Source organism: Ranitomeya variabilis, chromosome 1 (assembly GCF_051348905.1).
Source record: "Ranitomeya variabilis isolate aRanVar5 chromosome 1, aRanVar5.hap1, whole genome shotgun sequence".
NCBI classification, from domain to species: domain Eukaryota; kingdom Metazoa; phylum Chordata; class Amphibia; order Anura; family Dendrobatidae; genus Ranitomeya; species Ranitomeya variabilis.
Window position 1 is genome coordinate 426366136 of NC_135232.1, and position 288358 is coordinate 426654493.

Genomic DNA, 288358 nt, shown 5'->3' on the forward strand with positions numbered 1-288358 from the left:
ATGGTAGCAGAGGAAACTCTCACATGCAAGCCCATAACCAAAGAATAAAGAGAGCAAAAGAATCCAAAATAAAAATTACACATAAGTTTACGCAATGTACAGAAAAATAAACAAACAGTAGCAATGAATTTAAAGGCAAAGTAGAAAGGTGTATCACACAAGGTCCACCAAAATTTCAAAGGATGGGAGAGCAAACTGTGGTAATGGATTTAAGAAAAAAAAAAGAAGGAAGGAGGGCGAGGGAAAATGAAAGTGCCAGTGCAAATCAACACTCCCCTATGCCCAAAACAAGTACAGGTGCCAGCCTGCACAAAGTAATTTATAAGTCCATCATCAATATGACAAGTGCCAATAGTAAATAATGGTGGTAAAATAAGGAGAAACCAGGTAGAAAAAATGTTCAGTATGTATAGAATAAAGACATAAAATGTATGTCACCTTAAGAAAGATCAACAAGTATTGCCATAATACCAGAGTTTGCACTTACCCATAGTATCCTGTTAGGGACCAAGTGTGTGCAGCTCCAACACGCGTCTCGTGTGAGCTTCTTCCGGGAGCTGTGCTCTCTTTATTCTTTGGTTGTGGTCTAATATCAACCCACAGCTGTCTGCTTAGTTTTTGCTGGTTTGAATTTATAGGGGGACCCTACGTCATTTTTTTCTGGGGTCCCTGTAAATTCACCAGGAAAGGCTAAGCAAACAGCTGTGAACTGTTATTAATAGCCTTGGAATCTTATGGGTTATTGTCCACTGTTCCAGGTTATTAACATCAGCGCCCAGCCATAGGCTTTCCCTTTGCTGGAAAGGAAAATTGCATGGGAGCCCTTTTTAATTTAGTGATTTATTTTACACAGAAGTTACACAGCTGCTGCTGAATACAACTCCGATCATTGTCTCCTGGTCATACTGATCTCAGTGCGAGCAAGAGACAATGATGAGAGATGTCTTCAGCAGCCAGTCGGCACCAGGGAGCAGCATGAACTGTACCGCTTGTTTCCAGATGCCAGTACATGTCACGCTGATGACACACGAATGTCATCCATGCATCATCGGTGTGCACATGTTGTTGCACTCATTTTGTCCACAAGTCTGTGGATTTTCCACATGGACACACGGTCCGTGTGAAAAACCTGACATATGTGCACCACCATTGAATACAATGGGTGTGCGCATGTCCGTATTTGCGGTCCTTAAAAAACAGATTGCATACGGACATGAAAAACAGACTTGTGAAGAAAGCCTAATGTTAAGATGTGAGCTCTGACTTCCTCTTATTTTCCTAAAATCATCTTGAAATTGTACTCTAAAAGGTATCTGATTTTTTTGCACTTCCATAGACTTGAACAAGTGAGTCTCATCCAGTACACAAAAGAAACTAGTGCATTGTTCATCTGCACTGCCCAACGGAATATCATTGATGTGTGCTGTTCCTTTTTTCACAGGGCTGAAAATACGGTTGTGTGAACATAACCTTAAAATGTAATTCTATCCAAGACCTTTGTGATTGATTAAGATATTAATAAGCACAAAATTTTAGGTGTAAAAATGACATTGTGATAGTTGTCTGATATGTTATGTAATGCAATAGGCGGAATTAAAAGCACATATTAAAAAATGAAAATAACCAGTGTGAAATATATGGTTAAGATTCTTTTACTCTCTGGCCTTTATCTACTCTCCATAAAATGGGCATTTAAGTAAATGTCTAAAAGCTATTATGACAAGTGATGGGTAAGAGTAAGGAGCATAAAATGTATATGTACTCACATAGTGAGTGCCACATAGATAGATAGCTTCCAGTAAAGTGCTGCTATTACTATTAAGTCATGATGTTTACCCTCTAAAAGAAAATATGACATTTCATTATGTAAAATAATGAAATTACAGCTTGAAGTGCCTTATAATTCTTTTGACCTTTCACAAAGAACATATTCCAGAGCACAAACATTTTTACATGTTCTATGTATTAAACTAGACATTTATTTAAAGAAATATTTCCTGAATTTTTATAGAAAAATGAATTTTGAATTGTAAAAATAAGAAAACCGTTTTTAACAGCCTTATTTATCCTGTTATCAGTACTTAAAATATGAGGTCTAGTGCCTGCATTGGTAGTTCAGTCTCAATATGGCATCATTATGACAAGACAAACCACAACTAACAATAATGTAGATATATATAACTATTATTTATATTATTATAGCGCCATTTATTCCATGGTGCTTTACATGTGAGGAGAGGTATACATAGTAAAAACAAGTACAATAATCTTAAACAATACATGTCACAAGTGGTACAGGAGGAGAGAGGACCCTGCCTGCGAGGGCTCACAAAAACTGCCACTATTCAAAAATGGAGATTAAGGCTAAGTTCACATTAGTGTATCTGTGCGCAGCGTATCATCTCCATGCACAAATGCATGCCAAAACGCATTCAAATGCATGGTTATGCTCCCATTTTTATCCACATCAGCTTACGCATGACGCCAAAAAAACGCTGCATGTGCATGCATTTGTATGTGTTTTTGCAGTGGATATCGCAACATGTGATACTCGGCACATACTTAGTTTGGGTCACAGTATACCTGATTGCAGGTCACTGACCACTTATGCTTTGGGCTACATCTTTTAGCTGATTTTTGGCTACTGTTTGTGTTCTACTCACATTAGCATCTTAAAATTTTACCCTAGTACACTGATGAAGGTCTATCACCACTGAAACGTTTGTAACTAGTGGCTACTGTATGTATTACATTTAGATTTTTGCACCAAAAATCCCTGTGTGTGCCCAGTATTTGATACTTAGCTATAAGGTTTGTGGACCTACTGTGTGGAACCTCCAAGTTTGGCTGTGCCAACATTTATTCCTAATACTTACATTACAGGCAGTAGTCCAACAGCACAGCACCGGAACAGCAGCACAACATGGGGACAGCAGCACTGCACCGGAAAAGCACCACAAAACGGGGACAGCAGCACTGCACAGTCTACAAGGAAAAAAAAGGAAAACATAAGACACAAAGTGACGAAGGGTTTAAAACTGGGCATAGTGTGAGACTGGGCAGAGCAACATAGTACACACACTCATACTTACACAGGGCCAGGAGCAATCCACAACAGGTAATTCCGGACAGGAATGAGCCATCTAGGGAAGGAGTCTAGGACAGGAACACATCACAGTCTAGAAGGAACAGAAAGCAAAACATAAGTACAGAGTACAGAATGCAGTGAGAGACAGACAGACATTTTCAAAGCTTCTTTCCTTACATCCAGATTCTTGTGCTCGCATCCAGAGTCTTGAGAGTAATGAACTTCCTGTCTCCAGACCCCATTTTATACAGCAGAGATTTTTCAGCTAGTGAAATCATTTCCTGGACATGATTAGAGTGAACTACGCATGCCTATCGAACGTATGCGTACGGATGTCCTTGCGTACGAATGCGTTCCCATAGACAGTAATGCATTGTTTTGACACACTGATCCGTATGTCTATGTCTGCGCTAAATTGACACCTCCAAAAATGCAACATGTTGCGTTCGCCGCACACTGCGAAATGACGCATGCGTATACATCCCCATGCTAACGCATGTCCCTGTGCACACCATGTAAAGATAGGTACGCAAGATGCATGTGGATCGGTATGCAGGTATACGCTGTGAACACATATGCAAATGTGAACCCGGCCATACAGAGCAGGGCAAACAGACAGGCAATAAGTGGAAGTAGGCCAACTGCAGACCTTAAGCTTCCTTGCTACAATATCCACGTTTGTTTGCTACATTGTAATGGGGATGGTAAAATGGTTACAATGCTGTATTAACATGTGCCTTTTACAAAACCTTAAGTAGATGTCCCACAATTAACAACCTATCACCTATCCACAGGGTAGTTGATACATTGCTGATAGATTGGATTCTGACTGCTGGGACCTCAGACAATATATCCAAGAATGAAGCTCGGGATTGATGGTCCAGCATATGTACTAGCACGCCATTGATTATGTCATGGTGTGACTGTGGGATGGTAAGTGTGCTTCTAGTCTGACACTCAAGCTAGGGATCCCTAGCTATCCTTGCATCCGGGATTATTCTTGATGGTGGAGATTCCCGAGCCTTGTTCCTTGCTATGCTCCTAAGTAGCATTAAGCAGTGCTCCTAAACAGTTTGAAATGTGTATGGTGAAATTAATACAAAACAAGACAGACACGGTAGAATTGAAACACAGTTACACAACACACTCTCGGGGAAATACATAAAGGCATATAAAGTGTAAAGCCTGAGAAGCAAGTAATATAAAGATAACTAGGGAAAAAAGAAAGGATTAACCCAACACCACTCGCAACAACTTTGGGAATAACCAGTACACCAGAGCATGTTCACCTCTCCTGGAACAGTATAGGGAAAACTATTGCTTGCATCCCCTGATCCTTAGAGCCAGCTTAAATAAGGAAAGAACAGGCATGACTGGTTGTCCTGCAGCATGTGACCACAGGCAATCAGCAAGCTAAGATCAGAAAAGATTTAACTCTTTCTAAACTGCCTAGGAGCTGAAGACCTAGAAGTTGTCGCCATAGTCAGTCTGTGCTGACCACAGCTATCTATGGAGTCACAAGGATGATTGCCTAAATCTGTGGAATCCACAGACCCTGACACCATCATGACAATTGGAGGTGTTTGAGAAGACCTCCTTGTGATAGATTATGAATGTGACTGATAGACTACAGTTTTCGGCTATCTCCTTCAATCCAGTGAATGGAGCAGTGGTGCCCATAATTGCCTATCACTTTATTCAATTGTCCGACTTAAAGCACCACTCATGCATTTTTTTTTAATTTAGCGCTGGAGTGGTGCCACTAATCTAAGTTCAATACCCTAATATTATACTCACCAGCTGCCATCTTCAGCTCTTCCCTGCACCACTTCATTCCCGTGACACTATCTTATGACCACTGCTTCTGTCTGAAAGGAAGTCAGAGGTAACAGTCGCAAGCAGTGATGAGCGAGTGTACTCGTTGCTCGAGATTTCCCAAGCACGCTTGGGTGTCCTCCGAGTATTTTTTAGTGCTCGGAGATTTAGTTTTCTTCGCCACAGCAGAATGATTTACATCTGCTAGCCAGCATAAGTACATGTGGGTGCAAAAATTGAAAGGAACGGATGCACTCACTGGTTAAAAAAACTTCTTTATTCCAATACTTTAAAACATCGGCATCGGGAGGATGGGAGCAGGAGTTTTTTTTAACCGGTGAGTGCCATCCGTTCTTTTCAATTTTTGCATCTATTGTGGTTACTTCTTTGGAGTGGCACCCCGGCTCACGGAGCACTTACTGCAGGATATACGCTTGCAGCATCTGTTCATGCAGTTACCTGTGCACTGTGGGCTTCCCCGCTGTGTAGATTAGCACCTTGTTGGAGCTATAAGTACATGTGGGGATCCCCTAACGAGCAGGCAAACCCTACATGTACTTATGCTGGCTAGTAGCTGTAAATCATTTAGCTGCGGCGAAGAAAATTAAATTTCTGAGCACTAAAAAATACTCGGAGGTCACCCGAGCGTGCTGGGGAAATCTTGAGCAACGAGGACACTCACTCATCACTAGTCGCAAGCTGTCAATGTAAGTCAGTAAGAGCTTAGTTATAGCGGCTTTTTGGCTCTCATAGACTTACACTGAGTAGAGACTTCCAGATTGCCCAGAAAACACTGGAGTGATCCAGCAGGTAAAAACCTGTAAAAGACGACAGGAGCTGATTGATAAAAGGTGAAGACGACAGCAGATAAGTATAATACTAGGGGCAGTGAACTTAGATTCAGGACACCCATCCAGGTGTAAAATAAAAAAAATGATGGAGTGGTGTTTTAAGAGTACCATTCTCAGGATCAATGACAGTCCTAGCAGTTATCTATACTGGGGTCATGGTAAACTAACTTCAGTTAAAATAATTTACTGAAGAGCATCTGTGCCACAAATTGCAGCAACTCTTAGGTTTCCTTCTCCAATTGCAGCTCTTCTTTTTAGAAATCTGCATCAGCAACTATGACTATGGCCATCACCAGAAGCCACTCGGAAAGAACCGACCATCAGTGAGGCACTAGTCATTTTAAAAACTATATTGAAAATATCTTTATATTCCCAAAGCCAGCACATTTAAAGACATATTCCAAAATTCATACAAATTTAGTTATGTAAAAAGATTAATAAAAAATGGACTACTGTAAAAAAAAATAGTTTTATACTGTACATTTTCTAGGTGAGGAAATAAAGACAGGTCAGACAGGATGGTCAGACAGGATTACACAACAGTCACGGTTAATATTGGAACATTTGGTCTTAGAATTTTTCCAGCTACTATATCTTCCAAACTACATTTTCACGGTTTCTTCGACTTATCATCCTCTCTACTTTCTCTGTGCTCTCAGTAGGTGTAAGCATCACATCTTTTGGTTTAACGCACAATCTTCTCACCGAGGACAGAGAGAGTGTCCCTGCCCTGATCTCATTCTCACTGTTCAGCGCACAATGACAGAGCGCCTGAGAGATGCATCAAACTAGATCACTGCTCTCCATCTTAAATATATCAATCAAGCATAGGGCGTCTCGCCACACTTCTCCCAAGGACATATTTTCCATTTCTGTCTCTCAGTTAATGAATAGACTAGAAGCCAGAGACAAAAAGCAAATTGTTTAAGGTGAACTTCTAACCTTGAAATCACTGTAAAAAGCTATTTGTGGGGATTGCGTGGCTATCAATTCCATATAATATCCCATGATCAAAAACATTCCCAATGCACTCCAATGCGTTGGAAATTCATTACAAATTCCTTTCCGAACCATCAATAAACAGGGTGTTTTATGCCAGTATCAGCAGTCTAAAGACTTTGTGCAATACAAAGAGTACCAATTCAATAAAAGTTGTTTATGGCACTTATATTTTCTGAATAGTGATAGCTTTTCAGGACATCTCTACAGCCCTCTCTTCAATGCTTTTTGCTAGAATACAGACATTTTCAGTATATCAAACCTTACATGAGGACAGAAAGCTCTAACACTCAGTATGGCAGAGCCACCAGTGTTTCTCAACTGTAAAATTGCACTTATAGAGTTTTGTCGTGTCAAATGTAAAAAAAGTCAGTACTGAAATGTGGTGGGATGAAATTTTAATTGTCGACCGTAAAAAATGACTTGCAATGTGAAAAATATTTGTTGTTTTCACCAGTTCAAGTCATTTCCCCTGGTCACGACCATGCACATTTTACTTTTCATTCGTACATGTAGTTTTAGGAGCTTAAAAATGTGTAAATTATTTTTATTCTGCCAATATTGAGAAAAATATAAGCAAAAAACAGAATTACATGTACATAGCAAATATTTTAATGTATTGGAAATGAATTTTTTTTTTCAACAGGGCAGGGCTAGAAACAGCGATTAGGATTGGTGGTATTTCTCTTATTATTTTTTCTTTTTTCTTTCTTTTTTAATTTACTTTACAAATTGGGCCTCCTATAAGGTCATAAAAGGCATTTAAATGCATTTTAATTATTATTGATTTCCCCTGTAACTGGCACTTGCATATTTGCCACATTTACAATGACAATTCAGTCCCCTGCTTGCACTCCAGTGCTGATCTGGGTTTGCTTAGACCTAGAATTTCCTGCTAACTCCAAGCACACCGAGATCACATGACTGCTAGGGCAGGAAGGGAGGGAGGCATTAGTGCCACATCACTTGTTATAAACCCACTCTGCCTTTTCTATGGGAAGTCTGGCCTTCTGTGACAGAGGTGACCTCTTCGTTATCTAGAGCTCCAAAATCTCAAGCAGCTGCTGACTCTGAAATGACATTCTAAAATGTTTTTAATAGGTTATATGGAAACCAACCTGAGATTTAAGCAATTGAGGATACAAAAAAGCTTTCTCCTATAGATGGAAAATTCCCCCTAGTGTAACTATTGGCAGCTACTATACTGTTCTGCCTTTAATGTGTGCATTTTTGTTATTTCAGCTTTCTTGTAACTTTTTAAGCAGTATACGTTATTCATATACAGTATATTAAATCTAAAATGTAATAAGATTGTTCCTTGGTGCTTTATCCACAACCCTGAATATTGAAAGCATAGTCTGATTGTGTTACCATGAGCATGCCAATGTACAATAAATTTACTTGCCAGGTATATGAGAAAGCTAAGTGGAGTGTATCCTAGTGCATTACTTGGTGCAGGTATCCTATTGATCTATCAAAACAGCAAGTGGTGGCAGTGAAAAGTTTGGTGTGGATACGTGAACTGACTGTGAGGTGCGCTTAGCTCATTGCTAGCCTACTGCAATAGGTGAGTGATTGAGTGTGAGTCCCCCTTTACAGTCATATCCGAGTCATATCTGCAGTGAGTGGATGGTGTTCATGACAATAATGGTGGTGGCTAGAGATGAGCAAACTTTTCAAGGTACGGTTCGGCGAATGTCCCGATGTTAGTCAAACATGTTCACCAAACATTTCGTGAAACACACCCGAACCCCATTGAATTTAATAATTGTGCAGCATTGATGCATGGGACAGGGCTTGGACCAGCATTTCTGTTGTGAATTAGACTTTTTGGCTCCCTCTTGTGGTTACTAGTGATATGACTCTGGGATTGTCTTTCCTCAGTTTGGCACCCACCTGGGTCGTTAGTCCAGGGGTGTTGCTATATAAACTTCCTGGATCCTTAGTCCAGTGCCTGGCATCGTTGTAATCAGATCCTTTCTGTTTGCTCCTGTCTGCTGGTCCTGGTTCGTGCAAAATTAAGCTAAGTCCTGCTTCTTTGTTTTTTGGTTATTTGCTTTGCTCTTATTTTTGTCCAGCTTGTACTAAATGTGATTCCTGACTTTGCTGGAAGCTCTAGGGGGCTGGTGTTCTCCCCCCGGGCCGTTAGACGGTTCGGGGGTTCTTGAATAATCAGCGTGGATATTTTGATAGGGTTTTTGCTGACCAAATAAGTCATCTTACTATATTCTGCTATTAGCTAGTGGGCCTCTCTTTGCTAAATACCTAGCTCATTTTTACGTTTGTCTTTTCCTCTTACCTCACTGTTATTATTTGTTGGGGGCTTGTATCCAACTTTTGGGGTCTTTTCTCTGGAGGCAAGAAAGGTCTTTCTTTTCCCTTCTAGGGTTAGTTAGTTCTCCGGCTGGCGCGAGACGTCTAGAACCAACGTAGGCACGTTCCCCGGCTGCTGCTATTTGTGGTGCTAGGATTAGATATATGGTCAGCTCAGTTACCACTGCCCTATGAGCTGGTTTTTTGTGTTTGCAGACTTAGTAATTATTTCTGAGACCCTCTGCCATTGGGGTCATAACAGTATGCCAGGCCAACATTGAATGTTTAATGCATTGCAGAAGTGGGATAATAAGAAAGGAAATTCTGAGTTTTTTTTTTTTTTTTCCTCTCTTCCTCCCCTTTACCTCTGAGTGGCTTGTGCTTGCTGCAGACATGAATGTCCAGACCTTGATTACAAGTGTAGACCAGCTTGCTGCTCGTGTGCAGGGCATACAAGATTTTGTTACCAGTAGTCCAATGTCTGAACCTAAAATACCTATTCCTGAACTGTTTTCTGGAGACCGATTTAAGTTTAGGAATTTCAGGAATAATTGTAAATTGTTTCTATCTCTGAGACCCCGTTCATCTGGAGATTCAGCTCAGCAAGTTAAAATTGTTATCTCTTTTTTACGGGGCGACCCTCAGGATTGGGCTTTCTCGCTAGCGCCAGGAGATCCGGCATTGGCAAATATTGATGCGTTTTTTCTGGCGCTCGGATTGCTTTACGAGGAACCCAATCTTGAAGTTCAGGCAGAAAAAGCCTTGCTGGCTATTTCTCAGGGCCAGGATGAAGCTGAAGTGTATTGCCAAAAATTTCGGAAATGGTCCGTGCTTACTCAGTGGAATGAGTGTGCTCTGGCTGCAAATTTCAGAAATGGCCTTTCTGAAGCCATTAAGAATGTGATGGTGGGTTTCCCCATTCCTACAAGTCTGAATGATTCCATGGCGCTGGCTATTCAAATTGACCGGCGTTTGCGGGAGCGCAAAACCGCTAATCCTCTGGTGGTGTTGTCTGAACAAACACCTGATTTAATGCAATGTGATAGAATTCAGACTAGAAATGAGCGGAAAAATCATAGACGTCAGAATGGGTTGTGTTTTTACTGTGGAGATGGACCCAGTCAAGGTCCGAGCTATTCATGATTGGACTCAACCCACGTCAGTTAAGAGTCTTCAGAAGTTCTTGGGTTTTGCTAACTTCTACCATCGTTTTATCGCTAATTTTTCTAGCGTTGTTAAACCTTTGACGGATATGACCAAGAAAGGTTCTGATGTTGCTAACTGGGCTCCTGCAGCCATGGAGGCGTTCCAAGAGTTGAAGCGCCGGTTTACTTCGGCGCCTGTTTTGTGCCAGCCTGATGTCTCACTTCCCTTTCAGGTCGAAGTGGATGCTTCTGAGATTGGGGCAGGGGCCGTTTTGTCGCAGAGAGGCCCTGGTTGCTCGGTAATGAGACCATGTGCTTTCTTCTCTAGGAAGTTTTTGCCTGCTGAGCGGAATTATGATGTTGACAATTGGGAGTTGCTGGCCATGAAGTGGGCATTTGAGGAGTGGCGTCATTGGCTCGAGGGTGCTAAGCATCGTGTGGTGGTCTTGACTGATCACAAAAATTTGATGTATCTCGAGTCTGCTAAACGCCTGAATCCTAGACAGGCCCGCTGGTCATTGTTTTTCTCCCGTTTTGACTTTGTGGTCTCGTATTTACCAGGTTCAAAGAATGTGAAGGCTGATGCTCTTTCAAGGAGCTTTGTGCCTGACTCTCCTGGAGTGGCAGAACCAGTTGGTATTCTTAAAGAGGGAGTTATCTTGTCGGCCATTTCTCCTGATTTGCGACGTGTGTTGCAGAGATTTCAGGCTGGTAGACCTGACTCTTGTCCACCTGACAGACTGTTTGTTCCTGATAAGTGGACCAGCAGAGTCATTTCCGAGGTTCATTCCTCGGTGTTGGCAGGGCATCCGGGAATTTTTGGCACCAGAGATCTGGTAGCTAGGTCCTTTTGGTGGCCTTCCTTGTCACGGGATGTGCGGTCATTTGTGCAGTCCTGTGGGACTTGTGCTCGAGCTAAGCCTTGCTGTTCTCGTGCCAGTGGGTTGCTCTTGCCCTTGCCTGTCCCGAAGAGGCCTTGGACACACATTTCCATGGATTTCATTTCAGATCTCCCGGTGTCTCAGGGCATGTCTGTCATCTGGGTGGTATGTGATCGCTTTTCTAAAATGGTCCATTTGGTGCCTTTGCCTAAGCTGCCTTCCTCTTCCGATCTGGTTCCTGTGTTCTTTCAGAATGTGGTTCGTTTACACGGCATTCCTGAGAATATTGTGTCTGACAGAGGATCCCAGTTTGTTTCCAGGTTCTGGCGATCCTTTTGTGCTAGGATGGGCATTGATTTGTCGTTTTTGTCTGCCTTTCATCCTCAGACTAATGGACAAACGGAGCGAACTAATCAGACTCTGGAGGCTTATTTGAGGTGTTTTGTTTCGGCAGATCAGGATGATTGGGTGACCTTCTTGCCGTTGGCTGAGTTTGCCCTTAATAATCGGGCTAGTTCCGCTACTTTGGTTTCGCCATTTTTCTGCAACTCTGGTTTCCATCCTCGTTTTTCCTCGGGACATGTGGAGCCTTCTGACTGTCCTGGGGTAGATTCTGTGGTGGATAGGTTGCAGCAGATCTGGAATCATGTGGTGGACAACTTAAAGTTGTCACAGGAGAAGGCTCAGCGTTTTGCCAACCGCCGCCGCGGTGTGGGTCCCCGACTTCGTGTTGGGGATTTGGTATGGCTGTCTTCTCGATTTGTTCCTATGAAGGTCTCCTCTCCTAAATTTAAGCCTCGCTTCATCGGTCCTTACAAGATATTGGAAATCCTTAATCCTGTGTCCTTTCGCTTGGATCTTCCGGTGTCGTTTGCCATTCACAACGTGTTCCATAAATCTTTGTTGCGGCGGTACGTTGTACCTGTGGTTCCTTCTGTTGAGCCTCCTGCTCCGGTGTTGGTTGAGGGCGCGTTGGAGTACGTGGTGGAGAAGATCTTGGATTCTCGTCTCTCCAGACGGAGGCTTCAGTATCTGGTCAAGTGGAAGGGCTATGGTCAGGAGGATAATTCCTGGGTGGTTGCTTCTGATGTGCATGCGGCCGATTTAGTTCGTGCCTTTCACGCTGCTCATCCTGATCGCCCTGGTGGTCTTGGTGAGGGTTCGGTGACCCCTCCTTAAGGGGAAGGTACTGTTGTGAATTAGACTTTTTGGCTCCCTCTTGTGGTTACTAGTGATATGACTCTGGGATTGTCTTTCCTCAGTTTGGCACCCACCTGGGTCGTTAGTCCAGGGGTGTTGCTATATAAACTTCCTGGATCCTTAGTCCAGTGCCTGGCATCGTTGTAATCAGATCCTTTCTGTTTGCTCCTGTCTGCTGGTCCTGGTTCGTGCAAAATTAAGCTAAGTCCTGCTTCTTTGTTTTTTGGTTATTTGCTTTGCTCTTATTTTTGTCCAGCTTGTACTAAATGTGATTCCTGATTTTGCTGGAAGCTCTAGGGGGCTGGTGTTCTCCCCCCCGGGCCGTTAGACGGTTCGGGGGTTCTTGAATATCCAGCATGGATATTTTGATAGGGTTTTTGCTGACCATATAAGTCATCTTACTATATTCTGCTATTAGCTAGTGGGCCTCTCTTTGCTAAATACCTAGCTCATTCTTACGTTTGTCTTTTCCTCTTACCTCACCGTTATTATTTGTTGGGGGCTTGTATCCAACTTTTGGGGTCTTTTCTCTGGAGGCAAGAAAGGTCTTTCTTTTCCCTTCTAGGGTTAGTTAGTTCTCCGGCTGGCGCGAGACGTCTAGAACCAACGTAGGCACGTTCCCCGGCTGCTGCTATTTGTGGTGCTAGGATTAGATATATGGTCAGCTCAGTTACCACTGCCCTATGAGCTGGTTTTTTGTGTTTGCAGACTTAGTAATTATTTCTGAGACCCTCTGCCATTGGGGTCATAACACATTTCTAGCTTAAACATTGATCAGTAACAGGTGGATGAGTGACAGATGTAGGCCTGGTGCTCTGAGAGCCCTGCCAAATTCAGGCAACACACATGAAAGAGACCCAACTTCCAGGATTCCAAACATTTACAACAATTAGGGGCAGACACAAGGAAAAGTGGCATCAATTTACCCACAGTAGAAATTTGAAAATGGCATAGAAGCATTCAACAATGGGCAATGCATGAGGTATAAGGGTTTGGGCCAGCATTTAGAGCTTTCAATTTAAGTTTAAATTAAGATGAGGTGAGTAAGAGACCGGTGTAAACCTGCTTTGCTGGGAGCTCTGATACCTCATACAACAGCTCAAACTGTTGTTTTGCTGAGCCACACTCAGGTGGCACAAATATCAGCTTGGTAGACCACTAATGTTAGAAAAATGTAAGGATAGTAAGGCCGGGTTCACATTTGCGTATTTGTGCGCAGCTTATACCTGCGTACCGATCTGCATGCGTCTTGCGTACCTATCTTTAACATGGTGGACACAGGGACAAGCGTTAGCATGCATTCACATGCGGATGCTTACGCATGCATCATTTCGCGGTGTGCAGCAAATGCAACATGTTGCATTTTTTGAGGCGTCAATTTAGCGCAGACATACGCATGCGGATAAGTGTGTCAAAACAACACATTACTGTCTATGGGAACGCATTGGTATGCAAGGACATGCGTATGCATGCGTTCGATACGCATGCGTACTTCACACGAATCATGTCCAGGAAATGATTTCACCACCTGCAAATTCCCTGCTGTATAAAATGGGGTTTGGAGACAGGAAGTTCATTACTCTCAAGACTCTGGATGCGAGCACAAGACTCTGGATGTCTGTCTGTCTCTCACTGCATTCTGTACACTGTACTAATGTTTTGCTCTGCTCCTTATAGACTTTGACGTGTTCCTGTACTGGACTCCTTGCCTGGATTTCTCATTCCTGTCCGGGATTACCTGTCGTGGATTGCTCCTGTGGCCCTGTGTAAGTATGAGTGTGTGTACCTTTCAATTACCATGTTGCTCTGCCCAGTGTCACACTCTGCTTAGTTTCAAACCCTTCATCACTTTGTGTCTTATGTTTTCCTTTTTATTCCTTGTAGACTGTACGGTGCTGCTGTCCCCGTTTTCTGCTGCTTTTCTGGTACAATGCTGCTGTCCCTGTGTTGTGTTGCTTTTCCGGTGCGGTGCTGCTGTCCCGGTGCTGTGCAGTTGGACTACTGCCTGCAATGTAAGTATTGGCCTTCAATTTTTTATTTTTTTTGGCTTTGGCTACATTGTGTTTGGCTCATTATACAAGTTCAATATTTCTTATCTGTTCTTTTCTGTAGTGCTTCACTTGACTGCTTTGTGCTCTTCAAAAATGTCCTCCAGTGAAGACCTGACTGCTTCCCAGGGTGGACATGGCATGGATTACATAACTGTTATGCCCACAGGGGATGTATAGTCGACTCACTAGACCACTGATGGAGCAGTGGTAGCTGTATAACAGATACACAAGAGACAGGAGAATGAGCTTCTAAAAACCAAATGCATTTATTTAAAGGAAGCTTAACAAAAAGGGAGAGGTGCCTGAGGGAAGAAACCTCTGGACCACAACACTGAACCACGTAGTGGAGCACCGGACAAGGTGTACCCCTATGTATAGACTCCCCGGTCACACAGCGGAGACCGGACCTGCGGCCGAGGGCAACCTCCAGTGCGGAAGGGCAGGACCAGTCAAGTGGAATTGAATCTTCCCAGTGTTGTCGGGTTCAAATTCCTGAGGAGGAAAGACGGGGTGTAAGTATTATTTTCATTATCAGAGTTGTAATTGGATTTTTTTCAGTTTTGTATATTTAATACTGTATGACTTTTTTTTTTTTTCTTATTTTATTTGATCTATAGGTTTGACAACGTGAGGAAGGTGAACATGTCATTGACAATGACCTACTCATTCCACTGGTTCAAGTGCGTGTAGCGCTGTGGGACCCCAGTGATCGTAATCATTCTGACTCAGCATTGATTCGACGACTCAGGGAAGAAGTGGCCAGATCGCTGTTGGATGATTGGGACCATGCAGAAAGGATTTTCGTAAGTATTGCAATCAGGTCTCTGTTTTGGTGTAAATGTTGTTGTCTTTTTTTTACAATTCATTTTTTTTTCTTCACCCTTCACAGTGATGAGAGTAAAAGTTTGATGGTGTTCAATGAAGGATGGCTTCAATAAGTATATCAGACAGGAGATTTGGGTTAAAAATGGTGCTGCTACAAAGCTATTGAAATATAGATACAACCATGTGCTTTCTTTTCTGAGGCCTGTGGTTGGTCAGCGAATGTGAGTATCTTTTCTGTTGTCTTATATAAACTATATTTTTTTTTAGTAATGTTTTTCTTCTATTTTCCTCACAGAACCTGGAGCAGCACTATAAAACCTGAATCTTCCTCTGTTGGAGCGGCCCCTAATTGACCAGCTAACGAACTGTCCCAATCATCCACCAGCGATGTAGCAACCAGGTAGTCTTCACAGGCTGGGGAATAGGCAGCTGGTCCATCAGGTTTTCCCCTCTCCCAGCCCTCTGCCACTGCTTTTGTTGAGACTTTGTTTCAGCGGCACCTCGGTCTTCCAGGATGCGATGAAGGTGATTGGAGATAGACTGGACAGTGGGATCACTCAGGTGAACAGACGTTTCCAGGATGTCCACAGAAGCCTTGACCACCTGGAAGTCGACCTTAAGAGACCACCGAGACATTTTTTTCTGCAATAGAGTGGGGCATGTCAGAAACCCTTACGCCTGAACTCCAGCTGACCGTCATGCAGGCCTGCCAGGCTGCTTACAGCCAGGCACTACAGCAGCAGTCCAGAAGCTATCAGCCGAAGAACGGATTTTAACAGCATTATCAAGCACAGCATCACTGTCCTGTTCCCCCAGTTCACAGCTACACCACGCTCCAGAGTGCAGCACCCCTGCAGCAAGCAGCATCCACCACGCTCCAGAGTGCAGCACCCCTGCAGCAAGCAGCATCCACTATGCTCCAGAGTGCAACACCACGCCAGCACACTGATACAGAGGCCAAAATTCCCACTCCTCCAATGAAGAAACACAGAAAGATTCCCACTAGTGACTCGGCGACGCACCGAAAAATGAAGTCCCAGAGCAAGAAATGTCGCCAAAAAATGGTCCTACCACCTCTACCCTCACCTCCCAATGTCTCTCTGTTGTGTAATATGTTACTACCTTCCCTTGGTTCTGTCCCTTCCAATTTGTCTATCCCTTCCCACAGTTCAACTCCTAATGTGTCATCTACTCAAAATGTGTCCAGTCCCATCCAGGAGCCAATCTTTCAATTTACTGCCCCTTTCCCTGTAACCCCTTCATCATTGAATATTACCCAATCATCAGAGCTCCACACTCCCAAGGTCCACAAAATCGCACCTGCATGTAGGATAGCTGCGGAGACACCATCACGTGTTTCTCGACGCAAGCAGTGAATAGCCAGACCTTTCCCCCAGAAGGAACAACCATGGGAAGGGCAGCATCCAATAAAGGAAAACATCCAATACAGGAAAACCACCTATGCCAAGCATGGTATCCATCCACAGACAGCTGTTTCGGGGTGTTTGCCCCTCATCAGTGTGGAGTAGGAATCTGGCTATTAGGAGCAGTGCCTAGTAAAAGGCTGTGAAGGAACAGATGATTGGCCTCGGAGAGACCAAAACATCCAACACCGCGGAGACACCATCACGTGTTTCTCAACGCAGTGATCCAGAACACTGCCCCCATCCCTTATGGGAAATATGCAAATGCATGTAGGATAGCTGTGGAGACACCATCACGTGTTTCTCGACGCAAGCAGTGAATAGCCAGACCTTTCCCCCAGAAGGAACAACCATGGGAAGGGCAGCATCCAATAAAGGAAAACATCCAATACAGGAAAACCACCTATGCCAAGCATGGTATCCATCCACAGACAGCTGTTTCGGGGTGTTTGCCCCTCATCAGTGTGGAGTAGGAATCTGGCTATTAGGAGCAGTGCCTAGTAAAAGGCTGTGAAGGAACAGATGATTGGCCTCGGAGAGACCAAAACATCCAACACCGCGGAGACACCATCACGTGTTTCTCAACGCAGTGATCCAGAACACTGCCCCCATCCCTTATGGGAAATATGCAAATGCATGTAGGATAGCTGTGGAGACACCATCACGTGTTTCTCGACGCAAGCAGTGAATAGCCAGACCTTTCCCAGGGAAGGAACAACCACGGGAAGGGCAGCATCCAATAAAGGGCAGCATCCAATAAAGGAAAACATCCAATACAGGAAAACCACCTATGCCAAGCATGGTATCCATCCACAGACAGCTGTTTCGGGGTGTTTGCCCCTCATCAGTGTGGAGTAGGAATCTGGCTATTAGGAGCAGTTCCTAGTAAAAGGCTGTGAAGGAACAGATGATTGGCCTCGGAGAGACCAAAACATCCAACACCGCGGAGACACCATCACGTGTTTCTCAACGCAGTGATCCAGAACACTGCGCCCATCCCTTATGGGAAATATGAGGGGCAAACACCAATCCGGGAGAGGAAGGAAAAGTGACAGTTAGCAACCTGCACGTGTCACAGAATTAAAAAGGGTGATTCTCCCGGACGTCTCTATCTGTATCTGTTTCTGTTTGTGTCATGTACTATTGCCGCTTTAAGAAGCATACAATTGAAAAGAAAGTTTTGTTTTTTGTTTTTTTTTCCTCTCTCTTGAACTTCCTCTTTTTCAGCTGCGAGGAGAGATATGCATTGTAAATCACACTGTCACATCTGGTTTTTTTTTCCCTGACTGTTTTCAGCTGCAATGCTGGCTATGTGTAGTTTTTGTGAAGAAGTTAAATAAATTGTATCTATCATTTTTGGTGTGACATACGTGTTCTCAGATACGTGATTTTAGTGACATTTGATATTATTGCAATAGCATACGGAATAAAAAGAGGAAGTGTGTCTCTGACTGTATTTGAGCGCAGAGATTCTAAAAGAAAAAAGGAGAAGAGAAAAGCCGTTTTCATTTTTAATTTTTTTTACTCTCTTAAAGGGTCTTTTTCTTTTTGCGGCATTTTAAAGTTTTTTAATTAAGTTTTCCTCAATCTTCAATTTCTTTACCTTTTTATTTTTTATTTATTTATTTATTTATTTTTGAAAAAAAAGGGTTTTTTTCCTCTTATATCAAAATTTTGAGTTTTTGGTTGTGAACTAAGTTTTTGACGGTTTTTCTTATTGTTTTGGGTTTTTTTTTGTTTTTTTTTAGTTTTTAAATACTCATTTTTAGAAGTTTTTTTTAGTACTGTTTTTTTTCCATTTTTGTGTGTTTTTCATTTTTTTTGCTTTTGCCATGGGGAATAAAGTGGCCAAGCAACAGTAGAGTCTTTTTATTTCCTGACGAGCAAACAGCCCCTAGATAGTGGCAGAACACAAAGGTGTTAAGTATGTGAAGATTTTTGGAAGGTATAAAACGTGAAATTCATTAGAATGGCAGACTTCAAGCTGCGGAATGGCATGATGTAGAAAGGAAAATAAGGGAAGTTAGCTGATGTTAGATTGCTGAATGCCAATACATGGTATGAAGTGGCAGCAGAGCTTACATCGTTTAGGTGGTACAGAAAGTTATGTGAGCAAACCAGGAAGTGATTTTTGTGGGTATGAGACGGGAGAATCTGCGCAGTCTGCTTTTAGCAGAATCCATGGTATAGGTAGTTATTTTTGCACAGTATGTGGCGCGCCCCGTCTCTCCCTACAGGGAGAAGGCATAATTGCTCCTCTCTATTATTCTTGTTGTTCTTCTCTATCCTTCTTTTTCTGTTGTCAGTCTTTTCTCTCTGCATTCTTCTCTCTCACTCTCCTTTCCTCTCCTCTTCATCCACTCTTTTCTCTTCTCTCTCTTCCCCTCTCTATCTCTCTCCTCCATACCCTCCATCTTCTCAACCCTCCTTCTCCATTCCCCACCACACCTTTCTCCTCCTTCTTTTCCTTCTCCACACCCATCTCTCCTCACCCTCTCTCTCCCCTCCTTCTCCACTCCTCTCTTCTCCTCCCTCTCTCTCCCTTACACACCTCCCATCTTCTCCTCCCTCTTGTCCACATTCTCTCTCCCCTCCTACTATTCCTTTGTCTCACTCATCAACCCCTCCTCCTTCTTCCTCTTTTTCCTCCTTCGTTGCCGGCTGGGCCAACGCCCAATTCAAACAATATGGTGCTTACAGCACAAGGTTCCCCTTTCTATGCCCCTGGCACAGTCCAGCCATTGCCAGTTGTGATATCGGGGAAAGAAGGTGAAAATCCCCCTACACACAATGCAGTGGGCAGCCCCCAGACATATCAGGTAGCAGACAGCTCAGCCCTGGGTGCAGAGGGGGGAGGACTGATATCACCATGTATTGATAATGTACAACTTCAGCACCAGTCAGAGCTGCCTACATTCACACCAACATAGAACTATAAGCCTAATCCATCATAGCTTCAGCAAGGGGGGAGACATCCTCACATAAAAAAGCAACTTCTAAGTCCAAAATCAGTCAGTGTATGACCCCAGTACAAGCTATCACAACTATTCCTCTGATGAAGATGAAGAGGGAACATCATACATGCTGTCCAGTACTTGGAAAAAGAAACCCACAGGCACCAAGAATGCAGGGGCAGATAGAGGCACCACCATTACACTATGTGCACTGCACTTCAAGTCAGGTGACAATCTTCCAGACCCAGGGATGCATCCCATGCCATTTTACCGAAGAAAGTAGCAGAAGCAGCAAACATATGCAGCCACCTGGAATGATCTCTGGGCCATGAATGGAAATAGAAGCAGGTGATGCACTCTGGCCAATCATGAAGGAACAATTCAAACTTCCAGCAGAATTAGATGTACACGCTTGGGAGTCAGGGCCACAGCTAATATAACAGCTCAGAGAGTGGGCCAAAGGCAGATTGGCAGGACAAGCCAAAACCAAGAGCCAAGATAAGACAGAGACTGTAAAGAAGTTTCATGGCAGAGTAATGCAAGTATTCAAAGACTTGGGCCTCACCATTCATGACCAGATACACAGGTAAATGTTGGCACAGGCCTTTGTGCATGGACTGAGACAGCCAATCAGGAAACCACTGATAGTGGCTAGGCCTGAGAACAGGTCAATAGCAGTGGACTGACCCAGCAAAAATGTTTTATGTGCGCCTAGGAGACTGTTTATTGCCGATTGTCACCAAAACTGCCGCTATTATAGCACCACAAAGAGCGCGAAGAAGGAAACGGGTGCCGTGCTGCTGAGAACGCCAGAAGGGGAGCCAGAGGTGAAGACGTTGCAAAGTGCCGACCAACACACCAGAAGAACCACTGCAGACTCCAGAGAGGAGACACCGACCTCAATAAGGTTAGCAAAGGGGAGAAGCTATGTCAGACCAGGGGTAAGAAGTGACGGCAGATGCAGCCGCAGCCCCTGTAATGCCCCAAGACCTTGGGTTGGATGCAGCCACTGGTCTCATGGCACCCCCGGGCCTCGCCACGAATGCACCTGCAGGCCCCGTCTTACCACCGCAGCTTCAATCAGCAGGCCGGACCCCGCTGCCGCTGCAGTACCCATCATGCTGTTGTCCACAGTAGCCAAAGGGATTGAGTCCCAACCAGGGGTGCAGAAGACCGCCCCTCTCATGGTGACTACTAACCTGGAAGCGCAACCACCCTACAAAGACAGAAGAAGTGTCAAGTGTTACATCTGTGGCAAGTTTGTCCAATACCAGAACCAGTGCAAAGCACCCATGCCCCCGAAGAGACTGGACCCATGCAACCCAAGAGTTGGTCCAGAGAAACAGGTCAAGGAAGAAGTGCAGAAAGCAGTGAAGTACCCCATCCAAAGGACAGGGGCAAGCAAGCCAGGTTCGCAAGACACTACGCTCCTGACATGTAAAACTTCATCTGCAGGACCAATACCTCAAATTACCCTTAAAGTGGATGGCGTTGTCAGATCCAAAGTGGTGCAGCCAGAAGTGTGATGACACCTGTGGAACTCGCTGATCCCACCTGCCTATCAGAATCCTCTGTGTCACGCATGGGCATTGATGGTCAAGTCAGACATTCTCAGCTTACAAAGCCACTGAGCATGTGCACTCAGCCAGGACACTCTATCCTGTCCCAGTTTGTGGTGTAAAGGACCTGCCACTCAACCTGCTGGGAGCGAACCTACTGCAGAAGCTGAAGGCAACCACAGTGTTCCAGGAAGATGGGACAGTGACACTTTCTTCATCCCTGACCCGAGAAGAGTCATGCTGGCGGCCCTACAAGAACATTAAACAATCGATGAGGCCTACCCAAGGAGGTACTGGATGTAGTACCAGAAAGTCTATGGTCTAAGGGACCCCAGCACGTGAGAAAACCTCAAGTTGCCCCAGTACGGGTGTCACTCAAGCCATGTACCCCGTACCCTCGTAAGGCCCAGGCCAGGCCTAGAGTCAAGCTGCCTCTGACCAACTGAAGGTCTACCTGGAAATAGGAATCATTGTTCCTCGCACATCGCCTTGCAATACCCCGCTTTTCCCCGTCAAGAAAAAGACTGTAGAAGGAGAGCCAGCCAAGTTCAGAATGGTATATGATCGGAGAGCTGTGAATGACGCCACGGTGTTTGAAACTGCAATTATGCCGAATCCGCACACTCTGCTCTCAAATGTGCCTGCCACAGCAAAAGTGTTCACAGTGACCGACCTGGCTAATGTTTTCTCCAGTGTTCCCCTTCATCTGGAAGACCAGTCCCTGTTTGCCTTAATGCACCAGGGGGGACACCACACATGGACAGTGATGCCACAGTGGGCCCAGAACAGCCCTTCACAGTTCACCAAAGCAATGTCCACAGTTCTCACCAACTGAGTCACAGAACAAGCAGAAGTAACCCTGCTACAATACATGGACAATCTACTCCTTTGTGCAGTTGACTTTGACACGTGTAAAGCCCTTTCCTTGTATCTCCTACTCTACCTGGTGGAGCAGCACTGCAAGATCTCAAAGAACAAAGTCCAGTGGTGTCTGAAGCAAGTTACGTTCCAGAGACACTGTATTGCTCACCAGGCGAAACACCTGACAGATGACCGGAAGACCACAGTGGAGAAGATGGTCCCTCCAACAACTCCAAAGGTGCTACAGGCCTTCCTTGGTCTAGTTTCGTATTGCAGAGTCTGGATACCTGATGCCTCAGTCCTAATGCAGCCTCTGTGTGAATACATCAGCGTGACCCCGTTCCTCCTGACTGATGCAGCCTTCAGCTCGTTCAAGAAGTTAAAAGGCGCAGTAGTCTCAGCGCCAGCACTAGGCCCATCTGACTACGAGAAGCCATTCCGTCTCTACTTGATGAGAAAAGAAGGCCTTGCTACTGGAGTCCTGACGCAGCTTCAGGGGGGAAAGCAGAGACTTTCGGACTACTTTTCAGCTTGCCTAGATCCAGTTGCAAGGGGAGCCTCTTCCTCCCGCATGAGAACAGCAGTTGCAGCACACGCCCTCCTGGACAGGACTACTGACATCAGTGGAAAAACCATTGGAAATCCTGGTTCTGCATGACATCTCAGCAATCCTCAACCAAACCCAGCTAAAACATCTCTTCACTGCCACGCATCTTCGCCTCCGGTGCTCTCTACTCCTGCCCGACAATGTCACCATCTCCAGATGCACAGTCCTCAGCCTGTCCACTCTACTCCCACTCCCAAGGGGGGATACAGATATGGACCCTCAGATAAAAAGTCTGATCAAAATCTGCATGATACCTTCTGCAGGGATCTGAATTTGCTCCGGACGGATGACCATGATTGCTTCAGCATCATGCAACAGGAAACAGCAGGACTACCCAAGGTGGCAGAAGAGCCACTGACCAACCCAGAGTTGATCCTCTATGTGGATGGCTCCAGATTCGCAGATGATGAAGGAAGATTCCACACGGGATGTGCAGTGACCAGCAATCAAGAGATCCTGTGGTCCAGAAGTCTGCCGCCCAGTCTGTCAGCCCAGGAAGCAGAACTGATAGCACTGATGAAGGCCTACCAGATGGCAGAAGGCAAGACTGAGAAAATGTATACCGATTCAAGGTACTTGCATGGCATAGCACACGACTTCGGACCCATCTGGGCTGCAAGGGACTTCATCACAGCAAGCGGAACAACCGTGAAGCATCATGGAGCCATTAAGGACCTGCTGAACACACTTCAACTTCCAAAAGTGGTGACAATACTAAAAGTCAAAGCGCATGGAAAACTGAACACAGTAGGGGCACGAGGCAACAACATGGCGGATATGGCAGCCAAAGAAACAGTCAAGGGAAGACAATATGGAGAAGTGGAAGAGGTCGTAGAGCCGGATGGCTACTACAGGACGGCTGAAGACAGGAAACCTGACAAGATGACATCCTGGGATCTGCTCAAAAAAGCTGCAAGAGCAAGCCCCAAAGGACAAGAAGGAATGCTGGATGCAGAAGTGAGCAACACATGAAGAAGGAAGGGTATACTCAATGGACTACAAACCCTGTTTTCCCCCGAAGCATGTACCCTAGGGTGGTCCAGTGGGCACATGGGCCCACACACAGATTAAAGACACAGATGAATGATCCGATTGGTGCTTACTGGTTCGCTCCAGAAATCTCCACCCTAACAGCCAAGTGCACTAGCAGCTGTCTGACCTGTGACAAATTCAACGCTGGAAGAATGAAGAAAGTTCCCACACATCAACTTGCCAGACCACTGTACCCCCTTCCAGAGGATCCAGATAGACCACATCCAGATGCCGCCAAGTGGAGGATTCAAATATGCCCTTGTGGTCATGGACGTGTTCTCAGGATGGCCAGAAGCTTTCCCAGTGAGGAACCAGTCAGCAAAGACTACTGCAAAGAAGCTACTCTCAGAGACGAGATATACAGCTATGGGGTCCCAGAAGTGATAGAGAGTGACCAGGGACCCGCATTCATAGCAAACCTCACACGAGAGATCTAGTCAGCAGTAGGGTCAGACTTAGGCCTACACACTCCCAATTACACTACTCAGTGTTAGGCACACTCCCAGAGGCCCAGAAAAGCTGTTACCATATGAAATTTTGTTTGTGTCTAGTCCCAGGTTAGGGGTATCCTTTCCCTTAGCAGCTGATTATGCAATATGATACTTTGTCTGCTTATGTAATTGAAATCACCAAGAAACTTGCTAACATCCATTTTCGAGTTTTTTTCTTCATTGCTAGATCCAGATTCAGTGTCCGGTATGCACTCCTAGAAGCCAGGAGACTGGGTGTTGGTGAAAAAGTTTGTAAGGAGAACACCACTCGATCCCAGATTTGATGGTCCTGCTCAAGTGCTGCTGATGACACCAAACTCTGTGAAACTTGAGGGAAGACCCACTTGGATCCACTCATCGCATGGCAAGAAAGCTCCCCTACCAGAAGATGACACCCAAGCCAGAATGATGTTGCGGCCTGACCGAAAAGATGACCTACCTGATAAAGACTACACATCGCTCACTACACATGCTATTGACTAAGAGACTGATTGCAACGAACCCCCGTTAGGGACAGATCTCCTGACCGCCCATTTGCGAAAAGTCTGTACGGAGTGGGGCACAGGCGTTAGGCTTGTGTCAGTTCGCCGACAGCACAAAAGAGTTGCAGCGCTTTGGGACAGGAGGCTAGGATTAGGGCAAGTGATATCTAAGGGGGGCTTGTGATAGAAATATATATATCACGTAGATCTCACTTGCATGTATACTCCTCTATAATCAAATATATACTTATATACTCACAGCTAATATATACATTATAATAAATGGCTTAAAATGGCTGACAATGAACTGATATAAGCCTGATATAAGCCAGACAGATTGTATGGGGGTTTTCCATCTCAAAAGCGGAAGTTGAGTCAGATGTCTGAAATAATGCCTAGAATATAGCTGAATCTTGCTGAAACGGCAGACCAACAGTGTCAGATGTCTCAACTCTGTCCTACATGCAGAGAGCTCAATTCTAGTTGCTTAATCAGCTTAATCAGCAGTCATATGAGCATTAATCACAATATTCCATATATGTTTAGATAACCAATGACAGAGGAGCTAGACAATATGGTAATTAACTAACCACCCCTAACAACCCCTAACCACTCCTTTCTATCTGCTATCATAAAACTATGTATGTACAATAAAGTATCAGTATTGATGGAATGTTGTTCTGACACAATGGTGTTGCAGTCTCATTCCTTGAGCGCTCAAAATACTCAGTCTAATTGGGAGCGGCCGCAGCACACACAGAGGGATAAATTTATCCAACCCAAATATTTCCATAACACATATAACATTCAGAATAAAAAAGGAGATAAAAAAAAGGTGGCGGCACCACTTTGCAGCAAAGTCTGATAATCACATATGTGGCACACATGCGTCAACTATACCATAGGATATCGGGTTCTTATCCAAGAAAAAACATCATAAAGAATGTCCCGTAGAAGTGTTGTTGAGTGCGAAACGGCCGTCATCAGCACTGGCTCACACACTCCTTCATCTGTTCTCCTGGCCATGATGTTTTAAATGTTGAAATAAAGCAACATTTTTAAGGATAGGTGAGTGCTATCCGTTTTTTCTATTTTTTGCATAAACATATAACATTTACTTAAAGTGTATTAAACCGTATCATCTTGCCAAGCAAGAAGTCCAATATCCGAAACAAACTAATCAGCAAACTTATCCCTCATCTGGGCATCTACCACTGTAGTCCTCAGAGAGTGATCACGGTAATCCTGCAAAGTGGTATCAACAGGTTCATCAAGTTCAAATTATAAATGTAAAACAACACTGGCACTACACACAATAAAGAAAAAAAAGTTACTGGTATTAGACAGATACTGTGCCAATTCCGTCAATAATTTCAAAAATAATAAACAGAAATACTGCACTATAAAGTGCCCAGATGGGACTGGCTAACCAATTAGGTAAATGTAGGAGATAAATCGACACTCAGCATCTGCAATCGCCATGAGAACAATAGAAAAGTATTTTTTGTAATTAAAATACTCGGATCCACTTCCAGCAGGTATAAGAATCCGAATGTGTTTGCCTTCCACAGCCCCACACAGTTTGGAAAATTACAAATTTCATTGAATTTGGCTGCATTATTCTGTGACAGTTCAGTTGTGGGTTCGGGGAGGAATTCTGCATGCAGAACGTCACATAAAGCATGGCAGGTGTCTCCAACAATCCCAGAAAGGGTGGACACTCCAATCCGAAATTAAAAATGTAGAGATCTTAAGGTCTCCCCTGTAGCCAGGAATCTGCCAATCAGAAAATGGAAAAAAAATCAGTACATGAGTGTTATAACAGTAATACAAACGACATGTGTTTATTTTTCAAAATTACGCACCTCGGGGTCACCAACAGATGTTCCTCAGCAGAAATTGCTTGATGTAGTTGCGTGTTCTGCCTGGTGATGGATCCTCGGACACGTTGCAGCAAGTCATCGAAGCTCTGTTCCAACATCCTCGTGTATTTGAAATACTTCTCCAGGTTTTCACGTAGCTCGGTGTACAACGAGTGGTAGGCTCCACGGTTATCTCGGACTTCAATGATGGGGTGTTGCCAGTAGCGACGACGATGTCTTCTCTGTCTTGCTCTTCTTTCTTCTTAACAAGCCAGCGCAAAGGCAAAAGCCAATTTCAATTCCAAATCCAGATTCTGATAGAAGCTCTCCATGTCAAAATCCATCTTTCAGCTGGATACAACAGCAAAACATGAGGATTTCATCTGTGTAGTGTTTGTATATACAGAATCCAGATCAGACACGCCCATTGGGTATGGCTTTTGTCAAGGAAATTCTCCTGGAACAGCATTTGCCACATAAAAAATTCATTGAAAATTCGAACGCATGCGCAGAAAAAACGCAAACGCATGCAAAAATGCATACAAACGCATGCACACGCAGTTTTTTTTGTGTCATGAGTAAGCTGATGAGGATAAAAAATGCAGCATAAGCATACATTTGAATGCGTTTTGGCATGCGTTTGCGCATGCAGATGATACGCTGCGCACAGATATGCTACTCTAATATGAACTTAGCCTAACACATGTAGTTGACTGATCAATTCAGCCACAATACAAATTTGTTAATGGCACAGCAGCAGTCGGCCATGGGCCATGCATGAGGTATCAGGGTCTGGACCAGCATTTAGAGTAAATATCAGCTTCCTGGACTTCTATTGTTATAAACATTTAAGTATAGTAAAACAGGTAGTTGACTGAAATTAAGTGCAGGCCTGCTGGTCTGGTAGCCCTATTGCTACAGACAATAAACATGAAGAAGACATTACTTGGAGTCTCCACTTTTCCAAAAATTATTGTCACACACCACTAAAGTTGCATCAATTTCCCCAGAGTAGAAATAGTATAATGTGGCTCTGACACCCCATCTGCTACAGGAAAATCACCAGATGGAGACCCACCTTGGAGTCTCCACATTTCCAAAATTTATTTTCACACACCACTAAAGTGGCATCAATTTCCCCAGAGTAGAAATAGTATAATGGGGCTCTGACAATCTCTCCACTACAGACAACCCACCAGATGGAGACCCAACTTGGAGTGTCCACATTCCCAAAAATTGTTTGTAACTTCAGCAGCAGTAGTAACAACAGGCACAGAAACCACCACAATGGTGTCACAGACTACAATAACGCTAGATCAATGCAGCACACTAAAAACTACACTATTGTCTGGTCTGCCCAGTCTGCAGGACTGCCATTGCCACTGCAACATGTGCAAAGTGGAATTCCACTGTGATGGCACATCACATATCAAACAGTTAACTAGTAGGCCGAAAGACCTCTGTAGCAATGCAAGTCAATGACCTATGGGGTGTGAACAGCAGAAATGAGCACACAGCGACCGTGCTTTCTACAGCAGCGCATCCAGGCTGGGAAAGTGGCAGATAAATTGTTGTACCCCCTGACATGAGTTATGCAAGGCACATGTGAGGTTGCCCTGGCATAGGGCCACTACCAGGTTTGCATCGTTTTCACAAACGGCCTTCCCTGCCTCCAGGTTCAGTGGAGACAACCATTGCTCAAACTCAGCCTGGATAACTGTCCAAAACTTTTGAGCTGTGTGACTGCGATCTCCAAGGCATATTAATTTCAACATGGCCTGATTGTGGTGAACCCTGGGTGCAGTAAGGAGGTGGGGGGATTCTCTCTGCACTTTTGGAACATCTGAGGGTTGAGGGTGCAGGTGGAGGCCCTAGAGGAGGTAAAGGAGGCAGAAGCAGTGGAGGAAGTGTTAGAGAGGTTTACCCCACAAGCCTTAGGAATTCCAATGCTTGTGGAACAGCCCCTTGCCCTCCTGCTCCCACAGTCACCCAGTGCACAACCAATGATATGTAATGCCCCTGGCCATGTTTACTCGTCCAGGTCTCAAAGGTGACATGCAGAACTTGCATAGCCCTCCAAATATTACAATGGCCTACACATTGCCCTCCATATTGTATAATGGGCCTCAGAATTCTCAATATAGTATACTGTAAACTATTATTCTCCAAACAGTAAACTGCATCCATAGTCCTCCATACAGTATAATTCACTTTCTATAGTGCACCATAGAGTATAATGCACTCTCCATAGTACTACATATTATTATTATTATTTATATGTATATATATTTATATAGCACCAATGATTCCATGGTGCTGTACATGAGAAGGGGTTACACCAACTAGCAATTACAGACTGATACAGAGGGGTGAGGACCCTGCCCTTGCGGGCTTACATTCTACAGGATGATGGGGAATGAGACAATAGGTTGAGGGTTGCAGGAGCTCCGGTGTTGGTGAGGCGGTAGCTTCGGTAGTGGTGAGGAGGCAGCGGGGTCAGTTCAGGCTGAAGCCTTTCCTGAAGAGGTGGGTTTTCAGGTTCCGTCTGAAGGATCTAAATGTGGTTGATAGTCCGACGTGTTGCGGCAAAGAATTCCAGAGGATGAGGGATATTCAGTAGAAGTCTTGGAGGCGGTTGGGTGAGGAGCGAATAAGTGTGGAGGAGAGAAGGAGGTCTTGGGAGGACCGGAGATTACGTGAGGGAAAATGGCCGGAGATTAGTTCAGAGACATAATGTACTCCCCATAGTCCTCCATATTGTATAAAGCACCTCATTGTACTCCATACAGCATAATGCACTCCCCGATGTCCTCCAAATCTAACCCAGGGGTTATTCTTAGCTATATTCACAGTCTAATAACTTACTGTCATACCTTGGGGACCCCAGAAATCAGTAAAAGAATGGGGTTATGATATGTTCTAGAGTGCTACAACTCGTTTACATTTATTTAAATTTCATACACCGCTGTTGTATAGCACAAGGTTAGCTTCAAACACAGAGTGAAATAAGCCTTTTTTCATTGTTCATTTGCTTCTTAAATATAAAGAAACAACTTTCTAAATAGTCTTTGTTAAAACATTTCTGCCACTTGCAGAGACAGAATGTTTGTATGCCTTTCCCTTGAGTACATTGAAAAAATGTTATAAATCTGACAGAACTCATGTTAGCCCCCTATCTGTAAGATATAGGGGAATCATGGAATATCAGGATTTTAGGCTGTTAAGTCAGTTTATGGTTATTAATGCCTAGCTCTTGTTTTTTTCATTTGAGATGCACAATGAAAGCGGAGGGAGTTAACTGTACAGGTTACTGGGCAGAATTTACAGACCTGGAGACAGCTTTTCCCACAAAAAATATGGACCAATGGACAGATGGACTTCGCAGTATATAAGGCTGTCAGAATGCCTGTGCTGGCATTCTGACAGGATTTAGAAGATTTTTCCCCTACCAACCACACCTTTTCTTGTTAATTGTCCAGTAATATTGCTTTATTGAAGGGGAGGTAACACTAAACCATCAGGCTGTGTGATCTTTATTTATTATTTAAAATCGACTGGTTGACCGACTCAAGTCGGTAAGGTTTTATGACTATAAAGTTATGCGATTTTGATTGTTGAAATTAGGTCCTTAATAAAGCACTGTGGCCTTATTTATTCAACCTGTTGTTGAGTGTTTATTCATATATGGTAATAATTATATTGTATTTAACATTTTAGTAAGGTTTATTAAATGAAGCAGTCCTTGTATTGCCATGCTCAATTTTGATGGCTCAATTTGCTTCCACCCTCCTTTCTATTAGTGTAAGTGACAGAAGAAAGGAGGTGGAGGGGGTTGAATACAGATGTCCATAGTCTAGAGTGGAGCGAAAGCATCTACAGTTTCAGCGAAGTCAGAGAAAACAAGACATGGAAAAGGTAAAAAAAATAACACATTTTTTTACATGTCAAAGATGTCCGTAAACTTTAACACACCTGTTTAATAATAGTTAAAAGAATAGTGGACTTGACAGAAAGGAGTAAGCCATCACTGGCTGCCACCAGATTATTAAGGAGGCAGGTGGTCAACAGTCCTCGAATGGCTGCAAAAGACCTGAAGCAAGATTTGGTAGCACCAGGAACTAAGGTTTTAGATTCCACAGTAAGGTGCATACTGGATGATAGTAGATGGTTTCTATTCCAAGTTGTATAACTGTGCTCAAATCTAAATAAATAAGCCACTGAAGTTTTGGGACTCTCTTCTGTGGATCGATGAAACATCATTGTCTGAAATCAATTCCTACAGTGAAGAATGTGGGTGGCTCTGGGACTGCTTTGTTTCCTCTGGCACTGGAAACATTCAGTCTGTGGGAGGCAAGATGGATTCAGCCAAGTAACATGACAAGCTAAGAAAAACATGCTCTCTGAAAGTCAGCTGAAGCATCATTTTACCTTCCAAAAGGACAATAATACCTAGCATACCTCAAAAGACAACAAAAGCTTGGTTCCAAAAGTAATCCTGGAAAAAATCTAAAGTGGTCATCACAGTCGCCTGACTCTAAACCCATACAAAATCTATTGTGGGTTTTGAAGAAGGTAGTTGCAGCATTCAAAACCAAGAATATTATTGAAATGGAGGCCATGGCCCATGAGTAATTCCTTAGGAGCATTATCAGAAGATGAAGTCTGGCTATGCATCAAGTTTGTAGCTCGTCATAATAGCTAAAGGCTGCTCTTCTGAGAACTAAAGAGGCAATAGGCATTAAAACTGGCATTTTGGAGCAACTGCTTGTTATATTAGTTGTGTTGAGTTATTTAACCCCTTCGCGACATGCGCCGTACATGTACTGCGCATGTCGCATCCCCTGCTTTGATGTGCGCTCCGGCGGTGAGCGCACATCAAAGTCGCGACATGTCAGCTGTTTTGAACAGCTGACATGTGCGCGCAATAGCGGCGGGTGAAATCGCTATTCACCCGCCGCTATTAACCTGTTAAATGCCGCTGTCAAACGCAGACAGCGGCATTTAACTACCGCATCCGGCCGGGCGGCCGGATATGACGTCATCGCCGACCCCCGTCACATGATCGGGGGTCGGCGATGAGTCAGGAAGGTAACCATAGAGGTCCTTGAGACCTCTATGGTTACTGATGCCGGCCTGCTGTGAGCGCCCCCCTGTGGTCGGCGCTCACAGCACACCTGCATTTGAGCTACATAACAGCGATCTGATGATCGCTGTTATGTAGCAGAGCCGATCGGGCTGTGCCTGCTTCTAGCCTCCTATGGAGGCTATAGAAGCATGGCAAAAGTGGGAAAAAAAAGTTTTTAAAAATGTGAAAAAAATATTAAAAATATAAAAGTTTAAATCACCCCCCTTTCGCCCCATCCTAAATAAAACAATAAAAAAAAATCAAAACCTACACATATTTGGTATAGCCGCGTTCAGAATCGCCCGATCTATCAATTAAAAAAAAGCATTAACCTGATCGCTAAACAGCGTAGCGAGAAAAAAATCCGAAACGCCAGAATTACGTTTTTTTGGTCGCCACGACATTGCGTTAAAATGCAATAACGGGCGATCAAAAGAACATATCTGCGCCAAAATGGTATCATTAAAAACGCCAGCTCAGCACGCAAAAAATAAGCCCTCACCCGACCCAAGATCACAAAAATTGGAGACGCTACGGGTATTGGAAAATGGCACTTTTTTTTTTTTTTTTTTTTAAGCAAAGTTTGGAATTTTTTTTCACCACTTGGATAAAAAATAACCTGGTCATGTTAGGTGTCTATGAACTCGTAATGACCTAGAGAATCATAATGGCAGGTTAGTTTTAGCATTTAGTGAACCTAGCAAAATAGCCAAGCAAAAAACAAGTGTGGGATTGCACTTTTTTTGCAATTTCACCGCACTTGGAATTTTTTTCCCGTTTTCCAGTACACGACATGCTAAAACCAATGATGTCGTTCAAAAGTACAACTCGTCCCGCAAAAAATAAGCCCTCACATGGCCATATTGACAGAAAAATAAAAAAGTTATGGCTCTGGGAAGGAGGGGAGCGAAAAACGAAAACACAAAAACGAAAAAGGGCCGCGGCATGAAGGGGTTAAATTGTTTTTGCCTGATTAGTTTATTGGAAATAATTGTTGCTCAGTCTGTAGAATTTTGAGCATCAAAAAAATGTATGTGAATCACTAAACAATGGAAATGCACAATGGGCTAAAGATTTAAAGAACTAAGTATGGCATGTGCCGTTATGTAGGATTTCCATAAGGTAGTAGATAACGCAGAAATATTGCTCAGTCTAATAGGTTCTGGTGTAAGCACACATCTGAATCATAGTACTAGCAAACAGCTTCCTTGCTTCTGCAAGATTACTGTTATCTGTAACAACAGCAAGGCCCACTCAATAAGGTTTTTTCACTTTTAGATTTATGCAACTGGGATAAAATGTAGCCCATGGCTGTGTTACTGACTTACACAGAAGCAAAAAAAAGCTGCACGTCAACATAGCTTAATAGTACTCCCATTTTAATACAGATGAGAAAACCGTCTCATTTAAGCAGAAGAAATGTCACAGGAAATGAACCATCCCTTAGATTGCTTTGTTAAATCCTAATAGACGCTTTTCAGTGAGCTCATTATTGGCATCCTGATAATGCTTGGGCATAGGAAGCACTTTCTTACTTGCGATTGTTTTTTCTTTCTTTTTTTTTTCGTGCAACTCACTGTTTAAAGGTTTCTAAACCTATATTTCCGGTTTTAAGTAGATGTAATTAAGAAGGCAATTAGGTGGAATGAAGCAGCCTTATACAGATTGGTATTTAAAAGGAAGAGAGAATGCAAGCAACCCAGAAAGCAATAGACAGCAAAAGTATTATCATTGTTTAAACATAATTATAGCCTTTCTGCATGTATAATCATCATTTGTATAATTCGAAATATTTTGAAATAATGATAACACATTTCCCTTATATATACACAAACATTAGTACTTTTCTGGACATACAGGCGCTTCTCACAAAATTTGAATATCATCAAAAAGTTAATTTATTTCAGTTCTTCAACACAAAAAATGAAACTCATATATTAGATAGAGTCATTACAAAGAGAGTGATCTATTTCAAGTGTTTATTTCTGTTGATGTTGATGATTATGGCTTACAGCCAATGAAAACCCAAAAGTCATTATCTCAGTAAATTAGAATACTTTATAACACCAGCTTGAAAAATGATTTTAAAATAAAAAATGTTGGCCTACTAAAATGTATGTTCAGTAAATGCACTCAATACATGGTCGGGCCTCCTTTTGAATCAATTACCGCATCAATGTGACGTGGCATGGTGGCAGGCTCGGACTGGCCCACTGGGAAACCGGTGGATCCCCGGGTGGGCCCCTGACTCCGACAGTCTCTCTCTTCTCAGTATCCCTGCCCTGCATGCACGATTTAAGCCCCGCCCTGTCATGTTCCCAATGGCAGGGAATTAAACACGTAACACGGGCAAAAACAGGACGAGCTCTAGGGTGATGGAACCTGAGCTGACCGCGATCCTGAACCTCAACACTCAACTAACAGCAGCTGGGGAACGTTCCTGGGGGACTCTAGACGTCTCGCGCCAGCCGGAGATCTAGCTACCCCTATCAGAAGAATCACAGACCTATCTTGCCTCCAGAGAAATATTCCCACAGAAATAGCAGCCCCCCACATATAATGACGGTGAAATGAGAGGAAGGCACAAACGTAGTTATGAAAACAGATTCAGCAAAATGAGGCCCGCTTAAGCTAGATAGCAGAGGATACAAAAGGTGAACTGCGCGGTCAGCTTAAAACCATTCAAAATACCATCCTGAAATTACTTGAACTCATGTGCCAACTCATGGTACATGAGTGGTAATTTCAGCCCACTAGAGCAACCAGCAGCAGAGAATTACATATCTGCAAGCTGGACTAAAAACATGAAAGCAAACATGAAACAGGGAAATCCAGACTTAGCTTGTCTTGAAGGCCTAGGAGCAGGTAGCAAAGGTAACAGAGACACACTGATACATTGATAGCCGGCAAGGGAATGACAGGAAAGCCAGGTTAAATAGGAAACACCCAGCCTCTGATGGACAGGTGGAAACCAGAGACTGCAACCCACCAAAGTCACCCAGTACCAGTTGTAACCACCAGAGGGAGCCCAAAAACAGAATCCACAACAGTACCCCCCCCTTGAGGAGGGGTCACCGAACCCTCACGAGAACCCCCAGGGCGATCAGGATGAGCTCTATGGAAGGCGCGGACCAAATCAGTCGCATGAACATCAGAGGCGACCACCCAGGAATTATCCTCCTGACCATAACCCTTCCACTTAACCAAATACTGGAGTTTACGTCTGGAAACATGAGAATCCAAGATCTTCTCAACAACATACTCCAATTCTCCCTCCACCAGCACCGGAGCAGGAGGCTCAACCGAAGGAACAACGGGCACCTCATACCTCCGCAATAACGACCGATGGAACACATTATGAATAGCAAACGATGCTGGGAGATCCAAACGAAAAGATACAGGGTTAAGAATCTCCAAGATCTTATAAGGACCGATGAACCGAGGCTTGAACTTAGGAGAAGAGACCTTCATAGGGACAAAACGAGAAGACAACCACACCAAGTCCCCAAGAAGAAGTCGGGGACCCACGCGGCGACGGCGATTAGCAAACTGCTGAGTCTTCTCCTGAGACAACTTCAAATTGTCCACCACCTGATTCCAAATCTGATGTAGCCTGTCCACCACCACGTCCACTCCAGGACAATCCGAAGGCTCCACCTGACCAGAGGAAAAACGAGGATGAAACCCCGAATTACAAAAGAAAGGAGAAACCAAAGTAGCAGAACTAGCCCGATTATTAAGGGCAAATTCGGCCAGTGGCAAAAAGGCAACCCAGTCATTCTGATCAGCAGAAACAAAACACCTTAAATAAGTTTCCAAGGTCTGATTAGTTCGCTCCGTCTGGCCATTCGTCTGAGGATGGAATGCAGACGACAAAGACAAATCAATGCCCATCTTAGCACAAAACATCCGCCAAAATCTAGACACAAACTGGGATCCCCTGTCAGAAACGATATTCTCCGGAATCCCATGCAAACGAACCACGTTCTGAAAAAATAAAGGGACCAACTCAGAGGAGGAAGGCAACTTAGGCAAGGGTACCAAATGAACCATCTTAGAAAAGCGGTCACACACAACCCAGATAACGGACATTTTCTGTGAGACAGGGAGATCTGAAATAAAATCCATGGAAATGTGCGTCCAAGGCCTCTTCGGGATGGGCAAGGATAACAACAACCCACTGGCCCGAGAACAGCAAGGCTTAGCCCGAGCACACACTTCACAAGACTGCACAAAGGTGCGCACATCCCTTGACAAGGAAGGCCACCAAAAAGACCTGGCCACCAAGTCTCTAGTACCAAATATTCCAGGATGACCAGCCAACACAGAAGAATGGACCTCGGAGATGACTCTACTGGTCCAATCATCCAGAACAAACAGTCTTTCTGGTGGACAACGATCAGGTTTATCCGCCTGAAACTCCTGCAATGCACGTCGCAAGTCTGGGGAGACGGCGGACAATATTACCCCATCCCTAAGGATACCAGTAGGCCCAGAGTCTCCAGGAGAGTCAGGCACAAAACTCCTGGAAAGAGCATCTGCCTTCACATTCTTTGAACCTGGCAGGTATGAAACCACAAAATTGAAACGAGAAAAAAACAACGACCAACGAGCCTGTCTAGGATTCAGACGCCTGGCAGACTCAAGGTAAATCAGATTTTTGTGATCAGTCAAGACCACCACACGATGTCTAGCACCCTCAAGCCAATGACGCCACTCCTCAAATGCCCACTTCATGGCCAAAAGCTCCCGATTACCCACATCATAATTGCGCTCGGCGGGCAAGAATTTTCTAGAAAAGAACGCACATGGCTTCATCACCGAGCCATCGGAACTTCTCTGTGACAAAACCGCCCCCGCTCCAATCTCGGAAGCATCAACCTCAACCTGAAAAGGAAGTGAAACATCTGGTTGACATAACACAGGAGCAGAAGAAAACCGGCGCTTAAGTTCCTGAAAGGCCTCCACAGCCGTAAGAGACCAATTAGCAACATCAGCACCCTTTTTAGTCAAATCAGTCAAAGGTTTAACAACACTGGAAAAATTAGTAATGAACCGACGATAAAAATTAGCAAAACCCAAGAACTTCTGAAGACTCTTAACAGATGTAGGTTGTGTCCAGTCACAAATCGCCTGAACCTTGACGGGATCCATCTCAATAGTAGAAGGAGAAAAAATGTACCCCAAAAAAGAAATCTTCTGGACTCCGAAGAGACATTTTGAGCCCTTCACAAACAGAGAATTGGCCCGCAGGACTTGAAACACCTTCCTGACCTGTAGAACATGAGACTCCCAGTCATCAGAAAACACCAAAATATCATCCAAATACACAATCATAAACTTATCCAGATATTCACGGAAAATATTGTGCATAAAGGACTGAAAGACTGAAGGAGCATTAGAAAGTCCAAAAGGCATTACCAAATACTCAAAATGGCCCTCAGGCGTATTAAATGCGGTTTTCCACTCATCACCCTGCTTTATCCGCACAAGATTATACGCACCGCGAAGATCTATCTTAGTGAACCACCTAGCCCCCTTAATGCGAGCAAACAAATCAGTCAATAATGGCAATGGATACTGATATTTGACTGTAATCTTATTCAGAAGGCGATAATCTATACAAGGCCTCAGGGAACCATCTTTTTTTGCCACGAAAAAAAAACCTGCTCCCAGAGGGGACGAAGATGGACGAATATGTCCCTTTTCCAAGGACTCCTTAATATAATTCCGCATAGCAGTATGCTCTGGCACTGACAGATTAAATAAACGACCCTTAGGGAACTTACTGCCAGGAATTAATTCTATAGCACAGTCACAATCCCTATGAGGAGGGAGCGAATTGAGCTTAGGCTCCTCAAAAACATCCCGATAGTCAGACAAAAACGCAGGGACCTCAGAAGGAGTAGATGAAGCGATTGAAATCAGAGGTGCATCATCATGAACCCCCTGACATCCCCAGCTTAACACAGACATTGTTTTCCAATCCAGGACTGGATTATGAGTTTGTAACCATGGCAGACCAAGCACTAGTACATCATGTAAATTATACAGTACAAGGAAGCGAATCACCTCCTGATGAACGGTAGTCATGCGCATGGTCACTTGTGTCCAGTACTGCGGTTTATTCATAGCCAATGGTGTAGAGTCAATTCCCTTCAAAGGAATAGGAACTTCCAGAGGCTCCAGACTAAAACCGCAGCGTTTGGCAAATGACCAATCCATAAGACTCAGGGCAGCGCCCGAATCCACATAGGCATCGATGGAAATGGATGACAGTGAACAAATCAGAGTTACAGACAAAATGAACTTAGACTGCAGAGTACTAATGGCAAAAGATTTATCAACCTTTTTTGTGCGTTTAGAGCATGCTGATATAACATGAGCTGAATCACCACAATAAAAACACAATCAATTTTTCCGCCTATAATTTTGCCGTTCACTTCTGGACTGAATTCTATCACATTGCATAGTCTCAGGTGCCTGTTCAGAAGACACCGCCAACTGGTGCACAGGTTTGCGCTCCCGTAAACGCCAATCAATCTGAATGGCCATAGCCATAGACTCATTCAGACCTGTAGGCGCAGGGAACCCCACCATAATATCCTTAATGGCCTCAGAAAGATTATCTCTGAAGTTTGCAGCCAGGGCGCACTCATTCCACTGAGTAAGCACCGACCATTTCTGAAATTTTTGACAATATACTTCCGCTTCATCATGCCCCTGAGAGAGGGCTAATAAAGCCTTTTCAGCCTGAATCTCCAGGTTAGGTTCCTCATAGAGCAATCCCAGTGCCAGAAAAAACGCATCCACACTGAGCAATGCAGGATCCCCTGGTGCCAATGCAAATGCCCAATTCTGAGGGTCGCCCCGCAGGAAAGATATTACAATCTTGACCTGCTGAACAGGGTCTCCAGAGGAGCGAGATTTCAAAGAAAGAAACAATTTGAAATTGTTCCTGAAATTCAGGAAGGTAGATCTATCTCCAGAAAAAAAACTCTGGAATAGGAATTCTAGGTTCAGACATAGGAGTGTGAACAACAAAATCCTGTATGTTTTTAACTTTTGCAGCAAGATTATTCAGGCTGGAAGTCAAACTCTGGACATCCATGTTAAACAGCTATGGTCAGAGCCATTCAAGGGTTAAGAGGAGGTAAGAAGCAGCTAGACAGCAATTAAGGGCTAGACAGCAAAACTCTGAGGGAAAAAAAAAAAAAATTTCCCTTCAACACTTCTTTTTCTCCTGCTTCAGCCCAAACAATTAACACCTTGTGGGCCGGCTATACTGTCATGTTCCCAATGGCAGGGAATTAAACACGTAACACGGACAAAAACAGGACGAGCTCTAGGGTGATGGAACCTGAGCTGACCGCGATCCTGAACCTCAACACTCAACTAACAGCAGCCGGGGAACGTTCCTGGGGGGACTCTAGACGTCTCGCGCCAGCCGGAGATCTAGCTACCCCTATCAGAAGAATCACAGACCTATCTTGCCTCCAGAGAAATATTCCCACAGAAATAGCAGCCCCCCACATATAATGACGGTGAAATGAGAGGAAGGCACAAACGTAGTTATGAAAACAGATTCAGCAAAATGAGGCCCGCTTAAGCTAGATAGCAGAGGATACAAAAGGTGAACTGCGCGGTCAGCTTAAAACCCTTCAAAATACCATCCTGAAATTACTTGAACTCATGTGCCAACTCATGGTACATGAGTGGTAATTTCAGCCCACTAGAGCAACCAGCAGCAGAGAATTACATATCTGCAAGCTGGACTAAAAACATGAAAGCAAACATGAAACAGGGAAATCCAGACTTAGCTTGTCTTGAAGGCCTAGGAGCAGGTAGCAAAGGTAACAGAGACACACTGATACATTGATAGCCGGCAAGGGAATGACAGGAAAGCCAGGTTAAATAGGAAACACCCAGCCTCTGATGGACAGGTGGAAACCAGAGACCGCAACCCACCAAAGTCACCCAGTACCAGTTGTAACCACCAGAGGGAGCCCAAAAACAGAATCCACAACACCGCCCCTCCCCGCTCAACTGAAGAGGGGAGAAAAGCTGAGCTTCTGGCAGGAGCCTCCTGCATTGCCTAGTATAACATAGGGTGGGGAGAACAGTGTGCGGGCAGGATCTCAACCATTTCCCTGAGCTACACTAGCTAAGATGCTGCTGGAGCCGCTCACAGCTGTAAGCCCCGCCCACCAGTATACAATACATTTGCCATTTTTAGTGATGGATTCAGACATAAAAAAGCATATATGCTTTAGTTAAACGCGCCACAAAAAAATGCTCATGTACCTTTAAAAAAACCTTGCACTTTTAAATGCAGAATGAATAATATATCTATAACGTTATTTATAGCAAGAATATAAGGGTATGTGCACACGTCAGGATTTTGTCAGGATTTTGTCAGGATTTTGTCAGGATTTTGTCAGGCTTTTTCATCAGGTTTTGTTGCCAAAACCAGGAGTGGGTGATAAATGCAGAAGTGGTGCATATGTTTCTACTATACTTTTCCTCTAATTGTTCCACTCCTGGTTTTGGCTCGAAATCCTGATGAAAAATCCTGACAAAATCCTGACAAAATCCTGACGTGTGCACATAGCCGTAGGCTATGTCTCCACTTTCAGGATGGCCGGCGATATCGCCGCTCGGCGCTAAGCCCTGCCCCCTTTCTGGGACGCGATCATGCCGGATGTGTTAACTCTTCACATCCGGGATGATCGCTCGCTCCCATAGGGACCTGTGATATGCCTTGCGGGGACGCTGCGTCCCCGCAAGGTGTACGGACATGCTGCGATCTGAAAAGACGCGCAGCATGTCCGGAGTCGCAGGGCCGCCGCGTGCGGGTTTCCACACATAGTGGAGACGGGATTTCATAAAATCCCCTCCACTATGCTGGAACATCTGGACGCTGCTTGTTTGACGCTGCAGCGTCAAACAAGCAGCGTTTACTTACCGTGGAAACATACCCTTATAGTAAAAAAAAATTACCGAGGGTTGTCCCATTTTAAAAATTACTTCATAATCTTTGGGGTATAAAAAAAAGGTCAAAAACAACTGAGTTTTAGGCTGTGTGCCCACGTTGCGTTATTTATACATTTCTGCCGCGTTTTTGCTGCAGCGGAAACACTTCCCATGCAATCCTATGGGATTCTGCAGTTGTTGTGCCCATGCTGTGGATTTTCCCGCTGCGGAATCACATAGCGCTACAATCCGCAGCATGTTCATTATTTCTGTGGAATCGCGGCGATTCCGCCATCATAGGATTGCAGTGAAATGCTCACTTTACGCATGTGGCTATGCCCACCATGCGTAAAGTGAGCGCTTCATGTGCAGATGGTACCGAGGGTCTGGAGGAGAGGAGACTCTCCTCCAGGCCCTGGGTACCATATTTATGTAAAAAAAAAAAAAAGAATTAAAATAAAAAATAGGCATATACTTATCTTCTGATGGCCCCCGGTGTCCTCCCGGCTGTCAGCGGTGCACGCGGCGGCTTCCGTTCCCAGGGTTGCTGTGTGTGAATCACCTGGGATGACGTTGTGGTCATGTGACCGTAACATCACAAAGGTCCTTTGCGCAAAGCATGCCTAGGAAAGGAACGTACTGGGAGCGCTGCTGAGGAGATCGGGGGCCGTTAGAAGGTGAGGATAACCATATTTTTTTATTGTTTTTATTATTTTTAACATTCTATCTTTTACTATTGATGCTGCATAGGCAGCATCAATAATAAAAAGTTGGTCACACTTGTCAAGCACTATGTTTGACAAGTCTGACCAACCTGTCAAATCACTTTTCCAAGCGATGCTTCAAATCGCTTGGAAAAGCGCAAGCATTCTGCAAGCTAAAAACTCTTGTAAAACGCTTGTGTTTTGTGGGAAAACGGCAGGGAGTTGCGGAAATGCTGTGGACATTTCCGCAGCATTTCTGCATCGAGGGCACATAGCCTAACTTTTTAGCTTTGTTGATTGGGTGCAGCTGTTTAGTTGTCTGCAGCGCTGAGGTCAATCACTGAACTCAGTGTCTGATGAAGATGTCACAATCCACTGAGTTCAGTGATAGATTACAGCACAGTAGACATGAGTCTCATCAGAGGCGAGAACAGTGGAAAGAGGCCTCGCTGGACCCTGATAGTGACCTTATGTACACACGGTGTCTTTTTCAGGATTATCGGTTGTTTGTTTGGAAAACACCTGAAAAAATGATAAAAAATAAAATAAAATGATCCACAGTGTAAAAATGACTTGTACATAAGTTCACTCTTTTTCAGCTACTTCTAACAGCTTTAGGTTTTCAAAGATGAAAAGTGGCTGAAAGAAGGCAGCAAGAAGCTCACTATTAAAACTCATAATAATAATAAGAAGAATAATAATGCCTGTTAAAAAAAGAAAATCTTAAAGGGAACCTGTCACCACCACCCCAAAAATCGAAGGTGAGCTAAGCCCACCAGCATCAGGGGCTTATCTACAGCATTCTGGAATACTGTAGATAATCCCCCGATGTATCCTGAAAGTTGAGAAAAAGAGGTTAGATTATACTCACCCAAGGGCGTTCCTGGTCCTGGTCCGGCCTCCCATCTTCTTACGATGATGTCCTCTTCTTGTCTTCATGCTGCGGCTCCGGCGCAGGTGAACTCTCTGCCCTGTTGAGGGCAGAGCAAAGTAGTGCAGTGCGCAGGCGCCGAGCCTCTCTGACCTTTCCTGGCACCTGCGCACTGCAGTACTTTGCATTCCAGAATGCTGTAGATAAGCTCCTGATGCTGGTGGGCTTAGCTCACCTTCGATTTTGGGGGTGTCAGGTTAACTTTAAGGCTGTGTGCACATGTTGCGTTTATTTCGCTTTTTTTGCTATAAAAACTAGATAAAAACGCATAAAAAATGCATACATATGCATGCCATCAATTATAATGCATTCTGCAATTTTTGCGCACATGATGCTTTTTTTTTCCGCGAAAAAAATGCATCGCGGTAAAAAACGCAGCATGTTCATTAATTTTGCGGATTTTTTGCGTTTTTCCCGCTATTAAATGCATTGGGAAAAATGCAAAAAAAGCACAAAAACGCAAAAAAAAAACGCATGCGAATTTCTTACAGAAAATGTCTGGTTTTCTTCAGGAATGTTTTGCAAGAAATCCTGACATGTGCACATACCCTAAGGCCTGTCCCACACGTCCAGATAATTCCGGTACCGGAAAAATCGGTACCAGAGTTATCCGTGTCCGTGTGTCCGTGAGCTCACGTGGCACATCAGTGTGGCACACGTGCGGCAGCCGTGTGCCACCCGTGTGCCGACTGGGTACCACATGGACCATGCTGGAGACAGCGCTACAGTAAGCGCTGTCTGCAGCGTGGTGCTGAAGCCACCATTCATCCCTTCTCTCCAGAAGCGTACGCTGGGGAGAAGGAATGAATAATCATTGGTTTTTTTTGTTTTTTTGTTGTTAAAATAAACTTTCCGGCAACCTCCCCCCTCCCACCCCATGTGCCCCTGGCTGCTGTTAGTAAAATACTCACTCGGCTCCCTCGACGCTTCCTCTCCGTGCCGCAGCTTCTTCCTGTATGAGCGGTCACATGGTACCGCTTATTACAGTGATGAATATGCGGCTCCACCTCCCATAGGGGTGGAGCCGCATATTCATCACTGTAATGAGCGGTACCACGTGACCGCTCATACAGGACAAGCTGCAGCGCGGATAGGAAGCATAGAGGGAGGCGGGTGGAGCCGGGTGAGTATTTTACTAACAGCGGCCGGGGGCACAGGGGGTGGGAGGGGGGAGGTTGCCGGAAAGTTTATTTTAACAAAAAAAAAAAAAAAAAAAAGATTTTTAATATCTTCTCTCCAGCGAACGCTGCTGGAGAGAAGAAATGAATGGCGGCTTCAGCACCACGCTGGGGGGACAGCGCTTACTGTAGCGCTGTCTCCTGCACGGCATACGGCTGCACACGGACAGCATCCGTATGCGGTACGTGTTTTACACAGACCCATTGACTTTAATGGGTCCGTGTGATCCTTGCGCTCCCACAAACACTGACATGTCTCCGTGTTTTTCACACGGACACACGGTCCGCGAAAACACGCTGACATGTGCAGAGATACAATGATTTTAATGCGTCTACGTGTGTCAGTGTCTACGGTACGTGAGAAAACTGACACCTCACGTACCGGAATCACTGATGTGTGAAACCGTCCTAAAACATATGCTGTGTTACATAACATAAGCTATGTTGTGTTCCTGAAAACACTTCCTATAACAAAATCAATGTGTGCAGGCTGGCGTCTAAAAGACATGTGCACAACCTAGGAGCTACATTTTTTTGTTTTATTTGTTTTGTGTCCCTAGCCTACAGAGTAATAATCTTTTATATGGGACCACCCGTTTACTGTAAATGATATGCATCCTCTGTTGACAGCATTGTCAAAATCAAGCCCTTATACAAACTTAAAAATAAAAAAGATCTCTGGGAAACTAAAAAAAATACTAAATCTTGACGGCTTAAAAGTGAACGGGTGTAGCTAAGGATCACATTGGTATTCAGGTTTTTTCTCTTTGTATTGTTATAGTAACAGAAAAATTAAACTAAGGCCATGATCACACGCTCAGTATTTGGTCAGTATTTTACCTCAGTAAAGGTCCTTGAGACCTCTATGGTTACCATTCTGATGCATCGCTGACCCTCGATCATGTGACGGGGGTCAGCAAAGCGCTCATTTTCGGCCGGATAGCCGGAAGCGTCGGTTAAATGCCGCTGTCAGCGTTTGACAGCGGCATTTAACTAGTTAATAGCGGCGGGTGAATCGCGATTTCACCTGTCGCTATTGCGGGCACATGTCAGCTGTTCAAAACAGCTGACATGTCCTGGCTTTAATGCGGGCTCACCGCCGGAGCCCTGCTTCAAAGCGGGGGATCTGACCTCGGACGTACTATCCCGTCTGAGGTCAGAAAGGGGTTAAGTAAAAGAGCCACCTTCAGAAACACCAAGGCTGCATTCTGTGAAGGTGGCTCTTATGCTTAGTATCCCTAGGAATGCTGAAATAATCACTTTTATAAATTTTGCGCAATACCTGTAATGAGTCCCGGAGGTATGTCTTCTACCCCGGTGTCAACCGCCTCCGAGACGTCAATCATCTCCCTCTTGCAGGGTCGGCATCAGCACCCGGCACACCCGGGCAAGTGCCGGGGCCCTGGCGAGACGGGGGGCCCACTCACGCTGTCATAGATACATCTGGCCCCTTGCCCGCTGTTTTTCCTGCTGCTGGCCCTTTAAATCTGCGGGCATGGCGGTTCTACAGGTGGGGCAGCGGGAGCTGGCACAAGCATCTTCTCAGTCTGTGCAGGCAGGCAGGCACATAGGGGTTAAGAACGCAGCCAGCGTGACATTGTTTGTGGGCGGAGAGAGCACGTTCCCCTGCTCTGCTCTCCCGCCCCTGGCTGCAGTGCTGAACTTATCAGGCAGATTCCGGAGGAGCTCCTACCCGCACCTGAGTGAGTGCAATGATATCGCTGTATTCTGACAGGGTGAGCTGGGGCGACCATGGGCTGGGCGGCTTCAGGTTGCAGCTGTGCTGCTGAAGTATATTATATACTTCAGCAGGCCCCCAGCACCTGTCCTGTATATGTATATACTGTATCTATACATCCTGTATAGATACAGTATATAATATATATATACAGGACAGGTGCTGGGGGCCTGGGTGGCTGCTGAAGTATATACACTGTACAGTACCACTCCCCCTGTATATATACAATGCACAGTACCACTCCCCCTGTATATATACACTGTACAGTACCACTCCTCCTGTATATATACACTGCACAATACAACTCCCCCTGTACATAAACACTGTACAGTACCGCTCCCCCTCTATATATACACTGCACAGTACCACTCCCCCATACAGTATATATACACTGCACAGTACCACTTCTCCTGTATATATGCGCTGCACAGTACCACTCCCCCTGTACAGTATATACACACTGTACAGTACCACTCTCCCTGTATATATACACTGCACAATACCACTCCCCTTTATATATACACTGTACAGTACCACTCCCCCTCTATATATACACTGCACAGTACCAATCCCCCTGTACAGTATATATACACTGTACAGTACCACTCCACCTGTATATATACACTGCACAGTACCACTCCTCCTGTATATATACACTGCACAGTACCACTCCTCCTGTATATATACACTGCACAGTACCACTCCCCCTGTATATATACACTGCACAGTACCACTCCTCATGTCCTGTATATATACATTGCACAGTACCACTCCTCCTGTATATATACACTGCACAGTACCACTCCTCCTGTATATATACACTGCACAGTACCACTCCCCCTGTATATATGCACTGCACAGTACCACTCCCCCTGTACAATATATATACACTGCACAGTACCACTCCTCCTGTATATATACACTGCACAGTACTACTCCTCCTGTATATATACACTGCACAGTACCACTCCTCCTGTATATATACTGTACAGTACCACTCCTCCTGTATATATACACTGTACAGCACCACTCCCCCTGTATATATACACTGTACAGCACCACTCCTCCTGTATATATACACTGTACAGTACCACTCCTCCTGTCCTGTATATATACACTGCACAGTACCACTCCTCCTGTCCTGTATATATACAGTGCACAGTACCACTCCTCCTGTCCTGTATATATACACTGCACAGTACCACTCCTCCTCTGTATATATACACACTGTACAGCACCACTCCTCCTGTATATATACACTGCACGGTACCACTCCTCTTGTATATATACACTGCACAGTACCACTCCTCCTGTATATATACACTGCACAGTACCACTCCCCCTGTACAGTATATATACACTGCACAGTACCACTCCTCCTGTATATATACACTGTACAGTACCACTCCTCCTGTATATATACACTGCAGAGTACCACTTCTCCTGTATATATACACTGCACAGTATCCTCCTCCTGTCCTGTATATATACACTGCACAGTACCACTCCCCCTGTATATATACACTGCACAGTACCACTCCTCCTGTATATATACACTGTACAGCACCACTCCCCCTGTATGTATACACTGTACAGTACCTCTCCCCTGTATATATACACTGCACAGTACCATTCCTCCTGTATATATTCACTGCACAGTACCGCTCCTCCTGTATATATACACTGCACAGTATCACTCCCCCTGTATATATACACTGCACAGTACCACTCCCCCTGTACAGTATATATATACACTGCACAGTACCACTCCCCCTGTACAGTATATATACACTGCACAGTACCACTCCTCCTGTATATATACACTGTACAGTACCACTCCTCCTGTATATATACACTGCACAGTACCACTCCTCCTGTCCTGTATATATACACCGCACAGTACCCTCCTCCTGTCCTGTATATATACACTGCACAGTACCACTCCTCCTGTATATATACACTGTACAGCACCACTCCCCCTGTATGTATACACTGTACAGTACCTCTCCCCTGTATATATACACTGCACAGTACCATTCCTCCTGTATATATTCACTGCACAGTACCGCTCCTCCTGTATATATACACTGCACAGTATCACTCCCCCTGTATATATACACTGCACAGTACCACTCCCCCTGTACAGTATATATACACTGCACAGTACCACTCCCCCTGTACAGTATATATACACTGCACAGTACCACTCCTCCTGTATATATACACTGTACAGTACCACTCCTCCTGTATATATACACTGCACAGTACCACTCCTCCTGTCCTGTATATATACACCGCACAGTACCCTCCTCCTGTCCTGTATATATACACTGCACAGTACCACTCCCCCTGTATATATACACTGTAGAGTACCACTCCCCCTGTATATATACACTGCACAGTACCACTCCTCCTGTATATATACACTGCACAGTACCACTTCTCCTATATATATACACTGTACAGCACCACTCCCCCTGTATATATACACTGCACAGTACCACTCCTCCTGTCCTGTATATATACACTGCACAGTACCACTCCTCCTGTCCTGTATATATACACTGCACAGTACCACTCCTCCTGTCCTGTATGTATACACTGCACAGTACCACTCCTCCTGTCCTGCATATATACACTGTACAGTACCACTCCTCCTGTATATATACACTGCACAGTACTACTCCTCCTGTCCTGTATATATACACTGCACAGTACCACTCCTCCTATATATATACACTGTATTGTGCTGAGTGCTGGCTACTTCCCTCGTACCTGGAACCAAGGCCTCATCACACCCATCCACAAGAGTGGGGACAGCCAACTACAGAGGCATATGTGTCAGCAGCAACCTGGGAAAACTGTTCAACAGTATCCTGAACAAGAGGATCCTCACCTTCCTCACCGAGCACAACGTCCTCAGCAAGAGCCAAGCAGGGTTCATGCCGAATCACCGAACCACTGACCACATCTACACTCTGCACAGCCTCATTCAGAGACACGTCTACAATACAAAGAATGGGAAGATATACGCCTAGGAAAGACCTATGATGTCATCAAAAGCTCCTACACCGAGAACCGCTGCAGCGTGAGTGTGAACGGCAGAAGAACGGCTTATTTCCAGCAGAGCCGCGGGGTCAGACAAGGCTGCAGCCTAAGTCCAACACTCTTCAATATTTACATCAACGAGCTGGCTACCGCCCTGGAATCCTCCTCAGCACCAGGTCTCACCCTCCACGACATGCAGGTGAAATTCCTGCTGTATGCAGATGACCTGCTGCTGCTGTTACCAACCGAGAAAGGCCTCCAGGACAACCTGAAAATCCTAGAGAAATTCAGCTCCACCTGGGCTCTTCCGGTCAACCTAAAGAAAACCAACACCATGGTGTTCCAGAGGAGAAAGAGAAGATCAGACCAGCACCCATCATTTGTCCTCAACAACTGCGACCTCACAGGAATGGACAAATATACCTACCTGGGCCTAGAGATTCACCGGTCAGGGAGCTTCAAACAAGCCATAGAAACCCTGAAAGACAAGGCTTGCAAAACCTTCTATTCCATCCAAAGGAAACTCTACCATCTGAAGCCAACAGTGAGGGTCTGGCTAAAAATTTTTGACTCCATCATCGCCCCAATCCTCCTGTATGGCAGCGAAGTCTGGGGTCCTCACACCTACCCAGACTGGTCAAGGTGGGATTCCAGTCCAACAGAAATATTCCACCTGGAATTCTGCAAGCACCTTCTCCAGGTGCATCGGAGCATCTCCAACAGTGCTTGTCGGGCCGAGCTGGGCAGATTCCCTCTACACCTAACAGTACTAAAGAGGGCGCTGTCATTCCGGGCTCACCTGCATAGGAGCAATCCAAGCTCCCATCACCATAAAGCCCTGATACATGTAGGTGAAACAGAAAAACCAGAACCCTCGGAACAACCCAGCCAAACCCAACCGGACCAGAACACCAATCACAACAACCTGACAAAAGCCGGAATCAGGAAGATGGCAGACGAAGGCCAGGAGAGGTATGTCAGTGACTGGAAGAATGATATTAACAACTCACAGAAACTGACCATGTACCGGAGCCTACAGAGAGACTACAGACTGGCCTCATATCTGGAGAAACTCCCGGACCCCAGAGATCGCAAGATCCTGAGCCGATATAGACTCAGTGCCCACAGTCTGGCCATTGAATGTGGCCAACACAGGCAGAACTACAAGCCAAGGGAGGAAAGACTGTGCCAACACTGTGATCAGGAGGCCATAGAGGACGAAACCCACTTCCTGCTACACTGCTCCAAATACTCAGCAGTGAGGGACACTCACTTCAGGAGACTCTCACATCTCTTCCCGGACTTTATCACCATGAAGGAGGAAGAGAAGACATATATCCTGCTGGGAGAAGAAGAGAGGGCAGTGGAGATAGCAGCGCGGTATGTGAGCGAATGTCATAGACTGCGAGAAAGACAGCCATGATGCCATGGACTATAGCCCCCACAATTGATCTGCCCCATCCACCTTCCCTATGCCATGGACTATAGCCCCCACCCTGGATCTGCCCCCATCCACCTCCCCTATGCCATGGACTATAGTCCCTACCCTGGATCTGCCCCCTTCCACCTCCCCTATGCCATGGACTATAGCCGCTACCCTGGATCTACCCCCATCCACCTCCTCTATGCCATGGACTATAGCCCCTACCCTGGATCTGCCCCCATACACTTCCCCTATGCCATGGACTATAGCCCCCACCCTGGATCTGCCCCCATCCACCTCCCCTACAGCTCCTACCCAACATCCCCACAGTCCCTATCCCTATTGCCTTTATACACTTGCTTTGGCAAAACTGATGTGTATTTGGTCCTGCCAATAAAGCTTCTTTGAATCTTGAATCTGTACAGCACCACTCCCCCTGTATATATACACTGTACAGTACCTCTCCCCTGTACATATACACTGCACAGTACCACTCCTCCTGTCCTGTATATATACACTGCACAGTACCACTCCTCCTGTCCTGTATATATACACCGCACAGTACCCTCCTCCTGTCCTGTATATATACACTGCAGAGTACCACTCCTCCTGTATATATACACTGCACAGTACCACTCCTCCTGTGTATATATACACTGTACAGTACCACTCCTCCTGTCCTGTATATATACACTGCAGAATTTACAATAGCTATCACTCATGTAAGAAGTGAAATCTGGCATTGTACTATACCTATATTTCTCTGCTGTATCTGTGCATCATAAATCGTGGTATGTGTTAAAGAGGGGGGGGGGCACTGAGACTCTTTTGCCCGGGGCCCTCAAAAACCTGGAGCTGGCCCTGCCCTCTTGCGTCTGTGCGCCGTCTACTGTGTTCAAAATACATGCCTGGCGCCTGCACTCTGCCAACGTTACTCGCCTGATGTAGGTTCACAGGCAGTGCGCATGGTGCATGCCCGAGAAATGATGGCAGAGTGCAGGCGCTGGGCATGTATTTTGAACACAGGAGGCGGTGCACAGACGCAAGAGGGAGATGATTGGCGTCTCGGAGGTGGTTGACACCGGGGTAGAAGACATACCACCGGGACTCAATACAGGTATGGCGCAAAATTTATAAAAGTGATTATTTCAGCATTCCTAGGGATACTAAGCATAAGAGCCACCTTCACAGAATGCAGCCTTAGTGCTGCTGAAGGTGGCTCTTTTACTTAAAAATGCCCTGGGGGGTGACAGGTTCCCTTTAAATACAGTGATCAGGTCTTTGTTGTTTCAATCAGAGTGTCTATCTTTTTAGCAAAAAAAAAATGTGCAGCATGTTGTACTTGTTCTTCTAATGAATATAATGAAGCTTACTACAGAGCCTCCTAACAAATACTACAAAACAAAGGTGTACCTAGCCTGAGCATTGAAATTTAGAGTGGGCCCCTGGAGTCAGTTCCATTGATGGGCCCTAGACACTGGGGCTACCCCAACCCCTGCTACATAATTAAGACGTGTACTACCTTAGATTATACGCTGATATTAGTGTGTTTTACCGCACAATTGGTGGTCTTGTATTTATTGCTATGTAGCTACATAGTGGGCCCCAAGAATGATTTTCTCTGGTGGGCCCAAGGTGCTCCAGTCCGACGCTGCACACAGGAGCGGCAATATGATGAGCATCTTCCTCCACATCCTAGATAATCTATCATACAAAATGCCAGTCTTAATGAATTGAGTCTGTAGAGTCAAAATGTACAATACACTTTACTCTCAACACGATTTACGGATGTACACCATTAGCCATAATATTAAAAGGAGTTTGTCAGTACCAAATGACTGATCAAATGAAGCATAGCACCTTGTAGGGGACTTGGTCTTTCAAAAATCATACCTTTAACACTTTTTTGCGCTTTTTGTAGTGTGTGGCGTCCCACGCAGAGCATTCGAGCTCTTCCTGTGTCTGCAGCGCTCTGATCAGTATCGCTGCTGATCAGAGACTGCCCCACTGGAATTTTTTTTTTTAGCTAGTTAGTGTAGCGGACGTCACAGTCTAAGCAACATCCAGGTTTTTTTCTCGGAAAAAAATAATAATAGTAGTTAGTACAGTGTAGTTTTAGACGTAGCAAGGTAGCATAGCCGGAGTCAGTGTTTGGTGATGTCCCCTTTCCCAGTCCCCCCATCGTTGTTCTAGTACTTCCCTCCCCCCTCCAATTTAATTTTTAGCACAATTTTTTGCCCTTTTTTTTAGTGTGTGGCTTCCCACGCAGAGCATTCGTGCTCTTCCTGTGTCGGCATGCTCTGAGCAGTATAGCTGCTGATCAGAGACTGCACCACGGGAATTATTTTTTTTTAGCCTGCAGACCATTCCATCAAAGTCTGCAATCGAAAACGTCACTCAATCCATTCCGAGCTCTGCCGTGCACCTAAGCAGTGGTTTTCCCCCACATATTGGGTATCGATGTACTCAGGAGAATTTGCACAACAACTTTAGCAGACCATTTTCTCCTGTTATCCTTGTGAAAATAAAAAAAATCATTGCTAAAAGATAATTTTTGCTGAAAAAATGTGATTTGTTATTTTCACGGCTCTACGTTCTAAACTTCTGTGAAGCACCTGGGGGTTCAAAGTGCTCAACACACAGCTAAATAAATTCCTTGAAGGGTCTAGTTTCCAAAATGGGGTCATTTTTGGGAGTTTCCAATGTTTAGGCACATCAAGGTCTCTTCAAACGTGACAAGGCGTCTGCTCTTAATTCCAGCCAATTTTGCGTTCAAAAAGTCAAAAGGTGCTCCTTGCTTTCTGAGCCCTGCCGTGCACACAAACAATAGTTTTCCCCCACATATGAGGTATCGACGTACTCAGGAGAAATTGCACAACAAATTTAGTGGTCCATTTTCTCCTTTTGCACTTATTAAAATAAAAAATCATTGCTGAAAAATTATTTTTGTGGAAAAAAATTGTTTTTTTTATTTTCACGGCTCTACGTTCTAAACTTCTATGAAGCACCTGGGGGTTCAAAGTGCTCACCACACTGCTAGATAAGTTCTGTAAAGGGTCTAGTTTCCAAAATGGGCTCACTTGTGGGGGTTTTCTAATGTTTAGGCACATCAGAGGCACTTCAAACATGACATAGCGTCCGCTCTCAATTCCAGCCAATTTTGTGTTCAAAAAGTCAAAGGTGCTCTTTCCCTTCTGAGCCCTGCCATGCGGTATCAGAGTACTCATGAGAAATTTCACAACAACCTGAGCTGTCCAATTTCTCCTTTTACACTTGTGAAAATAAAAAAATGTTGCTGAAAGGTCATTTTTGTGACTGAAAAGTTAAATGTTAATTTTTTCCTTCCACGTTTCTTTAGCTACTGCGAAGCATCTGAAGGGTTAATAAAATTCTTGAATGTGGTTTTGAGCACATTGAGGAGTGCAGTTTTTAGAATATTGTCACTTTTGGGTATTTTGTTTCAGATAGACCCCTCAAAGTGACTTCAAATTTGATGTGGTCCTTAAAAAAACGGTTTTGTAAAATTTGTTGACAAAATGAGAAATCGCTGGTCAATTTTTAATCCTTATAACTTCCTAACCAAAAAAAAATTTTGTTCCAAAATTGTGCTGATGTAAAGTAGACATGTGCAAAATAATATGTATTAACTATTTTGCGTGATATGACTCTCTGATTTAAGGGCATAAAAATTAAAATGAGAAAATTGCGAAATTTTAATTTTTTTTGCCAACTTTCCATTTTTTTCACAAATAAATGCAAGTCATATCAAAGAAATTTTACTGTCGTCATAAAGTACAATATGTCAGGAGAAAACATTCTCAGAATCACCAGGATCCATTGAAGCGTTTCAGAGTTAAGACCTCATAAAGTGACAGTGGTCAGAATTGTAAAAATTGGTTGGGTCATTAAGGTGAAAACAGGCTAGGTCTCAAAGGGGTTAAAGGCATAGTAATCTTAGTGTATGTAAACTGTTGACTTTGCAGTAAGTAATAAAAATGCCTTAAAGCATTCTCTCTATCTCATTATTTTGGCATTTGGCAAATATGAATAATTATGGTAATCTTAATTAACCTGAAACGGGAAAGCTTTAATCTGATTTTATGTCAGATATTGAGAAAACATGCAGTGTATGTAAACTTCTGGTTTTAACTGTATCTAAATATTGCTGCAGGCCAATTGCTCCTCTTCATCACAATGGCTTTACCAAATAACATGGGCTTATTTCAGCCTGTAAGTGGTTGAAATGAGATCTACCAACTGCTTACAGAAAAGCAGGCAGTTCAGGGATTAAAGGTGTTGTCCAGGTTCGGCATGAAAGTTTTCAGTCACTCTATGGGACTACATACTTGGCAATCCACACAGAGTGCCTAGAATTCTCTGGTGCAGGTGGCGACACTAGGTGGCCTGGCTCACTTGCATTGAGGGAGGCTGGGCATGTCTAGTTGGAGTGTGGCTGGGAGTATGTACTTTGCACACTTATGGTCACATGATTGTCTACTACCAACGCTGGCAATGAAGAATCTTGACAGCGCGTGCCATGAGGATTCACAAGTCTGTAGTGATATAGAGTGATTGCAGGCATTTGTACCAAACCTTGTTCAGACTATTACCATCATCTTTAAAGTAATAAAAAAGTATATAAGTACTTAACCATTGTTTAATTATGACAATAAATTTTATTATTTATAAATCACACTAGCAGACAGCCAAAATGATAAATCTGTCTCTAAAACACTTTTAACTCTATAGGGCAGTGTGCTTCATGAATCAAAATTAATAACAATCATATGTATGTGTAAGTGGGTTGAGAGCTGGCTCAGGGATAGGAAACAAAGGGTGGTTATTAATGGAGCACACTCGGACTGGGTCGCGGTTAGCAGTGGGGTACCACAGGGGTCAGTATTGGGCCCTCTTCTTTTTAACATATTTATTAATGACCTTGTAGGGGGCATTCAGAGTAGAATTTCAATATTTGCAGATGACACTAAACTCTGCAGGGTAATCAATACAGGGGAGGACAATTTTATATTACAGGATGATTTATGTAAACTAGAAGCTTGGGCTGATAAATGGCAAATGAGCTTTAATGGGGATAAATGTAAGGTCATGCACTTGGGTAGAAGTAATAAGATGTATAACTATGTGCTTAATTCTAAAACTCTGGGCAAAACCGTCAATGAAAAAGACCTGGGTGTATGGGTGGATGACAAACTCATATTCAGTGGCCAGTGTCAGGCAGCTGCTACAAAGGCAAATAAAATAATGGGATGTATTAAAAGAGGCATAGATGCTCATGAGGAGAACATAATTTTACCTCTATACAAGTCACTAGTTCGACCACACTTAGAATACTGTGCACAGTTCTGGTCTCCGGTGTATAAGAAAGACATAGCTGAACTAGAGCGGGTGCAGAGAAGAGCGACCAAGGTTATTAGAGGACTGGGGGGTCTGCAATACCAAGACAGGATATTACACTTGGGGCTATTTAGTTTGGAAAAACGAAGACTAAGGGGTGATCTTATGTTAATGTATAAATATATGAGGGGACAGTACAAAGACCTTTCTGATGATCTTTTTAATCATAGACCTGAGACAGGGACAAGGGGGCATCCTCTACGTCTGGAGGAAAGAAGGTTTAAGCATAATGACAGACGCGGATTCTTTACTGTAAGAGCAGTGAGACTATGGAACTCTCTGCCGTATGATGTTGTAATGAGTGATTCATTACTTAAATTTAAGAGGGGACTGGATACCTTTCTGGAAAAGTATAATGTTACAGGGTATATACACCAGATTCCTTGATAAGGCGTTGATCCAGGGAACTAGTCTGATTGCCGTATGTGGAGTCGGGAAGGAATTTTTTTCCCCATGGTGGAGTTACTCTTACCACATGGGTTTTTTTTGCCTTCCTCTGGATCAACATGTTAGGGCATGTTAGGTTAGGCTATGGGTTGAACTAGATGGACTTACAGTCTTCCTTCAACCTTAATAACTATGTAACTATATAACATTGCACATCCCTTATTTTACAGTATCAATCATAAATACATTGTTTTATAGCAAAGAACATCACATAGCTATGTAATGTAGTCAAAGTAAAATCATTGGGTCACTAACATATATTTAAAGAGAGTCAAGATTGTGTCATAATAACAGAAACATTTGTTGACATGTCTCAGGGATCATAGTCCCCCTATTCACAATGAGCAGCCATGTGTAAATCAATGTGAATACATTTAGAGCCAATAACAATACAGACCATGTGCCATTTTGACTTGAACCACACTGCCCAGTACCCCAACGCGCGTTTCATCAGGGGGCACTGGGGCAGTGTGCTTGTGGGTGTATATAGGCAATATGTAAGACAATTCACCTGGAGAACACCTTTAACCTTACTTCAGTTTTGAAACTCTTCCAGTGACTGTTTTACACTTTAGATTTTGGACTACACAAGTCTAACCCCATTGTTCTCCATTGATAATATTTTCTGGCCTGGGAGGGTGGGGTTGCATGACCCTATTGGCAGCATAGCATGAACCAATTCTCTCAAGTGCAAGAGTCAGAGGACACTGTGAGGAGTAGATGGAGAACAAAATCTGCGTAACTAGGCCTGCACCCTGATGTCATCTGAGTGCAGTCCAATGTTTTTCCATGCACCCATAGACTTGAATAGGTGAGTGTCTTTCGATTTCAGAGTGAAATAGCAGCATGTTGCAATTTTCTTCACAGATGCAACCAAAAAAGAGAAGAAAAAGGGGGTTCACCCACCAAACACCCAACACATTGTTTCAGGGGTGATGAAGCAAGACTGAAACGCTCTTCGGGTGTTTGGTGGGTGAGCCCCTCTGTTATTTCACAGTTGTCTATGTTACCTGTAATTTTCATTGCAGGTTGACTATTTATTGGCATTGTTGATCAAACATTTTTTGTATATGTTCATGACTATTAACTACTGCTACTGTACTGTTAACTATTCATTTATGAATACATTCCTGTATTACATATAAGACAGTATTCTGTGTACTGTACCAGTTACCTTGTGGTTCCCACTGTGGCCCACCCATTAATTTTAACCTTTGCTTGTATTACTGGATTTAGTGTAATTTTCTTGTTTTGAATATTTGTATTTCAACAAAGTTTATTCATTGTTTGACAATTTGGTTTATTACATTTTGTCCTGGCAACTCTTTTCTTCCATTTTTTTCATTACATTTTTCCTATTGGTGCTCTATAGGGACATTTACACTAACTGTTCCCTACGATAATAAATTTCTGTTTCTTCTATTTTTTTCACAGATTCTGTCTGTGAGAAAGATCGGTCATCATTATCATCATTGCCCCATTGAATAACATTGGTCAGAGCATTATCCAATAAAAAAATCTGATAGTACTAGTCCAATTTATACGCTCATGTGACCTGGCCTTAGTGTGAAGAACTCTGTGTGGATGCTAGAGAGGAGTAAGTCATGAGAAAGTGTGTAGAACTTCCAGACAGATCGTACAGCTACATCACTTTGCCTGAGGCGCGTGCTTGAATGAATTCCTCTGTAGAGTAAGTATGCAAATTGCCTCTTCTGAGAAAAAGAGGACTTAAACTCTATAGTGCCACCTGTTGGAAGCAGCGATCCTACAAGTCACAATCAACCCTTTAACGAGTCGTGCAATATGACTTAGGATAAAAGCCAAATCAGTATCTCAATTCGCAGACACGGTGTTTCGGGCTGTTGGCCCTCGTCAGTGCGAAGCATGAGAACTGATTTGGCTAGGTGAGAGGCTCTGGACTGGGGTCTAAGGGGTAACGTTTCTCCTTATGGAGAGTGACATACCAGCTGGCTTGTCAAGGTAAGGAGGCTTATTCACCGTGCAATGCTCCTCTGGGAAATTAAATATGCAAATTGCCTCTTCTGAGAAAAAGAGGACTTAAACTCTATAGCGCCACCTGTTGGAAGCAGCGATCCTACAAGTCACAATCAACCCTTTAACGAGTCGTGCAATATGACTTAGGATAAAAGCCAAATCAGTATCTCAATTCGCAAGCAGAGAGCACATTTTTATAATTTCTATCAAATGGGTGTTGCTTACAGGGTATTAATGCATGGCAGCCACCAAGAGAATGCACCAAATGAGGCCCCCTTTGTAAAGACCATAAAAAAAAAATCAGCACTAAATAAATAGGACAATATAATTTGACCCAGGGACAGGCCCTCTTTAAAGAGAATTGTATACACCAAGCATTTGAGTCTGGGAAAATTAACTTTCCGCTTCCATCTATTTAGAGCTCATGTGCACAACCGTTTAAATCGGATGAGTGCTATCTATGGTTATAATGGATAGCACTGGTACCCATATTATTCTATGGGGATATGCACATGTCCAAATTTTTTCTCGGATCGAGTGGTCCAAGTGGTCGCAGCATGCATAATTTGCCTCTGAGAATTGAATGGCTCTCACCCATTCAAATCTGTGGGTCTGTGAAAACATTTCGACCTCACTCAGATGATATACAAGAGTCGTCTGATTTTCACAGACTGAATACATGGAGAAGGTGGAGAAACTTTTTTTTATCTTCACCTTCTAAAAAATTGAATTCCTCTCTAATCAAACTCTGATCAGAATTGTTATACACCTGTCACAGATCCATGCTTTGCTTCCCTGTGTGTCTGTGACTTTCACCCCACTACCTGTTACTTGTTCTCGAGGACTTCACCTGTTTGTCTGCAGGCTCCCAGTAAACCTTAATCCTGTCAGTGGTCTCCAGGACTTCACCGGTTTGTCTGCAACTTCCATTAACCCTTCTACCTGTCAGGGGTCCCCAGGACTTCCCTTGTTTGTTTATGGCTTCCAGTAACCCTGCTTCATGTCCAACTGTGGCTTACAGGATGTCTCCTGTCTGCTTGTAGCTTGCATAACATTATTAGGTATTTTAGTTTGACTTTGCTACTTATCCATCTGTGGCTTCCAGGATGCACCCGCCTACTTCACTGATGCGGGTGGACCATATGCCTACCCAGACTTTGGGCTTAGGGGATCCATCTCACTCTGTGCTGTGAGCCTACGTTATGTAACAAGAGTTTTATTATCATAAATGGGCCGTTTTTCTCAGAAGAAGAGTAAATGGTTGTATCATCCTAGCCTTTAAGTCATTCCACCATATAGGGCAACTGCATATACATGTATATTAAAGACTAGATCGTAGCCCAATTCTAATGCATCGGGTATTCTAGAATATGTATGTAGTTTATTTATGAAGATTTTAGAATAATACATTGAATGCACAGGATTCGGCCGGCCGCGACCAATTAGCGAAGCGTGGTTCAAATCCCGTGCCAATTCGCGGCCGGACTGAGCCTGTCGCTGATTGTTCGTGGCCGGCCACGTAGTATATAGCACAGCCACGTAGTATATAACAGCCCACGTAGTAAATAGCAGAGGAACGTAGTATATTGCACAGCCACATAGTCTATAGCACAGCCCATGGCGTATATAGCACAGCCCACAGAGTATATAGCACAGCCACATAGTATATAGCACAGCCCATGGAGTGTATAACAGCCCACATAGCATATAACACAGCCACATAGTTTATAACAGCCCACATAGCATATAACACAGCTCACATAGTGTATAACACAGCCCATGTAGTGTGTAACACAGGCCACGTAGTATATAGCACAGCCCACGTACATAGCACAGCCATATAGTATATAACAGCCCACGTAGTGTATAACACAGCCCACGTAGTATATAGCACAGCCCACATAGTATATAGCACAGCCACGTAGTATATTGCACAGCCCACATAGTATATTGCACAGCCCACGTAGTATATTGCACAGCCCACGTAGTATTTTGCACAGCCCACGTAGTATACTGCATGGCCCACGTAGTATATTGCACAGCCCACATAGTATATTGCACAGCCCACGTAGTATATTGCACAGCCTACGTAGTATATTGCACAGCCCACGTAGTATACTGCATGGCCCACGTAGTATATTGCATGGCCCACGTAGTATATAGCAATGTGAGCGTCATATCCCTGTTAAAAAAAAGAATTAAAAGACAAGATAGTTATATACTCACCTTCCATTGGCCCCCGGATCCAGGCGAAGCGTTTACCGATGCTCCTCGTGCGCTCCGGTCCCAACAGTGCATTGTGGTCTCACAAAATGATGACGTAGCCGTCTCTCGAGACCGCTACGTCATCATCTCGCGAGATTGCAATGCATGGAGCGGTCATCGGAGCGTCGCGAGGAGCGGGAAAGGCCTGTTATGGATCCGAGGGGCCGACGGACGATGAGTATATAACTATTTTTTATTTTTTAAATTATTTTTAACATTAGATCTTTTTACTATTGATGCTGCATAGGCAGCATCAATAGTAAAAAGTTAGTCACACAGGGTTAATAGCAGCATTAACGGAGAGCGTTACACCGCGGCATAACGCGGTCCGTTACCGCTGCCATTAAACCTGTGTGAGCGCTGACTGCAGGGGAGTATGGAGCGGGCACTGACTGCAGGGGAGTATGGAGCGGCCATTTTGCCGCCGGACTGTGCTCGTTGCTGATTGGTCGTGGCTGTTTTGCCGCGACCAATCAGCGACTTGGGATTTCCGTGACAGACAGAAGGACAGACAGAAAGACGGAGGTGACCCTTAGACAATTATATAGTAGATAAAATATTCAGGTATATCAAGGAGAAAATTGTCAGGCCACTGGATGAATAATAACACAGAGGCAGAAAGCACATAATAATGTCTGCTTGTGTGATTTTGAATAAAATATAGTAGACATGCTATAATGTTAGGAAAGCGACTCAATGAATGGTTGTGTTATTATATTCAGTTTGAGGTGGCATAAACATGCATTTGTCCCATCCATACCTGTCTCGCGTTGTGTACACACTATTCCATTTTGCATAAATTGAATAAATTCCACAAGAGCAATGCCCTCATTGTCCCATATATCAATTTGAGTCATCAACAAAGATTGACTGACAGCCTTATCCCATGAATGAAATGATTATTCTTTACCTAGCAATGCTGATCCAATAACCATAAGGTAATTCATCTACTGTGTGATGAGCTATTTACACTGGCTTCCTTTTTGTCTTAAGAAGTAGGCATTCATATGTGAATCTCCTCTGACCATCGCTTCCCCTTTGAATCAATGTAATTCGGTTCCAGCCTTAAGTTTTAGCCTAGTGCTAACATAAAGGAATTATTGACTCAACACAATAATAAAATTCTTGGCAGGCTTATCCATTGAATTTGAACATCAATATCTCTGTGCTTATGTGTTCGCAGCTTAGCTGATAACGTGCATGTAATATTTGATCTTCCTGAGCTTCTTGATTTGAAGCTATGTTTTGAAGCAATGCTGTGATTTTCTGCCTCAATTCCAGAATAAGCGTTTTCTTGCATGTCACTACTGTCTATAATCCTTCTGCTAATAAATATGTCTTCTTTCTTCTCAAATTCGCACTCTCGTTCTCACTCCTCCTGTCTTGCTGGCTACCATTTTCTGATGCATGAATCAAATTTTCAGTTATCACTACATTAAAGTGGAATTCATAAAGGACCCAATGCGTTTCTCATATAGCTTTATCCTGTGAATAAAAAATGAAGCTTCATCATCTCCTAGATTTCCCTGGTACTCAGAGGATGTTATAGATATGCATATCAAAAATCTAACTATTATGAAGCAGATCTGCAACCAAACCCTTGGACTCTGTGGAACACGTCTATGTAATGGAAAAAACACACACTTATTATGCAGATGATAGCTTCAATTAAACAAATAAAAAAGTATAAATGCTGAATAGTTTCATAAAAACTATATACCATTCCCTCTAAAGATATAGATATATATAGATAAAGATAGATATAGATCCCTCTAAAAAGAAATAATTACTATCATCTATCTATCCATCTATGTATTCAGGTTCGGACTGGCCCATAGGGGAACAGGGAAATCCCCCGGTTGGCCCCTGTGCAGATATGGGCCACCAGCCTTACTGTATGGACAGGAATTGTCATAATTCACTTGATTCACTCTGTACAAAAAAAGCAGCATATCATTCTTTAACCAAACTACCCAGTTTATTATTATATGGAGATATAGGTAAATTTGTGAACCAGAGTCGTGCAATATTTGTATGCAGGTGAAAAGTGGGCCCCCAAAGTCAATGTTCTGTGAGCCCTTGGCACCCCAGATCTATCTACTCTATCTATCTATCTATCTATCTATCTATCTATCTATCTATCTATCTACCCATCATCTATCTATCTATCTATCTATCTATCTATCTATCTATCTATCTAGCTATCTCTCTATGTAAGCTTGTTTTCTGCATTTTTTTTCCCAGCTTGCTTTAAAGGGAACCTGTCACCCCCAAAATCGAAGTTGAGCTAAGCCCACCAGCATCAGGGGCTTATCTACAGCATTCTGCAATGCTGTAGATAAGCCCCCGATGTATCCTGAAAGATGAGAAAAAGAGGTTAGATTATACTCACCCAGGGGCGGTCCCACTGCGGTCCGATCTGATGGGAGTCGTGGTCTGGACCGGGGCCTACCATTATTCTTAGGATGATGTCCTCCTCTTGTCTTCACGTTGCGGCTCCGGCGTACTTTGTCTGCCCTGTTGAGGGCAGAGCAAAGTGCTGTAGTGCGCAGGCGCTGGGCCTCTCTGACCTTTCCCAGCGCCTGCACACTGCAGTACTTTGCTCTGCCCTCAACAGGGCAGACAAAGGATGCCTGCGCCGGAGCCGCAGCGTGAAGACCAGAAGAACACGTCATCGTAAAAAGATGGGAGCTCCCAGACCGGACGTGATGCCCATCGGACCGGACCGCAGCGGGACCGCCCCTGGGTGAGTATAATCTAACCTCTTTTTCTCATCTTTCAGGATACATCAGGGGGCTTATCTACAGCATTACAGAATGCTGTAGATAAGCCCCTGATGCCGGTGGGCTTAGCTCGCCTTCGATTTTGGGGGTGACAGGTTCCCTTTAATAAGCTAAACATAGCAGTCATTGGTTTACAAAAACGTTTTTACAAAAACTAGCAAGTAAAATCTACACAAAAAACACAACAAAAACACATCAAAACACTATGTTTTTCAAGCCAACAGACACAGAGATTTCTGCACCAAATACTTTACATGTGCACGTACCCTAAGTACCCCATGCACTTTTGCTGTATTTTTTACATTTTATTTGGTGCAGAGTTCCCCTACTAATTAGTATCTGTGAAATCTGCAGCAAAACACACTTGGGCAGACTTGAAGTATTTGGTGCAGACATCTTTGCACCATTCTGCATCTCTTGGCAGGAAAAACACTGGCACTTTACCATGTTCATCCCAATTGCCCTGGTGCATTGGCAATCAGGCTAATACATGGGGCTAATAACTTTTTGTGATTTGTCAATAATCACTGCTGCTATCAAGCTCTGGGGTTAGGAATGGAGAGGTGTCAACCCTGTAAGTAAAAATCAATACAAATACATACAAAGAAAAGTCCTTTATTAAAAAAAAACCCAGACAGCCTCTTTCGACAGTTTATTACCCCCAAAAATCCCACACTGGTCTGCAGCAGTACAATGGATCCGCTATAATCCACATCGATGTTTCATGACGAGCTCAGTCCAAAATTCCAGCATATGGAGCCCGTTCAGAGAACAAAGCTTCATAGGCTGTCACATCAGTGAAGCAGTGCCAGAACAACACTGTTGGGCACAGCTCTAATACAGTACAGTTGACGAGGAGGCAGAAACAAACCACTGGCTTTATTGAAGAACAGAGGGTTTTATGCTGAAAAATGCAATAAGCAGTTCTTATGATGATAACAGCAATAACAGAGACAAGGAATAATAGCTGGATCGTGTCAAACAAGTTGCGCTCCAGTTGTGGCAACTGGCAATACAAAGCTGTGGCAATACCAACAGCATAAATAATTTCTAGAGACTAATCTCTTCTAAATTCCTACCTGGACTCCACTAATCAGGCCATGCTGCTACAATGCTGAGGGGTCACTGGTCCCACAGCAATGCTTCCTCTGTCTACAGTGGGTACAGAAAGTATTCAGACCCCTTTAAATTGTTCACTTTTTGTTTCATTGCAGCCGTTTGGTAAATTAAAAAAAGTTCATTTTTTCACATTAATGTACACTCTGCACCCCATCTTGACTGAAAAAAACAGAAATGTAGAAATTTTGGCAAATTTAACCCCTTCCCGACATGTGACGGTATAGTACGTCACATGTCGGGACCCCCGCTTTGATGTGCGCTCCGGCGGTGAGCGCACATCAAAGTCGCGACATGTCAGCTGTTTTTTACAGCTGACATGTGCGCGCAATAGCGGCGGGTGAAATCGCGATCACCCGCCGCTATTAACTAGTTAAATGCCGCTGTCAAACTCAGACAGCGGCATTTAACTACCGCATCCGGCCGTGCGGCCGGATATGAGCGCATCGCCGACCCCCGTCACATGATCGGGGGTCGGCGATGTGTCAGGAAGGTAACCATAGAGGTCCTTGAGACCTCTATGGTTACTGATTGCCGGTGGCTGTGAGCGCCCCCCTGTGGTCGGCGCTCACAGCACACCTGCATTTTAGCTACATAACAGCGATCTGATGATCGCTGTTATGTAGCAGAGCCGATCGGGCTGTGCCTGCTTCTAGCCTCCCATGGAGGCTATAGAAGCATGGCAAAAGTAAAAAAAAAAAGTTTTTAAAAATGTGAAAAAAATAAAAAAAATATAAAAGTTTAAATCACCCCCCTTTCGCCCCAATCAAAATAAATCAATAAAAAAAAACCCCAACCTACACATATTTGGTATCGCCGCGTTCAGAATCGCCCGATCTATCAATAAAAAAAAAGCATTAACCTGATCGCTAAATGGCGTAATGAGAAAAAAAATCGAAACGCCAGATTTACGTTTTTTTGGTCGCCACGACATTGCATTAAAATGCAATAACGGGCGATCAAAAGAACGTATCTACACCAAAATGCTATCATTAAAAACGCCAGCTCGGCACGCAAAAAATAAGCCCTCACCTGACCCCAGATCACGAAAAATGGAGACGCTACGAGTATCGGAAAATGGCGCAATTTTGTTTTGTTTTGTTTTTTGCAAAGTTTGGAATTTTTTTTCACCACTTAGGTGAAAAATAACCTAGTCATGTTAGGTGTCTATAAACTCGTAGTGACCTGGAGAATCATAATGGTAGGTCAGTTTTAGCATTTAGTGAACCTAGCAAAATAGGCAAGCAAAAAACAAGTGTGGGATTGCACTTTTTTTGCAATTTCACTGCACTTGGAATTTTTTTCCCGTTTTCTAGTACACGACATGCTAAAACCAATGATGTCGTTCAAAAGTACAACTCGTCCCGCAAAAAATAAGCCCTCACATGGCCAAATTGACGGAAAAATAAAAAAGTTATGGCTCTGGGAAGGAGGGTAGCGAAAAACGAAAATGGAAAAACGGAAAAAGCTCCGGGGGTGAAAGGGTTAATAAAAAAAAACTGAACTATCACATGGTCATAAGTATTCAGACCCTTTGCTCAGACACTCATATTTAAGTCATATGCTGTCCATTTCTTTGTGATCCTACTTGAGATGGTTCTACTCCTTCGTTGGAGTCCAGATGTGTTTAATTAAACTGATGGGACTTGATTTGGAAAGGCACACACCTATCTATATAAGACCAAAAAGTGCATGTCAGACTAAATGAGAATCATGAGGTCAAAGGAACTGGCCAAGGAGTCCGCTTAGAGTTTGCTAAAAAAACACATGAAAGACTCTCAGACTATGAGAAATAAGATTCTCTGGTTTGATGAGATGAAGATAGACCTTTTTGGTGATAATTCTAAGCGGTATGTATGGAGAAAACAGGCACTTCTCATCACCTGCTCAATACAATCCCAACAGTGAAACATGGTGGTGGCAGCATCATACTATGGGGGTGTTTTTTAGCTACAGGGACAGGATGACTGGTTGTCATTGAAGGAAACATGAATGCGGCCAAGTACAGAGATATCCTGGATGAAAACCTCTCACAGAGGGTTCTGGACCGCAGACTTGGCAAAAAGTTCACCTTCCAACAAGACAATGAGCCTAAGCACACAGCTAAAATAACAAAGGAGTGGTTTCAGAACAACCCTATGAACATTCTTGACTGGCCCAGCCAGAGCCTTTACCTAAACCCAATTGAGCATCTCTGGAGAGACCTGAAATTGGCTGTCCACCACAGTTCACCATGCAACCTGACAGAACTGGAGGGGGTCTGCAAGGAAGAATGGCAGAGGATCCCCAAATCCAGGTGTGAAAAACTTGTTGCATCATTCCTAAGAAGACTCATGGTTTTTCTTTTTTAATAAATTTGCAAACCTTACTACATTTCTGTTTTGTTCAGTCAAGATGGCATGCAGAGTATACATTTTAATGAGAAAAAAAATGAACTTTTTTTAATTTGCCAAATGGCTGCAATGAAACAAAAAGTTAAAAATTTAAAGTGATATGAATACTTTCTGTACCCACTGTAGGTTAAGGGTGCTTAGTGAAAACCGCCACGGCCGTGCTATGCAACCCTTTCTTTCTGACATGGTCCTGCTAGCCAATCCTGCAGTAACTGGGCACTATTTTCTCCCCCATAGCCACTGATCCATTTTTAACTGACTCTCAGTGTTCAGACTCACTTTCTTTAAGGTCCTTCCCCCTGTTACCGGGCCCGAGAGCTCAATAGCCTGGACGCTACCCTAACTGCCTCCTGCTCAAACCAACACTCATCAAGCTGCAGTGGGGATGTACTAGTCCAAGTGCATACAAATCAGAGAGGAGCATTGTCTTTTAAAGTCACAATGTAATTCAGTTCTTAGTGGGGGCTGACCCCTACATACCTCCGCACTTAAAGTCGGACATCTTCGGCTTTGCTGTATATCCAGTGGAGAAGGATAACAGACTCCATGCAACCATATCAACATAACATATTCCTGTGTAGAGGTATTGGGCAAACTCCTCATTTTTTACCTGTACTTGATAAACCGGACATTTGAGGTACACTTTTTGATCACTTTGAATGGTTGCACCTCCCAACATTCAATCAGCTTGCCTTTGGGATGTTTTTCTAGAACCAGTACTTGTTTCCCAGACTGGAGCAGAATTTCCTGGATTGGAGGTCAGCTGTTATATGTATTCTCTCGGATTGTCTGGAGTCGCTGATGGTGTCCCTTCACCCATGAGGTTCAATGAGATCCTCCAGCTGTTCCAGATTAAATTCGATGATTTCTCGCCCAGCTCTACCAAACAGTAGCATGCACGGGGTATAACTTTTGATGGTGTGGACCCGATTGTTATAGATCCAGACGGTATTGGTAAGTAGTCAGGCTAATGTGTTTTCTTGTCTTCTTCTAGTGTTTTCAACATTTGAAGCAGCATCCAGTTAATGGTCTTTCAGGCCCCTCTCCCTTGGAGATGGTCTGGGGTTGTCTTCGACTTTTCAATTCCCTAATCTCAGTGCAGTTCCTCCATCACTTTACCCTGAAAACAATCTCCCAAGCTGAGTGAATCTGCTTTGGACACCTGTAAACCCAGCTGAAATCTTGACAGACAGTTTGCACAGGGGACTCAGCAGTCTGTTCCAATGTTGGGGTGTCCACCTCAAACTTGAAGAAGCGGTTAATTGTGTCCAGGCGGTACTGTGGACCTGTAGTTGACTGTTCTACAAGGAGGCAGTCTATTATTAACACTTCAAGTGGTTCCTTGGTCTACATAGTAGGTATGGGTGCCCTATGTTTCATGCTTTTAGTGAGGTCACACACTCGGCACTGTCGGCAAACTTTTTAAACCATGGCCTCCAGTAGAGGGGAATATTCGTCATGCTGCAGCCACTGGTAGGTCTTGCCCCACCTGAAGTCGGCTTTGAATTCATGAGCAACTTTGGCAATTTCTTGTGCTTACTTCTTTCTTACTTCTTGTCACCTTGCCTCTAAGTCAGCAGACTGTTGCCACCTGCAGTATAGAACAGCTCCATGAAATTCCAACCTGTCCCACTGACACAGCATGGACTTCATCTCGGCATCTAGATCAGCCCTTCCCTCCTTGTTGGATATCTTTTGCTAGGTTACACTTCTTTTCATTTGCCGCAACCTCATCTTGAACTTGCCCCCATTCTTTGTTAGTCCTCCCTAATGTCTTCGCTAGAGGGTGGGCCTCCCCACTTTACTGTGCTGCTACTGATGGGGGTGGGAATTTGTAGAAGTCCAGAGTTTTCTCTTCATCCATGTGTTCATCAAGGTCCCTTTCCGGATTTTCAAAAGTCACCCTTGACAGGTAATCAGCATTAGCATTCTCGCTGGAGGAACAGTAGTGGAATGCAAAGTCATATTTTGCAAGCTACTCAACACTGCTCCAATGCTTTCAGCTTGGCATTGTCCAGATGGGCAATTCAGATTGTTGTCAGTTCACACGAGGATCTTGGCCCCTGTCAGGTAACTTCCAAACTTCTCCATCATGGCCCACAGCAGGGTAAGGAGTTCCAGCCAGAAGGAGCTGTAGTTGTGGGGGTTTTGCTGTGCATCCTGCAGGGACCTACTGCACAGGCAATAACTAGTGATGGGCGAATCCAAACAGTAAATTTCGAGGTCCGTACTGGACTTCTCCAGGAAGTCCGTGTTACTGTTTGAGTTCGGCAGCCCGAAAATTGGGTATTTTTCACACTGCTATCTATGTGACAGCATGTGAAACACTAGCTCTGATCGGCGGATAAGTTTGATACCACCAGTCACATCACTGCGGTTTCTACGCTGTCAGGAGACAGCATGTGAGACAGCTTTTGTTACCGGCTGTAAAAAGGTTACCATCGGTCACAGGCGATGACTGATGAGAGTACTACACTCATGATCTTACACCTTCTCTCGCTGAGAGCAGGGGAAGTTGATTAGAGAATTCTTCAGCCGATGTCTGTGCAAAATATAAATAAATAAAAAAAATTGCATGTTTTCCCTTCTAATTTTTATAACCAGTGGGGAGTTTGGGGAGTCTATATCTTTGTTTCAATTAAAGGACTTTATTCTGATGTGTATTTTTTACAATGTGACTATGGGGTTAGTAATGGAGGCATCTAATAGATGCCTGCCTTTTACTAACCTGTGGGGTTGATGTCAGCTGACATAAGAGAGCTGACATCAACCCTACAACTATTACCCCGCTTGCCACCACACATGAACAAATGGGAAGAGCTGGGCAAAGTGGCAAAAAAAGAGCATCTAATAGATGTGTCTTTTCTGGGGCAGCTGTGGGCTGCAATTTTTAGGCTTTAGAGGGCCAATACCCATGGCCCCTTCTTTGTCTGTGAATACCAACCTCCAGCTGTCTGCTTTAGCTTGGCTGGTTGTCAAAAATGGGGGAGATCCATGGGATTTTTTTATAATTAAATAATATGGCGTGGGACCCCTTTATTTTTGATAACCAGCCAATAAAAATCTGCAACCTGCAGCTGTCAGCTTTACCTGCACTGGTTATCAAAAATAAAGGAGAACCACACCATTTTAAAAAAAATATACTTATTGCACAGGTGTCGGCTGATGAATACTCTCATCACCCTTGCCTTCTCTCACTGCTATAAGCGAGACCTGGGAAAAGATGATGCCTGTGACCAACGGTAACCTTTTTACTGCCAGTTACAGAGCTGACTCGCATGCTATCATCTGATCTGATGGTAATGATCTTACTGCCGTTCAGAGTCTGTGTTTCCTACTCTGTCATACAGATGGCAGCATGGGAAACAATGGATTTTCAGGCCTCTCATTAATCAGAATGGGGTCTGGGTTTGAGTGCAAACACCGTTCTGGTACTGAAACTTTTTGTAACTGTTCTGCCAAACCTGCTGGACCTAAACATCAAGGGGTTCACCCATCACTAGTGATAACCCTTTCATGCCCATCTTGCATCTGCGATAGAACTGCCCTGAGTCCATAGAGCCTGCTTTCACTGAATAAGAACAAAACCACTGGGAAAATAGTGCCATAGTCCAATATTCATGAAGTTTATAGAGAAAGTTTATTAGAAAATATAAAACAAAGAACATGGACAGCAGAAAAGGGATGTGTGACAACATACAACATGGAGACTAGGAGGGAGGTAATGATCCCCAGATAGAAATCAATAAGCGGTGCCATATAAGGCACATCATACACAGTGCATGGGAAGTTCACATAAACAAAAACATGCTGTATCATATCAAAAAATATATATGTGTAAGATTGGCAGTATTTATACAAAAGTTCACATAATATAGTAGCATCATACAAAAAGATCAAAGACATGCATATATGCAGATGGACAGATGTAAGAACATACCACAGATGCACAGGGGATCACATCAGCTCCAGCCCACCCCGACGCGCGTTTAGGTACAGTCCTTCCTCAGGGGAGGTGCCATGTACACACACTAATGAATTATAAAGCTGTCGAACAGCTGGGACTGGCCAATGCGTGCCCACACCACCTCTCCCGGATATCGCATGCCAACGCCAGCTATACACGGGCCCATGTATGCCAGCGCCAGACCGCGGACCGGAAGTGGTAAGGAACAGACAGCGCATGACCGGAAATGTGCTCACCGCCATTTTGGTTCGGGGCAAAAGCCAAATCACAGTAATGTAGGGTGCTGTGTAACAGAACAAGGGAGCGCAATAATCTATGCACCTAAATAATGAAGTAACAAACAGCGCCGCATACGGAGTATAAGAAAAGGACAGAGCGGCACTCAGAGCATACAAATACAGGCAAAATACTACAGTAGCCATAACTTATGCACATATGAAACAATCCATAGTGATTATGCATACCTATATATATATATATATATACTAGATTGTGGCCCGATTCTAACGCATCGGGTATTCTAGAATATGCATGTCCCCGTAGTATATGGACAATGATGATTCCAGAATTCGCAGCAGACTGTGCCCGACGCTGATTGGTCGAGGCAACCTTTATGACATCATCGTCGCCATGGCAACCATTATGACATCTACGTCGATACTGTGCCCATCGCTGATTGGTCGAGGCCTGGCGGCCTCGACCAATCAGAGACGCGGGATTTCCATTATGACATCATCGTCGCCATGCTGTGCCCGTCGCTGATTGGTCGAGGCCTGGCGGCCTCGACCAATCAGAGAGGCGGGATTTCCAGGACAGACAGACAGACAGACAGAAAGACAGACAGACAGACAGACAGACGGAAAAACCCTTAGACAATTATATATATAGATATATATATATATATATATATATATATATATATATATATATATATATATATATATATATATATACTCACATATACCCATAAATAAGAAACATTACACATATCAAAAATACTGTATATAACCCACAAAGATTTATCAAAAAAGTATAATCCAGCATATAAATAGAACCACATCCTATAATAACATAGACACATAGCATATAATAATTCCTACATAAAGAAGAGACATATTTTATTATAATATTATATCACTATAGGAAGATGCAAATAAATTCCAACAGGTTGAGGGTCCCCAATAGATCCTAGGATAGAATGGTTCCATTGCAGCCAAAGGGTAGGTATCATGGCAAAAAACAAAGATCACTAAAACAATAAAAAACAACAGTTAAAATCAAAGATAAGAAGAAACCATGCGGAAAGTGGCACACAGAATCTATATACTCAGCAGCCGGAAGACCGGAGGAATGGAACGAATGAAATGCATATGTTAAGTCCAAAAGGATGGACCGTATTCAATTGCCAGATCCATCTTGTCTCCAGCCTCCCCAAACGTCTGGACAGATCACCACCCCTAATGTTAATTTTAATTGCATCAATGCCACGCACCCGCAACAGGGTTCTGTCACAATTGTGCAGTTCTTTAAAGTGTCGGGGTATAGTTTTAAGGGTGGATGTCTCCGTGTGACTGGCTGCCGCCTGAATGCCCAAGACGTGCTCTTTGATGCGAACCTTGAGTTGCCGCGTAGTGAGCCCAACATAAATCAACCCACATGGGCAGGTGGCATAATAAACCACGTATCTGGTGGTACAAGTGATATATTGTCAGATCTTATAGCTCTTGGTTCCATCAGAGTTGACAAAACTGTCACAACAATCAATATTAGGGCATGCGACACAGCCGCCACACGGAGAACAACCCACCCTCCTTGTGAATCTGTCCAAAAACATGGGTTTATGATAGTTAGAGTAATGGCTAAAGACAAGATGGTCCCTCAGATTTTTGGCCCATCTAAAGGCATCGAGGGATTCATAGAAATAAACTTGGAAATAATCGGGTCCATCCTTAAAATGGGCCAGGCACTTTGAAGGATGGAGCGAACCCTATCAGACTGAGAGTTAAAGGTTAATAATAAAATGGCGGCTGACAGCACTACCGTGGCATGTGGCTGAATATCAATATGAATATCAATATGTCACAACAATCAATATTAGGGCATGCGACACAGCCGCCACACGGAGAACAACCCACCCTCCTTGTGAATCTGTCCAAAAACATGGGTTTATGATAGTTAGAGTAATGGCTAAAGACAAGATGGTCCCTCAGATTTTTGGCCCATCTAAAGGCATCGAGGGATTCATAGAAATAAACTTGGAAATAATCGGGTCCATCCTTAAAATGGGCCAGGCACTTTGAAGGATGGAGCGAACCCTATCAGACTGAGAGTTAAAGGTTAATAATAAAATGGCGGCTGACAGCACTACCGTGGCATGTGGCTGCACGTCCTAGCTCCACAGGATCCAAATGGAGAGTTACATACCAAAAGTTCAAAGTGAAGGACAGCATCCAATCCAGGTGAAGATCATAAATATTTTATTGTGCCATAATGCAACGTTTCAACCCCTGAGGGTCTTTGTCAAGCATACATAACAGTGACAATGGCGGCCTTATATAGGAAGTAGACACCTATCCCCAATCAGGTCCGCCCATAAAAATTTACATATAACATAACCAGTGATCAAAATACAAAATTGTGCAAATATTATCATATACATGATTAAAAACACATCATGATGTCCGTAAGAAATACATTAGTTGGTAATTCCATCCATGATCAATTTAGTGAGCACATGTATCAGGTTCAACATAAATAAACAATGTTGGCTGTCAGTTCCAAACCTATCAGCATAATCGCCCATAAGGTTAAACTGCCAATAGCCACATCTGTTTATCACCCCCAGATAGCCCGCCAGTGTAAAAGGCCAATCCTATGGCTTGTTACTTTAACATTACAGCCAATCCTGGCTCAATACCTGCATTTTAACCAGCGACCCGCAGGACCTGATGACGGAGTCAGCGATAATTCACATGACTGAAAATGGGCCGGAAACAGGAACTATCGCTAACGCGCATGCCCACCGTCACCATAGCAGCGTTGTGTATACACAAAAGACAGCGCCGCAGCGTCGGCAGCGATGGCTGTTCTAATCCAAGAACAGGACTCCTCTCTATCGTGCATGTCCACCGCCTCCATGACAACGCTGTACATACACAAAGGGGAGCGCCGCAGCGTCGGTAGCAAGGTCCACCCACCAAAAGGAGGGATGGCTGTATTATATCCCGGAGTCAATCCAAACTCCGTCTAGACGGAGTTTGGATTGACTCCGGGATATAATACAGCCATCCCTCCTTTTGGTGGGTGGACCTTGCTACCGACGCTGCGGCGCTCCCCTTTGTGTATGTACAGCGTTGTCATGGAGGCGGTGGACATGCACGATAGAGAGGAGTCCTGTTCTTGGATTAGAACAGCCATCGCTGCCGACGCTGCGGCGCTGTCTTTTGTGTATACACAGCGCTGCTATGGTGACGGTGGGCATGCGCGTTAGCGATAGTTCCTGTTTCCGGCCCATGGTCAGTCATGTGAATGATCGCTGACTCCGTCATCAGGTCCTGCGGGTCGCTGGTTAAAATGCAGGTATTGAGCCAGGATTGGCTGTAATGTTAAAGTAACAAGCCATAGGATTGGCCTTTTACACTGGCGGGCTATCTGGGGGTGATAAACAGATGTGGCTATTGGCAGTTTAACCTTATGGGCGATTATGCTGATAGGTTTGGAACTGACAGCCAACATTGTTTATTTATGTTGAACCTGATACATGTGCTCACTAAATTGATCATGGATGGAATTACCAACTAATGTATTTCTTACGGACATCATGATGTGTTTTTAATCATGTATATGATATTATTTGCACAATTTTGTATTTTGATCACTGGTTATGTTATATGTAAATTTTTATGGGCGGACCTGATTGGGGATAGGTGTCTACTTCCTATATAAGGCCGCCATTGTCACTGTTATGTATGCTTGACAAAGACCCTCAGGGGTTGAAACGTTGCATTATGGCACAATAAAATATTTATGATCTTCACCTGGATTGGATGCTGTCCTTCACTTTGAACTTTTGAGAGTTAAAGGTTGTGACGAATCTTGATATCTGTTTGTCCCCTGATCTACCCATCAGACGATTGCCATAGAGTAAGTCATGGCAGGAGGCATATTTTGCCCTGTGGTATTCCCGTTTTATCGACCGTTGGCATGCGATATCCGGGAGAGGTGGTGTGGGCGTTCATTGGCCAGTCCCAGCTGTTCGGCAGCTATATAATTCATTAGTGTGTGTACATGGCACGCCCCCTGAGGAAGGACTGTACTTAAACGTGAGTCGGTGTGGGCCGGAGCTGGTGTGATCCCCTGTGCATCTGTGGTATGTTCTTACATCTGTCCATCTGTGTACATGGCACGCCCCCGGAGGAAGGACTGTACCGAAATGCGCGTCGGGGTGGGCTGGAGCTGGTGTGATCCCCTGTGCATCTGTGGTATGTTCTTACATCTGTCCATCTGCACATATGCATGTCTTTGATCTTTTTGTATGACGCTGCTATATTATGTGAACTTTTGTATAAATACTGCCAATCTTACACATATATATTTTTTGATATGATACAGCATGTTTTTGTTATTACCATAAGACATCTTTTCTACTATTTATGTGAACTTCCCATGCACTGTGTATGCTGTGCCTTATATGGCACCGCTTATTGATTTCTATCTGGGATCATTACCTCCCTCCTAGTCTCAATGTGGTATGTTGTCACACATCCCTTTTCTGCTGTCCATGTTCTTTGTTTTATATTTTCTAATAAACTTTCTCTATAAACTTCATGATTATTGGACTATGGCACTATTTTCCCAGTGGTTTTGTTGTTTGTAACAATAGTGTGTCCCACACTTCTCCATGTTCTGGCTGATTCCATTGGATGTACCTTTTTGGTATTATGACTATATATTCCCATAGCAGCCAGCAGTGTTTGCCTTGCTTTTCACTGAATAAGAAGAATGGCTTACTGAAGTCTTCATAAGCCAGGATGGGGACCAATGTCAGGGCTTTATTCAGGTTCTGGAAGTCCTCCTCCTTTTTTCTCAGGGTATGATTCAATTATTGGGTTTGTTCAGGTGTTCTTGAAAGGTAGCAGAGTACACTAGGATATCATCCAGGTATATCAAAGTGGCTTCAAAGTTCAGGTCACTTAGGCCCTTCTACATCAGCCACTGGAAGGTACCCAGTGAATTAGATAGTCCGAATTGCATTCTGTTAAATTCAAACAGCCCCATGGGAAGTATTCAACTGGTCTTGTACCACAATGGACTGTCATCTTCCTAAGCTTGTCGTTAACTCCTCTCAGTATGCATATCACAGGTGGGCCCTGGAACCTCTGAAGAAACAGCTGCTCGTATCCAGTTAAGTCAGTGGAAGGGTGAGACTCTGTAATTTGCACCATCCTGGGTATATTGCTAAGGCTGTTCTATGTGTTATTTTCTTATTTTGTGGTTCAGTAAAGTATTGCCACACTGTTTTAACCTCAATCTGTGTTGTCTGAGAAGAATTACCCCCATGTTAAAAGGAAATCGGGCATTTGGTGGGATGATCCTTGGTCCATGCAGTTTTGGCTAGCGGACTAGCACACCCGCTGACCCCCATTTCTCCACAGTCCATATTTGGGCCAAGATAGATGAACCATTCTATTCTGTGGCTGTGGCCTCTTCCGTTTTGGCAGTGACTGCCAGGGTCCAGACGGCATCACCTACTAGGGCTATGATGCCTTGTTACTGACTAATCACTTCTCCGCGATGTAGGTACACACGAGCCAGCTTCACTCCTGGCATTAAGGAGGCTTCTCTATGTCTCGCCTTCACAGTCCTGATGGGTAATCAGATAACTCCCACCGACTGGTGTACCGGGACACTTTTCTGTGTTCCACAAATGCAGATCAGCCGCTGGAAAGCTTTCTGGGTGGCTTTGCACAGAGTGACTTGTTTCCAGTAGCCAGGCCCCTGTTTAGTGAGCATTATCTTGTCCAACTCTCGCAGGACATTCATGCCCATTATCACTGGTAAATCTTCTTTGAATGACACAGGAACCAGCAGGATGCCTTTTTTCCCACATCTTGTCCACATAGCCACACATTCATTCACGCGACTCCCATGATCAGGATTGGTTGCTGATTAGCCACTGTTGCCCAGATCAGTGTCTCCCGCTTGAAAGTATCAACTGGGATGCCTTTAAACCCAGTTCATGAGATGGGACACCCTGCGACCAGATATTCGAAGCTATGCTGGGTAACTTGTCTGTGTACCTTCCCACAGTGCACCCCACTACTGCAAGACTGAAAGTTTAGCGGCAGCTCTGGGTGTCTTGGCAAATAACTCTGAAATCCTCAAATGAAGTTACCTCAACCTCCATGCACCAAACATTATGTATCCTGATGATCCTCGCATCGCCTATGTGTGAGAGGCGCCCTTTGAACTTAATTAGCTGGCATTCGTGGAGCAGGCTGGGGTCCCAGATGGATAGGTTCAGGCCATGGGCCTGCCGGTGGATGATATTGAGGAGCTTGGTGTACTGGTCTACACACAAGCATAGTAGGGAGAGGACCGTAGGGGTACAGCAGACTTGAGTAAGGAAGCTCAGGTACGGAAGCCTAGGGGATGCCCCATAGGGATGTTGTAGGTTTGGGTAGGTGGATTCAGGGGCAGAGCAGGTCCCAAGCCGCTTTTCATTTGAGTCCACTTATCTTGCATAATATTCAGGGAACTCTGCAGATGTTGTACTACTCTGATTAGAGCCTCTTCATGCTTTGCACCCCTGAAGGTTGTGACAAACTGGGACCATACTACTCTGGAAGCATAGCTTTCTTCTTTGCTTCTGACCACCTCCTCTACCAATATTTGCCAAAATATAAGGCAGAGTCCACTCTGACTCACTCATGCAAGACCTGTCTGAGGGCAGTATTGTAGAGTCCCAGGATAAATTGTTCTTGTTGTATCCAGTACACAGATCCCATGCTGCCTACTATATCTGCCTCTTTCTTTTGCACCTCTGTTAATACATTTTGGTAACGCCATAGCATATTGGGAGACCAATTCCCCTTCCCACTGCAGCCAATAGAAGAACTTTGCCCAAACATGCGATCTCCATTTGTAGTTCTGAACTGACAATGTAAATCTTAGCAGCGCTCTGCAATCTGGTCACCCAGTCAGACAGTGGAATATTCGGACCATCAAATTTGGTCAGCATGCTAAACAGTGAGCCCATAGGGAGGACCCTTGTAGTGGTTTTACCATTGCCTGCGGCACTCACAATAGCATTACTACCATTGCCGTCAGCCGCCTTCTTCTCTGTGACCTTAATTTTCTTGTAGCGCCAATGGAAGCGGTGCCAGAACAATAACGCATGGCAGTGCTCAAATACGGTACAGTAGATGAGGAGACAGAAACAAAACACCGGCTTTATTGAAGAACAGTTCTTGTGATGATAACAGCAATAACAGTTATAAGGAAGAATAGCTGGAGAGTGTCTCACAAGCTGAGCTTCAGCTATGACAACACAAAGTGCAATACCAACAGTATAAAAAATTTCTACAGACTACTCTCTTTTTCAAATTTCTACCTGGCCTTGAAGCACTACAATGCACTAATTAAAGAAACTTGCTCTATCCTTAACACAGTTGAACTCCGGTGTCACACTAACAGTTCTGCAGCCCTGAGGAGAAAGAAAGCTAGCTTCTGTTTGGTCCTGATGTAGTGGAGAAGAGTCTGCTGGGTTGCACTCTTCCTTAAAGGGAAACTGTCAGTTCCCCCATGCCCTCCAACTCAGCAGCATTCACTTATATATGAGTAAATTCCCTGCCAAACCACTCCTGTATAATTCTTTTTGGTGGTGGGATAGTGGGACTGTAAAAACAGCTGTGCTAACAGATAGGTGCATCACTTCTTGGACTATGGTTGTTTTTCAGCTCCTCTAGCAAGTGAGCCGGCTTCTGAAGTTCTGGTCATGTGCACTGAGCCTCTGAAGATAGAGAGTGTACACCTAGCTACAAAGGAGCACTGACGCTGTTGAAATGTGCAAAAGATGAGCGATTTTGTTTGGAAATGTTGGCCAATCTCAAAATGCACATTCGGATTAGTGTTCAGATTCCAGAGCATTTTCCCTTAATCTCTTTCCAACATCGAATCTACATTGGTTTAGAACAGCTTACATGTACCCGCAATAGCCGCAGGTGGAATGGCGATAGCAAGTGAGTAATTCTGCTATATAAAGGCGATATGATCATTACCTCTATGTAGCAGAGCCAATCGGGTTGTAGCAGCTTCTAGTCTCCCATGGAGACTATTGAAGCATGCCAAAAGTAAAAAAAATGTTTTTTAAATATTAAGAAATAAAAAAAAATAAAAGTTCAAATCACCCCCCCTTTCGCCCCTTTCAAAATAAAACAATAAAACAATCAAACATACACATATATGGCATCACCGAATTCAGAATCTCCGGATCTATCAATTAAAAAAAGGATTAAACTGATCGCTTACGGCGTAGAGAGAAAAAAAGTAAAAATGACAGAATTACGCTTTTATTGGTAGCTGCGACATTGCATTAAAATGCAGTAGCGGGTGATCAAAAGATCGTATCTGCATCAAAATGGCATAATTAAAAACATCAGCACAAATGGTGTGCAAAAAATAAGCCCTCATCCAACGCGAAATCACGAAAAATGATGATACTACGGGTATCGGAAAATGGCACATCTTTTTTTTTTTTAACAAACTTTGGAATTTTTTTCACTACTTAGATAAAAAAGAACCTAGACATAGTTGGTGTCCATGAGCTTGTAATGACCTGGGAGAATCATAATGACATGTCAGTTTTAACATTTAGTGAACCTAATAAAAAAGCCAAACAAAAAGTGTGGAATTGCAATTTTTTTGCAATTTTACCTCACTTGGACTTTTTTCTTGTTTTCTAGAACACGACATGGTAAAACCAATGGTGTCGTCCAAAGGTACAACTCGTCCCACAAAAAAACAAACCCTCACTTGGCCATATTGATGGAAAAATAAAAAAGTTATGGCTCTGAGAAGAAGGGCAGCAAAAAACAAAAATGCAAAACTGAAAAAAGCTCCAGGGGTTAAGGGATTAAAGTCGAAAATTCAGACACAGTTCAGTAAATGACCACATTTCCTAATCTAAATCATTAGGGCTGATACTGTGGTATGGGCACATGGCCCCACTTCCAAATTTAAATTATTTGTGTTAATATTGTGGGGCAGGCAGGAGGTCACATTTCCTAATCTAAATCGTTTATGCTAATATTGTGGTGAAAGCAGGAGGGCACATTTCCTAATCTAACTCATTTGTGCTAATAGTGTGGTGCAGGCAGGAGGCCACATTTGCTAATCTAAATAGTTTGTGCTAATACTGTGGTGCAGGCATCAGGCCACATTTCCTAATCTAACTCATTTAAATTAAAATTGTGGTGCAGGCAGAAGGGCACATTTCCTAATCTAACTCATTTTTGCTAATATTGTGGTGCAGACAGGAGGCCACATTTCCTAATATAAATCGTTTGTGCTAATACTGTGGTGCAGGCAGGAGATCACATTTCCTGATCTAACTCCCTTTTGCTATTATTTTGATTCAAGCAGGTGGCCACATTTCTAATCAAAATCGTTTGTGTTAGAATTGTGGAACAGGCAGGAGGTCACATTTTCTGGGACTCAACATAGGTATGGGGCGCAATTTAGAAAAGTCAATATTTCAGTGTTACTAGGGATCAGAAACATAAGAACCACCTTCGGAAGATGCCGGCTGCTGCGAGGGAGCATGGTGAGGGGTGTATGAGTGTGTGTAGGTGTAGAATAAAGAGAATAAAGAAAGGTGTGTGTGTAGTGATGGAGAAGGCAATGATGGGGGTTGGGGAGAAGGCAATGATAGGGGTGTGATGGCAATGATGGGGTGGAGTAACTATGTGTGGCAATTATACTGTATGCAGTATCATGTTGGGCCATTATACTGTACGCAGTATCATGTGGGGCCATTATACTATACCCAGCATTATGTGGGGCCATTATACTGTATGCAGCATCATGTGGAGCCATTAAACTGTACCCAGCATCATGTGAGGCCATTATACTGTACTCAGCATCATGTGGGGCCATTATACTGTACCCAGCATCATGTGGAGCCATTATACTGTACCCAGCATCATGTAGAGCCATTATACTGTATGGACCATCATGTGAAGCCATTATACTGTATGCAGCATCATGTGGGCCATTATACAGTATAGAGCATCATGTCTGGCCATTATACAGAATGGAGCATCATGTGTGGCCATTATACAGTTTGGAGCACTGTGGGGACATTACACGGTATGGAGGATCATGTGGGGCCATTATACTGTACAAAGCATCATGTAAGGCCATTATATAGTATGCAGCATCATGTGGGCCCATTATACTGTATGGAGCATCACGTGAGGCCATTATACAGTATGGAGCATCATGTGGGGCCATTATACAGTATGGAGCACTGTGGGGCCATTATACAGTATGGAGCATCATGTGGGGCCATTATACAGTATGGAGCATTGTGGGGATATTTGTTGTGAATTCTGCTCTTGGGCTCCCTCCGGTGGTTATAAGTGGTAGCACTGCTGTCTCTGGATCGCAGCATTCATCAGGTGTGTTCACTTTTTGCAATTCTGACTGGGCTATTTAGTCTTGCTTGACCCTTTAGTCAGTGCCAGTTGTCCATTGTTCCTGGAGGATTCACATCCCTGCCTGGTCTCTCCTGCTTTGCTGTTCATTTCAACAAAGATAAGTTCTGGCCTTGATTTTTGCTGTCCACATGCTGTGGCCTTATTGTTCAGTTCTTTTCCATGTTTTTGTCTTGTCCAGCTTGGTCTGTATAAGAATTTGTTTAGCCAAGTTGTTATCTCTGGAGATGCAGATATACCCTCCATATCTTTAGTTAGACTTGGAGATTTTGTATTTTCTGTGGTGGATATTTTCTAGTGTTTTAATACTGACCGCATAGTACTCTGTCCTATCCTTTCTATTTAGCTAGAAGTGGCCTCCTTTGCTAAATTCTGATTTCAGTCTGTGTATGTTTTTTTCCCTCTGCTCTCACAGTCAATATTTGTGGGGGGCTGTCTATCCTTTGGGGATTTTCTCTGAGGCAAGATAGTTTTCCCTTTTCTATCTCTAGGGGTAATTAGTCCTCCGGCTGTGTCGAGATGTCTAGGGAGTGATAGGTACATTCCACGGCTACTTCTAGTTGCGGTGTTAAGTTCAGGGTCTGCGGTCAGTACAGGTACCACCTTCTCTGGAGTACGTCTCATGCTGCTCTTAGGCCACCAGATCATAACAGATATTATACAGTATGGAGAATCACGTGTGGCCATTATACAGTATGGAGAACTGTGTGGTCATATTTTTTTGTTTATAATAATTGTTTATGAAACAGTGTGATCAGCAGTGCTAAATGGGTGTGGTTGGGGTGTGGATATGGGTGTGACTAGTTGTGAAATGGGTGTAGTCAGAGGCATGGCCTACCTCTTCCATACTCTCCCAATCTATTTAGCTCCTAAAGAAGAGAAACAGATCAATTATTTGTACCACTCATTTGTCAGTGAGGGGAAAAAAAAGCCCCATATAGCCTTTAAAATACCCCAACAGCTGAAAGGAAATGGGGGATAAAATTCCCTGATAATAGACACTATAATCTAGAATCCCTATTCTGGGTGGTGGTCGACTGGTAGGAAGTGATGTCCTGTTATGCCCAATACACCCTGGAGTGCTGTCTCACCCCAGGACTGGCTTTCACTGCCTCTTACACCTCCCTTATACTGAACTGCCAGCTGAAGTAAGAGTTAACCCACTCCTCTCTCCCTGGTTGTCTCACTCGTTGGTAACCCTCACTTTCAAAGTGGACGTTCTCACCCTTTCTTATATCAATGGCAATCTCAGGATATAACATCTATTAAACACATAGTCCGCCTCGAGGAATGCCGAATATGCTCAATAGGAGTTGCAATATACAGTACATACATCACCACCATCTTCCCTTCTTTCCAATACTTACAAAGTATAAGTTATGTAACAAAAATACTAGCACATCTTCCTGATTATGAACAATCCCAATTTCCACTAGCAAAATGGTAGATCGAAAACCTCAGCTTGTCCTGCAACACCTTTCTGAAAGCTCTAGATCATGCCTACAAATTCCTCCCTTCAACTCGTTTCCTAGAAATGAGACTGAAAATCTGTCATAGATCCTACCTAACTGCACAAAATCGTCATAGAATGGGGCTGTACACAACCTCCAAATGTTTCAAAAGCCACTCCCCAGAGGCCAACTTGTTCCAATGCCTATGGGCATGCCCGTTCATCAGACCATTTTGGGTCAGGGTACAACAATCCACCATCACACATCTGACAACCTTTTCTCCTGACGAACCTCTGTGGGCCATTTTTGGATATGTAAAACCAGATAAATACACCTGCTCTCCAGGGGCCAGTAAACTTCTACATTTGGTGGCGGCAGCAGGTACTAAGACAGTTCTACAGACATGGATCCATGACCATGCCCCTCCTTTCAAGATCTTTCTATAAAAACTGTAATTTCTGCTTCAGATGGATTAGGTTGATGCCTCCTTGCATAAAGAGGGAGGGGTGCCATCCTTTTTTGAAACTTGGGAAAGTTTCATCTTCCTGCTTCCACAGGGCATCCAGGATGACATTAAAACTCATTTTTGACCAACAGTCTGGCATCAATAGCAGCTACTATTAGGAAAAAAACGCCTAGATAGTGATGTCTCTGGTAGAACCGCTACATGGAGATACTTTTGAGTGTTTGGGATTTATTTCATTGTCATTGGGTCCTGAGTTTAAAGTCAAGCACCCATGCTGGGTGTCCCATATGTTAAAAATGTACTTGTTTCTGGCTTACTTTCTTCTCACATTCTTTCCTCCCATTTTCCAGTTTTTCTTTGTTTTTGGTTTACCCTACTTTAAACCAGTGCAATTTCTGGAATAGATGTTCTGACATATATGCCTCAAGTAATGTTTGAAGTGATGTATGTAAGCGGAAAAAAATTCTATTCAATAAAAACAAGCTTTTTTAAAAAAAAAAAACTTTTGAGCACAACTGTATGATTATATGAATAGTAATACGGCTTCTGGGTACTAGGAAAAAATGAGATGCCTAGCACATTATTTGGCCAATTCACGCATGCCCATCAACCAACGACAAGTTGGTCTTAAAACTGATGGGTCCTAACGTGTCTAATGTGAATACCTGTCTAAGTCTGAATTCCTGGGTAGATGTGAAAACCTCTCTTCCAAGTCTGATTTTATGGGTAAGTAGGACCTTGCTGCAATTAAAATCCACCACATGCTGAAGGGCGGAGTGCTCAGAAAGCTAACATACATTGACAAAAAGACTGACTGGCACTTCCAAGCTAATGTGAACAGGTGCCAACTAAGAGCAGCTACCTCCATATACAATAAACAAAAAAAGTAGCACTCTATAGTGATAAAGCATGTCAATGTGAACTATATTAAATATGAATAGCAATACGGCTTCTGGATACTAGGAAAAAAATGAGATGCTAAGCACATAATTTAGCCAATTCATGTATGCCCGTCAACCAGTCACACATCAACTGATGGGTTCTAACCAGGGCCGGACTGGGACTAAAATTCAGCCCTGGCATTTGAAGTTACACAGGCCCACTTGTCACATGGTGACTGTATAATATCTTTGTACACTTGTAGGCAGGGCCGGTTTTAGGCAAAGTGGGGCCCTAGGCAAAGTTTAAAATGGGTCCCCAAATGCTAACATATTGCACATCACACAGAAGCCTTTCTGTTGTATTTACGTGCGCTGAGTTCAGGCCGCTAAACGAGTTTGATCGACAATACTGAAGTTGTTCAACGCTTTTTTCCCGGCCTCTTTCCACCAGCTGAGGAATAATGATGAGACAGAACGATCACTAATAGATCACTAACAGATCACCATACAGTATCATGTTTTCAGCAGCACATCTACAGTTTACACTGGCAATGTGCTGCTGACAACAAGGCTTTTTGTTCCAGCAAAAACAATCCGAATATGCAGCATTTTACTTGTTTAGTAAAATACACCCCATAGTCCTCCATATATTATAATGTGCTCCATAGTCCTCCATATAGTATAATACACTCCCTATAGTCCTCCATATATTAAAATACACTGCTCAGTCCTCCACATAGTATAATACACTCCTCATAGTCCTCCATATAGCATAATACAATCCTCATAGTCCTCCATATAGCATAATACAATCCTCATAGTGCTCCATATAGTATAATGCACCGCCACAGTCATCCATGTAGTACAATTCACTTCCCATAGTATAATGCACCCCATAGTTCTTCATATAGTATAACGTATTCCCCATAGTCCTCGATACAGTATAATGCAGCCCACATATAGTATAATGCAGCCACCCCAGAGTATAATGCAGCCACCCCAGAGTATAATGCAGCCACCCCAGAGTATAATGCAGCCACCCCACAGAGTATAATGCAGCCACCCCAGAGTATGTAACCCCCATAGAATATAATACAGCCCACCTCCCCATAATATATAATGTAGCCCCCCATAGAATATAATGCAGCCCCCCATAGTATATAACGCAGCCTCCCCCATAGAATATAATATACCCCCACAATAGTATATAACACAGCCACATAGTACATAACATGGCCTCCCCCATAGAATATAATATACTCCCCATAGTATATAGCAAAGCCCGCATATTATATAGCACAAACCGCATAGTGTACAGCACAGCCTGCATACTATAGCACAGCTCGCGTAGTAGATAACACAGCCCACACAGCAGTATTCAGCACAGACCACACAGTAGTATACAGCACAGACCACACAGTAGTATACAGCACAGCCCACGTAGAAGTATACAGCACAGTCCACACAGTAGTATACAGCACAGCCCACAGAGTAATATATACAGCACAGCCCACAAAGTAATATATACAGCACAGCCCACAAAGTAATATATACAGCACAGCCCACAGAGAACTATATACAGCACAGCCCAGAGAACTATATACAGCACAGCCCACAGAGAACTATATAAAGCACAGCCCAGAGTACTATATACAGCACAGCCCAGAGTACTATATAAAGCACAGCCCAGAGAGTACTATATACAGCACAGCCCAGAGAGTACTATATACAGCACAGCCCAGAGAGTACTATATACAGCACAGCCCACAGAGTACTATATACAGCACAGCCCACAGAGTACTATACACAGCACAGCCCACAGAGTACTATATACAGCACAGCCCACAGAGTACTATATACAGCACAGCCCACAGAGTACTATATACAGCACAGCCCACAGAGTACTATATACAGCCCACAGTAGTATACAGCACAGAGCACAGCCCACAGAGTACTATATACAGCCCACAGTAGTATACAGCACAGAGCACAGCCCACAGAGTACTATATACAGCCCACAGTAGTATACAGCACAGAGCACAGCCCACAGAGTACTATATACAGCCCACAGTAGTATACAGCACAGAGCACAGCCCACAGAGTACTATATACAGCCCACAGTAGTATACAGCACAGAGCACAGCCCAGAGAACTATATATAGCACACAGTAGTATACAGCACAGAGCACAGCCCACAGAGTACTATATATAGCACAGAGCACACAGTAGTATACAGCACAGAGCACAGCCCAGAGAACTATATATAGCACACAGTAGTATACAGCACAGAGCACAGCCCACAGAGTACTATATATAGCACAGAGCACACAGCAGTATACAGCACAGAGCACAGCCCACAGAGAGCTATATACAGCTCACAGTAGTATACAGCACAGAGCACAGCCCACAGAGTACTATATATAGCACAGAGCACACAGCAGTATACAGCACAGAGCACAGCCCACAGAGAGCTATATACAGCCCACAGTAGTATACAGCACAGAGCACAGCCCACAGAGAGCTATATACAGCCCACAGTAGTATACAGCACAGAGCACAGCCCACAGAGAGCTATATACATCCCACAGCAGTATACAGCACAGAGCACAGCCCACAGAGTACTATATACAGCCCACAGTAGTATACAGCACAGAGCACAGCCCACAGAGAACTATATACAGCCCACAGCAGTATACAGCACAGAGCACAGCCCACAGAGTACTATATACAGCCCACAGTAGTATACAGCACAGAGCACAGCCCACAGAGAACTATATACAGCCCACAGCAGTATACAGCACAGAGCACAGCCCACAGAGAACTATATACAGCCCACAGCAGTATACAGCACAGAGCACAGCCCACAGAGAGCTATATACAGCCCACAGTAGTATACAGCACAGAGCACAGCCCACAGCAGTATACAGCACAGAGCACAGCCCACAGAGAACTATATACAGCCCACAGCAGTATACAGCACAGAGCACAGCCCACAGAGAGCTATATACAGCCCACAGTAGTATACAGCACAGAGCACAGCCCACAGCAGTATACAGCACAGAGCACAGCCCACAGAGAACTATATACAGCCCACAGCAGTATACAGCACAGAGCACAGCCCACAGAGAACTATATACAGCCCACAGCAGTATACAGCACAGAGCACAGCCCACAGAGAGCTATATACAGCCCACAGTAGTATACAGCACAGAGCACAGCCCACAGCAGTATACAGCACAGAGCACAGCCCACAGAGAACTATATACAGCCCACAGCAGTATACAGCACAGAGCACAGCCCACAGAGAACTATATACAGCCCACAGCAGTATACAGCACAGAGCACAGCCCACAGAGAACTATATACAGCCCACATCTCTTCTCTTCCTCCCCTCACCTCCTCCGAGAATGGCCCCACAGTCCAGAAAAAAAAAAACTCTCCTCACCTCTCCTCGTGCCCAGCGTTGCTTCCTGGTTCCTGCTCCTGTCTCAGCAGCTGCAGTCTGCCCGGGACACAGCAGGTGCGCGATGATATGACATCATCGCGCACCCGCAGTGTCAGAGGCAGAGCGGGGAATGATTGGAGAGGAGTGTCTGTAGACGCTCTCTCCTCCATCATTGCATTCAACTGTACCGGCGTCTATACGCCGGTATAGTTGAATGCGACGGCGGGGGCGGCGGATTGAGCGGCCCACCACTGGCACCGGCCCTTCTGGCATTTGCCAGAAGTGCCCTATGGCCAGTCCGGCCCTGGTTCTAACGTGTATAATGTGAATACCTCTCTAAGACTGAAGTCTGAATTGCTGGGTAGATGTGAAAACCTCTACCCAATATTATCTATATTGCATAGATATATATATGCATATCTCTATATATAAATCTACGCAACCTTGACGCAATATTAAATATTGACTATTCTTTTATTCTGCTTTGTTTTTATATATTTTTTCGTTTACTGACATTACTTATATCATATTTTAATGACATGTGTATTACAGGGTGTATTTTGAAATTAATCCAAAACATATACCTAAATTTGGTAACGCACACAAATTTTAGTCAGTATAGGGGATACTTTTTCTATATAATTAAGCATGCAAACATAACATTAAGAACAAAATATGTAACAAATATGTAAGATATATTCTAAATCATTAATAAAGCTATTTTGTTACAAAGTATACATAGGTGCCTATAAAACATCTGCTTTCATTATCTAACTTGTACTGTATCGATCAGGGCTAATTGTTGATTGATCTGTGAGCTTACTACACAATTCTATTTTTACACTTTGCTACATGAGAAACCCTTAAATGTTTGTGTATACACATAAGATCATTTTCTACCTTTGAATGTGATTTGTATACATGAACAAGTAAATGTTAAAATATTAAAAAAAACATGGCCACACAAGCACATGTTCAAGCATATACATTTTATGGCAATGGAAGTATTTGAAATATTCTAATGAACTGCAGATAAAGTGTATTATTTAGGATGGGATTTACTTCCGTACTACATGTCTTAATTATTGATGCAATCTCCAGCATTATGCATGATTCATGAGCCATTCCCAGCAGACACCTTAATGTGCTTCCAGAATACAGCTTCATCCATTTTCCAGAACATTTCAATGGACAGCTGTGTTGACATGTGCCATTTACAGTTGACAAAGCTATCATTGTGCTTGTGCAGTTTAACATTTTCTTCCTCGGTAGGATCTGTAAAACATTGCAGGGTCAGCCTCCTTAGTTTGTTAGAGAATGTGCTGTATGTTCCCTGTCATTTACTGCACTGTATTTCTACAAGAGGACAATAGTGTAAGAGTCGGGCTAAAGTATACTATACGTTTAGACTGAAAGCTTACAGTTTTGATTGCACCTGAGTTAAAGAATTGTGATTACAGTCCAAGATTTCTTGTCTGTCATAATTACTAGTGATGAGCAGGTATACTAGTTGCTCGGTTTTTTCGAGCACGCTCGGGTGCTCTCCGAGTATATGTAACTGCTTGGAGTTTTAGTTTTTTTGACTCAGCTGCATGATTACAGCTGATAGACAACTTGATTACATGTGGGGATTCCCTAGCAACCAGGCAACCCCCACATGTACTCAGGCTGGCTAGTAGCTGTAAATCATTCAGCTGTGGCAAGGAAAACTAAATCTCCAAGCAGTTATAAATTCTCGGAGACCACTCGAGCGTGCTCGGAAAAACCCGAGCAACGAGTTTACTCGCTCATCACTAATTACTACGTTTACACACAAGAATCAAGTTTTAAAGATAACATATTGTGGGGTACATTTATCAAGCTAAATGTACCTGAATTCACACCCAATTTGTGGGAAAAAAAACTGTCTTTCTAGACCTCTGTCACCTTTAATAGTTAAAAGAAAAAAAGGGGAAACACTGGCGCTACAGGCAGTTGCTGGTGAAAAGACAATTGCTTACTGTAGAATGCTGCTGGTGAATACAACAGGTTCTGTGTGGACCTGTTAGTTAAGTAGTATAGATACTTGTTAAAAAAAAATATATAGCATTCAGCTGCGCTGTCTACATTACATAAGCAAAAAATAAATGTGTGTAGAAAAGTGGATATAAGTTCAAAAAGCACTTACTCTTTAGATCATCATTGATGATGAGTAGTGTTGAGCGATACCGTCCGATACTTGAAAGTATCGGTATCGGAAAGTATCGGCCGATACCGGCAAAATATCGGATCCAATCCGATACCGATACCCGATACCAATACAAGTCAATGGGACTCAGGTATCGGACGGTATTCCTGATGGTTCCCAGGGTCTGAAGGAGAGGAAACTCTCCTTCAGGCCCTGGGAACCATATAAATGTGTAAAATAAAGAATTAAAATAAAAAATATCGCTATACTCACCTGTCCGACGCAGCCGGGACCTCGGCGATTGTAAGCGGCAGCGTTGTTTCTTTAAAATTCGCGCTTTTACTTGCTTACGTGAATTCCCGGCTTCTGATTGGTCAGGGCGGCCATGTTGCCGGGACTCGGACCAATCACAGCAAGCCGTGACGAAATTACGTCACGGCTTGCTGTGATTGGTCCGCGTCCCGGCAATATGGCGCCGTGACCAATCACAAGCCGTGACGTCACGGGAGGCTGGACACGCGCGCTTTTCAAAATAAGCGCGTGTCCAGCCTCCCGTGACGTCACGGCTTGTGATTGGTTAATGGCGGCCATGTTCCTGGGACGCGGACCAATCACAGCAAGCCGTGACGTAATTTCGTCACGGCTTGCTGTGATTGGTCCGCATCCCGGCAATATGGCGCCGTGACCAATCACAAGCCGTGACGTCACGGGAGGCTGGACACGCGCGCTTTTCAAAATAAGCGCGTGTCCAGCCTCCCGTGACGTCACGGCTTGTGATTGGTTAATGGCGGCCATGTTGCCGGGACGCGGACCAATCACAGCAAGCCGTGACGTAATTTCGTCACGGCTTGCTGTGATTGGTCCGAGTCCCGGCAACATGGCCGCCCTGACCAATCAGAAGCCGGGAATTCACGTAAGCAAGTAAAAGCGCGAATTTTAAAGAAACAACGCTGCCGCTTACAATCGCCGAGGTCCCGGCTGCGTCGGACAGGTGAGTATAGCGATTTTTTTTATTTTAATTCTTTATTTTACACCTTTTTACATTAATGTTGTTTCGATACCGATATCCGATATTACAAAAATATCGGATCTCGGTATCGGAAATTCCGATACAGCAAGTATCGGCCGATACCCGATACTTGCAGCATCGGAATGCTCAACACTAATGATGAGGTAGATTTTCTGATAAGCCCTTATAGGTGCTGGTAGAATCTTTTTAAAGGATAAGAGAGAGGGAGAGAAAAAAAAAAGGGCAGGTGCTTTTATGTTAATCAAATAAATATAGTAGAATGGTGAGATATAGAATTTCTACTCACTTAGGTACTGAATGGCAATATGCGGTAGGGGACCGTGATTCTTTTGTGTCCACAATTATTACTGGTGTCGTGATGGCTAAAAGTGCTTTTTCCAAGGCTGAACGGTTCCTCCTGCTTAGGCCGGAGACACACTGGTGCGAGATACGGCCGAGTCTCGGTGGTTAAAAGCAAGCTGTGGCACCTGCACTCCGGAGCGGAGCGTGCGGCTCCATGTATTGCTATGCAGCTGCACGCTCCGCTCCGGAGTGCAGGTGCCACAGCTTGCTTTTAACCACCGAGACTCGGCCGTATCTCGCACCAGTGTGTCTCCGGCCTTAGAAGGATATACACCCTTTTACAAGTGTGATTCTAAATGTCTGTGATCCAGTTCTCACAGTGTTAAGTATACTTACTACTGATAATGTCAGGAGTGAAGCAAGGTTTCGTTGGTGGTGAGTATGTAAGTTACCGTCAGGTGGTGTTTGAAGTAGGGTGCTTTAAATAGAGACAGTTACCCGTGCATAAAAAAATAAAAATAAAAAATTGAGTGGCAATCTTCCTCCAGTGAGACAGTTAATAGTACTGATATATCACGGCTTATGCATGCATATGTAATTGGGCTGTACTCACTGTCTCGCTGGTATAGAGAGGAGCAGTTCCGAGGAATCTGTTTTGCCGCTGTACCGCCGCCGTAGCAGGACGGTGGGTTAGAACGATAGATGCGGCAAGAGCCACAAGACTGCGAAACCTCGCGTGCCCCGGCCGGAAGCAATGCTGAGGTAGCGGTCGGAGAGGTGGGCGGAGCTACAGGTGACGTCACCAAGCTACGGGGCTAGAAAGAGCAGATGTGCTAGAGCAGCTAACAAACCAATGCATTTCAAGGGCTCTAGCCCTCTTCATCAGGGTTATTGCTGCTCCCAAGTTTGTCTGCTCTTATATAGCGGCATGCCCTCCCCTCCTGTGTGTAATTATTGGCGGCACTTGTTCAATTAAAGAATCGCACCTGCATAAAATAATTGGTTTGCACCTTTAAAGGAAAGTTACTGGTGTGTGTTTATGTGCTTGAATAAGGATCTTAATGGAATTGCCTACTAATTGGAGCTGAGATACATAATAATCTAAAACTTGAAATTGGAAAAAGGTCAATACTTTATTACTCTTAAATAGTTTAAAGGTTGAAAAATGTTAAAATGGGGTTCAGTCTCTCAACCAGGCCAACTAAATGCAGCCGAGAGACAAAAAAACAAAACCATAGTAGTATAAATAGAGAAATAAAATGCACAAACATTAAAAGATACATAAAATATGTTTTAAAAAGTTAGATGCCTCTGACACTTGTTAGACGTCTGTCTCTATATGTAGTTACCAATTTATGGTGTTAACATGGGATCAGAGGCGTAGCTAGGGTTTTGGCTCAGGGGGGGCGAAGCTTCCGAGTGGGCCCCTAACCAGGTAACCTTCATTACAATTTGGTGATGCGCCCTAATACTGGAGGAGAACCTCAGCAGATGACCGCGCTGTTACTGAAGATAATCTCTATATAATGACCAATATGGATATTACCACCATATGGTCAGTGGTAGATACCAGCCCTACAGAACATATAAGAGATCACAGCACAGTTACAGATAATGACTTACTGCTGACGTTCTTTCTGATGGAGTCGTTCATTTTTCCCGTCTTTTCCATCTGGCCCAGACCGACATGACAACTTCTTCCAGCCAGGACTCGTCTGCAGAGAATACAACAAAGACACATTTCACTTCTCACATTCCAGCCCCATCACCATCTATTCCCAACCTGCACAAACTCCTCATCCTGCTGATACTCCAATACTGAGCCGCTGCTGCCGTATGTGTCCCTATTACTGCACCCAATACCCCAATACTGAGCCGCTGCTGCTGTATGTGACCCTATTACTGCACCCGATACCTCAATACTGAGCCGCTGCTGCCGTATGTGACCCTATTACTGCCCCTGATACCCCAATACTGAGCCGCTGCTGCCGTATGTGTCCCTATTACTGCCCCTGATACCACAATACTGAGCCGCTGCTGCCATATGTGACCCTATTACTGCACCTGATACCCCAATACTGAGCCGCTGCTGCCGTATGTGTCCCTATTACTGCACCTGATATCCCAATACTGAGCCGCTGCTGCCGTATGTGACCCTATTACTGTCCCTGATACCCCAATACTGAGCCGCTGCTGCCGTATGTGTCCCTATTACTGCCCCTGATACCACAATACTGAGCCGCTGCTGCCATATGTGACCCTATTACTGCACCTGATACCCCAATACTGAGCCGCTGCTGCCGTATGTGTCCCTATTACTGCACCTGATACCCCAATACTGAGCCGCTGCTGCCGTATGTGTCCCTATTACTGCACCTGATATCCCAATACTGAGCCGCTGCTGCTGTATGTGTCCCTATTACTGCACCTGATATCCCGATACTGAGCCGCTGCTGCCGTATGTGTCCCTATTACTGCACCTGATACCCCAATACTGAGCCTCTGCTGCCGTATGTGTCCCTATTACTGCCCCTGATACCCCAATATTGAGCCACTGCTGCCATATGTGTCCCTATTACTGCACCTGATACCCCAATACTGAGCCGCTGCTGCCGTATGTGTCCTTATTACTGCACCTGACACCCCAATACTGAGCTGATGCTGCCATGTGTCCCTATTACTGCACCCGATACCCAAATACTGAGCAACTGCTGCCGTATGTGACCCTATTACTGCATCTGATATCCCAATACTGAGCCGCTGCTGCAGTATGTGTCCCTATTACTGCACCTGATATCCCAATACTGAGCTGCTGCTGCAGTATGTGTCCCTATTACTGCACCTGCTGTGTGGTTCTCTGTGCCCTCTAAATTCTAAAGCAACCCTCTAGAATATAGTAATGCCGGGTGAAAGTGCCCTAGAAAACAGGGCCCACATTTTGTCCCCTAGAAAGTAATAATGCCCTCTGTGTGTGACCCTTTGATAGTCACAGTAACCTGAATTCCCCTATAAGAATAAGTGCCCACTTTACATTTAATTAAGTCCCGAGTCCCAGCCCTGTACAGCTCCCCTATACACAGTATGATGCCCCCTCACTATATATACTGAACACTGTATGATGGCCCTGTCGCTATAATTTCCACACTGAATGATGGCCCCCTAGATAGCCTCCATATAGCATAATACACCAGATAGTCCTCAATATGGTATAATACATTCCCCATAGGCCTCCATATAGTATCATGCACTCCCCATAGGCAGACTCTATAGTATAATGCACTTCACATAGGAAGACTATATAGTATAATGCAGCTCCCCATAAGAAGCCTCTATAAGGAAGGCTGTAAATGTGTCCCCAATCCCCTCCGCAAGGCATAAAAATGACCTCTCATTATACTCACCAACGGCCCTCACAAAGGCATAGCTGGTCTTGACTTAAGATCGCCATCCTCCATTACTGCTTTATCTGGATGACACATCCTACGTCATCCACACAGTATCACCCATCGCACTCCTGTGCAGGCGCACTTCTCTCTGAGCTGCTGAAAACAGAGCCAAGTACTGTAGTGCATATGCGCTTTTACCTCTATACAATCTATAATGTTTGCTAAAGCCAGGGACATCCCACTGACCCTTTTATCCACTGATGCTCTTAGGATTAGACGTCTAATGATCGATGTTCTTCCATCTGCTTAATTTCCATCGGTGATGACACCCATTAGCTCCATACCATACCTCTGAGATTCTAGTTTTAGCGAACCTTATAACCTCTGGTCTGGGTTACCTAGAGATACTTTAAATTGTTTTTATGATAATAAGAAACTGAAAGATAACATTTGGCCCAGAAATGATCTAGTCCAGCCAAAGAACTTTCTTCAGCTACAACATGTTAGGTGGATACTTCAACAATTTAGGCAACAATATCTATCTAAATCAAGGTGGTCCTGGCTAGACATGCTGACTAACCTACCTTCTCTGAGAGTAAAGCTTATCTCTCGTTTATATTCTAGACTTCTCACCCCACCCCTTACTTTTAAACCCTCTTTCATTTACTCTTGGGAGTCAGAACTTAATATCAGTTTCTCTGATGAACAGATATCTAAAATGTTAATTAATGCATGTGGTTTTTCTATATGTATTCTCTTCTCCAAGAGAATACTTATAAAATCCTAACTAGATGGCATATGACCCTGACCAAACTCTCACATATGGGTTTATCTGACTCCGACACCTCTTGAAGATGCCATTCTCAGATGGGCCACCATGCGCACATTTTTGGGGATTGTCCAATACTTAAGGATTTTTGGTCAAATATTAATTGGGAACTTAAGAAATTAAGACTCATTGACACTAATCTACAAGCCACAGAAGCTCTTTTGTCATGTCCATCCAAGAGCTTTAAACCAACGGAACATGGTCTTTTACCATTACTAATTAGCGCAGCAAAACATTTAATTACCAACACTGGAGTGATGAGTCTCCTTCTACTCTTCGAAAATGGATCTCTAAGGTGAACCAGATCTCCTGCTTGGAAGAACTCACCAGTTGGGAAACTCACTCCCATGAGGCCTACAACATAACTTGGGCCCCATGGAAACAGCTACAAACTAGAGTTTCAATATAAGGTTTTTTACATACGTAGATATAGGCTATAGATGATGTCTACCTTCCTGTGGCTCCTCCCTCATTATAAAGGTTTATATAGGTTTATATATATAGGTTTTATGGAGATTATGCAAGATTGGATATTTGTTTCAGTATTTAAATATGTTTGCCTATTATGGTTCATGTTATACCTGGTTGTTTCCTATTCTCTCCCATTTATGCAAACCAACCCATACTCCCCTTATTCTCCCCTTCCCTTCCCTCTCTCAATTTTGCTGTACCCCCATCCCCTTCACCACCCCACTCTTTTTCCAACACGTTGGCTAGATAGGTATTCCTGTGTACTACACTGTGTTCCAAATTATTATGCAAATAATATTTCCTCATATTTTCTCTAAATTACCTATCTGAATTGCAGTCATTGTTATTTTCCAGTCATCTACTATTCTAGTATATTTGCAATGTTTTGGAAAAAACTGCCTATGAAAACAGTATCTTTTAAAAAAAAATAAACACTCAAAATGCATGTTCCAAATTATTATGCACAGCAGAGTTTTCAACCTTTTTTTTTTAATTTTGAACAAAAAAATGGTAAATTGTGAAGTTATAAGCATTATCAGCTTATTACAAAATGAAATCAAACAGTTTTCAAGTGAAAACTTTATTCTAGGTGATGTTACATTTGCACGCAGGACCCCTTGTTCAAAAGAAGCTTCTGAACTCTCTCGTCCATTGAATTTGTCAGTTTTTGGATGGTTTCTGCTTCAATTGTTTTGCATGTGGACAGAATACCCTCCCAGAGCTGTTGCTTAGATGTGAACTGCCTCCCGCCATCATAGACACTCCTTTTGATGATGCTCCAGAGGTTCTCAATGGGGTTGAGGTCAGGGGAAGATGGTGGCCACACCATAAGTTTGTCCTCTTTTATGCCCATAGCAGCCAGAGATGCAGATGTGTTTTTTGCAGCATGAGACGGTGCATTATCATGCATGAAAATGATCTTGCTGCGGAAAGCACGGTTCTTCCTCTTGAACCATGGCAGGAAGTGTTGTTTTAGAAACTCCACATAGATTATGGAGTTCATCTTTACCCCTTCAGGGATCATAAAGGGGCCGACAATCTCTCTCCCCATGATTCCAGCCCAAAACATTACTCCACCTTCTCCTTTTTGGTGCGTTAGCCGTGTTTTCATGGGGTGTCCATCCTCCACTCCATCCATCTGGACCATCGAACGTTGCACGGCACTCATTGGTGAACAAAACAGTTTGGAAGTCAGTCTTCATGTATCGTTTGGCCCACTGGAGCCGTTTCTGCTTGTTGCAGTGGATAGAGGTGGTCGACAGGATGGCTTACACACAGCTGCAAACCTCTGAAGGACCCTGCATCTTGTTGTTCTGGGGACGTTGGAGGCACCAGCAGCTTCAAAAACTTGTCTGCTGCTATGACAAGGCATTTTTGCAGCTGCTCTTTTAACCTTACGCAATTGCCTGTTGGAAAGAGTCCTCAATTTTTCCTTATCAGCACGCACACGTGTGTGCTGGGAATCAGCTACATACTTCTTGATTGTGCGATGATCACGATGAAGTGTCTTGGCAATGTTGATTGTAGTCATGCCTTGACCTAAATACTCCGCAATTTGTTGCTTCTCAGCAGCCGACACATCCTTTTTCTTTCCCATTTTGGCAAAAAATGTAGGCTGCTTAATAATGTGGAACAGCCTTCTTAAGTAGTCTTGCCTTTATTTGGACACACCTGCCAAACTAATTTGCACAGGTATCTGCAATTGCTTTCAGTGATATAAAGAGCCCTGACACACATCACCATCAATGAGTTTAAATGACAAACAAAAAAATTCTAACCTTATCACTCCTAAACTCTATGTGCATAATAATTTGGAACACAGTGTATGTATATGCCTGCAACATGTCTGTATCTTTCCTATGATAAACCTAAAATAAAGAATTTACAAAGTTTATAAGGCAAGAATCCCTGACTAAATGCCTATCATACGCTATACCTACTACGACACCTCGCATATATAAATTGCAGATAAGCGTGATATTATTATGACAGAATAGAATCTATTTGAATTAGCCCTGAAAAAAATCGATTATTTTAACGTAGCAGCATCAAAAACTGTTATTTCATCAACCCCACTGAGGAATCTTGTGGAGCATTTTGCATCTACTCAGTCTGATATGGAGGATACCAGGATCTTCTATACTTACTGTACAAACTCTGCTGTCCTGGCTGTGAAATCCTGTATGCAGTGTGAAAACTCCCTACCTGACGACAACCTGACAGTGCACAACAAGGCACTGGATCATATAATAATAGAACCCATCAGCTCCTTTGGTTTAAAAAATGTTCCCTCAACTAGAACATGGATCCACAGAAAAGCATTTTTTCCCAGTGCTAAGTAGTGCATCTCCTACACTGGTAAAGCATATGCACTAAGTGCCAAGGATGCCAAAAATTAGAAGGAAAGCACTCTATTACCCCTTTGAAGAGATGTAGTAGAGGCCCTTAGCATGGGCCTAGGAGGGTGACCAACCAGTAATTAGTGTTGGCCAAAATGCGTACAATGCAAGGGTCACGGGAAAGCTAGCGGAACATAAACTCAGCCATGTGTGCCATACTGCCAACAGCCAAGACTTGCCTGTCCCCATCAAGAGTACAATTGTCCATGTTATCCTCCTTGTCCTCCTCCTCGACTTCAGGCCATCCACGCTGAACAGACTGGATGAAGGTGGTGTGAGTACTACCATCAGTAGTGCAGGCAACCAGCTCCTGTTCCTCCTTCTCCTCCTCGATATCACCCAATAAGTGTTGAGAAGAGGAAATGAGGCTGGGCTGGGTATCATCACTCAGTATAGTTTCTTGCTCCATCTGAACTTGCTCAGCCTGCAAAGCCTCCTTTTTAATTGTGAACAGTGAGCATGTCAGTAGACAAAGAAGTGGGATAATGACGCTAATTATGACATCATTGTTGCTTACCATCTTGGCTGAGTCTTCAAAGTTTTGGAGAACTACAGATGCAAGATATCCATGCCCACTCATCAGCTCCTATGTGTGGAGGATGACCGTAATACCGATGTGCAGCTGGTATTCAATTGCTGCCCTCTGCTGCTCACAAAGCTTTGACAACATATTAAATGTTGAGTTTCAACGCGTGGTGACATCTCACATCTGTAGGTGAACTGGAAATTGCAAACGCTACTGCAGCACTGCCAGGGCGGCGACAGCTGTAGCTGATTTGCAGAAATGAGTATACATGTCACATATTTTCACAAGATATGGCTAGGTTTTGAGAAATTGCTGAACCACTAAGTTGAGCATGTGGGCCAGGCATGGTACAGTCCAGAGCTGCCACCAGGTTACTGCCATTTTCACACATGACCATGCCTGGTTGTAGGTTCTGGGGCAATAGGCACAGATCAGTATGGTCTATTAGACTTTTCAACAACTCTGTGGCAGTGTGTGATTTGTCACCTCTGCAGATTAGCTTCAGCACAGCTTGTTGCCACTTGGCCAAGGCAATGCTTTGTTTCCAGCTTGACACTGATGTTGAGATTGAGTGGAAGAGATGGAAGAACTATTGTAGAAGGTGGGGCCACACTTCTGGGTGTCGGTAGCATGTGTTTCCAGGGTCCTGGCTTCCACAATGTTCACCCAGTCTGCCGTCAGGGAATTGTAGTGTTCCCTGGCCACAAGCACTCGTCCAGGTGTCCAACATAGATAAGTGGACCTTTCCAGCCACAGCATTGGTCAGGGCACAGCTGATGTTATGGGACACATGCTTGTGTAAGGTGGGACAGAACACCCAGAGAAATAGTGGCAGCTTGGACCAAGTGCCGAGGGGCAGCCACCACCATGAGATTGCAGAAAGGTTCAGTCTCGTCAAGCCTAAATGGCTACATTTTCTGGACAAGCAGTCTTGAAATGTGGCTTTTTAGCATTGTAGCCTGTGGGTGGGTGGCTGCGTATTTAGGCTTGCGTTCCATGGACTGCAGCAGGGACAACTGAATGCTGCGCTGGGATAAGGATGTGAATTCTGTGCTGGGACAAGGATGTGGACATGGTTGCTGACAATGGTTGCAATTGAGCAACAACAGGTGCAGGGTGGGAGGCATCTTTGTCTACATCATGGGCAGGGGATTGTCATGCTCGTAGAACAGAGGGTGAGGCAGTAGTATCACCTCCAGACACTGTTTCCAGACCCTGGTGTTCAGCCCAAGTAGTTGAGTGCTTTGCTTGCGTGTGCCTGAGCATCTGAGCAAAGGTTTTTTGGGGGGGATTTTGAGGCCCACTCTGGCACAATAAATGCCCTATAAAATGTTACAGCTCAAAAAAAGGCTGTATTACAATGGAAGCCAAATTTGCACACTTCAGATGGAGATATGAGACTGCAGTATAAGTATAGCAATGCAGTTTATTTTTACAATTTCTGTTTTTTGGGTTTTTAGTACCAACTGTAGCGCGCTAAATGGTGCATAAAATTTACAGTTCCAAAAAAAAGCTGTATTACCATACCAGGGAAATTTGCATACCTTCGACGGATGTATTAGACTGCAGTGTAAATATAGCAATGTCATTTTTTAACAATTTCTATTTGGGGGGTTTTGAGGCACTACTGTATCACGCCAAAAGGCATATAAAATGTGACAGCTAAAAAAAAGGCTGTATTACAATGCCAGGCAAAATTTGCACACCTTAGACGGACGTATCAGACTGCAATATAAGTATAGCAATGCAATTTTTTTAACAAACAATTTATTTTTTGGGGGGGTTTTGAGGCACAACTGTAGCATGCTAAATGGTGTATAAAAATTCACTGCTGAAAAAATTTGCAGCATTACAATGCCAAGCAAATTTGCCCAATTGAGATGTGACTGCAGTATTAATATAGAGATGCTATAGAGATCCAACCAAGTCTGGCTGTATGCTTTTGACACACAACTTGCACAGTAAAAATGGTATATAATATTTCCCTGCTCTGAACAATTTGCAGGGTTAAAAACAAAAAGAATATTATTAGCCCTGAAAAAGGTTTTGGTATCCTTTGCAAGCTGCAGCATAAAGGACTTGCAATTCACCCTATCCTGTCCTACACTATCCCTTTAGCACTATCTCTTCCTAAGTGCAGCTAACAGCAGTATTACTATTTATTATAATTTGCCCTAAGAAGAACTGTTGTTGTACTTTACATAAATATAAATGTGGTTAAATTCCTAGTTAATATGCAGCTACAATTTTGTCCCTCTCTAACCAGCACCTCTATCTACGCTGCCTGTGTCTGGGGTACAGTGTGCTGAGCATGGTGTCACAAGTCTTATATAGACCTGATGATGCTATGTGGCCATCCAATCACAGTAATGCCACAACCAAGATGGCTATGGCATTACAGAGTCTGGCAGGCAATCCTCACTTGTTCATTGACTGTCTACATGAGGGGCGGGAACTCGAGCTCCCGCTCAAACATTAAGGCCGGGGTCACACTAGCGTATTGCATCCGATGCGAGAGCATCGGATGCGATATGCTAATGACCCTCGGTTCCTGCTCGCAGCAGAGCAGGAGCCGAGTGTCATGCGTCTGTGCTCCGATTCTCTCGCACAGGGAGGATCGGAGCACATCTGCGGAGGAGGCGGAGAAATGAATTTCTCCATCTCCTCCATTGCTGGGGTCCGCTTTTAACGCACGTCACTCGGATGATATCCGAGTGGTGTGCGCTGTCTCACTCGCACCCATAGGCTTATATGGGTGCGAGTGAGCCCAGAGTTTTCCTCGGTCCGAGACAATCGCAGCATGCTGCGATTGTCTCGGACCGAAGAAAACGGCCGACAAAAAGTCGGCTGCTGGGAGCTGCCCCATATGTTAACATTGGTCCGAGTGCAATGCGATTTTTTATCGCATTGCACTCGGCCGTTTAAAACGCCAGTGTGACCCCAGCCTAAGAAAAATACTCGCTGAGTAACGATAATCTCGAGCATACTGATGTTGTGATGAGCAAGCTCACTTATCACTAGTGGTGATGAAAATTTTTTTAGCTTTTAATGAAAAGTGTTTTTACTGTGTGACAGCAGCCATACATAAAAAACCTATATAAATCTGGTATTGCTCTAATCGAACTGATCTGAAGAAAAAGATTGTCTAATCACTTACACCACACAAGGAAAAGCACACAAAATAAATAAAGCCAATTTTTGACCTTTTACTGATTTGTTCATTTTGCCTCCCAAAGATTGTAGTGAGGCTCAGCTCAATTTTATATGTGCTCTACGCTGAGCGCTAACACCATGGGTTTCCATGTAAAGCCCTGAAATGATTCAGATGGATTTTCCAGCTTAAAATTCCCTATAATTAGACAGATAGAGAAACTGTGGACGCCGTCTGGCCTATGATCTGGCAGAGTCCGTCTGTGCACCTCTGAAAAGACAGACAATGCTGAACAGAAACCACATGGAGTCGAGAGTAACTATGCAGCCTCATTATAGTGAATGGGTTCCTCAGGGGTTTCATCTGAATCACGTCGCTTGCAGATTTAGATGGAAACCACAACGTAAATGTTCAGCATAGTGCACAGGAGAAATGTGATCCAAAATGTTATGTAAAATGTTTCTAACAAATGTTTCATCTCAATCCACAAAAAAACAAGTCCTCACTCAGGTCCATCATCTGTTATAGGGGGCTTCCATGTTCCTGGTAGCACAAAGGCTGTGGAAAAGCGAAATGGCTTTGCGCTTTCTAAAACAAATTCAGAAAATTCTGTGCTCCCAAATCCAATCACCCATCTTCCTTTTGAGCTCCAGTGTGCCTAAACCATATTTAGCATCCACGTGATCATTATTTCTTCATTGGAAAAAAGACAATAATTATAATTCTTCTCAAACCCCAAAACATTGACAAACTTGCAGGTTGGAGAGACACCCACTTTTATCATTAGTTTATTCAGCATCTCGGGGACCATAGGTGCCAATGTTGCCATGATGAAGCCTTTTCTACCATTCTATACATGATGCTTTTGAGCCTCTGAAAATGGGGGTCTCTCCAACCTGCAAGTTTGTGGATGTTTTGGGGTTGGAGAAGGATTATCTCAAGTATTTTTCCCATGAAGTCTGTGCACTGCTCCTGCTCTTCCCACACACCCAACAGCATGATGAATTCAGGAAGAACCAACATGATGAACATAAGGGCAAGGAAGCGGATGGTAGCATATATTTCATGAAGCAGACTATTGAAAACTCTTGTGGTAATAAAGACAAACTGAATTTTGATCCAGATTCTGCGTTGAAGTACTTCTTAGACAAAACTGCTCAAGCTTCTACTGATGGCCAGGCCAAACTACTTGAGAAAACTGAGGCCCTGTGCTCTTCAAATAATTCCATTGCGGCTAAAGGATACTGCCGGCCTTATGAAGATGGTTTTCACCTCCATTTGGTGGTGTTTACTGCTGTGAGTGGACATCTCTATGAACTTGATCATTATTTCTGTAGCGATGAAAAACCGACTAATTTACAGGTGCATGTCTCCAGAAGTATGAGCTGGGCACATGTACAGGCACTAAAATGTACTAGTCTGCATTGTACTGGGCACTACATTACAAGATTTGCAATTTTCAATCTGCAACATCCATTGCTGCTTTTTTTCTGGAAAACACGCATGAAGTCAAAATCATCACTGCAACTGTGGATAAATTCCCAGAGTATAGTCATTTCCAAATGGGGTCACTTAAGGGGGTATTCTGCTCTTCAGTCACTTAGGGGCTCTGTATAAGGAGTCCGTAAACTATTCTAGGATGATTTGTTCTCCAACAGTCAAATAGTGTTTCTTCTCTACCGAGTCTAGCTGTGTGGCTAAGCAGTACTGTACAGTCACATATTACCACATAAAGTGACACTGGTCACAATTGAAAAAATTGGCCTGGTCATTAAGGTCAAACAGGCTCTGGCGTCAAAGAGTTAAAGCATGAGTCAAATTGGGGATTCCATTTCCCAGTGCTGACTCTATAAACCCTGTTTGGTATTAGTGCTTTTAACATAGTAGTACCTATTGCAGATACCAAAAATATCCATATGAATATGAAAAAAACATGTTTTTTTGAGCAACTACAGAGATATATTACTGTTACATACCAATACAAAGGATCTGTCTTAATGTGGTAATACTGGCTGATTACACAATCATGTTGAGGGCACTTGAGGGCACAACAAATATTTAGGGGATCATTGACCACACACTTAATTAAATTACTGAGAAACAAACAAGAAAAGAAAGGTACCTTCACACGAAGCGACGCTGTAGCGATAGCGACAACGATGCCGATCGCTGCAGCGTCGCTGTTTGATCGCTGGAGAGCTGTCACACAGACCGCTCTCCAGCGACCAACGATGCCGAGGTCCCCGGGTAACCAGGGTAAACATCGGGTTGCTAAGCGCAGGGCCGCGCTTAGTAACCCGATGTTTACCCTGGTTACCAGCGTAAAAGTAAAAAAAACAAACAGCACATACTTACATGCGTCCCCCAGCGTCTGCTTCCTGACACTGACTGAGCTCCGGCCCTAACAGCACAGTGGTGATGTCACCGCTCTGCTTTCACTTTCGGGCCGGCGCTCAGTAAGTGTCAGGAAGCAGACGCTGGGGGACGCATGTAAGTATGTGCTGTTTGTTTTGTTTACTTTTACGCTGGTAACCAGGGTAAACATCGGGTTACTAAGCGCGGCCCTGCGCTTGGTAACCCGATGTTTACCCTGGTTACCAGTGTAAAACATCGCTGGTATCGTTGCTTTTGCTTTTAAACACAACGATACACAGCGATCGGACGACCAAATAAAGTTCTGAACTTTATTCAGTGACCAGCGACATCACAGCAGGATCCTGATCGCTGCTGCGTGTCAAACAAAACGATATCGCTAGCGAGGACGCTGCAACGTCACGGATCGCTAGCGATGTCGTTTCGTGTGAAGGTACCTGAAGTGTCTATGTAAGAGCTCATATTCACCTGCGAGAAATTCGGATGAGTCTCTCATGTTAATACCCGGCGCTGTTGCCGGCACTCAGATCTGAACATGCGGCCGCATAGGAATGCATGCAGCCGCATGCTCCGCTCCTGAGTGCCAACAGCAGCACCGGGTATTGACGTGCGAGACTCATCCGAGTTTCTCACAGGTGAGTATGAGCCCTAATAGTCAAGATCAACCATAAATAATTCTATCAAATACATTTTTATTAAACAACACAGATGAGCAAGATATGAATAAAAACAATGAGAAAAGACAAAACATGGCCAAACATAACCACTAGATTGTCCATGTAGGTATCAATCAACAACAAATCAATAGTCTGCCTGCAGCTAACACTTTGGAGGGGGTTACTGATTTGTCCCTACACAGACCATCTTGTGGTTTTCTGTTTGGCCCTGTTTTGGGCTTTTTTAATTGTTTTTGAATTGTTTTTATTCATGTGTTGTTCATTTGTGTTGATTAATAAAAAAATTGTTTGATGTAATTATTTATGGGTGATCTTGACTATTACATACACACTTCTTTTCTTGTTTGTTTCTCGCACTTACACGATCGCTGCAGGGAGAAAATGATCTTTATTCACCCACCAGCATTCCGGTTTCAGTCACAGAGCCAGCATGGGTTCAGTCACTGCTCTGGGTATAGAGCGGTTGCAGGAGAATAATGTTAATTTTCTCCCCCACAACGTTCGGCTAAGTGGAGGCGCCGGGCAGGTTAATCATGCTATTAACCTGCAGATTAACCTGATATCTGCAGGTGAATAGCTTTTTTTCTGGTGAAAGGTTGCTTTTTAATATTGGTACCATATCTTTTAAGACCTTGAAAGCAAGATTATTGTGAAAACCCAGAATAGGATCTCTATTAAGGTGGCTACACATCTAAGCATCTAATTTGTTTTGTTTGGCCATTTTGAGTTTCAACATGTCTGATCCTTTTTTCTCCAGGGGCGATAAGACATGTTTGGGAGTGGCTTACCCTCCACTCCTTATAAAGCGTGCATCTCTATTGGAGGTAGGGGTGTCAGGTTAGCCAACATTAATTGTGTATGGCCAATAGAGTTGGTGTGAATCAACTCAAAGCCATTGTCCAGCATCCTCTTCAGTAATCTGTGGCTGAGGAACTGGAGCCCAGCAAATCACCTCTTACCTGACAGCATTTATGGCTCTTCTCTTGATTATCCTGTCTGGCGCGACATCACATTTTCATTATGCCACAATATTGACATCACGCCAGGATAGTTAATCAAAAGAGAAGCAGGGGATGCTGTCAGGTAAGAGGCAGTTTGCATGGATCCCATTCAATGGAAACAAATTACTGATATAACAACTTTACTGGGTCCTGTGAATCGATTGGCACCATCCTTAACCCCTTTACCCCTGAGGGTGATTTGCATGTTAATGACCAAGCCAATTTTTACAATTCTGACCACTATCCCTTTATGAGGTAATAACTCTGGAATGCATCAATGGATCTCTGTGATTCTGACTTTTTTTGTGACATATTGTACTTCATGATAGTGGTAAAAATTCTATGATAAGAGTTGTGATTATTTGTGAAAAAACAGAAATTTTGCAAAAATTTAGAAAATTTTGCAATTTTCCAACTTTGAATTTTCATGCTTTTAAATCACAGAGATATGTTACAGAAACTACTTAATAAGTAACATTTCTCACATGTCTACTTTACATCAGCACAATTTCGGAGCAAAATTTTTTTGTTAGGAAGTTATAAGGGTTAAAAATTAAACAGTGATTTCTCATTTTTACACCATTTCATTTTTTGGGGGGGCACCATCTCACATTTGAAGTCACTTTGAGTGGGTCTTTATTAGAAAATACCCAAAAGTGACATCATTCTAAAAACTGCATCCCTCAAAGTGCTCAAAACCACATTCGGGCTGCCTTCACACTAGCAGTATTTGGCTGTACGTATTACACACATGGACACTGACATCTCCGGTATTGGAAATATCAGGACGTATGAAAGAGACCTAAGGCTACGTTCACATTAGCGGCGGGCGCCGCAGTGGCGGGCGCCGCAGCGGCGCCGCATGCGTCATGCGCCCCTATATTTAACATGGGGGCGCATAGACATGCATCGCACTTGCGTTTTGCGCCGCATGCGTCGCTGCGGCGCCCGCGTCCGGGCGCAGAGGACGCAGCAAGTTGCATTTTTGCTGCGTCCAAAATCAATTAAAAAAAGGACGCATGCGGCGCAAAACGCAGCGTTGTGCATGCGTTTTGCTGCGTTTTTGTTTGCGTTGTGCGCTGCGGCGCCGACGCTGCGGCGCACAACGCAAATGTGAACGTAGCCTTATAGCGGGTTTTTATGCTTGGCTGCTGTCACACACTAAAAGACGTTTTTTATTGCATAAAAAGTTTTTGCAGAACCATATTTTGAGAGCTATAATTTTTCCATATTTTAGGCCACAGAGTCATGTGAAGTTTTTTGTGGGATGAGTTGATGTTATTGGTACCATTTTCAAGCACATGACTTTTTTGATCACTTTCTATTCCGATTTTTGGGAGGCAGAATGAACAAAAACAAGCAATTCATGAATTTCTTTTGGGGGGGAGGGCGTTTATACCGTTCCATGTGTGGTAAAATTGATAAGGCAGTTTTATTCTTTGGGTTAGTACGATTACAGCAATACCTCATTTATATCATTTTTTTATGTTTTTGTGCTTTTATACAATAAAAACTATTTTACATAAAAATTATTTTTGCATCCCTTTATTCTGAGAGCTATAGCTTTTTTATTTTTCTGCTGATGGAGCTGTATGGGGGCTTGTTTTTTGCGGGATAAGATCACATTTTCAGCTGTACCATGTTTATTTATATCCATCTTTTTGATCGCGTGTTATTCCACTTTTTATTCAGTGGTATGACGATAAAGCATTGTTTTCTGCCCTGTTTTTTATTTTTATTTTTTATGGTGTTCACTAAAGGGGTTAACTAGTGGGACTGTTTTATAGGTCAGGTCGTTGTGGACACGGCGATATCAAATATGTGTACTTTTATTGTTTAGATATTTTTTTTCATTAAAATATTTATTTAGAGATAGAATAAATATAGATTTTTTATTATTTTTGATTTTTTAAATATATTTTTGCAATTATTTAAAAACCTTTTTTTTTAAACTTTTTTTTACTTTTTTACTTTGTCCCACTATGGGACAATCATTTTTTGCAGGCTGATCGCTTCTATAGTTTGCAGATGAAGCAGCATCTGCAAGCCATAGAAGCTGTCAGTGCTGCACTGAGAGGGAGACTTGATGATCGTGCACTGCGCATGATCACCAAGTTTCCTAGCTCTGGAGACTTGGATGTTGTCATGACGACATCGGGTTACCATGGCAACGATCGGGAGCCTGCATCATTCCGCGGGATCTCCGATGCAAAGGCAGATGGGCTGTCAGCCCCTGTGCCAGCTTCCGGAATGCTATGATCATGTTTGGGTGCCAGCTGACACCCAGCGGCAATCGGCCATGCTCCCCCCGTGATCACAGCCATCCATCAGACATACTATTTTGACCATGGTCAAATTGGCCCGGGGTCACATGGACGGAATAGTACATCTGATGTCAGGAAGGAGTAAAGGGCAACTGTCACAGTTATTATTATTATTATTATTCATTTTTATAGAACCATTTATTCCAAGTACAAAAGGAGAGAGAATCCTGCCCGCGAGGGCTCACAGTCTACAGGGGATGGATGAGGATACAGTAGGAGAGGGTAGATCTGGTAGTGTGGCGGTTCAGTAGGCTGAGTATCACTGCAGGTTGTAGGCTTTTTGGAAGAGGTGGGTCTTCAGGTTCCTTTTGAAGGTTTCTGTGGTAGGCGAAAGTCTGATATGTTGGGGTAGAGAGTTCCAGAGTATGGGGGAAGCACGGGAGATGTTTTGTATGCAGCTGTGGGAAGAAGAGCTAAGAGGGGAGTAGAGAAGGAGATCTTGAGAGGATTGAAGGTGGTGTGTAGGTAAGTACCGGGAGACCATGTCACAGATGTGTGGAGGAGACAGATGGTGAATGGCTCTGTATGTCATAGTTAGGGTTTTGAACTGGAGCTTCTGGACAATAGGAAGCCAGTGAAGGGCTTGGCAGATAGGAGAGGCTGGGGAATAATGGGGAGACAGGTGGATTAGTCAGGCTGCAGAGTTTAGGATAGATTGGGGTGGTGCAAGCATGCTAGCTGGGGAGGCCAGAGAGTAGGAAGTTGCAATAGTCGAGGCGGGAGATGATAAGGGTGTGCATGAGCATATTTGCAGTTTCTTGGTCAAGGAATGTACGAATCTGGGAAATATTTTTGAGTTGGAGTTGGCAGGAGGAGGCAAGGGCTTGGAAATGTGGCTTGAGAGAGAAGGCAGAGTCGAGGATCACTCTGAAAGTGAGCAGCCATTAACATTGATGGATAGGTCTGGAGGAGGGGTAGACTGAGATGGGGGAAATATGAATTCTGTTTTGTTCCGAGATCCAGGATAGGGCCAAATCTGTGATGTCAAGAGATGAGAGAATATGTAGCAAAAGGGAATGGTCCTCAGTGTCAAAGGCAGAGGACAGGTCCAGGAGAAAGAGGACAGAGTAGTGTTGCTTGTTCTTGGCGGTTAGTAGGTCATTGGTGACTTTAGTTAGGGCAGTTTCAGTCCAGTGATGTGGTCGGAAGCCAGATTGTAACCAGTCCTCCCCTGGGATACAGCTATTAAAAGCTTAGCCATCCAATCTGGTACAGAGGTGTGCTGAGCTGTCACTGTGCTGATTGACAACTCAACTGTCCAATCTCAGACTGGGAGGCGCTGAGTTGTTTCTCCAAACCTCTGCCAGATGTACATTCAGCTAAGTGTGGTTTGTTTCCTCTGTGCCTTGAGTTCTGTATGTTGATCTTTCGTTGCCTGACCTTGGACCTCGTTCTGACCATCCGTCTATTTTACCCCTTCTGCTCTGATCCACTATCTCATGGTATTATGACCAAGGAAAGCTTCCTGACTATTCTTTTGTCTCTTCCTTCTGTTTATGACGGACCCTCCTGGCTTCTGATCTTCAACTCCTTGATTATCCTGATTCACAGCTTGGCCGTGAGAAATGACTAGCATCACAGCCACCTTTAGAGATTAGGTTTAAATATGGTTACTTAGAAATCCCAAATCATGTTTTTATTTAAATCTTAGTTATGTTTTAGATATGTATATCAATATTTTATTGTCTAGCATGCAATATAACCAATGTTTCTATGTTCATTAATAGCAGGAATTTGCCTAAAAAAATTACAGCCACAAAATCTTACATTGACTGCCTTTTCATTATGGATTTATGGCACATGGGCAGATTCATTATCATTGTGTACAGGAAAATGGAGCCAGCAGGAGATAAAATGGTTAAAGCAATGCTTCTGCAGTGTAATAAGTGGGAAGGAAAATAGCATAGAGAAGATTCTAGTGGAATAAGATGAAAGGATGAGATCTGAGATGCAATGGTAAGATGAAGCAAGTCAAAATAGGAAGGTAAGGAAATGAAACTCCATAAGATAAGAATTATTTGTTTTACCATCATGCAGTTTCTCCTTAAATTGGACTCACTATCTACAGCGTTGCCAATCTGAATGTAATTGAAGAAATAGAAGATAGATGGATGATACTGTGCATAGAAGCATTTCAATATGTTTATATTGTGTTTGACTATGTAGATATATGTCAAGCAGAGATTCAAGAAGGGTGCGGGGAAGTCCACTTATAACATAAAGTTTGTATAATCTTCCAGTAAATAATCATAATAATGGTGCATTACTGAAATGTAGCAACATATTCTTATAGAGTCATAATGACTGAGGAACATCTGTATTTTTATATTTTTAATTTATAGCACAAGAGTCCAAACATATAGAGTTATTGAATCATATGTCACCAAAGTAAAGCTCCATTAATAGTTTTAAAGAATGGACAAAAAAATTGCAGAAACAGCACTATGCTGTCAGCTTGTGGTATTTGAGGGCCAGGTCATGTAATTTATAAAATCGCATGTCTACTGGGGTGCATTCTTGAATTTACTGGTTTGAAGTAGAGATGAGCGAACCTTTTAAGGTTCTGTTCAGTTCAGATTGGTGAATGTCCCGATGTTCGCCAAACATATCCAAACCCCACTGAAGTCAATAGAATGCAAAACCAAAAGCATCAAAATCACCTTCAGGGGGCCTAAAAGCTATCAAAACGGTTCAAATTAGGGGCAGACCCCAGGAAACGTGGCATCAATTGGCCGAGTACAAATAGTGTGTTTGCGCAGCATGGCTTGGGCTTGGACCAGCATTTCTGGCTTAAACATTGATCAAACATGCGAAAAATTGAAAAAAAGGGGGGGAATCAAAAATCGTGTAACATATAAACCCCTTAAAAATATAAACTTTAATAAATATGTATTAAAAATACCACTTCCCAGTGAATACAAAAAACAAGGCAAAAATGAAAAGGATCTAATATGTGCACCTGTTCCTAATGAACTAACCCTGCACTGGCCTGCTGTCCCTACCTAACAGTGGAGGTTGGCACCCTGATAGATATTTGGCGCCCCCACTCCGCGACGACTAATGCCTGCTGGCCCTAATATGTAACTGACCAGCTAAAGGTGGGAAAACAATGAGCAAATCAAAGATATGAAAGAAAGCAGGGTAGAGGAATATAAGGTGCACAAAAAATAGGCTACCAGCCTCCCTAAATGAAGTCCCAAAAAAACAATATGGCAAGAGCATATAACATTAATACTCATACACAGGTTAGCATTATGCACAATAACAAACTGATATATCAGTGTGCATAGAAACTGAGACTTAAATAGGAGGATAAAGACATATATAAAAATGACCCAGTTCAGTCCAAATGCAAGCTATGCATGAACATACAATTTAATATTAGTGAACAGTTGTTATACTGGATACTAGCATGGGTCTATAAACATATAACCCCGTACACTGCACAATAGATTAAATTGCAACAAACACCCATGAGCAGTAAAGACAAACATTCACTATCTGTACTCATGCATAGTACAGCGGACCAAGACGGTGTTAGAGACAGCCAGTGGGGGGGATATTGTCCCCAAAGTGAAAACACTTAGCTCTCAGTTAGAACGCCCCGACGCGTTTCCCCTTCATACGGTTCCTCAGGGGGCACAAACAGATGTGGTGAACCAGAGGTCAATGATACAGGTGCCCTGATACTGGGACAGACCTGGTCAGATCACAGGAGAGGGGGCTTATGTACTGCAATGTAGCGCCTGCCAACGAATCAGCAGGATACTGAGAGCCCCTCCTCTCCCTGGAGTTTCCAGTAAACACCGGGTACAACACAATTATAGATTAATGTGTATCGATCGATAACAATACGTCCATACCCGTAGAGGGTCCCCAAACCACTACCAACGGATCATTAGTAGAAAAAAGAAATAAATTCTATGCCGAACAGAACACTACGATCCACATACCTTCAAAAACACATGGTGTGCGCCGGGCGCCGCCATGATGGACAAGAAACGCCAGAATGCGCATGCGTCCAATCCCACTGTACAGCCTAAAGGGCGGTGCCTGTAACAACTAGCAACGGGAGTGCCGAGCAGCAGAGCACAGGACAGGCGCCGCCATATTTGGTGTGATGACCTGATCCACATAACAGATACATGGTGTACGCAAAGCGCCGCCATGATAGATCGCAAAGCTGCGCATGCGTCCGAACCCACTGGACAGCCTGAGGGGTAGTGCCTGTGACAGAGGCCAGGGGAATACCAAGCAACAGAGCACAAGACAGGCACCGCCATATTTGGTGTGATAACCTGATAGATATATATACACAGGCTATGTAAAATCAGGAGAACAGCGCCTGCGCATTGGGCAGTTGGGAACTAGGGCAAAAACAGTGTGCGCACCTAATCATAATAATATAAAGACAATGTAACACATTGGATAAAGATATAAAAAACCAAGTATTACTATAGACTAATGCTAATGTCAGTGGGAATGGATAACAGAAGTGTCTGTGCAGCAATCGCAATAGAGGGGGCTATAAAGCTGATATTAGTCACAATTGACACCTACATACATAATGTAGAGGGTTGGCATGGTGATTAAAAATTCAGGTTAAACCAATGTAGTATAGAACAGGAGCAAATACAGTCAGGTAAACATTGATCAGTAAGAGGTGGATGAGTGACACAAATTTGCCAGATGCAGCAGATAGTCACTCTGCATAAAAAATCGGAATCCTTTTATTTAATAAGATTAAAATGCAATATGCGAAAAAAAATTCCAAGTAGAAAAGAGTAGCTGTATAAGCTTTATAATAATAATAATAATCTTTATTTTTATAATAATAATCTTTATTTTTATATAGCGCTAACATATTCCGCAGCTTCTTTACAGTTTGCACACATTATCACACATCTATTTTACAAATCATTTTTTAATGAAATCTAGTGACTAAATCTAGAATCCAGTATATGTGTGCACAAGCATGTAACAGCAGAGGGCACCATACCAAGTATACACCACCAGAGAGCACCATGTCAAATATGTGAAATCCAGAAGTGTCAAGATAAGTATATAACAGGAGTGTGTGAGATAACAAGTATGTGACACAAGGAGGTATCATAGCAGGTAGAAAATGCCAAAAGGCATTATAGCAAGTATGTAACAATTGAAACTGCCATTAACAATAGATGGCATCCAAGGACACCATAACAAGTACAATATATAACACCAGGGGGCACTATAACAAATATGTGAGGCCAGAAGGCACCATAGTAATCATGTAACACCAGGGTGAGGAATAACAAGCATGCAATACAAGAGGCAGCAAAACAAGTATGTAACACCAGGCGGGGGTTGACAACTATGTAACATATGTAACATCAGGGCATGATATAATAAGTATGTAAAACCAAGCAGTGACTTTAGAAATATATTAGATCAGAGGGCACCATAATAAATATGAAAAACCCAGGAGTGCCATAACAAGCACAAATGTTGTGAATTCTGCTCTTGGGCACCCTCCGGTGGTTGTTGGTGGTAGTGCAGTTGTCTTGGGATTGTAATGCGGGCAGGTGTTTCTGCTGATTGCAGCTCTATTAGGTATTTAGGTGTGCAGGATCCATGAGTCCATGCCAGTTGTCCATTGTACTTGGAGGGATTGCTTCTCTCTCTGGCTCCTCATGCCCTGCTGCCAATTCAGCTAAGATAAGTGTCTGTTTTTTTGTCTCTGTGCACACATGCAGTGTGCTTTGCAATTCAGTGAAATTCATTGTGTTTTTGTCCAGCTTAGACTTTGTTTGGATTTTTCAGTCATGCTGGATTCTCAGGAGATGCAGATATACTTTCTATGTCTTTAGTTAGATGTAGAATATTTGTATGATCTGCTGTGGATATTTTTAGGATTTTAATACTGACCGCTTAGAATTCTGTCCTATCCTTTTCTATTTAGCTAGAAGTGCCTCTTTTGCTAAATCCTGTTTTTCTGCCTGCGTGTGTTTTTCCTCTTATACTCACAGTCAATATTTGTGGGGGGCTGCCTATCCTTTGGGGTTCTGCTCTGAGGCAAGATAGAATTCCCATTTCCATCTATAGGGGTATTTAGTCCTCCGGCTGTGTCGAGGTGTCTAGGACATGTTAGGTACATCCCACGGCTACTTCTAGTTACGGTGTTAGTTTAGGGTTTGCGGTCAGTACAGGTACCACCTACTCCTGAGAAAGTCTCTCATGCGGCTCCAAGGTCACCGGATCATAACAGTACAACTGGCCAGCAATGAGTTAAATGCATCTCAGAAGAAGGGAAAAAAGAGCCATTTTTTTCTGTAGCCTGCTTTGTCTTTTCTTCCCTCTTTTCCTCTGGGTGACTGAGGAGTCTTGTGCTAGCATGGATGTTCAGGGATTAGTTTCTTGTATAGACCAGCTTGCTGCTAAGGTACAGGGTATTTCTGATCATATTGTTCAGACTCCGCTTTTGAAACCTAGGATTCCTACTCCTGATTTGTTTTTTGGGGACAGGACCAAATTTTTGAGTTTTAAAAACAATTGTAAACTGTTTTTTGCTCTGATGCCTCGTTCCTCTGGTGATCCCATTCAGCAGGTTAAAATTGTCATCTCCCTGCTGCGTGGCGACCCTCAGGATTGGGCATTTTCCCTGGAATCTGGGAATCCGGCCTTGCTTAATGTAGATGCCTTTTTTCAGGCTCTAGGATTATTATATGATGAACCAAATTCTGTAGATCAAGCGGAGAAGACCTTGTTGGCCCTGTCTCAGGGTCAAGAAGCGGCAGAATTGTATTGTCAGAAATTTAGAAAATGGTCTGTGCTGACTAAATGGAATGAGGATGCTTTGGCGGCAATTTTCAGAAAGGGTCTTTCTGAGTCTGTTAAAGATGTTATGGTGGGGTTTCCCACGCCTGTTGGTCTGAGTGATTCTATGTCTCTGGCCATTCAGATTGATCGGCGCTTGCGGGAGCGCAGAACTGTGCGCGCTGTGGCGTTGTCCTCAGAGCAGATGCCTGAGCCTATGCAGTGTGATAGGATTCTGTCTAGAACGGAACAACAAGGATTCAGACGTCAGAATAGGTTGTGTTTTTATTGTGGCAATGCTTCTCATGTCATTTCAGTCTGCCCAAAGCATACAAAGAGAATCGCTAGTTCAGTTACCATCGGAACTGTACAACCTAAATTTCTGTTATCTGTGACCTTGATCTGCTCATTGTCGTCATTTTCTGTCATGCCGTTTGTGGATTCAGGCGCCGCTTTGAACTTAATGGACTTTGAATTTGCCAGGCGTTGTGGTTTCCCCTTGCAGTCTTTGCAGAACCCTATTCCTTTAAGGGGCATTGATGCTACACCTTTGGCTAAAAATAAACCACAGTTTTGGACACAGGTGACCATGTGCATGGCGCCAGTCCATCAGGAAGATTGTCGTTTTCTGGTGTTGCATAATTTGCATGATGCTATTGTGCTGGGTTTTCCATGGTTGCAGATACATAAGCCTGTGTTGGATTGGAAGTCTATGTCTGTGACTAGTTGGGGTTGTCAGGGGGTTCATAATGACGTTCCTGTGATGTCAATCTCCTCTTCCTCCTCTTCTGAAGTTCCTGAGTTTTTGTCTGATTTTCAGGATGTATTCGATGAGCCCAAGTCCAGTTCCCTTCCACCGCATAGGGACTGTGATTGTGCTATTGACTTGATTCCAGGCTGTAAGTTTCCTAAGGGCCGACTTTTCAACCTGTCTGTGCCGGAACATACCGCCATGCGGAGTTATGTTAAGGAGTCTTTGGAGAAAGGGCATATTCGGCCATCTTATTCACCGTTGGGAGCGGGATTTTTTTTTGTTGCTAAGAAGGATAGCTCCTTGAGACCCTGTATTGATTATCGCCTCTTGAATAAGATCACGGTCAAGTTTCAATACCCTTTACCTTTGCTTTCCGATTTGTTTGCCAGGATTAAGGGGGCTAGTTGGTTTACTAAAATTGACCTTCGGGGGGCATATAATCTTGTTCGTATTAAGCAGGGTGACGAATGGAAAACTGCATTTAATACGCCCGAAGGCCATTTTGAATACCTTGTGATGCCATTCGGGCTCTCTAACGCTCCATCTGTTTTTCAGTCCTTCATGCATGATATCTTCCGGAATTATCTTGATAAATTCATGATTGTATATTTGGATGACATCTTAATTTTTTCCGATGATTGGGAGTCTCATGTGAAACAGGTCAGGATGGTATTTCAGGTCCTTCGTGATAATACTTTGTTTGTGAAGGGGTCTAAGTGTCTCTTTGGAGTGCAGAAGGTTTCTTTTTTGGGCTTTATTTTTTCTCCCTCATCTATAGAGATGGATCCGGTTAAGGTTCAGGCCATTCATGATTGGCTTCAACCCACATCTGTGAAGAGCCTTCAGAAATTTTTGGGCTTTGCTAATTTTTATCGCCGTTTCATTGCTAACTTCTCCAGTGTGGTTAAACCCCTGACCGATTTGACGAAGAAAGGCGCTGATGTAACAAATTGGTCCCCTGTGGCTGTCTCTGCCTTTCAGGAGCTTAAACACCGATTTACTTCTGCCCCGGTGTTGCGTCAGCCAGATGTTTCTCTTCCGTTTCAGGTTGAGGTTGATGCTTCTGAGATTGGGGCAGGGGCTGTTTTGTCTCAGAGAAGTTCTGATGGCTCTTTGATGAAACCATGTGCCTTCTTTTCTAGAAAGTTTTCGCCTGCTGAACGCAATTATGATGTCGGCAATCGGGAGTTGTTGGCTATGAAGTGGGCGTTTGAGGAATGGCGACATTGGCTTGAGGGAGCCAAGCACCGTATTGTGGTCTTGACCGATCATAAAAATCTGATTTACCTCGAATCTGCCAAGCGGCTGAATCCTAGACAGGCTTGATGGTCCCTGTTTTTCTCCCATTTTGATTTTGTGGTCTCGTATCTTCCGGGTTCTAAGAATGTTAAGGCTGATGCCCTCTCTAGGAGTTTTTTGCCTGATTCTCCTGAGGTATTTGAGCCGGTCGGCATTCTGAAGGAAGGGGTGGTTCTTTCTGCCATTTCCCCTGATTTGCGACGGGTTCTGCAGGAATTTCAGGCTGACAAACCTGACCGCTGTCCTGTGGGGAAACTGTTTGTTCCTGATAGATGGACTAGTAGAGTGATTTCTGAGGTTCACTGTTCTGTGTTGGCTGGTCATCCTGGTATTTTTGGTACCAGAGATTTGGTTGGTAGGTCCTTTGGTGGCCTTCTTTGTCGCGTGATGTGCATTTGCGGCGCCCCCGCACCGCCGCAGGGCCGAGGGGTACCCGGAGCCGGGCCTCTAGTTCTCAGTCTCGGGGTTGTCACGGTGGCTAGACCCGGTCCGTGGCCCTGTCCGTCAGTGGGGGACGTCCGGTGTAATAGGTGGTAGTAATGGTAGCGATGGAGCGGTGCGGTTGTGGGGTGTAAGTCGCGGTAAATAACGAGGACACCAGGTTGCAGTCTCTTTACCTCTTTACTGGAGATCTCTGAGTCCTCAGTCCAGAACACGGTTCACCAGGCTACGCAAGTCCGGCCGGTCCAATGGCACCTCCAGAGTTCTCCTCTCAGGTGGAAATCTGTGCCTTCCTTCTAGCGCTATGTGTTGTAGTCCTTCCCTGCTGTGCTCACGGAAAGTAACCCCACAACGGTTGTGTCTGTTTCTTAAGTTCCCTCACAACTCGATTTGATGTTCCTCTGTAATCCACCCCTTCCCTGTATTCAGGTTGGAATGGCACCCGTTTGTCAGGTAGGCCTGGAGTTCTTCCGGGACCCTAGAGTCGCCCCTCTCCCGCAATTGCCCCCCAAGACTTCATAGGTGATATGTGGTAGACAGCCCGCCTGAGACCGACTGTCCTGCCGCTGTTTGGAGTATGGCTTGAAGCTGTATTCTAATCCACTCCCTCGGCGTTCCGGCCACCGGTATTGCGCCTCAGCAGGGTGCTGCCTCTTTCAACAAAACCCCTGCTGGTATTCTCCTTCTGCTTGATCTCGTTTCTCACTCAGCACAATCTATCTCGCTTCTAGTCCTTTCTTGAGTCCCGCCGCTTCCAGGAGCCTGCGCGGACCCGTTACTTTCTTTCAATGCCAAGCCTCTGCCAGGATCCCACCCCTGGCAGAGACCCTACAGTCTCTCCCTTCACAACACCCCCTGCCACAGGGTGTTGCTCCGTTCAATCCCGTCAGCGTTCTCTCTAACTTCCTGCCTGACCCCCAGTTTACCCACTATGGTGGGGAGTGGCCTAATGAATAGCACCCTTAGCTCCCCCCGGAGGCCCAGCTGTGAAACATATTGGTGTCTGTGATACCTGATTGGAGGAACTCCTTCGGTGCCATCGAACGTACCATGGCTCCCCTTAGCGGCGAAGCCACAGCACTGCAACGACCAGGACTCTGGGGCGCTGCACTCCCCCCTGGTTAAACACAGTACTCCGGGACTGGGAAGAAAAACAACAATACAGATTAGCAAAAAGACATACAATTTTGTTGAGTGCAAAACGATAAGTATACTTGAACAGGCTTCCCTTTATGGGAGGTGAGGACACTTTTAACGTTACAAACATGGTCAACATTATAAATTACAGGCTATGCATAACTCCTGTTACCCAACCGGGTATTCTACTTAGTGCAAATTCTGGAACAATAAATTAACATTGCCTTTAAGAAACATACACTCTTAGTTTACCTAAAGGCCTTCCTATAATCACATTACAGGGTAAGGTAACTTCACATTCTCCTACTTTGAACCTGCAGGACCGCCTGTCCCTATGGCACCAGACCTACTGCCTCTCCTTTCTTTTACAGGACCGCCCCGTTCAGCCAGGGCCTACTGCCTTTCGCTACTATACATAGTATAGACATAACATTCCTTTCGTTTAAAGAACTCTGAGCCCGCTCTACTCGGCTCCTTTAAGGACTCACTCTCTAACCCCTACGGGTTCGCCTTCTGTCCTTAGTAACAAAGTAACTTTCTATGGGGACGCAGGGTTGACCTTCTATCCTCACCTTCATCATTACTTCCTTACTTTCAGCTATGCAGATCTCTATCTCTACCCCTACGGGCTCTCTGCATCTTTTCTTTCTGCAAAACATTATTTAGATTTCACATTTCAACAAATTCAACACATATAACTTAGCATGTAAAACAGTTACATTTCTTTTTCAAGCTTCATCATCACATTACTGTTCTGCAACAGTATCTTTCTCAAGTTCAATTTCACACATCCCCTTTAAGAGGGGACCAAGTCTTTCTGAGGTAGCTCGTCTTCTCAGCCTACCAGCCCACGCAAAGGTTCCGGTATGGTATCTTCGCAAAGTGTCTTTAACTAGAACCGGTAGGAAAGGTATCTTCACAAAGTGTCTTTGGCTCAAACCAATAGGGCAAATATCTTCGCAAAGTGTCTTTGGCTAAAACCAGTAGGGAGCACCTTTAAGAAGGTGCAAACTATTTACAAAAGAAAGTTCGAATCATGCACAGTCCATGATTTCTGCAGTTTGTGTAACTTTAAAACTTGTATAAACTTCAGGAAAACAACAGTGACCCCGGGTCAACAAAGGGGTCACCTTTTAAAGTTTACCCTGGACGGGTTTAGCAACAAACAATCAGGAATAGTTAAAACAATAAAATAGCAACTATTTACATTTTCTGACAGCAATGTCTTACTGAGGTTCTGCGGAAGGTGATCTCTTTTCTGGCCTCACCAGACCAACAGATCGGCCCGGTGAGCCAGGACGCCGTTCTGGTCCCAGTAAGGATAAGATTCCCCTCCGGGGGGTCCTCCTTGTCGGCAGGTGCACACGTCCCTCTGGAGTGCGGCGAGGCTGAGCTCCTTGCGGTTCCGCGGGGCCGGGTTCTGCTGCCTTTCCTCCGGGACTATCCCCTTCTGGTGTCCCCGCAGCAGCCTGGAGGGCGATGCATCGCTGGACCCCTCGAGCGAACCAGTCCGTCTCACTGGCGTCCCTCTTCCACCTCGTATAGGTGACGGCATCTCCTGGCTCCAGGTCGCGATCAAACCCCCCGCGGCAAGGTTCCACCTCTTCTCGGTCTACCCGAACTTGTACTGGCTCTCCAATTTCTTGGATCACTCCTCTCCCATATCGGGGATTAAAGGCCACCACCACACCCCAGTGCGAGGTCGGAATCTCCGGCGCGCCAATTGAATCAATCTGCTCCGCCGGCTGGGGTCGGCTCCGCCAGGCGGCCATCAGACGCCGGAAGTGTTCGGCGTCCGGGATTATTTTCAGGTCCGGAGTCGGTAGCGTACCTTCAGACGCGGCCAGGTGGGACGGAGCGGGGGATACTGGGGACAAGCGGATCTCCGTTGGTTGACCCATCCGAGCAAGCACACAGGCATCCTCTTTCAGCCGCCGTGCTAACTGTCGGGCCTCGGCTGCAGCCGCGCATTCCGCAGACATCGGTACAGGGGGTCGTCCCATCTGTGGCCCTGCGAGGGTCAGACCCCGCAGTGTTGGTATCTCTGGGGCTACCCCAGGCTGCGCAGCCTCAGGCCGGGCCGGGTCAGCTCCACATGGTGCTCCGGGTGTCGCCATCTTTTTCTCCTCTCCCGCGTCTTCTTCCCGCGGTCTCTTCCGTGGGCGGCCCCGTCCCCATGGTCTCCACCCTCCGACCAAGATCAGGAGGCGTACCTCAGCTGTTGACGGGCACGTCCTCAGGACACAGAAATACTTAGACTGGGCGGCCATTACTGTTCGCGCTCTCCAGCTCGTCTACGCCCACTCCACGCCCCTCTTCTCTTCCTGCGCTCTCCTCAGCGCTGCAATGGCGGCGGATTTTGGCGGCAAATGGCACAGCACACAGTCTTGCAATAAAGTACAGTCCAAGCACAGTAAATCACAGTCTCTAGGCACACATGACCTGATTCTTCAGGCTTAAGTAGATCCTGTTCGTGACGCCAAGTCTGCGGCGCCCCCGCACCGCCGCAGGGCCGAGGGGTACCCGGAGCCGGGCCTCTAGTTCTCAGTCTCGGGGTTGTCACGGTGGCTAGACCCGGTCCGTGGCCCTGTCCGTCAGTGGGGGACGTCCGGTGTAATAGGTCGTAGTAATGGTAGCGATGGAGCGGTGCGGTTGTGGGGTGTAAGTCGCGGTAAATAACGAGGACACCAGGTTGCAGTCTCTTTACCTCTTTACTGGAGATCTCTGAGTCCTCAGTCCAGAACACGGTTCACCAGGCTACGCAAGTCCGGCCGGTCCAATGGCACCTCCAGAGTTCTCCTCTCAGGTGGAAATCTGTGCCTTCCTTCTAGCGCTATGTGTTGTAGTCCTTCCCTGCTGTGCTCACGGAAAGTAACCCCACAACGGTTGTGTCTGTTTCTTAAGTTCCCTCACAACTCGATTTGATGTTCCTCTGTAATCCACCCCTTCCCTGTATTCAGGTTGGAATGGCACCCGTTTGTCAGGTAGGCCTGGAGTTCTTCCGGGACCCTAGAGTCGCCCCTCTCCCGCAATTGCCCCCCAAGACTTCATAGGTGATATGTGGTAGACAGCCCGCCTGAGACCGACTGTCCTGCCGCTGTTTGGAGTATGGCTTGAAGCTGTATTCTAATCCACTCCCTCGGCGTTCCGGCCACCGGTATTGCGCCTCAGCAGGGTGCTGCCTCTTTCAACAAAACCCCTGCTGGTATTCTCCTTCTGCTTGATCTCGTTTCTCACTCAGCACAATCTATCTCGCTTCTAGTCCTTTCTTGAGTCCCGCCGCTTCCAGGAGCCTGCGCGGACCCGTTACTTTCTTTCAATGCCAAGCCTCTGCCAGGATCCCACCCCTGGCAGAGACCCTACAGTCTCTCCCTTCACAACACCCCCTGCCACAGGGTGTTGCTCCGTTCAATCCCGTCAGCGTTCTCTCTAACTTCCTGCCTGACCCCCAGTTTACCCACTATGGTGGGGAGTGGCCTAATGAATAGCACCCTTAGCTCCCCCCGGAGGCCCAGCTGTGAAACATATTGGTGTCTGTGATACCTGATTGGAGGAACTCCTTCGGTGCCATCGAACGTACCATGGCTCCCCTTAGCGGCGAAGCCACAGCACTGCAACGACCAGGACTCTGGGGCGCTGCACATTCTTTTGTGCAGTCCTGTGTTGTGAATTTGCTTTTTGCTCCCTCTAGTGGTTACTAGTTTTTTGACTCTGGTTTTTCTGTCATTCCTTTTATCCGCACCTGGGTCGTTAGTTAGGGGTGTTGCTATATAAGCTCCCTGGACCTTCAGTTCAATGCCTGGCAACGTAGTTATCAGAGCTAGTCTGCTGTGCTCTTGTCTACTGATCCTGGTTCCAGTTATATCAGCTAAGTCTGCCTTTTGCTTTTTGCTATTTGTTTTGGTTTTGTATTTTTGTCCAGCTTGTTCCAAATCTATATCCTGACCTTTTCTGGAAGCTCTAGGGGGCTGGTGTTCTCCCCCCGGACCGTTAGACGGTTCGGGGGTTCTTGAATTTCCAGTGTGGATTTTGATAGGGTTTTTGTTGACCATATAAGTTACCTTTCTTTATTCTGCTATCAGTAAGCGGGCCTCTCTGTGCTAAACCTGGTTCATTTCTGTGTTTGTCATTTCCTCTTACCTCACCGTCATTATTTGTGGGGGGCTTCTATCCAGCTTTGGGGTCCCCTTCTCTGGAGGCAAGAAAGGTCTTTGTTTTCCTCTACTAGGGGTAGCTAGATTCTCCGGCTGGCGCGTGTCATCTAGAATCAACGTAGGAATGATCCCCGGCTACTTCTAGTGTTGGCGTTAGGAGTAGATATATGGTCAACCCAGTTACCACTGCCCTATGAGCTGGATTTTGGTATTCTGCAGACTTCCACGTTCCTCTGAGACCCTCGCCATTGGGGTCAAAACAGTTTGCCAGGCCAGTATTAAATGTTTAATGCATTGCAGAAGAGGGATTATAAGAAAGAAGATTCTGAGTTTTTTTTTTTTTGTTTTTTTTTCTCCTTCCCCTTTACCTCAGAGTGGCTATGCTTGCTGCAGACATGAATGTCCAGACCTTGATTACAAGTGTGGACCAGCTGGCTACTCGTGTGCAGGGCATACAAGACTATGTTATCAGAAATCCTAGGTCAGAACCTAAAATACCGATTCCTGAACTGTTTTCCGGAGACAGGTTTAAGTTTAGGAATTTCGTGAATAATTGTAAATTGTTTTTGTCCCTGAGACCCTGTTCATCAGGAGATTCTGCTCAGCAAGTAAAAATTGTTATTTCGTTCTTACGGGGCGACCCTCAGGATTGGGCTTTTTCGCTGGCGCCAGGAGATCCGGCATTGGCTGATCTTGATGCGTTTTTTCTGGCGCTCGATTTACTTTATGAGGAACCCAATCTTGAGATTCAGGCAGAAAAGGCCTTGCTGTCTATGTCTCAGGGGCAGGACGAGGCTGAAGTGTATTGCCAAAAATTTCGGAAATGGTCCGTGCTGACACATTGGAACGAGTGTGCACTGGCCGCTAATTTTAGAAATGGCCTTTCTGAAGCCATTAAGAATGTTATGGTGGGTTTTCCCATTCCCACAGGTCTGAATGATACTATGGCACTAGCTATTCAAATTGACCGGCGGTTGCGGGAGCGCAAAACCGCAAATTCTCTCATGGTGTTGTCTGAACAGACACCTAATTCGGTGCAATGTGATAGAAAAACCGCAAATTCCCTCATGGTGTTGTCTGAACAGACACCTGATTTAATGCAATGTGATAGAATCCTGACTAGAAATGAGCGGAAAATTCATAGACGCCGGAATGGCTTGTGCTACTACTGTGGTGATTCTACACATGTTATCTCAGCATGCTCTAAACGTATAGCTAAGGTTGTTAGTCCTGTCACCGTTGGTAATTTGCAACCTAAATTTATTCTGTCTGTAACTTTGATTTGCTCACTGTCATCTTATCCTGTCATGGCGTTTGTAGATTCAGGTGCTGCCCTGAGTCTCATGGATCTCTCATTTGCTAAGCGCTGTGGATTTACTCTTGAACCATTAGAAAATCCTATTCCTCTTAGGGGTATTGATGCTACACCATTGGCAGCAAATAAACCGCAGTATTGGACTCAGGTTACCATGTGCATGACTCCTGAACACCGCGAGGTGATACGTTTCCTGGTTTTACATAAAATGCATGATTTGGTCGTTTTAGGGCTGCCATGGTTACAGACCCATAATCCAGTCCTGGACTGGAAGGCTATGTCAGTCTCAAGTTGGGGCTGTCGTGGTATTCATGAGGATTCCCTGCCTGTGTTTATTGCTTCTTCTACGCCTTCGGAAGTTCCGGAGTATTTGTCTGATTATCAGGATGTCTTCAGTGAGTCTGAGTCCAGTGCACTGCCTCCTCATAGGGACTGTGACTGTGCTATAGATTTGATCCCAGGCAGTAAATTTCCTAAGGGAAGACTGTTTAATCTGTCGGTACCTGAACATACCGCTATGCGTTCATATATCAAGGAGTCTCTGGAAAAAGGACATATTCGTCCGTCTTCTTCCCCTCTTGGTGCGGGATTCTTTTTTGTGGCAAAAAAGGACGGATCTTTGAGACCTTGTATTGATTATCGGCTTTTAAATAAGATCACTGTCAAATTTCAGTATCCTTTACCGCTGTTGTCTGACTTGTTTGCCCGGATTAAGGGTGCCAAGTGGTTCACCAAGATAGACCTTCGTGGTGCGTACAACCTTGTGCGCATTAAGCAAGGTGATGAATGGAAAACCGCATTCAATACGCCCGAAGGTCATTTTGAGTACTTGGTGATGCCTTTTGGGCTCTCCAATGCGCCTTCAGTTTTTCAGTCCTTTATGCATGACATTTTCCGGAAGTATCTGGATAAATTTTTGATTGTTTATCTGGATGATTCTTTGTTTTTTTCTGATAATTGGGATTCGCATGTGGAGCAGGTCAGGTTGGTCTTTAAAATTTTGCGTGAAAATTCTTTGTTTGTCAAGGGCTCAAAGTGTCTCTTTGGTGTACAGAAGGTTCCCTTTTTGGGGTTCATTTTTTCCCCTTCTGCTGTGGAGATGGACCCAGTCAAGGTCCGAGCTATTCTTGATTGGACTCAGCCCTCGTCAGTTAAGAGTCTTCAGAAGTTCTTGGGCTTCGCTAACTTCTACCGTCGTTTTATCGCTAATTTTTCTAGCATTGTGAAACCTTTGACGGATATGACCAAGAAGGGCTCCGATGTAGCTAACTGGGCTCCTGCTGCCGTGGAGGCTTTCCAGGAGTTGAAACGCCGGTTTACTTCGGCGCCTGTTTTGTGCCAGCCTGACGTCTCACTTCCCTTTCAGGTTGAGGTGGATGCTTCGGAGATTGGGGCAGGGGCCGTTTTGTCGCAGAGAGGCCCTGGTTGCTCTGTTATGAAACCTTGTGCCTTTTTCTCTAGGAAGTTTTCGCCTGCCGAGCGAAATTATGATGTGGGCAATCGGGAGTTGTTGGCCATGAAATGGGCATTTGAGGAGTGGCGTCATTGGCTCGAGGGTGCTAAGCATCGTGTGGTGGTCTTGACTGATCACAAAAATCTGATGTATCTCGAGTCTGCTAAACGCCTTAATCCGAGACAGGCCCGCTGGTCATTGTTTTTCTCCCGCTTTGATTTTGTTGTCTCGTATTTACCAGGTTCAAAGAATGTGAAGGCCGATGCTCTTTCTAGGAGCTTTGTGCCTGATGCCCCTGGAGTCGCTGATCCTGTTGGTATTCTTAAAGATGGAGTTATCTTGTCAGCTATTTCTCCGGATCTGCGACGTGTGTTGCAGAGATTTCAGGCTGATAGGCCTGAGTCTTGTCCACCTGACAGACTGTTTGTCCCGGATAAATGGACCAGCAGAGTCATTTCCGAGGTTCATTCCTCGGTGTTGGCAGGTCACCCGGGAATTTTTGGCACCAGAGATCTGGTGGCCAGGTCCTTTTGGTGGCCTTCCTTGTCAAGGGATGTGCGGTCATTTGTGCAGTCCTGTGGGACTTGTGCTCGAGCTAAGCCTTGCTGTTCTCGTGCCAGCGGTTTGCTCTTGCCCTTGCCTGTCCCGAAGAGACCTTGGACTCATATCTCCATGGATTTCATTTCTGATCTTCCGCTATCTCAGGGCATGTCCGTTATCTGGGTGATATGTGATCGCTTCTCCAAGATGGTCCATTTGGTTCCTTTGCCTAAGCTGCCTTCCTCTTCCGATCTGGTTCCTGTGTTTTTCCAGAACGTGGTTCGTTTGCACGGCATCCCTGAGAATATTGTGTCAGACAGAGGATCCCAGTTCGTTTCCAGGTTCTGGAGATCCTTTTGTAGTAGGATGGGCATTGATTTGTCGTTTTCGTCTGCTTTCCATCCTCAGACTAATGGACAGACGGAGCGAACCAATCAGACTTTGGAGGCTTATTTGAGGTGTTTTGTCTCTGCTGATCAGGACGATTGGGTGACATTCTTGCCGTTGGCTGAGTTTGCCCTTAATAATCGGGCTAGTTCCGCCACCTTGGTTTCGCCTTTTTTCTGCAACTCTGGTTTCCATCCTCGCTTTTCTTCGGGTCATGTGGAGCCTTCTGACTGTCCTGGGGTGGATTCTGTGGTGGATAGGTTGCAGCAGATCTGGAATCATGTGGTGGACAACTTGAAGTTGTCACAGGAGAAGGCTCAGCGCTTTGCCAACCGCCGCCGCGGTGTGGGTCCCCGACTACGCGTTGGGGATTTGGTGTGGCTTTCTTCCCGCTTTGTTCCTATGAAGGTCTCCTCTCCCAAATTTAAACCTCGTTTTATTGGGCCTTACAAGATATTGGAAATCCTTAATCCTGTATCTTTTCGTCTGGATCTTCCTGTGTCGTTTGCTATTCACAATGTATTTCATAGGTCCTTGTTGCGGCGGTACATTGTGCCTGTAGTTCCTTCTGCTGAGCCTCCTGCTCCGGTGTTGGTTGAGGGCGAGTTGGAGTACGTGGTGGAGAAGATCTTGGATTCTCGCCTCTCCAGGCGGAGGCTTCAGTACCTGGTCAAGTGGAAGGGCTATGGTCAGGAGGATAATTCCTGGGTGGTCGCCTCTGATGTTCATGCGGCCGATTTAGTTCGTGCCTTTCATGCCGCTCATCCTGATCGCCCTGGTGGTCGTGGTGAGGGTTCGGTGACCCCTCACTAAGGGGGGGGTACTGTTGTGAATTTGCTTTTTGCTCCCTCTAGTGGTTACTAGTTTTTTGACTCTGGTTTTTCTGTCATTCCTTTTATCCGCACCTGGGTCGTTAGTTAGGGGTGTTGCTATATAAGCTCCCTGGACCTTCAGTTCAATGCCTGGCAACGTAGTTATCAGAGCTAGTCTGCTGTGCTCTTGTCTACTGATCCTGGTTCCAGTTATATCAGCTAAGTCTGCCTTTTGCTTTTTGCTATTTGTTTTGGTTTTGTATTTTTGTCCAGCTTGTTCCAAATCTATATCCTGACCTTTTCTGGAAGCTCTAGGGGGCTGGTGTTCTCCCCCCGGACCGTTAGACGGTTCGGGGGTTCTTGAATTTCCAGTGTGGATTTTGATAGGGTTTTTGTTGACCATATAAGTTACCTTTCTTTATTCTGCTATCAGTAAGCGGGCCTCTCTGTGCTAAACCTGGTTCATTTCTGTGTTTGTCATTTCCTCTTACCTCACCGTCATTATTTGTGGGGGGCTTCTATCCAGCTTTGGGGTCCCCTTCTCTGGAGGCAAGAAAGGTCTTTGTTTTCCTCTACTAGGGGTAGCTAGATTCTCCGGCTGGCGCGTGTCATCTAGAATCAACGTAGGAATGATCCCCGGCTACTTCTAGTGTTGGCGTTAGGAGTAGATATATGGTCAACCCAGTTACCACTGCCCTATGAGCTGGATTTTGGTATTCTGCAGACTTCCACGTTCCTCTGAGACCCTCGCCATTGGGGTCATAACAGTCCTGTGGGACTTGTGCGCAGGCCAAGCCTTGTTGTTCCCGTGCTAGTGGGTTGCTTTTGCCTTTGCCGGTCCCTGAGAGGCCCTGGACGCATATTTCTATGGATTTTATTTCAGATCTTCCGGTTTCCCAGAGGATGTCGGTTATCTGGGTGGTTTGTGACCGGTTTTCTAAGATGGTTCATTTGGTGCCTTTGCCTAAATTGCCTTCCTCTTCTGATTTGGTTCCATTGTTTTTTCAGCATGTGGTTCGTTTGCATGGTATTCCGGAGAATATTGTGTCCGACAGAGGTTCCCAGTTTATTTCTAGGTTTTGGCGGGCCTTTTGTGCTAGGCTGGGCATTGATTTGTCTTTTTCTTCCGCATTTCATCCTCAGACAAATGGCCAGACTGAGCGAACTAATCAGACTTTGGAGACTTATTTGAGATGCTTTGTGTCTGCTGATCAGGATGATTGGGTGGCTATCTTGCCATTGGCCGAGTTTGCCCTTAATAATCGGGCTAGTTCGGCTACCTTGGTTTCGCCCTTCTTTTGTAATTTTGGTTTTCATCCTCGTTTTTCTTCGGGGCAAGTTGAACCTTCTGATTGTTCTGGTGTGGATTCTGTGGTTGACAGGTTGCAGCAGATTTGGGCTCATGTGGTGGACAATTTGGTGTTGTCTCAGGAAGAGGCTCAGCGTTTTGCTAACCGTCGTCGGTGTGTTGGTTCCCGGCTTCGGGTTGGGGATTTAGTCTGGTTGTCTTCCCGTCATGTTCCTATGAAGGTTTCTTCCCTTAAGTTTAAGCCTCGGTTTATTGGTCCTTATAGGATTTCTGAGATTATCAATCCGGTGTCTTTTCGTTTGGCCCTTCCGGCCTCTTTTGCCATCCATAATGTTTTCCATAGATCTTTATTGCGGAAATATGTGGTGCCCGTTGTTCCCTCGGTTGATCCTCCTGCTCCTGTGTTGGTTGATGGGGAGTTGGAGTATGTGGTTGAGAAGATTTTGGATTCTCGCTTTTCGAGGCGGAGGCTTCAGTACCTTGTCAAATGGAAGGGTTATGGCCAGGAGGATAATTCTTGGGTTTTTGCCTCTGATGTCCATGCTGCTGATTTGGTCCGTGCCTTTCAACTGGCTCGTCCTGATCGGCCTGGGGGTTCTGGTGAGGGTTCGGTGACCCCTCTTCAAGGGGGGGGGTACTGTTGTGAATTCTGCTCTTGGGCTCCCTCCGGTGGTTGTTGGTGGTAGTGCAGTTGTCTTGGGATTGTAATGCGGGCAGGTGTTTCTGCTGATTGCAGCTCTATTAGGTTTTTAGGTGTGCAGGATCCATGAGTCCATGCCAGTTGTCCATTGTACTTGGAGGGATTGCTTCTCTCTCTGGCTCCTCATGCCCTGCTGCCAATTCAGCTAAGATAAGTGTCTGGTTTTTTGTCTTTTTTGCAGTGTGCTTTGCAATTCAGTGCAATTCATTGAGTTTTTGTCCAGCTTAGACTTTGTTTGGATTTTTCAGTCATGCTGGATTCTCAGGAGATGCAGATATGCTTTCTATGTCTTTAGTTAGATGTAGAATATTTGTATTATCTGCTGTGGATATTTTTAGGATTTTAATACTGACCGCTTAGAATTCTGTCCTATCCTTTTCTATTCAGCTAGAAGTGCCTCTTTTGCTAAATCCTGTTTTTCTGCCTGTGTGTGTTTTTACTCTTATACTCACAGTCAATATTTGTGGGGGGCTGCCTATCCTTTGGGGTTCTGCTCTGAGGCAAGATAGAATTCCCATTTCCATCTATAGGGGTATTTAGTCCTCCGGCTGTGTCGAGGTGTCTAGGACGTGTTAGGTACATCCCACGGCTACCTCTAGTTGCGGTGTTAGTTTAGGGTTTGCGGTCAGTACAGGTACCACCTACTCCTGAGAAAGTCTCTCATGCGGCTCCAAGGTCACCGGATCATAACACACATAGCACCAAAGGGCACCATAAAAGTATGTAGCAGTAGAGGGTTCCATACAAAGGCACCACAACAAGTATATAACACCAGACAGCATCATAACAAGTGTATTTGACAAAAAATGCTATGGATGTTTGAAACACATAGCTGTGTGTACACTCTTGATGGAATATATAAATATTTTTCAATCCAATAAATTTTTGTAAGCTTGGAAGCTGGATCATCTTCTTTTTCCATCTCCACAAGTGGTTCCTTGCAGATCTGTGCCTACTGGGATGCCTAGCTGGGGTGAGCTGGTTAATCTTTTTCTATATATACGAGAAGGGGATCGAAATCAAGAATGTAAAAATTTAACACAGATGTACATATGTTACTTAACCATTAAGCATTGTGTTGAACCTTTATACAATAGAAGCACATTGTTCTGGCAAGAGAAGAAAATGAAACAGAAAATATAAGAAAACAAAGAACATAGTAACGAGCAAAACCATTAAATAAACAAAAAAGAATTAATAAACATATAGTAAACCTGTTTTCCAAATCATTCCTTTTGGAAACCTAGCATGCAATTCTAGAATCCAATATGCTTCTCTTGCTGTTTTTTGGTAATTGTTTGTGGTACTTTGTAATGGGCAAACCCAAACAGTAAAGTTCGGGGTCCGTAATGGACACGTAGAGTCTGTGTATAGACCCTAAGCAAGTGTCACGGGGATACAAGGAGGGCGAGAGCTAATAACCCGGGCCCCTGCAATTTCCCTCAGACTAGGGAAACCCTGTCTGACCCTCTACCTGAAGTTTACACTGAAGGTGTGCATGTTCAGGCCTCCACCCTCACCCTGACTCCTGATTCAGCCCTAGACTGAACACCACCACCCACCACCCAGTGAATGCAATAGACCAATACCCACAGTTAAACAAACCAGGATAAAGGAAAATATACACCACGCCGCAGTCAATCAGGAATACACTATAAAGGTGCAGGGCAAAATAAATACAAATATAGGAAGGAGTAAATAAGACAAAGGAAAATACACCACCAGCAACGATTCTCCAACAACCAGCTCTCCACTCCGGACTGAGATAACTACGGATAAGACAGAAGCTATAATCGGCGACGCCCAAAGATCAGGAGAACTATTTAAAGGAAATGGGCATGGCCCAGCTTCCAATCCGAGGATCAGATAAATTAACCCCGGAGCAGCCAGACGAAAACTAGCCGACGCCAATGAGCAAACAGTGGTCAAACGCGGAATTACCGCTGTCTGTCAGACGACCTGGTCTGAACAGTGTCCGACATGACAGTACCCCGCCTTCTACGAGGGACCCCAGGGCCCTCACGGCTTATAGGACCCGGCTTGTCCGGATGGCAGCGATGAAAACACCTGACCAGCCGATCCGCATGAATGTCCGAGGCTGGTACCCAGGACCTCTCCTCAGGCCCATAACCACGCCAGTGTACCAAATATTGTTAAATGCGGCGCACCACACGAGAGTCAACCACCCTGGAGACTTCAAATTCTAGGTTACCATCCACCAAGACTGGAGGTGGCACAGGCGCCGCATCCACAGAACCCACCACCTTCTTAAGAAGAGACCTGTGGAACATGTTGTGTATTTTATACACCGTAGGGAGCTCCAGTCGGTACGCTACTGGGTTAATGACGGCAGTGACCCTAAATGGACCAATAAACCGTGGACCCAATTTAAGGGATGGTATCTTGAGTCTTATGTTTTTTGTGGATAACCACACCCAGTCATCCACACTCAGGTCCGGACCTGGCACACGCCTACTGTCAGCCACACGTTTGTACCTAGCACCCACACTCAACAGGCGCTGTTTCACTCTCCTCCAGACTGATGACAATTGTGTTCCTAACTGGTCTTCCTCCGGAACGCCGGAAGAGCCTCTCTGAATCAACGTACAAAACTGAGGATGTAGCCCGTAAACACAAAAAAACGGAGACTCCCCAGATGACTCCTGGCGGTGATTATTGATGGCAAACTCAGCCAAAGAAGAAAGGTAGACCACTCCTCCTGGTTATCAGAGACAAAGCAGCGCAAGTACTACTCCAAATTTTGGTTCATACGTTCGGTCTGACCATTTGACTGGGGATGAAACGCAGACGAATGAGACAACTTGATCCCCAGCTGTGAGCAAAATGCTTTCCAAAATTTTGCTACAAACTGAGTACCCCTATCTGACACGATGTCAGACGGAACTCCATGAAGCCTGACCACCTCCTGCACAAACACCTGAGCAAGAGTCTTAGCGTTAGGTAAAGAAGGCAAAGACACAAAGTGCGACATTTTTGAAAACCGATCCACAATCACCAAAATGACCGTGTTCCCAGCTGAGGGAGGCAAATCCGTGATGAAATCCATGGAGATTTCCATCCATGGCTTACTAGGTACCTCCAGAGGAAGTAGTGTGCCAACAAGACGGCAGCGGAGCGTCTTCGCCCTAGCGCACGTGGTGCAAGCTGACACATATGAGACCACGTCCTGTCGGATTTTGGGCCACCAAAACCGACGTGTCACCAACTCCAAAGTACCTCTAACCCCTGGGTGGCCAGCCAGGACAGTATCATGATGCTTCGCCAACACCTTTAGGCGGAGATGAAGCGGTACAAAAGATTTGTTGATGGGAAGCTCAGATGGTACCTCCTCCTGAGCCTCGGCAATCTCAGCCTCAACCTCGGTAGTGAGGGCTGAAACCACAACTCCCTTTTGGAGAATGGTTACTGGGTCTTCCCGAGGTTCTCCCCCCGGAAAACACCTGGACAGAGCATCCGCCTTAGTGTTTTTAGACCCTGGTCTGTAAGTGACAACAAAGTTGAAACGCATGAAAAACAATGCCCAGCGAGCCTGCCTGGGAGACAGACGCTTGTCAGACTCCAAATACAGCAGATTCTTATGGTCGGTAACAACAGTGACCTGATGTACCGACCCCTCCAAAAAGTGTCGCCATTCCTCAAAGGCCACTTAATAGCAAACAACTCCCTGTTGCCGATATCGTAGTTACGTTCAGCGGACGACAGTTTTTTGGAGAAATAGGCGCACGGACGCAAACCACTCAAGGATGAGCCTTGAGATAGTACCGCCCCCACACCAACCTCAGACGCATCGACTTTCACGACAAAGGGTTTAGATACGTCTGGCTGCACAAGAATGGGGGCTGAAACAAAACTGTTCTTGAGAAATTCAAATGCACGAACACCAGCCTCAGGCCAAACGGAGAAATTGGTACCCTTTTTAGTCATGTCAGTTAGCGGTTTAGCAATGATAGAAAAATCCTTGATAAATTTCCTATAGTAGTTAGAAAACCCAAGGAACCGCTGAAGTGCTTTCAGGTTATCAGGACGTTCCCAATGCAGCACCTCTTGCACCTTAGCAGCGTCCATTTTAGAACCAGAAGCAGACACAATATAACCCAAGAACGGCAACTCTTGAGCAAAAAATACACATTTCTCAAGTTTAGCATACAGCTTATTCTCTCTGAGAAGCTGTAACACCTGCCTGACATGATCTAAATGAGCATCACGGTCGCAAGAATATATGAGGATGTCATCTAGGTACACGATAACGAATTTCCCCAAAACATGCGAGAACACATCATTGATGAAATGTTGGAACACTGCAGAAGCGTTAGTTAACCCAAAAGGCATCACCAAATTTTCAAAATGACCCTCAGGGGTATTAAAAGCCGTCTTCCACTCATCACCTTGACGGACTCTTATGAGGTTGTACGACCCCCTGAGGTCAAGCTTGGTAAACCACTTAGCACCTGCCACCTGGTTGAACAAGTCAGGTATCAGTGGCATAGGGTATGGATAACGAACCGTAATCTGGTTCAACTCCCTGAAATCCAAACACGGGTGTAATCCGCCATCTTTCTTCTTCACGAAGAAGAACCCTGCTGCTACCGGCGAGGATGACGGCCTGATGTGCCCTTTGCTCAAACTTTCAGAAATGTAATCCTTGAGCGCTTGTCTCTCCGGACCGGAGATGTTGAACATCCTTGCTTTAGGCAACTTGGCCCCTGGTTTAAACCTGATAGAACAGTCATAGGAGCGGTGTGGCGGCAACTCTGAACAACCCTTCTCAGAGAACACATCCGCATAATCCTGAAGTGATTCAGGAATTCTTGAAGTCACAGCGGACACACATGTGGCCAGGCAATTCTCCTGACAGAAATCACTCCACTGGATTATGTCCTGAGTTTTCCAGTCAATCACCGGGTTGTGCGTAGGCAACCATGGAAAACCCAGAACCAATTGTGCCGGAAGACTCTTGAGCACCTTACATGTGACCTGCTCGAAATGAAGAACCCCAATGTGGAGTTTAACCTCAGCCACAAACTCAGTAATCTCCCCCTGTGGAAGAGGAGCAGAATTGATGGTGACCACATGGATAGGATGAGGCAGTTTTTCAATCTTAAAACCAGCAGTGCGCGCAAATTCCTCATCAATGAGATTTGTGGCCGAACCACTATCCACAAAAATAGTGATTGGTATCTCTCTGCCAGCGACAACTTTGGCAGGGAGCATGCACTGAGAAATCATCATGGAGGATATACATAAGCTCAGATTGGACTCCTCCACACCCTCTGAGCTCAGAAGTTTTCCGCCGTAGCGTTTTTCTTTAACAGCAGAGGACAGATATTAATAAAATGACCAGTTTTACCACAGAAAAAACAGGCTCCCTGCTTCCTGAGTACAGGGGTACGATTCTTAACATGTGACACCCCTGCGATTTGCATAGATTCCGTGGGCTCACCTGCAGCAACCTCACGTGAACCTAAACCTTCACCCAAAGGCGGCGTCTCATGATTCCCCTGACGCAAACGTCGATCAATGCGGACAACAAGACTCATAGCGGAATCTAGTGAAGCAGGAGTCTCGTACATCAGGAGGGCTTTTTTAACCCTATTAGAAACTCCATGAATAAAGTGACTCCGCAATGCTGGCTCATTCCACTGAGTGTCAACCGCCCAGCGGCAAAATTCAGAACAGTAATCCTCTGCCACACGCTCCCCCTGGCAAATAGTGCGTAACTTAGATTCTGCTAGAGCCATTCTGTCTGGATCATCGTAAATGTGTCCTAGAGCAGAAAAGAAACCCTCCTCTGAGTTAAATGCAGCAGAATCAGACGGCAACGAAAATGCCCATGCTTGGGGATCCCCGCTTAATAATGACAACACCAGGCCCACACGTTGAGCCTCATTACCAGAGGAGATCAGGCGCATACGGAAATACAGTTTGCAAGCTTCACGAAAAGAAACAAATTTACTGCGTTCGCCAGCAAATTTTTCAGGCAAAGGAAAATTGGGCTCATTAACTCCTCCTGTCGCTCCAGCCTGTATATTAGATACTGCTAGTCCCTGTTTCTGCACTGCTCCCCTCAACTCAGTGACCTGTAGGGACAGCTCCTCCAACTGGCGGGTTATGGAAGTCATGGGATCCATGACAAAACACAGAGAAGAAAAAAAAAAAAAAAGGAACCCCCTTTTCTTTTTTTTTTTGTTAGGCCGATTATAATGTCACGGGGATACAAGGAGGGCGAGAGCTAATAACCCGGGCCCCTACAATTTCCCTCAGACTAGGGAAACCCTGTCTGACCCTCTACCTGAAGTTTACACTGAAGGTGTGCATGTTCAGGCCTCCACCCTCACCCTGATTCCTGATTCAACCCTAGACTGAACACCACCACCCACCACCCAGTGAATGCAATAGACCAATACCCACAGTTAAACAAACAAGAATAAAGGAAAATATACACCACACCGCAGTCAATCAGGAATACACTATAAAGGTGCAGGGCAAAATAAATACAAATATAGGAAGGAGTAAATAAGACAAAGGAAAATACACCACCAGCAACGATTCTCCAACAACCAGCTCTCCACTCCAGACCGACATAACTACGGATAAGACAGAAGCTATAATCGGCGACGCCCAAAGATCAGGAGCACCATTTAAAGGAAATAGGCATGGCCCAGCTTCCAATCCGAGGATCAGATAAATTAACCCCGGAGCAGCCAGATGAAAACTAGCCGACGCCAATGAGCAAACAGTGGTCAAACGCGGAATTACCGCTGTCTGTCAGACGACCTGGTCTGAACAGTGTCCGACATGACAGCAAGGACTTCTCATGGAAGTCGTCTTCGTGAGGAGGGGAATGAAGAGGAAGAGATGGAGAGTAGTCATCACGGTGGAGACAAAAGTGTTGGCTGTAGGGAGCTTCGCACATATGGCTGACTTTATGTATAGCCGCCTTTCCCGCGACCCTCGCATTTCATTCATCTTGGCCAAAAAAGAGTACTGGTTGTTCACCTTGTTAGACTCACATCACAAGGAGAACATTGCATCTCTCCATCATGAGGTGGAGAGATCTACTAATATGGTACCATACCAGAAGGCCATTGTGGAAAATATCTTGAAAAAATTATCACATAACGCTAGCAAGCTTCCTTGTCCAACCAAGGAGGAAAGGTGGGAAGACACAACCAGATACAGCAGAGGCAGGGATACACAATAAAGGCCTAGGTCAATTTTATAACACCCTACCAGTGTCCATGCCCTAATGACTGGGTATTTTCCACAAGGAGGGAAAAGCACCTGGCGGACAAAATCAGCATACTCCCATATTCCTCTGCAACCTTCAACTGTTGGGTCTCAAAGCTGGACACCTGGCCCCAACCTTTCCACACCGCCAGATGACAGCAGCACATAAAGTGTTTTTAATCTTCAATATTTGAATAAGGCCCCCCAATTGTTGCCTCAAGGCTCTATGGATGACTGGATTAGCCAAGTTATCATCTTTTCTTACCTTTGCACTTTGTGAAAAGCTTTATGAGTGTAGGAGCACATCAGCTACACTTTCAAAATATTTGTATGAGGCCCGACAACTGTTGCATTCATGTGTCTATGGATGACTGGATGACTTTCCTTCTAATTTTGTCCTGGGTTCGCACTTTGCTTCAAAGCCTTTATGGGTGTAGGAGTTCTACAACTACATTTTCTTAATTTTTTATGAGGCACTCCAGTTGGTGCCTTTAAGGGTGCATGGGTAACCCTCCTTATAATTTTTACAGGCTTTACACTTTGTGCAAATCCTTTATAAGTATAGGAATACATCAACTACGCTGTAGTCTTCAATGGTCTATGATGACTGGATGACCCTCCTTATAATTTTTTATTTATTTTATTTATTTAATTTTTGCACTTTGTGCAAAGCCTTTATGGGTGTGGAAGTTTCACAATTAAACTTTCTTACATTTTTATGAGGAACTCATATTGGTGGCTTCAAGAGTGTTTGGGTGACATTCCTTATAATGTTTCCTGGCTTTGCACACAGTGCAAAGCCTTTATGAGTATAGAAGTACATCAACTACACTTTCAGAATATTTAAATGAGGCCCGCCCATTGCGTCCTTCAAAGGTCTATGGATAACTATATTACTCTCCTTATAACTTTTCCTGGCTTTGCACTGTGTGCAAAGCCTTTATGAGTGTAGAAGTTCTACAACTACAGTTACACTTTCCTAATTTTTTATGAGGCACTCCAGTTGTTGCATTCAAGAGTATATGGATGACACTACTTATATTTTTTTCTATGGCTTTTGCATTGTGTGCAGACTTTATGAATGCAGAAGTACCACAACTACACTGTCTTAATATTTCAATGAGGCACTACACTTGATGCCTTCAAGGATGTATGGATGGCCATGCTTGTTATTTTTGGCAGGCTTTGCACTTAGTGCAGACCTTTTATGAGTGCTGGAGTACCACAACTATAGTTTTTTCACAACTATAGTTTGTCCTTGAAGGATGTATGGATGACCCTGTTTGTAATTTTTATCACAGTATGCACTTAGTGAGCCTCTACTTGAACTGTTGTATGGTCGACACCCCCATGGACTCCTTGATGTAGCAAAAGAGACATGGGAGGCAGAGTCTACACCCTACCGGAGTGTGATCGAGCATGTGGCCCATATGCAAGAGAGGATTGCCCAGGTGATGCCCCTTGTGAGAGAACACCTCCTCAAAGCACAACAGGCATAATCGAGGGTGTACATTAGGTTGGTGAGGGTGAGACACTTTGACCCTGATCGAGTACTGGTGCTGGTACCTACAGTGGATTGCAAATTCCTGGCTAAGCGGTAGCACCCCTATGAAATAGTTGAAAACGTTGGAGATGTCAACTATAGAATCCACCAACCAGGGAGAAGGAATCCCTACCAAGTATACCACATCAACCTGATTAAGCCATGGTGAGATAGGGAGCCCATGGAAACTCCTTGTTTGATAGCCAAACCTGAAGCAGATGTGGAGAAAGTTATAATGGCAGAGACACTGTCACATGCCCAAAAGCAACAGTGCCGGGAGTTGCTACAGCGGAAAAGGGACCTCTTCTTAGAGCTGCCAGGTTATACAAAGGTCATCGAGTATGAGGTCCTAATGGGGTCACATGTCTGGGTCAACTTGAAGTCTTACCGTATTCCCAAAACCAGCCAAAAGGTGACCTCAAAGGAGGTGAAGCTGATGTTGAGCCTGGGAGTCATTAAGGAGTCCAAGAGTAGCTGATGCAGTCTTAGCACCAAAACCAGATGGAGAATGGTGGTTTTGCAATAAGCTGAACAAGGTGTCTAAGTTCGATGCATACCCAATGCCCTCGGTCGATTTATTAATTGAGAGACTAGGGCCAGCTTGATACATTACTACATTTGATATCACAAAATGATACTGGCAAATCCCCATGTCCCAAGTTGCCACAGAGAAGACTGCCTTTTCAATGCCAGATGGATGCTTCCAATAAACAAGGATGCCATTTGGATTACAAGGAGCTTCAGCAACATTCCAGAGAGCCATGGACCAAATCCTAGCTCCCCACAAGAGGTCCGAAGTGACTTACCTGGACGATATTGTGATCTTCAGTGTAGATTGGGGTAGCCATCTGAGCAAGGTCCAGGCAACATTTGATGCTCTGCGGAAGGCAGGGTTTTCCATAAACCCAAAGAAGTGTGCCTTGGGAATGGAGGAAGTGAGATACTTGGGCTATGTTGTAGGCAGGGGCAAAATAAAACCCCAGATAAAGTTGAGGCGATCCAGGGCTAACCACAATCCCTCTCTAAGAAGCAGGTCAGGGTGTTCCTGGGCATTGTGAGCTATTATCGCCTGTTTATCCCAAGCTTCCGCATGGTAGCTGCCTCTCAGACAGACCTCCTTAAAAAGGAATGAAGTTGACAATGGCTAAGTGGTCTCCAGAAGCTGAGATGGCCTTTACAGGAACTGAAGCTGGCCCTGTGTAAGCAGATGGTTCTAGTAGCACCCGATTTCTCCATGGAGTTTGTGGTCCAGATGGATGCGTCGGATGTTGGGCTGGGTGCGGTCTTATATCAACAGGGAAGAGCACCCTATAATGTATCTTAGCCGGAAGTTGTCATCCTGAGAGAAAAATTATTCCATAGTGGAGAAGGAATGTTTAGCCATCAAGTGGGCGTTGGACTCTCTAAGGTACCATCTATTAGGCAGGAGGTTCAGACTAGTGTCAGACCATGCCCCACTGAAGTGGATGAGGGAGTAGAACGGGAACACTGCCCGAGAGACCAGGTGGTTCCTCGCACTTCAGGATTATAACTTTCATGTAAAGCCTAGGCCAGGGAAACTGCGTGGCAATGCTGACGCTCTGTCGAGGATCCACTGTTTGTTGGCAGAAGGTGCCATCGTGGCTATTAGCTGTGGTGATGTGAGCTCAAAATCATGCTCCAGCACATATAGTGCTGAGAGAGTTATTTGGGCCATTCCAGGGCCAGGTTTTACGATCAGTCATAAGAGATGGGTGAAATGACTGCTCACATATCCCAACCCCAGGGTCGTGGTTTGGCAGATAAAACCAATAACCAGTGTCTTAATCAGTGTCTTGAGCTGGAGACGTGTGGATCTCCATTGTGTTGGTCGGTGCTGAGGCCTAAAGACGGAAAACACTATCCTGTGCGGGCAGACCCGCTGTGAGTGTTGTATGGACTTTTTACTTTATGTTTTCACTTTGTGCCAGAAAAGGTTGCATTTTTGTTCTGCCATCTGGAGTGGTTTATGAAGTTTAAATAAACTTACTTTTACAATGCAGCAATACTGCTTTCTGTACCTACGACAAGCAGCTGAGTAAATACAATCCTCTACAGCTGATATTAATAGGCTGGGAATGCAATTGGTTATTGGGCCATTCCCAACCTACAAATATATTTGATGCTCCAAGCCTGGCACTTAGCTTCAGCTATTCCAGATTGCCCTGGTGCAGAGGCAATCAGGGTAATTGCTTTTGGGGTTAGTACTGGATAGGTGTCAGTCAAACACCCCCATTACTAACCCAGTAGTAAAAAATAGATTAACACACACACAGAAAAAGAATGAATAAATACCCCCCACACTAGTCCTCATACACCAATTTATTATTGAAATGATCCCACAAACTAATCTACGTTCATCATCTTCTTTGTCTTCGGCACCCGTGTATAGCAGTAAAGCCACCACTATGCACAGCGGCCGACTGATGAGTAGTGTTGAGCATTCCGATGCTGCAAGTATCGGGTATCGGCCGATACTTGCTGTATCGGAATTCCGATACCGGGATTCCGATACTCTTGTGGTATCGGGTATCGGGTATCGGAACAACATTAATGTTAAAATGTGTAAAATAGAGAATTAAAATAAAAAATATCGCTATACTCACCTGTCCGACGCAGCCGGGACCTCAGCGCAGGAACCGGCAGCGTTGTTTGTTTAAAATTCCCGCTTTTACATGGTTACGCGAAGTCCCGGCTTGTGATTGGTCAGGGCGGCCATGTTGCCGGGCCGCGGACCAATCACAGCAAGCCGTGACGAAAATACGTCACGGCTTGCTGTGATTGGTCCGCGTCCCGGCAACATGGCCGCCATTAACCAATCACAAGCCGTGACGTCACGGGAGGCTGGAAACGCGCTCATTTTAAAAAGGGCGCGTGTCCAGCCTCCCGTGACGTCACGGCTTGTGATTGGTTGCGTCGCGGTCAACCAATCACAAGCCGGGAGGCTGGACACGCGCCCATTTCAAAATGAGCGCGTCCAGCCTCCCGGCTTGTGATTGGTTGATCGCGGCGCAACCAATCACAAGCCGTGACGTCACGGGAGGCTGGACACGCGCCCATTTCAAAATGAGCGCGTCCAGCCTCCCGGCTTGTGATTGGTTGATCGCGGCGCAACCAATCACAAGCCGTGACGTCACGGGAGGCTGGACACGCGCCCATTTCAAAATGAGCGCGTCCAGCCTCCCGGCTTGTGATTGGTTGATCGCGGCGCAACCAATCACAAGCCGTGACGTCACGGGAGGCTGGACACGCGCCCATTTTAAAATGAGCGCGTGTCCAGCCTCCCGTGACGTCCCGGCTTGTGATTGGTCAGGGCGGCCATATTGCCGGGACGCGGACCAATCACAGCAAGCCGTGACGTAATTTCGTCACGGCTTGCTGTGATTGGTCCGCGTCCTGGCAACATGGCCGACCTGACCAATCACAAGCCGGGAATTCACGTAACCAAGTAATAGCGCGATTTTTAAACAAACAACGCTGCCGGTTCCCTCGCTGAAGTCCCGGCTGCGTCGGACAGGTGAGTATAGCAATATTTTTTATTTTAATTCTTTCTTTTACACATTTATATGGTTCCCAGGGCCTGAAGGAGAGTTTCCTCTCCTTCAGACCCTGGGAACCATCAGGGATACCGTCCGATACTTGAGTCCCATTGACTTGTATTGGTATCGGGTATCGGTATCGGATTGGATCCGATATTTTGCCGGTATCGGCCGATACTTTCCGATACCGATACTTTCAAGTATCGGACGGTATCGCTCAACACTACTGATGAGTACTCTCATCAGTGTCACCTGATCGCACTGCTATGGGGTTCAGGATAAAGTAAAGTTTGGGTACCGTACTGGTACCTGAACTTAACTTTTTTATAAAGTTTGGCCAACCCAGACAGACATGAACATCCACGGGTCTCACATCCCTAGTGCTAATTTTTCCCTCAATTGCTACCTCTGCCTGGATTAACCACATCTTTTAAAACTTCTTCAGGCATTGAATGTGAAACATATTTAGCCAAGACTAAGAACTATTTGATAATATTGGTTTGAAACATATTGGATTATAAAGCTGCCCTCTTCTGCTTGATGTTCTTTTTATCATACTGGAATTCAAACTTATGAAATACATTTTTCTGTTTTTTCTTTCTATGAAAATTCTGGAACTTTCTTTTCTAATGATTACAAAGTACAGTACCTTTATAACTGTTATTATGAGCAGAGAATTTCAATGCCTTTTTTTCTGAACACTGGTAGCTACATCTTCTACTTACAGAGCTTGCTGGATTGTACATGGCTTGCCAAACTATCAAAGCACTGGGTGAGAACACAGTTTACAAATATTTTCTCCTGCCCTAGTGACACTACAACAGACTGAAGAGCTGAAACCACCTTAGATACAGAAAACACCAGAAAGTTTTGAAGCTTTGGGAGTCATTTAAATAAGCCTTTATTTCTAGAAATGGCAACAGAATATTAAAAAGATGTATATAAAAATGAATTTTATAATATAAAAAATTATATAAACATGTATATGAAACCACCGCAGGAACAAGATAAAAATGCCCATATACAATTATACCCCAAATATGTATATAAAAAATATCTATATATATAAAAAAATCCTTTTTCTTTTTATATTTTCATTTGATCATGCTGTGTGCATAATAAAGTGCAAAAAATTTAAAAAATATATTATTAAGAGGTGAAAAAATATAAAACAAATAATTACAACTTCATATCTGTGACAAATCATGCCATAATTTCATAAGAGTGTGCAAAGTACGCAATAGCAGCTATAAACAAGACCAAATCGAGTGCAGAGAAAATTCTAAAAAAGTGCACTATATCAAAGTGATTAACACCGCATGTCTTAAGCGGTGCTTCCGTGCCTGGTGCCTGGATCAATATGAAAGGACAAATGTGCACACACAGCGATATAATGCTGTAGTAATACCGCTCTTACAAATACCTGGGGATGTATAGGGTCCTGAACCTGCGGGCGCCCGACGCGCGTTTCGGATATTTCCTTCGTCAGGAAATATCTGACGAAAACGCGCGTCGGGCGCCCGCAGGTTCAGGACCCTATACATCCCCAGGTATTTGTAAGAGCGGTATTACTACAGCATTATATCGCTGTGTGTGCACATTTGTCCTTTCATATTGATCCAGGCACCAGGCACGGAAGCACCGCTTAAGACATGCGGTGTTAATCACTTTGATATAGTGCACTTTTTTAGAATTTTCTCTGCACTCGATTTGGTCTTGTTTATAGCTGCTATTGCGTACTTTGCACACTCTTATGAAATTATGGCATGATTTGTCACAGATATGAAGTTGTAATTATTTGTTTTTTATTTTTTCACCTCTTAATAATATATTTTTTTAATTTTTTGCACTTTATTATGCACACAGCATGATCAAATGAAAATATAAAAAGAAAAAGGATTTTTTTATATATAGATATTTTTTATATACATATTTGGGGTATAATTGTATATGGGCATTTTTATCTTGTTCCTGCGGTGGTTTCATATACATGTTTATATAATTTTTTATATTATAAAATTCATTTTTATATACATCTTTTTAATATTCTGTTGCCATTTCTAGAAATAAAGGCTTATTTAAATGACTCCCAAAGCTTCAAAACTTTCTGGTGTTTTCTGTATCTAAGGTGGTTTCAGCTCTTGGGTTTCCCTTAATCACAGTGGTTTCCACTGTTGTCTTTACAGTACACCCTGATCACTGGTTACTTGCTATTTTGTAGAAATATACACATATATATATATATATATATATATATATATATATATATATATATATTTACATATAGATAATTTGAGGGATCTTATAAGGGTATACTGTATTCAATCTACAACAGACTGAGCAGATTATGTGGTAAAGCAGACTTACATGAGCAGACTATGTGGCTGCTATTGGGTAGAATGAAAGTAGTGATTCTCTGCTCTAATGAGAAAACTGTGAAGCTATTCTAGCTGATACATAAGCTCAATACTGAGAGTCCAGCTACAGCTTGGGAACAAACATTTTTAAATCCACCTTGAGAAAAGTATCTGCTTGCCCCTGCTATACCCCATTTTTGCAATTGTAAGTGATGTCTTTAAGATGACTAAAATGCCATGGCACACTGCAAAAGTTGATCAGAAATAGTCTAGCAAACATAACAAAGAGTTCAAGGTGTTAACTTAAAAGGGTTGTCCTCTACTAGGACAACACCTTCTTGATCAAAATGTCACAACACCACATGAGAACCCCAGGGGAGAGCGACTGCCAACACCACGGGAACAGTGTTGGCACAGGAGGTGAGTATAAGCTTTATTATTTTATGGGAGCCAAGAGCCAAGCTGTCCAAGTAGTGGATAACTTCTTTAACCTAAAGTCCCCATACACTTTAGATGGCTGTCGGCTGGTTAATGGTTTGGACAATTGTACGAGCTATCTCGCTCATCTCTAGCATGCACAGTACTGCTCATTCTGCTGTGTTCTCCTGTGTTCTCTGTCAGAGTGTAGAAAATGCGATTGGTGTGCACTCTGTCTAAAAGGCGAGGTGCTGGTGGAATGGACTGTGTAAGCCCCGTAAAGAGAGAGTCAATATTCACAGCAAACTCTAAGTTATCTCTTGCATAAATTGTGATTATTTATTGTAGAAAATACCAAAATATAAAAAAATAAAGTGAGCAAACAATAATGGTTCAAAACGACTGAAAAAACAACAATGTTTCAACCCATCCCGGGTCTTATTCATAGAGTCGCTTAGTCCAAGATTACATTGATTGAGGAATGTGTTGGAAAAACAAGTTGGATTGATGAAAGCACCACTTCTCAACTTACTGGGTTTAAGGATCTACTGTTAGCGTCTTTGTGCCAGATATCACAAAACTCCTTCAGAGGTGTCGTAAACTTCATGCTTTGACAAGACAGTGCCATTTTGGAGATAGTTGTAAAAGGAGGCACTCATAATATTAGTCAGGTGGCTTTAATGTTAAGGCTGTTCACTGTAAATACATAATGATTACAACAATTACAATGATCACAACAATATGAAATTAATACATTTTATCAACCTGGATTAATGCAATAATACTATTAGGTGGCAGAAATTCCGGATAACCAGATTCAAGAACTTGAAAGATGTAAAAATTCTTCTTACAGCTGGGAAAGAAATAGCAATTGTTAACCAAGTGTCCAGACTGCAGTTTGCATGATGTAGTATGAAACTGTAATCCTAAGGAAGCATGAAAGAAATCCATGGAGGACTGGTAATCCCTGCTGAGCACTATGGCACAGCCAGTATAACGCTAGTGCATTATCACAAAGCTCCTGCTGATGTTACAGCCAGTGTCCCTAATACTATCTACCTCTCTTTAAAGAAGCAGATTTTAACAATGTGATTTTGAACATGTTGCACAGATCATCTAAATTGTGTTTACCAGCATCTGTCTCTAAGAAGGAGGCACCAAATTTTAATGACTGTACCGTGGGTGTGATGCCCCACACGATTTATATTAATTCAATCTCTTCTCACTCTAAATAGTTAAGATGCACAGAAAATTACATCAATCAATATATCAAATCCATAATTCAATATGCTGAACCCAAGTCTAACATAAAAGATAGTAGTTAACTTCACCAACTCCTTTACCTAATTCTCCATCTGCAATGAATAATTGGTGAATACCATATAGGAATAAGCTCAGTAGTATTTATAAATTGCATGGAGAATATCTATCAACTCCGAATGTTTTTGGTTTATACGCTTTGTTAATTAAATGATACTTGACATTTTCTTCATTTCATGTTTATAAATTGTACAGTATTTTATCCAGTAAGTTAAAATCAAGTCTAGTATATATATATAATAGATACTTTGATTAATAGTTACCAGACATTTCAAATTGAATTATTCTGGAAGTACTGCTACAAAAGACTGGTGCAATCCTATCTATATCTATGTCTGGGATAATAAACAGGGTAGGTGATGCCCTATGGTGTCCTCCGATTGTCTCTTCTCCTGATGTACATGTTTATGAGAGAAAGAGAGAAAGAAAGGTCATGCACCAGAACCAGAACTTCCACAACTCCGCTAATCCCTAACCAGGAGGACATTATTTCTGAGCATTTGTTCAAAAGCTAACTAAGATGCAAGTCCATCTTCAAAAATAATAAAGAGGACCTTTAACAAATTCTAACCTTGTAACCTGTGTATTCTTGAACATAGTAGAAGAAATGTAGATAAAAACTTTTTTTTTCTTTCTCTTTTGCTTTGGAGATACTATGAGTAAGGAGATACAGGGCACTAAAACTGCTGGAGCAAAATATGCTAATTTTCTTACTGTTCAACAAGGCATTTAAAGAGGTATTCCAATCTCTAAAATCCTATCCCAATATTAGGCGTACTAATAATAAAAATATCAGCAAATACCTGCAATTAGAAATGTAGTATGGTTTTTTAATTTGTTATGTCTCTTTCCTCATGTGCAGGCATTGCAGGACCTTAGGTATCAATGATTACAACCACTCAACAAAAACTAATCACTTTTGATGTATTAATGTTCTTTTTGAACATGTTGGCCAAAAAAACAGCTTTTTCTCATATGCCTAATTTGGGGGTCCCCAGCTCAAGAACACCTCTATTAGCCAGAGGTTCGTTTGATCATCAGTTTTCAAATTCAGTTGACAAGTTTGATGTTATTGCCCAGCGACGCACAATGTTAATTTTTTAATATGTTTTAAAATTTCCCTCAAAAATGATTGCCACATTAACCTAAGACAGAGAATCTTTAAGTAAGTGTAGGGAGGTGTATCAGATCAACGACTCCTCTTGCACAGCCGAAACCGTCGGGACTGTCACCATTATTCCAGGGGGAAGAGGTTCCTGACTGCTACAGTTCTGAACACCTGACTGATGAAGGGGGTTCAAATTAAATAGCGGTGTGAGTGGGAAGACAACACTTGGTGGGGAATGAGCTTGTGAGCAGAGAGATGGTTGATTCCCTCTCGATGGACCCATGCCAGCTAGCTGTGCCTGTACTCCCAGCTAGTAGGACTGCTGATCCGTGCTACGCTCAGCCCAGAGAGACATTCGCACCATTTAGTGACCAGGATAGAGTGCATACCTTGACTCCACTCCCCACTGCAGAAGCACCGGAACTTTTCAACGTCTCATGAAGTGGTGCCTAGGAGATTTGAACTTTGAGTCTACGCTCATCTACCTGGATGACATAATAGTCTTTGCGGCTTCATTCGAAGAACATCTGCAACTCCTAGAATAAGTGTTGGCCAGTCTTCAGAGACATGGACTAAAAGTGAAGCCCCAGAAGTGCCATTTGTTCTGAATACAAATTGAATACTTGGGCCATGTCATTTCTGCAGAAGGAGTAGAACCCTCCAGGGAGAAGGTTGCCATGATTCAAGACTGGCCCACTCCAGAGACCGTGAAGGATGTGCAGGCGTTCCTGGGACTGACCGGATATTACCGACGTTTTGTGAAGAACTTCGCTCGACGGGCAAAGCCCTAACAGGAGCTGTTGAAGAATGTACCCTTGGATGTCAGGAACTGGAAGATCAGCTGGAAGGAGTCCCAAGAAGAGGCCTTTCAAGATCTCAAAAAAGCACTCACTGTAGCTCCTTTCCTGGCTTATGCGGATTTCTCATAACCGTTCATCCTCCACACTAACAGGAGTCTGCTGGGACATGGGGCTGTGTTGTCGCAGATGCAGGACGGAAGAGAGAGGGTGATCACTTATGCAAGTCGGTCCCTTCACGATTCCAAATGCAATCTGGACAATTACAGTTCTTTCAAGTTGGAGCTGCTGGTGTTGGTGTGGGCTATGATGAAGAGATTCACAGAATATTTATCTGGCTCCAAAGAGAAGATGCGTACTGATAACAACCCACTTACGCACCTAGAAAATGCAAAACTGGGGGCCTTGAAGCAGCGATGGGTCGCCAGAATGGCAAAATTCCACTATAGGATTGCCTACAAAAGGGGGGAAGAAAATACCCATGCCAATGCCGTGTCCAGGAGGAGGAGTACCAGGCCCAAGCGGAACAGAGACAAAGAACTAGAAGATGATGAGCTCCCTAGATTTCAGAGGTCCACCAGGATGGTGGTGGCAACGCAGGGACAGATACATTCCTCAGCCCAAGACAGCGTACTGGAACGAACTCGAGATGAGTGGGTTCAGCTTCAGCAGGAAGATAGGGAGCTGGCTTTGTTGAGACAGTGTGTCTTCTCAGAAACTCCCCAGCATGACAGAAAGAGGTACTTTGTATCTGGAGGCATTATGGATCCTACGACAGTGGGAACAACTACAGATGAAGAACGGCTTACTATATCGGAGAACGCAATTGCGGACTGAGCCGAGTTGACCTGGCAAGTCCTAGTCCCAGCAACATCATTGTCTGAAATTGATGTTGCTGCACATGAGCAAGAAGCTCACTTTGGTTCAGCGAAAACCTTCCAATTGTTATAACGGTTCATAAACCACCCCCAGTTGAAGAAGAAAGTGGATGAGGCCTATAGAATGTGCCGGACATGTGAACTGGCTTAGCCGCCAGAGCAGAGAGCTCACATCCAGTCTATTGTAACCTCCGCTCCCCTGGAACTCTTGACAATAGACTATCTAACCATCAGACCAGCCCATCAAGGCTATAAACATTGCCTGGTGATGGTGGATCACTTCACAAAATTTGCCGTGGTAACTCCAACTTGGGATCAGACTGCAGTGTCCACTGCATACGCAATTTGCAAGAACTTCATTCAACCCTTTTGGTGTCCGAAGAGAATTCACTCCAATCACGAAGCCTATTTCTTGGGAAGAGTAATGGATGAGTTGCATCGCCTGTACCAGATTAACAAGTCCTGCACTACATCGTACCATCCTCAAGGTAATGGTGCCTGTGAGTGATTTAACTGTACACTGCTTCAGATGCTAAGAACTCTGGAGGAAGATCGGAAGGCCTGGTAGCCAGAGTACATTTCTGAACTGGTGTGAGTATATAATAACCGAGTACATCGATCCACAGGATATACACCTTACTCCCTTCTGTTCGGCCGAGAAGGAAAAGGAATCACCGAGTTGGCATTGGATCCAGAAGAGGACTACCCATGGACGGGGGTGTCTTCCTGGGTTCAGGAACATCGGAATCATCTGCAAACCTTACATCGGTTGGTGCAGACTAGATTATGAGAATTGGAACATGCAGAAAAGACCCCTCCTAGAGCAACGGAGTTTCAAACTGGAGACCGTGTCTTAGTGCAGGGGAAGCATCCTCAGGAAAAACTGGAAAATCAATGGGAGAAAGACCCATATCAGGTGAAGAGAAGAATTAGTCCTGATGGGCCAGTGTACGAAATCCAGCCTGAGGGAAAACAGGATGCTCCCACTCAAACTCTTCACCAGAATATGCTCCGACCTTGCCTATCCAAAAACCCAGTTTTAACAGAAGAAGAGCCCGAGGCCCCTGAGGTAACCCTTATGCCAATGGAAGAAGAGGACGAAGAAGGGGGTGAAGGATTAAGTTCAGAGGGACTAGAATCAGAGGGTACAGGCTCACCCATGGCCCTCTTTCCACAACTATATTCAGCCCCACAGGAGAACCCCACTACTTCATCTAATCTGAGACGCTCCAAACGAACAATGGCTGGCAAACCCCCCACTCGCTATGACCAAGAGAATTTTGTATGGCAACAAATCACACAGGAGAAAAAGAAACAGTTCCGCTCTCATTAAAGAGTCCAGTGGAGTGGCAAGTGAAAAGTTTGGGGGGTGTAGGGAGGTGTACCAGGTAAACGGCCACTCTTGCGTTTCTGGCCGGAACTGTCGGGACTGTCACGATTATTCCAGGGGGAAGAAGTTCCTGACTGCTACAGTTCTGAACACCTGACTGATGGGGGTGGATCCGACTTAAGCAGTGGTGTGAGCGGGAAGATGACACACTTGGCTGGGAACGAGCTTGTGAGCAGAGAGACAGTTGACTCCCTCTCGATGGACTCATGCCAGCTAGCTGTGCCTGTACTCCCGGCTAGCAGGACTGCTGATACGTGCTACCCTCAGCCCAGAGAGACATCCACACCATTGTTCAGGATAGAGTGCATACCTTGACTCCACTCACCACCGCAGAGGCACCGCTTAGTTCCATCTTTACGGTGCCCGTTGAAAACCGGATGGTGCCTGTGACTGTGTCTGTTGGACTGTGCGCTTCTACTGCAGCCTTGTCTAATGAACTTTGTGCTTCATCCACTGTGCCGCCGACCTTCATCTCTACTCTATCGCGTGCCCATATCAGGAGACCATGTGCAGAAGGACCCGGAGGATTCTTCACCGAGGAATCTTCCAGCCACCTTCCTCCAGCGCACAGAGACTGATAAGTTAACCTGTTGTTATCATCTCTATTTGTCTTTTCCCCATCCGCAAATTCATAACTGTTACCCCCTTCTTATACCTTCACTGTTTATATAAATAACCTGTTAACCCTTGCTCTGTCTCTTGTGTGTCACTGCATCCTACGCACCTGCTAGCATCTTACATATGCATCAAAGTTATAGGGTTTATGGGAAAAGTCAATGATATCACTCTGTAGAGATTACATACTTTCCAAAAATGCTAAAAGTAAGCTGTTTTTATGGTCCCAGTCTTCTCACTTCTTGTACACATTTTCAACAACTATTACAACATCAAATCATATAGAGTCATTTGCGGAATATAGCAAATTTATTTTTGACATTACTTTGAGATTGTTTAAGGGCAAGATAAGATAATCTATGAAACAGTGTGTACAAGTACAGTGAAAATTGAACATTACCCTTCTGGGTATAATTTTATTGTCAGGAAGAAAAAGAATGACAAGTTTAAGGTCACATAAAGAGCAAAGGCTGGAAACAGGTCCATTCACTACATTGCTAGTTTGATGGCTGGAAAATAACAGGAAAATGGAATCTGCACACTACTCCCCATCAGGTATCTCTTCCCTTTGTCTGCCCAATGCTGTCTCTTATTAACTATGCTGTAGATTAGACCTATCAAACCTGTCTAGAGAAATTACAACCACGTTGCCGTTATTTGTTCTTGCATTAGATTCAAAGGAAGACACAACTCTTATTTATCTAGACATGTGTCTATTGTGATATATTTGTTGCCATGTGTAAATTACATTTTCACTCTGTGCTATCTGTGAATCCAAGGTTTGGTCCTCACACTATTTTAAGACACTCAGTGGGTGGGTGAAAGTAGAATATTACTGCCCAAACATGAAATGGTGCTTTCCTATTGATTTTCTACTGAAATGCTTTCTTTTTTCCATTTAGAAACCTGAGCTCTGCTTTTGACGCCTGTGGGTAGCTTACGCAAATTAGCGATTATTGATATTTTTTGTACTCAGGAAAAACAAGGAGTTATTTTAAAAGCATCTATGTGCGTAGATCATTCTAAGCAATCCAAGGCTGAAGATACATGAGCTGTTTTAAACAGCACACTTGAAAAACAAGTAGAATTTTAGGGAAAGGAAAAGTCTTCTGTACTATTAATCTTCACATCCAGAAGGTCTAGACCAATAGTAAATGTATACAAGGAATGAACTCTCCTACGTATTTTTTATGTTCACATACATATGTGACTAGTGAAGACGGATGCGGTATGTATGAAATTACTCAGGTGATATGTTTCCTACTACAGCACTAACTATACAAGGAGCACTTATGTGAATTGGATTTTTTGAGACATCACCTTTCTAAAAAAATCTCAAGATTATCCAAAGAAGTCTGACTCTTACGCTGACAAATATCAAGGTCATTTTTAAGTATAGTGCTTGCAGGACTCCAGTTTTTAATAGATCTGAGTCCATTTGCCAAACTTCAATTGCAGTTGTTAAAGTTTACACTAAGTTCAGAAGTGTTAACCCCTTAGTGACCACAATACATCTTTTTACTTACCTGCAATATAACAGACTAGCATTCCCTAACAGATTGATAATCCGGCAGCTATCAGCTGTACACTATAGCTGACAACTTGCTGCATCAGCCACTATTAGTGTTGGTACTGACTATAGCTGTTTAATCCCTTCAATGCTGCTTTCAATAATGACTACAGTATCTAGATGGTTAACAGAGTGTGGGAGTTCGCTCTTTAACACCATTGGCATCCTGAGATCTTGATCGTATGGTCCTGATAGCTGACATGGCAATTCATGACCAAATAACGGCCTTAGAGTCTGCTGGCCTGTTCAGAAGTTAGCGACATTTAGATGGAAAAAATATATTTCTTCATTCCTGTTATACCACGGTGCATTAATTCCTGAAAAGCACCTGAAGGGTTAATGAACTACCTGAAAACAATTTTGAATATGTGGAGGGGCGTTGTTTTTAAAATGGTATCACATTTGGGCGTTTCCAGAATATAGGACCCCCAAAAATCACTTCAAAACTGAATAAGTCCCTAAAAAAAGTTTTGTAAATCTACTTGAAAAAATGAAAAATGACTGCTACATTACTAAAAAAATAAAACAACATTTTACAAATGGTGCTGATGTAAAGCAGACCTGTGGGAAATGTTATTTCTTAATGTTTTTGCCTGGATTAAAGGGATAATCATCCAAAGTTTGAAGATTTCTAAATTTTTGACATTTCTGTAAAATTTCTTTTTATAAATAAATGCAAAACATATCGATCTAAATTTACCATTACCATAAAGTGCAATGTGTCACGAAAAAAGAAACCCTCGAAATTAATGGGATATGTTGAATAATTCTAAAGTTGTTACCAGATAAAGCGACTGGTCAGATTAAAAAAAATTGGCTTGGTCATTATTTGTGAGAATTTTCAACCAAAACATTACAATCAGAGTACACCTGTTTTACTAATGTAGCATAGAAGTAAAAAAAATCCCACCTAAATCTGTGAGTTTACCGTAAACATTAAGGGGAAATCTGTCAGCAGGATTTCATACCCAAACTGTTACTATGTGCATGGAGCGAAAAGAAAAGTCCACCAAACCTTTACATGGCCAGTCCGATCCTTCATTACTGAGAAATAAGCATTTGAATTGTTATGCAATTGAGGTAGAGGATGAAGCCTCTGTCACTCTTGCTCTATTCCTGCCCAGCAATGCCTCCTCCTGTCTGGCAGATAGCTCAATTGCATGACGTTACACAGTATAGAGACTGTCAGTCAAGCAGGGTTCGGAGTAGAGCTGGAGTGATAGAGGCTTCAGATGCTGAACCCTCTTTTGATATCAATTCAAACTCTGATTTCTCAGTAATGGAAGAAAGGAAAGCCTAGGTTAAGGTATTGATTGACTTGTCTTTGAAAGAGGTACATGTGCATATAAATAAATTGGGGGGAGAAATCCTGCTGATAAATTTTGCTAAATATAAAAAAATTGGGCCAAGGAAGGTAAATTACAGCTAATCGCAGGTCTCAGTGTTGTAATGCTAAGAATTGTGATTAACTTCAGTGGCACATGGATAATCAGGGACATCATTGCTGTGAACAGACCAATGGGGAGTACCAGCTCAGTGGCATTGGCACAGATGAGGATTTCTTGTGGACTTATGACTGTTGTGTTTGAAACTGTAAAGTGCTGCGGAACATGTTGGCGCTATATAAATAAAGATTATTATTATTATTATTTCTTAGGCAAGTTAGAAATCACCTTTAAGCTTAGAGATCATTGGAAAATGAACATCACATCACATAAAAAGAGCAAAATGTGTAATTTTTCCAGCCATTCAAGCCTTTTTAGCAATGCAATACAAGTTTTATTTTAGTGATGCATTACTTTAACAGATCTGCTCGTAATGATGCCTTGGTGTGACTAGTAAAAATTTACCAATTTTCTTTTGAATTTGTTTAACTCATTGATTTTGCAGCTAAGGGGAAATGTCCTTTTTTAGCTAGGGTCAGGAAGTGTTGAACAGTTTTTTTTTATAAATTAAATCATTATTTAAAAAACACTACGTTTAGTTAAGTTTTGTCTAACATTAAAAGTAATTATGATCAGAAACATATAAGCATTACAAATATGCAAAAAAAGAAAAAAGTGAGAAAGGGAAAAACCTTTTGAAAACACTATCTGCATATATACGTATCATTTTTTCCACTGTCCGCCTAATTATATGTGCATAATTGAAATCTGCTCTTCCTGCCAATAATTGAATATTGTTTCTTTCATATACTGTATTTGGACTATACTGCAATAATAGAGTTGAGCACAGATGTATTATTCTACTTTTGATATATATATATATATATATATGTATATATATATATATATATATATATATATATATATATATATATATATATATATATATTTATATTTATATTTAAACCAAATTTGCACTATTCCTCTTTTTTCCAGATTTTTAGAACTTGACTCCAGCTATCTTGTGTAAAGTAGCTTCACAGTTCAGTACAGTACTTAAAAGATAAGCGAGGGTACACTATGTTGTGCTGATCAGATACAGAAGATTTCTTTAAAAGTAAAGGTACCGTCACACTCAGCAACTTTGCAAAGAGAACGACAACAATCCGTGACGTTGCAGCGTCCTGGATAGCGATCTCGTTGTGTTTGACACGCAGCAGCGATCTGGATCCCGCTGTGCCATCGCTGGTCAGAGCTAGAAGTCCAGAACTTTATTTCGTCGCCAGGTTGGCATGTATCGTCATGTTTGACATCAAAAGCAACGACGCCAGCAACGAGCATACGGGGCGTCGCAGCGTCTCCTTCTAGCCAGTCGGTACACTCCGGCTGTTTGACATGGAGCTAACAATCAGCGAGAACGATGAGTCGCCGTTACGTCACTGGATCGCTCCTGCATCGTTCTGGAGTTGCTGTGTTTGACGTCTCTACAGCGACCTAAACAGCGACGCTCCAGCGATCTAGTTTAGGTCGGCTCGTTGTCTATATCGCCGCAGCGTCGCTGAGTGTGACGGTACCTTTAATACGGTCTAAGTCTTTCCCTGAGATACTTAAAGGCCACAAGGCTTAAAGTTCCATCAGTCAGTAAACTCTTCCATGCCCAGGAATCCCCTAATGACCCAACATAAGTGATAAGAGAAGCATAACGTCTTGAAAGGAACCAAACATGTTGTAAACTACACCAAATGTTTCATTAATTTTCATTACATAAACAAAAGGTTATAAAACAGAAAAAGTTGAAAAAAATGATTACTTTTTAAATTTGGTATTGATGGAATATATGAAAGAACCATAATTATGTAACTTGAACAACATAGCCATGCTAAAATGGTAATGTTATAAATATTTAAACTGTAAAAGCTATGTAGTCTTATGTTTTTTTTGCATGGCTTAATGTGTCACACAAAAAAAGAAAGGTTGTTGTTTTTGTTTATTGATGGTTCCTTATTATTTAGCAGAACTCTATGAATAATAATAATCTGTGATGTAGAATTTTTGCAAAATTAAACATGATATTATACATTCTGGTGCAAATCTTTTTGGTCAACTCTTACTGTAACCCAATTCAACATATGTGGCATAATAATTAGAGATGAGAAAGTACTAAAATGCTCGTAGGCTGGTGTTAGGGTTTGGTGGAATGCACCAAATATATATTTATAGAGTAATAGGTGAGTTCACAACCTGGGGTCCACCGTGCAGGAGTAAAACCCACTGCTAATAACTGAAGGTACTATATGGCGGTATAAGTGAACTCTGTTACTTCACAGAGTCACTTAAGGCAAGAAAACGCTGTGCCCTGTTAACCTCACAGAGGAACACAGCTACCAAATAGAAAGAACAGTGGTCATGCAGTCAGAATAGCACACGCAAAACTCCTCACCGGAGGTGCCAGTATTGTAGGGGCTTATTTTAGCCGGGCCCTGAATCCACTCACACAAAACTCCTCACCTGAGGTGCCGGTATTCTAGGGGCTTATTTCAGCTGAACCCTAAGGGTATGTGCACACGCTGCGTCCTGGTGTGTGGATTTTTCCGCACTGTTTTTTGATAAATCGGCAGGGCAAAAACACAGCGTTTTTCCTGTGGATTTCTTGCGTTTTTACCGCGGATTGACTGCTGTTTTTGTGCGGATTCTGCTGCGGTTTTACACCTGTGGTTTCTTAATATGGAGCAGGTGTCAAACCGCGGCGGATTCCACACAAAGAATTGACATGCTGCGGAAAAAAATGCAGCGTTTCCACGCGTTTTTTTCCGCAACATGTACACAGCGGTTTTTGTTTTCCATAGGTTAACATTGTACTGTACACCACATGGAAAACTGCTGCGGATCCACAGCGTCAAAAATGCTGTGGATCCGCAGCAAAATCCGCAACGTGTGCACATACCCGGAGACCACATATATATGACCACACTGGTGCAAAACACAAACTTAGATGATACTAGCGCATGGCCGTGCAGCCATGCAAACCTTTTATAGCTGCAGCAACTACAGGACCTTCCTAGAGGACCAATGGGAGCTGCTACAGTACCTGAGCCACTTCAGGACCTTCCTAGAGGACCAATGGGAGCTGCTGTAGAACCTGAGCATGTGACCCCCGACCTCCAATGAGAGGACTTACCCTAAGCATGCTCAGAAGGGAAAAAGCAGGACTTAGTCGCAAAGACGTCTGCTCGCCGCTGACCAGTACTGGCTACAATGGCGGAGCCTGGAAAGGCAACAGTAAGCATCCACACAGTATCAGGCTGAGCCAGGTGCTGGGATCAACGTCTCCACTGCGGCTGGAGAAGAATGGGAGACCGCAGCGGAGATGGTTCGAGATTCCCCTGTGCAGAGGCGGGAACTCGACCCCTAACAGCTGGTTTCTCAAACCAAACAATTTCTAATGCTTGGGTGCTTCTTTCGAGTAACAAGTAAAATGGGAGTCATTGGGAAATCTGAGCATTTTACTGGCAGATCCTACAAGGAGGTCTGGGAAGCAGTAAAATGTTGAAAAGGATGGTAAAAGTGCTAAATGGAAGAAGAACAGCATAAGGAAGACTCCCAGAAGCATATCTGACTTCCAGATCACTGCTTAGAACAATGGTGTCACACTTTTACTCCACTTTAAAGACTGACATTAAAACATTCAAAATTGAGGAGAATTTAGAGTTTACAGGAAAAAAATGTTAAGAACATTTTTTCCTGTATAATGACTAGTATAAAAGGCAAAACGTAAAAAGTATTTTTTTAAAAAATTATAATTTAAGTCAACCAAAATTGATTTTTTTATTTAAAAAAATGGAAATGTCAGTGTAATTTATGAAGGAAGCAAGAAGTGCAAAAATTAGGGACTCACATACACACTGTATAAAAAATAACAGAGGGCCCTATACACATTCCATTCAAGTTGTAATGTAGAGGTACTCATGGACTAAGGTTATGCATGAAGTGCAAATCCTGCCCAAAATTAGAAGCAGGGTCATCCTTACACCCTTGAAGGCACCAACTGAAGTCCCTCAGTCAAATATTGTGAACAAAGTGCAGTTGTGTTACTCCTACACTTATGAAAGCTCTGCACACAGTGAAAAGTCTGCACATACAATTGAGCAGGATCATCCATACATCCTAGAAGGCAAAAACTCGGGTGCCTCATAAAAAAAATTAAAATGTGTAGTTGCGGCACTTCTACACTCATAAAGGCTTTGCACAAAGTGCAAAGCCAGAAAAAAGATTATAAGTAGGTTAATTCAGTCATCCATAGATCCCTAGAAGGCAACAACTGATGAGCTTCATTCAAATATTGAACATTAAAAACACTTTATGTGCTGCTGTCATCTGGTGATGTGGAAAAGTCAGGTCTAATCCAGGCTTTGTTCATTGTTGTCAGAGTGAGACAATCAACACTTTCAGTTGACAGGCAAAAGCACCTGTCTGTTATCAAACCCCAGTGGCATGAAACACCAGCTCAGGCAGGACACTAGCGGCAGGGCAGCACAACACTTCCAAGGCACATAGAGGGACAGCTTATGCCAGGTGTCCAGCTTTGAGACTCAATAGCTGAAGGTCACAGAGGAATTAGGGAGTATGCTGGTTTTGTCAACCAGATATTGCTTGGCCATCTTTAAAAAACGTTTCCTTCCTTGTGAAAAATATCCGGTCATCAGGGCATGGATGCTGGGAGGGTGTAATGAAAATGGCCGAGGCCTTTGACAGTTTACACTATTCTTGAAAAAGCACCAAAAAAAACAGGCAAAGGCGCTTACCTGTCTAGGCCTTGAATCAAATGCACTATCATGGTGCAGCGGGCCCAAGTAAAGATGGCAACTACACAGGTGCGAGAATACCAATCAGACAGCCAGACTGTGGCCTCTGTTCACACAGGATGCATTACAGTTAGCACTGGGCAGCCTGCCACAGGGTGTTATTAATAGGCTATGATCCATATGCTTTGCATTATCTGTGTGAACACTGCTGCAGATTATTTGTTTGCACTGGTCTGCCAAATGGCCAATCTCTGATTGCAGGCTGGCTGTCTCATTGGTATTATTGCACCTGTGTAGTTGTCATCTTTACATGGGCGCGCTGCACCATGACAGTGCTTATGATTCAAGGCCTAGACAGGTAAGCACTAGGGTAGAGCGAAACGGATCGGACAAATTCAAAAATCGCTGACTTTCGGCAAAGTCGGGTTTCATGACACCCGACCCGATCCTAGTGTGGGATCGGGCATGCGGTCGGCGATCTTCGCGCCAAAGTCGCGTTTCATATGACGCGTTCAGCGCCATTTTTTAGCCAATGAAGGAGGACGTAGAGTGTGGGCAGCGTGATGACATAGGTCTCGGTCCCCACCATCTTAGAGAAGGGCATGACAGTGATTGGCTTGCTTTCTGTGGCATCACAGGGGCTATAAAGGGGCATGCACGCCGACCGCCATCTTACTTCTGCCGATCTCAGCATAGGGAGAGGTTGCTTCAGCTTCATCAGAAGCAGGGATATAGTTAGGGAGGGAAGATTAACACCCAAACCGCTTGTGCTGTAGCGATTTCCACTGTCCAACACCACCTTTGTTTTGCAGGGACAGTGGAGGATATATATTTGTGCATCAGCTCTGTAGCTTATTAGGCTGCCTTATAAGGCTCCCTGATAGCTGCATTGCTGTTTGCAAACCAACTGCTTTTTTAAAAGCAAAAATCCTGTTGCTCCTTTCTGCAGTTATCTTGTTTATTTGTCCACACTTTTGTGTGCCGCAGTCCTTTTTGTTGCTACCATACTTGTCCTGAGATCATTGTAGGGAGATAGAAACTGTACTACAGTCCTTGGATTTCTTCAGATATCTTCCAGCCACTTGCTGCCACTTACATTGCGTTGTGTTACACACTGGGCCTGAGTTGTGGTGCTGTCTCCCCCCCAAAAAGGGAGATTCAAATTCTCACAAAGTGGATATACCTCAGTTCTGTTAGTTTGTCGTATATCAGCCAGCCACGTTCTGCCACTTACATTGTGTTGCAAAATACAGTGGGCCTGAGTTGGGGTTCAGTCTCCTCCCCAAAAAAGTGACATTGAAATTCTCACAAAGTGGATATACCACAGTCCACTTAGTTAGTGGTGTATCGGCCAGCCACTTGCTGACACTCACATTGCGTTGTAAAATACACTGGGCCTGAGTTTGGGTTCTGTGTAAAAAAAAAAAAGTGAGAATGACATTCTCCAAAGTGGATATACCTCAGTCCTCTTAGTTTTTTGGTGTATCAGCCAGCCACTTGCTGCCACTCACATTGCATTGTAAAATACACTGGGCCTGAGTTGTGGTGCAGTCTCCCCAAAAGAAAAGGGAGATTCAAATTGTCACACACTGGATATACGTCAGTTCTGTTAGTTTGCCGTATATCTGCCAGCCATGATGTATGAGGTTGACCTACATACAGTGTTTCCTACCAAAAACCTTGTGATTCCCTGACTGCTTTGGCTGTTATGGACCTGGTGGTTAGGAGCACCCAAAATGACCTGATGGTTAAAATGGAAAACCTGGGACAAGCTCTGAGGAAGTGGTAACTCTACTGACCGCAATCCCTAATCCTATCACACACACTAGAAATAGCCGTGGAGCGTACCTAACTCTCCCTAGACGCCTCTTCACAGCCTAAGAGCTAACTACCCCTAAAGATAGAAATAGCAGCCTACCTTGCCTCAGAGAAATTCCCCAAAGTAAAGGTAGCCCCCCACAAATATTGACTGTGAGTTAAGAGGGAAGTAACAAACACAGGAATGAAACAGATTTTAGCAAAGGAGGCCGAATCTTCTCTAAATAGACAGAGGATAGGAAAGGGAACTATGCGGTCAGTATAAAAAACTACAAAAACCACGCAGAGTGTGCTGGCGGCGAAACACGCGTCGGGGTGAAGGGATGCCCTGGGAGAAGCTGTGCGGCAGGTAACATTACCTATAGCTCATTCATATCTCTCGTATCCCGTCTATACCTGCTTTAGTAGGGTTCGCCCTGCATATAGATTTATTGTGGCATATAGGGATATAGTGGGGAGGCTGTTTTATTATCAATAGGTTGAGATCCGGATTTTTAGGATCTCCAATATGGATTTGAATGCCGCCTAGCTTCTCACACGGGAAACTGATATAGTGTCTGTATTTTGTTGGCTTAGGTACTGTTTGTCACCCTCTAGCATGTGAATCATGCAGTAGGTTGCTGTACACATATCTTATACCTATACCTATTTTGTGTTGTTGGCGTCCCTTATCTGGTATCTTATGTATTTTTGGATCGATCGATTGTTTTGTTTTTAATTGTTTATTAATAAATATTATTTTACATTACATTTGTGGGATCTCTTCTTGGTCCCATTAAGATCACTGTGGGATCGTGTTGTTTGACATACATGGGCAGGAAGTTGGATGGCAGACATGGAGTTGTCAGGTGTGCAGTGGTCGAAGCTACAAGACCTCTGTCAAGTCCTTCAGTGTTTTGATACATTTGAAAAAACTGACCGTCACATCCAAACATAGACTAAGTGTGAACAGGTGCTGAACCTAGAGTCACCAACTCTTATACAGTCAAGCAAACAGGGCAGCTTACTGCAGAGCTGAAACATGCAAACATGAAACACGAAAATTGAACTGCATTACTGCACTAGAAATATGAAAAATGAGAGCGTTTAGTGCCTAAAGATGGCCAATTTTATGTGTACCTGGTAGCCACTTTACGGCATCTCTCGTATACCAGGTCCTACGCTTTCCTTTCCTCGCTGAGAATAAACGTCTCCATCTGAATGGGTACCGATGAAAACCTCTTCTTAAACTAACATTCTCTCTCTCTGTGGAGGGGTAATGGACCTGCTGCGATTAAAACACCTGTGGCTAGGAGGCGGAGACCTCGATCAGAAGGCTAAATGATACATTTGAAAAAACTGACCGTCACATCCAAACATAGACTAAGTGTGAACAGGTGCTGAACCTAGAGTCACCAACTCTTATACAGTCAAGCAAATAAGGCAGCACACTGCAGCGCTGAAACATGCAAACATGAAACACGAAAATTGAACTGCATTACTGCACTAGAAATATGAAAAATTAGAGCGTTTAGCGCATAAAAATGGCCAATTTTATCTGTACCTGGTAGCCACTTTACGGCATCTCTAGTATACCAGGTCCTACGCTTTCATTTCCTCGCTGAGAATAAATGTCTCCATCTGAATGGGTACCTATGAAAACCTCTTCTTAAACTAACATTCTCTCTCTCTGTGGAGGGGTAATGGACCTGCTGAGATTAAAACACCTGTGGCTAGGAGGTGGAGTGCTCGATCAGAAGGCTAAATGATACATTTGAAAAAACTGACCATCACATCCAAACATAGACTAAGTGTGAACAGGTGCTGAACCTAGAGTCACCAACTCTTATACAGTCAAGCAAACAGGGCAGCTTACTGCAGCGCTGAAACATGCAAACATGAAACACGAAAATTGAACTGCATTACTGCACTAGAAATATGAAAAATGAGAGCGTTTAGTGCCTAAAAATGGCCAATTTTATGTGTACCTGGTAGCCACTTTACGGCATCTCTCGTATACCAGGTCATACGCTTTCCTTTCTTCGCTGAGAATAAGTGTCTCCATCTGAATGGGTACCTATGAAAACCTCTTCTTAGACTAACATTCTCTCTCTATGTGGAGGAGTAATGGACCTGTTGCGATTAAAACACCTGTGGCTAGGAGGCGGAGACCTCGATCAGAAGGCTAAATGATACATTTGAAAAAACTGACCGTCACATCCAAACATAGACTAAGTGTGAACAGGTGCTGAACCTAGAGTCACCAACTCTTATACAGTCAAGCAAATAAGGCAGCACACTGCAGCGCTGAAACATGCAAACATGAAACACGAAAATTGAACTGCATTACTGCACTAGAAATATGAAAAATGAGAGCGTTTAGCACATAAAAATGGCCAATTTTATCTGTACCTGGTAGCCACTGTACGGCATCTCTAGTATACCAGGTCCTACGCTTTCATTTCCTCGCTGAGAATAAATGTCTCCATCTGAATGGGTACCTATGAAAACCTCTTCTTAGACTAACATTCTCTCTTTCTGTGGAGGGGTAATGGACCTGTTGCGATTAAAACACCTGTGGCTAGGAGGCGAAGTGCTCGATCAGAAGGCTAAATGATACATTTGAAAAAACTGACCGTCACATCCAAACATAGACTAAGTGTGAACAGGTGCTGAACCTAGAGTCACCAACTCTTATACAGTCAAGCAAATAAGGCAGCACACTGCAGCGCTGAAACATGCAAACATGAAACACGAAAATTGAACTGCATTACTGCACTTGAAATATGAAAAATTAGAGCGTTTAGCGCATAAAAATTGCCAATTTTATGTGTACCTGGTAGCCACTTTACGGCATCTTCAGTGTTTTGAGGAATGCACGCGGCTGGTAAGTGCAGACGATGCCATCATAAGCATGAGCATCCCACTAATGCGCCTGCTGATGCAAAGTTTGACGCACATTAAGGAGCAGGCATCTGCAGCCGAGGAGGAGGTAAGCCTTGATGACAGTCAGCCATTGTCTGCTCAGGGAACTCTCCTGGATGAGGTGGTGGACGAAGAGGAGGAGGAGGAGGATGGGGATGAATATTTATGGGAGGAAAATGCTTCTCAGGGGGCAATAGAAACTGGTGGCGTTGCATGGTCAGGTACAGGGTTTTTGCGGGAGACAAGTGATGTTGATTTGCAAGAAAGTGCTCCTCAACCCAGCACAAGCAGTGAATTGACACCTGGAACATTGGCCCACATGGCTGACTATGCCTTGCATATCCTAAAAAGGGACCCCCGCATCATCAAAATGATGACCGATGATGATTACTGGTTGGCCTGCCTCCTGGATCCACGATATAAAGGAAAATTACAAAATATCATGCCACATGAGAACCTTGAGCAAATATTGGCTACCAAACAAGCAACTCTTGTAGACCATTTGGTTCAGGCATTCCCAGCACACAGCGGCGGTGATGGTTCTCACACGAGCTGTAGGGGGCAGCATGGCAGAGGTGTTAGAGGTGCACAAATCAGAAGTGGCATTGGACAGAGGGGTTTTATGACCAGGTTGTGGAGTGATTTCGCAATGACCGCAGACATGACAGGTACTGCTGCATCGATTCAAAGCAACAGGAGACTGCATTTGTCCAGTATGGTTATGAACTATTTTTCCTCCCTTATCGATGTTCTCCCTCACAGGTCATTCCCCTTTGAGTACTGGGCATCTAAAATAGACACCTGGCCTGAATTGGCAGAATATGCATTAAAGGAGCTCGCTTGCCCTGCTGCTAGTGTGCTATCAGAAAGAGTCTTCAGTGCTGCTGGTTCAATACTGACCGAAAAAAGGACACGTCTGGCTACCCGAAATGTTGATGATCTAACCTTCATTAAAATGAACCAATCATGGATTTCAAATTATTTTGTCCCATCTTCCCCTGCTGACATGTAGCTTGCTTAAAAAATTTCTTGCTTTTGGCCTCCTCTTACTGACTTCTCCAATTCCTCCATTTGCAGCTGCTGAATGTCCACCATAGGCCATTTTTATACCTCCCTAAATGGGCTGACTCCCCCCACAGGGCCATGGTCACCACCTAGCGCAAGCACCTGTGCGAGTGCCGTTTGCCTGGACAGGTGGGTGTGCCCACTCTTGGGTGACGGCACTGGCACAGGGTCCCTCATAGTACAATGAAGTGTCTCTGACGGTGGTGGTGCACAACCAACGTCAGACACACCGTCGTAATATGAGGGGCCCTGTGCCAGTACCGCCGCCCACGAGAGAGTGTTCCCCCCTGGTCGAACAGTGCTCTACCACTTGCAATACTTACCTCTCCCTGCTCCACCACAGTGTAGTTTGTGCTGATAAATCCTTCAATGGCACTGCCAATACAAATTTGTTGAAATGATAGATGATAGTAAAAATAAACAGGGGCCCTGGCCTCCATTTAGACCAGTTAATACTTTGCGCCAACTACCACTGTCTGCTACTCAGCAGAGGAGCCCAACCCTGTACCTAGCTATGCCACCTGTTTATTTATGGAAAAAAATTGGGCATTTACCTCACTTTATTATTTTGGCCTACTAACTGTGTCAGCCACTCCTTACAGTTGTCCTCCACTGAACAAAGCTATGCCACCTGTGTACTCCTGTTACCAGTTTTGAACTGCATTTAGCCTACTTTTTTATTTTAGGCCTACTAAGTCTGTCTGCGCCACTCCTTACAGTTGACCTCCACTGAACAAACCTATGCCGCCTGTGTACTCCTGTTACCAGTTTTGAACTGCATTTAGCCGACTTATTTGGGCCTACTGTCTGCCTCCCATTACAGTTGTCCTCCAATGTACAAAGCTGAGCCGCCAGTTTACTCCTGTTTCGAATATTAAACTGCATTTGGCCTACTTGTTTGGTTGGGCCTACTAACGGTGTCTGCTGCTCCTTGCTTTTCTCCTCAACTGAACAAAGCTAAGCCGCCACTTTACTCCTGTTTCGAATATTAAACTGCATTTGGCCTACTTGTTTGGTTGGGCCTACTAACGGTGTCTGCTGCTGCTTGTTGTTCTCCTCCACTGAACAAAGCTGAGCCGCCTGTTTACTCCTGTTACCAATTTTGAACTGCATTTAGCCTACTGTAATATTTGGGCCTACTAACTGTGTCTGCCGCTCATTATAGTTGTCCTCCACTGCACAAAGCTATGCCGCCTGTTTAGTCCTTTTACCAGTTTTGAACTGCATTTAGCCTACTTACTTTTTGGGTCCTACTAACAGTGTCTGCCCCTCATTACAGCTGTCCTCCACTGCACAAAGCTATGCCGCCTGTGTACTCCAGTTACCAATTTTGAACTGCATTTAGCCTACTTTTTATTTTAGGCCTACTAAGTCTGTCTGCGACACTCATTACAGCTGTCCTCCATTGAACAAAGCTATGCCGCCTGTTTACTCCTGTTACCGTTTTTGAACTGCTTGGAGCCTACTTTTTTAATGTGGGTCTACAAACTGTGTCTGCGCCACTCATTACAGCTGTCCTCCATTGAACAAAGCTATGCCGCCTGTTTACTCCTGTTACCAGTTTTGAACTGCATTTAGCCTACTTACTTTTTTGGGCCTACTAACTGTGTCTGCCACTCCTTACAATTGTCCTGCGCTGAACAAAGCTATGCCGCCTGTGTACTCCTGTAACCAATTTTGAACTGCATTGAGCCTACTTTTTTATTTTAGGCCTACTAAGTCTGTCTGCGCCACTCCTTACAATTGTCCTCCGCTGAACAAAGCTATGCCACCAGTTCACTCCTGTTACCAGTTTTGAACTGCATTTAGCCTACTTACTTTTTTGGGCCTACTAATTGTCAGCCTCTCATTACAGTTGTCCTCCGCTGAACAAAGCTATGCCGCCTGTGTACTCCTGTTACCAATTTTGAACTGCATTTAGTCTACTTTCTTATTTTAGGCCTACTATGTCTGTCTGCGCCACTCCTTACAGTTGTCCTCCGCTGAACAAAGCAATGCCGCCAGTTTACTCCTGTTACCTATTTTGAACTGCATTTAGCCTACTTACTTTATTGGGCCTACTAACTGCCAGCCTCTCATTACAGTTGTCCTCCACTGAACAAAGCTATGCCACCTGTTTAGTCCTGTTACCAGTTTTGAACTGCATTTAGCCTACTTTATTATTTGGGCATATATCTGTGTTTCCTCGTCATCCTGCCCATTGCCCAGCCACTGCTAGATGACTCTGCTGGTACATTGACCCAGACCACTACATTCCCCTTGCACTACACAGCCAGAATCTGACCCTGCTGAAAGTCAGGTTCCCCTTCCCGCATACTATACCACCTAACATGGGGACAAAGAGGAAGGTGCAGATGAAAGTGCAGGTTCCTTCATCAGGTGGGGGGGCATACTCGTTGGCAACGTCACCGGCACAGGGCCCCTCATAGTACACAAAAGTGTCTCTGCCGGTGGGAGGCACCCCTGCCTTCATACACACCGTCGTACTTTGAGGGGCCCTGTGCCAGGGCCAATGCGAACGAGTGGCCCCCCTTGCTTGCTCAGGATCACAGCACTTGCAAAGTTTAAATGCTTACCTCTCCCTGCTCCACCGCCGTGACGTATTCCGCGTTTCCTGGACCCACAAAAAACTTGAGCCAGCCCTACCCCCCCACAGATTTAGCCAAATGACCCCCAGTTTTCAATGCCTAACTATTATTATAAAGTAAATTAAGATTGACAAGCTTCAGTAATAAGAATTGATGTTTTTGGCATTAAAATGGGCACTGTAGGTGTTTTCCTGTCCTCCACTCTCTGCCGACTTTGATTCCGCATTGACTTGCATTGGGTTTTGTTTCAGTCTGCCCCCGACTTTTCACAATAATCGGCCGATTTCACCCGACCCGACTAGGGTTGAGCGACTTTTATTTTTATAGGATCGGGTCGGGTTTCACGAAACCCGACTTTCTCAAAAGTCGGGTCGAGTGAAATCGGCCAATCCTATAAAAAAGTCGGGGTCGGCCGAAACGCGAAACCCAATGCAGTGCAATGGGATACTATGGTTCCCAGGGTCTGAAGGAGAGGAAACTCTCCTTCAGGCCCTGAGATCCATATTTAAGTGTAAAATAAAGAATTAAAATAAAAAATATTGATATACTCACCCTCTGACGCGCCCTGGTAGTAATTGGCATCTTCCGTTCCTAAGAATGGCGCTTGAAAGACCTTTCGATGACGTCACGGCTTGTGATTGGTCGCGGCGGCCCACGTGACCGCTGAGCGACCAATCACAACAAGCCGTGATGTAATTCTCAGGTCCTAAATTCCTCATTCTAGGAATTTAGGCCATGAGAATTACGTCACGGCTTGTGATTGGTCACTGAGCGGTCACGTGGGCCGCCGCGACCAATCACAAGCCGTGACGTCATCGAAAGGTCCTTCACGCGCTCATTCTTAAGAAGGAAGGCTGCCGGAAAGAAGCCGAGGGTGAGTATATTCCTATTAGGTATATACTCACCCTCGGACGCACCCTGCTTCTTTCCGGCAGCCTTCCTTCTTAAGAAACAGCGCGTGAAGCACCTTTCGATGACGTCACGGCTTGTGATTGGTCGCGGCGGCCCACGTGACCGCTCAGCGACCAATCACAAGCCGTGACGTAATTCTCATGGCCTAAATTCCTAGAATGAGGAATTTAGGACCTGAGAATTACGTCATGGCTTGTTGTGATTGGTCGCTCAGCGGTCACGTGGGCCGCCGCGACCAATCACAAGCCGTGACGTCATCGAAAGGTCTTTCAAGCACCATTCTTAGGAACAGAAGATGCCGGTTACCAGCGGCGATGTCCAGGCTGCGTCGGAGAGGTGAGTATATCAATATTTTTTATTTTAATTCTTTATTTTACACTTAAATGTGGATTCCGATACCGAGTTCCGATATCGCAAACATATCGGAACTCGGTATCGGAATTCCGATACCAGATTCAGAAGATCGCCGACCTCATGGCCGACCCCACACAGGGGTCGGGTCGGGTTTCATGAAACCCGACTTTGCCAAAAGTCGGCGACTTCTGAAAATGGCCGACCCGTTTTGCTCAACCCTAGACCCGACTTTTCAGAAAGTCGGGTTTCGCGAAACCCGACTCGATCCTAAAAAGGTAAAAGTCGCTCAACTCTAGTAAGCACCTTTGCCTGTTTTTTGGTGTTTTTTCTAGAATAGTGGAGGTTTTTTCCTCCTTTTGTGTTTTTTGCTGTTAGACTTTGACAGTTTACCTCTGCTCTGTGTCTCCCTGGCCTCATTTACTTGGCTGGGCAAGGAAGCTTGCCCCCTGCCGCTGGCATTGTCTGATGGGAATTTTTTGAACATATTTTCCACAATGGCTTTCTGGTATAGCACCATTTTAGATGATCCCTCTGCCTTAGGAGGAAGAGATGCAAAGTTCTCCTTGTAGCATGGGCCTAACACTCTTTTTTAGCCAAGATGAATGTAACGCAAGGGTCATGGAAAAGACAGCAATACTTAAAGTCAGTCATACAGTGAAGACCAAAAGTTTGAACACACCTTCTCATTTATAGATTTTTCTGTATTTTCATGACTATGAAAATTGTACATTCACACTGAAGGCATCAAAACTATGAATGAACACATGTGGAATTATATACAGTATATATGGGTTCAGGTCTGGTGACTGTGGAGGCCAGGTCATCAGGCGTAGCACCCCATCACTCTCCTTCTTGGTCAAATAGCCCTTACACAGCCTGAAGGTGTATTTGGGGTCATTGTCCTGTTGAAAAATAAATGATGGTCCAACTAAACGCAAACTAGATGGAATAGCATGCCGCTGCAAGATGCTGTGGTATCCATACTGGTTCAGTATGCCTTCAATTTTGAAAAAATCCCCAACAGTGTCACAAGCAAAGCATCCCCTCACCATCACACCTCCTCCTCCATGCTTCACGGTAGGAACCAGGTATGTAGAGTCCATCCGTTCACCTTTTCTGCATCGCACAAAGACACGGTGGTTGGAACCAAAGAACTCAAATTTGGACTCATCAGACCAAAGCACAGATTTCCACTGGTCTAATGTCCATTCATTGTGTTCTTTAGCACAAACTCCGCTCTTCTGCTTGTTGCCTGTCCTTAGCAGTGGTTTCCTAGCAGCTATTTTACCATGAAGGCCTGCTGCACAAAGTCTCTTCTTAACAGTTGTTGTAGAGATGTGTCTGCGGCTAGAACTCTGTGTGGCATTGACCTGGTCTCTAATCTAAGCTGCTGTTAACCTGTGATTTCTGAGGCTGGTAACTCGTGTAAACTTATCCTCAGTAGCAGAGGTGACTCTTGGTCTTCCTTTCCTGGGGTCGTCCTCATGTGAGCCAGTTTCTTTGTAGCGCTTGATGGTTTTTGCCACTGCACTTGGGGACACTTTCAAAGTTTTCCCAATTTTTCAAACTGACTGACCTTCATTTCTTAAAATACTGATGGCCACTCATTTTTCTTTACTTAGCTACTTTTTTCTTGCCATAATACAAATTCTAACAGTCTATTCAGTAGGACTATCAGCTGTGTATCCACCAGACTTCTGCACAACACAACTGATGGTCCCAACACCATTTATAAGGCAAGACATCCCACTTATTAAACCTGACAGGGCACACCTGTGAAGTGAAAACCATTCCTGGTGACTACCTCTTTCAGCTCATCAAGAGAATGCCAAGAGTGTGCAAAGTAGTCATCAAAGCAAAAGGTGGCTACTTTGAAGAACCTAGAATATAAGACATAATTTCAGTTGTTTCACTCTTTTTTGTTAAGTATATAATTCCACATGTGTTAATTCATAATTTTGATGACTTCAGTGTGAATGTACAATTTTCATAGTCATGAAAATACCGAAAAATCTTTAAATGAGAAGGTGTGTCCAACCTTAGGTCTGTACTGTGTGTGCCAATGTCCTTATAGCCAACACTTCCCTCCCTGTCTTTACCATGATGACTACTCTCCATCTCCTCCTACTCCATTTCTTCCTCTTTTCCCTCCTCAGCTCATCCATGTAGGAGAGAAGGGGCTAAGCTTGTGTTGGTACTAGCCTCTTTTGTCAGCTCCTGTTCCTCCTCCTTTTCTTCAGCCTCCACCTACTCATTGTTACCTAATCTGCATTGAACAGATGAGATGAGGCTGGGTAGTATTTCGCTGTCTCATGTCTTCCTCCATCTCCACCAGATCAGCATGCAAAGCTTTATATTTAATTGTCAACAGTGGCTGTTTAAGTAGACACAGAAACAGTATCATTGCACTGATAATGGCGTCATCGCCGCTCACCAAATTTGTGAGGAATCACACAAATGTCAGACATCCATGGCCACATTTCAGTTGTTATGAGTGAAGTTTGACCAGAATACCAATGGGCGTATTGAAGCTGGTATTCCACAACTGTTTGCTGCTGCTCACAAAGTCTTGCCAGCATGTGTCATGTGGAGTTCCAATGCGTGGTCACGTGGCACACCAGTCGGTGAGCTAGCACTTACATGAGCTGCTGCAGCACCACCAGAGCGATGGAAGCTGTAGCCGACTTGTGGAAATGGGTGCAAACTTGGCATACCTTGACTAGAAGCTGTGGCAAATATGGGTAAGTTTCCACAAACCACTGAACCACCAAGTTGAGAGGTGTTGGAAGCCCTGATTGAAGTAGGGCCAGCAATCCTCAGCATCAGGTAGCACATGTGCCGTCAGAGAAATGCAGTTTCTCTGGCCACAAGCGTTTGTCCATGTGTTGGGCATTAAGTGGGTAATCCCTGTAACTGCCCTGGTAAAGGTGATATTCCTGGACACAAGCTGGTACAAGGTGGGGACGCCACAACAGGAAAAATAGTGGCGGCTGGGGACTGAGCACCGAGGGACTAAATTTGTACATCTATAGGAGGACAATTTTAGTTTTTTATTTCATGCAAACCAAGTTCTAGGGTATCTACAGTATGACAATAGTCAATTTTTGAACAATCAAATTTCTACACCTGTAGCAGCCTAATTTGTTTTTTTATTTCAAACCAATGAAATTTCACACAAACCAAGTAGTAGAGTATATGTGAAAATAGTCAGTTTTTGAACAACCAAATTTCTACACCTGTAGCAGGCCAATTTTGTTTTTTATTTCAAACCAACAAAATTTCAAAGCACGTTGTACAGTATATATGACAATAGTTGATTTTTGAACAACCAAACTTATACATCTCTAGCAGGCCAATTTTGTTATTTTTATTTCAAATAAAACAAAATGTAACACAAAGCAGGATTTTATTGTTTATATGACAATATTAAAGCGGTTTTTAAAAATTTTAGCCCACTGTAATTTTACACAAATCATGTTAAACTGTGTAAAAATAGGAGAATAAACAGTAATCAGATGAAATATAATAAAAATTACTGATGAGCGAATATACTCGTTACTGGAGATTTCTCGAGCATGCTCGGGGGTCCTCCGAGTATTTTTTAGTGCTCGGAGATTTAGTTTTTCTTGCCGCAGCTGAATGATTTACATCTGTTAGCCAGCATAAGTAGATGTGGGGGATTCCTGGTTGCTAGGGAATCTCCAGATGTACTTATGCTGGCTAACAGATGTAAATCATTCAGCTGCGGCGATGAAAACTAAATCTCCGAGCACTAAAAAATACTCGTCGGACACCCTAGCATGCTCGAGAAATCTCGAGTAACGAGTATATTCGCTCATCAGTAATAAAAATATGAATTTTATTAGAAAGGTATTAAAAGCATTAATGTAGCAATATAAAGTCATGAGATAAAAGAATAGACAGAAACACCTGGTTCACCACTCTGAAGTATAATATTACCGTACTTTAACATTATCTATGCATCCCGCAGTAGAGTATACAAGATGCAGGTTTGTCAAAAATTAGACCCTGGCACAGACCATCCCAAATGATCATGACAGCATAAGAGAAAGTAGACTGCATAGTCAGAAAAGGTCACACATGGGAATAGTGCTTACCAGAGTTTAAGAGAGGGACCCTGGGCCTGAAGTAGATGACTAACTGAATCCATAAAAAAATTAAAAGCTTTTTTGTAGATTTACATACCACCGTAATATAATAACAGTGTTAAACTGGATGAATAATTGAATCCATAAAAAGTTTTTGAAGGTTATTTTTTATTTTTCGATACCACCGTAAAGTAATACAAATCACGTATTACTCCACAAATGAAAAATTCAAACCAGAAAAAAATTTGAAATATAAATATTTTGAAAGTGTGGTGGATGTACTCTCACACTCACAAAGGCTTTGCACAAAGTGCAAAGCCAGGAAAAAATGGTAATGAGGGTAATAAAGTAATCCTCCTCAGGCATCTGCTGCTCCTTATCCTTCCTTGGGAGGCTGGGGGACTGCCTTCACCTGTTTCCTGGAGCCCGATTTCCAGGTGTCTGAGCTGTAAGCGATCCAGCTTCGAGTAGTGCTGGAGCACCTACATGTAAAAATGGGCAAAAGGAGTCTCGTGTGATTCTGCTATCTGTATCACCTGGATGTTAAATCTATTCCCCCCACCGATGAACCCCCAGAATGGAGGAAGAAATGCGTTGGGAGGCTATACAATCCTTATGAGTAACATTTATATAGGACCATACTAGGGGACTGCCATTTTTAGGGCGGGAGCAATGCAGGGGCATGACATGGAGTATTAAGATATAATAACTCTCCCTTTGTTTCTTTTTATCCCCTACTGTGAAGCATGGGGGATAATAATCCTTCCTTCCTTTTGTAAATAAGGTACCTGTGATTGAGTGGTAGAGCGGAAAACAACTTTGGTGAGACCGAACCATTTTCTAATTTTGAGTTAAACAGAGCACTATCACTTTATATGGTATTGTTTGCTTGTCTGTATGTACATATTGGTTTATAACCTTTTAGGTGAAAATTAAAAGTTATGTTTAAAAAAAAATGTGCCTGGCCCTGCTGTAATCTCTTCCCGTATAGTATAGCATTAAGGCATTTGAGTGGCTGTTATTAAAAACGTATAGTGGTTCTGAAATCTTATGTCTAAACTTAAAGGTGTATTGAGCTTGTTAATGAGCAACTTGAATTGCTGTTCTCCCTTGATTTTACCATTTTAGCAGTTTTAATGATTTACCATACAATGCTTTATTTCATTCAGGCTCCTATTATCTCAGTCTTTAAATCTTCTGTCTCTTCTCCACAATGCGTATCTAAGGTCAAATCTTATAAAATGTAACAAAACCAAATCAGATTTGCGCTTAAATAAGATTTCATGAGAAGAGGGAGAGGGGTTGAGGTCTGACCCAACTGGGAGCCGGTTGTCACAATTAAAGGCCCCGTCTCACATAGCGATTTACCAACGATCACGACCAGCGATACGACCTGGCCGTGATCGTTGGTAAGTCGCTGTGTGGTCGCTGGGGAGCTGTCACACAGACAGCTCTCTCCAGTGACCAACGATCAGGGGAACGACTTCGGCATCGTTGAAACTGTCTTCAATGATGCCGAAGTCCCCCTGCAGCACCCGGGTAACCAGGGTAAACATCGGGTTACTAAGCGCAGGGCCGCGCTTAGTAACCCGATGTTTACCCTGGTTACCAAAAAAAACAAACAGTACATACTCACCATCTGATGTCCGTCAGGTCCCTTCCCGCTCTGACTGAGATCCGGCCGTACAGTGAGAGCAGAGCGCAGCAGTGACGTCACTGCTGTGCTGTGCTTTCACTTTACGGCCGGCAATCAGTCAGAGCGGGAAGCAGACAGCGAGGGACCTGACGGACATCAGATGGTGAGTATGTACTGTTTGGGTTTTTTTTACATTTACGCTGGTAACCAGGGTAAACATCGGGTTACTAAGCGCGGCCCTGCGCTTAGTAACCCGATGTTTACCCTGGTTACCAGTGAAGACATCGCTGGATCGGTGTCACACACACCGATTCAGCGATGTCAGCGGGACCTCAACGACCAAAAAATGGTCCAGGCCATTCCGACACGACCAGCGATCTCGCAGCAGGGGCCTGATCGCTGGTACGTGTCACACATAGCGAGATCGCTACTGAGGTCGCTGTTGCGTCACAAAACTTGTGACTCAGCAGCGATCTCGCTAGCGATCTCGCTATGTGTGACGGGGCCTTAAGAGTGAACTGACTTGAGCAGCTTGCAGTGTTTTGCAATACTTGCAGCTGAAAGCTGAGAAAGGCAAATGGATAAAAATTCAATGAGTTAAAAATGGTGACAGTACCCTTTAAAAGGAAGCTAACCAATTGAAGGATGGTAAGCAATAATTGTTACCTTTTAAGTACATCAATTTATGTGAAAGCAGGTAACTCTAGGGCTACATTTCCACGCAGCAATCCCAATGCAGATCTTCCACAATGGAGAAGCTACAGTGATAGCCACTAGGGCATTTACTGGTGCAGATATAGCAAAGAAGGAGCTTGGGAGCCGCATATTTTATCATTTTCATTGCAAAGGATGAATTTCACACCATCTGCAGCATGATCTGACAGTGCAGATCTCAAACCTGCCGCAAATTTCAGTTACGCTGCATATATATTTCTCCGCACGTACATGTCTTAAAATCCTATGCACTATATTGGTTACTGGTGCACTTAAACACAGCGGATTTTCTTCAAGTTATTAACTATCAAAAAATCTGCCATTTTTGCACTGTGGAAACTTTATTGCAAGCTCTCAGCCTATATGAAAATATATGTAATATGTGTAAAGGTGGCTCAGTGGTTAACACTTTTGCTTTGCACTGCTGGGATCCTGGCTTCAAATCCTACCAAGGACAACATCTGCAAGAAGTTTGTATGTCCTTGCTTGCGCGGGTTTTACTCCGGGTTCTCTGGTTTCCTCCCACATGCCAAAGAGATACTGATTGGGAAATTAGATTGTGAGCCCCAATGGGGACAGTGATGACAATATATGTAAAACGCTGTAGAATATGATAGCGCTATGTAGGCAATGACAAATTCTAATAATGTTGTATATTTGCATAAAAAAGCTCTGCAGACTCACTTAATAAAATACAAAAAAAGTTACATCCTGCCCCTTTTTTCAGAGAAATAATTATTCTCTCCACATGCCTTCTTCTTTAAGTAATTATCAGTATGTTCTACTTTAATAGGTAATTATTCTCTCACATTGACATTAGAGAGATTTATAGTTACCATAGGCTTTACCCCTAGTCATAATTTAATAGAGAACATGATGTTTGAACTTTAACACTTCCCAACTTTTTTAACTTCCATTTTTCAGTTTTTTCTAAGTTCTTATTTTCCTTTTTTTTGTGGATTGAGCAAAGGAAATACACATACCTTATGGATTATTTATACAGCATAGGTTCGCATTGTTCAAGACTCAAAGCTTATCTTTAGAAGAGCTTTAAATCAATTGTTCATTTTTCTATCTCTCTACAAGAAGTTATATTTGGTCATGTCTGACAGTACTGCATTAAGGAACCATTGCTGGTCACTCTGTAATGCACATGCACACGTTATCATTGATCTGAACATTGCTTTGTCTGCAGCTGTCAGCAATGTGGACACTGACAAATAGGTTTCAGCAGGTAGTATGCATAGGGTACCTAAGACAGTTAGGGTATGTTTCCACGTTCAGGATTGCATCAGGATTTGGTCAGGATTTTTCATCAGTATTTGTAAGCCAAAACCAGGAGTGTAACAATTAGAGGAAAAGTATAATAGAAACATATGCTCCACTTTTGCATTTATCACCCACTCCTAGTTTTGGCTTACAAATACTGATGAAAAATCCTGACCAAATCCTGATGCAATCCTGAACGTGGACACATACCCTTAAAGCAAAACGCTATCGTATATTGCACGAATGTCCCACAAGCGTGAATAGACATTACTTGAAAAATGGATTCGCAACTACATATATAGAAAGCACAAAGTGAAAAACAAGCGAAACAAGATGGCTTTGTATGACCCAATACATTTGTCATTTACATATTGAAGACTTTTCCACTTACAGAATTCAATGACAGCTATATGACCCAAAGGCTGCGATTGCTTATCTATTAGAGTGCCCATTTTCTTCAATGTTTATTTCAAATGCAACACCCTTATCAATTCAGATAAAAAAAAAAAAAATCTGAAAAAAATATATATATATAATAATGATGTGACAGCAGCATCATCTGCTGGTCTCCTCAAGGATAACACAACTTCAGGCTACTATCTGGATACACAACTCAAACATTTCCTTATATTAATCATGACAAAGCAAAGGCTTTTTTTTTTCTTTTTAGTTTTTTTTTTTTTAATGGACACATTTTAACAGGGCTGAAGCAGAGTAAATAACTTGGTTGTCTAAAACTTAAAAATGCAATATCACTTAAGACATCTTTTGATATTGTTTAGGTACAGGAGAAAAGTTGTATCATTACGGCATGACTGAGGCCTGTCTTCGTGAGCTCTGCAGGTTTACCCATTAATTCTAGCAGGTGACTTGGGAGTACGGTCGCTGAAAATGCTAAAAGCTGTTCCCGTGACATTTAAGCATATGGTTGGATTTGCAGAAATAAATCATTTTAACAAGCATCAAGCGTTCATTCCTGTTGAGAAGGAAATTATTCCTGTAAAGGAACTCCGCTCCCAGTAAACTACTAGCAGATAGACAAAAGAAACAGATTCTTAAGCTGCAGGTTAACTGACCAATACCCGTAATTAATAAAGTTGTGTCCAGAGTCTTTAACTGGCACAGTTCCCAGCGAACGTTAAAGGAGAAAGTAGGTCAAATACAATACAATACAAGGGACTTTGCTTTGTTTATAGAGGATGTCAATTGTGTAGTTAAAGTTTCCAGACCACTAATGTCAACTGTGACTTTATTAATTTTGTGGGCAACTGGACATCTCAGACAGCCACTAATAACCTTATTGACAGCCAATACATGGAAGTGAATGTTTTTCTTCAACTTGATACTAAATAAATCAAGATTAGTGATGAGCGACCATGCTCGAATAAGGCATTATCTGAACATGCTCATGTGCTAACTGTCTTCAGCATGCTCGAATAATATGTTCGAGTCCCCGCGGTTGCATGTCTTAAGGCTGTATTTCAGCTAATAGAATTGGGGATTTGGACAGGATTAATGGTGCCTTCATTGCTGTAATAAACAGGTAGGTACTTATCTATCATGCAATATCAAGAAGGCATTTGATTGGCTCAAAATTTACTCTGCAGCAGGAAGACTTCAAACATGCAGCCATTGTCATTAAGGACTATCATCAACATTAAAAAGAAGTTATGGAAGTGATGATAAGCTCGACAGAGCCTTGATCTGAAAAGCATTGTTAAGCATCTGGTGTGACTGTAGTTTCAGGCTCTGCTCCCTTCCCTTATGTCTTCTGCCCTTCACTGTGCTCCCTGTTGTGTTTCACAAGTTGCCGTGTGTACTTCAGTGGCATCATTACCATAGTGATTTAAGGCAGACTCTAACTTTCATTCAATTGTGTCTGAGTATTAATTAAGCTTTCTGTTCTGTTACCTTGCGTCTTGTAGTTTTATCTCACCAGTTCTCCCTGCTAGCAATCTTCTCAGCAAACTTGTGTTAGTTTCTTCTGTCTGCATTTACCACCTGGCTCAGACCTGCCACTATCCCTTTGTCTCCTGTAAACATAACAAAACTCATCTCTGGAGTTGTTCATTGTATAAATACTACTGCATCAAACTATATAGCCTCTATATTAATGCTTGCCTGTTAATCACTGCGGCCAGTTCCTATCCATTTGTTTGACTATTAACCCTTCATCTGCTGTGAGCCTAGAAAACTTATCCTAGGCTTGTTCATATTGCAAAGATTGCCTCAATTCCTGAACTGTCTCTGCATTTTGAATTTATAGGTGTGTCACTCCTGGCTCTGTGACTTCCATTGTACTCTATACTGCTAGTGTGTTTGCAGTCCTAGTCCTCTCTGTTCCACATGCTAGTCAACAATTCCTCCCCATTGTGGCATTCTTTCACCTTCAGTCCCTGTTGATCATTTTGACCTGTGACTTAGAGAATCCACCTAATCAGGTGAGCCCCTAATCATCTAGTCTGTCTGGAATTACGTGAAGAGACAGAAAGATTTTCGCTAAACTACATCCACAGAGGAGATCATCTGTGAACAACAATTTTCAAGTTATGCTACAGATTCTCAAAGGAACTTAGGTCTAGATTTTGACTGGGCCATTCAAACTCATAAATTTGCTTTGATCTAAACCATTCCATTGTAGCTGTGGCAATATCTTTAGGGTCATTGCTCTGCTGGAAGTTTAACCTACGCCTCAATCTCAAGTCTTATGCAGTCTCTAACAGGTTTTTCTCCATGACTGCCTTGTATTTAGCTCTATCCATCTTATTAACAAAGCTGAGCTGTGGATCTGTGCATCTTGTTCATAATGACCATGGTCTCTTGGCTGCTTCTCCAACTCACGCTCACCTTGCTTGGGATGTCAGTGTAGGTGGATGGCCATGTCTTTGTAGGCTTGCACTTGTGCTTTACGCCTTTCATTTTTGGATGATGAATGGAACAGTGCTCCATGAGATGTTCAGGGTTTCGGCTATTTTTTGATAACCTAACCCTGCTTTACTCTTCTGTAGAACTTTAGCTCTGACCTGTCTGGTATGTTCCTTGATTTTTGTGTTGCTGTTTGATCCCTAATTCTCAAGAAAACATCTGAGGCCATCACAGAACTGTAGTTACACTGATAAATTGTACATAGGACTCAATTTTCAAATTATGTGACATGTGGAGGCAAAAGGTCACTCAGGCTCTTATTCGGGGGTATCATACTACAGGGAACTGAATACAAATTCATATCACAATTTTTAGATTTATATTTTTAAAATAATTAGAGAACCATTTATCATTTCCCTTATACTTCACAAACTTGTAACTTTGTGTTGGTATATAACAGAAAATCCCAATAAAAATACATTTAAATTTGTGGGTGTAACATAGTAAAATGTGGAATAGTTCACGGGGCATGAACACTTTTTCAAGGCACTGTTATTTAATTTAACTGTCTTTAAAATTCAACAGATGTCACATCTCCAACAGAACGAGCTCCTGCAACTTCTGCTTCTGTCGTCAGGCACCACTGTATTCAATCTGCAGGTGGTGCTGATGACTGCGGGAGGCGTTGTGATATAGGAGATGTCAGAACCAGAAGCTCTGGATAGAAGGTTCTTTCCAGGCAAGTTAGGAGTGGCTTTGATCTGAAGTGCTGTCCAGGCAACATTTTGAGTGTTGCTGAAGTTATCAGCTCCCTGGTCCATCCAATAGGAGAGTGTAAGCAGGTACAAGGATTCAGTAATGCAGGGATGCAGAGCAAGGGTTAACAAGAGTGCAGTTTAATTTACAGCAATAAACTCCTCAGAAGGAGATAACAGAGGGATAACAGAGAGGTAACAGGGAGAGAGAAAGCAGGTGAAAACAGTATAATTGTGATACAACACAACAGTCTTGCTATCAAATTCAACTTATAGTGACTCCGTGGTCCTTTAGTCGCATTGGGTTCAATGGGTGATGGAATGCCGACGGAGGCCTACACTGCATGTTCAGGCTTCCCAGCTCAACACACGGTCCCGCTTCTGGCATCAACGGGTGGTCACCGGTTTTGCCCATTGAGCCCCTAGTCCATTAATCTGCAGAACTGAAGTGTGAAACTCTGCACAAGTCTCTACTCAGTGTGTGCTCCGTGGCACACCTGCTGATAGCTGGATATGCACCCCATGATACTGCTTCTGGTGCTCGTTCCTCAGTGCACTCGTGCCACTCTGCTTCGCTCAGTGCCCGACTCTCTGCGCACTCACTGCTACTCGGGAGCTCTCACTGAACCCCTCCCGAGTCTCTGTTCCATGCTTCACCTCACTTTGCAGAGCGCAGTTGGCCCCTGCCTTCTCCTTCCTCTGGCGGGAACTCTCTGACTTTTCCCTTGCTACACTCTCTCTCATCCCCCTGCTTACCACACCCCTTCTTTCCAGGTCATGGGTCCTATCTGGCTCCCATTTCCTTCCCCTCTGCAACAGTGGATGCAACCTGGGAAATTCCGGACCCGGTATTGAACAGGTACCCACAGCCTGGTCTTCCTCCTTGCAAGAGCTGCTGTAAGCTGCCAGACATAGCTTTATGCTTCCCTGACTAGGTTTATGTCTTCTGCTCTTGTTTGTCTTTAGTGTTTTCCTGTTTTGACCTTGGCTTACATTTTTGACTATTCTTACAGATCCTGATTTTGTCCTTGACATGACTTCTCTGCACTAACCTTGCTTGGTGACCATTCCTGCCTCTGGACGGCAGCCCTCCGTGGTAGCATTCCATTGAGTCTGCTTGTAAAACCAGATACCTGAACAGGGGCTAAAAGGATATTGGGATTTCTATGGAATCTGCCAGATGTTGTGGCTCAGGCTAAGTCTGTCCGAGGTAGCCTTTTGAGCCTGTGGCCTCAGACAGACATTACAACCGGTTTTATGTCTGACAATGTGAAAACAATTGAACACTGTATGATATCATATGCAAGGTTGTCCCACTGGTCTCCATACCCACCTTAGAAACATTTTGTGTAACGCAGGTGACATCATCTGCATCATTTTATGGAGCTTGCTTCTTTCCACACATTTTTTTTTATAAGGCCATGTTCTCATGCTCAGTATTTGGTCAGTATTTGATATCAGTATTTTTAAGCCAAAATCAAAAAGTGGAACAATTAGAGGAAAAGTATAACAGAAACACGTCATCACTTCTGTATTTGTCACCCACTCCTGGTTTTGACTTACAAATACTGATGCAACATACTGACCAAATACTCAATGTATGAACATGGCCTAAGGCGGCATTGGCTGCGCTATTATCATCAAAGGGAATTATGTGTTTCACTAATATTTTTAAGAGACACTTAAGGCGCAGCACTCTTACATTCACATACATTATTTATAGGGGCTTTACAAACATTTTCAGAGGGCACTCTTTGTGTTGAGATTTCTATAGACTATATGTGTAGTCAGTGATCAGTGTCTACAGTAGTGTACGTTTATTCAGGGGCACTGTATGAAAAAGTAATGCGTTACTGTTCCATCTGAAATTGGCAAATGCACAATACTATTAACAGTATTACCTTCTTATGAACATAACATGGTCTTTGTTTCATCTTATTGTCATGACCATTTAACGTTGATAAACCAGAGAACCAGAAATCATATTTTATCTTCTGTGACTAGATGACACACATCTGGAGTTGTTTTATGAACTTCCTTCAGTAGGTTTAAATCAAAGTGTAGCAGCTGGTGCTGGAATTCTGACATATAACAACCATATAAATTACTGTTTGTTCTCTGTGACTTAAACACTGTTATTTGTTTCTGTCTTCCAGTTTGTTGGTGTTATTATAGAAAACTATATATTTTCTCATACAAATTAAATCCCTTTGAACTGACAAATATTTTAAGTTAGCATTTCGCTGTTTTTCCTCCATAAGGAAAAATCCAGATCATGGAAATATTGTAAGACCTTACCAATATTAGGTCAGTATAGTGATTCAACAGTTGGCATCATGTTATCATGGCTTTCAATCTGACAGAAGACAACATTAACGATAGGTATTTATGCTCTTCCTATATTTGCATGGGCTTCCTACCTGATTCTCCATTTTCCTCACACGATCTAAAAACATACAGAAATTGGCCACAGTACCCATTTGCCAGAGAGAACAATAAATTGTGAGCCCAATTAAGGACAGGGACTGTAGCAAGTGACAAAGACCATGTTGTGGTCGAAACGTCGCTATTGAACCATGGCTTAATAAAGTTTATCTTGAAGACTTTTACACCTGGATGGAGCGCTGTTCATTATACACTATAGGGACTGTAGCAAGTGATGAAAATCTGTGTACAATGCGCCCAAATATATTATTGTTATATAAGGGTAAATAGTAAAATGTTGTAGGTGGCTTAGACTTTTGTCCTGGAAAATGAAAGGTTTTATCAATCCTTGATATTTTAAAATATAGAACATCGTTAACAATCAATGGTAAAAGATCAGAATATATGTATTTATTTCTAAGACTACAAAAAAAATGCTCAAAAAGAAAGATATCTTAGAGGCCTGGAGATCTGCAGTCTACCTCTCTTATATGAATAATTTAATGCTTTCATAGCAAGCTCTCTCTCATGTGGAAGCTGACTGGCGTTTAAAACAGCTTGGTTTTGGTTAACTGAGCTGCATAATCATTTGATTTTTAGATTACATAATGATCAGCAGAATCCAGCAGCAATTCTAAATGTGAACTTTTAAAAGTAAGAACTCGTTCAGGAAATTTATCAATGTCAGTAAACTAGGTCATCAGCTTCTAACTAGTAAGATAATGCTTGTTCATGCCTTCCTTCCCTTAATATCACTCTCACCGTGCAGATGGAGTAAAACATCTTACTTTTAAAATAACTCTCTTGGCACCACAGAATGAGTGATATGATGAAGCATTTGAAGTATAGCTGAAGATTCAGGGTCTAATAAAGCGAAATCCGAGATACAGTATAAATCTGGGCACCATATAATATGGATTGACTGTATAGTCTCTTCTATTGATTGTGGAAGGTAAACTGGAAGAAGAACAATTTATTTCTTAGCAAATATTTTACAATGTAGCATTTTGGTTTTAAAACAGGTAGGTTCCCAATGTGTTTCCTCCACAAACAAGTAGAATAACATAATATTTTGCCATTCTTATGTTTATTTTCCTGTTCTCCCAGCACTGTAGAGACTGTCATCTCTTATATCAATACCATTCCTTAGAAAGACTAAAAAACACTAAATATTTAGTATGAAGATCCCAGGAGATCAGCAGGTTCCTTGATGCTCAAGGCACCCTGCCTGACAAAAATTATTTATTAGTTAAAGTTATTCAGTTATCTGCATTCAAACAATTATCTATTGCCTCCAGTCTGAAGCTCTCACTGGACCAAGTGTCATGGTGTTAGGTGTTTTTGGTGCGTTCGCAGCCCAGGGTCCACTGTGCAGGAGACTAACCTGCTGCTAGCAAATGGTGGCAAAATATGGCGGTAGAAGCGAACTCTGTTACTTCACAGAGTCGAACAGAAGGGAAAATGCTGTGCCCTGTTAGCGTCACAGGGAAACACAGCTATCTAACCGAGCAAAAGCAATCAGTGGTCAGGTAGTAGCAAGCACACAAATGGTAGAAGCGAACTCTGTTACTTCACAGAGTCGAACAGAAGGGAAAACGCTGTGCCCTGTTAGCATCACAGGGAAACACAGCTGTCTAACCGAGCAAAAGCAATCAGTGGTCAGGGAGTAGCAAGCACACAAACGGTAGAAGCGAACTCTGTTACTTCACAGAGTCGAACAGAAGGGAAAACGCTGTGCCCTGTTAGCGTCACAGGGAAACACAGCTGTCTAACCGAGAAAAAGCAAACAGTGGTCAGGGAGTAGCAAGCACACAAACGGTAGAAGCGAACTCTGTTACTTCACAGAGTGGAACAGAAGGGAAAACGCTGTGCCCTGTTAGCGTCACAGGAAAACACAGCTGTCTAACCTTTATTCTAATTCTAATGGATTCTAATGGCTTTACGCCAGCCCTGAATTCACCATACAAACTCCTCACCGGAGGTGCCGGTATTATAGTGGCTTATTTCAGCCGGACCCTGACCACAAGCAGACAAGACCACTGAGTGGCTAAAGCTCATAACTGTTATGATCTGGTGGCCTAGGAGCAGCATGGACGAGCTCTGGAGTAGGTGGCCTCTATACTGACCGCAGACCCTGAACTTAACACCGCAACTATAAGTAGCCGTGGGATGTTCCTGTCACTCCCTCGACACCTTGTCACAGCCGGAGGACTAATTACCCCTAAAGAAAGATACAGGAAAACTATCTTGCCTCAGAGAAAATCCCCAAAGGAAAGACAGCCCCCCACAAATATTGACTGTGAGAGGAGAGGGAAATTACAAACGCGGACTGAAAACAGAATTTAGCAAAGGAGGCCACGCTACCTAGAAAGAAAAGACAGGACAGAGTACTGTGCGGTCAGTATTAAAATACTACAAAAATCCACCACAGAGAATTCAAAAATCTCCACACCTAACTAAAGGCATGGAGGGTAACTCTGCGACTCCAGAGCTTCCAGCTTGGCAGAATAAATCCTTACACAGACAAAGCTGGACAAGAAAAACATAGCAATTCACTGATCTATAAAGTCCACCGCATGTGGACTGCAAAAACAAAGCCAGGACTTATCTTTGATGATTTGGACAATCCAGCAGGAGAAACCAAGCAGAGATGTGAATCCTCAAGAAAACAATGGACAACTGGCACTCACTAAAGGATGAAGCCAGACTAAATAGCCCCGTCCAAAGTGGAAGCACCTGATGACTGCTGTGAAGGACAAACAGCAGCACTACCACTTATAACCACCTCAGGGAGCCCAAGAGCAGAACCCACAACAGAATTCACAACAGTACCCCCCCTTGAGGAGGGGTCACCGAACCCTCACCAGAGCCCCCAGGCCGATCCGGACGAGCCAAATGGAAGGCACGAACCAAATCGTCAGCATGAACATCGGAGGCAACAACCCAAGAATTATCCTCCTGGCCATAACCCTTCCACTTGACAAGATACTGAAGCCTCCGTCTTGAAAAATGAGAATCCAAGATCTTCTCCACAACATACTCCAACTCCCCATCAATCAACACCGGGGCAGGAGGATCAACAGAGGGAACCATGGGCACCACATATTTCCGCAACAAAGATCTATGAAAAACATTATGGATGGAAAAAGAGGCTGGAAGGGCCAAACAAAAAGACACTGGATTGATAATCTCAGAAATCCTATAAGGACCAATAAACCGAGGCATGAACTTCGGGGAAGAAACCTTCATAGGAACATGACGAGAAGACAACCAGACCAAATCCCCAACCCGAAGCCGGGAACCCACACGCCGACGACGGTTGGCAAAACGCTGAGCCTCCTCCTGAGACAACACCAAATTGTCCACAACATGAGCCCAAATCTGCTGCAACCTGTCAACCACAGAGTCCACCCCAGGACAATCAGAAGACTCAACCTGCCCTGAAGAACAATGAGGATGAAACCCAGAATTACAAAAGAATGGTGAAACCAAGGTAGCAGAACTAGCCTGATTATTAAGGGCAAACTCGGCCAATGGCAAGAAAGCCACCCAATAATCCTGATCGGCAGACACAAAGCATCTCAAATAAGTTTCCAAAGTCTGGTTAGTTCGCTCGGTTTGGCCGTTTGTCTGAGGATGAAATGCGGAAGAAAAAGACAAATCAATGCCCAGCTTAGCACAAAAGGACCGCCAAAACCTAGAAACAAACTGGGAACCTCTATCGGACACAATATTCTCCGGAATGCCATGCAAACGAACCACATGCTGAAAAAACAACGGAACCAACTCAGAAGAGGAAGGCAATTTAGGCAAAGGTACCAAATGAACCATCTTAGAAAACCGGTCACAGACCACCCAGATAACAGACATCCTCTGGGAAACAGGAAGATCCGAAATAAAATCCATAGAAATATGCGTCCAAGGCCTCTCAGGGACCGGCAAAGGCAAAAGCAACCCACTGGCGCGGGAGCAGCAAGGTTTGGCCCGCGCACAAGTCCCACAGGACTGCACAAAAGAACGCACATCCCGTGACAAAGAAAGCCACCAAAAGGACCTACTAACCAAATCTCTGGTACCGAAAATCCCAGGATGGCCAGCCAACACAGAACAGTGAACCTCAGAATCACTTTACTAGTCCATCTGTCAGGAACAAACAGTTTCCCCGCTGGACAGCGATCAGGTTTATCAGCCTGAAACTCCTGAAGAACCCATTGCAAATCAGGGGAGATGGCAGAAAGAATCACCCCCTCCTTCAGAATACCAACCGGCTCAAGAATCCCAGGGGAATCAGGCAAAAAACTCCTAGAGAGGGCATCAGCCTTAACATTCTTAGAACCCGGAAGATACGAGACAACAAAATCAAAATGGGAGAAAAACAGGGACCATTGGGCCTGTCTAGGATTCAGCCGTTTGGCAGACTCGAGGTAAATCAGATTCTTATGATCGGTCAAGACCACAATACGGTGCTTGGCCCCCTCAAGCCAATGTCGCCACTCCTCAAATGCCCACTTCATAGCCAACAACTCATGATTGCCGACATCATAATTGCGTTCCGCAGGCGAAAACGTTTGAGAAAAGAAGGCACACGTAGGGTTGAGCGACTTTTATTTTTATAGGATGGGGTCGGGTTTCACGAAACCCGACTCTCAAAAGTCGGGTCGAGTGAAATCGGCCGATCCTATAAAAAAGTTGGGGTCGGCCGAAACACGAAACCCAATGCAGTGCAATGGGATACTATGGTTCCCAGGGTCTGAAGGAGGGGAAACTCTCCTTCAGGCCCTGGGATCCATAGTAATGTGTAAAATAAAGAATCAAAATAAAAAATATTGATATACTCACCCTCTGACGCGCCCTGGTAGTAACTGGCATCTTCCGTTCCTAAGAATGACCGCGTGAATGACCTGCGGTGACGTCGCGGCTTGTGATTGGTCGCGAGCGGTCACATGGACAAGCCGCGACGTCATCTAAGGTCCTTCACGCGCTCATTCTTAGGAAGGAAGGTTGCCGGAAAGAAGCAGGGCGCGTCTGAGGGTGAGTATATTCCTATTAGGTATATACTCACCCTCGGACGCACCCTGCTTCTTTCCGGCAGCCTTCCTTCCTAAGAATGAGCGCGTGAAGGACCTTAGATGACGTCGCGGCTTGTCCATGTGACCGCTCGCAACCAATCACAAGCCGCGACGTCACCGCAGGTCATTCACGCGCTCATTCTTAGGAAGGAAGCCTGCCGGTTAGTACCAGGGCACGTCCGAGGGTGAGTATATCAATATTTTTTATTTTGATTCTTTATTTTACACTTAAATATGGATTCTGATACCGATTCCCGATATCGCAAACATATCGGAACTCGGTATCGGAATTCCGATACCAGATTCAGAAGATCGCCGACCTCATGGCCGACCCCACACAGGGGTCGGGTTTCATGAAACCCGACTTTGCCAAAAGTCGTCGACTTCTGAAAATGGCCGTCCCGTTTCGCTCAACCCTAGGCACACGGTTTCATCAAGGAACCATCAGAATTCCTCTGAGACAAAACGGCCCCTTCCCCAATCTCAGAAGCGTCAACCTCAACCTGAAAAGGAAGAGAAACATCCGGCTGACGCAACACAGGGGCAGAAGTAAATCGGCGCTTAAGCTCCTGAAAGGCAGAAACAGCCTCAGAGGGCCAATTAGCTATATCAGCGCCCTTCCTTGTCAAATCGGTCAGGGGTTTAACCACACTGGAGAAGTTGGCAATGAAACGGCGATAAAAATTAGCAAAGCCCAAAAATTTCTGAAGGCTCTTCACGGATGTGGGCTGGATCCAATCATGAATGGCCTGAACCTTAACCGGATCCATTTCTATAGATGATGGAGAAAAAATGAAGCCCAAAAAAGAAACCTTCTGTACTCCAAAGAGGCACTTAGACCCCTTCACAAACAAGGCATTATCACGAAGGACCTGAAATACCATCCTGACTTGTTTCACATGAGACTCCCAATCATCTGAAAAAATCAAAATATCATCCAAATATACAATCATGAATTTATCAAGATAATTCCGAAAAATATCATGCATGAAGGACTGAAACACAGATGGAGCATTAGAGAGTCCGAATGGCATCACAAGATATTCAAAATGGCCCTCGGGCGTATTAATCGCAGTTTTCCATTCGTCACCCTGCTTAATACGAACAAGATTATATGCCCCTCGAAGGTCAATCTTAGTAAACCAACTAGCCCCCTTAATCCTGGCAAACAAATCAGAAAGCAAAGGCAAAGGGTATTGGAATTTGACCGTGATCTTATTCAAGAGGCGATAATCAATACAGGGTCTCAAGGAGCCATCCTTCTTGGCAACAAAAAAAAAACCTGCTCCCAATGGAGAAGAAGATGGCCGAATATGCCCTTTCTCCAAAGACTCCTTTACATAGCTCCACATGGCGGCATGTTCAGGCACAGACAGGTTGAAAAGTCGGCCCTTAGGAAACTTACAGCCTGGAATCAAGTCAATAGCACAATCACAGTCCCTATGCGGTGGAAGGGAACTGGACTTGGGCTCATCGAAAACATCCTGGAAATCTGACAAAAACTCAGGAATTTCAGAACAGGGGGAGGAGGAAATTGACATCAGAGGAACGTCATCATGAACCCCCTGACAACCCCAACTAGTCACAGACATAGATTTCCAATCCAACACCGGATTATGTACCTGTAACCATGGAAACCCCAGCACAATAGCATCATGCAAATTATGCAACACCAGGAAACAACAATCTTCCTGATGGGCTGGCACCATGCACATGGTTAACTGTGTCCAAAACTGAGGTTTATTTTTAGCCAATGGTGTAGCATCAATACCCCTCAAAGGGATAGGACTCCGCAAAGGCTGTAAGGGAAAACCACAACGTCTGGCAAATTCTAAGTCCATCAAATTTAAAGCGGCGCATGAATCCACAAATGCCATGACAGAGAATGACGATAATGAGCAGATCAGGGTCACAGATAACAGAAATTTAGGTTGTACAGTACTGATGGTAACGGAATTAGCGATTCTCTTGGCACGCTTAGGGCAATCAGAAATAACATGAGCAGAATCGCCGCAGTAAAAGCACAACCTATTCTGATGTCTGAATCCTTGGCGTTCAGCTGTAGACACAATCCTATCACACTGCATAGGCTCAGGACTCCGCTCGGAAGACAATGCCATAGTGTGCACAACTCTGCGCTCACGCAAGCGCCAATCAATTTGAATGGCCAGAGACATAGAATCACTCAGACCTGCAGGCGTGGGGAAGCCCACCATAACATCTTTAACAGATTCAGAAAGACCCTTTCTGAAAATTGCCGCCAAAGCATCCTCATTCCACTTAGTAAGCACAGACCATTTTCTAAATTTCTGGCAATATGATTCTGCCACTTCTTGACCCTGACACAGGGCCAACAAGGTTTTCTCAGCATGATCCACAGAATTAGGTTCATCATACAATAACCCAAGTGCCTGAAAAAAGGTGTCTACATTAAGCAAGGCCGGATTCCCAGATTCCAGGGAAAATGCCCAATCCTGCGGGTCGCCACGCAACAGAGAATTGACAATTTTTACCTGCTGGATGGGATCACCAGAGGAACGGGGCTTCAGAGCAAAAAACAGTTTACAGTTATTTTTAAAGGTCAAAAATTTGGACCTGTCCCCAAAAAACAGATCGGGGGTAGGAATTCTAGGCTCTAAAACAGGAGTCTGCACGATATAATCAGAAATACCCTGTACTCTAGCAGCAAGTTGATCCACCCAAGAAGCAAGTCCCTGAACATCCATGTCAGCGCCTAACTCTTGAGCCACCCAGAGGTGAAGAGGGAAACAAAAAAAAAACACAACAGAGTACAGAAAAAAAAATGGCTCAGCACTTTCTTTCCCTTCTTTTGAGATGCGGTTAACTCATTGTTGGCCAGTTGTACTGTTATGATCTGGTGGCCTAGGAGCAGCATGGACGAGCTCTGGAGTAGGTGGCCTCTATACTGACCGCAGACCCTGAACTTAACACCGCAACTATAAGTAGCCGTGGGATGTTCCTGTCACTCCCTCGACACCTCGTCACAGCCGGAGGACTAATTACCCCTAAAGAAAGATACAGGAAAACTATCTTGCCTCAGAGAAAATCCCCAAAGGAAAGACAGCCCCCCATAAATATTGACTGTGAGAGGAGAGAGAAATTACAAACGCAGACTGAAAACAGAATTTAGCAAAGGAGGCCACGCTACCTAGAAAGAAAAGACAGGACAGAGTACTGTGCAGTCAGTATTAAAATACTACAAAAATCCACCACAGAGAATACAAAAATCTCCACACCTAACTAAAGGCATGGAGGGTAACTCTGCGACTCCAGAGCTTCCAGCTTGGCTGAATAAATCCTTACACAGACAAAGCTGGACAAGAAAAACATAGCAATTCACTGAACTATAAAGTCCACCGCATGTGGACTGCAAAAACAAAGCCAGGACTTATCTTTGATGATTTGGACAATCCAGCAGGAGAAACCAAGCAGAGATGTGAATCCTCAAGAAAACAATGGACAACTGGCACTCACTAAAGGGTGAAGCCAGATTAAATAGCCCCGTCCAAAGTGGAAGCACCTGATGACTGCTGTGAAGGACAAACAGCAGCACTACCACTTATAACCACCGGAGGGAGCCCAAGAGCAGAACCCACAACAGAATTCACAACACATAACATAAGCTGTTACTTGCGCATGGCCGTGCGGCCATGCAAACCTTTTATAGCTGCAGCAACTTCAGAACCTTCCTAGAGTACCAATGGGAGCTGCCACAGTACCTGAGCATGTGACCCCCGACCTCCAATGAGAGGTCTTACTCCGGGCATGCTCAGAAGGGGAAAAGCAGGACTTAGTCCCAGAGACGTCTGCTCACTGCTGACCAGTACTGGCTACAATGGCTGAGCCTGGAAAGGCAGCAGTAACCATCTGCACAGTATCAGGCTGAGCCAGACGCTGGGACCAACGTCTCCGCTGAGCAGGCTCCACTGTGGCTGGAGAAGAATGGGTGACTGCAGCCAAGATGGTTCGAGATTCCCAATTTGCAAAGGTGGGAACTTGACCCCTAACACATGCCATAATGACTTCATTCACTCCAGGCTGGATGGGCCAGGGAGCAGAGAGACAAATACCCACCAAGCCGCTCAACTAGCAGCTGTGCAGGGTCGCCTGTGTCTTCATCATTTAAGCTGACACTTTACCTTTTAATTGTGTCCCGGACGCATCACAGTTAGCAGATGTATATTTATATGTCTGTATGACTTTTTGTATATATACTTTCAAATATGTATATGCCTGAATGTGTGTATATTTGTATATGTGTCTGTGTATATGTTTGTGTGTGTGTCTTAGTGTGCATGTCAGCGTTTGTGCATGTATGAGTGTCTACGTATGTGTGCGTGTCTTTGGGCATTTCTGCGTATGTGACTGCATGTCTCTGTGTCTGTATATGTGTGTGCACGTGTCTTTGTGCATGTCTGTCAGCGGGTCCAAAAATTTAAAGGGAATTTGTCAACTCCTTGGATGTACCTAACCTATTAATATGGGTATACAGGTTCTAGAATACTTAAAATAGTGATACCTGTATGCCTCATATTTGTAGTCTTGTTGTGCAGAAATCATCTTTTAAACCTTTATGTTAATGCATTACTACAGGCTCTGTGGCATGTGGTACCTGTAAGACAACTCTGCCTCTGTGGTTTGTTCACTTGCAAAATAGAGGAGGAAAAACTATACAAATAGATTAAATAATCAAAGAATGCGAGTTGACCACATCACCATTCTTGCCCTTTACCTGTGAACGACAGTTGTTAACTATAAAAAGGATATTTACAGTACCTCCATACAGAAAGATATTCAGCCAAGACATCCAGACATCCAAAGAATCAGAGAAGGTAGCCAAGACGTCATGGCTCCATCACAGGTGACACAGATTTGTCATTCTACAGGATGTCAGCTTATGGGACCACAGCCCATGCTGAAAGAATACAGATCTGCTACATTAGCCATCGCTGAACCATAGTTATGATTGTGAAAGCCAGGAATGGAACCCACTTGTCACCAGGCTCCATGGAGATGTTCGGAGAAGCCAGGTTATGACCCTCTGGTCAACTTGCCTTGAGCCTCCATGGTTACCTTCTATCTGTGTGTGCCACAGGGAGGAATAGTCATCCCTGGAAGCTGAAGCCAGGTTGTGACCCTCCGGTCAACTGGATTTGTACCTTGATGGACTGCTATCTTCTTAAGGATTACACTCAATTGGAAAATACACAACATACAGCAATCATCGAAAGATCCAAGAGTCAAGGGTGGCAGTTACAAAAGAAAGCTAGCGGCGTCATAGTGAATATTTGAGTGTTCAAAGTTCTGGAGTGAGAAAATGTAGAAGGACTTGAGTTTTTTCAGAAGTTTTTTTCTTTTTTGATCCCTTTTTGGGGATGATATCTGTTCCAGCACCTGAAATTTCAGTTGCGAGACACTGTGACCCATCCGTTGGTAGTGGAATGGCAGGTGTAACTGCACTTTTTTGCACCTCATGTTGGACTTATGCTGTGAAATCCTATCGCATACTCATTGTGTTGTTTCGTCTATATATATAAAAGACCGCATGGGCATTTGTTGGCATAAATGACGAATGAATATTCGCACGTGAAGAAATCTTTAATTGGAATGCCGGAGTCTGTGAGCGAGTAAATATTAGGTTACTCTTCTGCACATTGCTGCACTGAATCCAACTGAGGCAGGTGAAAGTCCCCTGCTTCTGAGTATGGAGAGATGTTTGAATAGGGACAGTGGATTTAGTGTATATGTCAGTTCTAACAAGTTAATCCTTGAGATTGGGGGTTCACCTGTAGTAAGGGAGAAAAGGTTCTTTGAATTCTTCAATGTCAGGATAACTATTACGTAGGATTGTCCAATGTTTACGGATAGTTTTGTGCATGCGATACAAGTAAGGGTGGAAGGGTGTGAACAAAGGCTTTCGAGCTATGTGTAGCCTCTCCCTAACTTCTTTCAAAACTCTTTTGGGGTATCCCCTGACAATGATCTTATTCTCCATTTCTTCTAGTCTGGTTGACTTAACGTGTTCCTGGGATACTATCCTTTCCACTCTTTGGAATTATGAGGAAATAGATTTTTTGGTAGCCAATGGATGGTAGCTAGAGAAATGTAATAAGTTATTACGGTCAGTTTGATTGGTATATAGATCAATTGTGAGGTTACCCCTGTAGTCCTTAAATACTAATATATCCAGAAAGTTAATTTGAGTGTCGCTGTGTTGCATGATGAACTGTAACTAAGGCCAGATGTTGATGTATTTATTGAATTCAAATAGTGTGTCAAGTAGTCTGTCCCATACACAAAATATGTAATCAACGTATCTTTGCCAAATTGAGTGTGGGCAATATAGTGTGTTGTTGTAGATGTACTCATCTTCAAAAGATGACATGTACTCTATGGTGTAAGGAGGCTCCTTGGATTTGGATGATAACAAATGTCCTGGAATATGATCACATCCTATTATTTCATTAACTGTTATTTTTCATATTTTATTTTCTGTGCAGTTCTGATGAAGGACCAATATAGGATCAAAATTTTGATACAGATTGCCTATTAAACAAGCTATTTTTCAACACAACCTTCTGAGTGCCAAGTTTTGTCTACTATAAATATATATACAGTCATGGCCAAAAGTGTTGGCATCCTTGAAATTATTCAATAAAATGAAGTATTTCTCCAAGAAAATTATTTAAATACACGTTTGTTATACACATGTTCATTTCCTTTGTATGCATAACTTCTGCCTTCCTGCTCCCCATCTCATATGCAATGAACCCACAAGATGGAACTACACCTTGCATATGCTGAAGAGAGTATGCGAGCAGCACACTATACTGCTGTATGACCAACGAGGGGGCTTCGATGTGGGACGTTGTGTTGTGGTCATTCGAGTACTCCACAAATTTGGGCAGCCCTGATGACGCCATCCTTAGCATTACCATATCACTTGTATGCCTCTTAGAAAAACAAACCTTCAGTAGATCATGGATGAGGTCGTGGCACAGGAGGAAGAGGAGGAGGAGGAACAGGGACCATTCACACCATTATCAGGCTGGGTGTCTACATATGTCTTAGAGGATGGGTTCCTGTAACAACAGCAGGGAGGCACTCAAAGCAGCTCATGGGTATCAATAGAGCGTGTGTGGGGGGACGCAGAGGATATAGATGATAGAAAGGACATAGACAACACACCTCCCATCGAGGACAGCTTCTCCTTGTCTCTGGGCAGCTGGCACACATACAGTGGGGAAAATAAGTATTTGATCCCTTGCTGATTTTGTAAGTTTGCCCACTGACAAAGACATGAACAGTCTATGATTTTAAGTGTAGGTTAATTTTAACATTAAGAGATAGAATATCAAAAATAAAATCCTGCCTGAAGTATGCCAATGAACAACTGGATGATTCTGTGAGTGATTGGGAGACAAAAATTGAGCTCTTTGGCATTAACTCAACTAGCCATGTTTGGAGGAAGAGAAATACTGCCTGTGACTAGTGTTGAGTAGTGTTGAGCATTCCGATGCTGCAAGTATCGGGTATCGGCCGATACTTGCTGTATCGGAATTTCCGATACCGAGATCCGATATTTTTGTAATATCGGATATCGGTATCGAAACAACATTAATGTAAAAAGGTGTAAAAGAAAGAATTAAAATAAAAAAAATCGCTATACTCACCTGTCCGACGCAGCCGGGACCTCGGCGATTGTAAGCGGCAGCGTTGTTTCTTTAAAATTCGCGCTTTTACTTGCTTACGTGAATTCCCGGCTTCTGATTGGTCAGGGCGGCCATGTTGCCGGGACTCGGACCAATCACAGCAAGCCGTGACGAAATTACGTCACGGCTTGCTGTGATTGGTCCGCGTCCCGGCAACATGGCCGCCATTAACCAATCACAAGCCGTGACGTCACGGGAGGCTGGACACGCGCTTATTTTGAAAAGCGCGCGTGTCCAGCCTCCCGTGACGTCACGGCTTGTGATTGGTCACGGCGCCATATTGCCGGGATGCGGACCAATCACAGCAAGCCGTGACGAAATTACGTCACGGCTTGCTGTGATTGGTCCGCGTCCCAGGAACATGGCCGCCATTAACCAATCACAAGCCGTGACGTCACGGGAGGCTGGACACGCGCTTATTTTGAAAAGCGCGCGTGTCCAGCCTCCCGTGACGTCACGGCTTGTGATTGGTCACGGCGCCATATTGCCGGGATGCGGACCAATCACAGCAAGCCGTGACGAAATTACGTCACGGCTTGCTGTGATTGGTCCGCGTCCCAGGAACATGGCCGCCATTAACCAATCACAAGCCGTGACGTCACGGGAGGCTGGACACGCGCTTATTTTGAAAAGCGCGCGTGTCCAGCCTCCCGTGACGTCACGGCTTGTGATTGGTCACGGCACCATATTGCCGGGACGCGGACCAATCACAGCAAGCCGTGACGTAATTTCGTCACGGCTTGCTGTGATTGGTCCGAGTCCCGGCAACATGGCCGCCCTGACCAATCAGAAGCCGGGAATTCACGTAAGCAAGTAAAAGCGCGAATTTTAAAGAAACAACGCTGCCGCTTACAATCGCCGAGGTCCCGGCTGCGTCGGACAGGTGAGTATAGCGATTTTTTTTATTTTAATTCTTTATTTTACACATTTATATGGTTCCCAGGGCCTGAAGGAGAGTTTCCTCTCCTTCAGACCCTGGGAACCATCAGGAATACCGTCCGATACCTGAGTCCCATTGACTTGTATTGGTATCGGGTATCGGTATCGGATTGGATCCGATATTTTGCCGGTATCGGCCGATACTTTCCGATACCGATACTTTCAAGTATCGGACGGTATCGCTCAACACTAGTGTTGAGCGATACCTTCCGATACTTGAAAGTATCGGTATCGGATAGTATCGGCCGATACCCGAAAAATATCGGATATTGCCGATACCGATACCCGATACCAATACAAGTCAATGGGACACAAGTATCGGAAGCTATCCTGGATGGTTCCCAGGGTCTGAAGGAGAGGAAACTCTCCTTCAGGCCCTGGGATCCATATTCATGTAAAAAATAAAGAATTAAAATAAAAATTATGGATATACTCACCCGTCCGGCGGCCCCTGGACCTTACCGATGTAACCGGCAGCCTCCGTTCCTAAGAATGAGGAGTTTAGGACCTTCGATGATGTCGCGGCTTGTGATTGGTTGCGTGACCGCTCATGTGACTGCTCACGCGACCAATCACAAGCCGCGACGTCATTGCAGGTCCTAAACTCCTCATTCTTAGGAACGGAGGCTGCCGGTTACATCGGTAAGGTCCAGGGGCCGCCGGACGGGTGAGTATATCCATATTTTTTATTTTAATTCTTTATTTTTTACATGAATATGGATCCCAGGGCCTGAAGGAGAGTCTCCTCTCCTCCAGACCCTGGGAACCATACACTGGGAACTTCCGATTCCGATTTCCGATATCACAAAAATATTGGAACTCGGTATCGGAATTCCGATACCGCAAGTATCGGCCGATACCCGATACTTGCGGTATCGGAATGCTCAACACTACCTATGACCCAAAGAACACTGTCCCCACTGTGAAGCGTGGATTTGGAAACATTATGTTTTGGGGGAGTTTCTCTGCTAAGGGCACAGAACTACTTCATCAGATCAATGAGAGAATGGATGGAGCCATGTACCGTAAAATTGAGTGACAACCTCCTTCCCTCCGCCAGGACATTAAAAATGGGTCGTGGCTGGGTCTTTCAGCAAGACAATGACCCAAAACATACAGCCAAGGCAACAAAGGTGTATATCAAAAAGAAGCACATTAATGTCATGGAGTTACCTAGCCAGTCTCCAGACCTTAATCCCATAGAAAACTTATGAAGGGAGTTGAAGCTCCAAGTTGCCAAGTGACAGCCTCAAAATCTTAATGATTTAGAGATGATCTGCAAAGAGGAATGGACCAAAATTCCTCCTGACATGTGCGCAATCCTCATCATCAATTACAAAAAATGTCTGGCTGCTGTGCTTGCCAACAAGGGTTTTGCCTACAAGTATTAAGTCTTGTTTGCCAGAGGGATCAAATACTTATTTCTCACTGCCAATGCAAATAAATTTATATAACTTATACAATGTGATTTTTTTGGATTTTATTTTTGATATTCTGTCTCTTAATGTTAAAATTAACCTACCCTTAAAATTATAGACTACTCATGTGTTTGTCAGTGGGCAAACTTACAAAATCAGCAAGGGATCAAATACTTATTTCCCCTACTGTAAGGCAAGACATTTTGGTGGGCCAGCACAACAACTGCCAAGTTTCTCAGTTTGTTATAAATGCTGATTACTGTGTGGCCTCCTTGTTGGATCCCAACTGCAAGCAGAACGTGTCATACTTACTTCTGTCACTAGAGCATGATTGGGATTACAAGCGCATGCTGGTAGACACACTACTGTATCTTCACCAGAGAGTGGGGGCTCAGTGGAAGCGCAAAGCATAGGAGGATGAAGTCACCAACGCAGCTGAGTCACTGGCTGTGGAAAACCTCACTCATCATGTCGCAACATCCAGCACCACCATCTGATATGGTACATATCAGCATGAGAAAGCATTTAGTTTACACCTGTGTTAACCTGTGGGTTAATCGATTAGACACTAAAAAAGATATAGGGTGGTCAATTGAAAACACCTGGGTTCAGCTAAACAAAATTCTGCCTAAAAACAGTACCCAAACACTGAGAGAAATTATATCTCCTGTAATTCAGCAGAAAAAGAAGCCGGCCACAAAACATAAGGTCAAGGTGTCATGTCGGACGCTGTTCATACTAGGGCGTCCGACAGACAGCAGTAATTCCACTTACGTCCACTACACGCTCAGTGGCGTTGGCTAGATTTTATCCAGCTTGCTCGGGGTTCATCTAGCTGGTAATTTGGTTGGAGGCTGGGTCACGCCCACGGCCTTTAAATAGTCACGCTGGACTTTGGGCGTCGCCGATTATAGCTTGTGCTTTATGCCTGGTGATTCCGGTCTGGAGTGGTGGACTTGTTGTAGGAATATCGTATCTGGTGGTGTATAATCCTTTGTCATATTCCTCCTTCCTATTTATATTTGTTTTGCCCTGTGCACATTATAGTGTATTCCTGTGTGTCTGCGGCGTGGTGCGTTTTTCAGTTTTCCCTGTCTGTGCTTTCTGTGGGGATTGGTGTGTGGTCTCTTCACTGGGTGGCGGGTCGTGGTTCCAGCTTAGGGCTGAAACAGGAGTCAGGGTCAGTCCTGGCGGCCCAGACATGCACACCTTTAGTGTAACTTCTGGGAAAGGGACAGACAGGGTTTCCCTAGCCTGAGGGATATCGCAGGGGCCCGGGTAACCAACCTTAGTCTACCCAGTTCCCCGTGACACAAGGGATTAAATACATGAGCATGACAGTTTCAACAACATGGTGTAAGAGTATGTTTCCACAAGTCTCCATATACTGAGTGATGGGTCTCACCCATTTCACTTTGGGGTCTCTGATATGACATACGGCGTGTGCTTGCTCTTTATGCCTTGGAAGTGCTTTCCTCACCTGTGGAAAGCGTACTTTTGCAATGTGTGCTTAGCACAGCAGGAGGTGTGATCAAAGGCAGGCATGTACCTGTCCACAGCCAACGTGGCAAGCGCACATTCTTTTATTGAACCAGGCGTTGATCCCACAGGATTTGTATGTACCTTTGGCTGAATATAGAAGTATACCAGTCCCAACCAACCATTGTTAGACTCCACCGCAGTTTGCTTGTTCTATTTTTAGTTCACAATGTTTTGGAGCCTACCCAAATTAAAATAAAAACAAAGGGAAAAAAATAGGGTATTCTGCAGAGTATACCTACACACTCTGTTTTGCAGAGGACTCAACAGAGGCTTTTTGAAGAGAACTCCCACCAAGACTCGTGCAGAGTACACACACAGGTTTTTCTGGCACAGTATTCCCACATACATGGTTGCAGAGTAGAAAAAAAATTTTTTATGCACACCGTGCTCCCTTAGACACGGGTGCAGAGTATAATTATTTTTTAGGCACACTACTTGTGTAGACACGGCTGCAGGATACGCAAAGGCTTTTTGGCACAGCATTTCCAGGGGCAGGATTGCAAAGTACACAGAGAGTCTTTATGACACAGCACACACAGAGGCTTTTTGGCACAGTACTCCCAGAGGCTTTTTGGCACGGTACGTAGATAGGCTTTTGGCACAGTACACACATTGGCTTTTTTGCACAGTAGAAACCAATGTTTTTTGTCACAGTACACCCAGAGGCATGGTTGCAGAGTACACACAGTAGGCACAGTCCTACCATAGACCTACTGGCACAGTACACATGCATCTGTTTTGGCACAGTACACATGCATCCGTTTTGGCACAGTACACACAGTGACTTTTTGTCACAGTAGTCTCAGACGCAGGGTTGCAGAGTACACACAGAGGCTTGAGGCAGGGTTGTAGAGTACACACAGATTTTTTTAGCACAGTGCTCCCAGAAGCTTTTTGGCACAGTTGACATAGAGGCTTTTTGGCACTGTACTCCCAGAGGCAGGGTTGTAGAGAACACACAGAGGCTTTTTGGCACAATTATCCCAGAGTCTTTTTCCCAAGTACGCACAGAGACTTTTTGCACAGTATTTCCAGACGTATGGTTGTAGAGAACACACAGAGGCTTTTTGTCACAGTACTCCCAGAGGCTATTTTTCACAGTACACACAGGGCCTCTTTGGACAGTACACACAAAGGCTTTTTGGCACAGTACACACAGATGCTTTTTGGCACACACACACAGAGACACAGTACATATAGATGCTTTTTGGCACAGTCCTCACAGAGGTTTTTTATCACAGTACACACAGAGGCTTTTTGGCACAGTACACACAGTGGCTTTCTGTAACAGTACTCCCAGAGGCAGTGTTGCCGAGCATAGAGGCTTTTTGAGGAAGTACTACCGGAGGCCTTTTTGGCACAGTACAGACAGATTTTTTTAGCACAGTGCTCTGAGAAGCTTTTTGGCACAATACTCTCAGAGAAAGAGTTGTAGAGAACACACAGAAGCTTTTTGGCACAGTCCTCCCAGAGGCTTTTTGGCACAGTACACACAGGGGCTTTTTGTCACAGTACTCCCAGAGTCAGGGTTGCAGAGTACACACAGTCGTTTTAGCACAGTACACAGAGATTTTTTTTAGCACAGTACATACAGAGGCTTTTTGGCACAGTACTCCCAGAGGCTTTTTGGCACAGTACATATAGAGACTTTTTGGCACATTACTCCCAGAGGCAGGGTTGTAGATAACACACAGAGTTTTTTTGGCACAGTACTTCCAGAGGCTTTTTTCACAGTAGACACAGAGACTTTTTGGCACAGTACTCCCAGAGGCAGAGTACACACAGAAGTTTTTTGACACTGTACATACATAGGCTTTTTGGCACAGTACACACAGAAGCTTTTTGGCACTATATTCTCAGTGGTTGGGTTGTACTGTGATGCTTAGCCATATGGCAAGATATGGGAGGGATGGAGCACTATTTGCCTCCTGGAGCACAGATTTTTCTAGTAGGGTTTGCAGACTCCATATACAGAGGCCCCTAAGTGCTAGAAAAGCAGAATCCCCTTCAAGTGACCCCATATCTGAAATTATCCCCCTTTTGGAATTTATCTACAGGTGTATTGATGATTTTTACTCCTAAGGTGTTTTCCAGAAACAAGCAGCAGTGGATGTTGGTGAGTGAAAATTGAAAACTGCCATTGTAGTGCCCCGTAAATTGTAATAACCAATATGCTGTAGTGCCAGGTACATGGTAGTTCCCAGCTCATGCTTCTGGAAATACACACCCATAAATTAGGCAGGCTTTAATTGCTACAGAAATGCTAAACATGTGGATGCTAAATGTGGTTTAGGCACACTGTGGCTCAGAAGGGAGGGGATTTGGGAGTGGAAATTTTGCTGGATTTCTTTTGTGGAGCGAGGAGCCATTTTGCTTTTCCAGAACCTTTTTACTACCAGGAACGTGGAAGACCCCTATATTTCCATTAACAGATGATGGACCTGAGTGGGAACTTGCTTTTATTGTGGATTGGGTTGAAGCTTTTATTGGGAACATTTTAGATAAAGTTTGAGCACTTACTTTGGGTTACTCTGAACTCTGTCTGGCCTCTGTTCACTGTTGTCCTTCTTTTCAGAAGTTCACAAAACTGTGGCTGGCTGTGCTGCTATACACGCCTAAAAAGGTGGACATCGCCGGATCAAATGCCAGACGATGGCATCCACAATGCCTCCATTTGCCTCTTTATATGGAATCTTCCATTGGGAGTTCAGTCTGAATCAAGTAATTCAGAGATTTACGTGGAAACCCTGATGTAACTGCTCAGAGCAGACCGCAGGATAAATGTGAGCCGAGCCTTACTGTGACCTTTGGGAGACAGAATAACAAAATCAGTAGCAGGTGAAGAATTGGTTCTGTTTATTTTTCACTCCTTGTGTGGTTTAAATGATTAGATGAATTTTTTTTAGCTAGTGTGATTACAATAATATTACATTTATATCAGGTTTTTTTCTGTTTGGCTACTGTCACACATTAAGGCTGCCGTCACACTAGCAGTATTTGGTCAGTATTTTACATCAGTATTTGTAAGCCAAAATCAGGAGTGGGTGATAAATGCAGAAGTGGTGCATATGTTTCTATTATACTTTTCCTCTAATTGTTCCACTCCTGGTTTTGGCTTACAAATACTGATGTAAAATACTGATCAAATACTGCTAGTGTGACGGCAGCCTAAAAGATGCTTTTTATTGTAAAAACTTGGCATCCCTATATTTTGATACCTCTACTTTTTCTATATTTTGGCTGACAGAGTTATGTGAGGGCTTGTCTTTTGATGTTTTTATTGACACCATTTTATATCACATGCCATTTTTTGGTAGCTTTCTTTCCAATTTTTGGCAGAATGAAAAAAACTAGCAACTCAGGAATTGGTGTTGTTTTTTTATGCCATTCCTCATGCCTTAAAATTATTAAGGCCGCTTTATTTTTTGGGTCAGTACGATTACAGCAATACCACATTTATATAGATTTTTTTTTTGTTTTGGCACTTTTACACAATAAAAACTATTTTATAGAAAAAAATAATTATTTTTCTCTTCTCTTTATTCTGAGAGCTATAATTTTTTATGAAGGAGTTGTATGTCTTTTCAGTTATACCATTTTTTTACATTTGTCTTTTTCTTCGGTGGTATGATGATAAAGAATAATTATTTGTCTTGTTTTTTTTTATTTAGATTTTGTGGTGTTCACTGAAAGAGTTATGTAGTAGGACAGTTTTATAGGTGGGGTCCTCTGGGGAACACAGACAGAAAAGGGCCCATGTGCAAGAACAATATATGGGCCCTTTGTAGCCCAAGAGCTCCTAAAAATGCAACATTGCACCTGCTTTGGAGGTAGAAATGGGCCCCCTTACCTCTTGGGCCCATGTGCGGCTGCACAGGTTACACCAATGATATGTCCGACCCTGGGGGTTGTTCCGGATGTGGCGATGCCAAATATGTGCACTTTATTTGTTTATTTTTTATAAAAATATTTATGGGTACAATATAATTTAATTTAAGTTATTATTTTGTATTTTTTTTAAAACAAATATTTACTTTTTTACCTAGTCCCTCTATTGCACTTTCACTTTGACAACTCTGATCACTTATAAAGCATGGCAATGCACGAGCACGAGTCAGTGCTGCACTGACATAGAAGCTTGATACAACATTCTCTGAACATGGTGTAACAAGTTTGCTAGTTCTCGTAACCTGGATGTCGTCATGACAACATCAGGTCACCACCACAATGATCAGCCCCTCTCAATGAGGTCGCAGGGGCGCTGCTGCCTGCTTTTTAAATGCTGCAATTAATATCAATCGCAGCATTTAACAGGCTAAATTACAAGAAGCACTGTGGGCACCACTCCTGACAGTGGGCGCCAGATGTCAGATGTCATATCAGCTGAACACCCGGCGGCAACGCCATGATATATATACACCCGCACACCATGACGCATATATACCTTATCGGTCACGAAGTACTTCCCAACCATGCAGTAAGATGCAAATGTCGGGAAGAGATAAAAGCACAGCATTCTCCCAGTGCAGAGTATAAGCAGAGACTTAACCCCTTCATGACCCAGCCTATTTTGACCTTAATGACCTGGCCGTTTTTTGCAATTCTGACCAGTGTCCCTTTATGAGGTAATAACTCAGGAACGCTTCAACGGATCCTAGCGATTCTGAGATTGTTTTTTCATGACATATTGGGCTTCATGATAGTGGTAAATTTAGGTCGATAATTTCTGAGTTTATTTGTGAAAAAAACGGAAATTTGGCAAAAATTTTGCAATTTTCACATTTTGAATTTTTATTCTGTTAAACGAGAGAGTTATGTGACACAAAATAGTTAATAAATAACATTTCCCACATGTCTACTTTACATCAACACAATTTTGGAAACTAAATTTTTTTTTGCTAGGAAGTTATAAGGGTTAAAATTTGACCAGTGATTTCTCATTTTTACAACAAAATTTACAAAACCATTTTTTTAGGGACCACCTCACATTTGAAGTCAGTTTGAGGGTTCCATATGGCTGAAAATACCCCAAAGTGACACCATTCTAAAAACTGCACCCCTCAAGGTGCTCAAAACCACATTCAAGAAGTGTATTAACCCTTCAGGTGTTTCACAGCAGCAGAAGCAACATGGAAGGAAAAAATGAACATTTAACTTTTTAGTCACAAAAATGATCTTTAAGCAACAATTTTTTTATTTTCCCAAAGGTAAAAGGAGAAACTGGACCACGAATGTTCTTGTCCAATTTGTCCTGAGTACGCTGATACCTCATATGTTGGGGTAAACCACTGTTTGGGCGCACGGCAGGGCTCGGAAGGGAAGGAGCGCCATTTGACTTTTTGAATGAAAAATTGGCTCCAATCTTTAGCAGACACCATGTCGCGTTTGGAGAGCCCCCGTGTGCCTAAACATTGGAGCTCCCCCACAAGTGACCCCATTTTGGAAACTAGACCCCCCAAGGAACTTATCTAGAAGCATAGTGAGCACTTTAAACCCTCAGGTGCTTCACAAATTGATCCGTAAAAATGAAAAGTACTTTTTTTTCACACAAAATTTTTTAGCCTCAATTTATTCATTTTCACATGGACAACAGGATAAAATGGATCCTAAAATTTGTTGGGCAATTTCTCCTGAGTACGCTGATACCTCATATGTGGGGGTAAACCGCTCTTTGGGTGCACGGCAAGGCTCGGAAGGGAAGGCGCGCCATTTGACTTTTTGAATGGAAAATTAGCTCCAATCGTTAGCGGACACCATGTTGCGTTTGGAGAGCCCCTGTGTGCCTAAACATTGGAGCTCCCCTACAAGTGTCCCAATTTTGGAAAACTAGACCCCCCAAGGAACTTATCTAGATGCATAGTGAGCACTTTAAACCCCCAGGTGCTTCACAGAAGTTTATAACGCAGAGCCGTGAAAATAAAAAATATTTTTTCTTTCCTCAAAAATGAATTTTAGCCCGGAATTTTTTATTTTCCCAAGGGTAACAGGAGAAATAGGACCCCAAATGTTGTTGTCCAGTTTGTCCTGAGTATGATGATACCCCATATGTGGGGGTAAACCACTGTTTGGGCGCACGGCAGGGCTCGGAAGGGAAGGCATGCCATTTGGCTTTTTGAATGGAAAATTAGCTCCTATCATTAGCGGACACCATGTCATGTTTGGAGAGCCCCTGTGTGCCTAAACATTGGAGCTCCCCCACAAGTGACCCCATTTTGGAAACTAGACCTCCCAATGAACTAATCTAGATGTGTGGTGAGCACTTTGAACCCCCAAAAAATAATTTTTCTTTTCTCAAAAATGATTTCTTAGCCCACAATTTTTTATTTTCCCAAAGGTAACAGGAGAAATTGGACCCCAAAAGTTGTTGCCCAGTTTCTCCTGAGTACGCTGATACTCCATTTTTGGGGGTAAATCACTGTTTGGGCACACGTCGGGGTTCGGACCCCATTTTGAAAACTAGACCCCCAAGGGAACTTATCTAGATGTGTGGTGAGCACTTTGAACCCCCAAGTGCTTCACAGAAGTTTATAACGCAGAGCCATGAAAATAATAAATGTGTTTTCTTTCCTCAAAAATATTTTTTTAGCCCAGAATTTTTTAATTTTCCCAAGGGTAACAGGAGAAATTTGACCACAAGAGTTGTTGTCCAGATTCTCCTGAGTACGCTGATACCCTATATGTGGGGGTAAACCACTGTTTGGGCACATGTCGGGGCTCGGAAGGGAAGTAGTGACGTTTTGGAATGCAGACTTTGATGGAATGGTCTGCGGGCATCATGTTAGGTTTGCAGAGCCCCTGATGTGCCTAAACAGGAGAAACCCCCATAAGTGACCCCATTTTGGAAACTAGACCCCCAAGGAACTTATCTAGATATGTGGTGAGCACTTTGAACCCCCAAGTGCTTCACAGAAGTTTACAACGCAGAGCCGTGAAAATAAAAAATCATTTTTCTTTCCTCAAAAATGATGTTTTAGCAAGCAATTTTTTATTTTCACAAGGGTAACAGGAGAAATTGGACCCCAATAGTTGTTGCCCAGTTTGTCCTGAGTATACTGATACCCCATATGTGGGGGTAAACCACTGTTTGGGCACACGTTGGGGCTCGGAAGGGAAGCAGTGACGTTTTGAAATGCAGATTTTGATGGAATGGTCTGCGGGTGTCACGTTGCATTTGCAGAGCCCCTGATGTGCCTAAACAGTAGAAACCCCCCACAAGTGACCCCATTTTGGAAACTAGACCCCCCAAGGAACTTATCTAGATGTGTGGTGAGCACTTTGAACCCCCAAGTGCTTCACAGAGGTTTATAACGCAGAGCCGTGAAAATAAAAAATAATTTTTCATTCCTCTAAAATTATGTTTTAGCAAGCAATTTTTTATTTTCGCAAGGGTAACAGGAGAAATTGGACCCCAATAATTGTTGCCCAGTTTGTCGTGAGTATGCTGGTACCCCATATGTGGGGGTAAACCACTGTTTGGGCGCACGGCGGGGCTCAGAAGGGAGGGAGCACTATTTGACATTTTGAACGCAAGATTGGCTGGAATCAATGGTGGCGCCATGTTGCGTTTGGAGACCCCTGATATGCCTAAACATTGGAAGCCCCTCAATTCTAACTCCAACACTAACCCCAACACACCCCAAACCCTAATCCCAACTCTAGATATAACACTAACCCCAACACACCCCTAACCACAACCCTAACCCAACACACCCCTAACCCTAATCCCAACCCTAACCCTAATCACAACCCTAACCCCAACACACCCCTAACCCTAACCACAAGCCTAATCTTAACCCTATTTCCAACCCTAGCCCTAATTCCAACCCTAACTCTAATTCCAACCCTAACCCTAAGGCTATGTGCCCACATTGCGGATTCGTGTGAGATTTTTCCGCACCATTTTTGAAAAATCTGCAGGTAAAAGGCACTGCGTTTTACCTGCACATTTACCGCGGATTTCCAGTGTTTTTTGTGCGGATGTCACCTGCGGATTCCTATTGAGGAGCAGGTGTAAAACGGAATCCGCACAAAGAATTGACATGCCGCGGAAAATGCAACACAGCGTTTCCGTGCGGTATTTTCCGCACCATGGGCACAGCGGATTTGGTTTTCAGTAGGTTTTCATGGTATTGTAAACCTGATGGAAAACTGCTACGAATTCGCAGCGGCCAATCCGCTGCGGATCCACAGCCAAATCCGCACCATGTGTGCACATAGTCTAATCTAACCCTAACTCTAGTTCTAACCCTAATTCTAACCCTAGCCCTAACCCTAACCCTAGCCCTAACCCTAGCCCTAACCCTAGCCCTAACCCTAACCCTAACAATAACCCTAGTGGGGGAAGAAAAAAAATGTATATTTTTTTTTCTTTATTTTTATTATTGTCCCTACCTATGGGGGTGATAAAGGGGGGTTCATTTACTATTTTATTTATTTTGATCACTGTGATAGGTTTTATAACAGTGATCAAAATGTACCTGGAACGAATCTGCCAGCAGGCAGATTCGGCGGGCGCACTGCGCTTGCGCCCGCCATTTTGGAAGATGGCGGCGCCCATGAAGAAGACGGACGGACACCGCGAGGCTTGGTAAGTATGAGGGGGGGAGAGCGGAGCACAGGGGGAGATTGGAGCACGGGGGGTGGATCGAAGCACGGGGGGAGTGGACAGGAGGACGGGGGAGCAGACAGGAGGATGGAGGGGAGCAGACCACAGTACGGGGCAGAAAGGAGGACTGGGGAGGCGATCGGTGGCAGTGGGGGGGGCAGATTAGGTTTTCCAGCCATGGCCGATGATATTGCAGCATCGGCCATGGCTGGATTGTAATATTTCACCATTTTCATAGGTGAAATATTACAAATCGCTCTGATTGGCTGTTTCACTTTCAACAGCCATCGTAGCCCCGGGGGGGTGAAGCACCACTCCCCCTGTCCGTGCAGATCGGGTGAAATTGGAGTTAACCCTTTCACCCGATCTGCAGGGACGCGATCATTCCATGACGCCTCATAGGCGTCACAGGTCGGATTGGCGCCGACTTTCATGACGCCTACATGGCGTCAAAGGTCGGGAAGGGGTTAAAGGCACAGTACTCCCACAGGCAGCGGTGCAGAGTACAGGTAATACAGGCAACACCAGTGACATTATACACAGGTGTTCTGTATATAGTGTCAGTGTACAGATAATACAGGGGTCACCAGTGACATTATACACAGGTGTTCTGTTTATAGTGTCAGTGTACAGGTAATACAGGGATCACAAGTGACATTATACACAGGATCTCCATATATAGTGTCAGTGTACAGGTAACACAGTGATCACCAGTGATATTATACACAGGAGCTCTGTATATAGTGTCAGTGTACAAGTAATACAGTGATCACCAGTGATATTATACACAGGAGCTCTGTAGATAGTGTCAGTGTACAGGTAATACAGGGATCATCAGTGACATTATACACAGGAACTCTGTATATAGTGTCAGTGTAAAGGTAACACAGGAATCACCAGTGATATTATACACATAAGTCTGTATATAGTGTAAAGTGTGCAGGTAATACAGGGATCACCAGTGACATTATACACAGGATCTCTGTATATAGTGTAAAGTGTGCAGGTAATACAGAGATCACCAGTGACATTATACACAGGAGCTTTGTATATAGTGTCAGTGTATAGATAATACAGGGATCACCAGTGACAATATACACAGGAGCTCTGTATATAGCATACAGTGTACAGGTAATACAGGGATCACCAGTGACATTATACACAGGAGCTCTCTATATAGTATATAGTGAACAGCATTTTCTTCTTCATCTGGCCCAGACCACTATCACTTCTTACAGCTAGGACTGGAGAAAATAAGAAACAGTTATCTACAGCTGATTACTTCTAGAATACATTCACCACTATTTCCATGACTTCCACACTACATCAGATAAAGAAAAAAGACACATAGTTGAAATAATGTCCCCTGATTAGCCTCTACATTAATTATGTCCCCCACTTGGCACCATAAACAAATAATGTATGATTCTTATTCTGGCACCCTTTATTTAATAATGTCTCCATCCTGGGTCCCTCTATTTAATTATATCCCAGATCCTGGACCCTTTGTTTAATATTGTCCTCAGCTGGGGTTCATTTATTTAATAATATCCCACATCCTGAGACCCTTTGTTTAATAAAGTCCCCATACTGGGATCCTTTATTTAATAATGTCCCAGATCCTGGGACCCTTTATCTAATAATGTCCAATCCTTCTTTATTTAAAAATGTTCCCATCCTGGGCCCCATTAATTAATAATGTCCCCCATCCTAGGCCCTTTTACTTAAATAATTTCCCCATCCTAGGCCCCTATGTTTCCCCTTCCTGTGCTTCTATGTTATGTCCTTGTCCCTATTTCCAACACCCTGGGTCCCTATGTTCCTTCGTCCCGGGTCCCCATGTCAGCTGTCCTAGTCCCTTATGCCCTCCTGTTCTAGGTCCCTTTGTCCATTATCCTGCCCATTCACAGAGGGGAAAAAAATTGTTCTCATCTTCATGTGCTCCCCTTATAGTTTCATATTTGGCGTGGTCTTTAAAATGGCCACCGAGCTATCAGAGACAGCATGCCAATATCAGTGCTGACGTCATTGTGCGGCACATAGCATTGACATTGATAGGCCGACGGCCTTTTATCACTGCCATCATTGCGTACCTTCATCAGGGCACGGTGCATAGCAGTGACTTTAAATGACCGCCAGCTTATTAGAGGCCGCACTACTATCCTCTGATAGGCCTGTGGTCGTTCTAATGACCGCGGTTAATGACAGCATATGCCCCCACTATATCCAGCACTGGGGCCCACTGGAGGAATGTCCGGTGTCCCACCCAGCCTGCAGATAAGTTTACACAGTATTAAGATAAAGCTGGGCATGAGATTTCTATCTTTCACTTCCACTTTTTTTGAACTGTAAGGCTATGTTCCCACAATGAGCTTTTGGTGAGATTTTGACACTGAGTTTTTTTAGATAACTGTCTAAATAAACATAATCCCGCAATACGCCTCCCGAAGAAGCAGTGCAAAACAAGCGTCGGGGCAGAGGGACACCCAGGATATCCACGTGCACATTAGTGGTAATGTTTGCTCCAGCATTGCGGGATTATGTTTATTTAGATAGTTGTTAGATGTCATCTCAGCCACTTTGTAGCAGTTATACCTTAATGGTGTATACTTGATCCATGATTTGCCCTGTTGACTATACATGATAAGTATTGCATGCAGCCCATGTTGGCACAGGTGTCATGTCTTAGTGACAATCACTTTTTATTTGAGTCTTAATGTTAGCTGCTTTTCTATTGATCACATCTTTCAGTATAACAACATCCATATATTTACATTCCTTGCACTATATATCTGTGATTTTAGTCAGTATATTTATTTACTATTGGTGCTATGTTATTTTTAACAGCTAGCGCTAAGTGGCATTACATGGTATTATTCTCCCTTCTTTTTAATGATCTTGCACCTTTCTCATAAATATTTTTTTATGATTGCATCAATAAAAATGATTTTTTATTGGGAAGTACCTTTTGGTTTCCACAGTGTGTTTACTAAGAGGGCTACCACCAAGTTTGTGATTGGATTTGAAACACGCATGGCAGGTTAGTTTATGCTTTGTGAGAAAAAAGTACAGTGGGCATGAGACTTCTATAAATCCCATCCACATTACTGGAACTGTAAGTCGTTGCATTTTTGATGCTGCAAAAATACGCAGCGTTAAAAATGAACTTAAAGCTCATCATGGGAACGCAGCCTAAGACGCTGCAAAAATATCCAGCATCAAAAACTCAGCAAAAAAATCATAAGTGCATACATATGGTCACTTGTGTGAACATCCACCTCTTTAGGGAATACAGGGAAGTGGGGAATGTGTGCGCATCATACTCTGTCATGATTAGTGTTGAGCGATACCTTCCGATATTCATATTACAAACCACTGCGCTAAAACTAAGGCTGAAATATCAATATACTTACTTCTATTATGGCTGTTTGTGTGTTGTATGAGAATCCTTATGGGTAAAGGGTTGCACCTGGTTACAGCGATTTTATCCTCATATGAGGTTTTATAGGCTGCACCTGGAGTGTTACTATATGGGGTTAAGTTTTTCTCGGTGTGATAAACCAAACGCTGAAAGGTAGGATATGCAAAAAATCAGTATAATATTTGGACCGTATAAATGTATTATCATAAGTATTGGTGAAATACACTTACTCTTTTTATAAGACTATATAGGCTGCATCCGGAGTGTTCCTATATGTGATTGAGCATTTCTCTTTCCACGGTGTGACAAATTGAATGCTAATAAATAAATAGAGTAAAAATGTCAGCAGTACCTTAAATCAAATGGGTTATTACTAACCACAACAATTGCGGCAGTATCAATAAGAATCAGCCGGCACTCACCACATCCTGCTTAGAAAAAAACACATGCGGTGAAGATGGCGAGGTAATCCTCTGAAAGCAGTGCTGTTTGTATTGCTTAAATTAGCTCAGCGGATTGTTGTGTGGTCTGTGCCTGAGGCCGAGGTTCCTGGACGGTAATGTCCCAGTGACTGGCAAGAAGGTACCAGCGCCTAGCGTGCCCCGGCCGGAAGCAACGCTGAGGACGCGGTGCCGAGATGGGGGCGGAGCTAGTCTGATGTCACAGAAAGCAGGGACGGGTGCGCGAGAGAGACAAGCTGCCAACTAGTTTCGAGGGGTAACTCCCCTCTTCGTCAGGGCTCCCCTGATGAAGAGGCCAAGCACGAGATAGAACGTTACGGAGCTGCGCCTGCACTTCATTGCGGCAGCATCCTAAGAAAGGACACGAAGCGAAGTATATTGTGGAGAGTGAGAAACGAAGTCACAGCACAAGGAGATAATACCGGGAGGAGTTCTGCCCCAAGATCGGCAGCCTCCTTCTGAGGCGCGTAGCTGGTGGCCGGAACACCGAGGGAGTAATAGGCTCTACGCATTACTTCAGAGACTGGCAGGACAGTTGATTCCAAGTTGGCTGCCCGACCTTAATACCTATGAAGGTATTATTGTGGGAGAGGGGCGTCTCTAGGGTCCCTATAAAATAGCTCCAGGCCTACCCCATCATACGGGTTGTCCTATCCATATCATCTGGGGGACAGAGAGAGAGAGAACATCAGAAACATCCACGAAAGTTGTGAGGACTATCCCGTGGTGCTCAGCAGGGAGGTACTACAACACACAGGTGCTAGTAGGAAGGCTACTGATTTCCACCTGGATAAGGGAACTCTGGATGTGCCTTTGGACTGGCTGGACTCTGCCTGCCCTGTGAACGGTACTCTGGACTGTGGACTCTGAAGTCTTCAGTAAAAGGTAAAGAGACTGCAACCTTTGTGTCCTCGTTATTCATCACGCCTTACGACATCCACCATCACAACCTACACCTCTGGGAAGCCCTGGGGACATACTTCACCTGTGGGAAGGTATACCATCTAGCTGCCATTCCAACACCCCAGCGGACCCCTAGCAGCATCGGTCACCCTGACCGAATACCACAGGTGGCATCACGAACACCGTACAAACAACTACTCCTTTAAGTGGACGCCCCTCAGAAGGGCCACGGACTGGGTCGGGCCGCCGTGACATCCCCTGAACCGAGAGAGATAGACCCGGGAACCGTGTTCCCCATTGCCCTTACACATGGGGGCGCTTCACATGGAACAGTGGTGAACCTTCTTAGGAGTGGCACAAAAGACCCCACTACAACATCCAAAAAACTGCAAGCCTCACTTGCGTCAGTTAAGGTTAGTGTTCATGACTCCACCGTAAGAAAGAGACTGGGCAAAAATGGCCTGCATGGCAGAGTTCCAAGACAAAAACCACTGCTGATTAACAAGAACATAAAAACTTGACTCAGTTTTTCAAGAAAACATCTTGATGAACCCCAAGACTTTTGGGAGAATACCCTGAGGACTGATGAGGCAAAAGTTGAGCATTTTGGAAGGTGCATATCCCATTGCATCTGGCATAGAAGTAACACAGCATTTCAGGAAAGGAACATCATACCAAAAGCACTCCATGGCTCAGCACCACCCTACATCTCCTCTCTGGTCTCAGTCTACCACTCTACCCGTGCCCACCGCTCTGCTAATGACCTCAGGTTAGCATCCTCAATAATCAGAACCTCCCACTCCCGTCTCCAAGACTTTACATGTGCTGCGCCGATTCTTTGGAATGCACTACCTAGGTTAATACAATTAATCCCCAATCCCCACAGTTTTAAGCATGCCGTGAAAACTCATTTGTTCAGATTGGCCTACCGCCTCAACGCATTAACCTAACGATCCCTGTGTGGCCTATCATAAAAAAAAACAACAACCCATAATCAGGTTCCTCGTATCATGTTCTCATAAATTTCTTGCAGTTAATAGCCCTCTGTGTCTGTACTGTTACAAACTTAGGCAGTAAACTTGTTCATGCAGCTTTACATGAACACCCGAGCCTTACACTATGGCTGGTCCAAATAACTAAAGCAATTGTTACCATCCACCTCTCGTGTCTCCCCTTTTCCTCATAGGTTGTAAGCTTGCGAGCAGGGCCCTCATTCCTCCTGGTATCTATTTTGGACTGTGATTTCTGTTATGCTGTAATGTCTTTTGTCTGTACAAGTCCCCTCTATAATTTGTAAAGCGCTGCGGAATATGTTGGCACTATATAAATAAAATTATTATTATTATTATTATTATTATTATTATTATTATTAAAAGTAAAATATGGTGGTGGTAGTGAGATGGTCTGGGACTGTTTTGTTGCTTCAGGACCCGGACTTACCATGGTAAATGGAACCATAAATTCTGCTGTCTACCCAAAAATCCCCAAGGAAAATGTCTGAGACCTCAAACTAAAGCACACTTTTGTTATGCCACAGGACAACAATCCAAAGCACACCAGCAAGCCCACCTCTTAATGGCTTAAGAAAAAAAATTAGACTTGACCCTCATCTGATTGAGATGCTCTGGGATGACCTTAAAAAGGTGGTTCATGCTCAGAAACCCTCCAATGTGGCTGAATTACAACAATTCTGAAAAGATAAGTGGGCCAAAATTTCTCCAGAGCGTTGTAAAAGACTTATTGTAAGTTATCACAAATGTTTGATTGCAGTTGTTGCTGCTAAGGATGGCCCAACCAGTTGTTAGCTTTAGGGGACAATCATTTTCTCACACAGGGCCCTGTTGCTTTGGATTTCTTCTTCCCTTAATAATAAAGATCTCCATTTAAAAACTGTGTTTACTTGTCTTAGTTTTGTCTAATATTTCAATTTGTTTGGTGATCTAAAACATTTAAGTGTGACAATCAAGCTAAAGAATAGGAAATCAGGAAGAGGCAAACACTTTTTCACACAACTGTATGTACTCTATATATACATATGCCTGTGCTCTGTGTATACATATATATGTTTATCCTCTGTGGTATATGTGTGCATGTGTTCTGTATATACCTATATGTCTGTATAAATTTGCTCTTTGTATTCATGTATGTCTGTATGCGTGAGCTCTGCCTGTATGTGTATGTATATGCTCTTTTGGCTCATATGGCCTTTTATTGTTCAATTTATGGCTTTTGCTGATTTCGGTTTGTTGGTATTGCTGAATCCGTGTGAAAGTGAATTGCAAAAACATCTGCATTTTGGCAAATTTTCGCAAAATTCAAGTGAAATTCTATTCCATTCTAACTTATTTGCTTTTCTCTAATGTGTATGTATTTGCTCTGTGTATATGTATGTGTATGTGCTGTGAGAGTACATGCCAGGTTTCTCTAAAAATGAGACCTACTCCAAAAATAAGCCCTGGCATGATTTTACAGGATTTTTGGAGTTCCTTGAAATATAAGCCATTCTCCAAAAATAAGCCCTAGATACAGTCAGGCAATTGCCCAGGGACTCCACTCTATAAGGGGCCTCCAGCATTTCTATTCGAAGGTTAAGACTGCCTAAGGATTTTTGGTGCCTTTACAGTCATGTAACCATGATGTTACTAAAGGTCTTTTAACTGCAGGAGTCTAGAGAAACTGAACAGGAATCAGGCTGGTATGTAGGGCTGGTGTTAGGGGAAAGGTAGAGCAAACTGGGCAATTTCTCAGGGCCCCCACTCTCTTAGGAGCCCAGCATTTATTTTACATGTTTAAGACTTCTTAAGGACCTTTGGTGACCATGATATGGCATGTGTTCTGTGTATACATATAAACACCCATGGTTATGATCACCAACAATTAAATAACTCTCACTATGCAAGTGGTCATCATAACCATGGATGCCTAAGGCTACTGTCACACATCAGGTTTTCGCTGTCAGGCTAAATTCGGCTAAATTTCAAAAAACCGGATCCGGCGAATGTTGCCGCCGGATCCAGTTTTTTTCCTATAGACTTGCATTAGTGCCAGATTGCGCCGGATGACATTGCGTTTCGTCCGGTTTTCGCCGGATCCGGCAAATCTGCCGTTTCCGGTTTCTGGTAAAAACACCCATAGCAACGTCTTTTGTCTCCGGCAAAAAAGCCGGAAGTGCCAGATCCAGTGCTTCCGGCTGTTTGCTAGAATGGAATCCTATGGGAGCTGGAAGGTGCCTGATCCGGAAAATGACGGATTCCAGCGCCAGATTCTGTTTTTTTAAACTGAGCATGCTCCAATTTTTTTTTTCTCCAATAATCTAGATATGCTAGCTGGATCCGTCAAAAAAACGGATCCATCGCATCAGTTTTTCACAATCTGTGCCGGATCCGGTTTTTCCAACATTCGCCGGATTGTTCCTGATGCAAAAAACCTGATGTGTGAAAGTAGCCTAAGCTACTGCAATGCCCGACATGTGGGGTAAGTTACACATCTTATCACAATAACTATACTACATTTCTAATTAAAGGTATTTGCTAATATTATGATTATTACACCTACTATGTATTGAGATAGGATTTCGGAGATTGGAATACTTCTTTAATGTGTTATGCAGAAATTAAAAAAAAGAAATTGCAAAATTAAAAAAAAATAAATTATTCCTTTCCTCAACTTCTGCTTTTAACTGGGTAAACTGAGGTCCAAGAGGCATATTATTTTACCTCTAAATTCAGATTTATCTCCTCTTTTATTAGTTATTATGCCTGCTTAGCTCTATCATATTCTGCTGCCCTTTACAGACATCATCACTGTCCCCATTGGTGCTCACAATCTAAATTCCCTGCCACCATGTCTTTGGATTGTGGGAAGAAACCGGAGGACCGGTAAAAAATCCTTGCAAACAAGAAAAGAACATACAAATTCCTTGCAGATATTGACCTTGGTGAGATTTGAAGCCGGTACACCAGCACTCAAAAGCTACAATGCTAACAACTGAGATACCATGCTGCCCATGGAGAATTATTAAGTGATAAAACTAATGACACTCCAACCCTGTTTGTTAAGTGAATACTCGATACCATAATAAAGGTAAATGAAAAAAAAACTATTGAAAACATGGATGTAACTATCAGGTAGTAAGCAGAGCATACTGATTTTGTCCCCAGAAACTTTAGGAGGCCAACTACTTTTAAAGTTAAAGCGAGTCTGTCAGCAGGATTGTGTCCAGTAAACTACAGACACTGTCAGGTCGGTGCTGTTATCCTGATTACAATGATACCTGGGTTGATGAAATCCGTCTTGTGGTTGTTTAATCTTTATTTGTAGTTTTCAGTTAATGATATGCTCGTGCTCCGCGGTGGGTGGGGTTTTATGTGGTGCCCTTCTTCCATATGCATCTGTATGGGCTTATGAGAAGTCATTGATCCTTCAGTGACCTGCCCCCTATTTTGCATACTGCATAGAATATTGTGTGAAAAAAAAATTAACATTCATCACGCGTGGAAAAAAAATGAGTATGAATACATTGTCAAGACACGGTGTTATTCAGTATATATCCTTGCTGGATAGTTTACTTTCCTTACAAAGATATCTCAAATGCATGTCTTTCTCATGCAGCACAATGTTTTTTCCATATTTTTCCATACTCAGTTGATGTCAATGATGAGAACCAGTGCCTGCCAAACACACAGAATAGATCAATATACCGTAACTGACAGTGTTTTACAATTTTACAAGCTGAAAACCCACTGTAGATGCAAATCCCTTCTTTGATCTTCTCTAAATACATTCCAATATACAGAAAGCGTACAGCAGCATCCAACATCTGTTCTTATTCATCCATCATGCAGTGTTTCAGAGTCTTTCTCAAGCGAATGTGTAAATGAACATTTCAAGGCATTTATACACAAGTGTTGCAGTAATTATACAAAAAATCTCAATTTGTATATAAGTGCATGTAGCGGCAAAATTCACAATACCAAAGTGTCTGTACCTCCCATGTATTGTGTAAATGAATGCACGTTAAACAATCACCATGATTAAAAGGAGCTGAACGCACGAGAAACGCGTAGCTGCTATTTGCTGATAGGTGCTTTTTTCTGCTGTTATCACTATTTTAACGTATTTCAATAAAGTCTGGAATTTTTTACTCCGTCTTGAGCTGGATCTTCTCTATGCCTCGGTTAATAAAGATGAGGCTGAATCATAACTTTCTTGTCTGGACAGGTCTTTATAGCTATAAAGTTAGGCTTAACCTTCGGCCGGGGTCATACTTGCGAGAAACTCTGCTGCGCAGAAATACAGGCAGCCACAAACTCTGGTCTCAAGTGCCGGCGGCAGTGCTGGGTATTGATGCGAGAGACTCACGTGAGTTTCTTGCATTGCACACGCAAGTGTGACACCGGCCTTAGAATTTTCTACATCTCTCAATATTTTATTTTTTTATATCTAGTTTTATATCTTTTTCATACTGTTTATTAGAGTACAGGCTTTTTCGCTTTTAAGGTGAACTTCACATTGACTTCAAAAATATATTTGGCTTTTGAGAAGGGATAAAACACGTGAATACTCTAAGTGTGAAATGCGCTATTATATCTAAAGTGTTGGCATTTAATAAAACAAGAAGTGAAAAAAACATCCCTATATTTAAACAAATGTTCAAATCATTTAACATGCCGAGGCTATATTATTAAACCATTTTTCACTGCTACTTTTCTCTTCTCATCTTAGTGCACACAATGTAGAGTTGGTAGAGCTGAAAAAAAGACAGTGTAATATATATTCCATTATAATCCCAGGCTGACACTAAAGATCTAGGAAGAAGAGGGGAATATTTCATAGAGGAGAATGCATTACTTTAAATAAGCATTCTACTTCCCTACACAAATTGAGTTATTATCCAGAAAACAATAGAACAGACCTTTACTTCGACAACACTATGTTCCATCACAAACTAATGAACAATAACTGTATATTTCAAAGTGAAAGATGTCAAATGCTGCCGTTATTCAAATTCTCTGCATGTTCAAGGATTTTAGATGCGCAATCATGAAAGGAGACAGCGCAGCAATGCTGGGGCTTAAAGGAAAAAGCAACTTGTGTTATTGTCTTCTGAATATTATAATTTTCAATAGACCATGGATACAACTGTATGTGTTTTACTGAAGGGAAAAATGAGCAATGTGCCATAATGGCTTCATACAGGAGAACTAGATGTCAAAACAATTACTGAACTCGAGTTACTAAAACAATTTTACAGTGTATACATACAAGGATCATAGGCCTGACAATCTAGTAGAGAAATGTGCTCACCAAAATTTTAAGAAATTGATCACAGTAACTAAAAAAGCTGCATTTTTAAAGAAAATTTTAAATTTTAGATGAAACATTATGTAAAGTTTGTAAGGTTTTATGTTACTAAGGATGCATTTATACATTATGGCATCGTTAAGTACCGTATATACTTGTATATAAGCCGACGCAAGTATAAGCAGAGGCATCTAATTTTGACACAAAAAACTGGTAAAACTTATTGACTCTAGTATAAGCCGGGTATGCATTGTCTCCTCACCCCTATCCTGGTATGTGTAGTTCCTTATCCCCATCCTTGTATACATGGCTCCTCATCCCCATCCTTGTATGCATGGCCTCCTCATCCCTATTTTGGTATGCATGGTTCCTCATCCCCATCCTTGTTTGCATGGTTCCGCGTCCCCATCCTTGTCTGCATGGCTCCTTATCCCCATCCTTGTCTTCATGGCTCATCATCGTTATCCTTGTATGCATGGTTCCTCATCCCTATCCTTGTATGCATGGCCTCATGAGAAGAAAAGCATAAAAAAACCCATCCTACTTACCTTTCCTGTGTGCCCTCGTTGCATCTTGTTGTGGTGCCTGCAGCTTCAGCAGCCAGGCAATCATGTGTCCCTGCTCATTAAGGCAATGAATATTCACTCCACTCCACGTTTATGGGAGTGGAGAGAGGTGAATATTCAGAACTCTTAAGTAGCGTGCACCCGTGAAAACCCGGCAGCTTCTGGAAGCCGCCGGCTATGGCTGGCACTGTGCGCGCTATAAGAGAAATGAATATTCACTGCCAGTGCAGTGAATATTAACTTCTCTTTAGCAGTGGACACAGGCTTTAGCCTCGGCAGCCAGCTCCTGCCTTCTGACCTGCTGCTCTTTCACTCCCCCTCCTCTGCTGTCTTCTGGGACAATGACTCGTGTATAAGCTGAGGGGGCGTTTTCAGCCCAAAAATTGAGCTGAAAAACTCGGCTTATACTCGAGTATATACGGTATCTTCAAATGTCTAAACATTTCTACAAAACTCATAGTCTCTCAAAAACATTTCAGTCACTAACACACACCAGTTTTAAAGTGCACTGAATTCATTAAGTGGCATACTCCTGTTAATTAATTGGGAGGGCCATTGTCTATACAGTCTTATTACATTGGTCAGAATGCTCTCAGACTTTTGTACAAACAACATATGTCTGTGTAAAACCTTCTTCTGTACAAGCCCTTACTATTTATTTATAATAGCGGCACATATAGTACAACAATATTCCACAGTCATTTACAAACATCATCATCACTGTCCCCATTGGGTGTCACAATCTAAAACTGGAGTACTTAGAGGAAACCTATGCAAACTCCTTGCAGATGAAGCACTTGGTGGAATTTGAACTCAGGAAGCCTATTCAGGACCCGTGGAAGCGTAGTAGCGTGAAACGGCCGTCATCTTTTTGCAGTTCAGGTTCTCCCTTGTTGCCCTGCTGTTGACTTATATGTCACAATAAAAGACTGGATTTTATGGATGGTGAGTGCTCTTCATTCTTTTTTTTTGCTATCATAGTCACAGGCTTATCAGAGGCCAGCAACAACGGATGATATTGGACATCCTTTCATAGGTATTGCAATGACATCACTGGTGGAGAAATATGAGTTGTTGTTTTTTTCATTGCTATTTCAAAAGGTACATTTTAGGGACATAATTAGTGTATGGAGACCACTATTTTGGCATTACTAGTATATGGGAACCACTGTAAGGGTGTTATTAGTGTATGGAGACTAGTGTGGGACATCAGTAGTGTAATGGTGCCACAATGAGGGTATGGGGACCACAATGATGAAAACATAATTTGTGTAATAAAACCATAGTGAGAAACATTGTTAATTAATGGAAGCCACAATGAGGGACATTATTTGTCTATGGAGGCCACAATGAGGGACATTATTAGTTTATGGGGCTACAATGAAGAGTATTATTAGAGTATGTGAACTACAATTGGGGACATTGTCAATACATGGGGCCACAATCAGGGACATTATTAGTGTATGGAGCCACAATAGATGGGCGTTATTAGTGTATGTGGACCATAGTTGAGGACATCATTAATGACACTGTGGTGGACATTATTAGTGGATTGTAGCCACAATGGATGAACCAAAATAGCTTACAATTATATGGGGAATAAAAGCTAGACAATATTACTGAATAGGTTGTGGCGTTGCGCCTACTGTTTGCGTTGGGGGACACTCGCTTGGCAGCGGATTAACGTCTATTTGGTTTATTTATACAGCATAAACCACATAACATAAAGTCAATTTCATTACATCCATGAACATATCACGACCACCAATCTGTTCATGCAGCAGATAAACCTCTCTGCCATATATTACAATCCCCTTGTCCGAGGTTACCTTCCAGGAGCTCCGGTCCTCACGCTGTCTCCTTGTCAGTCCTGTCTTTGACAACACAGAAGCCGTCCCAGGCTCTGCAGGTACATGGTCTCACCAGGTGCTTCCAGGAAGTCTCCACTCACAGGAGCTTCCAACACCGACCATCCAGGTCCACGGTCTCTCCAGGTGCTTCCAGGAAGTCTCCACTCACAGGGGCTTCGAACATAGACCATCCAGGTCCATGGTCTCTCCAGGTGCTTCCAGAAAGTCTCCACTCACAGGAGCTTCCAACACAGACCTGACCTCTTCTAGGACCTACAGTACAGACCATCCCGGTCCAAACACTCTCAACCATGTGACCCACACCCTGGTCACATTATGAAGCTGTAACCCCCCCCACAGGGGGGAGGTGTGTGGCTAGTTCGACCCGCCGAGCTCTTCAAACTAGCCCAGTAAGCCTCCCTCTATAAACTATACAAATACTTTTGGGACTACAGGTCTCAGAACAACAATACTGCATGCTTACCACGCATACTTCCTCTGCGACATATACCGGCCACCTACAATCCTGCCGGACTTTGTCTCATCACCACAGTTATACCTACGACTGCCATGCATTCTTATGGCCTCCATACGCCTTTGTGCATATTCTGAAGAAACCATGCAGCGCCCCTACCTGTAACAGGAGTCACTGCATCACAAGGGGTAGAAAAGGTGGACACTGCTACTATATATTTGTCACCGGGTATGGGGGCATTGCTAATGTATTTACGCATAAAGAGGGACATTATTACTGTATATGGGCACGAAGGGGAATTATTCTATTTTATGGGGGCCTTAAAAGAGGAAATAATTTTTCGTACTGTATGGGTGACACAAGGGGAGATGTTTATACTTTGTGGGGGTCACAAAGGGAGCATCACTCTCACAATGCATTTGATTGATGGGGATACTATTACTGTGCGGGAAAGAAAAGGGAGGTCAATGTACTGTGTAAGGCAATATGGCTCCATAGAGTTTGTAAATACACCTATGTTATCTATCCCATAAACTAGGCCATAGATAATAAACAAGATATAAATACCAAACAGAAGCAATAAAAGCTATAAAAGCCAATAAAAAATGCAAAACTTTATTTAACCTCTTCCCGACATGCGCCATACTAGTACTGCTCTGCGTGAGGTGCGTTCTCACAAACAGCAGTACTAATATGGCGGCACAATCATGCGGCCTCGCACTGAGCGCCGCGACGATCGCGTGCGGGTGTCAGCTGTAGGTGACAGCTGACACCCCGCAGCAATACCCATGATCGGTCCTAGCACCAATTGAGGGCATTTAACCCCTTTAATGCCGCTGTCATTAGTGACAGCGACATAGAGGTGCATCATCAGGACTTCCATCAGGACAACGCGATCGCATCCATGGAGACCCCTGGCTCCAAGATGGCCACGGGGTTCTACCAGGTCCTGCAGGGATAGTGGCTTTGTGAGTGGCTGCTTGGAGCAGGTGCTGGCATGCCTCCTTCCCTGCCTGTCAGATCGCTGATCTGATACTCTGCAGTGCAGAGTATCAGATCAGCGATCTGATGCAATCTAGTAATGTCCCAGCCTAGGACAATGTAAAAAAAGTTTTTAAAAAAATGGTTACAATGTGTAAAAATATAAAAAAAAGTAAATAAAAATAAATAAATATTTTTGCAATAAATACATTTATTTATGTAAATAAGAAAAATAAACAATAAAAGTACACATATTTGGTATGGCTGCGTCTGTAACGACCCGCTCTATAAAATTGTCCCACTAGCTAACCCCTTCAGTGAACACCGTAAAAAAAAAAAACGTGGCAAAAAGCAATGCTTTATCATCATACCGCTGATCAAAAATTGTAATAAAAAGCAATAAAAAAGATGGATGTAAATAAAAATGGTACTGCTGAAAACATCATCTTATCCTGTAAAAAGCAAGCTGCCATACAGCTCCATCAGCGGAAAAATTAAAAAGTTATAACTCTCAGAATAAAGCGATGCAAAAATAATATTTTTTTCTGTAAAATAGTTTTTATTGTGTAAAAGCGCCAAAACATAAAAAAAAGATATAAATGAGGTATCACTGTAATCGTACTGACCCAAAGAATGAAGTGGTCTTACCAATTTTACCACACAAGGAACAGTATAAAAAAAGCAATTAATGAATTGCTGGTTTTGTTCATTCTGTCTCCCAAAAATCAGAAAGTGATAAAAAAAAATGGTACCAATGAAATCGTCTGCTCGTCCCAAAAAAAACAAGTCATCACATGACTCTGTCAGCCGAAATATGAAAAAATTATAGCTCTCAAAATATGGTGATTCATCTTTTTAGGTTTGCATAAAAGTGCTGTCAGTCACAATTTTGTGCACTTCTGAAAAGGACTCCGCTGAACAGAGGCCAGATGGTGTCCAGAGTAACATTATAGTGAATGGATCCCTCGGGGGTTTTTATCTGTCACATCATTAAGAGATTTAGATGGAAACCCCAAAGTAAGTGGTCAGCGTAGAGCGCCAGATAAATGTGATCCCAAACGTTATGTAAAATGTTCCCAATAAAACGTACAACTCAATCCACAAAAAAGCAAGTCCCCACTCAGGTCTGTTAACAGAAATATAGGGGGCATCCACGTTACTGGTAGTAAAAAGGCTTTGGAAAAGCAAAATGGCCCCTCGCTCCCCAAAAGAAATTCAGCAAATTCTCCGCTCCCAAATCCAAATGACCCCCTCCCTTCTGAGCCCCAGTGTGCCTCAACAACATTTAGCACCCACATGTTTGGCATTTTTGTAGTGATGAGAGCCCACCTAATTTACAAGAGTACAAGTAAATGTAAACGTAGCATATAGCACAGCCCATGTAGCATATAGCACAGACATGTAGCATATAACACAGCCCACATATCATATAGCACAGCCACATAACATATAACAGTCCACATAGTATATAGCACAGCCACGTAGTATATAACACAGCCACTTAGTATATAGCACAACCACATAGCATATAGCACAGCCACATAGCATATAACAGCCCACGTAGTATATAGCACAGCCACGTAGTATATAACATAGCCACGTAATATATAGCACAGCCATGTAGTATAAAGCACAGCCACATAGCATATAGCACAGCCACATAGTATATAACGCAGCCCACGTAGCATATGACAGCCCACGTAGTATATAGCACAGCCACGTAGCACATAACACAGCCCACATAGCATATAACACAACCACAAAGCAAATAGCACAGCCACGTAGCATATAACACCCCACGTAGTATATAGCACAGCCACGTAGTATATAACATAGCCACATAATATATAGCACAGCCACGTAGTATATAGCACAGCCACATAGCATATACCACAGCCACATAGTATATAACACAGCCCACATAGCATATAACAGCCCATGTAGTATATAGCACAGCCACGTAGCATATAGCACAGCCACATAGCATATAACAGCCCACGTAGTATATAGCACAGCCACGTAGCATATAACACAGCCCACGTAGCATATAGCTCAGCCACGTAGCATATAGCACAGCCATGTAGTATCTAACACAGCCCACATAGCATATAATACAGCCCACGTAGTATATAGTACAGTCCACATAGTATATAGCACAATCCATGTAGTATATAGTACAGTCCACATAGTATATAGCACAATCCACGTAGTATATAGTACAGTCCATGTAGTATATAACACAGCACTCATAGTATATAGTATAGTCCACGTAGTATATAACACAGCCCTCATAGTATATAGTATAGTCCACATAGTATATAACACAGCCCACATAGTATATAGCACAGTGCACATAGTATATAGCACAATCCATGTAGTATATAGCACAGTCCACGTAGTATATAGCACAGCCACGTAGTATATAGCACAGTGCACATAGTATATAGCACAATCCACGTAGTATATAGCACAGCCACGTCGTATATAGCACAGGCACAGCCCACGTAGTGTATAGCACAGCCACATAGTATATAGCAGCCATGTAGTATATAACACAGCCCACGTAGTATATAGCACAACCACATAGCATATAGCACAGCCAAGTAGCATATAACAGCCCACGTAGTATATAGCACAGCCACGTAGTATATAACATAGCCATGTAATATATAGCACAGCCACGTAGTATATAGCACAGCAACATAGCATATAGCACAGCCACGTAGTATATAACACAGCCCATGTAGCATATAACAGCCCACGTAGTATATAGCACAGCCACGTAGCATATAACACAGCCCACATAGCATATAACACAACCACATAGCATATAACAACCCATGTAGTATATAGCACAGCCACGTAGTATATAACACAGCCACTTAGTATATAGCACAACCACATAGCATATAGCACAGTCACATAGCATATAACAGCCCACGTAGTATATAGCACAGCCACATAGTATATAACACAGCACTCGTAGTATATAGTATAGTCCACGTAGTATATAACACAGCCCTCATAGTATATAGTATAGTCCACATAGTATATAACACAGCCCACATAGTATATAGCACAGTGCACATAGTATATAGCACAATCCACATAGTATATAGCACAGCCACGTAGTATATAGCACAGGCACAGCCCACGTAGTGTATAGCACAGCCATGTAGTATATAGCAGCCATGTAGTATATAACACAGCCCACATAGTATATAGCACAGTCCACATAGTATATAGCACAATCCATGTGGTATATAGTACAGTCCACGTAGTATATAACACAGCCCACATAGTATACAGCACATTCCAAGTAGTATATAGCATAATCCACATAGTATACAGCATAACCCACGTAGTATATAGCACAGTGCACATAGTATATAGCACAGCCACGTAGTATAAAGCACAGCCATGTAGTATATAGCACAGGCACAGCCTACGTAGTGTATAGCACAGCCACATAGTATGTATCAGTCACGTAGTATATAGCACAGCCACGGAGTATATAACACAGCCCATATAGTATATAGCACAGCCCATGTAGTATATAGCAGTGTGGGCACCATATCCCTGTTAAAAAAATTATTAAAATAAAAAATAGTTATATACTCACCTTCTGGCGGCCCCCGGATCCAGCCCAGGAGTTATTGATGCTCTCGCCAGGTCAGTTCCCAGTGATGCTTTGCGGCAATAACCCATGATGACGTAGCGGTCTCACGTGACCCTACGTCATCTGGGGTCATTTTGCAAAGCATTACTGGGAACGGAGCTGCCGAGAGCATCGCGAGGATGGGGAAGGCTTCAGGGCCGCCGGAAGGTGAGAATAGCATGATTTTTTATTTTTTTTATTTTTTTTAACATGATATCTTTTTACTATTGATGCTGCATAGGCAGCATCAATAGTAAAGCCTGTAGCTGATTGGTCGGGTCGCCCGGGCGCGACCGATCAGCGACACGGTATTTCCGTTACAGTCTGTTTGTTTGTCTGTAACGGAAATCCCACGTCGCTGATTGGTCGCGCCAGCTGGCTGCGACCAATCAGCGATATTGGCGTGGGATTTAAACACCACTGCCACCTACATCTCATTGCGCCATCACATCAGACAGACAAACAGACGGAAATGGACCTTAGACGATTATACATAGACAAGAAGGTGGTTATATTCAGACACTATATATGGTCACTGTGAGTGCATTATTTTGCGCTTAAGTGGTATTATTGGTATATTATTCTTTGTAAACTAGACTTTCTTCATTAACAGTATAGTGAGCATATCTGTTATTTCATAACTTTTTGACAGTATTATTTAGAAGTATTATGATTATATATTGCTGTGTTGTCTGTGAGATTTATATATTACACATATAGTACTGTGCAAAAGTTTTTGGAAAGTATGAAAAAATGCTGAAAGATAAGAATGCTTTCAAAAATAGAAAAGTTAATAGTATATTTTTATCAAAATGCAAAGTGAAAGAACATAATATATATAAATCAAATCCATGCTGAGAAAAACAGGCAGATACCCATCATGCAATACCATGAGGGAGGCAGGAATGGCTGAACCATAATCATTGTAAATAAGCTCCTGTACGTTGTACCTCCGCCACCTCATTGTAGATTGTAAGCTCTCACGAGTAGTGTTGAGCGATACCTTCCGATATTTGAAAATATTGGTATCGGATTGGATCGGCAGATATTAGAAAAATATCAGATATCGCTAGTGTTGAGCATTCCGATACCACAAGTATCGGGTATCGGCCGATACTTGCAGTATCGGAATTCCGATACCGAGATCCGATGTTTTTGTGGTATCGGGAATCGGAATCGGAAGTTTCCAGTGTATGGTTCCCAGGGTCTGAAGGAGAGGAAACTCTCCTTCAGGCCCTGGGATCCATATGAATGTGTAAAATAAAGAATTAAAATAAAAAATATTGATATACTCACGTGTCCGGAGGCCCCTGGACATCACCGCTGGTAACCGGCAGCCTTCTTTGTTTAAAATGAGCGCGTTCAGCACCTTCCATGACGTCACGGCTTCTGATTGGTCGCGTGCCGCTCATGTGACCGCCACGCGACCAATCACAAGCCGCGACGTCATCCCTCAGGTCCTAAATTCCCTTCTAGGAATTTAGGACCTGAGGGATGACGTCACGGCTTCTGATTGGTCGCGTGGCGGTCACATGAGCGGCACGCGACTAATTAGAAGCCGTGACGTCATGGAAGGTGCTGAACGCGCTCATTTTAAGCAAAGAAGGCTGCCGGTTCACAGCGGTAAGGTCCAGGCTGCGTCGGAGAGGTGAGTATATCAATATTTTTTATTTTAATTCTTTATTTTACACATTAATATGGATCCCAGGGCCTGAAGGAGAGTTTCCTCTCCTTCAGACCCTGGGAACCATCAGGGATACCTTCCGATACTTGAGTCCCATTGACTTGTATTGGTATCGGGTATCGGATCAGATCCGATACTTTGCCGGTATCGGCCGATACTTTCCGATACCAATACTTTCAAGTATCGGACGGTATCGCTCAACACTAAATATCGCCGATACCGATACCCGATAGCCGATACCAATGCAAGTCAATGGGACAAAAATATTGGAATTAAAATAAACCCTTTCTTTCCTTGTAGGTTCATTCAACATGAAGGAAAACAACTAAGAATAATGTAGGATGTATTGGGGGGAGGTGGAGGACACATTAAAGGCATAGCGGTTTAGCCCAATCAAATGGAATAGCAGGAATTATTATTTTTTTTTATTATTTTGTCAGATATTGACGTTTCACTAATTCCATGCTCTTCACCTTCTTTTTTACTTCTCCGACACTTTCTTCTTCATCATCCTCAGCAGCAGCATCTTTTACATCAACTTCTTCTTCACCTTATTCATCTTCTTCTTCACCTTCTTCCTATTATACTTTTTTGTTACATTCTTCATATTCTTTTTATTAAACTATTATTCGTCTTTATATTCTACTTCTTCATCATGTTCTTATTTGTGACAGGCATTCCTGTAGTTGTTCTCTATAAAAGTTTGAAGATTACACCTTCCGTTCTGCCTTTCACAAAAGAGTTACAACAGGATTTGTCCGCGTTCAGTTTGGCCTGCAGCAGCAGGCTTTATCCAGGGGCACCACGAGGAGGAACTGATTCACCCCCATACACTGCTTAGTCTTCTTCTGCTTATAATTTAGATACTATCTTTTGCTCTGATGTTTAGTCTTATGGTTAATGTTCTTCTGCTCTTTGTTCTGCAGCTTCTTGTTCTTCTGCTTCTCGGTGTTCCGGGTCGTTGTCTCAGGGGTTGTCGTCTCTGGTGTCGTCGTCATCTTAGGGGTGGTCTTCAGGGTCGTAGTCTTTAGGGTCTTGAACTTGGAAATGTAGTAGAAGGTACAAGAAGGCTGAGAAAATGCCGAGAACAAGCTGATGAAACTGGAACCCGGATGGCTACCCGAAGGTCCAAGAGCCAATGGAACTAGCGAGGACCAGCTGACGTTACTGGAACCTGGTTACTAAGCAGCAGGTACCCGTGCCAGAAAGCACTACCAAGGACCACCTGACGTTGGTGGAACTCGGATACCCAGAAGGAGACACCTAAGCCAATAGCTCTGCCCGGAACCAGCTGACGGTACTGGAACATGGATGGGGAGCAGAAGGTACAAGAGCAAAAGACACTGCCGAGAACCAGCTGACGGTACTGGAACCCGGATGGGTAGCCGAAGGTACAAGAGCTAATGGAACTACCGAGGACCAGCTGACGTTACTGGAACCCGGTTACTAAGCAGGAGGTACCCGTGCCAGAAAGCACTACCAAGGACCACCTGACGTTGGTGGAACTCGGATTGCCCAGAAGGAGGCACCTAAGCCAAAGGCTCTGCCTGGAACCAGCTGACGGTACTGGAACCAGGGGGACCTATTCAAGATTGTCTTCCTACAGCCCCAACTAGCGGTGTTGGAGCCCAGGGTCAGCAGGGGCAGCAGAGTGTAGGCCGAAGCCTGCACTTGAGGCAGTTTAACATCTGATGGAGTGTCAGCGTGGCGGTCGCTGGACACATTGCCGGATACACAGCAGGGGAGCAGCTGACGTTACTGAACCCCACTAACACAGGAGCAAGTGTTTTTCTCTGTGCAAACAGCACTTCCGAGCACCAACTGGCAGTGTTGGAACCCAGGGTCAGCAGGAGGAGCAGAGTGTAGGCCGAAGCCTGCACTTGAGGCAGTTTTATATCTGATGGAGTGTCCGCGTGGCGGTCGCTGGACACATTGCCGGATACACAGCAGGGGAGCAGCTGACGTTACTGAACCCCACTAACACAGAAGCAAGTGTTTTTCTCTGTGCAAACAGCACTTCCGAGCACCAACTGGCGGTGTTGGAACCCAGGGTCAGCAGGAGGAGCAGAGTGTAGGCCGAAGCCTGCACTCGAGGCAGTTTTATATCTGATGGAGTTTCTGTGTGGCGGTCACAGGATACATTGCCATCTACACAGCAGGGGAACAGCTGGCGTTACTGAACCCCACTGACACAGTGGTGAGTGTTTTTCTCTGTGCAGCCAGCAGTTCCGGGCACCAACTGGCGGTGTTGGAGCCCAGGGTCAGCAGGGGGAGCAGAGTGTAGGCCGAAGCCTAATTGGAGCAAATTGAAAGGGAACCTTTCAACCCCCCAGGCATTACTAACTAGAAGAGCCACCTTGTGCAGCAGTAATGGTGCACAAGGAAAAGGTGGCTCTTTTAATTATGTTCCTTGCACACGCTGAATGAAACACTTATAAAATTTTGCCCCTTATACCGTGAAACCGTCTCAGAGGCGGGACTTTCCTTCTTAATGAGATGCAGCACAGCTGTCAAAAATACCCCCTTGGTGCTGGGCACAGCCTCCTGAGCGTTGTTTTTTGGTGTACCGGAGTCTGCACTGTTGTGTTATCCCTTGGCCATGCGCTGTTAGCGCTGCCCGTCTTCTGACATCATTTGATGTCAGCCGGTGCGGTCGCGCTGCCCATGAATCCCAGCCCCGCAGTATCTTCTGATTTATTCACACTGCGGGGCTGGGATTCATGGCCTTGCGCAGTAAATATCTTCGCCTCTCACTCATGTCCTTACACCTGCTTCAGACTCTGCGGCGTCAGCTGATCCCTTATCGCATGCCACGGCCGTGAAGCTGCACAGTCTGAAGAAGGCGGAAGGAGATGAGTGAGAGGCGAAGATATGCACTGCGCATGCCCATGAATCACACCCCCACAGTGAGAATAAATAAGACACTGCGGGGCGTTATCTCAGGCAGGGCAGCCGCACAGGCGCAGCCAGCCTGCCAACCAATGATGTCAGAAGATGGGGAGCGCTAACTGCTTATGGCCAAGGTTGAACATAACAGCGCAGGCTTCGGGGCAGATTCAAACAATGCTGAGGAGGCAGCGCACGGCACCAAGGGGGTTGCTGCGTGTCATTTCAAAGGAAAGTCACACCTCAGGGACGGTTTAACGGTATCTGGGGACACATTTTATAAGTGTTTAGTTCTCCGTGTGCAAGGAGTATAACAAAAAGAGCCACGTTGTCCAAATGCAGCATTAGTGCTGCACAAGATGGCTCTTTTAGTTACAAATGCCGGGGGGGACAGGTTCCCTTCAATTTGTGTTGTAGTGTCTGCGTGGCGGTCGCAGGACACATTGCCAGCTACACAGCAGTGGAACAGCTGGTGTTACTGATCTCCACTGACACGTTGGCGAGTGTTTCTCTCTGTGCAGCCAGCACTTCCGAGCACCATCTGGCGCTGTTAGAGCCCAGGGACAGCAGGAGGAGCAGAGTGTAGGCCGAAGCCTGCACTGGAGGCAGTTTAATATCTGTTGTGTCTGCGTGGCGTTTGTAGGACACATTGCCGGCTACACGGCAGGAAAACAGCTGGCGTTACTGAACCCCAATAACAGAGGAGCAACTGTTGACTGTGCAGACAGCACTTCCGGGCAGCGGTGTTGAAGACCAGGGACAGCAGGAGGAGCAGAGTGTACCAAGGGGGTAGGATTGACGGCTGTGCTGCGTCCCATTACGAAGGAAAGTCCCACCTCCGGGACGGTTTCACGGTATGAGGGGACACATTTTATAAGTGTTAAGTTCTGCGTGTGCAAGGAGCTAAACTAAAAGAGCTACCTTTTCCTTGTGCAGCATTACTGCTGCACAAGGTGGCTCTTTCAGTAACAAACGCCTGGGGGGGACAGGTTCCCTTAAATTGCAGTAGTTGTGTCAGCGTGGCGGTTGTTGTGAATTCCGCTCTTGGGCTCCCTCCGGTGGTTGTAAGTGGCATTTTTGCGAGTTCTGCTCTTGGGCTCCCTCCGGTGGTTTTAAGTGGTACTGCTGCTCCTTGGATTTAGTAGTCAGCAGCTGCTTCCACTGATTGTCTTTCTGGCTTGACTATTTAGCCTGGTTCTATCCTTCAGCCTGTGCCAGTTGTCAATGGTTCCTGGTTGGATTCACATCTCTGCTTGGATTTCCCTGATATTCTGACCAATTCAGCAAAGATAAGTCCTTGCTTTGTTCTTTTGCAGTCCACTTGTTGTGGACTTAATCTTTCTGCACTTTCTTTGTTTTTTCTAGTCCAGCTTGTCAGTATGGATTTATTCAGTTAAGCTGAAAGCTCTGGGAAGCAGATTTTCCCTCCACACCTTTAGTCAGGTGTGGAGATTTTTGTAAACTTTATGGTAGATTTTTCTAGTTTTTAATACTGACCGCACAGTATTCTTTCCTGTTCTATTTATCTAGTTAAGACTGGCCTCCTTTGCTACATCCTGGTTTCATTCTGCGTATGTCATTTCCCTCTCCACTCACAGTCAATATTTGTGGGGGCTGTCCTATCCTTTGGGGATTTTCTCTGAGGCAAGATAGCTTTCCTGTTTCTATCTTTAGGGGTAGTTAGTCCTCCGGCTGTGACGAGGTGTCTAGGGAGTGACAGGAACATCCCACGGCTACTTCTAGTGTTGTGTTAAGCTCAGGAACTGCAGTCAGTACAGGTACCACCTCCTCCAGAGCACGTCCCATGTTGCTCCTAAACCACCAGCTCATAACAGTACAACTGGCCAAAAATGAATTAAATGCATCTCAAAAGAAGGAAAAGGAAGTTCTGAGCCATTTTTTTTTCTGCAGTCTGTTTTGTCTTTTTTTTCCTCTTAATCTCTGGGTGGTTCAGGATTTTGGCGCTGGCATGGATGTTCAGGGTTTGTTTTCTCGTGTGGATCAACTTGCTGCAAGAGTACAGAGTATCCAAGATTATGTTGTCCAGACTTCGGCTTTAGAGCCTAGAATTCCAACCTCTGATTTGTTTTTTGGGGACAGATCCAAGTTTTTGAACTTTAAAAATAACTGCAAATTGTTTTTTGCCTTGAAACCCCATTCCTCTGGTGATTCCATTCAGCAGGTTAAAATTGTCATCTCTCTGCTGCGTGGTGACCCTCAGGACTGGGCATTCTCCCTTGAATCAGGGGATCCGGCATTGCTTAATGTAGACGCATTTTTTCAAGCGCTCGGATTATTCTATGACGAACCTAATTCTGTGGATCATGCAGAAAATACCTTGTTGGCCCTGTGTCAGGGTCAGGAAGTGGCAGAAGTATACTGCCAGAAATTTAGAAAATGGTCTGTGCTCACTAAATGGAATGAGGAGGCTCTGGCAGCAATTTTCAGAAAGGGTCTTTCTGAAGCCCTTAAAGATGTTATGGTGGGGTTCCCCACGCCTGCTGGTTTGAGCGAATCTATGTCTCTAGCCATTCAGATTGATCGGCGCCTGCGCGAGCGCAAAGTTGTGCACCATATGGCAGTGTCCTCTGAGCAGAGTCCTGAGCCTATGCAATGTGATAGGATTTTGACTAGAGCAGAACGGCAGGGATTCAGATGCCAGAATAGGTTGTGTTTTTACTGTGGTGATTCTGCTCATGTTATTTCTGATTGCCCTAAGCGTACTAAGAGGGTCGCTAGGTCTGTTACCATCAGTACTGTACAGCCTAAATTTCTCTTATCTGTGACCTTGATTTGCTCATTATCGTCCTTTTCTGTCATGGCATTTGTGGATTCAGGTGCTGCCCTGAACTTGATGGACTTGGAATTCGCCAGGCGCTGTGGTTTTTCCTTGCAGCCTTTGCAGAGCCCTATTCCTTTGAGGGGCATTGATGCTACGCCGTTGGCCAAGGATAAACCTCAGTATTGGACTCAGCTGACCATGTGCATGGCTCCAGCACATCAGGAAGATTTCCGTTTTCTGGTGTTGCATAATTTGCATGATGTTGTTGTACTGGGTTTTCCATGGTTACAGGGACATAATCCTGTGCTGGATTGGAAATCTATGTCTGTGACTAGTTGGGGTTGTCAAGGGGTACATAGTGACGTTCCTTTGATGTCAATTTCCTCTTCCCCCTCTTCTGAAGTTCCTGAGTTTTTGTCGGATTTCCAGAATGTATTTGATGAGCCCAAGTCCAGTTCCCTTCCTCCACATAGGGACTGTGATTGTGCTATTAACTTGATTCCTGGCTGTAAGTTCCCTAAGGGCCAACTTTTCAATCTGTCTGTGCCAGAGCATGCCGCTATGCGGAGTTATGTTAAGGAGTCTTTAGAGAAGGGGCATATTCGGCCGTCTTCGTCACCATTGGGAGCAGGAATCTTTTTTGTTGCCAAGAAGGATGGCTCCTTGAGACCCTGTACTGATTATCGCCTTCTTAATAAGATCACGGTCAAATTCCAATACCCTTTACCTTTGCTTTCTGATTTGTTTGATCGGATCAAGGGGGCTAGTTGGTTTACTAAGATTGACCTTCGAGGGGCATATAATCTTGTTCGTATTAAACAGGGTGACGAATGGAAAACTGCATTTAATACGCCCGAAGACCATTTTGAATACCTTGTGATGCCTTTCGGGCTCTCTAATGCTCCTTCTGTATTTCAGTCCTTCATGCATGATATTTTCCGCAATTATCTTGATAAATTCATGATTGTGTATTTGGATGATATTTTGATTTTTTCTGATGATTGGGAGTCTCATGTGAAGCAGGTCAGGATGGTATTCCAGATCCTTCGTGATAATGCTTTATTTGTGAAGGGGTCTAAGTGCCTATTTGGAGTTCAGAAGGTCTCTTTTTTGGGTTTTATTTTTTCTCCCTCGTCTATAGAAATGGATCCTGTTAAGGTCCAAGCCATTCATGACTGGATTCAACCCACATCTTTGAAGAGTCTTCAGAAATTTTTGGGCTTTGCTAATTTTTATCGCCATTTCATTGCCAACTTTTCCAGTGCGGTTAAGCCCCTGACCGATTTGACGAAGAAAGGCGCTGATGTGACGAATTGGTCCTCTGCTGCTGTTGAGGCCTTTCAGGAGCTTAAACGCCGATTTACTTCTGCCCCTGTGTTGCGTCAGCCGGATGTCTCTCTTCCTTTTCAGGTTGAGGTTGATGCTTCTGAGATTGGGGCAGGGGCCGTTTTGTCTCAGAGGGGTTCTGATGGTTCTTTGATGAAACCGTGTGCCTTTTTTTCCAGAAAGTTTTTGCCTGCGGAGCGCAATTATGATGTCGGCAATCGGGAGTTGTTGGCCATGAAGTGGGCATTTGAGGAGTGGCGACATTGGCTTGAGGGAGCCAAGCACCGCGTTGTGGTCTTGACCGATGATAAGAATCTGATTTACCTCGAGTCGGCCAAGCGGCTGAACCCCAGACAGGCTCGATGGTCCCTGTTTTTCTCCCATTTTGATTTTGTGGTCTCGTATCTTCCGGGATCTAAGAATGTTAAGGCTGATGCCCTCTCTAGGAGTTTTTTGCCTAATTCTCCTGGAGTCCTTGAGCCGGTTGGCATTCTTAAGGAAGGGGTGATTCTTTATGCCATCTCCCCTGATTTACGGCGGGTGCTTCAGGAATTTCAGGCTGATAAACCTGACCGCTGTCCTGTGGGGAAGCTGTTTGTTCCTGATAGATGGACAAGTAAGGTAATTTCTGAGGTTCGTTGTTCGGTGTTGGCTGGTCATCCTGGGATTTTTGGTACCAGAGATTTGGTTGCTAGGTCCTTTTGGTGGCCTTCCTTGTCGCGGGATGTGCGTTCTTTTGTGCAGTCCTGTGGGACTTGTGCCCGGGCCAAGCCTTGCTGTTCCCACGCTAGTGGGTTGCTTTTGCCTTTGCCGGTCCCTGATAGGCCCTGGACGCATATTTCCATGGATTTTATTTTGGATCTTCCTGTTTCCCAGAAGATGTCTGTTATCTGGGTGGTTTGTGACCAATTCTCTAAAATGGTCCATTTGGTACCTTTGCCTAAATTGCCTTCCTCCTCTGACTTGGTTCCATTGTTTTTTCAGCATGTGGTTCGTTTGCATGGCATTCCGGAGAATATTGTGTCTGACAGAGGTTCCCAGTTTGTTTCTAGGTTTTGGCGGGCGTTTTGTGCTAGGATGGGCATTGATTTGTCTTTTTCTTCGGCATTTCATCCTCAGACAAATGGCCAAACTGAGCGAACTAATCAGACCTTGGAAACCTATTTGAGATGCTTTGTGTCTGCTGACCAGGATGATTGGGTGGCTTTCTTGCCGTTGGCCGAGTTTGCCCTTAATAATCGGGCTAGTTCGGCTACTTTGGTTTCGCCTTTCTTTTGTAATTTTGGGTTTCATCCTCGTTTTTCTTCAGGGCAAGTTGAGCCGTCTGATTGTCCTGGTGTGGATTCTGTAATGGACAGGTTACAGCAGATTTGGACTCATGTGGTAGACAATTTGACGTTGTCTCAGGAAAAGGCTCAACGTTTTGCTAACCGCCGTCGGTGTGTTGGTCCCTGGCTTCGGGTGGGGGATTTAGTCTGGTTATCTTCTCGTCATGTTCCTATGAAGGTTTCTTCCCCTAAGTTCAAGCCTCGGTTTATTGGTCCTTATAAGATTTCTGAGATTATCAATCCGGTATCTTTTCGTTTGGCCCTTCCAGCCTCTTTTGCCATCCATAATGTTTTCCATTGATCTTTGTTGCAGAGATATGTGGTGCCAGTTGTTCCCTCTGTTGATCCTCCTGCCCCGGTGTTGGTTGATGGGGAGTTGGAATATGTGGTGGAGAAAATTTTGGATTCTCGATTTTCGAGGCGGAGGCTTCAGTATCTTGTCAAATGGAAGGATTATGGCCAGGAGGATAATTCTTGGGTTGTTGCCTCCGATGTCCATGCTGCCGATTTGGTTCGTGCTTTTCACTTGGCTCGTCCTGATCGGCCTGGGGGCTCTGGTGAGGGTTCGGTGACCCCTCCTCAAGGGGGGGTACTGTTGTGAATTCCGCTCTTGGGCTCCCTCCGGTGGTTTTAAGTGGTACTGCTGCTCCTTGGATTTAGTAGTTAGCAGATGCTTCCACTGATTGTCTTTCTGGCTCGACTATTTAGCCTGGTTCTATCCTTCAGCCTGTGCCAGTTGTCAATAGTTCCTGGTTGGATTCACATCTCTGCTTGGATTTCTCTGATATTCTGACCAGTTCAGCAAAGATAAGTCCTTGCTTTGTTCTTTTGCAGTCCACTTGTTGTGGACTTAATCTTTCTGCACTTTCTATGTTTTTTCTAGTCCAGCTTGTCAGTATGGATTTATTCGGTTAAGCTGAAAGCTCTGGGAAGCAGATTTTCCCTCCACACCTTTAGTCAGGTGTGGAGATTTTTGTAAACTCTGTGGTGGATTTTTCTAGTTTTTAATACTGACCGCACAGTATTCTTTCCTGTTCTATTTATCTAGTTAGACTGGCCTCCTTTGCTACATCCTGGTTTCATTCTGCGTAGGTCACTTCCCTCTCCACTCACAGTCAATATTTGTGGGGGCTGTCCTATCCTTTGGGGATTTTCTCTGAGGCAAGTTAGCTTTCCTGTTTCTATCTTTAGGTGTAGTTAGTCTTCCGGCTGTGACGAGGTGTCTAGGGAGTGACAGGAACATCCCACGGCTACTTCTAGTGTTGTGTTAAGCTCAGGAACTGCAGTCAGTACAGGTACCACCTCCTCCAGAGCATGTCCCATGTTGCTCCCAAACCACCAGCTCATAACAGGTGGTCGCAGGACACATTGCCGGCGATACAGCTGGGGATCAGCTGACGTTACTGAAACCCAATAACACTGGGTCATGTGTTTTGACTGTCCAGACGGCACTTCTGAGCATCAACTCGCGGTGTTGGAGCCCAGGGATTACAGTTCAGGTGGTAGAAACATGAACGCAACAGGAGACCTGGATACTGTAGCCAACCTATTATTTAATCTGGAAGAGGAGTGGAAAATTCCTGCGAGATCCAGGCTTTATTCATTTTCAGAAAAGTAAGCCGTCAACGTTATCGGAGGATAGTTGCATGCGACAGTCTGTTAGTACACCACCTGTGGCACTAAAGACGCATTCCGATAATACACTAGCAGCAGGGCAAGCCAGCACCTCCAATGCATACTGGCTTAGCTCTGGCCATGTATCCAGCTTAGAGACCCAAAATTTGATGGGGGAAGAGCCGTCTGGGAATACAGTAAGAGGGCAAGACATGTAGTCTGTCATCATCTGACGAAAACGTTGCCTCCTGCTGACTGGAGCCATCTGTGATGGTGTAGACGTGTGGTGGGCACACAAAACTGTGCCACAGTTGGGCCATACTGGTCTTGCCTTGTGCTGAGGCACTGTTTCTGCTCCCTCTTTGTGCAGAGCTTCCTCCACTGCATCGACGCACTGAGCTGCTTTGTAAAGCACTAGCAGCACTGCTCTCAGTTGGACTGGAGAAGATGATGGAATTCACCAGTGTGTCTTGGTACTCCCGCATTTTACGCTTCCGGTTCAACGGTGTTATGAGGCTTTGTAAGTAGTGTTGAGCATTCCGATACCGCAAGTATCGGGTATCGGCCGATACTTGCGGGTATCGGAATTCCGATACCGAGATCCGATACTTTTGTGGTATCGGGTATCGGTATCGAAACAACATTAATGTAAAAATGTGTAAAAGAGAGAATTAAAATAAAAAATATTGCTATACTCACCTCTCCGACGCAGCCTGCACCTTACCGAGGGAAGCGGCAGCGTTCTTTGTTTAAAATTCGCGCTTTTCTTTCCTTACGTGAAGTCCCGGCTTGTGATTGGTCGCATGCCGCCCATGTGGCGGCGACGCAACCAATCACAGCAAGCCGTGACGTAATTTCAGGTCATTCAGTATTTTAAAATTACGTTCCGGCTTTGTGATTGGTTGCGTCGCAGTCACATGGGCGACGCAACCAATCACAGCAAGCCGTGACGTCACGGGAGGCTGGACATGCGCGCATTTTAAAATGGGCGCGTGTCCAGCCTCCCGTGACGTCCCGGCTTGTGATTGGTTGCGGCGCGGTCAACCAATCACAAGCCGGGAAGCCATTTTAAAATGCGCGCGTGTCCAGCCTCCCGGCTTGTGATTGGTTGACCGCGACGCAACCAATCACAAGCCGGGACGTCACGGGAGGCTGGACACGCGCCCATTTTAAAATGCGCGCGTGTCCAGCCTCCCGGCTTGTGATTGGTTGACCGCGCCGCAACCAATCACAAGCCGGGACGTCACGGGAGGCTGGACACGCGCCCATTTTAAAATGCACGCGTGTCCAGCCTCCCGGCTTGTGATTGGTTGACCGCGCCGCAACCAATCACAAGCCGGGACGTCACGGGAGGCTGGACACGCGCCCATTTTAAAATGCACGCGTGTCCAGCCTCCCGGCTTGTGATTGGTTGACCGCGCCGCAACCAATCACAAGCCGGGACGTCACGGGAGGCTGGACACGCGCCCATTTTAAAATGCGCGCGTGTCCAGCCTCCCGTGACGTCACGGCTTGTGATTGGTTGCGTCGCCCATGTGACTGCGACGCAACCAATCACAAAGCCGGGACGTAATTTTAAAATCCTTAAGGACCTGAAATTACGTCACGGCTTGCTGTGATTGGTTGCGTCGCCGCCACATGGACGGCATGCGACCAATCACAAGTCGGGACTTCACGTAAGGAAAGAGAAGCGCGAATTTTAAACAAAGAACGCTGCCGCTTCCCTCGGTAAGGTGCAGGCTGCGTCGGAGAGGTGAGTATAGCAATATTTTTTATTTTAATTCTTTCTTTTACACATTAATATGGATCCCAGGGCCTGAAGGAGAGTTTCCTCTCCTTCAGACCCTGAGAACCATCAGGAATCCCGTCCGATACTTGAGTCCCATTGACTTGTATTGGTATCGGGTATCGGTATCGGATTGGATCTGATACTTTGCCGGTATCGGCCGATACTTTCCGATACCGATACTTTCAAGTATCGGACGGTATCGCTCAAGTTGTCCTGGTAGCGAGGATCTAGGAGGGTGTACACCCAATAATCAGCCGTGTTGAGAATGTGGGCGATGAGGCGGTCGTTTCTCAGGCACTGCAGCATGTAATCAACCATGTGCTGCAGACTGCCAACTGGCCAAGAAACGCTGTCCCCTGCTTGAGGCGTGATCTCTGCCTGCTCTGCATCACCCCACCCTCACTCTACACACTGACTACTGGAGAATTGTGTAACTCCCTCCTCTGGACCGATATCTTCCTCCTCCATTGACTCCTCCTCATCCTCCTCACAAAGTGTCCCCTAACTAGGCCTTTGTGAGGAACCACGTAGCGCTGACTGTCCAGAAGCTGATGGAATTGGTGACTTTTTCATCCTCCACCTCTTCCACAACATCATCCCTTAGCGCTTGCAGTGTTTGTTGAAGCAGGCAGATAAGGGGGACAGTCATGTTGACTAGTGCATCATCTGCACTCGCCATCCACATGGAATCATCGAAGGAACGCAAAACCTGGCAGACGTCTTTCATAGTGGCCCACTCAGTGGTTGTGGTCTGAATGGCGCGGAGTGCGATTTCTTTGCGCCTGATGCAGCTGGTACTCCATTACTGCTGGCTGCTGCTCACACAACCGCTCCAACATATGTACCATGGAATTCCACCTGGTGGGTAATTCACATATGATGCGATGTTCCGGAAGGCGGAATCGGCGCTGCAGAGCTGCAAGGTGCGATCTTGCCATGCTTGAACGCCGCAAGTGAGCACACTCTAGGCGGACCTTGTGCAGCAGTGCATCAAGATCCGGATAGTCACTCAAAAAACTCTGCACGACCAAGTTGAGCACATGTGCCAGACATGGGATGTGAGTGAGGTTGCCTAAGGCCAGAGCTGCCACCAGATTTCGGCCATTGTCACACACTACCATGCCTGGCTGGAGATTCGCTGGCACAAACCACACGTCGCTCTCCTGCTTGATGGCATTCCAGAGTTCCTGCTCTGTGTGGCTTCGATTCCCCGAAGAAATTAATTTCAATACGGCCTGTTGACGTTTGGCCACGGCTGTGCTCATATCGGTCGTAACAGGTAAACGTTCACGGGTCCATGTGGAGGTGGACTGTGACGGCTCCTGCAGCGATGATTCTGAGGAACTTGTGCATGAGGAGGAGTCAATGCGTACAGACTGGATTCCTGCAATCCTTGGAGAACATGTCCTGTGCCACTCGCACGATCTGTACCCGGCTCTACAACATTAACCCAATGGGCAGTGAGGGAAAGGTATCGCCCCTGTCCATGGTGACTGGTCCACGCATCGGTGGTGAGGTGGTCCTTGCTATTGACAGCGTTCAGTAGCGCGTGTTTTATGTGTCCCTCCACATGCTTGTGCAGGGCAGGGACAGCTTGCCTGCTGAAATAAAAGTGGCTGGGCACATTGTATTGTGGGACTGCCAATGCCATCAAGTTGCGGAAGCTGTCAGTCTTCACCAGCCTGAATGACAGCATTTCAAGGGACATTAGTTTTGCAATGCCAGCATTCAGAGCCTGTGCTCGGGGGTGGTTTGCTGAGAATGGCAGCCTTTTCTCCCCATGCCTGTGCTACTGATGGATGTAGACTGGGCTGGGAGTGTGAGGATGACTGGGAATATGGTGCTGTGGGTGGAATTACAGTGGGTCTCTGGACAACAGTGCCAGAGGTTCTTCCATGGCGATCTTGTGAGGAAGCCGAACCAGCTGTGTGTGAGCTGGAGGAAGAGGCAACAACACGAGCTGAAGAGGTGGTAGGTGCCGCTGTTGGTTGGCCTAGGTCTTCAGTGTGTTTTTGTAACTCCACCGCGTGCTTGGTCAGCACGTTTCCACATATTTGTGGTATTGAGGTTGCTGACATTTTTCCCTCGTTTGACTTTCTGATGACACACCTTGCATTTGACAAAGCAAATGTCATCTGCAACTGTGTCAAAAAAGGACCAGGCACTGCAAGTCTTGGGAGCACCCATTTTGGCTTTCGCAAGAGGCATGCTCCTAACGGGTGCTGAAGTGGAGGCTACAGGAAACGCAGTCTTCCCCCTCCCTCTCCCTCTTTGACCCGTTCGGGGAATCTCTTCCTCAGAGCTGCTCCCACTACCTTCCTGTACCTCACACCACGATGTATCAAGGACTTCATCATCTACACTACCCTCTGCCACCAACCGCTTCTCTTGGGTAGTCTCGGCAGCACAGTACGCACCAGAAAGTGGCACCTGAGTCTCATCATCAGATGCGTACTGCGGTGTGGTGTCCGAAGGCACTGGCCCACCCGCCTCTTCAGAGTCAGAGAGACAAAGCTGTTGGGCATCACTGCACACTGCCTCTTCTTCCATTTCTCCAATGCTGCTTGGCTGGCCACCTGTTTCCAAGCCAAGAGATTCAGAGAACAGAAGTAGAGATGGCTCCTGTCCTGGGATCTCTGACTGCCTGGGCAATTTGGCAGGTGGTGAAGAGACAGATGTGTGCTCTCCAGTGCTCTGTGCCTGAGAGGATGTGGCACTAATTGAAGTCGATGCGTTAGCTGCCATCCATCCGACAACGGCTTCAATTTGTTCTTCACGCAGCAGCGGTGTATGTTGATCTCCTACAAAGCTGCACATGAAGGACTGTTCCCTGCTGAAACTGGGTGATGATGAGTCACCGATGCACTCAGCAGACACAGAATCCCCATGTCCTCTCCCTGCTCCGCGCCCACGCCCATGCCCACAAGCCTTACTCCCTGCCTTCTTCATCTTGGTTGACTGATAAAGATAAGCAGAAAAGTAATAAGGGCTTAGTGTGCTTATTCCTGAACAGCTCCTAACAGGTATAAGAAACACTATTTTTCTAAAGAGTGGACTAGACTTTAATATGAGCTAATGTGGCCTACACAACTGTAAAGTGGTGTGTTTGGTGAACTTGATTAAACATTATTTTTTTGCAGAACAGACTACAGAGTGAGCTGCACTCACACACAGACCGTGCAGACAGCCGTGAACAGCGCTGCAAGGCCAAAACAAGCTCCTCTATGTAATCCTATTTAGTGTTTTTCCACAATCTAGCAGAATACGGAGGGAAAGCCACTAATAGGATAAATTTGAAAAAATGTGCAGCAGGCTGTACTAATTGAGAAACAGACAATGGAACGGTATTGTCATGCTCACGCCCAGACTGGTTGGCGCGGGCGTGCGGGGGAGTGGCCCCACTGGACTACAGACCAAACTTTCCTGGAAGGGGCGTAACTAAGTAGCTTCCTAGGTGTTTGCTGGAGCCTCTGATGGTGAGGTCAGACTTGTGCAATAGGAAGCTACCAGGTACCACTCCAGGGTGGAGTCTGGTTGTGGCTGCTGATCCCACCGGGGAACGGAACATAGACAAGCAAGCGGGCACGGCTGGCACATAGGCAGGCAGACGGGTACAACAGGAACACTGTCAGGCAGGCACGGCTGGCTCTCTGGTAGGCAGGCGGGCACGGCTGGCTCTCTGGAAAGGCAGGCGGGCACGGCTGGCTCTCTGGCAGGACTGGTGGACAAGACTGGTACACTGGAAGAACCGGTAGGGACCGGTCTGCAGGCAGGTATGTAGAACGGGTAAGAACCTGTTCAGACACGAGGACCTAGGAATAAGTAGATAAAGACCGCAAGAGCGGATGCAGAGTGAAAGCACAGGAGCTAGAGCCAAAAACAGAAATGCAGGAGGCGGAGCCAAGAGCAGGAGGCGGAGCCAAGTGCAAAACCGCAGGAGGCGGAGCCAAGTGCAGACAGGCAGGAGGCGGAGCCAAGAGCTGGAGGCGGAGCCAAATGCAGACAGGCAGGAGGCGGAGCCAAGAGCTGGCGGCGGAGCCAAGTGCAGGAGAAGTAGAACCGCAAGGAGCGGAGCCAGGTAGAACCGCAAGGAGCGGAGCCAGGTAGAACCGCAAGGAGCGGAGCCAGGTAGAACCGCAAGGAGCGGAGCCAGGTAGAACCGCAAGGAGCGGAGCCAGGTAGAACCGCAAGGAGCGGAGCCAGGTAGAACCGCAAGGAGCGGAGCCAGGTAGAACCGCAAGGAGCGGAGCCAGGTAGAACCGCAAGGAGCGGAGCCAGGTAGAACCGCAAGGAGCGGAGCCAGGTAGAACTGCAAGGAGCGGAGAGGAGCTGCGGGAGGGGTCTCTGCAGCAAAGCTGAGCAGAGCCACAAAGAATGTGGAGAGAAGCTGCAGCAAGGGATAACTGCAGCAGCAGAAGATAAGCTGAGTAGAAAGGAGCAGAAACGCAGAAGTGAGGAGCAGAGGTAAAGTCACAAAGGTTCAGAGCAGGCAGAGCTGCAAGAGTGCGGAGTGTAAGCAGACTGAGAATACAAGGAAAGACAACAGGGAAGGAAGCCAAAGACTAGGAGACCGAGGTAAGACTAAGTGCAGACAAGGCAATGGAACAAGACACAAGGACAAAGACACTGGGACCAGGATATTCTGCCTCCTGGTGGGCAGACAACAAGACCAAGGAAATAACACAGAGAATCCTCCAGAGAGGGAGTAACTCAGAGCAAGGCCAGGCAAACTCAGAAGCAAGACACTAACTGAGCTAACACATTGCACAGGCCCAGACCACTGGGTGGAGCTGAACTAAATACTGGAGGTCTCCTGGCAATTGGTCAGGAACAGATTGGACAGATGCACCTGATTCCTATAAGAACCAGAGAGTTCAGGCGCTGCCCCTCTATACACAGAACTATGAAGCATGCAGAGAGCAGAGACACAGAACATGGAGCTGGCAAGAAACAGAAACCACATCATGACCTGGAGCAGTGGGTAAGATAGTGTGAGAAATGCGAGGCCATGCCGTGATGCCAGCAGAGTTGTTACAGGTATGAGGCACTGACGCACCCTGAGCTGACTACAACCGGCTGTGGCTGTGGACAGACTACAGAGCGATGTGCACTCACACAAAGACCGTGCAGACAGCCGTAAACGGCGCTGCAAGGCCAAAAAAACCTCCTCTATGTAATCCTATGTAGTGTTTTTCCACAATTTAGCTGGATACGGATGGAAAGCCACTAATAGGAAATATTTGAAAAAATGTGCAGCAGGCTGCACTAATTGCAGAAAAGGACAATGGATTGAATGGTATGAGGCAGTGACGCACCCTGAGCTGACTACAACCAGATGTGGCTGCAGACAGACTACAGAGCAATGTGCACTCACACAGAGACCGAGCAGACAGCCATAAACGGTGCTGCAAGGCCAAAAATCCTCCTCTATGTTATCCTATGTAGTGTTTTTCCACAATTTAGCTAGATACGGATGGAAAGCCACTAATAGGAAATATTTGAAACAATGTGCAGCAGGCTGCACTAATTGCAAGAAAGGACAATGGATTGAACAGTATGAGGCAGTGATGCACCCTGAGCTGACTACAACCGGCTGTGGCTGCAGACAGACTACAGAGCGATGCGCACTCACACAGAGACCGTGCAGACAGCCGTAAATGGCGCTGCAAGGCCAAAAAACCTCCTCTATGTTATCCTATGTAGTGTTTTTCCACAATTTTGCTGGATACGGATGGAAAGCCACTATTAGGAAATATTTGAAAAAATGTGCAGCAGGCTGCACTAATTGCAAAAAAGGACAATGGATTGAACGGTATGAGGCAGTGATGCACCCTGAGCTGACTACAACCGGCTGTGGCTGCGGACAGACTACAGAGCGATGTGCACTCACACAGAGACCATGCAGATAGCCGTAAACGGTGCTGCAAGACCAAAAAACCTCCTCTATGTTATCCTATGTAGTGTTTTTCCACAGTTTTGCTGGATACGGATGGAAAGCCACTAATAGAAAATATTTGAAAAAATGTGCAGCAGGCTGCACTAATTGCAAAAAAGGACAATGGATTGAACGGTATGAGGCAGTGGTGCACCCTGAGCTGACTACAACCGGCTGTGGCTGTGGGCAGACTACAGAGTGAGCTGCACTCACACACACAGAGACCTTGCAGACAGCTGTGAACAGTGCTGCAAGGCAAAAGCAAGGTTCTCACACAGCGGTTGCTAAATTAGCCTGGGTAAAGCACAATGAAGCAAATCGCTATCTCTAAACTGGCTCTCAGTCAGAACACAGCGTCCTGTCCCTAACTGAATTCACAGCAGAGTGTGCCCAAAATGGCTGCAGCGACTTTTATAGTGCATCATGACATCTTTTCAGCAGCCAATCATAGCCATGCCAGTAGTTACATGCCCACCATACAGAACAGGATGTGCCCACACTTCTAATCATTCCTCATTGGCTGAATTTGGGCACTTTGAATTATGGGAACTTCTGATTCTGGTATCCGATATACTGAAAATATCAGAATTCGGTATCGGAATTCCGATACCGCAAATATCGGCCAATACCGGATGCTTGCGGTATCGGAATGCTCAACACTACTCACGAGCAGGGTCATCTTATTGTGCTTTAATTATTGTATTGTTAACATTGTTATTTATGACTTGTGTTTGAAACTGTTAAACTGTAAAGCGCTGCAGAATATGTTGGCGCTATATAAATAAAGATTATTATTATTATTATTATTTGATTGGCTCCAAATTTATTCTGCAGCAGGACAACAACTCCAAACATACAGCCAATGTCATTAAGAACTATCTGTATATACAGTATATAAAACTGAGTGTACGTATGGGTGTGTATGTATCAAGCCACACCCAGTCCACATAGTCCTGCCCACTCCGCATAGACACACTCACTCCACATGCAAAGCCCCATCCACACGGCCCACTTTGTTAGCGCACATGGGTGGAGACACATTCACCTCGAAAGCCACTTTGCAAAGCTCACCGCCTGCAAGGTCCCAGCCACTGTAAGCTGCAATCAGGGCCACCACCTTCAGAGTATCAGTGCGCGGCAGGCACAGGCCACATCTAGCTCCATTGTGTCTAGAATGGAGTTGGTCTTTTGAGGCATGAAGTCAAGGTAAGGGAGGAGCCTCATGGATTACACCGCTGTGCTCATAACAGGAAGTTGCTGTGCACGTGTGAAGAGAAGAGAGGAGTGAGGTGAAAATAAGAGGAGGGAGGGGAAAATGATAGGAGTGAGGGGAAAATAGTGGAGTGAGGGGAAAATAGTGGAGTGAGCGGAAAATAGTGGAGTGAGGAGAAAATGAGAGGTGTGAGGTGAAAATGAGAGGTTTGAGGTGAAAATGAAGAGATGTGAGTGGAAAATAGAGGAGTGAGGGGAAAATAGTGGAGTGAGGGGAAAATAGTGGAGTGAGGGGAAAATAGTGGAGTGAGGAGAAAATGAGAGGTGTGAGGTGAAAATGAGAGATTTGAGGTGAAAATGAAGAGGTGTGAGTGGAAAATGAGAGGAGTGAGGGGAAAATAGTGGAGTGATCAGAAAATGACAGATGTGAGGTCAGTATTTTACCTCAGTATTTATAAGCCAAAACCATGAGTGGGAGAAAAATACAGAAGTGGTGACTTGTCTCTAATATACTTTTCCTCTGATTGTTTTACCCCAAGTTTTAGCTTACAATTACTGAGGTAAAAATACTGACCAAATAACGTGTGAACGTCTAAAGGAGAAAAGTGTGATGCTGCAGAAGAAGTAGGCTGTGTATGTGATACGCTTTATTGCAATTAGTGCAATTTCTCTCGGAATCAAGTAAGTCGACCTACCAGGGCAGTGGGGTACTCGGTACTGGGTCCGGTCGCTCTTAAAGGGGATGTCAAGGTGGATGTGACCCGGTCCGTGGCCCTGGGCACTCAATAATTGGGGAATGGTCTTTAAAGGGAATTTGGTAACAAATTCTATTCGTGATGCCACCTGTGGGTCTCGGTCAGAGGGGACCGACGCTGCTTAAAGAGGTCCTCTGGGGTGACAGTGTTGCAGCAAGATGGTGATGCTTCCCACAGGTGAAGCAGGGTCCCCAGGGCTCCCAAGGTATATGGCAAGGATGGTGGGTTGCCGGTAATAATGGAAGACACAGAGTTGTAAAGTCTTTACCTGGTTTACTGGTAGAAGCAGTCCACAGTCCAAGATATCAGGCACGGGTGGTGATTTGGTCCGGCCAGCCTGGAGGCAAAGGTGACCCCTCTCCCAGGTGAGGTCTGTAAGCCTTCCTACTCGCACTAGTATGCAAAGTCCCTGCTGCCTATAGTTTGCTGATTCCCATAGTCCTGAATAAAGTTAGCCAAAATGCACTTCAATACATTAATTATATACCACACTGATATGTAAAGAACCATAGCAGCAGGAAGTGACCAAAAACAAGAAAAATGAATAAAATTATATCTTTTATTTGTTACATGTCTTCATGTTTTTATATTTGTAACAAATAAAAGATACAATTTTATTATTTTTTCTTGTTACTGGTCACTTCCTGCTGCTAAGGTTCTTTACATATCAGTGGGGTATATAACTATAGTTTGCTGGCAAAGTCCTCTCACTCCTGTTGTAGAACAGGTACCCATATGATGGGCAGCTTGAGCCATTTTACAGCTGTTTTTACGTCTCTTTCACGACTCGGGCTCTTCAGGTGCTGCTTCACCTCCAGGTGTGGTGTGGGCAAATCACATACAGTTCTAAGCCCTCCGGTTCTGCTATGTGTCCTAGAATACCACAAAAGCCTCAGGGTCCCGGTGCCCAGTTTCTGCGCTTCGGCTCTGAGGGTGCCCAGTCACTGTTCCACTCTGAACCCTTTTCCACTCCTTTGCTCCTTCCCACAATGGCTCCACTACATACAACAACCACTCAGGTTCTCGTCCTTCCCTGGAGCTGCAGCTCAGTCCTGGCTGCATGGCCCCATAGTCTGCACTCTGCTCCAGACTTCCTTCCACTTCAGTGTCTCTCACCAACTAACCTAACTCCTCCTCCAGACTAGAATACTTAAAGCTGAGGGAAGCTCTCCTGAATCCGGGTCCTGAGCTCCCCCTTCTGGCCTGGATTCAGAATGTGTTGTGCATAGGTGCTAACCTGATAAAGAGAATCCTCCTTGCCTCCAAGCATGATATCGCCCGCACCGAAAGGAAGGCAACATCACTGTAACAACCAGTTACCTGTGGTGTTACACTAGTGTTTCCAATTGTATATGGAAGAGGATTGTGAGGTGTTGCTGGAAGAGGTGACTATATAATGGAGAAAAGCTGTGCTTTATGTGCAATATAATCATTATAATTTGTTACAACTAACCACAGTTAGTTACTATGCCCTGGCAATGCCGGGCTCTTCAGCTAGTTCATCAAAAAGAAGAGGTAGGAGACCTGGAATTTATGTTACAGCCTCAACAGAGCCCAGATCTCAACATTGAGTCTCTCTGGGATTACATGAAGAAACAGAAGGATTTCTGCAAGCCTACAGATCTGTGGTTAGTTCTATAAGATATTTGGAACAACGTAAAAATAACCTGTCAGTTGGTAGATGCTGTCCAAACTGTGGACAGCATTTATCAGTCAATGGCTGTACGATCACAGCCATGTATGTTTGTTTTTGAAATGCTATATGAAAAAATATACTTTTAATAGCTGCCGGGGAGCAAGCCGCATGGAAGACTAGTCAGAAAAGTTTTTTCTCGGCAGCTTCTCCCCACTTGCTGACAGTCATTGGAAAACATCCTCTGTCTCCATGTGCATATAGGTAGAGTATAGCTATTCACTGTCAGCGGGCGGAGAGAAGCCACTGGAGACCCGCCTGTACTATTAAAAGAGAAAAACATACATAGCTGTGATTGCGCAGCCAGTGGCTGAGACATACTTCTCACGGTTTGGGTAGCATGTATCACCTGACAGGCCCCCTTTAACTTTTGAGTTCCTACAAAAATTGTGTGCAATGTACCTAGAAAAATTGATGCTGTTTTGAAGGCAAAGGGTAGTCATACTAAATATAAGTTTGATTAAGATTTCTCTTTTGTTCAATCACTTTGCATTTTGCTACAGTGGGTACAGAAGGTATTCAGACCCCTTTACATTTTTCACTCTTTGTTTCAATGCAGCCATTTGGTAAATTCAAAATGCTCATTTTTTCCTTTAATGTACACTCTGCACCCCATCTTGACTGAAAAAAAAACAGAAATGTAGACATTTTTGCAAATTAAAAAAGAATAACTGATATATCACATGGCTATAAGTATTCAGCACCCTTTTGAGCTAGTACAACCATGAGTCTTCTTGGGAATGATGCAACAAGTTTTTCACACCTGGATTTGGGGATCCTCTGCCATTATTCCTTGCAGATCCTCTCCAGTTCTGTCAGGTTGGATGGTGAACGTTGGTGGACAGCCATTTTCAGATCTCTCCAAAGATGCTCAATTGGGGTTAGGTCAGGGCTCTGGCTGGGCAAGTCAAGAATGGTCACAGAGTTGTTCTGAAGCCACTCCTTTGTTATTTTAGCTGTGTACTTAGGGTCATTGGCTTGTTGGATGATAAACCTTCGGCCAAGTCTGAGGTCCAGAGCACTCTGGAAGAGGTTTTCATCTAGGATATCTGTACTTGGCCGCATTCATGTTTCCTTCAATGGTAACCAGTCGTCCTGTCCCTGCAGCTGAAAAACACCCCATAGCATGATGTTGCCACCACCATGTTTCACTGTTGGGATTGTATTAGGCAGGTGATGAGCAGTGCCTGGTTTTCTCCACACATACCACTTAGAATTATAACCAAAAAGGTCTATCTTTATCTCATCAGACCAGAGAATCTTATTTCCCATAGTCTGGGAGCCCTTCATGTGTTTTTTTAGCAAACTCTATGCAGGCTTTCATATGTCTTGCACTGACGAAAGGCTTCTGTCTGGCCACTCTGCCATAAATGCCCAACTGGTGAAGGGCTGCAGTGATAGTTGACTTTGTGGAACTTTCTCCCATCTCCCTACTGCATCTCTGGAGCTCAGCTACAGTGATCTTGGGGTTCTTCTTTATCTCTCTCACCAAGGCTTGTCTCACATGATTGCTCAGTTTGGCTGGACAGCCAGGTCTAGGAAGACTTCTGGTGGTGCCAATATCTAAAAGTTAAGGTCTGTCGTCTCAGACATTTGCCATACTGTGCTGTCCGTGGTTGTCAGGATGGGATGGAGGAAGAATGCTTAAGTGTTATGCCACTAACAACACACTGCGGAGTTGGACCTCATGAAAGAGACTGACCCATGAACGCCTTCTTGTTTCACTTTCTGCAACATAAGTGTTACCCGTATAGTTATGATTCCAAATAGTGCTGACTACTGGGCTGCCAGTGTGTTCTATCCACAATACAAAAGTAAATTTTGCCTGTTGCTTCCCCCTTGGAAAGGGAAGCACCCATGCTGCAGTATCAAAACAAAATCACAACAATCTGAAAGACAAAATACACATGTGAGATGAATAGTAACAATGATCTACAATAGTAAGTAATAAAATATATTCTTTTTACCAACACCACATGTGTTGCATGAATGTAACGAAGGGCATATCGGCAAGATAAATCATAACCAAAGGAAAAGACTGAGTTTAAAACCCAATAAGGTGTAAGAAAAAGTATATTTTATTTATTTGTACAGTAAAACAAGGTAAGAGTGGAAACAAATGCTCAGGGGACAAGAAAGAGGGTGCAATGCACAAGGGAATGATTTAGTTGATAATAACAATGCTACAGACAGCAGGGCACAGTATGATGTAGAAATATAAAAAGTGCAATGTGCAAAGAATAAATATAGTGCTGCTGGTGTGTAAAAAATTCAATCATATGTAAAAAAAAGAAATGGACCCTATGATATGTGGCAAAGAAATAAGATGTAGTAGATAAAGTGCATGTGCATGTGCTATCACTTTAATTCATTAGCGATCATAAGGACAGTGCCAAATACGAGTGTGGCCATAACGTGAACAATGCTACCAAAAAAAATATCAGGACGATATCCTGAGACATAAAAGTACAGAAAGAAAATGGGAGACGTTTATTAGCATCCTGGATAGGACCTGTGCACAGTATATACCGTATGGGAATAAACATACTAGAAATAGGAGGAAACCAATATGGCTAAATAGAGCTGTAAGGGGCGCAATAAGTGACAAAAAGAAAGCATTTAGAGAATTAAAGGAAGTAGGTAGTGATGAGGCATTAAATAAATACAGAAAATTAAATAAATTCTGTAAAAAGCAAATCAAGGCAGCAAAGATTGAGACAGAGAGACTCATTGCCAGAGAGAGTAAAAATAATCCCAAAATATTCTTTAACTATATAAATAGTAAGAAACTAAAAAATGATAGTGTTGGTCCCCTTAAAAATAGTCTGGGTGAAATGGTGGATGAGGATGAGGAAAAAGCCAATATGCTAAATGACTTTTTTTCAACAGTATTTACACAAGAAAATCCCATGGCAGACAACATTATCAGTGATAACAAAAATTCCCCATTAAATGTCACCTGTTTAGCCAGCAGGAAGTATGAAGATACGTGCGACATCTAAAAATCGCTAAAGTTGACAAATCCTCGGGGCCCGGATGGGATACACCCCCGAGTACTACAGGAATTAAGTACTGTCATAGATAGACCATTATTTTTAATCTTGAAAGACTCCATAATAACAGGGTCTGTACCACAGGACTGGCGTATAGCAAATGTGGTGCCAATATTCAAAAAGGGGACAAAGACTGAAATTGAAAATTATAGGCCAGTAAGCTTAACCTCTACTGTGGGTAAAATCCTGGAGGGTATTCTAAGGGATGCTATACTGGAGTATCTAAAGAGGAATAACCTCATGATTCATGACCCAGTATCAGCACGGGTTTACTAGGGACCGTTCATGTCAGACTAATTTGATCAGCTTCTATGAAGAGGTAAGTTCCGGACTGGACCAAGGGAACCCAGTGGACGTAGTGTATATGGACTTTTCAAAAGCTTTTGATACGGTGCCACACAAAAGGTTCTTACATAAAATGAGAGTAATGGGGATAGGGGAAAATATGTGTAAGTGGGTTGAGAGCTGGCTCAGGGAAAGGAAACAAAGGGTGGTTATTAATGAGGCACACTCGGACTGGGTCGCGGTTAGTAGTGGGGTACCACAGGGGTCAGTATCGGGCCCGCTTCTTTTTAACATATTTATTAATGACCTTGTAGGGGGCATACAGAGTAGAATTTCAATTTTTGCAGATGACACTAAACTGCAGGGTAATCAATACAGGGGAGAACAATTTTATATTACAGGAGGATTTATGTAAATTAGAAGCTTGGGCTGATAAATGGCAAATGAGCTTTAATGGGGATAAATGTAAGGTCATGCACTTGGGCAGAAGAAATAAGATGTATCATTATGTGCTAAATTGTAAAACACTGGGCAAAACTGTCACTGAAAAAGACCTGGGAGTATGGGTGGATGACAAACTCAAATTCAGTGGCCAGTGTCAGGCAGCTGCTACAAAGGCAAATAAAATAATAGAATGCATTAAAAGAGGCATAGATGCTCATGAGGAGAACATAATTTTACCTCTATACAAGTCACTACTTCGACCACACTTAGAATACTGTGCACAGTTCTGGTCTCCGGTGTATAAGAAAGACATAGCTGAACTGGAGCGGGTGCAGAGAAGAGCGACTAAAGTTAGTAGAGGACTGGGGGGTCTGCAATACCAAGACAGGATATTACACTTGGGGCTATTTAGTTTGGAAAAACGAAGGCTAAGGGGTGATCTTATTACAATGTATAAATACATGAGGGGACAGTACAAAGATCTTTCTAATGATCTTTTTCCTTGTAGGAAAGTAAGTTTAATCACAAAAAAAGACACAGATTCTTTACTGTAAGAGCAATGAGACTATGGAACTCTCTGCTGTATGATGTTGTAATGAGTGATTTATTACTAAAATTTAAGTGGGTACTGGATGCCTTTCTTGAAAAGTATAATGTTACAGGGTATATATACCAGATTCCTTCATAGGGCGTTAATCCAGGGAAATAGTCTGATTGCCGTATATGGAGCCAGGAAGGATTTTTTTTTCCCCCAATGTGGAGCTTACTATTTACCGAATGGGTTTTTTTGGCCTTCCTCTGGATCAACATGTTAGGGCATGAAATAACAACTTATAAGGCGTCTCTGCATGGTACATATAATATGTTCAATAATTAGTACCCAACAATAGGACTATAATAAGACCTATCATCACATATATAACAACATACCCACAAAAAATGATGATACCAGGTCTGAATTTAAAGTACAAAATATAAACACTTTATTATTGAAATAGACAATATGACAACAGGTGAATCAAGGTGACATAAAAAGCGGCATCCAAAGACATTCTGTAAACAATGGCAGGAGGCGTGCGGCCAGAAGTTTAGCATCACTAAACTACCCAAAACAATTCAATGGAGACCATAATTATTATTGCACTGATAACCATTAGGTGACCCAATATGAGAACTCATAATAAATCAAACATATTTAGTAATCACTCATTGGTCACCTAAATGTGAGGTAATGGGCATACAGTATAATAATGATAACCAAAGTTGCTGCAATCAGCAACCGCTAGGCAGTAAACAGTGCCATCATAGCAATCAATCTAATATAAACAGTCACAAATAATGTCGCTCTATACCCACCGCAGTGCAAGAGAAGACTCCTGGAACACGCCTCCGCCCCAACGCGCGTTTCGGAAAACAACCTTCATCAGGGGGCATTAAAATCACCAAAGGAAGTGCCTTAAAAAGGATTGACCCCGGAAAGACCTCGCGTACATGCCCTGGAAATAAAGGGCATTACCATGGCCACAAACCACGCTGGCGCGCACCAAGGTACAGCGGCTGGAGGAGAGCAACCACGGGGGCCCCACGTGATCACAAATCATCCGACCAAGACATGGAAGCACGCCTGCGCTGAGGGATAGGAGGACGCTCACAACTAAGGCATGTGAGTGCAAAGACTGTGCAACCAAACATAGATCACAGCTATAAAGATACCAACCTGCTGCTGGTTACAATATCAGAGATACGGCACAGTTGAATACTTAAATACCTAACGACACTAAGAATACAATCAAAAATGGTGTGCACAATGTGCATAGTGTCCAATACCAGAGCACACAGGGGAAAAGGAATACAAATATACAATTAAATTAAAAAAGATCTATAATAGTAATAAATAATGTTGTACATGTAAGGTAATAGGTTACAAGAGACAAAAATAATAATTAACCGCTGTATGGACACCCGCACATCCTAACTATATAGAGAAATCTATCAGGGAAGATGACCACACACATATCATCAGGATTGTACTATAGATCACTTAATACATATATTGCATAAATGCAACATAATAATAAATTTATTAGAGAAATAGTATCCATCCGACTGTCCAAACGAACGGTATAAGGCCATGGTTGCAAACAGAGTCCAACTCATCGGTTCTTGATGGAGAAAAGTCTAATTTCATAAGATGACCTCACACATATCTTCAGGATTGTACTATCGATCACTAATACAGATATTACATAAATTCAACATGATAATAGATCTGTTGATAGAGTAGCGTTCTTCTGACTGTCCAACTGAATAGTAGCGGGCCATGGTTGCAAACAGGATCCAAACCATAGGTTCTTGATGGTGAAAAGTCCAATTTCATAAGAGGACCTCAATAAGATCACATACACGGAGTCAATCACACACACCGAAAGTAGGAAAAAATTATATACAATTAAAAACAAAATAATACAACACTCTCAAAATGACACTCCGATACACAGCAGAACTATATTGATCATAGAAAAGGGGCATAGCTAATGTTATCATTCAGACCGGCTGGATGGACTGTATTTAAGGTCCAGATCCACCTAGATTCCTTTCGGGCTAGGGGTTGGAAGGTACCCCCACCCCGAATCCCCACCTCTAACAAATCAATCCCCCTAACTTTAAGAAGGCTAGCATCGCAGCCATGGAATATCCTGAAGTGACGGGGCAATGTCTTCAAAATGAAAAGGTCATCCACCCCGGCCGCTGCGCTTATACCCAAAACGTGCTCTCTGACACGTGTCTTTAATTGGCGTGTAGTCATGCCAACATAAATCTTGTTGCATGGACATACCACAGAGTAGATGACATTTTTGCTAATACATGTAATCTTTTTCCTAATTGTAAATTGGCGGGATCCGTCCGAATTAGAAAACACACCAATACATTTGATATTAGGGCAAGCCACGCAGCGGCCGCATGGACCACAACCAAAGCTCACTGGCATGGAATCTAAAAAAGTTTGCATAGGTGCACCAGTATAATGGCTCTGGACTAATATGTCCCTCAAATTTCTAACCGCGATACCAACCTTCTCAAGGAGGAAGCGTGAAACTATGGGGTCGGCCCTCAATACATGCCACGATTTTGCCAAAATCTTTTTCATAAGTGGAAACTGAGAATGATAGTTGGTCACAAAAGGGACTACATCATGCTCTTGATTGGTTTTGGCATCATATAGAAGAGAGTATCTAGAAGTATGTTTAGCCCTATTAAAAGCTTTTTTAATGCTACGGTTACTATAACCTCGTGCGACCAATCTTTTCTTCATATCCTCAGTCTGTATACCGAAGTCTCTCTCAGTAGAACACAACCTTCGTAGGCGGAGAAACTGCCCAGTGGGGATGGCTTGTATAACATGGTCAGGATGGGAAGAGGAGGCATGCAACAATGAGTTCGTGGATGTGGGTTTGTGGTAAATGTCTGTCTGCAATTCCCCATACATATCTCTTTTCACCATGACATCTAAGAATTCAATAGTATCCTTGTCATATTTATAAGTCAAAGAAATGTTACGATCATTGATATTCAATGACGCCATGAAGCTTTGCAGATATTCCTTAGATCCCTGCCAGATCATCAATATTTCGTCAATGTAACGCGCCCAAAGGAGGACGTGGCCCATTGACAACGGATGATCCGGCAGGGAGAGGTCCCTCTCCCACAGCCCCAGGAACAGATTGCCAATCTGTTGTTTTCCGAAATGTGCGTTGGGGCGGAGGCTTGTTCCAGGAGTCTTCTCTTGCACTGCGGTGGCTATAGAGCGACATTATTTGTGACTGTTTATATTAGATTGATTGCTATGATGGCACTGTTTACTGCCTAGCGGTTGCTGATTGCAGCAACTTTGGTTATCATTATTATACTGTATGCCCATTACCTCACATTTAGGTGACCAATGAGTGATTACTAAATATGTTTGATTTATTATGAGTTCTCATATTGGGTCACCTAATGGTTATCAGTGCAATAATAATTATGGTCTCCATTGAATTGTTTTGGGTAGTTTAGTGATGCTAAACTTCTGGCCGCATGCCTCCTGCCATTGTTTACAGCATGTCTTTGAATGCCGCTTTTTATGTCACCTTGATTCACCTGTTGTCATATTGTCTATTTCAATAATAAAGTATTTATATTTTGTTCTTTAAATTCAGACCTGGTATCATCATTTTTGTGGGTATGGGTTAGGGCATGTTAGGCTAGGATATGGGTTGAACTAGATGGACTTAAGTCTTCCTTCATCCTTAAAAACTATGTTACTATGTTACTATAATATCTACCTGTGAGAGGTGAAAAAGGGGGTGTCTGGATCAGTCCCAGAGATGCGTCCACCCTTATGCGCATTTCGACGTTTGCCTTCTTCAGGGGGTATCAAAACATGCTGGAAGATAATCTTACAGTGGTTTTCCCCAACACAGCAGTGAGGCACACAGTTTGAATCACAGTGATAGCCTTCCAACCACAGAAACTTTCAGTTCTCAACACAAAAACATTAGCAGTCTTGCAGCACTGTAGTCCTGTGTTACAACCCCACCAAGGACAGCATCTGCAAAGAGTTTGCATGTTCTACCCTTGTTTGAAAAGTTTTACTCCCAGTAAAAATGTTTCTACCCACACTGCAAAGACATACAGATAGTAAATTTAGATTGTGAGTCCCAATGATGACAGTGCCAGTAATGTCTGTAAAGCGAATGTTGAATTATTGACACTATACTGTATAAGTGATAAAACCCCCCAAAAAATTTAAAGTGATGCTCAGCCACACTCAGGTGGCACACATATCAGTTTCGGAGATTACTATTGTCAGAAAAATGTAAGGATAGTAACATGGGTAGTTGACTCAGTGGAGGACTGCCGGTATCGGAGACCTACTGCTACAGGCAACACACATGAAGGAGACCCAACGCAGAATCTACACATTTACAAAAATATATTTGCACACACCAGCAAAGTGACATCAATTTCACCAAAGTAGAAATAGCCTAATAGGGACCGACAGGTCTTCCACTACACCCAACCCAGCAGATGGACACCCAACCAGGAGTGTTCACATTTCCAAAAGTTAGTGTCAGACACTAACAAAATGGCATCAATTTCATCAGAGTAGAAATAGTATAATAGGGACCAACAGGTCTTTCACTACACCCAACCCATCAGATGGACACCCAAGCAGGACTGTTCACATTTCCACAAATTAGTGTTAACATCTCCAGCAGCAGCAGCAACAGCAGGCACATAAGCCCCACTAAAGATATCATAGACTGCAATTACGCAAGAACAATGCAGCACACTAAAAACTACAACATCCAGTAACTGAAGTTGTCAGTTGTTTTTGGATAAGATGTCACGATAGTGGTTCACTAGTGCTTTCAGAAACATTAACTTGTACCCCATGTACACTTCGAGCACCAAGCCTAATCCCCCTTCCTCCACGTCCTTGCTTTTTCCTAGTCATGTTGCTCATATAGTGTGTTAGGAGCACACTATTAGCAACTAAAGATAGATTTTTTTTACTCTGCACAACCTTTGCACACAGATGAATTTCAGTGGTACAAAATTAGAAGGTGAAATATGACATGATTAATCACATTAGTCACAGCAGAAAAAATTGTTTCAGTGTCGATGAGGCCTGTATGACAAAGAAGATATGCTTCAAAAAATATCAAAGTGAGATGTCCCCTACTGTATTACATGCAGTAAGTAACAGAAGAATTTTGGGGGGCCTGTCAATGAGCCCTGTATAGCATTGACTAAATGCCCCAAACAATTTCAAAGTGAGATGTCCCTTCTATATGACGTTAATAACATAATAATTTTTGGGGGGCCTGTCGATGAGGCCTGTATAACATTGACTAGATGCTACAAACAATTTCAAAGTGACATGTGTTAGGGGTTGAGTTCCCTCCTCTGCACAGGGGGAGTCTCGAACCATCTCCACTGCGGTCTCCCATTCTTCTCCAGCCGCAGTAGAGCCTGCTCAGCGGAGATGTCGGTCTCAGCGTCTGGCTCAGCCTGATACTGTAACCACATATTCCACATCAATCCATGTATGGGACAAAGAAGAGATCCCAATCATATATAAATCAAATTCAAATTTTTATTAATCAAGCCATAAAGACAATACACAACCATAAAAAAACAATTAAAAAAAGCAAAATGCAATCTAGGGGATGCCAAAGTATTCCCCACACCCACAGGAATCAGCAAAAAATACGAACAATTCCTTATATCCACTGATAGATGGTGTGCAATATTATTTAGAATGTAATACATAGTTATGCATATAACAGACCTTAACCCCTTTCTGACCTCGGATGAGATAGTACGTCCGAGGTCAGAAGCCCCGATTTGATGCGGGTTCCGGCGGTGAGCCCGCATCAAAGCCGGGACATGTCAGCTGTTTTGAACAGCTGACATGTGCCCGTAATAGGCGCGGGCAGAATCGCGATCTGCCCACTCCTATTAACTAGTTAAATGCCGCTGTCAAACGCAGACAGCGGCATTTAACTACCGCATCCGGCCGGGCGGCCGGAAATGATGGCATCGCCGACCCCCATCACATGATCGGAGGTTGGCGATGCTTCAAAATAGTAACCATAGAGGTCCTTGAGACCTCTATGGTTATTGATCCCCGACAGCTGTGAGCGCCACCCTGTGGTCGGCGCTCACAGCACACCTGATTTTCTTCTACATAGCAGCGAACAGCAGATCGCTGCTATGTAGCAGAGGCGATCGCGCTGTGCCTGCTTCTAGCCTCCCATGGAGGCTATTGAAGCATGGCAAAAGTAAAAAAAAGTTTAAAAAAATGTGAAAAAAATAAAAAAAATATAAAAGTTTAAATCACCCCTCTTTCGCCCCAATCAAAATAAATCAATAAAAAAATCAAACCTGTACATATTTGGTATTGCCGTGTACAGAATCGCCTGATCTATCAATAAAAAAAGCATTAACCTGATCGCTAAATGGCGTAGCGAGAAAAAAATTAGAAACGCCAGAATTACGTTTTTTTGGTCGCCGCGACATTGCATTAAAATGCAATAACGGGCGATCAAAAGAACGTATCTGCACCAAAATGCTATCATTAAAAACACCAGTTTGGCATGCAAAAAATAAGCCCTAAACCGACCCCAGATCATGAAAATTGGAGACGCTACAAGTATCGGAAAATGGCGCGATTTTTTTTTTTTTTTAGCAAACTTTGGATTTTTTTTCACCACTTCGTTAAAAAATAACCTAGTCATGTTAGGTGTATATGAACTCGTACTGACCTGGAGAATCATAATGGCAGGTCAGTGTTAGCATTTAGTGAACCTAGCAAAAAAGCCAATCAAAAAACAAGTGTGGGACTGCACTTTTTTTGCAATTTCACTGCACTTGGAATTTTTTCCCGTTTTCTAGTACACGACATGCTAAAACCAATGATGTCGTTCAAACGTACAACTCATCCCGCAAAAAATAAGCCCTCACATGGCCAAATTGACAGAAAAATAAAAAAGTTATGGCTCTGGGAAGGAGGGGAGTGAAAAACGAACACGGAAAAACGGAAAATCCCAAGGTCATGAAGGGGTTAATGAAAATAGTACCCTCCAAAATAAATTAGAAAAAATATGAAATAATATGCAAACAATTATCTGTATTCACAAATAGATAGTATATGATGTTCTTTAGGTTTAACACGTAATTAACACAGGTACTGTGGTAGCTCCCATTGGTCCTCTAGGAAGGTCCTGAAGTTGCTGCAGCTATAAAAGGTTTGCATGGCCGCACAGCCATGCGCTAGGATCAGCTTATGTCATGAGCTTTTGCTATTCAGTGGTCTTGTCTGCTTGTGATCAGGATCTGGCTGAAATAAGCCACTAGAATACCGGCACCTCCGGTGAGGAGTTCTGTATGGTGAATTCAGGGCTGGCGTAAAGCCATTAGAATTCCAGCTCCACCGGAGAGGAGGTGTTTGTGTGCTTGCTACTCCCTGACCACTGATTGCTTTTTCTCTGTTAGGCAGCTGTGTTCACCTGTGATGCTAACAGGGCACAGCGTTTTCCCTTCTGTGCGACTGTGTGAAGTAACAGAGTTCGCTTTTACCACCATATTGTTCCGCCATTTGCTAACAGCAGGTTCGTCTCCTGCACGGTGGACCCTGGGCAGCGAACGCACCAATAATTATATCTAAATATACTCGGTGCATTCCGCCAGCCCTAACAACATGTCACCTACTGTATGACATTAGTAACAGAAGAATTTTTGGGCGGCCTGTCATTGCGGCCTGTATAGCATTGATTAAATGCCCCAAACAATTTCAAAGTGAGATGCTCCCTACTGTATGACGTTTGTAACAGAAGAATTTTTGGGGGGCCTGTCGATGAGGCCTGTATAACATTGACTAGATGCTCCAAACAATTTCAAAGTGAGATGTCCCCTATTGTATGACGTTAGTAACAGAATAATTTTGGGGGGCTTGTCGATAAGGCCTGTATAACATTGACTAGATGCTACAAACAATTTCAAAGTCACATATCCCCTACTGTATTACGTTAGTAACAGAAGAATATTTTTGGGGCCTGTCGATAAGGCCTGAATAACATTGACTAGATGCTTAAAAATGTCAAACTGAGATCTCCCCTGTATTCGGTTAGTAACATAAAATAATTTTTTTTAAGAGTGGATGAGGCCTGCATAATCTAGAAGATTGTTAATGATGTTGGATTGCCTTCTTTCCTACAGTTGCTGCTGGTAAGGTGCAGGTTTGCTGGAGAAATATCGCCGACGAGTTGTTACATGAACTGATCAGGAAAAGGGCCATGATGACGATGGGAATGGGAACGTACAACAGGATAAACAACAGGGCGGCTATGGGAAATACGAGATCCAGGATCCAGCCTACAATGATTACTCATTTACCCAACACCAATTTCTAGAGAGCGTTTGATGCTCATCAGAAGATAGGTGTAACAGATGCACGTCTCAAGCTAGGTATAAAAGATGCCCAAGAGAAATTGGATGCCAAAGATACACATAATCTAGAAGATAGACTCACTATAATGAGGCAGCAAAGTTACCCTGGACTCCTTCTGGCTTCTTTTCAGTGGTGTCCTTTTCAGAGGTGTACAAAACTGGCTGACTGCTCTTTTATGTATGACTAAAAAGACGAACACCACCGGATCACAGGTCTTATGGCGTCCACAGTGCCTCCATCTGCCTCATTATGGGGAACCTTCTGCCGAGGGTTCTGTCTGAATCACCTATTTCAGAGATTTACATAGAAGCTCCTGTGTAAGCGCTCAGCGCAATGCACAGGATAAATGTGCGCTGAGCCTTACTGCGATATTTGGAAGGCAGAATGAAAAAATCAACAGCATGTGAAGAATTGGTTTTATTTATTTTTTATGCTGTTCCTTGTGCATTATAAGTGATTAGGTGACTTTATTATTTGGGTCGATGTGATTACAGCGATACCAGATTTACATTTGGTTTTTATGTTTGGATGCTGTCACACACTAAAAGACGCTTTTTATTGCAAAAACAAGTTTTTGCATCACTATACAGCTCTGGCAAAAATTAAGGGACCACTGAAAAATGTTCAGTTTGTCTGATTTTTCTCTTCATAGGTATATTTTTGAGTAAAATGTAAATTTTTCTTATATTCTATAAACTTCTGAGAACATGTCTCCGAATTTCCAAGCAATAATATATATTTTTTTTTTTCAGAAAAGGAGAAATGGTCAAAATAAAAAGAAATAACCAGTGCTTTCAGACCTCAAATTATGCATGTTCATAATAATAATCATAATAATAATATAATCATTTAGGAACAACAATACTAATGTTTTAACTCAGGAAGAGTTCAGAAATCAATATTTTTTGGAATAACCATGATTTTTAATCACAGCTTTCATGTGTCTTGGCATGATTTCCACCAGTCTTTCACAATGCTTCTGTCGCAAAAATTTAAGCAGTTCTTCTTTGTTTAACCCCTTAACCCCTTCATGACCTTGGGATTTTCAGTTTTTCCGTGTTCATTTTTCACTCCCCTCCTCCCTAGAGCCATAACTTTTTTATTTTTCCGTCAATATGGCCATGTGAGGGCTTATTTTTTGCGAAACAAGTTGTAATTTTGAACGACATCATTGGTTTTAGCATGTCGTGTACTAGAAAACGGGAAAAAAATTCCAAGTGTGGTAAAATTGCAAAAAAAAGTGCAATCCCACACTTGTTTTTTGGTTGGCTTTTTGCTAGGTTCAATAAATGCTAAAACTGACCTGCCATTATGATTCTCCAGGTCATTTCGAGTTCAAAGACACCTAACATGACTAGGTTATTTTTTATCTAAGTGGTGAAAAAAAATTCCAAACTTTGCTAAAAAAAAAAAATTGCGCCATTTTCCGATACCCGTAGCGTCTCCATTTTTCATGATCTGGGGTCGGTTGAGGGCTTATTTTTTGCGTGCTGAGCTGGCGCTTTTAATGATACCATTTTGGTGCAGATACATTCTTTTGATCGCCCGTTATTGCATTTTAATGCAACGTGGTTTAGCGATCAGGTTAGTGCTTTTTTTATTGATAGATCAGGCAATTCTGAACACGGTGATGCCAAACATGTGTAGGTTTGATTTTTTTTATTGATTTATTTTGAATGAGGCGAAAGGGGGGTGATTTAAACTTTTATACTTTTTTATTTTTTTCACATTTTTTTTCTTTTTTTTTAACTTTTGCCATGCTTCAATAGCCTCCATAGGAGGCTAGAAGCTGGCACAACGCGATCGGCTCTGCTACATAGCAGTGATCATCAGATCGCTGCTATGCAGCAGAAATGCAGGTGTGCTATGAGCGCCGACCACAGGGTGGCGCTCACAGCTACCGGGGATCAGTAACCATAGAGGTCTCAAGGACCTCTATGGTTACTATACAGAAGTATCGCTGACCCCCGATCATGTGACGGGGGTCAGCGATGCGCTCATTTCCGGCTGCCAGGCCAGAAGCGCCGGTTAAATGCCGCTGTCTGCGTTTGACAGCGGCATTTAACTAGTTAAAAGCAGTGGGTGAATAGCGATTTCACCCGCCGCTATTGCGGGAACATGTCAGCTGTTCAAAACAGCTGACATGTCCTGGCTTTGATGCGGGCTCACCGCCGGAGCCCGCATCAAAGCGGGGGTTCTGACCTCGGACATACTATCCCGTCCAAGGTCAGAGAGGGGTTAAGCCCCAAGGGTGGTTTGCACGTTAATGACCGGGACAATTTTTACAATTCTGACCACTGTCCATTTATGAGGTTATAACTCTGGAATGCTTCATTGGATCCTGATGATTCTGACACTGTTTTCTCAAGACATATTGTACTTCATGACAGTGGTAAAATTTCTTCAATAAGACTTGCGTTTATTTGTGAAAAAAATTGAAATTTGGCGAAAATTTTGAAAATTTCTCAATTATCCAACTTTGAATTTTTATGCCCTTAAATCACAGAGATATGTCACACAAAATACTTAATAAGTAACATTTCCCACATATCTACTTGACATCAGAACAATCTTGGAACCAAAATTTTTTTTTGTTAGGGAGTTATAAGGGTTAAAAGTTGAGCAGCAATTTCTCATTTTTACAACACCTTTTTTTTAGGGATCACATCTCATTTGAAGTCATTTTGAGGGGTCTATATGATAGAAAATAGCGAAGTGTGACACCATTCTAAAAACTGCACCCCTCAAGGTGCTCAAAACCATGTTCAAGAAGTTTATTAACCCTTCAGGTGTTTCACAGGAATTTTTGGAATGTTTAAATAAAAATGAACATTTAACTTTTTTCACACAAAATTTACTTCAGCTCCAATTTGATTTATTTTACCAAAGGTAACAGGAGAAAATGGACCCCAAACGTTGTTGTGCAATTTGTCATGAGTACGCTGATATCCCTTATCTAGATGTGTGGTGAGCACTTTGACCCACCAAGTGCTTCACAGAAGTTTATAATGCAGAGCAATAAAAATAAAAAATCATATTTTTTCACAAAAATGATCTATTCGCCCCCAATTTTTTATTTTTCTAAGGGTAAGAGAAGAAATTGGACACCAAAAGTTGTGCAATTTGTCCTGAGTACGCTGATACCCCATATGTGGGGGTAAACCACTGTTTGGGCCCATGGCAGTGCTCTGAAGGGAAGGAGCGCTGTTTGACTTTTCAATGCAAAATTGACTGGAATTGAGATGGGACGCCATGTTGCGTTTGGAGAGCCACTGATGTGCCTAAACATTGAAACCCCCCACAAGTGACACCATTTTGGAAAGTAGACCCCCTAAGGAACATATCTAGATGTGTGGTGAGTAGTGTTGAGCATTCCGATACTGCAAGTATCGGATATCGGCCGATATTTGCTGTATCGGAATTCCGATACCGAGATCCGATATTTTTGTGGTATCGGGTATCGGTATCGAAACAACATTAATGTAAAAATGTGTAAAAGAAAGAATTAAAATAAAAAATATTGCTATACTCACCTCTCCGACGCAGCCTGCACCTTACCGAGGGAAGCGGCAGCGTTCTTTGTTTAAAATTCGCGCTTTTCTTTCCTTTACTGAAGTCCCGGCTTGTGATTGGTCGCGTGCCGACCATGTGGCCGGGACGCAACCAATCACAGCAAGCCGTGACGTAATTTCAGGTCCTTCAGGATTTTAAAATTACGTTCCGGCGTTGTGATTGGTTGCGTCGCAGTCACATGGGCAACGCAACCAATCACAGCAAGCCGTGACGTAATTTCAGGTCCTTAAGGATTTTAAAATTACGTCCCGGCTTTGTGATTGGTTGCGTCGCAGTCACATGGGAGACGCAACCAATCACAAGCCGTGACGTCACGGGAGGCTGGACACGGGCGCATTTTAAAATGGGCGCGTGTCCAGCCTCCCGTGACGTCACGGCTTGTGATTGGTTGCGTCTCCCATGTGACTGCGACGCAACCAATCACAAAGCCGGGACGTAATTTTAAAATCCTTAAGGACCTGAAATTACGTCACGGCTTGCTGTGATTGGTTGCGTTGCCCATGTGACTGCGACGCAACCAATCACAACGCCGGAACGTAATTTTAAAATCCTGAAGGACCTGAAATTACGTCACGGCTTGCTGTGATTGGTTGCGTCCCGGCCACATGGTCGGCACGCGACCAATCACAAGCCGGGACTTCAGTAAAGGAAAGAAAAGCGCGAATTTTAAACAAAGAACGCTGCCGCTTCCCTCGGTAAGGTGCAGGCTGCGTCGGAGAGGTGAGTATAGCAATATTTTTTATTTTAATTCTTTATTTTACACATTAATATGGTTCCCAGGGCCTGAAGGAGAGTTTCCTCTCCTTCAGACCCTGGGAACCATCAGGAATACCGTCCGATACATGAGTCCCATTGACTTGTATTGGTATCGGGTATCGGTATCGGATTGGATCCGATACTTTGCCGGTATCGGCCGATACTTTCCGATACCGATACTTTCAAGTATCGGACGGTATCGCTCAACACTAGTGGTGAGCACTTTGACCCACCAAATGCTTCACAGAAGTTTATAATGTAGAGCCGTAAAAATAAAAAATCATATTTTTTCACAAAAATGATTTTTTCGCCCCCAATTTTTTATTTTCCCAAGGGTAAGAAAAGAAATTGGACCTCAAAAGTTGTTGTGCAATTTGTCCTGAGTACGCTAATACTCCATATGTGGGGGTAAACCACTGTTTGGGCGCATGGCAGAGCTCGGAAGGGAAGGAGCGCCGTTTGACTTTTCAATGCAAAATTGACTGGAATTGAGATGGGACGCCATGCTGCGTTTGGAGAGCCACTGATGTGCCTAAACATTGAAACCCCCCAAAAGTGACACCATTTTAGAAAGTAGACCCCCTAAGGAACTTATCTAGATGTGTTGTGAGAGCTTTGAACCCCCAAGTGTTTCACTACAGTTTATAACGCAGAGCCGTGAAAATAAAAAAAATCATTTTTGTTCCACAAAAATGATTTTTTCGCCCCCAGTTTTGTATTTTACCAAGGGTAACAGGAGAAATTGGACCCCAAAACTTGTCCAGATTGTTCTGAGTACGCTGATACCCCATATGTGGGGGAACCACCATTTGGGCACATGGCAGAGCTCGGAAGGGAAGAAGCGCCATTTGGAATGCAGACTTAGTTGGATTGGTCTGCAGGCGTCACGTTGCATTTGCAGAGCCCCTGATGTAACTAAACAGTAGAAACCCCCCACAACTGACCCTATATTGGAAACTAGACCCCCCAAGGAACTTGTCTAGATGTTTTGTGAGAACTTTGAACCCCAACTGTTTCACTGCAGTTTATAACGCAGAGTCGTGAAAATAAAAAATAATTTTTTCCCACAAAAATGTTTTTTTAGCCCCCCAAATTTTTATTTTCCCAAGGGTAACAAGAGAAATTGGACCCCAAAAGTTGTTGTGCAATTTGTCCTGAGTATGCTGATACCCCATATGTTGAGATACCCCATATGGGAGCACGGGAGAGCTCGGAAGGGAAGGAGCACCGTTTTACTTTTTCAACGCTGAATTGGCATTGGACGCCATGTCGCGTTTGGAGAGCCCCTGATGTGCCTAAACAGTGGAAACCCCCAATTCTAACTGAAACCCCAATCCTAGCCCAAACCCTAACCCTAGCCCCAACCTTAACCCTAGCCCTAACCCTAGCCCTAACCCTAGCCCTAACCCTAGCCCTAGACCTAACCCTAGCACTAACCCTAACCCTAGCCTTAATCCAACCCCTAACCCTACCCCTAACCCTAGCCCTAACCCTAACCTTAGCCCTAACTGTAACCCTAGCCCTAACCCTAGCCCTAATCCTAACCCTAGCCCTAATCTTAACCCTAGCCCTAACCCTAGCCCTAATGGGAAAATGGAAATAAATGCATTTTTTAAATTTCATTATTTTTCCCTAACTAAGGGGGTGATGAAGGGGGGTTTGATTTACTTTTATAGGGTTTTTTTAGCGGATTTTTATGATTGACAGCTGTCACACACTAAAAGACGCTTTTTATTGCAAAAAAATAGTTTTTGCGTCTCCACATTTTGAGAGCTATAATTTTTGCCATATTTTGGTCCACAGAGTCATGTAAGGTCTTATTTTTTGCGGGACGAGTTGACATTTTTATTTGTAACATTTTCGGGCACGTGACATTTTTTGATCGCTTTTTATTCCGATTTTTGTGAGGCAGAATGACCAAAAACTAGCTATTAATGAATTTGTTTTGGGGGCATTTATACCATTCTATGTTTGGTAAAATTGATTAAGCAGTTTTATTGTTCGGCCCAGTACAATTACAGCGATACCTCATTTATATCATTTTTTTATGTTTTGGCGCTTTTATACGATAAAAACTATTTTGTATAAAAAATAATTATTTTTGCATCGCTTTATCCTGAGGACTATAACTTTTTATTTTTTCGCTGATGATGCTGTATGGAGGCTAGTTTTTTGCGGGACAAGATGACGTTTTCAGCGGTACCACGGTAATTTATATCCGTCCTTTTGATCGCGTGTCATTCCACTTTTTGTTCGGCGGTATGATAATAAAGCATTGTTTTTTGCCTCTTTTTTTTTTTACTGCGTTCACTGAAGGGGTTAACTAGCAGGACATTTTTATAGGTGGGGTCGTTACGGACGTGGCGATACTAAATATGTGTACTTTTATTGCTTTTTTTTTATTATTTAGATAAAGAAATGTATTTATGGGAACAATATATTGTTTTTCTTTATTTAGGAATTGATGTGATCGCGTTGCTCCGAGGGTCTCAGGGAAGCACGCAGGGAGTCCCCTCCCTGCGCGATGCTTCCCTATACCACCCCGGAACACTGCGATCATGTTTGATCGCAGTGTGCCGGGGGTTAATGTGCCAGGGGCGGTCCGTGACCACTCCTGGCACATAGTGCCGGATGTCAGCTGCGAGTCAGCTGACACCCGGACGCGATTGGCCACGCTCCCCCCGTGAGCGCGGCCGATCGCATATGACGTACTATCCCATCACTGGGAATTAAGTTCCAGGTCACCTTGACGGGATAGTACGTCATATGGGATTAAGGGGTTATTGGCTTGTGACTCTCTATCATCTTCTTGATTACATTCCGGAGGTTTTCAATGGGGTTCAGGTCTGGAGATTGGGTTGCCCATGACAGGGTTTTGATGTGGTGGTCTCTTTATTTTTGCCTGAGCTGTATTTTCAGAGCTATAACTTTTCCATATTTCGTGTGACAGAGTCATGTGAGGGCATGTTTTTTGCGGGTCGAGATGATGTTTTTATTGGTCCCATTTTCGTGCACATGACATTTTTTGATCGCTTTTTATTCTGAATTGGTTTTTTTTATGACATTCCGTGTGTAGTAAAATTGGTAAGGCAGCTTTATTCTTTGGGTCAGTACAATTACCACATTTATATATTTTTTTATGTTTTGCCGCTTTTTCACAATAAAAACTGTTTTCTAGAAAAAAATTATTGTTTTTGCATCACTTTATTCTGAAAGCTATAACTTTTTTATTTTTCCACTGCTGGAGCTCTATGATGGCTTGTTTTTTTGCGGGACAAGATGATTTATATTATTGTATTATTATTATTATTATTATTATTATTATTATTAATAATATTATTATTATATTATTATATATTATATTATTATATGATTTTATTTTGATTTGCCTTTTTGATCGCATTTTATTCTACTTTTTGTTTGGCGGCATGATGAAAAAGCAAAGGTTTCTGCTCCGTTTTGTTTGTTTTTTCACAGTGGTTTAATATTTTTTCTTCTTTTTTTTATCTATTTTCTGATTTTTTAAAATAGTTTTAAAACATTTTTTTTACTGTTTATTTTTTACTTTTTTGCTTAGTCCCTGTATGGGACTTCAATTTTTATTCGTCTGATCACTGGTCCCATACAATGCAATACACATGTATGGTATTGTATGAGATCTGTCAGTGTTACACAGGCAGATCATCTGTTAAACTAAGCTGCTGGCTGAGTCTAACAGGCCACCGTAGCTGGCAGATCTGGAAGTCATCACGTGACCTCCAGCTGCTGGGACAACGCGGGATCCCCCCATGATGTGATCAGATCTCATCATGGGGGGGCATCGGAGAGGTGAGTACAGTAGTGGTCTCTCACTACTAGAAGATAGCAAAAGGTTAACATCATTGGGACCTGATCTAATCAGGTCCCGATGTTGTCACCTGTCAGAGCTACCGCTCTGCACCGGAATTGCAGCGCTTGCAGGACCGGGGGGTCCTGAGCGCTGCAAGATCACCGACCGCTCATAAACACCGGCGCTGCACGAAGCCCAGCAAGCGTCAATGTTTATCTACTGCAGGCAGTCTGGAAAGGGTTAATTATCAAACCGTGTTGGTGTGATCAGAGGGTTTTTTATGTTGTTTGTTACATTTTATTGCAACGTGGAATAAAACTGATGTTTTAATTGAAGTTCCTTCATTGCTGGATCTTCTGTTTTTGTTGCAGTTGGAATTATAATAATCCTGGAGTATATTTGTAGAAGGTAGGATCCCAGTTTGCTGGGGGTGAGCTGACTTTATTTTGTTTCTAAATAATACAGAATGTTATAAAGATTTAGAGATTTTCTTTTACCAACAATTGCATCTAATACATGACAGCATGCCATTTGCTTTTCCACTTAGCTAAATACTAAGTGAACGCTCAGAACAGGCAAAATCCCGCACAGTCTAAAGTTTACCTTCAGGGAGACTTCTGTATGAAATGTATATTTCCAGTCAGACTTCTTCTGTACATTTAACATTTAAATATATTGGCTGACAAACATTTTCTTGCACCATCTGCTGCACAGCATTAAACTTCCTGTAACTAAAGAAGTCAAAGCCCAGGAGGATATGCATTAACACAAATAAATTCATCTAATATAATTGAACGTATTAGAGCATGTGATGTTTAACATAATAATGTTTAGCAGATGTGCAAATAATAAGATGTTTAGTCACAAGAAGTCAAGTGTAGAAGACATCTTCGTGTTCTCCGAATATGGCTTCAATATGTAGCAACATGGTTTTAAAAGCTGAGAACATCCACATGTGTTTGTAGATTTATTAACAAATTGAAATCTGAGTATTTAGTGTTATTTTGTGTCCACCATTTACTTGAAATTGGGTAATAGGTTTCACTAGCTGGGCTTCATTAGGGTGACCACTAGACATTATTTTGATCTACGGTGTACCGTTCCACGCCTCAATCATATTTGTCCACTAATGGAATATTTATCAGCTGATTGTTGGAGATGCCAGAAGTTTAACCCTGACCTATCTTGCATTAAAGACTTATCCTATGTATTGGTCATCAATATATTCATCCTAGACAACCTGTTTAGGGCTATTTATTGAAAAACAAATTCAATACAACATCATGATATGCTACCAAAAGCCTTAACATTCACATTACAACCACTGAATGACTATACATATACACATGCAGCTTTGGTAAAATATGTGCATGTGTTACCGCAGTACTTTTACCTACATATTAGTAATGTTATTTTTCTAAAGGATCATTAATAAGGATGATCTAAAAGTTAAATATTTGGATTCGGGAAAATTGGCACAAATAATTTCTAATATCCGTGTATTCGAACCGAATAACGAATCCAATGTAAGTCAGTGGGAAAGCCGAATATTTTTCTGCTGGACCCAACAAACAGGTCTGGAGGCATGGGAAAAAAGCTGAAATTGATAAGAGCTAAAACTAAATGGGAACAGCATGGAGAAGATGCCTGTATGCCATCTGACTCACATATGGTATCTAGGAATAATGTTGTCAGACTATTGTGCCTGATTTAAAAAAAAAACAAAAAAAACAACAATTTTTTTAAAGGGAAAAATGCTAAGAAACATTTCCTTCATAATTCCATGTATATAAAACAAAATTTTAAAAAATAAATTTAAAAAATTATACCTTCCCTTCAGCCTATGTTCACAAGGAGCATTTTGGCTTTATTTTTTACTTTAACATTTGTGACGGCTCTCACTTCTATATTTGGGAGGACCCTCCCTAATGCCAAATAGTTAGCAAGATAGTGGAATACATATTCCCCATCCCTTTACAATGCCATTTCAAATATGCCCATTTGAATTTTGGTTATCGCCCGCCACCACCGCCATGTCATTATGGGGCCCTTGCTGACAATCAGCAGAGTGCCAGCAGATGCTGTGAAACCAGAATTTGGTAAGAGCCCTAAGGTAGCCCTGTATCACACATTTGGGAAAGCTCTCAGTCGTACTTTCGGGAGGTCCCTTCCTCATGCCAAATAGTTAGCCAGATAGTGGAATACATATTCCCCATCACTTTACAATGCCAGCTAAAACATGCTAATTTGAATTTTGGGCTTTGCCCGCCACCACCACCATGTCCACCACCGTGTAATTATGTAGCCTTTCCTTGAGGTGATAGTAATATATGTCCACTTTTGGAGCCCATACAGGACACCTTTGTCAATCCATTGATTTGTCCGTGCAGGAAGGTGTACGTCGGCCAAACCTCACAGGAGTTAAGAAAAAGAGCTCAAAAGCACGTATCCATTTGGCAGCTGTAGATCAGAAAAAAGCTAAGATGCTCACCCAAATGGCTACCATTTTCTTCGCCTACATCAAGGTAAAACCAACAATATTAGGTTTATAGGGCTACAAAAATTAACAACAATGTCAGAAGTGGTTGCTAAAAGAAGTAATTACTGCAAGTAGAATCCAGTAGAATCCAGATGTATTTTTGAGCTTCAGACCATGACTCTGACCAGGCTTAATGAGCAATTGCTGTTCTCTGGTTTTCTGGGTTAATGCCTATTCATAGTTTGTGTTTTATATATATATATATATATATATATATATATATATATATATATATATATATATATATATATATATATATACACATATACAGTGTATATATACAGTATATATATATAACATTATATATATTCATATGTTGTACGATAATATACATCATATATAGATATACATATACATTGTATATATTTGTATAAAAAGAGGAAATGAGGAAAGAGATAGAAAGGGTCTTTATTTTTAAATCAATTAAAAGAAAGGTACAGTGGGTAAAGAAAGTATTCATAACCCTTTACATTTTTCACTCTTTGTTTCATTGCAGCCATTTGGTAAATAGCCCCCAATTCGACCTGCAAGAGAAGAAAAATAACTTTTATTATACTCACCTGCGGAGCGGTCCGGTCCGATGGCATCGCTGGCCTTGGTCCGGCGCCTCCCTTCTTGTTACGGTCCCCATCCTCTTACTTGCTTCATGTGGATGATGCATCCGTGTGATATCCACATGGGCTCCTCGGCATTGCGTTCCTACGTGTACTTATATGCTGGGGCGTATTTAGAGTTTCTGCTGCCCCAGGCACTTTTAGTGCTGCCTCCCCCTTTGGTGAGTATGACAATATTGGCACGTAGTGCACCGCAGCAAATTTTAGGCCACGCCTCTGACCACACCCATTTCACAACTAGTCACACCCATATCCACGTCCCAACCACACCCATTTAGCACTGCTGATCACACTGTTTTATATACAATAATTATAAACAAAAAAAAATATGGCCACAGTGCTCCATACTGTATAATGGCCACACATGATGCTCAATACTGTATAATGGGGCCACACATGATGCTCCATACTGTATAATGGTCCCACATGATGCTCAATACTGTATAATGGCCACACATGATGCTCAATACTGTATAACGGCCACCACACATGATGCTCCATACTGTATAATGGCCATACATTATGCTCAATACTGTATAATGGCCACACATGATGCTCCATAGTGTATAATGGCCACACATGATGCTCCATAATGTATTATGGCCACACAGTGCTCCATACTGTATAATGGCCACACACAGTTCTCCATACTGTATAATGATCCCACATGATGCTCAATACTGTATAATGGCCACACATAATGCTCCATACTGTATAACGGCCACACATGATGCTCCATACTGTATAATCGCCATTGGCCACACATGATGCTCCATACTGTATAACGGCCACACATGATGCTCCATCTTCTATATATATAATTGTCTAAGGGTTTTTCCGTCTGTCTGTCTGTCTGTCCTGGAAATCCCGCGTCTCTGATTGGTCGAGGCCCCCAGTCCTCGACCAATCAGTGACGGGCACAGTATCGACGTAGATGTCATAATGGTTGCCATGGCGACGGTGATGTCATAAAGGTTGCCTCGACCAATCAGCGATGGGCACAGTCTGCCGCGAATTCTGGAATCATCATTGTCCATACTACGGGGACATGCATATTCTAGAATTCCCTGATGCGTTTGAATCGGGCCACAGTCTAGTACTATATAATTGCCATTGGCCACACATGATGCTCCATACTGTATAATGGCCATTGGCCACACATGATGCTCCATACTGTATAATGGCCACACATGATGCTCCATACTGTATAATGGCTATTGGCCACACATGAAGCTCCATACTGTATAACGGCCATACATGATGCTCAATAATGTATAATGGCGACACAGTTCTCCATACTGTATAATGATCCCACATGATGCTTAATACTGTATAATGACCCCCCTCCTTGTATGCATGGCTCATATTCCCCCCCGTATGCATGGCTCATATTCCCCCCTGTATGCATGGCTCATATTCCCCCTCCTGTATGCATGGCTCATATTCCCCTCCTGTATGCATGGCTCATATTCCCCCTCCTGTATGCTTAGCTCATATTCCCCCTCCTGTATGCATGGCTCATATTTCACCCCCCTGTATGCATGGCTCATATTCCCCCTCCTGTATGCATGGCTCATATTCCCCCCGTATGCATGGCTCATATCCCCCCCTGTATGCATAGCTCATATTTCCCCCTCCTGTATGCATGGCTCATATTTTCCCCTCCTGTTTTCATGGCTCATATTCCCCCCCCTGTATGCATGGCTCATATTTCCCCCTCCTGTATGCATGGCTCATATTTCCCCCTCCTGTATACATGGCTCATATTCCCCCCCTGTATGCATTGCTCATATTTCCCCCTCCTGTATGCATGGCTCACATTCCCCCCTGTATGCATGGCTCATATTCCCCCCCCTGTATGCATGGCTCATATTCCCCCCCCTGTATGCATGGCTCATATTTCCCCCTCCTGTATGCATGGCTCATATTTCCCCCCATGTATGCATGGCTCATCTCTCCACCCCACCCCCTGCTCCCATCTTGAATGGCGCTGCTTACCGTCCTCCATCATCCCCCCTCCCCTGTCCCCCCATCCCCCGTCCCTCATACTTACCTGTTCCTCATCTCGCGGCCGCGCCAACATCCCTCTGGCTCAGTCCCGACTCCCGGCGCAGCACCTTCTTCCTGCGTGAGCGGTCACATGATACCGCTCATTAAGGTCATGAATATGCACATATTCATGACCTTAATGAGCGGTACCATGTGACTGCTCATTCAGGAGCGCTACAAAAGCCGAGACCAGGCATCGCTGGAGCAGGGTGAGTATCGTCTTCAAGGAGGGTGGGTGGGAGGCGGGCAGCCGGGCGGGGGGGAATGGGGGGGTGAGGGGGGCGGGGTGTGGTCGGTCGGGAGGTGACCCAGCTTTTATAAAAAATAAAAAACCTTGCTCAGGTGCCGCCCCCTGCATTGTCCCCGCCCTAGGCACGTGCCCTCACATGCCTAGTGGCAAATACGGCCCTGCTTATTTGCTCTGTTAAGGGCAGAGCAAAGTATTGCAGTGCGCAGGCACCAGGAAAGGTCAGAGAGGCCCACTGCAGGAATTTGCTCTGCCCTCAACAGACAGGGCAAATAAGTACGCCTGCGCAGGAGCGCGATGCTGGGGAGCCTGTAAAGCAAGCAGGAGGGCGGCATCGCAAGAAGAATGGAGGCACCGAACCAGGACCTGCGACATCCATCGGACTGGATCACCCCCAGGTGAGTATAATAAAAGTTATTTTTATCCTCTTGCAGGTTGGATCGGGGATTATCTACAGCATTGTTGAATGCTGCAGATAAGCCCTGAAAGGTGATGGCCATAACTTGTATCAGCCAAACCTGGTGACAGGTGCCCTTTAACATTATTTCTCTGTTTGTTCTACATGTTTTAAATGTTTTAAACCTCATTTAAAGATTTTTTCTGTATTTTCATGACTATGAATGTTGTACATTCATACTGAAGGCATCAAAACTATGAATTAACACATGTGGAATTAGATACTTAACAAAAAAGTGTGAAACAAATTAAAATATGTCTTATATTCTAAGTTCTTCAAAGTAGCCACCTTTTGCTTTGATGACTGCTTTGCACACTCTTGGCATTCTCTTGATGAGCTTCAAGAGGTAGTCACCAGAAATGGTTTTCACTTCACAGGTGTGCCCTGTCAGGTTTAATAAGTGGGATTTCCTGCCATATAAATGGGGTTGGGACCATCAGTTGTGTTGTGCAGAAGTCTGGTGGATACACAGCTGATAGTCCTACTGAATAGACTGTAAGAATTTGTATTATGGCAAGAAAAAAGCAGCTAAGTAAAGAAAAACAAGTGGCCATCATTACTTTAAGAAATGAAGGTCAGTCAGTCCAAAAAATTGGGAAAAATTTGAAAGTGTCCCCAAGTGCAGTGGCAAAAACCATCAAGCGCTACAAAGAAACTGGCTCACATGAGGACCGCCCCAGGAAAGGAAGACCAAGAGTCACCTCTGCTTCTGAGGATAAGTTTATCTGAGTCACCAGCCTCAGAATTCGCAGGTTAACAGCAGCTCAGATTAGAGACTAGGTCAATGCCACACAGAGTTCTAGCAGCAGGCACATCTCTACAACAACTGTTAAGAGGAGACTTTGTGCAGCAGGCCTTCATGGTAAAATAGCTGCTAGGAAACCACTGCTAAGGACAGGCAACAAGCAGAAGAGACTTGTTTGGGCTAAAGAACACAAGGAACGGACATTGGACCATTAAAAATCTGTGCTTTGGTCTGATGAGTCCAAATTTGAGATCTTTGGTTCCAACCACTGTGTCTTTGTGCGACGCAGAAAAGGTGAACGGATGGACTCTACATGCCTGGTTCCCACCGTGAAGCATGGAGGAGGAGGTGTGATGGTGTGGGGGTGCTTTGCTGGTGACACTTTTGGGGATTTATTCAAAATTGAAGGCATACTGAACCAGCATGGCTACCACAGCATCTTGCGGCATGCTATTCCATCCGGTTTGCGTTTAGCTGGACCATAATTTATTTTTCAACAGGACAATGACCCCAAACACACCTCCAGGCTGTGTAAGGGCTATTTGACAAAGAAGGATAGTGATGGGGTGCTACGCCAGATGACATGGCCTTCGCAGTAACCAGACCTGAACCCAATCGAGATGGTTTGGGGTGAGCAGGACCGCAGAGTGAAGGCAAAAGGGCCAACAAGTGCTAAGCATCTCTGAGAACTCCTTCAAGATTGTTGGAAGACCATTCCCGGTGACTACCTCTTGAAGCTCATCAAGAGAATGCCAAGAGTGTGCAAAGCAGTCATCAAAGCAAAAGGTGGCTACTTTGAAGAACCAAGAATATAAGACATATTTTCAGTTGTTCACACTTTTTTGTTAAGTATATAATTCCACATGTGTTAATTCATAGTTTGCCTTCAGTGTGAATGTACAATTTTCATAGTCATGAAAATACAGAAAAATATTTAAATGAGAAGGTGTGTCCAAACTTTTGGTCTGTACTGTTTTTTTTGTGTGTCCATGGTTACGAATAAAGCGGTGTATTTTTTGATAGTTTATTAGGTGTGCACACCAATTGTTTGTATTGGTCTTTTTTTCTTCTCTCTTATTATGAGGCACTCGCTAACAATTAGCAGATTGCCAGCAGGTGCCATGAAACCTGAGTTTGGTAAGTGCCCTCAGGTGACCCTGTATCATACATTTGGGAGAGCTCTCACTGCTACATTTGGAAGGTCCCTCCCTCATGCCATATGGTTAGCCAGATAGTGGAATACATCGCTTTACTATGCCATTTCCATCATGCCCACCTGAATTTTGGGTTTTGCCCTCCACCACCATGTCCATCGCCATGTCATTATGCGGCCTCGATTTTAATTTTCAGAGGGCCACCATGTGCTGTGAAATCTGTGTTTTGTAAGCTCCACAGTTCATTTTTGCCACCAGATCCCAATGGAACCACTGTCATAGCGGGTGAAGTCAGTGTAAGGTAAATATAATACACCAGTTGGGTGAACTGCCATTGACCAATCTGCACAAGCCTGCACACTTCTTAAGGAAACTACGCAAAAAGGCAGAATGTATATTTTGCCTGATTTTGAGCAACAATCGAGTAATTACAGTATATGTCCCAGAGAGCGTCGAGGTCTGTGGAATGTATTACTTAGTTAACAGGCAGTGCTCCAGAGCTCTGGTAAAGGGCTTAGCATGGCAATGACCATGTTCCTATATGTGTATAGCTGCGACCTGAATAGGTCTGTGGAGCATATTAACCCAGTCTCTTAGACATACTTAAAATATACAGAAACTGGCCAATAACCCACCGCCAGGGATGTGCAGGTACGATTTTAGAACTAGCAGCATATATATAGAGCATGCTTCATTACTCATATTATTATTCTGCTTAAGTCTGAAACCTGAAGAATTGTGTGGAGCATATTAATGCATTTATGTTCAAAAATGACCAAGTGCAGACCCAAAAAACAACATCAGGCTACCAGATACACGCTTACAGAGACCTTGAGAAGGGCAACACAGTAAAAAAGGTATAAAGAGTCAAACGTTCAGTGTCCTCATCAGGAACAGCACTATCTTCTCCTCCATGATGCATAGCCTCCACCTTCCCTTCCTCCTCTTCTTCAGGCCTTCCATGCTGTACAGGCATGAAGTTGGGATTGGGAGTCCCCTCTGTAGCACAGAGAAAAAATATTTTTCCTCCTCATCCTCTTCCTTCTGTTTCTCGTCATCACCCAATGTGGCCAGAGAATACTGTGTGAGGCTGGGCTGTGTGGTATCAGCCACTGAAATATCTTGCTCCATAGCCACTTGGGATGATTATGCTCATAATAGCGTAATCAGCACTCATTGATTATTATTCTGAGGGGCATTGAGAAGCTGGAATTCAGAGACTGTCCTCTGTTGCTCACTAAGCCTTGCCAACATATGGAAAGTGTGGGCACGTAACAAATCCATCGTGATGAGGCAAATTAAAGAGCTGCTGCAGCGCAGCTAGACTGGCGAAAGCCTCAGATTACTTTGTGAAATGTGCACTGACATGGCATACCTTGACAAGTAGGTCAGGAAAGTCAGGATATGTTTTTAAAAACTGCTGTGAATATGGGCCATGCATGGAACGTGTACCAGCTTGCCGAGTTTTAAAGTCACCACCAAGTTACACCCATTATCGCACACAATCGGACATGGTTGGAAGTTCAGCATCCATTTCAACAGCTCAGCTGCACCTTGTGAGCTTTATCACCTAAACAGATGAGCTTCAGCAGAGTGTGCTGCCGCTTCGCCAAGGCAGTGCTGCAGATTTCCAGGCTGGGGAGTAATGGGGAGGCTAGTTCCGCTGAGGAGGATGAGGAGGAGGAGGAGAGATGGGAACTGGAATATGAGAAAACCCTGATGGAATTTGGGCCCGCTATTCTTGATGTGGGTAAGATGTGTGATATCCCAGCCTCTGACTCTGTCCCAGACTCCACCAGGTTCACCAAGTGTGCTGTCAGGGAAATGTATTGTCCCTGTCCACAAGAACTTGTTCACATGTCTGTGGTTAGGTGGACCTTCCCTGTGACTGCTTTGGCCAGAGCACTGCTGATATTGGGTAACTAGTGTTTATGTAATGCAGGGATGGCACACCGGGAAAAATAGTGGCGGCTGGGAATTGAGGACTGTGGGGCTGCCACCGCCAAGAGGTCATGGAAAGACTCAGTTCCCACAAGTCAAAACGGCAACATTTCCAAGGCTAAAAATCTGGCAATGTGAGTGTTTAGCGTTTGGCCTGAAGGTGGGAGGCTGGATATTTCTGCTTTCTAGCAAATGTCTGGGGCTGGGACAACTGAACGCTGCACTGGGACAATGGATGTGGTTGTTGACTGTTGTGTGTGTGTTGGTTGTGTGCAGGAAGCGTCAGCACCTGCTTCATGGTCAGCAGATTGGGAAGGCTGTAACACAGGGGGAGGGGCAGTGGTTTCACCCTCAGACACAGATTTGGTACCCAGACGTTCCACTCACCCACTGGGGTGCTTGGCTGCCATGTGCTTTTACATGCTGGTGGTGCTGAGGTTGGCAGTGATCTTGCCTCTTCTTAGCTTGGTTTGGCAGATGCTGCAAATTACAGTTGTTTTATCTGAAGGGCTTTCAGAAAAAAACTGCCATACAGGGGAACAATGCACCCTTGGTCTGTTATCTAGCAGAGTGCGGGGGGCTCTGTGGAACAGTTGACCGAGTTCTACCTCTTGGTAAACCACTACATTTTCTTGCCTGTTTTCTTGCTGCGAATCCATCCCTCACTGCACTGCTGTGCTTGCTAGGTATACCACTGTGCCAGGTCGGATCAGTGGCCTCATTATCGACCCCGTCAGCTTCTAATTCCTCAATCTGATCGTATGGAAGACTTTGTGGTGTTGCTTGTCAACACACTGGAGCCTTTGTCTGCCATCCAACCCACACTGTCCCCACACTTGTCTGGGTTCATTAGTGGTGTAGCGCGCTGACCAAATTTTGACAGGAACCTAGAACAAGATACAGTTACCTTTGGATCTATCACACGGCCTTGGTATTATGCTTATGAAACCAGAAATACTGGCTTTATTTTTCTCACATACCCTTATAAAGGTCTTATGTACAAATTCACTGCATATAGCAATGTGTGGCTATTTTTTGGAGATCGCCTTGCTGACACACTCCAAATGTGGTGTAATGAAGATTATTGTCTCTTCTAAATTATCACGTAAGATTATCTGCACCTAGATTGCGCCAGTTGCACAATCCCTAGATAAAGATACGCTATTTATTAAAACAATATAAAATTATGATTTTTATTCAGTCGTCTTGCTGACACACTCCAAATGCGAAGTAATGAATATTATTGTCCTTGCTAAATTTTCTCGTACGGTTATCTCTTCCCAGAATGCGCCAGTCGCACAACTGCTAGATACAAACGCTATTTTTAAAACAATAGAAAATTATGATTTTTTTACAATCGTCATGCTGACACACTCCAAATGCAAAGTAATGAAGATTATTACCCCTGCTAAATTGTCACATGTGATTATCTCTACCCAGATTGCGCCAATCACACAACTGTTAGACAAATATTAGGTATTTTAAGTGGAAAATAGCAGAGAGCTGCAGCATGTGGAGCGCCCGCTAGGACCGTGGGGTACTCGGGCCGAGGCTGGTGGTACTTAAAGGGGAGGATCACAGGGGAGGGTCACTGCAGCGGTGACCCAGACCACAAAGAACAAAAAGACAGCGCGACAATGGATGGTGAAAAAATAGGAGCTTACATTTATTCTGCCTCCTGTAGCGATGTTTCGGTCAACAGACCTTTATCAAGCTTGATAATGGTCTGTTGACCGAAATGTCACTACAGAAGGCAGAATAAATGTAAGCTCCTATTTTTTCACCATCCATTGTGGCGCTGTCTTTTTGTTCTTTGTGGTCTTGGTACTGTCCGGGATGGGCTCCCTGGTTTTGGACATGCGCCCTTGTGTCCGCTGAGACCTTCAATTTATATATGAAAGGGTGTGGTTTTGATTTTCTTTTGTTTTGCAGCGGTGACCCAGTCCATGGCCCTGTGCATCCAATTAAAGGGCATGAAGAATAGTGGACAATAAAGTCTATGGGGAAATATTCGTGACTAGTCACTGTTGAGCGATACCTTCCGATACTCAAAGGTATCGGTTTCGGATGGTATCGGCCGATATCCAAAAAATATCAGATATCGCCGATACCGATACCCGATACCAATGCAAGTCAATGGGACACAAGTATCGGAAGCTATCCTGGATGGTTCCCAGGGTCTGAAGGAGGGGAAACTCTCCTTCAGGCCCTGGGATCCATATTCATGTAAAAAATAAAGAATTAAAATAAAAAATATGGATATACTCACCGCTCCGGCGGCCCCTTGACCTTAGCGATGTAACCGGCAGCCTCCGTTCCTAAGAATGAGGAGTGAAGGACCTTCGATGACGTCGCGGCTTGTGATTGGTCGCGTGACCGCTCATGTGACCGCTCACGCGACCAATCACAAGCCGCGACGTCATCGCAGGTCCTACACTCACTGCATTCTTAGGAACGGAGGCTGCCAGTTACATCGCTAAGGTCCAGGGGCCGCCGGAGGGGTGAGTATATCCATATTTTTTATTTTAATTCTTTATTTTTTACATGAATATGGATCCCAGGGCCTGAAGGAGAGTCTCCTCTCCTCCAGACCCTGGGAACCATACACTGGTAACTTCCGATTCCGATTTCCGATATCACAAAAATATCAGAACTCGGTATCGGAATTCCGATACAGCAAATATTGGCCGATACCCGATACTTGCGGTATCGGAATGATCAACACTATTTGTGACGCCACCTGTGGTACTCGGCCAGGGATGGCTGACGCTGCTTAACGGGGACCACTGGGGTTGATGGTATTGCAGCAGAGTTGGTACTGCTCCCCACAGGTAGAGCTTAGTCCCCAGGGCTACCGGTGCAGTTAGTAAGGGATAATAGCTGGTGGGGTGCAGGACTGAGGGTGCAGGAAATAATGGGAGGACATGGGGTTTGCAGTTTCCTTTACCTTTTTACTGATGTATTTCAGGTGCAGTCCAGGGCACAGGTTACAGGCGTAGATGGGGTGGGACGGCCTGGAAGTAACTTGGGATCCACTTGGCCAGGTGTGTTAGGAGGCCTTCCTTCTGCACTGAATTCTCTGTCCCTTGCTGCCTGAAGCTTTACACAAGTTCTTCTTAGTGTCTGTAACTCCTAACCAGTATGTTTGACAGCATGAGCCTTTCATGGGCACTGTCTTCACACTGACAGCCCCAGACTCCTGACTTGCTGTGGTGACTCCAGGTAAAAGATGGGCCAGGAGACCTGCAATCTCCTGCCATCTGGTTTTAGCTGCTGGGCCTTTAGTGCCCGTGCAACCACGGACTCCGGTGTCCGGTTTATTTGTGCTTAATCCTGGGAAGAGCTCAGTTATAGCTCCTTTCCCAGTCTCTCTCCTCATGTGCTTCCTTTCCCTTCAGTGTCTCACACTAAACTCCATAACCCTGACTCCAGACCAGAACTTATGGGTAAGTTCCCCTGAAGCCGGGTTTAGAGCTCCCCTTCTGGCTCGGAGTCAGGAAGGTGTTCTATGTTTATATTACCTGCCAAGTGGATCCCTTCTTACCTCCAGGCATAACATCACCCCCCTTCCCCCGTGAGGAAGGCAATGCCTTTGTGGCAACCATGACTCCTGGGGTGCCACACATATACTTCCAATGATGAGAACACCCAGGTGCCTTTCACCCACCCTCAATCCCTCCTATTAAATCTCTCCCTACTATATCCCCACATAACAAACAACTAATCTTGACAATCTTCATCTCTTTAACACTAGAACTACTGATGGAGTCATTTTGACTCCTTTCGTTTTTTATTTCTCTTCTGTGACTACATTTTTCAGAATTCCAGCTTGAAACTCGGTGACTTTTCCTCAAATATGATGTGAAAAAAGATTTTGTGAGAATAAATAATTTTGGTAAAAAATTTGCGCGTTTTTTTCAAAATTTACCAAGAACTACTGAAGGGAGTCATTTTGACTCCATACTATATTTTGAGGTCCTTTTGTCACTAAATGTTGCTATAAAGTTTTGTGCATAATTTTTTCACTCTGTCTTATTTACCCTGATGTTCATATAGATGTAGTTCAATTTACATGTCAACTTTTCACATTTTCCTTGTGTTTTACCTGCTTGTATTACTGTGTAATGCTGAACAAAATAGCTTGTTTACTCTAGGCTCTTATCTTATGCTAATGAAGGGTGGTGTTTTTCTAAGGTCCTAGCAGGAGACAGTATTCTGGATAGTAACTTTACTTTCAGTTCAGCTGAAGAGACAAAGAGAACAGATGCAGACATACGAGCTCTGAAGACTCATACAGGTATGAATTGTTATGAAATAGTTTAGCTGTCTGTCAACTGATTCAGCCCACCTACTTTTGAAGGTGGCAGAACAGTTATTATTTCTTTTAGTTTTCATTTCATTTCTATTTTTCAGCAAGGAACTATATAGAATTATGGAATTTGTGAGGAATATGGAGAGAAGACGTTTGATAAAGCCTCAGGATATTCTGGCTACTTTGCAATCCATACCGGAGGATGAATCGGAATCTGAATTGCAGGAACATGTATTTGATTCTGACAGTGATGAAGATTTCATTCCTCAGAACATATCAAGTGAATCTGAAGACTCAGAAGGAACAAATCCAGAAGGTAAGTAGTTATGTGTATTTATTTGTTCTTCCACACACTGAGTTAGGGCCTGTGCACACTAGCAGAATTCTGGCTGAATAGCCATCTGGATATTCTTGCTGCAATACAGGCCGTACCTGCCCGCTCATGCCTGAAGCTCCGCTCCGAACCCCGGGCTGGAGCCGCTATCAGGGACAGAGCAGCGCTTGCTTACGCGCGAGCACGGCTCCGTCCCAGACAGCGGCTCCAGCCCGGGGTTCGGGGCGGAGCTTCAGGTATGAAACTCCGCTCTGTACCTGAGCGGGCAGGTACGGGCCGGATTGTGGTGAGAATATCCGGTCGGATATTCCGCCGTTAATCCAGCCAGTGTGCACGGACCCTTACAAAACAAAAATTCTAAATATTCATCAACTTTTTTCCAGATATTCCAAGCACATCAACTGGGGATCGGGCTCATGCAGTTATGTTGCCTCGTGACCATCCTCCTGGTCGTGGACAGAAAAAATCTGCAAAACGTCCCAGAAATGAAAGAACAACAGATAACGATGGCGGCGAAGGTAATGCAACAACAAACACCAGAGAAGGCGAATCTGAAGGAATACTAGTTTCAGCGGATGGTATTCAATGGAAACCTGTTGAAATTGGACAACACTTGCCTGGTAGGCGTGACAGCCAAAATATTCTTCGAGAAGCACCTGGCCCTACAGGATACGCCAGAAGAAATATCATTATCGATAGTCCTTTGAGCGCATGGCGTTTATTTTTTGATTCATATATATTGACACATATAAAGAACTGTACGCTTGCAGAAGCATGCAGGAACAATAATTTACAGTTTACTCTATCTGATGAGGAGCTAGATGCATTCATTGCGATATTCTATGCTCGTGGAATATCTGGCACGAACCGTCACTCGATTAGCAGTATTTGGTGTAATGACTGGGGAATACCGTTTTGCAAAGCGACAATGTCTAGGGACCGCTTTGTTGAAATTATGAGGTTTCTCAGATTTGATGAGAAATCTACTCCATCGGAGAGACTGCAAACGGACAAGTTTGCTCTATTTTCTACTGTGTGGGACAGGTTTATTGAAAATTGTATTGCGTGTTACAAACCTGGCCCATACATAACGGTGGATGAGCAACTTTTCCCAAGCAAAACTAGGTGTCCATTCACGCAGTACATGCCTTCCAAACCAGATAAATATGGCCACAAATATTGGCTAGCTGTTGATAAGGAGAGCAAATATCTGGCAAATGGCTTCCCTTGTCTAGGCAAAGATGACACACGCCGTGCTGAGGACCGTTTAGCTGACCATGTGGTAATGAAGTTATTGGACCCGTTTTTGAAAAAAGGTCGCAATGTTACAACCGATAATTATTTTACTTCAGTAAAATTAGCTAAAAAGCTAAAAAGCAAAGGAACAACCATCGTGGGAACACTGAATAAGATAAGGCGAGAAGTGCCTAAAGAAATAAAATCCATGAAAGAGGAATTGTACAACACTAAAGTGTTTAGAAATGAAGACAATTTTACACTTACAGTATATCAAGGAAAGCCCAACAAAAATGTTGTCATTTTGAGTTCCGTCCATCCAGATGTTGTTGTTGCGTCTGATTCCGCTAAAAAAACTCCAGAAACGGTAAAGTTTTACAATGAAACAAAATATGGAGTAGATGTAGTGGATCAGATGGCACGAAAATATATAACACGAACATCCACAAGGAGATGGCCTGTTCATGCATTTGAAAATGCCTTAGACTTTGCGGGTATAAATGCATGTATAATATTCAAGGAGATTACCCACCAAAAAATGTCACGCAAGGCATTTTTGCAAACGCTTTTGAGAGAGTTGAGTGGTCCTTATGTCACAGATAGGGAAAAGGGTTCCACGTCCCAAGTTTCTACATGTTCAGAAGTGATGGTTCAAACAAAATTTTGCCAGATCAAAGAAAAGTGCAAGAAAAATAGATCTGTCGGCAATTGTAAGACTTGTGGTAAGTCTTTGTGTGGGCAATGTACTGCCATAAATCAAAGGCAATGCCTAAAATGCGAAACACCAAATGTTTAGAAGGTGAATTCTGCACCATATTTTCATTTTTATGCTCCTCCACCTACATTTTCTCTGCTTTTTGTTCTTCAGTTGTTGTTTATATGTGTGCACTTGAATAAAAAAAAATGTTTGAAAAACGTCTATTATAATTATTGTTATTTTCTGTAGAAAAATAAGAAAAGCAGAAAAAAAACAATCAAAAGCATTACTGTTGGATCTCACAATAATAATACATTACAAAAAATATAATTATTAATAAATAACCACAAATGAAACTCTAAAAATAAACGAAAACAAGCAAGGAGTCAAAATGACTCCTTTCAGTAGTTCTAGGCGGGGTCACGAGTCCAGTAGTCCTAGTGTTAAAGCGCTGTTTGAAATAAATAACGTTTACTGTAACCTCCTGTCATTTTCCCTACGCTCCTTTCACTGTCCTTATGCTGAAACTACGCTCTCCCTATGCTGTTTCCGGATGCAATGTGGGCAAGATGGTGCTGGCAGCCTTTAAATAGTCCCTATGACACTGAAAGTTACAGATAAAGCTAAAGGATAAAAGACAAATATAAGGAGATCTCCATGAATCATATTGATTACATAAACAATTTCCAGGATTTCATAGGATCATTTTTATGCCCAAAGGATCACTATAATGCTTTCATACTTACAGCAAAGTCTCTGTGCTAAATTATTGTTTTCCAAAATATTCTGTACATTGATCAGAGAAATATGACTGCAGCATACACACAGAATATACCAATTAAGTGCATAATTATTAATTAAGCAAAGCATTATTGGCAACTTGTAGAGTATAAAAGCTGTATTGCTTTTTTTCTTTATCAGCTCCTTCTTTTTTATTATACATATAGACTTTTATTAATCACAAATCAATAACAATCAATAGCTGCTTTTGCAAAAACAATAAGCATCATTATCAAAAATTTCAACAACTAGTTTGATGAATAAATCACAGAACTTGCTTAACCAAACGCATGTGGAAGCCATCCATGCATACAAGTCCTATTCATTCATTGTAGGTGTTAACCCCTAGAGCTCTTGTTATGTATGCTCTGCCACAAAGTCAGTGCTATCATAAATTAAGTAGAGCATTCAGTCCCAATCAATACACACACCATCCTGCGCTGCAAAGAAAATCATCTCCTAACCAATCCTATAGGATTATGTTATATATCTGTACTAATCTACTCCGCACAGCTGCAATTACCTGTAGAATCAACAGGCTTGGTGGCCACAAAGGAGATACAGATTTCCAGACAGAATTAGACATTGATTTTTCTAATGAGGTAGAAAAACTTTAGTTAATACTTGCAAGAATAAATTAATTATGTGGCTATAGGGTGAGAACTATTCTGCCAGGTTACTTTCTGGTCAGCAATGTGTGAATAAGACATATCTATAGCATTACAAATGACATTATAAAGAGCAAGCGTTGTGTCTCTGCTATAGTGATGAAAACAGTGTATCATCTAACTTATTCTACACTGTGTGCACAATTACTAGGCAATTATTTGTAGACTGTGAGTCCTCGGGGACAGGGTCCTGTCTCCTTGTGCACCAGTCGTGACTTGTATTGTTTAAGATTATTGTACTTGTTTATATTATGTATACCCCTCACATATCCTCACATGTAAAGCGCCATGAAATAAATGGCATTATAATCTAATATATAAAGCTGACTGTGTGTGTGTGTGTGTGTGTGTGTGTGTGTGTGTGTGTGTGTGTGTGTGTGTGTGTGTGTGTGTGTGTATGTATGTATGTATGTGTGTATGTTCAGGATTGGCATCTGCACCGTCGCAGCTACAGCCACAAAATTTTGCACAGTCACATGTCTGGACCCCGAGAGCGTCATAGGCTATGTTGTGAGGCAAATTTTAATCCCGCGCGTTCCAATTCACAAAACAATTTTGCCCCTATCTACATAATGGGGAAAAAGTGAAAGGAAAAGTGTTGGAGGCAAATTGACAGCTGCCAGATGTGAACAAGGGGGACTTAAAGAGTGAGAGCGATGGCGCCAAAGAGTATATACCGTACAGTTGCTAAGGTGGGGCCCCGACATGGGATACTCACCACACACGGGGATATGAACACACACACAAAATGTGCCACACACTACACTGCTTAAACACATATAGCACCCTCAGCACACATTTCACCACACATACACCAACCTCGCCACATAAAAGTCGAAACACAAAAGTCGCCACTCAAAACTCGCCACACGTGCAAAACTCACCTCATGGAAAACTCGCCACATGCAAAACTTGCACACGCGGAAAAATTGCCAAATGCAGAAAAGGCAACATATGCAAAAGTTGCCTCACACAAAACTTGCACATACTCAAAACGCACCAAACAAAAAACTCACTACAAGCAAAACTCGCCATGCGCAAAACTTGCTGCACACAACTTGCTACACTAACCTGTCACATGCAACTCGACACACAAAAAGTTTCTACACACATGTCACCACACAAAACTCATCTCACAAAAGGCGCTACATGCATGTCGCCACACGCAACTCAACGCACACAACTTGATACATGAATCTCGCCCTAAAACACACACAAGTCTGGTATTATCCTTCAAAAATAAAAATCTGATTAATAAGCAGACAAACTACAAGAGCAACAAATGTACCATATAGGAAATATGGCAGCTGTCAGTCACACGACCTGTCTATTATGTGTATGTGTGAACTAATATATATGCAGGGGGGAGGGCTTCCTGTTGGCTGGGGATTTATCAGGCTGCCAATTTAGCTTACAAATACTCAGGTAAAAATACTGACCAAATAACGTGTGAATGAGGTCTAATACAGGAGGAGATGACATACAGGTACATACTATATACTGGGGAGATGACACACAGGTATATACTATATACAGGGGCAGATGACACACAGGTATGTACTATATACAGGAGGAGATGACTTACAGGTATATACTATATACATGGGGAGATGACTTACAGGGATATACTATATACAGGAGGAGATGACATACAGGTATATACTATATATAGGAGGCAATGACATACAGGTATATACTATATACAGGAGGA